This window comes from Ammospiza nelsoni, chromosome 8, assembly GCF_027579445.1.
Source record: "Ammospiza nelsoni isolate bAmmNel1 chromosome 8, bAmmNel1.pri, whole genome shotgun sequence".
Lineage (NCBI taxonomy): Eukaryota > Metazoa > Chordata > Aves > Passeriformes > Passerellidae > Ammospiza > Ammospiza nelsoni.
The window spans coordinates 24,553,649-24,842,006 of NC_080640.1; the positions used below are offsets into that span (position 1 = coordinate 24,553,649).

The 288,358-nt window shown below is 40.1% G+C and overlaps 2 protein-coding genes across 4 annotated transcripts; one reads left to right on the top strand and one right to left on the bottom strand.

The window, feature by feature from the left end:
* Nucleotides 1–14,049: 14,049 nt before the first annotated feature.
* Nucleotides 14,050–46,804, top strand: CSGALNACT2 (chondroitin sulfate N-acetylgalactosaminyltransferase 2). The gene is made up of 8 exons (XM_059477375.1): nt 14,050–14,088; nt 29,823–31,064; nt 38,315–38,531; nt 39,080–39,181; nt 40,727–40,905; nt 42,469–42,563; nt 43,591–43,672; nt 44,830–46,804. Exons 2-8 carry the CDS (start codon nt 30,401–30,403, stop codon nt 45,120–45,122), a joined length of 1,632 nt encoding a protein of 543 aa, XP_059333358.1. The 5' UTR covers nt 14,050–14,088; nt 29,823–30,400; the 3' UTR covers nt 45,123–46,804.
* A 6,880-nt stretch (nt 46,805–53,684) lies between these two features.
* On the bottom strand, nt 53,685–201,254 carry RASGEF1A (RasGEF domain family member 1A). Of its 3 annotated transcripts, XM_059477039.1 has the most exons (14): nt 200,750–201,254; nt 105,812–105,926; nt 77,800–77,979; nt 72,039–72,167; nt 66,056–66,193; nt 62,470–62,691; nt 62,116–62,190; nt 61,781–61,873; nt 60,011–60,113; nt 59,644–59,723; nt 58,823–59,014; nt 57,525–57,648; nt 57,204–57,276; nt 53,685–56,317 (listed from the first exon to the last, which is right to left on the bottom strand). In XM_059477039.1, the coding sequence occupies exons 2-14, from the start codon at nt 105,851–105,853 to the stop codon at nt 56,293–56,295; spliced, it is 1,476 nt and encodes a 491-aa protein (XP_059333022.1). In that variant the 5' UTR covers nt 105,854–105,926; nt 200,750–201,254; the 3' UTR covers nt 53,685–56,292. The 3 variants fall into 3 exon arrangements, with proteins under 3 accessions (XP_059333022.1, XP_059333024.1, XP_059333023.1); XM_059477041.1 differs by lacking the exon at nt 105,812–105,926; XM_059477040.1 differs by lacking the exons at nt 105,812–105,926; nt 200,750–201,254 and adding an exon at nt 80,381–80,430.
* Between the last annotated feature and the right edge of the window lie 87,104 nt (nt 201,255–288,358).

Genomic DNA, 288,358 nt, shown 5'->3' on the forward strand with positions numbered 1-288,358 from the left:
TCCAGTTTCAAGACAAGGATGTAAGACAGTAATGTAGGACAGTGTCGAATGCTCTACAAAGTCCAGGTAGATGGCATCAACCCCTCTTCTCTTACTGACCAGCACTGTAATCCTGTCACAGAAGGATGTTTGTAGGGTTTGCCCTTAGTGATACCATGTCACCCTATTTTCCATGTTTTGTCATCAGGTTCTGTGGACTTGTGGACCCTCAGGTTCCTGAGCTGGTTCAGAACCTGATCTTCCCCTGTGGTGGGAGTTTCTTTATTCTCACAGTCCCTGCCTTTGCCACCTTGCAAAGGGGCTCATGCAGACTTGGGCCTCAGTGGCTGAAGAACCGGCTGGTGAAGATCAAGGCAAAAATGTATTCAATGACGTTGAGTACCTCAGCCTTCTCCATGTCCCAGGTAACCAAGTCTCATTTCTTTACAGAGAGGGCTCACATTTTCACCGATGTACCTGTAGAAGCTTTTTTTTGTTGCCCTTGATGTTCTTGGCCAGATAGAATTCAGTCGGGGCTTTAGCTTCCTAACCTGATCCCTGGCTGCTTGGACAATTTCTCTGTATTCCTCTCAGGCTGCCTGTCCTTGCTTTCACCCTTTTTCTGTGGGGGAAGCATAGGCTTCCTTTCTGTGTTTATCTGGGAGCTGCTTGTTCATCCATGCAGGTCTCCTGACATTTCTGCCTGACTTCCTCTTTGTTGCATTGGTCCTGACCTTGCAAGAGGTGATCCTTGAACATTAACCACCTTTCTTGGGTCACTCTTCCTTTCAGGGCTTTATCCCATGGTACTCTACCCAGAAGATCCCTGAAGAGGCCAAGGTGTGCCTTCCTGATGTCCAGGTTAGTGAGCTTGCTGTGTGCCTCCTCACTGGCCTCAGGATATTTAAGTCCACCATTTCATGGTCGCTGCAGCCAAAGCTGCCCTTGAGATTCACATTCCCCACCAGCCCCTCCTTGTTGGAAAGAACAAGGTCCAGCATAGTAACTCTCCTTGTTTACTCCTTAGTCACTTGGAGAAGTAAGTTATCCATGAATCTCTTGGATTGCTCGTGCCCTGCTGTGTTGTCCCTCCAATGGATATTGGGGTAGGTGAAGTCCCCCATGAGGACTAGGGCCTGTGAATATGAGGCAGCACCTCTCTGTCTGTAGAGGGTCTCATCTGCTTGGATCTCATCTCCTGCTTGGCTGGCCTTAGACTCCCACTATAATGTCACTTGTCCTTGCCCTCCCTTTAATCCTCGCCCATAAACTCCTCATCCAACCCCAGTACACCTCCAAACACTCCACGTGGTCATGGACATAGAGGGCAGCACTCCTTTCTCCTGTTTCCTGCCTGTCCTTCCTAAAGGGCCTGTATCCTTCCACTCCAACACTCCAGTGATAGGAGCCATCCTACCATGTACCTGATGCCAGTAAGCTCACAGCCCTGCAGGTGTGCTCAGTCTCCCGCTGCTCTTGTTTATCCCCCCATGCTATGTGCATTTGCAAAAAGGTGTTTAAGTTGGGCTTCAGATGGAGCAGATTTACTGGCAGGAATGGCTGGAATTCCCTTGCACAGCACTTCAGGTTCTCTCTTGCTGATTTGCAATCCCTCTCCAAGCTCTGGGTGTCCCTTGCTGGTGCTGGCATCGAATAGTGGGAGTGGAATGGATTGAGGATTTCCTCTCTCAGCCACTTCAGTGTAAGCCTTCTTCACCAGAAGAAGGCAAGCCTGTGACCAGACATGTTCCTGCCAGGTGGGCCCCCATCAGACCCCACCAGTCCAGGCTTTCAGCACGAGTCCCCAGGAGCAGCCAGACCCCTGGCTATGGCACTAGACCCCTCACCATTTGCTGATTTGCCAGATTCACTTGGCCCTTTCAAAGCCCTTCCCTTTGACAGGGAGGAGTGATGAAAAAGCTGCCAGCACTTGAGTCCCTCAGTGCCACTCCCAGGGATCTGTCATGTCCTTGGATCCTCCTCAGAGCACTCCTGGCTCTATCCCTGGTGCACACAGGGAACAGCAGCAGCAGATAATGGTCAGGAGACTGTATGGGGCTTTGGTGACATCCCTGCTGCAGCTCTCTGGTAATCTGTCAGGTTGATGAGTGGCTCCCTCCGTGCCTCTCAGAGAGTCCCCTGCTACTGCCACCTGTCACCTTTGCTAGTTGTGCTGGTTGTTGCACAGGGACAGATGGGGCTGGCTGGCTGAGCTCCAGCCTCACCCCTGATGTGATGGGTCCTCCCTCTCCAGCCTGCAGAGTGCTGAAGTGGTTCTGCGGGGTCACCTCGGGCTTCAGGGAAGTCTCTTCCTCCAGCAGGTCCTTGTCATTTCAAGTTTCCATTCTTTTGCCTTACTGACACCCCTCCTCCCTTCTGTGTGTGCATGGTGGGGAGTTTTTGCCTCTCTGGCTGTGGGTTTACTGCAGGCTGCCCTTGGAACCAGCCATCCAGCTCCTTCACAGCCTGAAGTTATGTAGCCTTCTCAGCCCCTCCTGCAGCTCTGCCACAGGACGTCCTCTGCCTCAGCACACCTTTTGCAGATACTCAAGTACAGAGATTTTGTTTGCAGTCTTAAGTGGGTTGGAGACCTCCTCTCAGCTCCAAATTGCATATGCTGCCATGCACAGGACACTGCCATAACAATTCCAAATAAACCTGTTACACTGAAAGTAACAAATAAAAAACAGTTGCACAGAAAACATTGGTCTAAAACTCTGCTGTTGAAACTACTCAAGGCAAATGTCACTGGAATTTGTTAAGGTGGAATATAAAAATGTTATCCTTACAAAAGTGACTTGATATTTGGGAGAACAATCAGACTGTGAGTCATGTTCTATGTGGAAGAGTAAATGATCAGCACTACTTTTGTCTTTATTTGTAATCTACCATGGTTAAGGGTAACCTTTTGTTTGCTACAAATGTTGGGATGTAAATCCTGAGTGACTCGTTGTTAGCGTTGTGATGGTTATTCTAAATAATCCAATTCTACCAAAGCTTGCTCCTGTCACAGTCCAATTTAGATGTTTCAGATCTGTTTCCAGATGATGTTTTGTGTATCAACTTTATGTTTCCATTAAAGTCTGTGATTTCAGAAACATGGTCTTGAGTCAGACTGCCAAAACCTGAACACAGATTTTCATTTTGCAAAAAGCGGGATATGAGGTTGTGTGTTGGATATGAGGTTGTGTGTTGGAATTGAAAGAGCTTCCCTGTTGGCCTGCATTCTTGATCCTGTCCTGGTTTCACACAAGCAGTAGGCACAGCAGCTTTTCCTTGCACAGACATTTGCCATGTTGAGTAATCTCATGCACAGCAAAAATCCAGCTCTGAATGCAGGAGGGGCTGTGCTGTGACACCACGGTGATCCTCATTGGCATGACACGACTGTCAGAGTGCACACTTGGAAAACAAAGGGCACTGAAAATTCATCTCTTTGTATGGGCTCTTTTTTCTACTGAGATCTACAAAAAAGGAGACAAAAATTACACTTGTGGTAACTTCATGGTTTGTCCAGTTGTTTTCCTCTATCTTATGTCTGTAAATGGGAAATCCTCGATTGCCATGAGCAACCAAGGCATCAAGATTTTTGGTTTTGTTTGGGTTTTTTTCTTCCTTAAATGAAGAATGTAACTTTATCCAGTATCTTCAGCAACAGTATGGAACTGAGAGATGTGAGACACCCAGTTTCTAATCCAACAGTCCTGTGACAACACTGCAGTACAGTAGGTGAGTGGGACAGTAAGTGATGCTGAAATAACCAGTGGATGCAGGGAGTAGTGTGTACTTTAGACTTTCAGCATAAGTCAGTGTTGTTCTAACCATCAATTTGTGTGAAAATTTTACCAATAGTTATTGCTACCTATCCTACTGGACATAGGTCCTGCATATAAAATACATACAGGGTCCATAGTTACAGTTTCCATGCACAATTACCTGCATTAAGTGCAGTTTAATGAAAAATTACCTATTTCCTAATCCAATTAATTTTGACTCCTTTCCTGTTCATGAATGTTGGCAAGAAATAGATTATTGCTTTTAAGTTCTTATTCATAGTATAAAAGCTTCTTATGTCTTCTGTGTATGCTATTTTTGTAAATATTTCCCTTGAAGTGTTTCCTGTTTGTTCTGTGTTGCTACTAGTCAAAATGGTGACAATTTTGTTTCAGTTCCTCTTTGGAGAGTAAATGTACTTCCCACATGGGAAAAAAGTGATAGAACAGATGATTATTTCCATTGGTGCCAGAAATACTTATGCACTTGGCTGCCCTGAGGAAAGTGAATTCAGAGGGAACAAATGACTCACCTAAATACACAGGTTGGAGGCAATAACTTTCTAAAAATTTCTGCCAACCTTTTCTAAATATCTGCATAAATGACATGGTTTACCTGATCTGTGCTTTGAGTTGTGACAGATGGGGGAGAGCATGAATCTTACATGTCAGTACAGACCTTAGAGCAGCACAAGGAAATCATTGCAATATTGGTTTCCACAAACTTCCAGAGGAAGGATACTCAGAAAATCTATGTGAGGTTGCAAATTTTAATTTTCAGAAATTAGCCTGTTTCATATAGTAGAAGTTCTCAAAAATATTGTCCCATGGATATGAGGTACATAATATTTAATTAATTGGGATTTTGTCTGCAACTTGTCATGCAAAATATGCATGAATCTCTATGATACCCTCAACTGGACTTTAGCAATTCTCAAAAACAGTAAAAGCAAGCTTATATTCCTTATTGATTTAGTATCAGTCTTATATTAACAATACAAGCTTCAAAATACATATAAAAAGAATACTTCTACTCTGTAACTTTTGAAAGTCAAAAAACATTGCTTATAATTTTAAACTACTTTGTTTCAAAACTCAGCTTACCTGAAAGTGTTGTTTCTCACTGTAGCTACAGTGGTAAATGTGTAACAAAATACTGGAGATAATATTCAAAAGCACCAGGCAATAGTCCCCATGAACAGAGTGCAGATGGGCCATAATGTGATGAATGATTTGATCTTTTCAGCCCAAGCAAACTTCCTTAAAAGAACCAAATCATTCCATAAAAATTTATGTAAGCACTTAAAATGTTAATAAGAAAACCTAAGTTCACATCCTCTCTATCTAGCTTCATAAAATTTAAGTAGTCCCTCTGAAGTTAGGGGGATCATTCATAAATACATTATTAATATGCATTTGCTGGTCTAAAATCCAATATCCCAAGATTCAACTAGCAAAAGTACAAAGGGTATTATAAAATGTGGACAAAGTAGCAATAGCCTTGGTGTACCCATCCCTGGTACAATATTTTAACTTGCCTGTTGGGAAGCAGTCTGTAGACTGAAATATTAAGGTAAGCACAAATAAAATTTTCATTTATACCTAGAAAAGACAATGAATGAAATATTTTCTGGTATTTATCAAGTTCTCCAGTAAAGCTGAGTCGTTAGTTTAAGCTCTGGTTTGTATTTTCTCATTTCTAAACTTCCAGTTCTAAACGTTGGGACAGCAGCCTGTGTCTTCCAGTCACAATAATTAAGTACTTCTAATGCATTCTGAGAAAATCAAAAGTTCCTCTCTTTTTATGGGTTTTTTTAGCTTTACCTAGTCTTTTAAAGGGTTATATGTATCATAAACCAACAAATTTCTTGCTGAAACCTTTTTCTTTGAGCCATTATCAAAGATAATGTTCTGAAGCTAAGTAAAAGCATTTTGCCTGCCTGAGGATAGATGAGTACACCTTCCCTTAAGCTCATCAGAAATAATTAACTCCTTGTTTGGGTTAAAAAGGTACAATTCATAAAAATGCAACTTTATCTCACCTGAAAGCACTTTCATATGGTTTACAGAGTAATCTAAATAGTGAGAACAGTTTGAGAGCACTGCAGATTTGAAATCCTGAACAATTTCTGATGTACAGCCTCAATCTGGATATCAATCAATCACTGCAGTTCCTAGTGTGATTTTTCTTCTCTCAGCAGGTCACATAAATTATTGGTTAAGTCCTTATATAATTTTTCAGCTGTTCAGGGCATTCCTTCCTGACATGATCGCGATTGAAAGAGTTTGATGTGAACATTGATTTTTGTTTGGAACATGTGCCATTTTCATAGCTTCCTGCCAATGCAATTTCCTTTCTGAATTTACTGCGCTTAAGGATGGAAGTATTTTAAAATTTTTAATAAAACTAAATCAAATGAGTATGTATTTTAAGCATTTGGTTTGCAAAGAATCTTGCTTGTCTGTATTTATGTGTATTTGAAAGTTATTTTGGGGGAAAAAAACCCCAAAAACACCACTTAGTTTTTCAGAGAATGTAATGTGGTGTAAGCTATAGCCCAGTGCAAATCAATAAACCAATAGGATACACTCATCCTACTTCTTTTTTCCAAACTGCTGCCAATAACAAGAATAGTATCCCTTTATTGAAGAGTATTTCACAAAAAAGGAAGAGAGTCAGAATAAATTCTTGCCTGTTGGAAAAGCACATGTCAAAAGGGTGGAATCCCTAGTAAGGGGTGACGGATGGGACAGATGAGGAGGCTGAGAGGGGGTGCTGATCTCATTCCTTGAGAAAGCTGGTAAGGATTTGATGATCTTCAGATCATCAAAAGGCATGGAAGAGCATTGTAAAGACTGAGATGTGGGAAAAGTGTATGAAAAGGTCCAGGAGATGAATACCAGAGCTGAAGTATTTTTTTAAAATGTGTACAGAGCTTTGAGAACCAGCCAGCAAGAAACAAACAGGGTTAACTGTTCTCCAAGATAGTTTTTGTGTGGTTAAGAGTGTCAGCAGAAGAGAAGAATTATTCTTTCTGGTACAGGGTATAAATAATTGAGGGAGATTTTAGCATCAAGTCAGGAAATCATTTCAATGCATACTTCACTGTTTTTCCTGTGCAGAGCCTTTCTGAACAGTGCCCTGGTCCAGCCAGCAAACAGAAAGGCATAAAGTTTATGCAGCCTGTCAGGATTTTTATTTTAAAACATTGCAATTGGAGGTGTAAACCAGTGTTGTTCTTCCAGGATCATTTGTTAAAATGAACTGTGACAGTTTGTTAAATACCAAGGAAAAACAGATGATGTGAGTTTTTGTATAAATACTACGAAGAATACTTTAATTTATACCGCAGAATATTGATCCCCATTTTTACATGCACAAAGATAAAACAAGCAATCAAGTTAGGTTACAAGTTACCATCAGAGGCAACTCTGCAACTGACAGAAATAATGTTTATGCAATCAATTCTGTTTGCTTTCTGAGTCTCCTTTATGGTTTCCTCATGTTAGAAAATGTGAAATACATGCTTTGAAATGCTAGACCTTAAACTAGAGATTGCTTCTAATTGTTAGATTCAAATGAGAATTATGTTTCCTAGGCAATACATAGCAGAACACTATTCAAGGGTATTAAACCTTGAAACCCAGTGATATGAGTAGCCCATATTCCTTTATTGCTATGAAAGGCATCAAGTCTACACTGAAGACCTTGTCATACAAGATTTAAGCATAGCTCAGGGGGAGCAGAAAACATACATAAAATTATCAGCAGCATTTTAGCATTTATAGGTTAAGCTGTTTTTTCACCTCCTACATGTGGCCAGATTTTACTATTTGCATTTGTCTGCACTCATAATGAACATCTTCATGTTGTGAGTGTACATCAGTAATTTAAAGACAACTTGTAAACAGCTTCTAAGATGCTTGAGTTGCAGAAAAAGTCAGTTTGAGCAAACATTTTATCTCTCTGCTTATCCTGTCATAAATACGATTTGTTTTTAAAATAGTGCAAATCCTTGCTTGTCTAGCATAGTGCCAGAACTGGTAACTGACATTCTTTACACATAAATTAAAAAGAGAATGAAGCTGAAATGGAAATGTCATTTATAACGATTCGATTCCATCTAATAAATACTTCTGAACTTGATATTCCATAATTTAAATGGGGTGCAGGCTGCCAGATTAGGTCTTTCTCATTCCAGTTCTAAAAATAGGGACAGGAAAGGAGAAGCAAGAACACATTTTCCTTGCTCTTGAGAAGGAGTGGGAACAAATTCAAGTGATTTTCAAAATGTTCAGCTCTCCTGTAATTGCATTTCTAATGTAAAATCTTGCTTTGAATTAATTTGATTTGGAATTTCATTTTACCAACAGATGTGAGTCATTGTAAGATGCTCATTAGCAAAACTTTTTCCTAACAAAGATAAAACAATCATTACAAGTCAGCAATTAAAGAGAAGCTTGTGAGACTGCTAGGAATGCAGTGACATTTGATCCTGACTTTGCAAATCAGTTCATCCTCACCCATTGGTTTTATAATGATAGCAGTGAAGTCTCTACAGCATACTTTAACACTTTTCCTAAATCAGCCACTGCTTTTATGCACCACAGGAACAGATGTCAATTTCCATGAAAATCTAAACAAAGTATTTCCAACTGCTCAAGTGAGGTATGGGATTTTTTTCTGGTTGTCTGTTGATATTCTGTGGTACCCAGGAGGGTTCTCTCTTGATAAGGGAACCTTCCTTTTGCCCTTTGTTAACACTGTTACAGCCCTGTGAGACTTTTCAGTCATTAGAAAAGTACTGCTAATAAAATCAAAGGAGTTAGGTGATTTATTATTACTTCCATGCCATTTTATGGGAGGAGTTTAAAAATATGAAAAATGCTGCGCTTAAAAACATTTTAATGATGTATATGCAACAATGAATGGTACCAGAAACAAGAGAAACAAATGATTTGTTTTATGAACTGGCTGAAGTTCTTACTCAAATGGAGGGAGATCTTTTTTGGGCAGGCTTAACAGAAGCAAAAAGACCCAAACCCTAAACTGGAGTAGATAAATATTGCAAACAGTGGAGCAGCACAGTACAGACAATGAACAATAGAAGTTTCTTAGTCTCTGGTCCTGTCTAGTGAATGAAGAATTGAACACTGTACTAACTGTTTACTAAACTATCAGCATGGATGATCATCTGTGTCCTGTGCCTTTCTACAGTTTTGCTTTTATTTTGTGTGGAAGTGGTGGTGGTTTTATTGACTGTTGGGCAGGCTCAGTGGGTGCACCTGACCATGCAGTAGCACATATTAAATACTGATAGACTGAGTATTTTGTGTAAAACATGAACGTCAGATTAAGAAAGCTCAAATATTTCTCTCTAGAGAGATTGCACTTACTGTAAATATTTAGCTGAATAACTTGAGCTTTGGTGCATGTGGCCTTCAGGCACTGAAAATATCCCCAACCAGATAACCAGCCAAAGACCTTGATAATTTATATTGTTATGTCATCAGACAGAGTGTTCATGAAAGATTTTCTGGCCTAAATCTCATATATAGAATGTTCTAACTTACTTCTTTTGCTGCATCCTAGGTAGTGAAGTCTACAATTTAAAAAGTAATTTAATAGAATTGATTTTAAATATGTTACTTTATGGTATTTATAGGTTAATGTTCTGCAGTACTGAAGGACAAAAAAAAAGGAATGTGTAATTTTTTAGTATGGTTTGCATAACACCAAATCTTCCAGTCAAAACCCTCCTATTTGTTTTCCATTCTAAGCACAGAATATGGTTGCTTGGACTTTGTTTCAGAACTGCTTTGCAGTCAATGTATTCGTGACATATTTTCTTTTCTTTTAAGAAAAATGCCTACAGCATTAGACAGAAGCTATATAGTAAAGGTGTTTTGGAATGGTCAGAAATAAACCGGTATAGAATTCCAGCAGTACCTAATGGATCACTTCCCATATTTGTTGTTACTGCTGACTGTGGTGTGAGACCCTGGTGCAGCTGTGAGCGAGCAGTGGAACCGTGGGCACACAACCCATTGCTCCTGCCAGGAAAAACACGGCCATGGGGCCAGCAAAGTGCTCAGCCACCACTGCAGAACGTGGCCTGCTGCTCTCAGCTGGAGCAGCAGCAGAGCCCAGGCATTTCATGCAGCTCCCTGCTTGTCCCTCTGTATTCCTTTTCCCCATGGCGCCAGCCAGAGCGACACTGTACTGGTGGTACAGGAATGTTTCCACAACCCATTTGCTGCTGTCACAGAGCCTGGTAAACATTTGTTGCTAACAGCAACTATATGTTGGTTTCAAAGAGAAAAAGTTATTTGAAGAGATTATATCCAAAAAATTCCGATTTATCCTTCCATACACTTTTCCAGATGCTAAACAATCACTATTCAAAGAAAAAAGCAAGTGGACTACAGTGAGCACTTCTGTTATCAGAAGAAAGCTTTTCTAGATAGCAGATAAAGCTAATCTTATTTACATTCACTTACAGCTGTGATTGTATTGATTATTTTTTTATGATAAGGAACATCTATTTTCATGAAGTAGTACCATAATTATTGGGTCTGCTTTAATGTATGAAAGGACTCTATATAAATTTTAAGTCAGTTGATACTGTTTTCTAATGAGAATTTTTGAAAGGAAGTAATTTAGCAACTGTGATCCCAAAACAACAGGAAATGAACAATCCATAGCAGTTCATTTACCAAACGTTATATAAATTATATCTTCTGAGTCCAAAATTCAGTACATTATAATACCAAAGAATTACTATTTATTTGATCCCAAAACACTACATGAAAAAATGCAGTCCTTCAGCACTCAGAGATGTAGAGGCCAGAAGCCTAGGCATTGACAAAAAGGAAATGTTGCTCAATGCAAAATAAAGGGCACAGTAACAATAAATAGAGGAAGATTTTTGCATGGTATGTTGGTACAAACTAATTTCACAGGTGAGCTGTCTCTCCTAAAGCTCAGGTAAGTGAAGGGATTATTCCAGTCTCTGAAAGCAGCAAGGTAAAACATCCTGGCATTCCAAGTGCCTGTACACGTGTCCTTGGTGCCCCACGATGACAACAGGACCGTGTCCTTCCAGGGGTGCAGAGCAGGCCCTGGGCTGGGCTCTCAGTGCCCAGCTGGTGCTGACACTGCAGCAGAGCCAGCAGAGCCTGAGCTGGAGCCTGGCATCGCCCCAGGCAGGCGTGAGTTAATGCTGCTCAGAGCACGGCCCCGTTTCACTGCCCAGAGCAACAGGAGCAGTGACAAAGGGTTACACAGGGGAACTTGGTGGGAAGTTCAGATTGAGGATCTTGAGGGATGTAAATCACAATGATTAAAATAGTGTAGGAGGGTTGATTTTGGGCTATTAAAATTTCTTCATGATTTTGCTTGCATTGTTCGGTATGTGTCATAAATAATTTGCAACACTTCAGGAAAAAGCAAGCGGTTTCACATGGGATCATGTTGGAATTGTGCCATCAGTAAAGCTGAGCTGTGGTATTTGACAAAAAGCCTTGTGTCAAGGCAAACTAATGGCTATTGTTTGACAATTAAAGCTCAGAATTTTCAGGCAAAATAATGGGCCATTTTTCTTATTCTACATGCATGTTTCATTTTGGCTCAAGAGGTTAATAGAACAAAACTATCCTTTGTTGAAGGATTGCTTTTTTTCTTTTCTCCTTTGGCCTCATTTACATTACTCCTTCACTTTGGTATCATGTTCTCAGATCAGCTCTTCTCTCCCTTTTTCTTTTGTTTCTTCCCCTCCAGCCCACACATATTCTTGAAAAAAAAAAAGGCATGAAAAAGAAAACCAAAACCACTAGAGGCTGGAGCTAATGCTGTTCTGGAAAATGCTTCTTTTTTGAATAAGCTATTGCCAGCCAGCCACTTCCTTTCCCCCAACTGTACCAATTTAAAAACAGTGTTTAGCAAAGTTTAGGGAAACGTTTTTAAAGTCTGTCTCCTAAATACCTATCCTATCATAATATTTTAGGAATATTAAAAGTTGAGTCACACAAATATATAAATATATACACTATTGCTCTCAGATGCTAGGAAATCTGCAACTGCCTAAGAAAAATCCTGAGGCAGAAATGAATTGTATCTTAAAACAGACATTTCCAAAATGTTTTATTCCCTGCTTTACTCACAAACAACGTGGGAATTCCTCTGTACACCTGTAAGATTAACATCAAATAGGAACTATAACATCTGTCCGCAGAAATATAAGTCTGAGTTATGAAGGAATATCTAATCTTAGAAGAGCTTGTTCTGATAGAATAATCAGAAAACTATACATAACTGCAAACCCATCATTTATCCTGGCATGGCAGACCTTTCACACAGAGATCACTATGAATACCCATGTTGTTCCTATGAGAGGTTAAGAAATCTATTTTTTCCTTCTCTCAGTCTGGGAAAAAAACAATCTTTCTGGTAGAGAAGAAATTCTGGTAAGCAGAGGAAACTGGCACTTAGAGAAAAAGTACTCTGTGTATAACCCCATGGAAGGCCCTCTGTAGCTCTGCCCACACAGCAGCAGCAAGCTCCTGTGGAGCAAGGTGGTACCTGGGAAACATGAAGGACAATATTCAATCTGGTTGCTCTCTGCAGGCCAACCAGTGGGTGCTGCAGCATTGTCAGAGTTTCTTTCAGATCTTCAATGTAGGGTTAGTTAACAAAATTTCAGTTATTTCCATTCCGTTATCTTCTTGTACTCACAAATATTATGTCTACAGAACACTGCAGTCTCCAGTGTGAAGGTGTCTACTAAACTCCTACTCATTATCCACAACAAAGACAACAAGCAGGATGTTCAACAGTCATCTGTAACATGCAACACCGAAGTTCTGCATGAGGTCAGGTTTAAAATAGTATATTTACAAACTGTTTTCAAAGAGTGATAAACCCGCATTTACCTAGTTTGAGGAGTGCATGTGTGAATATTTAAAATCCTCTGATAATTCTCTTCTATGAATATACATTTTAAGTATACCTTGGAGGGATACCTAAAATGATGATCTAGCATTGTGACAAGATTTAATGGCTAGGAAAGTGTCTGGATGGATGATAACACCAGCCAAGTGTCTTCTCCCTGTTCATTTAAGGTATTCCCTAGAAAGACCTTTGCTGTCTGAGGGCTTGAAACCTAGACTGAACAGATCTGATCTTTGGACACCCAGCCCCTCCCACACCGTGTGGTGCAGCTATTTATGAACAAATGGGTTTATGCCTGCCTGAAGACAAAGGGCTGCTCTGTGCTAAATGGGGTACAGATCTCAGCAGTAGCGTGACAAAGGATGCAGCCTCTGCTGCTCACACCATGGGGCTCTGTTCTGGGACGCCCTCAGCACCTGCCTTGAGGCAGGTGAGCAGTCCAGGCAATCCAGCAGTGATCTCAAATTAGGGGGTGCAGGCCTGTACCTAATAAGCCTTTACTGCTTTCTCTGTCTGCTTTTGATGAGCGGGACCAAAACCATTTGGTACATAGCTGTGGAAGAACATTCCTATCTTACCAGCTTCCTGAGCTTTCCCCTTTTAAACTGCTACAAGCCACCATTCATGTGTGTGGCTGGAAGCTGCACGCGTTCCCAAGCCTGGCTTCCTTTCAGGTCAAGCCCTGCAGAAAACTAATAATTTAAAAAAATGGTGTAGTGAAACGTTCTTCTGGAAATATAGAACTGTACATAAATACTTGGATAAGTAAAAAACAATCATTGGGAAATTCTGTTTCTTGTTTCCACCATAAAAGCTACATTTCAGGGCTTTGCTAACGTGTGAGAATCAGCATCACTGTGCTGCCGCTGCGAGCCGCGGAGCCCCATGCAGGGCAGGCCGAGGAGCTGCGCTGCCGGTGCGCGGGCAGTGCCGGGGCTGTTCCCAGGGCAGGCAGGGTCAGTGCAGGGCCCGGGAACCTCCGGTGGCGCTCGGTGCGGCCGCGGCGCTGAGGGCCCGCCGGCGGGCGCGGCCGGCACAGCCGCGGAGGGTGCATTGATCCGCTCCGCTCTCGCCCTCAGACGAGCGCTTCCCGCCGCTCCCGGGGCGCATCGGAGCGCGGCGCGCCCCCGCCTCAGGGCAGCGGAGAGCGAAGGCGCCGCAGGGCGGGGTGCGGGAGCGGAGGGAGGTGCCTCGGCCCCTCCCTGCTGCCGAGCAGCGGCGGCGACGGCCCCGTTTCCCCCACGGGACTGCGCGGGGGACCCGGTCCCGCCCCGGGGGCGGTCGGGGGCGGCCGGCCCGTCCCCTTTAAGCGGCGCGGCGGAGGGTCCCGCCCGCTCATTTCCGAGCGCGCAGGAAGTGCAGGCGGGCTCTGCGCCGGCCCGCGCGGTGAGTACGGCGGCACCGCGCCCCTCCGCCCTCCGGCCGCCCCGCTCCTCCCCGGCCCCGCTCCTCCCCGGCCCCGCTCCTCCCCGGCCCCGCGCCCCTCACCCGCCCGCCGCCCCTCGTCGCTGCCGGCAGAAGGTGCCGCGCAGCGCCCCGGAGCCCTGCCGGCCGCGGGCAGCGGCACCACGGCGGGCCCGGCCCCGTGTCCCGGCCCGGAGCGGGCTGCGGCCGGCCCGCACCGACCGCCCCAGGCGGCCGCGGATCTGCACAGCTGGGACTGCCCCGACCGCCGTGGCGCGGCGGCCTGGACGCCGGGCCACTCGGTTGTACCGTAGCGCTGTCTCAACAATAAAACGAATCTGTCCCTCACGGCTGCGTTTCCATTGTGTTGGCTGGCCGTAGGCGTGCTGGGAGCGCGTTTGTGCATCCGCAGGCAGCGGGATGCAGCAGGCGGCGGGCACGGGGCAGCGCCCGGCCGGGCTGTGCCCGGGGCCGTGCCGGTGCTGTGCCGGGGCTGTGCCCGGGGCAGTGCCGGTGCTGTGCCCGGGGCCGTGCCGGGGCCGTGCCGAGGCTGTGCCCGGGGCAGTGCGGGCAGTGCCGGGGCCGTGCCGAGGCTGTGCCTGGGGCTGTGCCCGGGGCAGTGCCGGGGCTGTGCCCGGGGCAGTGCGGGCAGTGCCGGGGCCGTGCCGGGGCTGTGCCTGGGGCTGTGCCCGGGGCAGTGCCGGGGCCGTGCCGGGGCAGTGTCGGTGCTGTGCCCGGGCGGCCTTAGGGCTCGCTGCGGCCGCGAGAAACCCCCGTTCCTTCCAGCAACCCCCCAGAATTGGGGAGATGGTGATGAGGGTGCTTAATTATCCTCGGTGGAATGTTGAGCGTTGTTTCAACTGTGTTTTACATCTCCGGGTTGTCAAACGCGTTCTTGCTCGGTAAATTCCGTGCTCTCGCAAACTGTGAGAGTTTGGTATTGAGCATAAAAATAAATTGTGTAATTGTCACCAGGCAATTAATTCAGAAATGCTAAAGCAGTAACGGGGGATGTTGCAATTTGCAAGACCTTTTTTAAACCTAAGTATATAGAAATTTAAATTTGGTAGTACATGTTTTCAGTGGAGTGTAATCAGTGTTTACTTTATTCTGTGGTTTTGCTGTTTGTTTGTGCTTTCCTTCTCTTCAAGTCCCTCTGTCAGGTGGAAATTGAGATGCTGATCTCTTCTGCTAAACTTGTAGATGATGGATAAGGACTGACTTTATTGTCTTTGCACCGGTAACTTAACTGCAGAAAAGAGAGGTTGTTTCAACACTGAGTCAGTATCTCTCAGTTTAAGGTCATACAGTAAAAATACCTTTTTTTCCCCCCCTTCTTCTTGGAGGCTGTAATGCTAGGCCTCGTAGGACAGTTTCTTCTTTTCCAGCATGCACTAGCTGCAAATTCCTACCTTGCTTTAGTGTGCTTGAGGGAAACTCCTGGCTTCCCTTTATTTATTGGCTAGATAGAGAGTCTCCAAGGAGCACCAAAGACAGCAGCTTGGGAATATTCCCAGTGGCTGTCAGTGGAGGTAGATGTGTTTTGCAGAGGGGTGTTAGCTAGGAGCCTCAGTTACACCCTGAGGCTTTTGTGAGAGACTCTACCAGTGAGTCCTTATCAGAAATATCAGGAGCCTGCACTGAGCATTACCACAGCACCTCTGTCCTGAACCATCAACAGCTGAACATGGGAGGAGCAGTGGCTGTTGAAGTACATGACTGTACTGCTCAAATACACATTCTTTAGCTTGTCTGTTGCTGGAGAAAACATGTGAGAACTTCAGTGTGATTAAGATTAGTTGATGCTGAATAGTTCTTTTCCTTCTTGATCCCATGACTTTGTTTTAGCGTTTTTCTCAGGCTTAAGGAAGGAAGGAAGGAATAAAGGAGAAAAAGAAACCCCCAAAGCTGTCGGTACAGCTGCTGCATTGTGGTAGAAGTTGCACCAAATTACTCTTGAATGTAAATTCTTTGCTTTTGTGATCCATCCCCAGGATATGGGTTTTCCCAAGTCAGTGAGAAACATCATCTGAGGGCATGGTTAAATAGTAAGTAGCTGTGGTCTCTTACCAAGAAAACCCACAAGCATATTTGGCACGGGAATTTCAACCCCTGCATCACAGTCTGCTGCTTCATGCTTGCCGGAAGTGTTCTGTGGACCTCTTTATAAAAAGAATCCATCGAATCACCTGAACTTTAAAAAGAGATAAAACTAAACTCCCAGGAGGGCGGGTATGAGAAATATGAGGTCAGTTTTTTTAACTGCAGAAAACAAATTGCACAATATTTTTCTTGTCTCTGATGCAGCCTGTCATTATGAAGCAAGCTTCATGACTTGCAGTATTTTCTCCTTAAATAATGCGGAAACAGGATCACAGAGGTGGGATGAAAGTCAGGCTTTGGATAAGTGCTGGAGCTGATTATGTCCTTGGCTTTTTGTTAGCTCATCTGCCCTCTAAGGGATCAGCCCTTCAGAATGAAAGTATGGAAAAAGGCCATAATAATTTTACTTCTGGAAAAATAACATAGAAAATAGGCAGGGGTTTCAAGAGTGCAAGGCTTTCTTTAAAAAAAAAATCATTGTTAAAGGGCACATTGGGAAGAAAATATTTTCAGGAGCATGTTGTTTTTAGAAAAAAAAGACCAAACCACAAATAACTGCTTTATCTATATATCTAATTATGCTGTTTTAAGCTTAGTGCTGGAAGTGGGGAAATGAGACCAGAACTCACAAGGTGCTGATAAAAGAAATATAATGCTTTATGAAGGGAATGGGAATATAGTTTTATTTCTGAGTTGGAACCACAGCTTATAAGAAGAAATTTGTGGAAGGGCACTTCTTACTGTCTGCCAGAACAGCTTCATTCTGAATGATGATTAGAAAAGACCAGCACATCCTTTAATATTATAGCTCATAAAAAAAATCTGAAAGTGTGCAATTACTTTAATATCTTTAATTTCTTTTCTATTAAGCTCTTAGATTTTTTTTTTTTTGAGGGCAGGAAAAATTCTGCAAGTTACAGCCCTCTAGTCATGAGTGCCTTTTGGTGCAAAAGTAGTTGAATAGGGTACTGTTTTAGACCCTGGTTTAGAGGCCCATTTTGGGTACAGCTAGCTTCTGCTTTTATCCAGGCCTCTAAAAAAATTTATTGTAAGGCTGCGAGTATTTTATGTTTACTTAAAAATGTAGACTGACAAGTTATTCAGCTTAGTGTTGTTTGGGTATCTAATACGTTATGGTGTGTGAAGTCTAAATTGGTGATTCTGATGGTCACTGATAACTGAGAAAATCTTTTAAGAAGAGTAACAAGGTAATGATTGCAAGCTGTGTGTAGTCACTAAAGATGGGAGATTGAAGGATAAAGGAAGATGGCTTTTTTCCCTTATCCTTGAAGGTGCTGCCTGTGCCAACCTGGCACAGTGAAATGCTTGTGAGAGGCTTGCAGTCTGTCTGCTGGCACTGGGCTGTCTGTGCTGCACCTCTGCGTTGTGGTCAGGCTGGCAGGGGCTGCTTGCTCCTGATCATTTCTGAATGGGGTGTGGGAGAATAATTTCTTGAAACAATCTCTGCTTTACCTTACTTGTTTAAAGGCTCTTTCCATTCACTCACCAAATCCTCCAAAAGCAAGTTGATAAAACTGGCAAGTTACTTCAGGCTGTGAGTGCAAATATGAGCTCTGGGAAGAGCATCAGAAGAGTTGGTGTTTCAGGGTGAAGTTCAGAGAATCTAAATCAGATGACATGAGGAAACTATCCTGTGAGGAAATCATGTATGTACTTTTAAGTCTATTTCCTGACAGTCACATCCAGCTGTAATAAAAAGTGGCAGTAGTGCTTTTTATTGGCCTGTTTACTGATTTGAGGCTGCCTGCAGTGTAGGTGCTTTCCAGCACGGTGCTCTTGGGTGTGATTGCTTCCAGTGGCCCTTCCTGTGTTCCTGGGAAGGTTTTGGTGTGCAGCCCGTCTCCCTGCACTGGAGGGTGCCCGTGTCTCCTTGGGGAGGTGCGTTTGAGGAGGGTGGGCAGCCGGGGCAGAGCTGCCTCTGTTTCACTTCAGCCTTTCCCCCTTTAGTTCTTTCATTGGTGGGGTGGGTGGGTGCTGAAGGGCAGGTCTGTCTGCGTTGGTTCTTACCTTTCCTGCTCCCTGCACTAACTGGTGGTGTTTCACTGGTGAAGCAGCTCCTGGCACTGGATCCTTCTCTTTTGGACTGTGCTCTCTGGTAGGGATGTCACTTAGGGCAGCTGTCCAGAAAGCACAGATCAGCACCCAACAGCCACCATGTGCATCCTGCTGTCAAAAGTGAGGCTTCCCATCAGCTTCTCTACCATGGCTAGAAGTGGCCTAAAATGTCCCTCAGTGCATGGCTTCAATAGATGGAGGGGTAAGAATGTTGGCCTGTGGCAGTCTGAGTACAAGTACACCCTTGGCAACTAAAGAAGAAGTGCAGGATGGAAGTGCTGTGGCTGTCTCACCCAGTAGGGGTGGCTGGGCTGGTGCTGGGGGAGGGTTTGGTGGGCAGGCACTTTTGGCACTTGTTCTCCCAAAAGCTAGGCAAAGTAATTTTACTCTTTGGCATACTGGAGGGAATTTCAGTTCAAGGAAATCAGTGTGCTAGTTGTAGAGCGGAAGTAAACTTCTCTCATGGCTAACAAATCCTCTGGAGATGGGTCCTACCTGCATACTGTTAATGGCTGTGGCTGGCAGCAGTCGTCTCCTTTTGCTGAATGTAGCTCCAGGCAGGTTCTCAGGTGTTCAAAGTAAAAACAATACAATGCAGAACAGGTAGGAGTTAAAAGTAGCTTAGAAATACAGTACTTGCAGTTATTGTATTTCCAAGTAAAATTACTGAGCAGATGAGGTTCTTTTATGTAGACACTTCTTATATTTAACTCTGATAAATGAACATCAAGCACAGAATGAGGTTAGTATGTCTGCACTGTTAATTGTGCTTTTTGTCAGGACAATATATGAATGCTTTCATAGAAGACCAAAATTATAGGATGCCTGGGTTCTCCAAAAAGTTGTGTATGAGCCTAGAGCAGTTTAGTATTGACTAGCCCCAGGTAATTGTGTAAAGAAAAGGGCCCTAACGGTTTTTCCAATGCCAGTTGCCAGGGACGTGGAAGGACAGTTTGTGGCTTTCGGGTGTGTAATTGTAGGAAGACATGAAAATTTAAAGCTGGTGGCTGAGGTGCTGCTGTGCAGAGGTTCTGAGCTAATTCTGTGTGTGGCTGTTGTGTTTGTAGTGTGTTGTGTGTGACAGTCAGTTGCAGCCAGATCAGTAACCAGGCAGATTTTCTGCTTCCCCAGTGCTGGTGTGTGGTGTTTGCATCCTCTCCGTAGAAACCGCAGAGATGATACTTGGAGAGTTCTGGGTGGAGTTTGTGCTGCTGCTGCAGGGGCAGGTGCTGAGCAGCGATGCACAGGAAGCAATTGAAGCTGTTGGGAGCACAGCTGAATAAAAGCAGAGGAAGTGATGTAAATGAACTTGTGTTTTGAAGCACACTGAAAACACCAAGTGCTACTCTTGAGCACCGTTCAGAGTGAACCCATAGTCCTGAGGCTAAGTTGTAAGTTTCTGTGACATAAAGTCTGTCCTGCAGGAGTATTTTAGGTGACAGCTTTCAGATGGCTTGTGGTAGCACTTCGGCTGTCTCTTAAAGGCTTCCCCAGGCAGTGGTGTCAGAAAGGATGGAACTTGACAGCACTGTTGATGCTGCTCGCTGCCCCAGGGGCAGCAGATGCCTTGCACATCTTGTGCTCTGGTAGAGTGAAAATTGAGACTGCTGAGTGATGGTAGTGTAGTCCATCTTCCATGTGCTCTGTGAGTTCCTGATGCACGTCTTCTGTCTGTACAAGACTTCTGTCTTGTGAAGAAGAGACATACAATTTGTGAGGTAGCAGGATGAGTACTGGTTGCAGTCAGTGCTGGCTGGACAGAGGCTGGCATGGCAGGTTTCTTCCCAGCACAGTCAAACCATTGCTCCAGTAAGATGCCTCTGCAGGGCAAACTTTGCCCCAGTGCCCCCAAGTGTTTGGCAAACTGGGATGTTAACATCCAAAACACTGTATTAGTTTCTGCTCTGAAGTGCTGCTATGCATGTTTCTTTATGTTGGATTTTTTAAATTAGGTTTTGGACAGAATCCAGTGGTTTTGAATTCTTTTGCATTTAACTCTTCAGAATTCCTCTTTAGTTTAAGGTCCTGAGCAGGTGGAAATGATAGGGATTTAAATCAACTGTGTGAGGGGACAAAGAAGGGAGGGGGGAAAAAAGCAACGCTGGACAAGTGTTCAAATAGTGTAGTAGAAGCTGTTGCCAGTAGAACCATGTGTTAAATATGGCACTTGTGACAAGTGTCTGTGGTAACAACCTCTGTGTCCCTGCTGAGAAGCAAAACAAGCAAAACAAACTAGAAAAAAAAAAAAAAAGTAGTGAGATATGAACACAGCAAAAGAAGAGTACAAGGAGCCTGCAAAAACTTAGCAGAGGTTTGCAAGAACTCTTGGCTTCTCTCCCCTTCAGACCATGAGGATCTCTTTCTGAAGAAAAGGGGAGCAAAGGCAGTTCAAGTGGTCCAGACTGACTTCAGGGGCTTGAAAAACAGAGCAAGAGAGGTGAAGCGGCATAGTGCCCAAGTGCTCAGTGTTTGAGGTTTCTGGTTGTTCATACTGGCAACTCTCTCAATACAAGGAGAATATCAAGATAGTTCTGACAAGCTGCTGGCTTTTCTGCTTCCGGTCAGGCTTGGTATTGCTAGTCCTTTAAGAGTAAGTTAATGCTTAGGTATAATGTCATACTGAAAAATTACAGATGACATTAGCTGTGCTTCTGGAATGCACCAGATGTTTCTCAATTGTTTGGCATCCCGTTTTCATGGCTGGTGACATATCCGTGGCTGATTTGTTGTGCTGAAAGCAGAACCTGAGCTATTACACTGAATTTTAGCCTTTCTAAAAACATTTGTAGTTTGTGTTTCTCCTTCCATCTTCAGTTGAGGACTGAAAAATAGCAAAGTGAGCACAGTTTTCAAAACCACATGTGAATTTAAACTAGCTGATTCAGTTTTATTTAAGAAAAACTTGGGGGTATTTAATTTTCAAAGCACCATTTTCTCAGGATTTCTAGATCAAGTAGTATTTTAAGCTGGTTTTCCTTGTTTTAAAACTCTCAGTCCAGACTACCCCTTGGACAAAATGCACAGAAATGTCTTCCAATGGTCACTTCAGGATCTTCAAACATGCACCGAGGAGACATGTACAAATATTCCCTGGTCCTGGTAACCCTCAAAAAATTTGGCAATAAATCATTACTTCAGAGAATATTGCTGTGGTGCATAGTTGTCCCACAAAACGTTTTTATTAAATTTAAATCATTTTCCTATAAACATTTCTGGTTTTAAGATGGCTATTAATAGAAGTTTGAAAGTATTTTTAAGAAAGTTGGATGCACTTGAGAATTTAATTTCTTTTTGTTTCCACTTCGACTGCTATAGCTGCATCATAGTCTGGAATATTACATCCTTGAAAACAGTATCACACTTACCATAGGAAAAAATTACAAAAAAAGGAAAAAGTTTAACTTCTCCACATTATTAAGTCTCTAACTTTTTTTAAAATGCTGGCCAATATGCTGTGCAACTGTTAGAAAGAACACTCTGGGTATGGACTGTCCTTTTCCACCCCTTCATTTGATTACTTAAGAAAAAGAAAATCTCCGTGTGAGAGCCACCTGTGAGTGCCTCAAAGGATCTGTTTTGCTCTACAGCATTTTGAGATTTGCTTTACAGTACGAGGAAACTGCATGTATGACCTTTGTTCTTACCTCCCACAGTGAGAAGTCTTCACTGGCTCCATGTATGAACTTGAATGACAATTACCCTTTAAAAACAGCTCCAGAGTTTACATAGGTTGGCATTTATATTTTCACTATGCCTGGGTTACAGTAGCTATGTTATCTTGATCTCCATATATAGCTAAGTAGATGACAGAGGTCTGAGAAAACAGAAGACAGCTTGATTCTGGGAATGCAGTTAGATGTGGAACTCAGGTAAAGCAATTGCAGGAAAACCATGTTATTCTGATCTCTTTGGTTTTGCCAGCTACCATTCCACAGTGGAACTCTGCAGATATTCTCAATGATTGGTTTTAACTAATAGAACATAGCATCAGTGGAAGTGTAGGTGTGCTGTGCAGATGCTCTGCACGTGAGCTGGAATCACCTTGTACTTGTTGCATTTGAGGGAGCAGGCTCATCTTGTGTGGGGGAAATATTTAGCTTTTTAAGTTGTTTAGACACTGGGAGTGCACAAAGAGTATTTCACCTTTCCTCATTCACTTTGATTCAAGGTGATGCTGTGTTTCTAAGTGTAACTGGTTTTCTGTCCTTCTGAAGCAGGCTGTTTTCTGTGCAAAAAAGCCCTACCTACAGCATTACCTTTTTGAAGACTGCTGGGAATCTTAAGTTTAATTTCTGCCTCTTGCTGCAGCTGTGGCTTTGTCCTACAGAAAGAGGTGTAAACATCTCCCAGCATGTGGTCTAACAGGGACTGTTGTGCATCCTTGAAGATAAGCTGCAGTTGCTGTAAGTGGGATTTAGTTTTGCCTAAGCTGTCCTCCACAGGCTTTTTCCATTGACTGGGTGTGCAGTGTTACACAGGCTGGTGGGAGGCTCTGCCACCTTTCAGTGGATGGTTGCTGGCTATGGCTGCTCAGTGTTGTGCCCAGGAACCCAAATGCTGCTGTGTTATAATTTATGCAGCCCCTTGTGGGGACTGTGTCCTTAATAAGGGTTTAACAAAGCCTCGTGGTAAGAACAGGCTGGGTTCTTGCCTAATGCACATGTGAAAAACAACATTACTTTCAAGGTGTTGGGAATACCAGGAGAAGGATCTTCCCTGATAACTGTGCTGATGTAGCTCTTGTGCCTCTGGTCTTATTTCTAGGTTGAGCTCTAGCAACCAGCAAAGTAGGTGCAGTAAGTGTAATCATATAAAACTGCTGTTCCTTTAATTTCCTGAGAATAAGGGGAAGAAGACATGCTTCACCAAACTTGGAGTTTGTGGTTTTCTTGCCAAATTTAAAAAGAGGAATAGCACCAACAGCAGTGCAGAAACCCACAAGCTAAATAATGTAAGTGATAGGAAAAGTTGTGTCATACAGAAAAGCTACTGTCTTTTGAAAGCTGAAGATAGAAGAGCTTTTTGTGACAGCTGTTCAGTAATAATTTTAAAACAAGCAAGCAAATGAAACTCCTGCAGCTGGTCCTACCCAGGACATCTTACCTAGTTTTTCTTGCCAAACAGATGCGTCTCTTCATAAAAACAGTAAGGTGGCTGAGAGCTGACTTTTGTTTCCTGAAATGGAATAATACTGACCAGTGTGGTTAAGGTGTAGCTGGTTGGGTTTCAGTTTTAATTCAGCATTTTCCGGACAACTGGACTTGCTTTGGATTCACTGAGGCCAAAGCAAGGCTTCTATTCATAAGCTCATTGCTTACTTTGGATTAGTTATAAAGTAAATAATGTGAATAATACTGTTCTTTCATTTGTACACTTAAGTATGTAATGGGTTTAGTTTTGTTTAGGAACAACAAATGCCAGGACAAGAGATAACATGCTTGCTTCTCTCATTTATAGGAGATAAAACTGCTTCAGCAAAAGGTTGCTCTTTTTCCTTGCTATTTCACAGTAGGTCACGAAAGAATTGTATTTAAACCACTACAGTACAGTTATTATTTCCTTCAAGCATGACAGTGTGACTACTTTTTCCAGGCATTGTCATGGCAAAAATGCCACCATTTCTAGGTTGTTGGATATCACCCCCTGCTTGCTTTTTGTGAGAACAGAGGCACTAAACTGCACAGTATTTCCTATTCTGTCAGCTTGGCAAGCTGGTTTATTTTCTGCCCGTGTGCATGGGGCAGGGAAGGGCTGTGTGGTGCATGAGCAGGATGGGTCCTTCCTGCAGCCCCCAAGGCTTTGTTGCTGTTGTAAAAACACATTCCTGGGAACTTGAAACTGAGCCAGAAATTGCAAGAGAGAGTTTGGGCAAGCTGTAAAAAGCATGACCTGCTTGATTGTTCTTGATCTCTGAGATGATTGAGCACTGCTATTAAAATGAAACTCTACTCTTTTCTATGTTTCTGTGTTTTACAAGTCAGTACAAAGTCTGTTGATTCACTTGCTTATCCTGAAAAGATGTAATTAATAAGCAGGATCTGGTCCTTGGAAAAGGCAGGTTTTTTATTGATTTTATCTCTCCCTGGTGTTGAGAGTGAGTTGACCTATCACATGAAACAAGGGAGATAAGAAACCTGATATATCTTCCCTGTATACTGCAGCCTCTGATGTTGCAGAGGAAACTTGTGGAGGTTTGGTCTTAATTTTATTTTGGAGCACAGCGTTTCTGCTGGCAAAACAACAATGTTGCTTTTTGTAGTAGAAACTATTTGCATGGAGAATATTATTTTTTGAGTAATAAATCCTGTGTTTGTTGCACTCTTCACTTAAGTAACTTTTTCCTATGGTTCCCATGCCTGAACTGCTTATTCCTGGTATACTGTGAGTTCTAGAATCGTCCTCTTGCCAAAGGCATGATTTTTTTTCCCTTCCCATATAGAAATTAAAGAAATATCTGATGTTACCTATTGCAGATATGCTGAGCACTTTATGTGATGAATTTTAATGTGGACAGTTCACCACTGTTCATTTTTTTCCCACGTCTTTTATTAAAAATGAAGTGAGATGCTCAGTGATCAGTGCACAGTCATCTTTGTTCCCCTGTTTCCCCCATGGGACTCTGGCTTTGGCAGAGGAAAGGAAACTGATGAAAATCAAGAGGTAGCTTGAAAAATTCCTTTGGTGTCAACCAGGTAAGGTGAGCAACAAAACTGAGGCAAAGCTGAAGTTCAGTGCTGATCAACTAAAAGGGGGTGTTGGGATGAATTGGAATAGTATGCCATATTCTAAACTTTCAAGAAGTTGAAAATAAGCTTTGTTGTATATGCTTACCCTGGGCAGTGGTAGCAATGTGTACAAGCAAAGCTTTGAGATTGTTCAGAATTCAGTGTGAAACTGGTAAGGTCTAAAATACTTTGTGATTATTTTCACTTTCCTATTGGTTTTATTGAATGTGGGTTGTCTTTCCATAAATTGATAGTGCCTTTTAACTTCTCTCCCATCCAGCTGTGCATGTGTTTGTGTATGCTTGGGAGGCAGAGCCATAGCTGAAAGCATATCAGGTGGCAGAACTGTAATAAAAAGATGGGGTTTTTTGGTCAGTAAAGAGGGTGAGATTCTTCATTAGTTTTCCAAAGTGAGAACTTCAGCAGTTAATTCTTGAGAATTTTTTCCCCACTTCCTTTTTCCTAATAGCTGACAAATCTGACTTAAGTACTAACTCAAGTAGAACTGTGTACTAAAACCCTGGAAAAATTCTTTTGTCTTTTCTGTGGATACACCTCAGCAGACTCTCTAAGCAGAGATGAAGTGATGTGTACTTAAGGTAGGTTTGAGGTTTTTCCCGCTGGGGTTTCTGCAACAGCAGATGCCCAGCTTGCTTTGTGTTTGGTTTCAGCAGGTGAGAGGATAAAGGTGTGCCCAGTGCTCCTCTAACGTTCCAAGCTGTCCTGTTCTCAGTGGCACTCGTCTTCAGAATAAAAGGGAATGTGCAAGGGATGACATTGGACCTTATGTTTTCATTGTGTAACTTGCCAAGAAGAGAAATATGTGTGTGGAGCAGGCTTAAGACAGTGAATATGTGTGCCATCTGGGTGAAATTATGAACAATAAAATAACTCTCAGCTGGAATTTCATGAGCAGCTAAACAGTGTCCATCTAGGGCATGCTGAATGAAAAGGACACGTCTAAAGTAAAACATGCTCACACAAGGAAAGTCCCCACAGTCTGGCATGAAGCCAGGTGCATACTGAATTAGGTCACTGCCTTAAGTGTGATGCTTCCCCACTTCAGAAGGATGTACTCATCCTTTGCAACAAGGAACAAAACCAGAATGCTAATATAATTTAAAAAATGTGAAGCATTTTCGATTAGCATGCTGGTCTGTTCCCTGGTGCTTAGAGAATCAATGAACTTTTTTGTAAGGAACAGAAACATTTCCATTGTTGAATATACAGAAGACCCTGGAAATGCAGAAAGTATTAACAACCAGGTGCCTCTGGAAAACCTGCAGATCTTTATAAGACTTGTGTGAGTCTCAGATGTCTCATTCTTTGGAGATCATACAGACTACTGCAAATAGACTAGTTCTGAAGAACTGATAGGAGTTAAATACCAGCATGCAATAATAGCAGGTGCAATTTAAAGTTTTGGAGCTTAATATTTAAGCTCTGAAATTCCAGGGACTTCTGTGTGATTACTAATTACCAGGTAATCTTACTGTCCTTTTTTATAAACTTCAGAATGTTCTATGTAACCCAATTAATTTCCCTATTGTGATTTTTGGGATCCCACGTGCTTTTGCTTGTTCTGGGGTTTCACAGCCTGCTTTCTCTTGTAATCATGTTCTACAGCCTAGTTACTGGAATTCCTAAAGTAGGGCTGTGCCAGACCAAATTCAGATCAAATTTGGGTTGTAAATATGCAAAATAAGGGCTTTTTCCCTCCCCTGTTCTCTGAAAAGAGAGGATAGTGAAATAGAGTGCTCATAAGCTCTCCTTTTCCAATGGGAAAAGAAGGAAGGAAGATTCTTTCTGCTTTCACTCAGTCTGTGAAGTATTCAAGATAAAATGTGTCTTACTCCTTTGTGGTAACTTCCCTCAGCAGAAGTAATACTGAAGGAAAAAAAAAACATGTCAATTGGCTCAGTTCCCACTGCTTTAGCAAACTAACTTACCCATTCAGCTCTCCATGTGCAATTTAAAATTTTAATGTTCTACATAAGTGATTGCACAAACATTCCTGGCCTTTAAAGGCCACGGTGAAGCTCTAGTGGGAAAAACGCCTGTTCTTAATGGTGAAAAAATGGCCAAACAGCAGTAGGCAGTGCCTGTCTCTGTAAAAGGCTGTCTTGTTAACAGGATTGTCACTGGCCCATAGATGCAGGGTTTCAGCTCATGAAGGGATAATTAGAGCCTAGAAGGGCAAGCGGTGCTGTTCTCGTTGCTGCAGGAGTGGGTTATTGTGTATATTCCCTGGGCACCCCTCGGGGCAGGGCAGGGCCCCTGTCAGCCCTGTGCTCTGAGCAGGGGAAGGGCTCCTGGGAAGGGCCAGGAACCTGCAGTGTCCAGCAGGGAGTCCCTGCAGGGTGTGTTGGCTTCCCCAGTCCAGGCTTACCATAACGATGAATGTTTGGCCACAGTGGGAAAGGTGGCAAGAGCAAGAGTTCTCTCACTGCCCCCTGCTATTCTCTGGGGGAATCTTCATCTCCTGGTACGTTGTGTCCTCTTGACACCGCATCAGGAGATGTGACCTCCCTTGCTTCTAAGACATGAATGAGACCTAAAGAAACTGTGTGACTCATCAAAGTTGAGCACAGGGCAATTTATTGGTGGAGCAATAATTGACTACAAAAGCCTACTAGAGCTCCATCTTCAGAGGTATTGATTTGTCAGTTAACAGCAATTAGTATAGTTGGGGCTTGATTTACTGATATTTTATGCAAGTTAGATAGTTTGGTCATTTTTCTGTATGCCTTTACTGATTGAAAATGTCAGCTTCTGCATGGAGTAGCTTTAGTACAGTTTAGCATTTACTGAGTTTTAAAGAAACTTATGGTTCTTTATGCTATTAATTGTGGCTTCACCTCTTGCAGTCTAACAGAACAAGAATTCAGTAAGAAATGTAATAAATCATCATATGGTTATCCTTGTACTAAAGAAAGCTTGGGATGATACTCTATCATTTCTGTGAAGTGGTTTTATCCTGTGGAATTTTTCTTCTGTCTCCCTTGATTCATCACATCTGGACACTGGTCAGTAGTCTGAGGATACATCTGGAATTGATCACTCTTTATAGGCATTCAACTTGTATTTATATAATATTGTGTTTATGCAGTGAGGAGTGACTAAATTCTGGCTTGTCTGGACTTGAAAGGATGTTATCTAGTATTCAGTTGATAAAACTGTTACTTATTTTGTACCTGAGTCTCCAGTAGCTTTCCATGAGTTCCAGAAGCTTCAGTTTCAGATGAGTAATTGCCTTTAATCTGCTGTATTAAGAATTTCTACATAATCTGTGTAAATTATTTATCAACAGGGACTTCAGCACTACAAATACTAAAAACTGCTTTGAGCAGTCCTGTAGACTTCAGCTGGACAACTGTTAAGGTGTGCAGCTCTTGCCAGACTTGGTGTGGATGATATGCCTGCAAACTTTGTGTGGCTGTGGCAGGCATTGCTGCTGGTGGTATCAATAAGGCATTTACAGGTCTTTCAGGCCTTGCAATTGGAGCTTTCTTGCAAGTGAAGATGCTGAATATGATACCACCAGTGATCAGGGGTGCTGATCCTGGTGCTGGAAGCTGAGTGGGAAGGGAGAAGTGTCACAGAGACACAGTCAGGGAGACACAGTGCCAGGTGTTTGCTGTAAACACACGGGGAGCATTGTGGCACCTGAGTGGCTCTCAGGGTCAGCACAAGATGGGCTGGGTGGCAGCTGGCAGTGCCAGATAACTCTGCCCAACCCCTGCAGAAGGAGTATGGGAGTGAGCCATTTTTTTCTAGTCTCCTAAGGACAGTGAAACTAAACTGGGAGTCTCAGAACTTCCCCCAAACCATAATTGCATAACACAGTCAAAATGGATGTAGAGCTAATAGGTCCCTGGATAAATTTTAATGAGCTTCATTTATTTTATACAAGCAAATTTTAAATGAAAGTATTTTATTAATGTTGAAAGTAGACTAACATGCATTGAGCTTACTTCTTACTCTTTTATGCTGTCATTGAAGAGGCCCATAAAACATTTAGCTGACTCGGTGCTGAGCAGGACTTTTGGTATCCCACTCTTGCATAACTGTGGGCTGTTTCTCTGGTCTTTCCCTCTAGGTTGGTTTGGACAGTCATGTAAGAGTGTGACCCATGAAGTGGTCACTGCCTCTTCATGCTAGCCCAGCCATGTCAGAAGATGGAAATATTAGCAGATGGATAATCTCAGGATCCCTTTCATCAATCAGGGATTGGCGTTGAATTTTAATTTCTTTTGAATTAATCTGAAATGCAGGTTCAGTAAACTTTGATATTAAAATCTTTAATAATTTATTCATCAGTGAACAGTTATACCCTGAAAGGTATTTACTTAAAGTAAAAGCAAATGAAATTGCAAGCTTCTGCTGCTTCAAAATAGTTCATGGGGATTTTTTTTTTTAATTGCTTTTTGAAGTAGTTTAGAGAAGTAGGAAAGACATGGGATTTGTTGCTATCTTTTTTTCCTCCCACAGAGTAAAACAAAACAAAAAGGCCCAAGAAGGAATGGGGGAGTTAAAGCAAATGTGAAATAAACTGTGGTGAGACTATAAGAACCGTTACTGCTTTGGCTAGCTGTGTGACAAATGCATTTTATTGGACTGTCCATATTACTGTTTTCCAGACACTGTGTCAGAGGGAGTTGCTGATGCAAAACAAGAAATGTTTTTTTGCTCTCCCTTTATCACTCCTTGCACCATCGGTCTTTTGCATGTATGTGTTAGAACTTTGTTCATGTGTTTCTCAAATGACTGTCTGCTTTGTAGTTCTAATATGCACCTTTCTTTTAATTTTAGGTTCTGTCTTTGTTTTGCTGACTCAAACCACAGATTCCAAGGAAAGGAGGGGAAGTGGAATAAAATACTCAAGTGCCAGAGGAAAAGCAAGACTAGCCAATGAAAATTATTATTACTAAACTGTAGATTGCTGTCACACATAGTGGGGGGGGGGAATTGCTGTCTGTTCAAAGCTTACAAAATTGCTTTTGCAGATTTCCTTCACAAAACTTCAAATAAGCTAGGCCCCTTCAACTAGGGCTGAATTAGGAAATGGAAATATGATTCCTTGCTGGTGTCTTCAATCTTCCTCTGCCTTTGCAGTTTTTTTTTGTTTGGGGTAGGAAATCCTGAACAAATTGTATGGCGTCAGCCAGGCTTACAGTTGATGGTTATGGATGACACAGGAACTTCAGTTTTACATCTCTGCAATGACACCTGATTAAGGCAAAGCTTGAAAACTGCACATCTGCTATGTTACCAGAACTTGTAGTAGCTATTACAGTTGTGATTTCTCTCTAAGATTTGAAGTCTGGGGTGATGTCCCCTGGAAAGCAAGAGCAGATAATTAATCTTTTAGGATTGGAAGCAGAAATCATATGAGAATGCCCAGAAGAGGCTTAGTAATTCAAGCCAGGACTCGTTGGCTATTGGTGGGCCTTGCTTTACTATTCAGTTTAGTCCTGCTCATGTATTTGCTGGAGTGTGCTCCACAAACAGATGGCAATGGATCTCTGCCTGGTGTTGTAGGTGAAACCATGGGTAAAGAATACTATCAAGCTCTCTTGCAGGAACAAGAAGAGCATTATCAAAACCGAGCTACCAGTCTGAAACGTCAGATTGCCCAGCTAAAGCAAGAGCTTCAGGAAATGAGTGACAAACTGAAATCCCTGCAGGAAAAAAAGAGCCCTAAGGTGAATGGCATGAACTACCAGGGCACCAAGGAACAAACATCCAATGATCTCCTAGAGTTTCTTCATTCCCAGATTGACAAAGCTGAGGTGAGCGTGGGGGCCAAGCTGCCTAGTGAGTATGGAGTCATTCCCTTTGAAAGCTTCACATCCATGAAAGTGTTCCAGCTGGAGATGGGGCTCACTCGGCATCCAGAAGAGAAACCTGTGAGAAAGGACAAACGAGATGAGTTGGTGGAAGTTATCGAGGCTGGCCTAGAAGTTATCAATAATCCAGATGAAGAAGATGGACAAGATGAAGATGATGGAGTGGGAGACAGGCAGCTGTATAGTGAAAATGATTTTATAGAAGGTATGTTTACATGCTTCCCAGCCCCTTAGCAGAATGTCACAACAGGCATTTAATGGGGTTTGTACTTTTAGGTGTTTTACTTACTTGAATGGAGTCTTGAAGAGTAATTGCACAATGAGAGCCTTTATTTCTGATGATGAGGATGTTACTGCTTCATTATCTTGTGTTTTTCATGGAGTAACAAATGCATTTCAGAAGAACTCATCACAAGAGATGTACTGGGGAAGCTCTATCTGCTTAAAATACATATGCATTTGTAATTGATTGTAGGCAAAGTCAGTGTGACACAGCTGATTAGGGTACTAAATAACTGAAAGACTTTCAGTGAAACTGATGGCACTGGGAGGGAGAAATTGATTGATCTTTCTCCTTCCAGACTAGTTAAACAATCCAGTATGAAGCTACATGGTTTTTCTTCACTCATCTCTGTGCCACTTTAGTTAATAGTCAGGCATTTGAGTTCCTTAGAGCTGGCACAGTCCTACTGGAGGGTGAGGTAGGCTGGGTTCCAGGCCTGTCAGCTGAAGAACCTGGTGTCCTGAATAGACCTTTCATGGTACACAGTTATGGGGTCTGCTGAGCTGTGCAGCCTTGAACTGTTCTCTTGTTTTCAGTTTTGTCTCAGTGCCTGTAAGTTTAATTGCAGAACACATTATTATAAAGGCCTATGTAGCAGTTAAACTTTGAACGCTTAGTGAGGCCCTTAAAAGGTGCAGTAGAGACAAATCCCTTAACAGGTGGCTTTCAGGGTGTGGTCTCCTGCAATGGAAATAAGTATTATCAAAAACTGCCCTAGTACCTCTTCTTCATAGTTACAGTAATAAATACAGTTCATGCTGCTATTAAAGACCAAAAGGTGGACCATGTTATAAGGCCATTACTATAGAAGGGCTTCTGAAGTGGGTACTGATAGCTGTATTATTAAGCAGACATGCTGGAGAAAGGTACCATAGGCCTTGAAATAATGGTTTCTTTCAGTCTTACATGATGTAATTGGTCTGTAGTGCAAAAAGTCTGTTTTTAACAGCTATTGTGTTTAAAGTTTGATGAAAGTACTGTTCTTCATTCCAGAAGGTGGTACAGGCCATGGAATCCATTCAGCTGGGTCAATGCAACACAGCCTGTGTTGGGCTCTTAGTACAGTTCTCATTTAAAACCCTATTGTTTTTTCCAGGGGTTATCATTCTTGGGCTTTATTTCTGCATTAAGTATTCAGCTGCTTTTCCATTGCTCTTTTAGATATTGCTTGTACTCAAGTGGATTTTTATTTTACCGTGACTGAAGTAGCTGTTGATTTTTTAGTGCACTGCCTTTAATGACAGACATTCAAGAAAGCAAGTAGTTTTAGGACCTTAGAATTACACTTCATACCTCTGCCTCTGTTCACACCAGAATTTGTTTTTGGAAATCAAACTCATTTCCTTTTGCTGTAAAGACAGTAACTTCAAACACAGGGTTGCAGGAACTATAGGGAAAGACAAGTCTTTAATGCTGCGTATGGGTGTGTTAGCAACCAGCCATAGTGTTATCTAGATCTATTAGTATCTGTCTTCAGACAGAAGTTGTGGATTGTGTGGGTATTCTGTGGGTTTTTTATGTGCAAATACTACTGGCTAATTTAGCCATCAAAAAAAGGCATCTTTTGAATGTTAGCATATATTTCTCCACCCCTGTTTTTCCTGCAGTCAGAGTTTAGAAGCAGACCCAGGCAGTGTTGGTGCACACAGGTCCCTTGCCCTGCAGCCCTGTAAACAGGCTCTAGCACTCTGCCTGTGCACCCCCTTTTGGTGGAAGTGCAGTTGGAAAGCTGATGCCATTCTGTTTATAAAATACTAGTCCCTTAAGCTGTCCTAAGCTGGTAGGATCAAAGTGCCCAGCAGGTTTGGGATACCAGCTGAAGTCAGAACAGGTCCTGTAACTGTCTTAAGAGCACATCCAAATTGTTGCTGGATTACTGTTGCTCATTTAGAGAAGCAGTTTTTAAAGTTGGCTTCAGTTGAGGCATGTAATTTAAGTTCTACATCCTCTTCAGTTGGTAATTATTTTGTAATAAGTGGTTTGTGACTAAAGCTAGAGTATTGTGCAATTTGAACCTGGAGGCTGAGAAACTTGGTGTGTGGATTATTTTTTTTTTTCGCTTCTGGGACAAAAGAGAAAACATGGTACTGCATTAGTTAATACATAACCATCATGTTTTGTGCTCAATATAGATAAGTTGATTTTATATTCTAACTTGCAGGATTTTTTTCCTCAAAACTACTACATATCTATATACAAAAACTTATCCACAAAACTGTACTGCAAGAAATTTTTATTCTGAAGCCTTCTAGCTTGTTACCTTAGCAGGCTATTTTTATATAGGTCAATATTTGGTTCTGGGAATTATGTCTGCTCTTTTTCTAGACTTGTGAAATAGTAGACTAAACTTTGAACCATGGAAATTTTTGTGATACAGACTTTCAGGCACACTCTCCTTAGGGAATTTGGTGACTGTTTAATTAAGTTTAGAACATCTTTACTTATAGATTATTTTACTTAATGGTGTCTTTTAATGTCTGTTGATTATGTCTGAAGGTCTTTCCTAGAATTGCCTCTGATGCCCAGTGAGTTCAGTATCATTGTCTTCATTTGAAAAAACATAAAGAATTTTTTTTCTTACTGTGTTTAGGATTTAATCTATACTGGAGTAACTTGAGACAAGTAATACTAATAACTTGAATTTTAAATTGATCTTTCTGTTTTAAAAATAAGAATTTCCTAAATAAACTTTTTTCTGAAAAAGTACACTTACCATAATATTTATGGTAGTCTGAATCTACTGATTTTTATTACTCTTAACACTGGGCAGGCCAAAAAAGTTCCACGTGCATGCTGATGGATGCCAACTTTCTTGTTGCACTCTGTGTTTTTGCAGTGTGTGCTCGGAGTAACTGTTCGTGCCTGACTGCAGGCTCAGCCCCTGTGGGCTCTGCACAGAGATGCTCTGCGTGGGGCAGGGAAGCTGTGTCCACAGCAGGGAGCACTCTGGCCAACTGCTGCCTGAACTCAGGTTACTTTTTTAGTGTTGCAAAACAGAGCAGTGATCCAGATCTGCTTTGGAATTCTGGTATGGCAGATCTGTCACAGCCACACCATGGTTATGTGCAGGCTTTGAGCAATAACACTAAGTAAAAAAAAAAAAAAGATTTCTAAGTGTGTATTACAACTACAAAGATAACTTTCTGAAAACTTCAAATTGTTTTTCACAAAGCTCAGTTGACTTGCTCTGCTGATGAAGGGAAAACCAGCAAATTCCTCAGCTGTGTTTGCTGTACCTGTTTTCCTTTGCAGCAACCCATAATGAAATTTCCAGAATTCTAATATTAACAGAAGAAAAATCTGACCTGAAAAACGTCTTGTTGTGCAGTTACTGTTTGATAAACCCTTTGAAGTGTTTTTTTTCTTAGTGTTTGCATTAGATCTAAGTGTATGAGAAACAAGAGTATCCTGTTCCCCCTGGATGAAGAGTATCCCTAGAGAGGATAAAAGATGCAATTTTACATATTTTCACAAGTGAATGGATTTAGGATTATGAACAATAGACCTAATTGCTGAACTGCATGTTCTAAGATAGTCCTCCATTAAAAATAGATTTCTTTGAGATCAGTATTTGATAATATTGAGAAATAGAGAGTAATTCAGAGGAGATAATAGTATTGCCTCTGTCTGTTCCCTTTCACCAGAAGCATGTGACATTGAGTCTTGAAGGGTGATTGAGGAGCCTTCATGGACACACTTCACTATCAGTGTAACTGGCTTATTTGGGTTTACATTTATCAGTGTAATTGGCTTTTTTAATCAAGAGATTACAAGCTCTTCCATTGCACAAATGTTTAAAATTAACTGTTGGAAAATAGAAGCACTAGCATGTTTTCAGAAGCTAATTGGCAATTAGCTAATTGCTAATAAAGGTCTTGTTATTGAAGATAACAGCAGTGCTGTTTGGGTCCATTTCTCTTGCTTCTGTGTTTCCAATTGAAACTGGGCAAAATCAGGGAACTTTCTTTAGGTCAGCATTGAAAAAGAAGCCTTCCCACCCCCACCCATCCTTGGAATGGCAAAATCCTTTATTCCCATGCTGCAAGCTTCCAAGTTTGTGCCATCCCCATAACAATGTGGACTGCTGGCCGTGCAAACAGCCCCTGCCTGTGTGCTGCATAGGACCAGCAACTGGCCACTGTCCTGGGAGCTTCAGTGGAGAGCTCTCATGCACACCAAAAGAACCAGATCCATCTGCACTCACAGACCAAACACTGCCGGGTAGTTGTAAAGCAAGTAATATTCAAGGCAATAGAAGAACAGCTTTTTTGGCTTTCATAGTAACTGATCCCCAGGATTCCTCTGTTTAATTTGTTTGGTGAGAAGCAGAACTTCTGCGAAGGGAGTAAAGCTTCATAGACCAGGAATAGCAGCTGTTAAATTATTTCTGCTGCTTTTTACCTCTTTGCTTGTGGAGTTCTCTTTTGGATGGCAGCCAGTGTATGCTAGTTGCAAGGTGAGATAACAGGTTTTATTAAATGAGTCAGTTCCAAGTGTTAAAAACTTGAATACACTTAGAAGTAAACCAGATATGGGTTCTTTTTCTGGCTGTTCTCAAATCTGGCTTCTGTGCATAGAGACTTTAGTCCCATAAAAGTATTCAAATTAGTAGATTAGCAACAGAAGCTACCTCGTAGCAAGGAGAATAACTCCAGCAGTAAATACTATTTAAAAGAAATGTAGCTCTGGTAGCATGTTGAGATTCAAAAGTTTGGAATCTTGTATCTCAACAATTGAATGTTGGCTAGACTCTATTCCAATTTGAATTTGCATATTAAGGTCTTTATGAAGTTATAGCAGTGGGCTTTGCTTTAGTTTAATTTTTTTAAAATTAGTCTAGAAAGTTTTGCTCTCTACTTCAGCCTTCTGTTGTAGACTGTCATCTAAGCTTATAGTTTGATTTAAGGTAAGCTATTGGCAGCTGGTATGCTTTTAAAAAACTTCACTTATGTTGTAAATGGTATTTTTTTCTGTAAACAGCTATTGGATAGCAGAGAAAATAGTAAAATATAAAATACTGAAGGTTGATTTCCCCAGGAGTCCTAGTCCAAAGTATTTGCTGCCTATTACATGAAAGTGTGATGTATGAGCACTGTGGTGCATCAGCTGCTCCATTAACCAAGGTGCTGTTTTCAGCTACAGTGCTGGAGTGTGCAGCACAATGAGTTGGAATGGAAAAGGGTTGAGAGGGATTTAAAATCTTCTGCTGCTTCTGGCAGTCAGCACTGTGGGCTTTCATTGTTTGAAACACCATTTTCAGTGCTTAATAATTAGTATTTAATTATTAGTAATTAATAATGATTTGAAAATAAGCATTAAAATGTGATGCATAATTATGCATCTCTGTGCTGACAAAAGCACAAATATGGATTTCAGTCTCTTAAAGGAGAGCATTGCAGAACTTTGTTCAAAGGGTTAAAGCCTCTCAGCTGAGAGCTTCAGTCTTCACTGACTTGCAGTGTGATGGACTGGAAGTGCATTGTCCACGAGACAGGCTGCATTACACAGCTGGGCATGGGAGGGCTGCAAGGAGCTTGCTGTAAAAGAGAGACTGCTGGGCAGAAGGAGGGAACATCAGTGAATGAAACTGGGTTTGGTTTGGGGATGGAGGCTGGAGCAGAGCAACACGGAGGTGGATTTAGAGAAAGGATTTTTTTCTTTGTGAATGGAATCTGGGATATAAAGAAAGAAGTTAGGTCAAGGTGGTATGCACATTCCTTTGCTTCTTGTGTTGAAAGAGAAGGGAACATGGAGAATACTTGCCTGGGCAGAGGGAGGGACACAAAGCTCTGTCATCCCTTCTTTCTGGTTCCTGAGACAGTCAAACTCAAGGTGCTCTAAGGTGAGAGCTGCTTCCTTTGCATACTTTGTCTGGTGTTGATTTCAGTTGCAAAAAAAGACAACAAAAAGGACACTTAACAATGCTGGGTACAAAAGAGAGCCTTTTGTGTCACTGGTATGGTTTGCCTGCTCTGTGGCCTGCCACCAGCTGCTTTCTGGGCGGGAGCCTGGGAGGGATTTCAGCTGCTGAGGAGACTGGCTTGGAGAAGGGGCAGTTCAGGCAGCCAGGTGCAAGGAAATGCAGCGTGTTAGGGCAGGGGTGTGCATCCCTCCCACTTGGGAACGTACAGCTCTTTGTAGCTTTCTCTATGGTCTGGGTGGCCACTTAACTGGAATGTTATGCCAGTTCATGGTGTAGCTTGTGATTCTTCTGGATAATACATCTTTTTCTTGCTGGTGAGAGGAAAGCAGAGATGGGATGAACGTATGTCATTTTTGTTGGAGGATTTTTCCTGTCATCATTTCTTACTCTCAGGTTAGCATAGATATGGAATGATGAGCCTCAGTCCTTTCCTGTGTGATGTCAAATTAGAGTCTGTTGGTTTAACTTCCTTCTTTGATGGCCCTTAAAGGCCCATGTTCTGAAAGGGCCAGATTTTTTTCTACCCATTTGGAGTAAAATATCTCTCAACAGATAGTCCTGTTTCTGGAGGGACTAGCACTTTGGTCCTAAAGTGTGACAGCCACATAGAAAAACTTCTGCCTATGTCCTTAGAAGACTATGGGTTAGTAAAGTACCACTTATTTGTCAGATAGAAAACATTAATTACTGGTCAGCAGTGAAAACAATTTGAAAGCATTCCAGCATTATCACACAGTTGTTTTGTTTAAATGCCACATGTCAGATTTTGCAGACTTTGTCAAGCAATTACTGTCATTTGTTCTGCCCACAGAACAAATTTTGCTTTTCTTGTGGTGATTACTGGCCAGATGATCTCAGATTTTACTGTGGGCTAGCTCAGTGCTAGATGCTTACTGAAGGGCTTAAGAACAGGTAATATGAGACTTCAGCCATCCTTTTCATTAGTAATTAGCTGAATTCCCTTTTTGTTGGGAAGACCCAACTCCAATAGAGGAATTGGCGTAGGACCATGAAACCTGTCTCTAAGAAGTAGGGGAAGCTGGAGTTAATTTGGGATTGTTTCTCAGGTCTGACTAAAATGGTAGAAAGGTGACTGTGATGGATAACCCTTTGTGGACATTTCCTATAGTTTTAGGAGAAACCCAGAAGCTTTGCCCTCACTTCTTTAGTTGTAAAGAGAACCAGTGTGTCTGAAATAAAACTGCTGGGATCTTTGACTTTGATATGACTTCTGTGACTTATTCTTCAGGTTACTATCGTACAGAGAGAGATAAGGGGACACAATATGAGCTGTTTTATAAGAAGATGGATGGCATGGAGTACAGGCATGTCACCTTGTTCCGACCTTTTGGACCCCTCATGAAAGTGAAGAGTGAAACAATTGATATTTCTAGATCGATCATTAACGTTATTGTTCCTCTTGCTGGAAGAACTGAGGCATTTGCACAATTTATGCAAAACTTTAGGTAGGTGCATGAGATTTTATAGTGAGCTATGTTCCTGATTTTCAGTATTTTGTTTTGTTTTCAAAGTGAATTCCTGTTCTGGTTGAGTTGCAGCAGAGCTAATGATTCCAACATTGTGTGCGACTGCCTTGGGATGTTTTTAATTGAACCTACTGTATGGAGAAAACATTCCTTCTAAAAGGGCTTAAGAGATTCTCTAATTGCAGCAAAATGACCAAAAGTCAGAGTCATTGTGAACCTGGACACAGATGATTTTGAACATAATTTGTGTATTTGCATCAGTTGGGGAGTGCCTGTTTATAAAAGAAGGTATTGGAATGTGACACACAGTATTGGAATGTGACACACAGTATTGGAACCTTCTGATGTAAATGGGCAAGATGGGGAAAGAAGGGAAAGCATCTCTTCTTGTTTTCTCTGAAGCCATTTGATGATGGCCAGAATACTTCAATCTGCTAATTCTTTTTAATGCTGTAGCTTTTAAGTACCTAAAGTTTTTTGTTGTGTTTCAGGTATTTACTAATATCAGCTTATCTTTGTGCTTACAGGGATGTGTGCATTCATCAGGATAAGCGTGTTCACCTCACAGTGGTGTACTTTGGACAAGATGGTCTATCAGAAGTGAAAAGCATCCTAGAATCTGTGGCTAGGTAAGTATGTCAATCCAACATCAGTCAGTAAAACTGGCATTTTAAACAGCTTTTAAAAAAGAATGAAGAAATAAACCAAATAAAGCTAATACTCCAACACAGGTTACTGAGAAATTCATTATTTATTTACTGTACCCTATTTATGGTTGCCATTTTACAGCTTAGGTTGCAAAAGTTTCCTGAAGACTACTAAAAATCAAGTTATAGCCAGAAAAGACTTTGAGGCTTCTATCTGACAGTCCCAAAAACAACAGGGATGAGTTTTGCAGTGGATATTCAGTCATGCTAACAGATTGATTAGAGTTGAAGTTCTTTGGAACTGGGATGTACATTTTAATACCTCACTGGAGAAACAATTTTATTTAATTATAAGGAAGAGAAATGTAGTAGTCAAAGTTGGCTTGTACTTACTCTCAGCTGTAAAATAACTTTAAGCAGGGTTCATCATGGCTGTCTCAGCATTACATCAGTAAAATTCACAAACGTGTCTTTTATGGTTTTTGTTCCAGAGAGATGGGACAGGTGTCAGCATCCTTCACCCTATAGCCAAGGGGCTCCTTCACCACCTGAGCTCTTGCACCCATCCCTGAGCTGGGAGCCTCCTTGAGCTCTGGTGTGGTCCCTGTCTCAGGATGCTGGCCAGGCTCCTCCCCATGGCACAGACTAGGCACAGGCTGCTTTGTCACCAGCTTGGAGGTGTGATGGAGAGCTGGCCTGATACTTAAGGGCATCTCGTAGGAAGGGAGGAGAGAATTTCTGCATTTGCTGCTGCAGTCTCCCTAGCACCTGCTGTGTGCTGTACCCCTCCATTTTTGAGGCCTGTGCTGCCTGCCCTGCTCCCTGTGAGATGTCCCTCAGAGCAGTGACTCAGTGCTGCAGGCTCGCTGGCCATTTACCAGATTCAGTGTCTTTTTAGTGGTGCTGCTGTTGACTATCTTCACTCTGTTCTCTTCAAGCATTGTCCTCTGAAGTGTCTCTGAAGCAGACACTTAACTTTGCTTGAAGATGTTCTCTGAGTGTGTTTCCAGTCTCCTTTGGCTGCTCCTTCCCTCTTCTGCTGGCAGTACAGGCATGTGTGCTAGTGGTGACCCGTGAAGAGAAGCAGAGTGCCTGGCTTGTGGTGGCACTGTCACACAGGTGGCCTTTGCCCCATGAGTCTGGTCATGCCAGCACTCTGGCTTCCTGTTTGCCCTCTTCTCTGAGCTAGTGAAGACAGATATTTCTGTTGGTCAGGTTTGTGGGGACAAATTTTAGATGCCATTGTAGCTCATGGAGTGTTTTGATTCATGTCAGTTAACAAAAGGCCTTTTAATCTGTCTGAATGATTAAACATGAAGTTACAAAGACTGATCTCTGTCATTTTACAAGGCTTAAAATTAAAATAGACAACTAAGTGTAACATTTTTTTTCTCATTCTGATCATATAACTGTTTTTCTTTTTAAATTTCTGGAATGAAATTCCTGTAAAGTACTAAAAAACCTATCAGTGGTCCCTCTGCCCCTCCCCACAGATTGATTTTGGGTTTGGCTCTGTTTTTCTTGTAGAGAAACTGACTTCAACAATTACACGCTTGTCTCTCTGAATGAGGAATTCAACCGGGGCCGAGGACTCGACATGGGTGCCAGAGCCTGGGAGAAGGGCGAGGTGCTGATGTTCTTCTGTGATGTTGATGTTTATTTCACAGCTGAGTTCCTCAACAGCTGCCGCTTAAACGCTGAGCCCGGTACGTTCCCCTGTTGTTGCTGGAAGGGAGCCTTGTCACCCTGACTTCAGCTGACCTGTGCTGGGCATGGAGAAAACAAGGAAAACTCAGCTAGAATGGTGGGGCTTATTCAGTACCTCACACCCTGGAAAACTAATCACACTCTGCACAAAAGGCAATAACATTCACACTGAGAAATAACTTCTGCCTTAGTGTAGCTTGTTTTAAGAAGATGTCTTTTTTTGTACAACATACAGTTTTCGTGTTTTCTTCAGATTTAGTTTTCTGAAAGAAAGCTGGACAACTTAATTACTGTAACAATTAGACTGCATGTAAATCTGTATCACAAAACTCAGAGTAACACTCTACAGTGGAAGAGGACTCCAAGTTTGGTTTATCTCTTCTCACACGTGTATGGCCAAGACATGTCACAAAGGAATGGTTTTCAGTAGAGCTACAGTGTGCTCTGTGTGGAACCTGAGCTCATGTTCCACTGTTCCATCCCAAGCTCTGAAATATTGATTGTTTTTCTAAGTTTGTGTGATGCTTGCTTGTTCTACAAGCTTCTGCCGAGAAGGGTAAAGCTTTCTTGAGTTAACAAGCATGCTACCGAAGATTTCCTTCTGTCAAACTGTTTGGGTTCTTTTTTTAATGCTTACTCTTGTTTCAAATTTGTTGCAGTCAGAAACCATTTTCTCCAAATGTTAATTTGGAATCAATAGATGTTTTTTCTTCACCTAACAAGCAGGCAAGAAAATTCCTCCAAAGCCAGATATTTGGGTTCTGTTTCTTGATTTTTCTTTCATTCCTGTCTGTCTCTGTTCTTTATGAAACAAGTTGTATAAATAATGGGAAAAATTTTGGAGAGGAGTATTTTGTGAGCTTTAACGAGAAAGAGTTCAAGACACTCCTTGAAATTCATACTGGCAGTTTGTCACCTTTGTTTTAAATGAGATCTGAAAATGCTGCTCACTCCTTCAGAGTTCATGCCCAAGTCAGGATAGTGAATATTCTTGTGGACTGTTGTTGTCAATACTTTTGCAGCATTGGTGATGCAAGACATTAGTGGAAAAATATTTACCTGGCTTCTACAAGAGACACAGAACTGGTGTTTTCAGCATAGTCAGGATTCTCATGATGCTTGATGCCCTTGCAGGATATCCTGGGAGCACCTGCTTTTACATGTTTGTGGACAGAGATAAATTCATAAAATTTAATAATGCAAAGTGTTACTTGCATTTGATTAGTTTTACTGCATATCATTATTGCAGGAATTTTTCAGTCACCTGGAATGATACTGAGATATCTAATATTTTATATAAGCATGTATAACTATATATAAAAGTTAATCCAGTGTAATATGTATAATATGCATAGATATGTATTTTTTTTAATCCTAAGGGCTCTGCTCCACTGGATGTTACAGGCTTCCTAGGTGGGAAATCTTAGCAGCTAGAACTTGTTTTTATTTATTTCCACTAGAGGCCTAATAGGTAATCTCTTCCATAAAAAGAGTGTTTCTGGTTTCTTTTTGCCTTCAGAAAGCATGCCCACAGTGAGTAACAATTATCTTTTGACTTCCAGGGAAAAAAGTTTTCTATCCTGTGGTATTCAGCCTTTACAATCCTGCTATTGTCTATGCCAACCAAGAAATACCACCTCCTGTGGAGCAGCAATTGGTAAGCAGCTTGCTTTATTCTGGGTAGAATTAGGTGTGCTTTGTATTAAAACAAAAGTAAGTCTAACTTAATAGTCTGTTTGGGATATCTTGTGACCTTTGGCACTGCATATCTAAACAGTTTTCTCCATTATGGACAAAGCACTGGGAAAAAACCTTCCCCCTAGTTTAAAAGAAGTAATTGCAATTAACCAAATGAAGTTGGTAGTTCTGATCTGCTGCTTATTGTGGCTTGACAAGCCAGTCTTTTAGGAGGATGGTGGCATTGCATGGCTGCAACTTTCATCTTATGTTCCAGCAAACAAAGCATTGGTGAAAGGCAAAAACCTCTGAATGAAGTGTCCAGTCTGGCTCTCTTTTGAGAGACTGCATGGATGAAATTGGGTTTTGCAGCTTATACTTCTGAGATGGACAGGTTTAGAAGAGGAAAAGAAGAGAGTAGTATGAAGAAGAGCTGTATTAAAAGAGAAACATAATAGCCCTCATTCCCTACGCTGTTTGCAAGGATCCTGCTGAAAGCCAGAGGGAAGGTTTTGCATAGTCTTGGATAATCACAGCTGAGAGAGGAGTGATCTGCCTGACAGCTCTTCTGTCCACTCTTTTAAACTTAACAGTATTATGGTTTTGACTTCAATCACAAAGCTTACTTTTCACGTCATATCGGATCAAGAGACAAATGTGGCCTTAGAAAATGGGTAGGAAATGGAGTGTTGGGAACAGATGATTTAGCCATGGGCTCATTTAGTGCTTGGTCTGGGCAGATACATAGAAAATAGAGGGGTGCAGCAGAAACTGCTGTGGAAACTGCTGTGAGGTCGAGTGGAATTGGAAGGCAGAGGGTGAAGTGAGCTGCAGGTTGCTGGGAAGCCCCCCATGAGTGCATGACACAGAAATACCAGAAGTGTTACTATGCTCTATCCTGCCCTGAACAAATGATGGGAAGAGCTTAGCTTTCTGCAAAAACCAAGTGCAGTGTACCTCCTTGGTTGTATTGTACATTTCAAAATTGTACTGGTTTAAAATTGCAGGTGCACAAGAAGGATTCTGGTTTCTGGAGGGATTTTGGCTTTGGGATGACTTGTCAATATCGGACAGACTTTCTGACTGTTGGTAAGATGAGACTAAAAATAAAAATTGTGTGTTTAAAAAGTGATTCTCTGGTCTTAACTAATGACAGGAAAGTAATACATTTATTTCTTGTATTATTTCCCCAGGCCCAGCAGTCAGACTTGCTTGACAAGTTTGACCAATGAGATAAATTAGCTTTTCTGGATTTTGATGTCCCATCTGTTGAGTGTATCAAAAGACACAATAGTTTTAGTAGAAACATTTAATTTTAGAATTTTTTTAAATAGTGGTGGGGTTTTTTTTTTTTGGTCCTTTGTGTCTGTCTGAAGCAAATGAATCAAGTTTAAGAAACATGTCACTCAAATAAGCCATTCACATAGACAAGAAGCATTCAAATCCTTTCTTTTTAATAACCTAGAGAAGTTGAATACAGTTGTTGGAGTCTTTAGCAACGTGCTTTGCCCCCCCTTGTGGCATGTTCTTAAAACTGAGAACAGCTTGGTGTGCTTAAATGTGGAGGATAGTGCTGAGCATAGTCTGCCAGAAGATGTAAATCTGCCAGAAGATGCAGTGACACAGCCCTGCGTGCTGTCTGGTGCCTTGAATGCAGGCTGATTGCTAAGAGCAGTCACACTGCCATCTGGATGGTAGTGCTAAATGAGGACTGCATAATTCTGGAGTTTTGAAATTGTACAGGAGCCTGGGTTGCTCTTCACTCTAGTCCTGGAAAAACAAGAGAACTTAAAATGGTGAACCGTGTTCCTTTCCTTAGTCCAGCCTCTTGAATTGTGACCTGTGGAGTAATTGCTGGCATTGTTAGAGAGGATTTCTCATATGGGCATGACTGCTTCCTTTTCCAGCTGCTAAAATCCATTATGCTTCCTAAAAATAATTCAAAACCATACCAAGTGAGGTTTGCCTACAGTTTTCTGCAGCTGTCACATGGGATGTCATGCATAATGCAGTTTGGAGACACTGCTCTAAGAGACTTTCTGAAGTCAGCAGATCTGTGTCCTGGGCAGTTCCCACCACAAAGGATGTGCTATCCTTGAAGCTCCTGTCCCTCTGATTGGCATGCCATGGCATGGGAAGCTTAGCTAATTGCTACAGAATTTCTGGAACGTCATCTGGTAACAGGTTAGGCATGAAGCGTTGCTGTCCTTGCCCGTGTGCCCAGGTAACGATTTGTGTCTCTGCAGGGGGCTTTGACTTGGAGGTGAAGGGCTGGGGCGGCGAGGACGTTCACCTGTACAGGAAGTACCTGCACGGGGAGCTGGTGGTGGTCAGGACGCCGGTGCCCGGGCTGTTCCACCTGTGGCACGAGAAGCACTGCGCCGACGAGCTGACCCCCGAGCAGTACCGCATGTGCATCCAGTCCAAGGCCATGAACGAGGCGTCGCACTCGCACCTGGGCATGCTGGTGTTCCGCGAGGAGATCGAGGCGCACCTGCGCAAGCAGGCCTACAGGACTAACAGCGAGGCCGCGGGCTGAGGGGCTGAGCCCGGGGACTTCGCTCTCAACCAGCACCGCTCTACAGCCTTAATGCAGCTCACAAACACAGTGCCTCTCTTTTTCAGTGAAGAACAGCTTAGAGGGTTTTTGGTTCTCGTGTTTGTTTTCCCAGTAATCCTTTGACTGATACCCACATGTGTGAGTTCAAGCACCTCAGCTAAATTGGAGGGCCCACGTAGTTCAAGGAAAGTGTCTTCAGTGTCGACTGGAAAAATCTCTGGAATGTACAATTCAACACTTTTCCATGTGGTACATCTCTGTTCTTATGTTTGCATTCTTTTGAGAATTAAATGAAAAAATCTTTCGTGTCTTGAGTATTTTCAGTCTGTATGGCTCACTGCACTGTGACTTTAGAAGGATCCTATACTTAGACTCCATTGTAGAAACAAGAGAAAGGTGGGGGAAAATAATCTCACCATGAAAGGTACATGGACGTGTGGTGCAGGGTGCTGATTCCACAGCAAGGGCTTGTGCCTCATTTGCTGTATAACAGACATTGACATGGTTGAATAGAGAATAATTTGGGGGGTGGGAATGAAGATCCTTTTAAGTGGAATTTTAGAGCATATAATGGAAGTTCACACTGTGAAGGAAATGCCACATTCTTATTTCAGTGATGGAAGTTGGGAACATTCCAGCTTGGTGTTTCTGTGCCTGCTCTTTTCCCACACTAGATGCCATATCCCTTCTATAAACTGAGCTGTGCTATTAAACTTGTTTGCTTAAATATTTTTGGCCTTCACTCCTTCTTATTCCAAGGCCCTGCCTATGTATCTCATCCTTTAAGTTGAGGAACCACCTTTTCATTCCCATATTAATTTATTAGAGGCCTGTTTGCTGTTATGCCAATATTTTCCGTGTGCATTCTTTCTCTTTTGGGCATTCGTCTGACATGTTTTTGTAAGGTGTCCTATACTCATAGTTGTTTCAGTGGCTGAAAAAGCAAGTGCTATTACAGTCTTTCTTTATACCATGCTCTTCATTATACTGATCATCCTAGCAGCCTTACTTTTTCAGTTTGCAGATGTTTTAGGGTTTTGGTTTTGGTTCTTTTTCCTCTGGGTCAGTTTTTTTTTGTTTGTTTTTTTTTTTTTTCTGGTTTTTCTTTTGTTTATTGAATTTTTTTGAGCATGTTTAAACAGAATTATGCTGTGGTCTCATTAGTGCCTTGTACAGTGGCACTACTACTTTGGTACTTACCTTTTGGGTGTTTTGGGATGCATAAACAGTACAAATGCAGGCAGGTCATTTTTCTCCATGTTGTCTTATATGATACCGTATGGCATGCCTCGTTTTTTAATACATTTGTTTATAGAATGAATGCAGAGAATGCTAATTCAGTGGTTAAACCATTTGCATGGTTTCTGCTGAATTTTCATACTAGTTGCAAACCTTTCTCAAACCAGGTAATTAAGATCTGTTTATGGGTTTATTTTGCTCAAGAATTCTGAAGATTTAATGATTGATTTCTGAATAGCAGATATGCTGTGCAAATAGTTCTGGGCACTGATCCTTTTTTATATGTATATAAAATTTGCCTTTATGTAACTTATTGTGGAGAACAGTGTACTGTATTGTACTTAGAGTGAAGAGAATGCATTGCAGGACTTCTTGCAATTTATATTCTCAGTATAATAAATGGAATTTCTGCATTTTAGAAATTGTTTTAAGCTGTTTCTTTGAAATATGTTTTTACAATAACATTGTATAGAGCATAACACACTGGATTCAAATAATATTTGCTGTGAGAAGTTCAACCAGCTCAGTTTTGCATCTCAGGTTCTACCCAGACCAGATACCAGAGTTTGTTCCTTGGACAACTTAAATTTACACCAGATTTACCTCACTTGGATACCTCGGTTGTTGCTAACAAAAATTGTAGGGTCCTGGCGAGGACAAGAGGAAATACATTGGTGTTATGACTTGGGGTAAAGATACAAGTGGGGCACTCTCCTGAGACTCCAGCCTTTAAAACTCCAGGGCAGCTGCTGCTGTCCTGGCTGCACAAGAAAAATCTATTCCAAATTGCCTCTCCCTGGCACCAGCGCTGCTTGGCAGCCCTGGAGTGGACACAGAGCTAGGGCAAGGCCCAGCATTGCTGCACCGCAGCTCTCAGATCCTGCCTCAGGAGGATGCACTTGTCCCAGTTCTCATGTTTTGGAAACATGGCAGAGTGCTGATAGCCAGGTGTCTCAGGTTCTGCTGTTTTCCACTGCGTGGTTGTGCTTATCAGCAACAGCGAGGGAGATCGGTGTCAGTGTCCCCATCTGGGTGATGAAAGCCGATGTGTGGTGGTGATGGGGGAGGTCTGGAGATGAATGGAGTCACCAGGAACCACTTGGGAAACTTTTTTTCCATTCAGTATCCCAAAAGGTAGAAGCAAATGCATTGGGGTTAAAAGGAAGTCAGAACACTTAGAAATGTTTATTATGTGGGTTGGGCAACATACACAAGTGTTCCAAATGGCTCATGAGTTGAGGATTTCTGATGTTACAGGAGCCCTTGCAGGCCCAGGGTTTGTCTTGTCTTAGTTCAGCTCCCTGCAATACCCACCTGTGTAGGTGTTGCTGTGGCACACACCAGCTCTGTGCACCCCATGTTTGAATGCACACCATGGCCTCTGCAATGGGGCCAGGACAGAAATAGAGATACGCCTTTATTAAAGACAAAGTGAGTTCAGTTACCTGAGCTTGTTCAGCTTCTGACTGCCTTTGGGCACAGCCACACTGTGCTGCAAGCACGTGTTTGTGAGCAGCAGTGTCCCAATTACTGCTGGGAGCTGTGACCCAGGGCAGGGATGCTCTTTCCCATGTAAATGGGTAACTCTTCCTTGGATGTCTTTCCTTACTTCATCCAAGAAACTGAGCAAGTTAGTTGTGCTTCAAACATAAAAATCTCTTGCTTGGGAGCAAGACCTGCTTTTGGCTTTCCCAAGCTGTGCTCTGCCTGCAGAGGAAGAATAAATCCCACATTGCTTATTTAGCTTGGGGTGCTGCTGGGGCACTGCAGGGGAGAGTGACAGTGTCAGCCCTTGGAGTCACAATCTGTGTGCCCAGGGTCGGGGCTTGGGTTACATGGCCAAGTGCTGGGCCTCGTCCTCCTGTTTTGACAGATGCTGTTTACATAACACACTTTTTTTGAGCTGTGGTCCAAGTGTTTTCCTGGAGGAGTCACTGTGTTTTAGTGCTAGAGTAGTAAATATAGTAACACTTATTTAAATAGGAACATGCTCCACTGAATCATGAAGTAATTTTTGATTCTGTTGCATGCTGTTCACATAAATTGTAACCTTTTCCAAGGAATATGTAAGCTGTAGCCTTCCCTAGAGAGAAGTGTTCTTCATTAAAGGAAGTCAAGATGAGATTAGTTCAGGGTGGACTTTTAGTTTAGACCCTTGCAGGAATGAATGTGGGTTGTGCTTTTGAAATTGTTTAAAAATATGTTCTTCAATTAGACTAGTAGATACTGGTTTAGAGAATCAGTAAATACAGATGGAAAACTGGAAAAAACTTAGGAAAATACTTCTGGGTCTCCTGAATCCAGAAGAAAATACTGAGTTTTTTAGTTCCATAAGGGCCTTTGGACTCTGAGATCCACACACCTGTGAAAATCAAAACTTAGTTGTAATCTGTGTTCAAGAAGAGAACGGCATCAGGAGGGAAAGAGAAGTGGTAGGTGAGCCCTAACCACTTGTACCTGAATGCAGACATTTAAATGGTTTTAGTTCATGCCAAAATATAAACTAGAACAAAATTTCTTCCTTGTCAGATCCATGAATGAAAGTAATAAAGCTTCAAATAACCTTTAAAATGGTGTTTCAGCATAAGTTAGTAACTTATTGGTGCATCAGTGTAACGATAAAAGATTTCTGTGTATCAAAAGTAAGTGTAGCTTTCATTTGCCTGAGGTGTTCTTGCTGACTGTGACTCCCAAATACATCTAAAGGGGACAAATCATTCCAATTTGACTCAGCTGTGAAGGGAAATGAGGATAACGAGCTTGAGCTGTGTCTCGTTGATGCCCCAGTGATGCTCACCTGTTCCTTGTTGGGCCTGAGGGGCTGCCCTGGCCCAGGTGCTGGCAATGACCACGGCAGCTGGGCTCAGTTAGCCCTGGGCAAGCACTGCCTGCCCTCCCTTGGGACCTGGAGCTGGCAGCGAAGGGTTCTTCTCCTTCTTTTCCTAGAAATCTGGCTCTCTCCTGGCTTTGGGTGAGTGTTTTATTATTTTATTATTATTATTATTTGTTATTTTTGAGATTGCACTAGAAAGGGAACAGCTTCTACCTTTTTGTTAGGAAGCCTTATGTGCTTCTGTGGAGGTTGGCCTAAAGAGTAGGGGTTGGAGCTGGGATCTGCATGGAAGTGCTGTGCAGCAAAAGTACTTCTGACCTGCAGGTAGAATGTTAAATAAATCCCTTTTACATGTAAGTCTAAGTGTTTGCATTAGGTTTTATTTAAACACAGCTTTGTTTTGGCTAGCTTAGTCACTTCTGGGGTAAGGTAAAGAAGTCCCCCTGAACTTGGAGTTTGTGGTGATTTAACTGGTTTATTTGAACTGCTCTAAATGTGTTTGTTATGTGGTGAGTTTCTCTGGAGCATTTTAAGTTCTTACAGCTTCAAGGTTGCCTTGTAGCTACAGGGCTTGTATGTACCACATCACTGAAGTGTTTTGACCTATGTCCTCTCAGCCTTCTCTATCAATGGTGTAAAAACTCTTTGCTGGTATAAGTTAATTTAGCAAAGGCTTTAGTATTTTTTTTCATAGGTAGAATACTTTGCATTTGTACTTGACTTGCAGGCGAAGGAGGACATGAACTCATTCCTCATTCGTTTGTGCAGGGTGTTTCTTTTGGGGTTTCTTTATCATTGCTTTGCTGTTTGCAAATCCAGGTGGGAGCATGTGCTCTTTGCCAGCACCTGTGAGTTCTCAGGCTTTGAGTAGAAGTGCTGTTTTTAAAAAAGGCTGTATCTGTGAAGTGAAATGTAAGGCAGAGGCTATGGGACAGCCTTCATGGATGTGCTGTCTGACCTGGCTCCCACTGAAGGCAAATGTGCCCAGGCTGCAAAGTCACAGCTGTGAAACAACAGGGAAGCTTCTCCTGTGAGGAAAAGGGGAAAATGAGATTGTCCCAGTGCGATGGATGTGGAGGAGACAGGAGGAGAAGCTGAGCAGAGCTGTGGAAACACGAGCTAGCAGGCACAGCGTGGCTCTGGCCCTGTGAGAGCTCTTCGCACATTTCCTGCAGCCTTGTGCCAGCTTAAGTGGCTTCTTGCTGACTTCATTACAGTCCATGGGGAAAATGATTGTGTTAAAGGGATAGTCTGAAGCAAAAACAAAACCCTTTGAGATTGCTTGGTGCTCAGGAAGGCTTTGGAGAGCAGCTCTGAGACAGCTTTGGCTGCTCTCAGGTTGTGACTGGCAGCTTTTCCTGGGGAGCAGCTGGGATGGTGCTCTGGCCTCTAAATGCATTCATGGGACAGATGTTGGGGGGGTGGTGTTTGTGTGCTCTTAAAAATCTTGTCAAAGTGATTTTCTTGGCTGCTGGATTATTGTGAAATTCTTTTTGGGTTACTTGGACACTTGAAATTTCTAAGCCGTCAAGTGAAGTAAGAGGTGTATAGAAAAACAAAATGGATTTGTTTGCATCTGTAAAATTATTCATTGCTTGCTTGGATTTTGAAATGTGTTAGCAGTGGTTTGGTTTTTTTCCCCAAACTGAGATCAGGTCATCAACAGTGAGCTATTATGTGCCCAGACAAGAATAATTCACTGTTTCATTGAATTCTGGTATTGCTATAAACATCCAAGACTTTGCTCAACTCCCTCACTTACGACTGTGTTTGCTGAGTTCCCCAGTGCTCCGTTGCTGTTACTGAGGATATGTTGTACTTGGTTCTTTGATTTGATAGATATTTGTGGAGGTGGAGTGATGTTAGCAGTATCTTCTTTGAATTGAATGTAAAAGATGTTGTGTAAACATTTTAAAGGAAACTTACAGTGTTGACACTGATGGATAGCAGGATGCTATATTTAATTTAATATGCCACAGAATCAGAAGAGGCCATAGTGTGCTCATGTGACAGGGATTAAAAAGATGTTAAGTAGTTTTCCCTGTAATGAGATGCTGCTGGAACTCATTTGACTTCTGCCCCCAAACAGAATTACATTACTTTTAAGATGGCTGCTTAATCCAAAGCAGCTAGATAAGATTAAACATATTAGAAGCAAATTTCCACTAAATTTCAAGTTTCTTCTTTTCTGTCCTGCATTAGGTGAGGCTGTTTGAAGCTGCTGCTTTGATTTGTGTTGCCTTTCAGCTTCCTTCCAATCCTGTAAAATGGTCTCCAGTCCTTCTGCTGAAGTAGGTTTGTGAACAGGACTCCTCTGTGTGCCCACAGACCTGGGGTTTGGCTTTTTTGTATGAGTGTGTTTAGTTTTGGTTTGTTGGGGAGGTTTGGTCTCCTGGTAGGTGCTGCTAATAGTTTCAAGTAACAAACAGTGTTTCTGACAGGACTTCTCCATTTCAGTTCTTTTTATTCTTGGCTGTTGGGAGCCTGAGTAACCAGCGCTGTGAAGTATGCATCCCAATAGATCACAAACAGTGCATTTGCTGGCTGTTGCATTTCCTGGTGGTTTGAATATCTTCCTCATCATGAAGAAGAGGGCAGAATATGCCTCAGAATGTCCAGCACTCCCTGCCTTACCAGAACTTTATTGCTCCTGATATTTCTTTACAGAAGTAAACCAATATCCTTAAGTAACCTTACAGCAATTGTCTGCATCCATTTTCTGTGCAAGAGCTGAATGGGCTGTCAGGAAGGCATAAAAACACTGATGTGAAAAATTGCTTATACCATTGGAAACACTAGAAATGCTTCCATTATTTATTATTACCATGTTAGAGAGATGGTTATAATTTTTGCTGTACCTCCATGTTACTGCAGAACTGTATCCCCAAATGTAGTTTCTCTCCCTTCCAAAGCCCAAGGTCCACCTTGGGAAGCAGTGAAGGACAGCAAACCTCTGCACTGTCAGGGAACCTCTGTCAGAGCCCATAGGAATGTGCTGGAACCTCAAAACATTCCCAGTTATCCCCGCCTTGCCAGGGACAAGCATGAAAGAAGCCATTGCTAATATTTGCAAGCTTAATGCTCTGGAAACTTCCTTGATAACATGCATTAACAGCTGCAGATGAATTCTTTCTGCAGTTTGATTTTTAAATTATTTAAGTTCTTGCTGTCCACACAGCCCTATTGAATTGCTGCAGAGAGCAAGGTCAAAACTGTGCTTCCCCACACTGCTTTTGGGATGTTCTGGATAGCTGGGAAGCTGGGGCTGTCCTGATAAAATTACACATATTGGAGGGTGAAGAGAGGAGATCTGTCAGCACATCCTCAGCAGAATTACTGATTTCTCCCCCAAAGATGTACTATATCAGCTGGCAGCTAACTGCTCAGCTGAATTTTGCCCCTTGAGTTATTTGCTAAAAGAAAGCTGTTTCTTGGGAATTATTAACTTGATAAATCAAATTGCTGCTAACGTAACTCATGATACCTTTGTGGCACTGAGCTCCTGCTTGTCACACTGTGCTGGGCTCTAATGGCAGTGAAGGGCCTGGAAAGCAATTTTATTGTTTACTCTTCTGCCTGTGTAAGTAGCTAATTTATCCTAATGACTGGATGGGACATAATTGGAAGTGAGTTTTCAAGGATGCAATATTCATATTAATTATGAGCGTGAACTGGCCATCAGGAAGACTCTTATCTGCTCGATCCTCTTATTGCTGGTAAACATCATTATCTGTTCTAATGAGCTGTGCTAGCACTGTTCAGCTCTGCAAGTGTGGTGTGGGTGTCTGGTTACCAAAACCATTTCCCTAGAGAGCTTCCAGCAGATCAGAAATGCTTATGGGGGCTTCCAGAGCTCCTGCCTTTACAAGATGTGATTTTGTTTTCTTTTCCCAAGGCTTATATCCCTGCGAAAGGCGTGGCACTGGGGCAGCAAAGCTGGATTTTGTTCAGAGCTCTGTGCTTGTCTGTTCTCTGTGTCACCCTGCAGAAGGAAGGGGCCTTTTCAAGCAGGGCATGAAGAAGGGCAGTGGTTGCAAGCAGAGGTGCTGGGGTGTTGAAATGCCAACAGCAGCTTGCCACAGGAAACCCTGCTGCAGCCAGCCAATGTTCTGTGCTCTGCTGCTCAAAGGGTAAATACGGGGGGGGAAAATGAAATTCAGCTCTTGTGACACAATAGGGTTTTACACAGTGGAACTGCTAAGCATTTCCATTGAGAGAACAAAAATATTCTGTAGCACAGACCCTATCAAATCCCTAAAGTACTACTACAGAAAGAACATGAAGTGGCAGTATATTGTTGGCTTAGTGTTGCTCTTGCCTTTGCTGAAAGAAATGTAAGTATTTCATACCATAGCTTGTCAAGTCAGAAGGTGGCCAGTTGGTTCCCTGTGACCATATTGCCTTCCACACCTCATTCAGCTTCTGGTTTGATACATTTGCAAGGGAAAAATAACTATGGGAAAAGTTAGTCATGGTTGAAGCAATTTCTTTTTTTATTAATGCAAGCACATCCAGTCAAACACAGAATATCCTGCTTTATGGTACAGCTTTATATTTAGCATTTCAGCTCAGAATAGCAAAACACAGTATTTAAGGAATGTATCAAACTTGGGGAGGAAAATAAAAGGGAACCAATGTAGATACTGCATGGATTTCAAGTATATGCTTGGACTGATTGACCGGCAGAGTGCACATTCATGTGAAAGCTCTTTCATACATTTACAGAAAGTGTTCTAAAATTGAATTTCAAATATATATTTTTTTTCCTTAAATTTTAAGCATCCCTTTTAAACTTCAATTACATAAACAAAGCTGATATACAATCCCTCGTATAGTGTCTGACAATGTTACTAGCTAGAACATCTCTGAAAGTGCAAAACACTGTAATAATACAGTATAAATATTCTTTCTGGAATCCAGGGCTGAAGGCCAGTACTTCAGCACAGGAAAAATAGCAGCAGGTCATAAGAATTATCCCTTCCCCTTTCCTGGGCTGTTCTTGTTAACTGTTAGTATTCTACTTCTTCTTTCCTTGTGGTGTAACTTGCTTTTGTTTCTCTTTGATGCCAATGCTATGGGAATGGCAAAATGTTGATTTGTCTCCCTTCCTTACATCAACTTACTCCTCTAATTTGAAGTATTTGCCAAGGGGGAAGTGAAAGAGGGAAAGCATTTTAAATTTTCACCGTGCTCCAGGGCCAATAAAGCAAATTTCTGCTAAGTGCTTGCATCAAACAGTGGCACTGCAATTGGCTGTAGGCACTCAGGCAGGGAGAGTCTGCAGGGCTGCAATAAACCAGACCCTCAGTCCAGCAAGTCTTGCCCCTTCTTCGACAGAAGGCAGAATAAGATCAACACCATCCACCTAGGGCTGGCCATTTTTAATAAATCCTTGCAGAGATCCTCTGCAAGGCTCTGCCAGGGAGGCTGTGACCACTGCCAGCCTCAGAGGGACTCTTTTTGTTGGGCTTTTTTTTTTTAATGAACAAAAAAGAAAATACAAACCAGTCCAATAATCTGGCTCAAGTTATTATCTTATCTTACATTCAGCCCTCAAGCCTTCAGAGGGAAAATTACTGGAAAAGAAAAGTAGGCATTTGTGGGTAATAATTTGTTCATTAGACAAAATAGGTTTTAATCTGAGCCTGTTTGCTTTTCTTTCTTAACTCAGAGATCAGTTGACAAAAGTCCTAACTTATTATTTTTTCTCCCTGGAAATGAATACCTTGAACTTAACAGAAGCTCTTCAGTGTAAACTCAGTACTAAAAGGAGAAATTAGAAATGGCAAGCATGAGTGGGTTTGCAGATCACCTCTAATTTTGGTACTGACCTGTTCAAAGGTTTGACTAATTTCTTAGAGTGCTTACCTTTAGATTTCAGTGGGTGCTGTCCCAGACAGTTAATCATGGCTTGCAAAAGGCTAGAAAAACTTACATTCCAAGTGTGTCTTTGTGTTAATTGTCTGTAAGTGCAGACTGGACTCTTCAAAGGAACCAATGGAATTAAATGACCAATTCACAGCAATGAACTCTTCTTAAGCTTTTTTGGAACTTTAGCCTTAACTTCAAATTGGACATCTGAGTTTACTTCCCCTTCTTCCCTGGCCCATGCTGAGTTTTTGTTTTCCAAAGACTCGTTTTAGAAAAGCATTTTAGGCCTGTTTTGCAGAGATTATAATTAGGTTAGACATTCTTCTCTTCAAACATAACAAAAAAAAAAAAAAATTCCCTGATTTTTCAAAAGGAAAACACAAACTATTCTGACAGCCAGAATGTAAAGGATAGTTCCCAGAAGTATGAACACTTAGACATGTGTGCATCCCCACAAGTGCACACACACATACTCACACACAAACACACAGATCCAGCAGTTACCCCCTCTCGCCTCTTTACATCACGTAACAAAAATAGGTTTGCTGCACCATCAGTGTTACAGGCAGGTATACTCTACTTCATGTGCCATAATTCTCCACTTTATTTAAAAAGTACATTGTAGCTGGTTTGGAGACATCCACATTTTTATTTCCCTTACTTCCAGCCCCGTCAGAAGGTACAACTACACAAGCTCAGTACCTTGTAAGGCACTATTTGCTGATGGAGGAGAGGAACAAACACTTGTGAATGATTCTGTGAGCAATTCTGCTGATTTGAAGGAGACCCCTCATTTCAAAGCTAGGGAGACATACTGAGTGTTCTGCAGGATACTGGTCCAATGGGGTATTTAACCTGAACACTGGCATCAGTTAGGATGTGTGTTTTAATTTGTATTTGTTTTGGTGGAAGTAATAAAAAATAAAAATTTGGATGCTGATAGAATAAGATACCATCTCCCATGATACATTTCATCTCTGAGAACAGGGCCCTGCCCTTATATTTAAAATAAAAAACCAAAACCCTTCAGTAAGTGCCTTAAGGTTGACATGTGAAATATTTACCACATTTTATTTCATAAAAGTTACTGTATGTACAAAACAGACCTCATCCAGTGAGGTCTTTCTTAGTCCAAGTCTTTCATTCAGGTTGCAAAAACATGTCCATTAGATGTGCTTTGAAGTCTGCAAATCTGATCCAAATTTCTCAGGCTCTATTAAGAAGAGTTGTCCTAAAAGATGAAGCAATAAAAAAAATTATCTTTTCTATCCCAACAGAAAGGTTTTCATTTTTGGCAATAGATCTATCTGGCATCACTAGCTGACAGCCTCTCTTCAAGGGATAGATTTTCCACTGCTAGAAACTGGAATGAATCTGTGCATTTCAGTAGAGATGCTGACATTAAATGAGGTGGAAATGTACCTTGCATAACGTTACCTCAGGCCCCTGGGATCAGCTCGGGCATGTAGCACATGTTGTGTGTCTGTCACCCCAAACCACTGCAGGCTGGGCAGTGCTGGGTTTAGTGCAGGGTGCATTGCATGGGGACATCCCAGGAAATGCTGGGATCAGTGGGAAACTGGCTCTTGTCTGGGACAATGCAGTCCCCATGAGCCTGACAGATTCTAATTAATTGATCTCATCATGTACAGGGGAGTGGTGCTTCCCATTCTCAGGAGGATGAGGAGCCTTTGAGACTTGATCCCTTAGGGTAGGCTGACAATTACCATATTCCTAGAAATTTTCATCCTTTTATATGATTTGTAAGAGCACAGCTGTGATGAGAGCACTTTGTTAGTGTCTCTATAGGTTTGTTCCCCTGAGAAAATCATGTCTGAACACTACTACAAATGCAGATTATTTTACTCTATTTGATAGCCTAAATAAAGGATATTGTTTTTCACAACCCCAGCAGTGATCTTGCAGTCTCAACAGATCTGGCTGCAAAAGCTGTATCAAAATTCAAACCCCACTGAATTTTTTTCAGATTGAGATTTTGAAGGAAAAAGAACAGTATTATGGTTTTAGGCTGGGTATGCAAATAGGACAGAAGAAGCTGATGGTTGCATGCCCCTGTCTGTCTGCAGAAAGACTCGTGTTCTGAGGAAGCTTCATACCTGAGTGTTTTCCAGCTGTCTTTTTCCATGTGGTTTTCTGGACCTTCACTTTCAAAGGATGCAATGAACAGAGCTGGTAAAAAAAAAAACAACGTAGTAACCATCAGATACATGAGTTCTTTACCTGAGGGAAAAACTCTAAGGGTTATAATGTAGGAGATGTAACTTATGAAATTTGCTCTCATCAGAAGCAACAGGAAATTGATAACACTTAGAAAATTACTAGTAAAATATGGTTTTAGATGTATATATTTTTCATCTGCATATTTTGGATTTTAACATATAGAAAGACTCACTATAGTGTTCAGCAAAGGATTTTACCTTCTTCACTATAAATAGGTGCTGTGAGTAGATAGGTCTGGATTTTCTTGTCTTTTTCAAAAGGACACTCAACCTGCTTCCATGTCAGGAAATCATGAATCTGTCTTGAAATTTCCCAGAACTTCTGCATGAAGTAATTAAAAGAGTATTATTAAAGTAGTACTTGTTTTATTTGAAATATTAGTTCATTTCTATTTCAGAGCCTCTCAGTCTTGTTCTTTATGCTGCTTTTCTTATTGCCCCTTACTCAGACTTAGATGGAATTGGTCACAGCACCAGCCTGACAGAATTTAGGAAGTATTTGGACAATGCTGTCAGGCACATGGTGTGACTCCTGGGGTGGGAGTTGGGCTTGGTGATCCCTGTGGGTCCCTGCCAACTCTGCATATTCTGGGATTCCTTGCTGTCCTATCTTCTTATGGCTCCCCTCCTTTCCCCCTCTCTTGCTGGTTCCTCACCTGCTGCCAGCCTCAAGTTTAGGACAGTGTTATCTCAGCCCACCATCTGACCTTTTGCCTTCAGGTTTTTTCATCATCAACCTTTCCTTCCTATATAATAGTGCCTATTTTCTGTGTGGAGTGTCTAAATTCCTGTGACTGCAACTCGACAGTAAATAGTTTATTTGCTTTACTTTTTACATTTCCAAACTTCAGTTTAAATGACTTGTGACATATCTGATCTTTTCAGAAAGCACTCTTTAAATTTGGGAAATCACAGGAACATACAGAAACATTTAGATATCCTTTCCTTCCTAGGATTTTAAGAAATCTGTAATTACTCAGGATCTGCCCTGTACCTTCTAAATCTGTAATTACTCAGGGTTTGCCTTGTATCTTCTAAATCTGTAATTACTCAGGGTTTGCCTTGTATCTTCTGTGTGCTCCCCTCCACTTACACAGCCTTAATGATGACAATAAAGTGTTGTCTATAAGTTTTTTTGACAGACTGTGGTCGCTTGGACACGCATGTTTATTAACTGGGGAGAGAACCCAGAAGCTGCAGAGCCTCCCTTGCAGATCTGATAAACCCCATGGCAGCCAGCCAAACGGAGGAGGTGAAATCAGCTAAGGCTGATGACTCGGCCTGAAGTGACCTGTTCAATTTGATCAGATATGGTGGCTTGCTGCCACAGAAAAGCAGCTGCTGGCTTTCCCAGAATCTGATTCCAATCAAGTGCCCGGGTATGATACTGCTTGGTGCGGCCCGCGCGGGCGCTGAGGGATGGGTGAAGCGCTGGGGCCAGGCTGCAGCGCCCCAGGTTGGGGTGGCACAGCGCTCTGGGCAGCAGCAGGGCCCACCTTGAAGTTGATCTGCCCGTTGGGCAGGCGGTTGGTGTGGATCTTGTGCAGGAAGTAGATGTCCTTGATGAAGAGGTTGAAGACGGGGATGACGATCTTCTCGCGGCTGCTGTGGGCGCCCTGCGAGCGCTGCGCCGCGCCCTGCAGCGCCGTGCGGTAGTTGCAGAAGTTGCTGGAGGGGTCCATGTGGTGCTGGTTTTATACAGGGGGAAAGGCAGACAAGTAATACACGCTTCTAAGAATTAAAAGCTTTGCTCTAGCCATCAGAGTTTATTCTTTGTAACTTCGTTTGGTCCCTATTTAAATTTTCAGGGTAGGGTAGCTTTATACTGATCAGGTCTGGGTGCAGGTTTTTATAACTTCCGCCTTGCTGGGAAGGAGGGCTCTGTACTGGCTTTGCATCTAATCCATGAACAAAGCAGACCGAAAGGAAATCATAAATGACTCTCTGGTGGGAAAAACCAAACTTCTCCTTCGCTGTCACCTCTGTTTCTGATGGTGGTTTCAATCAGGTTCTGTTTCCATGCAGGTCTCCACTAGGTGGAGTCCTCCCATTGGTTTTAAGGGCAGCATTCGCTGGAGTGGAGACTGCCTCCAAGTTAAATTGGCAAAAATACTCTAGGAAGAAATGATCTAGAGAGAGCTGGCATCCACTTTTCACTGTAGACCAGTAGAGAGTTTGAAGTGGAGGAAACGCTCTCACAACATTTATGTGCTGGTGACCACTGACAGAGGTGCCTGCTCTCTGACACAGTAGCTAGCAGAGTTTTGGATGAAACCATTTGGTGGATTTCTATATGAAGTCCAAACTTTATACATACCTCTAAAACATCAAATTTGGCTGTTTTGACCTTGGACCAGGTTTTCTTTAGCCGTGCCACAGGGCTCAGGTTCATGCCAGCTGAATGCAGGGAGGGAGGAGGGAGACAAAGAAACAACTGAGTTGAAAAAATACTGGGCTAATACAACTGGGCTTATGTATCACCAGCCCACATTCTGGGAGGTGTCTCAGGCTGACAAGCTGCAGCTGAAGCTCTCCCACCCACACAGGAATCTGTCACTGCAGACTCTGTCCCTGGGAAATGTGTGTGCTGATGTGCTCGGCCAATTGAGGGCAGGTGTGAGCTGTCCTGCCAGTCAGGCTGTGAAATGGAGATGCCTTTTGCCACCTGTGCTAAGGATACTCACAGATAATAGCCATCATGGAGTTGAAGTTTCCAATGTTGAAGCATTCTCTAGCCACATCAATGAAAAATTCCACCATTCTTGTGCGCTGCTTTTTCTTTACAACCTGGAGGGGCACCCAAGAGGGAAGGGGTGGTCTGAGTTTTGGATAGGATGTCCAGCCAAAGGCACTGGAGCAGGTTCAGTGAATAGACATTTCAAGACTTTGTCCAGCTAAATCTTAATATAGGCCTCAGGATTTTTTGTTAAGAATAATTTTTAATAAAACAACAGAAATATTTGGGATGGCTACCAACTACTTGTGTAGTTCTGGGGGAGTGCACATCTTTGTTTATACAGAGAAGTCCATGTCTTGGGCAATTCTGCATAAACAAGCTGGACACTTTCAGCCATTTCCTGTTACTGGAAAAGGAAGATAACATGACACTGCTATCAGAATATATGCAAAACATTGAAACCTCTCAAAAATGGGGGGAAGCATCAGACAGACTTAAAGTCAGGGGCATGGAACCTAAATATGAGAGAAAGCAGCTGCCACATCCTGCTTTTCTGGTTCTGCTACGTGTACTCCTGAGTGACCTGTTGAGAGCAGGCAGTGAGGATGAGCAAACACACAAATTCCCACCCACACAAATGTGCACAGCATCAAGCAACTCATGCTGAGCATCTCATCTGCAAATTCTTTTATAAACTGCAAAACAAAATGAATTATTGCCTGGATTGCATTCATTCATGAAAATATTTTCCCTGTCTAAACCTAAAGGTTCTCTCTGGCTTATATAAAAATGGCTCCTAAGCAGTGACTGCAGAATCTCTGACCTAAGTACGGAATACCTAAGTATTCTGTAATATCAAAAGAAAATGGTTCAGTAGTCAAAGGTCTGGCTTAGCCCTCAGTGTGCTAAAACCTTTCTTTGATGGTTTCTTAAATGTATGAGCCCTATCAGCCAGCTCTGGAAGTGTCTTGGTGTGCTCTGCAATACATTTCTGAGAGTAGAAAATCTTAAGAGATTAGGATCAGTGCACTGACTTCATGAAAATGCAGCAGGCATTGGGATTCCCATGGAAGGGTGCCTGACCAAGCAGGAATAGGGAAAAAAATTCCAGTTTGCTAGAACTTGAATTAATAGAAATCTAAAAAATCATAATAAGAAGCTAAAAAGAGAACATATGTGGAGAAAAAAAAAAAAAGGTTTCTGGGCAGTACACCTTCCATTTCTTTGCCTGTTTTATGACAGAAGTTACCATAACCTCCAGTAAGGTTATTCCTCCTCTCTTACTTTTTTTAAACTTTGCAATAGTACACTTTCTTTTAAGATTTTAAAGAAAGCTTATTCTTGATTTTTCTACAACGAATGTTGTATGAATAAAATAAATGAATATAAATTTAAAAATTAATATATCACAGTGCTAATGTTATCAAAATACAGTGAAAGGACAGCTGTTTATTGGTGAATCTGCATTTAAAGATGAATATTTTTAAGAATCTTTTGCTGTATTTAAAAATGGATAAATCCTAAAGAGCTCCCAACTCAGTCCACACAAGTTCCTTTTCACTGCATGACTAATGCAGCTGCACAAAATTAAGGAATATATGCAAAGTCAAACATAGCCTTGAACTGTTAATCATATGAGCATGCAAATAATTTAATGCTTGAATAATGCTATTATCTTTAATTGTACTGCTAATGTGTAAATCTCATTTAGACCACTGCCTGCCTCTTGTCCTTAAGGCAGGATCCCTTTGCTATCTTGTTTTCTGTGCACACCTACCCGACAAATCTCTGTAGCCACCAGCATGCTGAGACAATTGAACCAATTGTCATAGGCCTCCAAATTATAGGTTTTGGTCACGTCACTTCGGCACTGCAAGAGAACAGGTCACCTGTTAAACCTCTCCTGTAGCATTATAAAGTCAAAGTTTACCCAAGGATAAACTTCCTTTTCATGTCTTGACAAAATCTTGTTGTATGTGTTTTAAGGCATGAGCTTAAGGAAGCTTAGGAAATGTCAGTCTTTGTTGCACAGGGTGTACTCAAATTATGGAGTTATTATTCTTTACTCTAGTTCAGCTATGTTTCTTTTTCCATCTGTACACCTTTCTGTACCTTGTGATTATCCAGGGAGTCCATGTGGCTGACAATCTGCATCAGATCCTCTGGGTAAATGTTGCTCACCCTTTCCTGTGTTTGGAGAGAGGAGAGATTGTCATTGTACAGACAAACAGAGTTCTGTGGAAACAAATCAAAGTTAGGAGAACATTTAGGTAACTTCATCTTCCTAGAGCAAGGTGCTTTTATCAGTGTATCTCAATGATCTTGTTCATTACCTGACTTGGTATTTTTTTATTAAAGCACTGGAGGCTCTCAGTGAAGCCATAGCCGAACTCCTATTGATGAGTATGTTAATAATGTTAATATTTATTAAATAGCAGGCACAAGTCTCCACCCCAGCAGTCTCACCAGCTCGATGTAGGTCAGCTGCTGTGCCAGGATCAGAGGGTCACAGCACACACTCAGGATGTCCTTCTGGGTTGACTGGGGCTTGGTTTTGAGGATGGTGCCCTTGTCAGTGACAGGCTGCCGGAATTTCTCTCTGATTTCCTGGTACTGGCTCCGTGCAGAAAGGGCCATCAGGAGATTCTGTGTCATCTGGCTAATGATCTTTTTCACTGTTCCATTTTCCTAAGCAGAAGGGAGAAACAACAACTGCTGAAAACCTTTAGCTATTGCAGACACGGATCACCAGAGAATTTCTGCCTGGGAAAAATAACTGCCTATTATCCATTTTCTTTCATCTTTTCTGAGCTGATCGTTCTGTGACAAATGACCTTGTCCTAAATACCCACACAACTCCATAATGACACTGCTCTGCCTGCCTTCCCAGCCCTGCTTGGCTGGGCTGGCAGGTCTGCTCCTTTGGGGAGTGCCCCATTTCAAAGGCATCCGTGTGTGCAGCTGGAGTGGGCATGGGAAAGGTGCTGCAGCTGCTTGCACAAGGCTCCCTGGAGCCCCTGTGCACCAAGGGCCAAAAGCTCTCATCCTGATCACACCCACTGATGAATCCAGTCTGTCCAGCCCAAGCAGAATCCAGGGAATTCACATAATGTCCAGGAATATACCCCTACAATGTCCTAACTTAGCTTTGAACAGCTAAGTATCCAAATATTTATGTTAGAGCACAATATACATCATGTTCTCAGAAAACTAAGATGCCTTTCCTGTTTATCATGTACAGATTTTAAACACAAGATTTGTAAGGATTCATTGAAAGGTAAAGCCACAGGAACAAAACCCATCTGCTCAGTGTTTTGACAACTAAGGTGATTTTTTTTTTCTGCCATTGTGTCCTACAGACATTTCTCTGCAATCACCCCCAGAGAGCTAACTTGATTGCTTTTCCTACTCCTCCACCCTGTCTGCTACTGCTTTAAGTGACCCAGGTTTCTTCTGCTGCTAGGAGAATTAATTCAACCAGACAGTCCTTTTCCTCACAGAATCATTCTCCTGCTTTCATGCAAATTACTTTTCTTGAAGTTAACCACAAGGTTCACTTGTGCCAGCCCTCACTAGACAGAACTGCAATGAATCTGTGACCATTCAAAGGAGCCACTGCTGTGCAGTGATGGCTGAAATTATGCAGCAGATGTGGGAGATGACTACCAAATACTTGTATATTGCCTGTTATAATTAAGCAATAATGGTGTCAGAATGGTGCTTTACAAGGCAATAATCTGACTCCCAAGTGAAATCAAATGAAAAGCTGAAGGCAGTGTAGCTCATCTTGAGGCTGGATTACTGCTGAACAGCAGCTGTCTGGAGTAATTTCTGATACTGTGCTACAAGTGTTCAGAAACGCCAAGGGAGCCTGGTGGAGGGGACTAAAACAAAGCAGAATTCTCCTCTCTTATGTTGAGCTTTCCACTGTGAATGGTTTGCCTTCAGCCACTGTACCTGGCTTGCCCACGTGTCTGGGAGGAAGCAGACCTGCTGACAGGATGGCAGAAAATGACACTTGAGGATAGGTGAGAGTATTGCAGATGTTATGTAAAAGTGAGGAAAGAAACTCAGCCATGAAAAGCTGTGGCTTACTTAAGCTATTATGAATTCATTAGCATCCTAATGAATAGACAGTTGTCCTTAGGAGTTTTAGCAGTTTCCTTGTACCTTGTGATTGTACTAGTTTTACCCTAATTTTCCCTTCAACTTTGGAAGATAAGTCAATGACTGTACAATGACTTGTACCTGTTTGAGTTAATTTTTATTTACTTTGGGGTGGAATCCTGGCTGTAGCTTTAGCTATTTGGAATGCTGCTATCACCAGGACAACACCTGACTGCTTTGTGTGAGTTCTCAGGTGACTTTCTAACTTTATGTATGAAGAATAATGACCTAAGGGGATTAGAAAAAGTTTTAAAATACAAAACAAACCCCCAACCATTACCATAATTCTATGCTGAAGCATAATTCAGTGTGCTAACAAGAACTTAGAGTGAGAGCTGCTTTTTGTCAAATTAGTATTTCCTAGGGGTCAGATGAAGCACAGCTCTCCATTGGTGAACTTTGATTAGCCTTGTTAAGGGGGTAAATGAGGTGGTGCTCTAATTAATGGATGCCATCAGATGCCTCAGACACCACGGCACGGAGCCATCCCACAAAGATGGGTTTTTCTCCAATGACCATTATTCATACATAGGAGTGGGAAGGAAGAGGGAGAAAAAAAGGGCACAACTCTTTTCTAGTTCAAAGTAACAGACAAACTAAATACTGAGACAGAGATGCTAAATAAACCTCTGCCAAGTCCCCTTTCACAGTGCCAGCATCCACCCCTAGGCCCTTGCCTGCAAGGAGAAGAGAAGGCTGTAGTTCTGTTTCTTCTTCCCCTCCTCCTGAGGCACTGACATTGTCATCCTGCACCCACACAAACATCTCTGCTGATGCAACAAAACTGATGTACTTCCTTCACCTCACTCTGCTGTCCTAGCCCTGACTCATGCCCTGCTGTCAGACCTGTTGTTCTTCATTTTCTCTCTACTTGAATCAACAAAAGCACATAACACAACTGTCTTCCTGGTTCCTCCTAATTGTTCTCAAAAGTATCTTGAGGTTGTGGGTTTAAAAACAATAAGAAGCTTCTACTTCTACAGAAGTAAGACTTCACATTTGTACAAGCACTTTGCAACTAATTCTCTTGCAGGTCTTGATTCTACTATTATAGTCTTCCTTCTGTCTATTGCTGTTAACAGTGATTTCTCAATGAACAGAAAGTGTAGGCTTGTGAATGATGGGAAAGAGCCAAAACTGACCAAAAAAACCCCAACAACCCCCTCTCCCCTGGCCCTCTTCCCCCCTCCAAAAGATTAGCACCCCTTGTTTTGTTCCTATTCACTTTATCTGTTTGCTTTAGAAGGTTTTTTCAAGGCCTAGTTTTCTTCACAGGCTAAGAAAGCTCTTCAGAGCTGTTAGACTGGTGGTGGACTAGCTGGCAGAGCTCAAAGATAACTTATTTGTGGAAATACTGTGCCTGCCACCTGAAACATTGCAATAAACGTTTTTTTGTTAGAAGCTGTGAATGAGGTGCTAAATAATAAACACCTTCACCTTGGCCAAGAGTACATGTGATACAGCTAGCTGGTGTGTCTTGCAGAACTTAGACATACAGAGCAGGGACAATGTACAAAGGATTGGAATGTACAAAGTATGCCATGTACAATGTACAAAGGATGTTCTGTAATTCATTATTAAATCCTCTTGAGCTTTTCTAGTTCCTGTCCTTTCTCCTCCTGCACCACGGTCATTTTTCATATTGCCAGGACTATTTTCTCTCTTCTCCTTACACGTGGTGATTAGATGCAGACAGCTCCTGCCAATGCACCATTAAGTCCATCAGGCAGCCCATGTCCTGTGGTTACCCTGACAACTCAGCAAGGGCTGCTGTGGCTCATTTAGGAAATGCTGCCTGCAGGATTGCACAGAACGTGGCACAGTTCATGGAACAGTTGACAAATACTGCTTTGGCACTTAACTTTTCTTTCCTTCCCACCCCTACCTCATCACATTGTGTGATCCTGTGAGCAATCTCCTTCAGCTCTTTCATGGATTTTTCATCTTGGAAATCATAGGGGAAAGTTTCAGTCCATTCCTTCAGGAGCTGAATGATTTTGGCAGCGAAGGATTTTAGTTTTGCCTAGAAAGAAACAATGAGTTGATTACTGATCACAGACCTGTTTGACTGCAGATTAATTGGCTGATAAAGGTTCACAGAAATCTGGAGATACCCTTGGAAATACTTTGCATTAATAGTAAGTGATGGGGACAAAATAAAAAAAAGAAGAAATTTAACTGTGCACTAGATTCCTAAATAGTATCATTTACCCTCCTTTCATGGCAATGTCTCTTGGTGATGTCTCTTACCAAACACTGTGAAGACATTTTCAAGGTGAGTTGTATAAAACCAGGAGGATGGCAGAGCAGTTCAAGTGACTTGTTTAACTGAAGTCCATGGGGTTTAAGCTGATTTCTGCCATCTGAGGCAGCAGTTCTGCAGTGTTTGAACTCAAATGTGTACAGACCGCAGTACCCTACCAACCACGTTCATGAGAAACATTCACAAAGACATTTCAGTTCTATAGAATTTATCAGACCATCCAGGCTGGGCTGTATATGAAATCAATGAATGACAGGAAAGACGTGTGTGTTCTCTCCATGACGCGTAAATCCAAACAGACTTTGACAATAAAAGGTATTGGCTTCTGTTCAAAAAGCTATCAACCACAGAAAGGGCAGAGAGTATTTTTTTCTTTTTTGGTTACCTGTGAATCTTCTAAGGTTTTTGATCAGTTAGACCTGAATTGGATGCCAGTTACTCCCCTCTCCATTGCATCAATGGACAGCAGCATCAACGCATCCAAGGGAACAGTCTTGTAAAATTGGGAGTGTGAGTGCTAAGAGCATTTGTAATGAACAAGAAGAATCAGACCTTAATTTAGGCTGTATTTATCCTCCTACCCAGCTTGTGATGGAGTGAGGAAAAAGAGGAAGCTCTGTTTGTGTTCCCTGCCCAGCTGTGTGAGTGCAGAGGTCCCTGGAGCAGCAGCTCCCTGTCCCCAGCCCAGCCCTTTGGGGACAGGAGGGCTCTCAGCATGGCACTGCCACCTCAGCAAACTGCTGTGACAGAGAATGTCTCCCAATACTGGTAGCAGCTCCTGCCAAAACAGCATCTCATCATGGCCTGTCCCAGTTTATCTAATCAAAACCCAAGGTCAATGAAATTAAGTTGGTTTTGTTTTGCCTTTTTTTTTTTTGATATCTCACCATTGTATAGTCAGTGATACTAATAATCATTGATAAAGAACTTTTAAGTTAAACCATGCACCCTTGAATCCTCAATCTGACAATTATCCAGTGCCTCCTTGTAAGTCTAGAGGGAATTTTCTTGGGTTGTTTTGGTTTTTTAAGACCTGCAAATTGCTAGCATGAATTTCCTACCTGTTTTTATTGACAGCATTTAATTGATGCTGCTAATGAGATAAACACAGAATAGCTGCACAGGGAGGGCAAAACCAAAACATCCCCATTCTTTTTGCCAGCAGTGTCTTTGCATTCCTGCAAAGCAGTGTCTGTCAGTGCCCCTTGTGTGCAGCTCCAAGCTATTTCTCAGCAGTGTGGGACCGAGTTCCAGATTACAGCTGCCTGCACTCCAAACTCCCACTGTCATCTGCCTTGGGAAAAAGACAATTTATACTTATTTGCCAGGAAAGGCATGGAGCCTGACATTATTAAAAGAATAATCTATAGGTGGTGATGGACCATTAATTAGCCAGGGAGTGCACTTCCATTCAATTGAAGTGAACAGGTATGTGCCAACTCCACTTCTGTTTACCACAAGCTGCTACAGAACTGTTGTTTAGTATTAATCATCTTTTTAGTATTAATCATTCTTTTTAATTTTTGGAACTGAACAAGGAGTGGTGAGGGCAGAAAGGTTTAAAAATCTCACCTTAGGCTATGGCAAGCATCTCCATATGAACGTTCAGTTCATGAAGAATTTATAGCTTGTCTAGACTGACCCCAGCAGCTGAAGAGCCTACATCAGTCATAGCTGATGCTTTTTTAATGCTGCTGTGTCCAAGATTGCTCCTTAAAGCCAGGAGCCCACTGAAGAGGTAGCATTAGCTGGCATGATTTGAAGTAGGTGCAGCATAACACCAGGCTGTATTTCATCAGTATTTTTAGGCACTGATATAGAAGGAGAAGGTTTGAAGGAGAAAAATGAGGCTCTGTTCTTGTAGTACTCAGCCAAATTACCCCAAATTATACTCCATGTACAGCTTATAACACAGTGATTTATGAACACTGACTTCACATCTCTTGTATCTATTTTTGAGTCGTTATGGTGTGCCCTCTTCGTATGGCAAGCCAGGCATGTTGCAAGACCAACTACACTCCTCAGGTTTAAAAAAGCTCAGTGTTTCATCAGCTGCCTTTTAACACTGATGACAATAAGGTGCACACTTTCTGAGAGCAGTGCTGGGAGGCTCAGTGCAGCAGGGCAGGGCATTTCTGTTCCACGTGCACTCTGGTGGAGCTAAAGCAGCGGGACAGGCTCGGTGCACGTGATGGCCCACATGGAAACCTCACAGGCCTGGGGGCAGCAGCAGCACAGCTCCCTCTCTGCCATGGCTGCAGTAAACCCACCAACCTGCTTTTCTCCAGCCCTGCTCCAGACATGAGCCTCCCCTTGTGAGGTCTCTGGAGTCCATGGGAATACTTCTCCCACAAACATTTCTTTGAGAAGAGAAATAACTCTATTAATTCAAGTGTTCTGTGGATTGACCCTGTTCCTGAGACAAGACAGAACTCAAAAACAACTCCCAATTAGGAAGGAGGGCAATAGGAAAGATTTAACGGGAATGACCTGGTTATACATATTTTTCCATTTTTAAAAAGGAGGACTTACTGGCAAAAACCCCAGAGGAAATAGTAACTTTTGAAGGGATTATATATATATAAAATTTGTTTTATATATATTTATATATATGTTTTTGTTTTGTATATATATTTGTTTTGCCTGTCTATATATATATATCCTTTTGAAGGCTATATATATATATAGACAGGTGAAACAAACTTAATAGAAACTAACTTCTATGTTCTCTTTTTATTTCTTACTTCTTTAACTTGAGCTATATAAAATGCTCAAGCTGCAGGAAAATTGTACCACAGGTGTAAGAACAGGGTTTTTATCCACTCAATAATACTATACAAGTGATTTTTCCCTCATAATCTTGCTTGATACCCTCCAATCTCTAATGCACTTATGGAGAGTTAAATTTTTTCCTTTATGGTCAATCTTAACTACTGACTTGTATGTTATAATTGTTGTCTTAAACTGTGAAATTCTTGCTTTTTATGCATAGTTAAAAGGACTCTAAACAGACTCCAAGACACCCCAGAGTGTTTTTCTTTGCAAACCACTTTTTCTGGGTTGTATTTCTGTAGAACTCTTTGGCTAGCCAGAAATGTCAAAACCAAGAGAATGATAAGGATTGTGGTGTGTAACCTCAAAACCTGCTTGCTTGCCACTTCTTCAGCTGACATGCTATCCAGGCACCAAGTTGCACAGCTTATCTTAAGAGATTTGCATAAGCAAACTCGACCAGAGATGCTTTAACTGCTTTTTGTCAGCTATTTCCTGCTTTGCAGCCACTTAATTAGAAGGTGCTGGTAGCTGATGATACTCTCAAGTAGTCACAGTCATAATCCATTAAGGTATCTCGAGTGAAGAGTTTGTATGCTGTATGTGAAATGAGATTTTATTTGTTGCCATGTAGAAAAACAAATGTTTGCAAGTGCTTGTGGCCAAACTATTCTGTAAAACATACAGGTGCTGGCAGTAGAGGGCAATAAAGCAGTACTTTGAGAGGAATGTCAGAAGTTCATGCAGGGTTTTCCAAGAAGCTTGTGTTTAGAAGGCAGGAAAAATTTGCAGCTTATATTAAGGAGGTAGGAAGGGATCAAGGGCATAACAGAAAGGGCAGCCAGAGAAGCATGTGAATGAAAGCCACCTCCCAGAAGGGATTTATTGTCACCCTGCTGCTTGCTGGGTGTCCTGCAGCCCATGCCCAAGGTGCCAGCAGGTATAAGAGTGTGGGGTTTGCAATATGAGCTGCTCTGTCTGACATTGGGATGTGATGCTATTTCATTTCTATCAGGACTCCAGGACTTTTTAACAAGCCTGCTGAGAAGCCACACTAATACTGCTTTACAATTAGCATTGTATCTCTAAACAGCCAGCTGATTTAGTCCCCAGAGATGGCTTTCATTTGAAAATCTCTGAAGAGCATTGTTATTCACAAAAGTTTCATTTACATCCCATTCATTTTAAATCCAAGTATTTCACAGCTGTATTTGGACACTTTCTACTCACTGCAGTCTTTTCCTACATAGGTCTACAACTCAGATTGACTCATTCTGTATTTCAGATGGTCCTGGCACCTTTTAGAGGCCCCCATCTCCGTTGTTTAGTTACATGTTGCTGAGGAACCATCACAACTTAGAGAGCAGAGTTTGCTCAGTCACAAATTAAGTTTGGCAGTGGTGCTAGGGACAACTATCACCTCTGAGTGCAAAAGTGGATGCAGTGCTTCTGGCACCTTGGTTTCCCCAGCACCTACAGGATGAGCTGTGCAGATATTTGGAGAGCAGATCAGGGGACTGACCTGGATGAAAGTCATTTTGTACACAGTTAGTTTGTCCTGTGGAGCGATGTTGTGACATTAATAAGAGAAGAGGATGCACATCAGGAATAGTATGGGAGAAAAAGCCCTTGGGTCAGTATTGCTATTAAAAACTCTTTATTGACAAACCAGAGTTGCCTTTTGTGCTCCTCACTCAAAGTGCTGATACACCAAGGAAAAACAAAATGGGGCTACCAAAATGCTGGAGATTAGGAATGGGCACATGCAATGTCTCATCAGAGAAGAAAGATTCCAAAACATGCCCAGGATTTGAACAATTTAGGTCTTGTTGGTATCTTCCTGTTTCTGTTACTCTTATTTGCTGCCCAGCTTGGACTTTTCTGGAACTTCATTTTCAAATAATTGAAAAAGTCTTTCAATACACACTTTACAAGTGGTGACACTTAGACAGATGTAAGTTTGGTTTAAGTGATTGTAATAAAACATGTCAGTGCAGGTCACCATTTTAAATAAGTGCATCTCCTAATTTTTGTGAGAAGTAACTTTCTGATCTACTGCTATACTGAGTCCAAACACCCCAACAGTAACCTGCAGCAGAGGTTATTGTTAACTCTAATAGGATGGTGAGCCTGACTGGAGAAAGGGATTTTCTGGAATCTGATTTTCCTTACTTGGTGAAAGCTCAAAAGTGCAAAGCAGCTGCTGGGCAGCTTTCATGGCACACACACAGTGCACACATGGCACACATGCAGCTTTCATGGCACACACACAGTGCACACATGGCACACATGCAGCTTTCATGGCACACATGCAGCTTTCATGGCACACATACAGTGCACACATGGCACACACACAGTGCACACATGGCACACATGCAGCTTTCATGGCACACACACAGTGCACACATGGCACACACACAGTGCACACATGGCACACATGCAGCTTTCATGGCACACATACAGTGCACACATGGCACACACACAGTGCACACATGGCACACATGCAGCTTTCATGGCACACAGTGCACACATGGCACACATGCAGCTTTCATGGCACACAGTGCACACATGGCACACATGCAGCTCTCATGGCACACACACACTGCTCCCCTGACCTGCAGCTGCCTGGTGAGGCAGGACAGAACCCCAGCAAATGTAGCCAGCAAATAAAGATACCTCAAAGAACAAGACCCAAGTACAAGTGCATCCAGCAACAAATCCCAGTTACAATTTTGTATTATTCTTTATCAGTCTATTTAGCTTTACAATGAGGAGAGAGTGGAAAATAAATGACAGCACCACAAGTAACTGAGGGACACAATGGTCCATTTACCTTTTCTGCCTCAGTCCCCACTTCCAGCTGCTGCTTCTGTTTAATGCAGATCTGCCCCACTTTAGCCAGGAGCTCGTGTGGGTGAATGAAGACTCGTGAGCTCAGTAGGAAAGTGAAGATGTAAGTTCTCTGTGGAAGGAGAAAAAAAGAAAGAAAAACAACAAGTTGAAAAGCTTTAGCAAAACTAATGTGTTTTCCTTGAAAAAACTAATCTGTAAACTATGAATGTAACTGCTTCATTTAAAATTTCTATAATTTTTCCTGTCTCCAAGAAATGCAGGTCCTTTTTAGCTCTGTTGAGAGGAAATGCTATAGGCTTCAAGGCTGTTAACTGTGGGGTTTTCCAATTATCAAATGGTTTCCTTTTAAAATGCCAGACTCAATGTGCTTAATTAGTCATCACTTACCAAAGCCACAAATGAAATACATCTAATGAAGGGTGTTATGACTCTTAAACACCATCATTTAATGCTGCTTGGTTTCTTTAAGAGTGATTGATTGTTTCTGACTGAGCTGCAGAAAACTACATGATGTATATTCCAAACCACAGCTGTAATTTCTTCATGTTTGGGGATTTTCATTCCTTTCTCCCCGCAATCACTGACAAAAGTTTTCATTTAGTTTGGGGCCACAGGACAATAATTTAGTTTTTAACTTGACTTTATTTATCTGGGGCTTGTTTCAGAGTCTTTGAATATGAACACTGCTAATAAATACCAGCAATGAGGATGTCTCATTAGAAATAGGCTCTCCATTCTAATTTAAAAGCTGTGATGCACTGTATGGTACTCTGGACAAGTATCCATTGTACCGTATTCTGGATCATTTAATTGAAGTGAGGATGATTTTTTGTCCCAGTCTTTTTCCAGTGCTTGAAGCTGGGCTGCTGCATTGGGCTGTAATTGCCTGACTAATGACAGTAGCACCTCATAAGTAATTCCATTTTTCCCCTCAGGCTTTCTGGTAAAATCTGAAGTAGGGAAATTATAGGGGATCTCCTTGACATTGTATTTCAATTAACCTTTGTTATGTTTGAAATGTGCACTGTTACTTTTTCCATGTTTTAGTAATGTGACTTTCCAGGACACAGCCAAATACATGTAATAGTCACTGTGAGCTTGTACCACCTTGGGCTGGGCAAGTAAATTAAGACAGTTAAAATGTTAGGGCCAGTTGTCTAAAATATGGTAGCTCTACTATCTGCTACCAAATTCTGCTGCTTGCAGTTGCTAGAAGGAGCTTATTATTAAACAAGAATGGTGTCTTTATGACCCCAAAGAGGTTATGTGGTATGTCTCTTTAATCAGAGTAAAATGTGCTATTAATGAAAAATGTTTTCACTTCTCTAGTACTCAGCATGCCCTATAATACAAATTTAGCACAAAATAAATAACACTAACTAAAAGTCACAGTGTTCTGGGAGTGAATGGAAAGTATAATAGTATTAAACACATATCTAAACATACAACTCTGTCCTGTCCTTCTGAAGGAATGTAATGAAAGTACAGAATGTACAATGTGATACAGCAGCAGTGATTCCTAAACTGATGTGTTCCCTGCTCAGAAGGAAACAACAGAAAGAACTGTGTTGGATTGTGAGATTTGGGGTGTGTGTGTGTGTTTGTGTCTTTAACTATGCCTACTTATCCTCTGTTTCACTTTCTATCTATCTCATGTGTTCATTGTTGTCCCTGAACTTAAAACTGTGAGTCTGGACTATGTGGAACAGGAATTTAGCTGTTGGGTGAGTCAGCTGTCACTGGGTTGTGTGAAATTTTTGTTTTGCACTGAAGCCTTGAAGCAGCCCTCAGGTTTTACTGTATTTTGCATTTGAGAGATGAGATGGGTGGGGAGGGGAAAAAAAAAAGGGACGTGACATTCTGATCGCTTCCCCACATTCTTGCTTGGGGAGTTGAGAGGGCCTGGCTGAGAGATGTGTGTGTGTGTGTCAGTAGCAGGGAACCACAACTTGAGGCACACTGCCCTGGCAGTGACCTTTGCTCTGATAAGCTGGAACACATTGTTTTAAGCAAAGATGTAATTTTGCTTCTCTCTCACAGTAATTCTAGGGTTGGTCTCCTTGGTGGAAGTGTGTGTGATGTGGCACAGAGTTTATCCAGAGGGACTCTGAGAAAGGGCCACTCACAGCTTCATTTTCCTGCTGTCACACAGTAAGAAAAGTGTGTGCACATGACCTGCGCTTTTATTTGGTTCCTTTGATAATGTTTTATAGGATGTTCATAAAAGATTTGAACTGGCAAGAAGCAGGAAGACACAGGCCATGACAGTGCGTATTTTCCATTTTAGGCTTGCTGATGTGTCTCTGTAATCAGTAATAGCTCTACTGGACCCATGCAATGCTTTTTCAGACAACATCAAACTTTTAGATTTCAGAAACAAGTTACCATTCCTTCTGGAATCCACCTACTCTATTTTTATTCCATTTTTTAAAGTCATTTAACCGGAACTACGTTCATTACTTTGGAAAACAAAATTGTTCCATTGTGGTCAATCAAGATATGCTGGTTTACACCATACTGGTATCAAATTGAGGGATTTTGATACTTTTATTACTGACACAGACAAGGACTACCCAATGAAAAATGAGAGCATACTGACCCACCCATTTCCTTGTCTCTCTGCTAGTAGCCACTCCTTATCCAATAAAGAAATTTCAGAGTAAACTAAGCCATGCATTTCAGGTTAGTGCTAGGTCTCAGGGGCTAGAACATAGTTGTTTTGGATAGTAAAGATTTCATACTAATTAGTATTTCATATGTAATATCATATGTACAGAGGCTAAATGTTGTAACAGTGTAAAAACCTACAGCTTCTCAGGCAGTCCTCTAGCCATGAAGGGGATGGTTTGGAGAAGGAAATTTAGCTCTGAAGCTAGCTAGTTTGATACAGAATGATAAAAAAATGCTCCCATAAGCTATAAGAGTGAAAGTTAAGCTCCATTTATCCTAAAAGTGACAGGTATTTGGGAGGGGAGGCAAAAAAAAAAATCCTTTTTGCAGTTGGGAGAATGTAAGTAGACACAAAAGGGGCTTGTGCTTTGCAAGAGAATAAGAAGCCAGATTCCTTTAGTGCCTAAAGTTGTTGCTAAGAGATGAGCTGAATTATATTAAAAAAAAAGAAGAGTGTGAGTGCACAAGACTAAAGAAGGAATTGTTACTCTCTGACCCAAGAATGCACTGATGACTTCTTGAGGCAGGGAAAAAAATAAAATTTCTCTGTGTGCACTCACTGCTCATTCTGGAACTTTGTGTTTGTGAAATATTTTCTTCAAATATTTTCTTGCTTGGGCACAAGGGTTGCAGACTGGTACATTCCATTCCTAACCTCCTGAACTCCTCTGTCTCATGAGCATACATTTCCCTGTGTGCAGAGCAAGTCCCCGCACACAAACAAGACTCAGAAGAGCAGCACACTAATGCAGGCACTTATCTTTCCTGTCCTCCCTTGCCTGTCTCGTGCTCTGCCAACATGGCAAGCACATTTTTGTTCTGCCTCTGTAACCAGCACAGAAGGACACAGTGTGTTTGCTCTGTCCCCACTCCCTTTTTCCCTGCCCAGAAGGTTCCTGTGATCAGTGTGCACACAGGCAGCAGTGCCTTCTCAGCACTGTGCTCAAATGCAGTCATCAGAAAACTTGGATGAGTGCTGCAACTTAGCACTGTGTCACTCTGAAAGAAGGTAACCCCTGCTCTAATACTGCCACTGGCTTCTGTGGGTGACACTTTGCTGCCTTTCTTTGGATGAGTAGCCAGAGAGTTAAGTCTAAGAGGTTTTGATACTTCTCTCTTGAACATACAGGACTGGCTGCTCTTCTGACAGGATATCAGCTTAAATGGCCACCACCAACCCTCTGTGGCAGCTCCCCTAAAACCACAAATGAGCATGAAATGAAGCATAAACATGTAACTGAAGGAAAATAGAAAACTTGAGTTTGAAGATAACTCATATACAGCTTCTTCTTTATGTTGTTCAGAGCTTATTTGTCCACTCATTTTATAATTAATCCTTTCACCTAAACTGGGTGATCTGGTTTAACTAAAGGTATGTGTTGTGCTATGGAGGAGATGAATTTGGTTGGATGCTGTTGTCCATCTCTCTTTCCCTGGAGTTACCCCTGAGTGCTTCTGTTGGATGCTCAGCTGTGAGCCTGCAGGGTGGGGCCCATGGCTGCTTGCTTTGTAATGCACTCTTGCATGGGACATGAAGGGAAAGCACCACGGAAACTAGCTGCATTACAAAGTAAGCTGTAGACCCTTTACTCACTTCCTGGAACCATTTTCAGAACAGCTGTGTTGTAAGTAGATTTTATGTTGCAAGGTACAATGAGAGATGTGCATTAGCAGCTACTTAAAAAACTTTGCTACACTTCTGAAATACAAGTAGCAAGTAACAAGATTCATGTATCAGAGCAAAGAGAAGGAACAGGCTCCTTGGATTATCCTAAAGCTATTCATTCCACTGTAACACCACACCAGCTCTACCCAGTAGTTTCTTCTGTGCATCTGCTCTACAATATGTATTTGGGGGTGTGGAAGGGAGATTTAATGTCTAGCAATGGTTATCCCTCTGAGTCTTAGAAAGGATTTGGTACTGGCAGCACAATTGTATGTTAGCCATATTTAAATACAAGGTTTAGGATTACTTTTGAACTGGAATAGTAAACCATGCTTGTTTTGCTTTTTTAATCCTATACTGATGATTGATGGCAGTTCTGCACATTCCCACTGAACTCTGGCATGGAGAGTCCCTTTTTGTGGATGATGATGATTGTGAGGATGTGTGGTGTTATTTGTGGGACCTTGGAGGGACTTTATTATGATTTAAATGAGACCACAATAAAACATTCTACACAAATTAGATTGAGAAACATACAAGATATAGCATGGCCCACTGCAATAAACATTAAGTTTGGCATACAAGTTAATAGTGACTGCAGTTTCCTGCTCCCTTGTTGGTTTTCAAAGTGCTGGGATATTTCTGTAATAGCTGCTGCTTTTTCAGAGCTCAAATAGAATAGAAGTTATATAGACCCTCTGATCTTTGGCTTGTTCCAATAGTATCTTTCATTAATGGGCACAAAGAGTAATTTTAAGTGATAAAGTGGTATCTTAATATCCTTGGTTCAAATTCTTACTGCATACCCTAGAGTTACATATAGGTAAGATTCACTTTGAGGACTGCACTGAGGATGTTCAGCCAGTTGCAAAATCAGTTTCAGGCTTGAGAACATACATTATTACAGCACTGTCCCATTAAAATGTCTTTAGAAAGAGAGTATTTTAATTAAAATCTATTTTAGGTTGTGATTTTTTTTTTCTGATGGCCTAACTAGGATATGCATAGAAAATTAAAGGGAAAAATACTAGAGCTGTTTTCAGGTCTGCTTCCCTAGGTAGGACCTGGTTAGCAGTTAATCTTGGCTGCATTAGAGCTAAAGCAGCTTAGAACTATGAAAATTCAGTGGCTAATGCTGCTTTTAATTGGTTCTTAAGGCACCCATTTGAGTTCAAGATGGCTTTATCTTTTAACAAGCGCTCTCATTTAGAAACAGAATATCCCTATTGAGCAACATCTTTAACTAATGAATATTGCCAGTAAAATAAATGCATCTTTAGCCTACATCTCAATCTTGAATCAGACAGAGGTAGAATTTTATGAGAGAGCAACAATTCAGATACTAATGCAGTATGGGTGTAGTAAAGCATGGGAGTAAAAAAATCCCCTTTTGGTGGCTACTTACATCTGGGTAATAGTCCATGGTGGGCACCAGGCGCTCTATCAAGGCCTCCAGTGATCCAGAAACAAGGTTCCCATCCTGGTAAACAGGGTCCACACATCTCTCTCCCATGTCTGGCTGCACTTGCCCACTACAACTGGAACCAAGCATGCTGGAAAATATTGGCGTCTGGGGCATAGTTTCCTGCAGAAGGGCAGAGAAAGGGAGAGAGGGTTAAGCTTTCTTGCAGGATGTCTTATGTGTGGGTTTTACAGAGGCATACATTAAACACAATTACAGATTTGATGGAAGGCAGCCTCAGCGCTCAAGCTGAGTTCTGAATCCAAGCAGTCTGCAAGCTGGCTTTGGTGTTTGAAATGCACTTTAAATTATGTCTCTAAAGCTGTAGATGCATGAGTTATAAGAATTTTCCTCACTGCACTTGATTTCTTCCTTCTCCCCAGTTTTCCCCTGTTTTTTTATGCATAAAACTAGACAGAGGTGAAAATACAGAATGCTTTCTGAATTTCCAAGATACTCAAGTGGTGCCTTACTGAGCAAACAAACAAATACTAAGCTTTAATGTTCCCATTTTTACTCATTTTGAAGTCAGATCTTTGGCCAAAACACTTCACTTGTGATGATAAATCCTTCACGACTTCTGTAGCTAGATGTAATCCAGGTCTCAGCACAAGGGCATCTTCTGCATGTAGATATGTCTGGAAACAGCAGGGGATATCCTGTCTGATCAAAATTGCCGTGTTTTTTTTTTTAAACATGTACATGAAACCAGGAACCGGGTGGAACTGTGACATATACTGTCATACAAGCCTAATTTAAACAGTGTCTTTGGAGATCTTTGCTTAGGATACAAACCTGTTGTCGCAACACAAAAACCACACCAAGGTTTAGGGTTTGCACCTCCCTTCCCTTGACCGCAATTGTATCACTGTACCGCAGCCTTTGAGTAAACTCCAGGGGGTTTAATGTTTGTTTTAAATTGGCTACAGCTTAAATCTATGCAGAAGGCTAAACAAAACATCCTGCTGCTGTATGTAAAGGTTGGAAATGCTATTCAGCATCAAAACAGTTCCCCCTGGCTGCTGAAATAGTCAAGACTGTTTAGGAGATCAAGTGCAAAGAAGGCAGCATTAACTCTTGAGCTGCTGTCTCACTGTCTCTGAAAGAGACAAGATATTGACATAGATGAAAAGCACTTATGTAGATGAAAAGGATTAGGCCATTATCGGCACCTTTAACCTGACAGCTGTTTCTAACTGCGCTCATCTCCTGCACTTAAGTCTTCTCCTGAGCAATTTTTTAATGCAAGGCATATTTTTTCCTCTCAAACTCTCCAAAGTCAATCATTCATGTTTACAACTGGAATACAGAACATTTTTCTCCTCTTAGGCACTGATAAATGCTAGGTGCACTGTGAGGAAAAAAATACCAATATTAACAGAACTTGTTTATCAAAGTGACAGATTTACTTGCGTGACGCTGATAAGTAGAACCGTTTCGTGGCTTTTACCAAGAGACCATTGCGTACATACGTGATAAGAGACATAAGGGAAGTGTAATTCCCTGTAAGATAAATATAGTAGCTGTTTAATAGCAACCAGGGAGACCACAAGGAGGAATGGAGCTCAGTTTCAGAAGTTCAGGACACAGAGTCCAATAAAATAGAAAAGGCAGGATCTAATGTCTTATCAAAAGAAATGAAAAATGACAGTTCTGCATAAAAGCACATTGAGGTTATTCAGTATTTTACAGATTTATCTGTTAGGCCTGAGCTTTGCAGTACATAACACCGAGAAATGGCTGAAGCTAACGGCTTCCCTATCTGTACTATGTAACTCGCCAGTAATTTGCTTTTTTCCCTTTTAAGGTCCATAGCAATACAGCCCCAAGCTGCTGCTCAGGATGGTCTGGCTGTGATGAGCACTTATGGCCAACAACTTGAAGTTGCACAGGGCTTTTAAGCGAACCTAACCACCAAACAAATCCTCACCGAAACGATGCTTTAGCGGGAAACGAACCCCGCTTTTGCCATCAAGCCTTTTAACTCCTTTAAGGCGCTCGTTGTTGCATCAGTTCGGTTTTTAAAGACCCCCCTGGGGCGCAGCCCGTACCGCTCCCTTCCCCGCCGCCCTGGCTGTCCTGCCGGGGCTGGTGCCGCATCCCGCGCTGCCACCGCGCTCCCGGGGCTGTTCCCGCGGCAGGGCAGCGGGCACGGCCGGGAACAGCGGGAACCGGCCAGGGCAGAGCCGGGCACAGCGGGTGCGCTCCGCCGCCGCCACCCCGCGATCCTGAGGCGCTCTCCGCGCTGCCCGCGCCCCCAGCCCCGCTCCTGGGGCGGGATCGCTGCGGCAGAGCCCCGGTAGCACCTGCCGCCGGCCGTGCCCTCTCCCTGCCGCCGGCCGTGCCCTCTCCCTGCCGCCGGCTGGCGGGACCCGGCGGGGCGCTGGTTCCGCCGCAGGGGCAGCTCCGCGCCAAGCCCGCCCGTGCCCTCCGCGCTCCCGGGGGTTCCCTCCCGGCGGCCCCCGGCGCTCCGTGCCCCGCAGGTGGCGGCCGGGCCGGCCCCGGCTCGGGCAGCGGCGCTTACCCTCATCTTCCTGGCGCGGCGCTCCCGGCGGGCGGGCGGGCACCGGGCCCGGGCTGTGGGCTCTGACAGCCCCGGCCGCCCGCCGCCGCTCCCGCCCGCCCGCCTGACGTCAGGGCGGCCGCGGGGCCCCGTTGGCTGAGCGGCGGCGGGGCCCGTTCAAACGGCGCCGCGCGGGGAGGGCGGGGGCGGCCGGGCGCCTCTCTGCTGGGAACGCTCCGTCTTTCCGCGTGCTGTGGGGTGGGAGGACTGGCTCCCTCTCCCCCCCGCTTTTGTTTTTTGGTTGGTTTGGTTTTTCCCTTTTCTGTGTGTTTTTCCCCCAAATACGCGTTCTCCAGCCGCCAGCCCGCCCGGCTCCCCTCGCTGCTCCCGCGTGTGCCCGGACGCGCTGCTAGGGAGCGCGGCCGCCCAGCCCTGCCCGCTGATAACTGATTTTATTCCTCTCTTGGTCGGAGTTGTTTCTCTTCTAGCTGCCTGAGCCAGTTTGATAGCCCTGGGCTTGTCCCGAGCCGTCGGGCTGGCGCGGGACCAGCCCCGTCCTGTCTAGAGTCTGATCTCCCATTGAAAGGCTCCGAGGAGCATCAATCTGCCCCACGGAGTCCCTCACCTGTACCCAGGAGCAACTGAGGGCTGCCATCTTTTCAGCCTTTTCCCACACAACCTTTTCCCCTCCTTGTCCTGTTCTTCGTTTTACTTGAATTGGGATGGTTTAGTGGTTGCTACATTGTCTCCAGTCACTATTTAGATTTATTTTTGTTATTCAAATTGTTTATTCGATTGCTGTGTTTGAATATGTAGCAGAAGGCTTCTCTAGTTTCCATGGTGATTAATGTAGGAAAAGCCTTTTTGGAGGTAGGTACGCCACTCTAGGTAGGTGGGCACGGCAAATGAATTTGGGCACATGCACGTACTGAGGAGTGTAAGGAACAGATTCAGGATTGCTCACGATTTAAGGACAAGCACTGTCATCCATCCCAAACACACGTTAATTTTAGAAGGATATGTAGCTACTCATCTTTACTGCTTGCTTACTAAATTCATTTTGGCTTCCAAATTCTAACAGTTCTGCTATAGAGATTATTTTCCTTATTTAAAATTAGTTTTTCTTTTAAACAACTACTAGAAAAGTTACGTTTTTTCCCCCCCCTGCCAAGTCTGCTATGCTCAATCCTGGCTCTTAGCTGTACTCCACAACCTGTAGAGTGAGCAGGTGCTGTAGCAGACCTGATGCCTGCTTGTGCTGAGGCTCTGCTCAGTTACAGCCCCTGCCTGCCTTGGTCCTGGGCTGGAATCCAGGGAGTGGTGTCTGCACTGCCACTGTGTAATGGTCAGGGAAATGTAAAGGTAACCCACAGCAGGGTGAGAGACAAGTCTTGTTAAGTCTTGTTCAAACATCTTGAAGCTCTTTATAAAAAGTTACTAAAAGCAGAAGGTAAGAGCTTGTAGGCTATCACTGTATAACATGATAGTATTTCTTTCTGAATGCTATGAATATCTTTCAATACCTCATCTAGTATTTATGGCTAGGAGCAACACCAGCAAGCCTGCAAATAAGTATGCATGAAAAACAGGCATTGGATTTCATTCTGTTTCTGTGCTAATCTGTTTTCTAACCTTACTCAAACATTTGCTGAGACTTTTAGAAGAATATGTCCATTAATCTTAGCAAAACATACCTAGTTAATTGAGCTCTAGTCACAGATTCAATCTGTTGTAAAAACAACCCATGATCTTTTTGTTTGTTTGGGGTTTTGTTGGTTTTAGTGACATCAGAAATTAGATCTGTCTTGTCAGTGGAACTAAGAAATGTAGGAATTAAGATAAAAGTAAGGAAAACTATGCTAGTTAGGCATGCTCTCTCTTCTCTGAGATGTGTATCTATTCTATGTTTTTGTTCCATATTTCTCCACTCAGTAGTCCAGCAGTCTGTTTAGACTTTTAATGTGTATGTAAAGGAGCATATGCATGTATATTTCTTATTTATACACATATAAACAAGAAGCATAAACATATACATTTAAACATACATGTATAAACATACACATTTGTATGTTTATACAAATGTTGGGGGGTGTGTTAGGATAAAAGCTCAGTAAAATATCTTTTCCTTTCCCAGGATACATGATGCTTGGTTTTGGGGACACTGTGTTGTGCAGTCATGTTGGAAAGGTAGTTTTTACAAATCAGAGGAGCTGAAGGCTTTGTACAGCATGTAGCAGATGAATCATGTTATCATTTCATTTCATTTCATTTCCCTTCTGTAAAGTGTGGATGATGACCTTTAGCGATCTATATTCTGAGTGTTGAAATCTGTTGATACAGAAACTCTCTAAGGTCTAATTATTTTTGTAGTTATGTAAGGTCTGTTCCTCAGCAAATTGCTTGCATTTTGAAGATGCTTCCATCAGGCATTGCCTCATGTTGCTGGTGGGTGGACCCCAGAGCAGTTTAATCAGCAGCAGAGCCTGTTCTGGTTCTGTGGCTTGCTTTTGAGGTGACACTGCTGTGGTTCACTTGGGCTGGTCAGAGCAGCATCTTGCTGCAGAGTGAGTCAGCAGCAGCCGCGCTGTGCCTGCCTCAACCTTCAGGGTTCCTTCAGCCTCTCTCCCTCTGGCCAGCATCACCCTAACACCTTCCATTACCTGTGATTAATGACCTGGATTGACACTTGCAGTGTTTGGGTTCTGTTCCTGCTTGTGCTCTGGACACTTGACTGACAAATTTTTTTAATCCCACTGTGCCCTCAGTATTCATCTGTGAGATGCTGATAAGGTATTTTCATGCTGTTGCACTTTGTATGTTTTTATATTTGGGCTGTAAGCTTTTGCCTTATTGTGTTGGGATACAGTTTCCCAATACAGTTACATCTCATCTTCAGTGGAAAATTGCTGGTCAATAGCTTGGTAAAAACAAGGAATTTTAGCAAAGAAAAATGGGTGAAAATGAAGGAGAGATCAATTTGAGAGTGAAGATTATAAAGAGAGTCGGGGAAGAAGAAATCTGAATTTTTTCTACTCCTCTTAGGTAACAATATTTTGGAAACAACTTGTTCAAATGTGCCTGTGTGTATATTTTAAAGGTAATTGTACTTAAGTCAGTCATTACAAATGTCATTAAAGCAGATCTGAGGCTATAAAGTCAATTATAAAGGGACTCTCCTGCTGTCCTTGGAGCTTTCATTGTCAAGCTACTCGACTCCCTCCCTTGGTCACCTTCCACACAAGTCTGTTAATAATGAACATTTCGTTTAACAGAGTATGTCAACATGCTTTAAAGCCCCAGCATCTGCATTGAAGGAAACAAAGAGGAACAAAGCCACAGGAATTGGCATTGAAAATGAACCTAATTGTGTATGGCATTGTTCATAGTGTTGATTAAATAACAACACAGGGTCGAGTTTTCATCTGTTCATTCCCACCCATTTGTGCACACAGTAGGATGAATACAGCATATGGCTTAAGTCTTTGAAGCACTGCTGGGTTTATGCCCAACCTTGTTTCTAACTTGGAGGGACAGTCTGAGCTGCTCCCCAGAGCTCTCCAGAGCTTTTGCAAGTGGCCAGGGTGACTGTGTGTTACATCTGTGTGGCAATGTTACATCTTTTTCCACTGGTGCACTGTGCCCACAGAGCAGTGCAGGAACCTTGCTGCATGCCCACCACCTTTGCAGGTTACAGCACAGCATTCTGCTCTTGCCACTGTGGAAGGCTTTAAGGCATATACAGCCTGATACTGTCATTTGGAATTCAAAAAGGAATGCTCTATTAAAAATGGGTGTTACATTCATGGGTTTTATGGATTTATGGCCTTGGCTGTAGACTGAGCCCTTTTATCTGGACTTGAGATAAGGAATTTGTCCAGGAAATGCCATTAAACTCCACAACAGTGGCCTTAGATAGGGTTTTTACATGGGCTCATGTTAGTAGGGATCATTTGTAAGACTTCATAAAAGACTGAAGGAGTAGAATGAAGTTAAGAGAGTCAATGCCTCAGGTGGCTTTGTTCAAGGAGCATTTGGGTTCTGGTCTTGTTCATAGGACTGCACAAATGTTCAAGGTTTCCTTGTTGCACACAAATTTTCGGATTTAAAAGCTGTTCTCAAACCACTTTTAGATGAATTTGAAGACTTCTAAATTTCAGAGATTCATGCTGCAGAATAACTTGATGGCACATTAATAACTTGGCAACAGATGGGAGTGGGAGGAAAGAGTTTCAAATTGTGGTTCTGAACTGACTAAAGCTTTATAAGCTTGAAACAAGGTTGAGCATGCTAGCCAGCAGTCTTTGATTATTACTGACTATGCCTTTGTCTCCCTCTCTCTGACCTGGGGCATGAAGAATCTTCCCACATAATAGTTTTGTCTGAGCCAATGACTATTGTAGTTTTGAAAATGGCATTTTCTGTTTTGAAAACGTTTTGCTGAAGGGGTCCTGACCAGCTCTACCCCTTAGGTGCCCAGCAATTTTAAGACCAAACCAAGATGAAAATATAGGAGCAACTTAAGATGTTTGTTCCTGTCTGTTTTTAGTTCTGTCTGAAAGGGGAAACTGGTTGTGAAAATTCTGTTCTGTATCTGTGGAGCAAACTGTGTTTTCACTGGCATAAGGGCAGCTCTGTGACACCACTAGGAATAACTCTCTGCTGGGCAGGGTGAAACAGATTTTTCCCTGATGCTGGGTCCTGTAGCTCCCCCTTGGACTGAAAGGAAAGGTCTTCCCCAGGATTTAGAGAGGACATGGTGCTAATCCCCAGGCATTTTAGTGCCTCTGCCAAAATAACAGATTTAACATAACCTGACATGAGTTGCCTGTGTTACTGGTGTGTGGCTGCTAATTAACTACTGAGATTTTAATGGCTATTTTGGCACTGCTGCCAAAGGAATTCCACTAGTCTGTTTGATTCCTGGTTTTCATAGATACTCTAGTCATAGAAATCTGTAGTTTTTAGAAATTTTCTTGCCTGCTGATTAAGATTTAAGGAACATACAGTTAGGAAAAAACTGGATCAATCAGCTTTGATTAAATAAAATGCAAATATAAAAGGTTGATACTTCTGCTTTGCATCAAGGATGTAACAAGAGATCCCTTACAGGAGTCAGAGGACCTCAGCTCATTTAAAGGCAGAGGAGATTTAGAGAGTGAACTAAAGGAAAAGGTGTCAGAGAAAGATGTAGGCTAGGCCTGCTCTGCTGAATGGAGCTGCTAGAACTTGGTATACATAGATGGCAATTTGTGTGTTTTCAGGAGCTGATGGAGCCTTCTCACTTTTTCTAAGGGCAGAAAAGGCACAAATCCCCCTATTTAACTGCTTTTAATGTTTGTGATTCAGTCTGATTTTGACTCCAGCAAGGAATTACAGAAGCATGTTAATGTAATAGGCACTCTTGATATTAATTTTATCTCAGGCCTTTTAAAGTTGACTATTTAAGAACAACTGATATTCTATTTTAAATTGGGCTAAAGGCTGAATTCAAGATGGAGTTCTGGACTTATCCTCGCTAGTGTGCCCTTTACTTGCATATTCATGCTTGCTGTGACACCAGCAATTCCAGGACCCTGCCACTGAGCAGAAAGGGAAAATGAATTATGCCAAGGAGGAAGCATGTACATACATCAGCAATTTGGTGCCCAGGGGAAGAAAAATCTGCATGTCTGCTGATGTCAATCTTCTTGATATGGTATTTTTGTGAATGCACGTGGGTTGCTATTTCTTTTTAACTAGCTCAACAAAAAATGAGTTTATTTTTAGTGTTATAAGCTTTAGGGCATCACAATTAACAGATCAGAACTGCCAATTTGATTAGTCAACCTTCTGTTTGCTTTAGCAGAAACTATGACAGTGACACTGTTAGCATTCCCACAGGTATTTTGGAAGATTCATTACAATCACTTATGGGATCCATTTTTTCTACCCCAATTTTCATTCTCTTTGGTTCTACAGATTTCATTTTTGAGCTGATGGAGAGAAGTTCTGGGCTGATGAGCTCATTTGCAGTAACTCACCTGCAGCTGTATTAGTTTAAAAGCATTTCTATTAAACATGTGATGTGTCTTGTCTTACCTGAATTACTGCAAGTAATTCAGTTCCCATGAACATCTATTGCTTGGGCTCCTTTTGCTGACACTGCCAAGAAGTTCATCAGCAGTTTTGGGGGAGTTTTACACTAGTCTGAAGTCTACTCATTTTCCAGGGCTCTTAATTGCTGTTGGTTTAATTCTAATGTCTTTATTTGGAATAGAATCAAGGTGTGGTAATCTTGACAGTATCTTGAGGAGAATATATGGAGAAGTATTGCAAAAATAGTTAAATATGGTATAATTTTAGCAAAAGGCTGCCATCAAATTAAGTACTCAAAATTAATTTCTAAGGAAGCATTCTGATGACTAACAAGAGCTAGTGAACAAAGGGATGAGCTCCCGAGCTTAATTAGTTTTATCTATAAGAACTTTTCTCTCACCTACAGTGATTTTTAGCATAGTTTGGGAAGGACTGACACTATCACATCACAAACTGTGTATTCAATTGGTGCTGAGTACTACAGAACAGGGGTTATTGTTCCATATATATGTATGTTTATCCTTTTTTACATATCCTAGGACACAGTCTCAGGCTATTCAAGCATAAACTATTGAACCTGAAGCTCTAAAGTAGTATGGCTCTATGGGGCCAAATTTGCACTGGGTTAGGCTGAGGACTGTTCTGCAGGTGAACAAACTCCCTGCTGTAGATACATAAATGTTGAAAGTAAAAAAAAAAAATAAAAAAAAAATGATCTGTGTACTAGTGATATTAAGTGATCAATTACTTAATCTTCTGTTTTGCAAAAGCATCTTGACATGAATCAGTCAAAGAATTCACATGACTGAGCTACTTTGGCCCAAACCTCTATGAAAGTATCTTTATAAGGACATAAATGTAAATGTACTACAAAGAAAAGATTTATTGTCTTCCTGGAGCTTTTATTTTCCCTGTGGTCTGTGCCAGTCAAGCCACAAACCAAATAGCTGATGATGAAAAAACAATATACTCACTGAACCTGTTTGCTTTGACACTCACCTAAAAGTTTGCTAAGTCATAGGATAACAAGTTTCAATAATTTCTAGTTGTATATTAGGGGCAGGGGGAGCACTTATATTTTTGTCAGGAGGATATTATTGGATTTTTCACCCTTTTGTCTGCCTTTTCAAGTTTGTTGTGCCAGAATTAAAAATCATTTAGAGAGGTATTTTTATTATTTTACTTAAATTTTACAATTGATATTCTTCTGCCTTCTCACCAGAGGAAGACTCAGATGGTGCAAAACAAACACAGTGGATTCAAGAGCCACGCATGTTTTGATGAGTCTGGATTTCAACCCCACAGCTGCTGCTGTGGCATGAAGCAGATGTCATGTCAGCCAGCAACTTCAAAGGGGATTCCCTAGGCACGAGCATGTGGGAAACTTAAAACTGATCCTGTTTCCCCTGGGGAAGCTTGTTCCTTCTGCTGCTCACTTGTGTTCCCCATTAGGCTCTGTTCTCTCACAGCAAAGCTGTGCTCACCGTGGGCACAGCCTGGCTCAGGTCAGGTTTAGAGACCTGTGGTAAGATTGGCTGTGGGTGGATTTCTCTGTTTTGAGTTTTTGTTTTGGGGGTTTTTTTAGGTTTTTTTTTTTTTGGTTTTTTTTTTTTTTTTTTTTTTTTTTTTTGTTGCTTTTGACTTTTTATTTTCATTTGTTCAGGGACACCAAAGCTCTCTAAAATCCATGGTCATATTAGTAAAACATTTTTTTAGACTGGATCTCAGAAGTCTGTGATCTGTAGGAATTGGAAAGTGCTGTAGTGCTTGATGCTATTTTCCCTGCCTCTCCTACTTTTCTAACCACATTTTTTTCCTTCATATCTAGACAAGGTAGAAACAGATGCAGGTTGTTGATATAGCTGAGAAGAGAAGCTGTAGGGATATATGCTGGATTTATGGAATGAATAGCTGCCACTAAGACATGGCTGCAGTAATTGTAATAAAGCTCTAAGTGGTGTTCAGAAGTGTGGACTACCCTTGCCCAGGAAAATATAATCAGCTCTGTTATTTGGTTTTCTCCCTGTAAAGTCTTGAAACAAACAGACAGCACTCTACATACAAACTGTAAAATGTTATGTAAAGCTCATATACACACACATTGCATGAAAACTAAAATATGTAACTAATATTTCAATTTTTTTGGATAGCAAGAATGAAAACAATTTAAAAATTTTATTTCATTTCTCTGCCCTCCTGTCCCTCCCTGGTGCTTCTGTGTGTCCTGAACTGATTATTACCTACTGTTTGACTGGTATTTGAGCTGGTGTTTTAAAAGTAGAAGCTTTCCATGTCTTGGCAGATTTCCTGGCCAGTCTATTCATAATGCATTTAACTTTCCTAATGATATGAGAATTTTGGCCAGGTAGTACTCTTACACTCCTTTAAAATCTGTATACATGAAAAAAGCTTCAAAGTGCCTTGCCCCCAAATGAAGCAGCTTAAGAATAATACCTTAACAGTGTTGCAGTACTGATTGTTAATTTGGGAATGTTCACTGAAAAGCACATTGTTTTTCTTGTGTAGGAGACTAGTTCCCTATGAGTATTTTATAATTTCCTATTTTGTCACTTGTGGCTCCCACAGAATATATGCATGGCAAAGACAAGCTAGAAATCCTAAACTTACAAGGCATCCCACTGGCAGCTGGTTCAGACCTAATAATACCAAAGTAAAAAATGCAGCTTGTTTTACATGAAGTATTGCAAATGCAATAAGTTATTTAAACAGTTATCTTTGAAAATTCTTTAATAAAAATCTAGCCCAATTTCAATTAGGGAGATCTAAAATGCTCTCTTGTCTGTTTACAGCATAAATGTTTTATATATTTACATATCACAACCATTTTCTTCCTGATACTATATTCTATCATTTCATCTTGTTCTAAGAATAATTAGGACCGTAATATAAAACATTATATACAAAATTCTCCCATTATTAACCACCAGCCTGCATCAAATCCCTTTGAGAAGCGGACTGAGGAATTTCTTGTCATATTATACTTTGTGCAGTCCGGGAAAGGGAGTGTATCACGTTGTAACTTCTACCGTGTTACTTATCGGATCTGCTGTTTCTTTGGTATAAAAATTCAGTGATGCTGGAGAAATTTGAGACTGGAGAGGCACTCAAGTGTTGGCATTTAAACACCTGTGTTGCAAGTGGAGCACAGTTTTGCTGCATGTCCTTGGTAGATGAAGTTAAACACATACTCCCACTCACACCTAAGTCTATTGAGGTAAAGAAGGGTTTGTGCAAGTGGAGCAGTTGCTTCTAGAAACAGAATTGTAATTTTAAAGCAAAAGATGAAAAACATTGAATATGCTTTTTATTAGTAGTTATTTTCTAAAGTAAATGAAAGTCTTGAATGGTGTTAGCATTGCATGATACATAATAATTCATGTTAGCTATTAATTAACTTTTGTAATGGATGTTCTATGAATTTGGTGAAATGGCTGCTTTATATTTTGCAGTTCTCAGTGAGTCTATTGAGCAAAATGTTTTTTTTTTCATTGTTGCTAGAACTTTTTACTGCTACTAAAAATCTAGAGAGCATTGACTGTTCTATGTAATCACTTCATTTTTATAGTTTGCAAAATACTGGCAGACTTAAACTGAGGTTGGTGAAGGAAGGCAGGATTAACACAGGATTTCAACGAGGCCATCTGTAAATAACCATACAGAAAGCAGGGCACAAACCATAAAAGATCATCTCTGGCCTGCTGTCTGCTACCCTTGTCAAAACTGTGAATAACAAGGCACTGAGCCTGAGTGCCAACCACTGCCTCACTTGGCACTGCCCACACTTAGACACAGCTCTGGAGACAGCAAAGTAAGTCAAGGAAAACAGGTCTCTGATAAGAGTGCAAAGCCAAAGAAGTAGCCACAAATATCTCCCCATTCCTACAATCTGCACTATCATGATGATCAGCTGAGCTCCAATATTCACAGAATCCACAAAATAAAGTAGAATTACAGGAATATAATGCAACGATGGAATGCTCACCCCATATATTTTTCTCCAATGTAGCAGAGACGTCCAAGCAAAAACAACTTATCCAGCTACAGAAGCATTACTACTTGCAAGATTATTATTCTTTAATTAAAATGCTAGATTGTCAGGAAAATTTCCCAATGAATGGAAATAGCCTGCTTAGGCACCCTTTGATCTGAGCTGTGCTTATCTCCATGTTGGCTGATGACACTTTCAAGGTGTGTGTTTTGCCTGGGTAGTGACTCCTGGGGTGCTATGGTAAATGACAAGATTTTGGCATGGTTATTTCTTATAAAACCCCCCCCAAAAAACCCAATTTCTTAAGGAACTTTAGCTTCTAATTTTATCCTGAAAACATCAGAATTGCATCTGAAAACAGTTTATAATCTGTCACAAACCCCTGCTTTGACATGTGTTTTGTTAATTGAACTTCTGAGGATGTGCAATTCCAAGGTGTCTGTTTAAGGAAGCAGTGTGGCTCACCTGGTTCACATATTCACAGCTAAGCTAAACTCTCATCTTTATTCTGTGCAGCATTGCCATTTCTACTAAAACCTAATCCATTATTCATAACTGCTTCTAATTTTGGCCTAACTTTGAACTGGAGATAATTGGAATGTCTCCAATTGTCTCGTATGTTCACACATCAAAGAGCATCAATTCAGAAGTTAGCATTGTTCTTGTGGTGTATGCATGTGTGTGCTTTAAAGAGTGAGGAAATATTGTTTGGTTAGTGATATTGGGATATTCCACTGTTTTCTTTCAAAAAAAAAAGATAATAAATTTATAATCCTAGGGAAGGGGTGCCATAGGTTATCATGTCCAATGCTGCAAGATCTGAGTATTAGCACAAAACTGGTTAGAGGCAGCAGAACTCATCTGAGTGACCCCAAGTAAAGGTTGATGTTTAGTGTTACTTAATCCCTCTTTTCCCTTTGGTGCTGCTTGTGATCACAAGTCCCTATTTTCATTACTGAACAAAATAATCTTATCTTTTTATTATTACTGTTTTTCCTTTTTTTTTTTCTTCCTCTATATTATATTGATATACTTGGTTGAAAGTCTGATTCTGCATACATTTTGTGTTTTCAATGCAGATAAAAATTACCTCACCAAGAGCAAAATTTTAAAGATTTTGCTAATTTTTTTTAAAAAACTGTGGATATGCTGTCTCTGTAAAAGTGACTACTAATAGTGTACACACCTAGGGGCTCAAGAACTGAATCCAGCACAGCACTCCAAGTGTTACAGCACTGAAGTTGCATCCCAGGTTGATGCACATAGGAAATACTTAGATTTATCTTGAAGTTGCTCATTCAGTTTCCTGCCAAGCTCTCTGCTCAGTTTAGAAGATAAGCAAAGACTTACAGACTAGAAGTGGCTGATATCACTTCATGGGCAACAGATAAAAACTAGCAAAATACAGTTTGATCAGGGAGTTTTTGCCTTTTTCTCCAGATGAAAAAGTAAAGTTTTTTAGAAACAGCTGTCAATACAGTCCTCAAACCTGAGCTAAGTAATCTGCTCCCTTTTCTGATTGCTTTGAGGAGCATTCCTGTGCAGCTATGGCAAATGTCCCAGCAGAATTTTTCATATCCTTTCAGTGATAATTTGTGCTCAGTTTTCAGCTGCAAGGGACTAAAAGAACATTTCAAGCCCACACAAAGTCTGATGAGAGCTCGTGACTGTCTGCAATTTGGAACAGCAGGCTGCATGTTCCCTGTTGCAGCAGGGAAGATGTCAGGATTAGGTTTATTTAGGTTTTTTTTTTAGCATTATTAAAATACAGCTGATATCTACCAGAAAAAATAATTGCAAACAATAAATTAATTATTTTTAGTCCCATGCTAGCAGAATAAATAATTTTGTAAGATTATGAGAAAATAAGAGGGTAAGAGTGGATTGAATATGCATTTAACTTCTTAACATGTTGGTGAATAATGAGAGGAAAATCAGCCCAGGAAAGGCATCACTCACCTTTTGAGCTTTTAACCCTTGCCCAAAGCCTGTCCTGCAAATCCCTTGAAGTCCCATGTTCAGCCACCAGTGTTTTTTGCTGCCCATCTTTTCCTTCCCCTCCTCCAGCCATCTTCTTGCCCCTTCCCCCCACTTCCCATTAAAAGGAAAGCTTCTGAGAGCTCATAAGCAACAGGCTCATGCTTTCAATCAAAGCAGGGAGCTGAATAGCCTTGCACTCAGAGCCAGCTCAGCAGAGCTGGAGTCAGGGCCCCTTCATTAATGGGAAAGGAATCTGTGCACCTTCTGAAATCTTCCAGCACTCCCCCAAGCTGCCTGAGCCACACTGCTTGTGTTTCTCAAAAACTTCCCCACTGTGACCACAGTTCCATTTCTCTCATTCTCTCCTCCAGCTCTTGAAAACTAAATATGCAAAAGTAATTTCCCTGCTCTTGCTGGCTCCATGATCTTTGCTCATTAGGAGATGCCATTTAAAATTTATTTATTTCCCTGCACCCTAAAACATTTGTTTTGGTGAAAAATATAGCTGGGCTTTGAGTTATGTGCAAGAAAATATAACATTTGCATCAGGCTGGCCAGACATCTGTGCAGTGCAGGCCCAAACCCTGGTTTTGATTCTCAGGCTCAGTGGTTTCCACTGGCAGTTACTGGCAGTTTTCTCACTCAAACATCTTGTTTCAGTTCACACCAGCTGAGTTTTGTCTTGAGTTTATAGGGCTTATAACAAACCCTGGAAACTCAAATGCAGAGCTCAACTGAAACAGCTGCTGTCCTTTCTTTTGGTCCAAACTATGTTACCACCTAAGTTACTGAAATCATCCTTACCTTGTGAAAATTACCTCAGGTTTGGTGAAAACCTCATAAACCTAGCATGGTACCTGCTTGGTTTGGGAATGTTTTCTTAGCTTATTTATTAGCTCATTTTAAAACTAATTCTGTATCATAAATATGCACCACATCAGGAATTATGTAATTTCATTTTGCATATTTTCAGAAATAGGGAAGCATTCTTTGTCATTATTCAATTAGGTTTTTTTGCTGTGTCTGTATCTATGCTGTTTGTAATGTGAAAGGAATAGTTACTGTCAATGAGGGAATAGATGAGAATGAAGCAGTGGGGAAAGCCATCATGCATGATTTCTGGGAGAGGCACAGAGCAAGTATCCAGTTGCTGTTCTGTGGATTGTCTCAATACTTTGGTCTGAGGAAAAAATGTGTTGGTAGCACCCCTGCTATGATCACACAGGTAAATGTAAGTGACTTTTCTTGTTAAAAGTGTGGGGAAAGATGCATTGTAAGTAGGAAGGTGAATTGAAAAAGAATGTGGGAGTTGATTAAGAAATGATTGTTTTATAGATACAATGTCACTGAGCATTGGTTTAGGTTTTAATAGTGCCTTTGTCATGAGGTAGTTTCAGTTCTCATTCTTATTTGAAAACAGTTATTCCCAAACTTCAGACTGAATAGCCAAATTCAGATTTCTTTTGGTCTTTAGATCCATTCCACTTCAAAAGTTGTAATTTTCTATTAATGCATAACTGATAGTGAACACTTTTCTGTTAATCTCCTTGGTGGAACCATGAAGCATGACTTCTCCTTCTAAGAAAGAGAAAACAGTTTTGATTGTTGAGTTGTGTTTGTTATTTTATGTTGATGTTACACAGAGCTTGAGGATAGAGTGACTGAATCTGAAAATCTGAGCAAACAGTACATAGAATTCCTGAATAAAAATGAGCTATATTGTCAAAACAAGCTCTGTGTGATAAAGATGACAGAGAAGGGAATGTACAACTGGAATACTGTCCATGGGATGTTAACTGCTGTGGGTGCGATTGCTTGCTAATTTAAACAGATATTGTGAGTGCTCATAACCAGGGCATCAAATGCTGGCAGTAGCTTTCCTGACAATCATGTAAAAAAATTTTTGATTGGAGTTAGAGATGTAGCTCTAAGTTTATGGACAAAACCAACTAGGTTTCCCTCTGCTCCCCTTCCACTTGGTTGTTGGGGGTTTTTTCATGCCTTAAGTAACTTAACTGAAAACTGGCAATAATTGGGTCAGAACCCAGGGCTGAGGGGAGCAGCAGTGCTGCAGCAGTGAGTTGAGCTGCTCATGCATCCAAGGGCCATGACTGCAGCAAGTGGCTGTGAACTGTGCCAAGCAGTGCCAGCTTGCTGTGACTGAGCCACTGGCACACCAGCAGACAGCAGCTGCTCCTGGTGCCAGCAGGGAATGAACTCAAGAGTTTGTGGCTGTGCCTGTGCCTGCTCTTCCAGCTGCTGGGGGGCAGTGCCTGCTGCAGGCTCCTGGGCAGCAGCAGAGGGGCAGAGAGTGCTGCTGCTCTCCAGGCTTGGTTTTACGTTAAATAGCAGGCTTTCTCTCCTCGCCATCCTCTCAGGGCAGAGCAGGGTGCTGCTGCCTGCTGGGCTGTGCCCTGCTGGGCTGTGCCCTCTGAGGGCTCTGTGACCCAGCCCCAGGGTGGCCTGGGCAGCTCAGCCTCCCTGCCCAGCCCCACAGCCCAGAGCTGCCCAGATGGCTCTGCAACCTCAGTCCTACCTGCTACTCTCTGCCCTTTGTAAAATGAAAAAATCAATGTTCTGAAGTATAAGATTCCTCCTCTCATTGCTTGGTACCAGTACAGCTTTGGAATGTAGCCAGTATTCCCTTGCACTTGAAAGAGGCCACTCTGGGTTGTCTGTGCCAGCAGATCTGTCCCAAGGGATTGCTGTGTCCCTGTGCTCCAGGAGTGCCCTGCTGTGCCAAGGCCAGGCAGAGAGGGGCCCTGGCTGCAGTCCCTGAGCTCTTGGTGTTGCCTGGGGAAGGCAGAGGTGGATCAGCTGTCCTGGGCCATGCGCTGTGTGAATTGTGGGCTGCAAGCACAGCCTGGCTGCCCCACACCTTTCTCTAGTTTCTTCCTTGCCAAGTGCCATCTGAACATTTGACTTCCACTCTGCAGCATTGCTTGGCTTCACCCCTCTGGAAGCACAGGGATTGTCTGAGCCCCCCTGGTGCCATGACCTGCTTTTTTCAGGATTTTTCCAGTTAGGATCACTAGGAAAAACATAACTCCTAGGCACAGCTGAAGCTCCTTGCAATGATTAAAACTTGTGCATTGCAGTAACAGCAAATGGCATGAGAAATTTCAAGGGCTGCTTGATCATGAACTGTTCCCTGCAGATGTGCCCAGAAGAAGTTTATTTAAAACTTGTGCTCCTGTTTCAGTTTTCTGAGAGGAGCATTCAGGCTCTATTAAATTCTGCCAAATGGAAAATAAATTAAGTTTTAGTGTCATCTATCTTCTGTATTCTTATGATTTTCGAATTGATTGAAAACTTTACTGTTACAGGGCCTGCTCTGAATTTTTCAGGTAGGCAAAGAGTGTGATCCTTTGAATTATTTAAGGCTGTGCTAGAGAAGTTACCTGTTTACTTTTCTATTGCTACTAAATTTCAAAAAAGGCTAAGAGAGGTAAAATTGATCTTTGTTTATTCATACAAAACATCTCTGCAAGTCCCACCCTTGCCCCACAGGAAGGACCATCCTAAAACCAATTTAAAATTTGGGGCTGTAAGCCCAGAGCCTTGTGTTTTGTCACTGCTGAGGTTAAGGAGTCAAGGGTCATGGCATTATTCAGCGACTGTGGTGCAGAACAGAGCTGCTAAACCTGTGGTGAAATTGGAGCTTGCTGGGAACAGAGTGCAGCATTTGGGGAGAGCCAGGCTCACCCTGCCAGGGGCAGAGCTGGGCAAGGGCACCTCTGCCTGGAGCTCTGCTTTGGTGCTGATTGCACCTGTGTGTGTGGGCATGCTGCAGGTAACCTTAATTTATGGATTTTCCTCTCTCCTTCAGCCGGTCTGCTGGAGTCTGTGCCCTAAAAATTAATGTCAGCCAGCACATACCTGATTATTGGTGTGAGTGGTGAGAAAGCACCAGAGAGTAAGGACAAACTCCACAACCCCCAAAGTTTCTGAGATGTTATCTTAATCCAGTGGTGACTGATGCCCTAAATTCTTCTTTACTCAGTTCATAAGCTTTTATTAGCACAAACAACCCTTAAAGAAAGGAGCTGTTAGCAATCTGTAGAGCTTTTACAGTACAGTTCCGAGTCATGATACTGGAAGGTGCAGAGCAGATGTAATGCCTGTCAATTTTTTTTATTAATTACAAGAGAGGACTATTTTATGCAGTTTCTCCCTTTCTTTCATGCAGTTAGACAGCCTGACTTCTTCATTTTTATTGTTTAATTTTTGATCAAAACAAGAAGATGCTGCTTTTGTTAAGAAATCTATCTAAATTAACAGGTTGTTATTTCTTTCTTTAGAATACACAAATCAAATTTCATGGTGTCATTCAAGGCACAGATTCTTTTCTCCTGGGTATCACCAGTCTACAGGGAAAGTTATTGCACTTTAATATAATTACTGAAACATTAATCACAGGGACTATAGTTTTGCAAGAGGTGAAGTTTTAGTTGTTTACAGTCTGTTAAGCTATTTATTTACTGCGTATTCTCATTCCTCCCTTAAGACCTTCAGAAATAAAAAATACAAGGGGCATAGCAGTTCCTTTTCTCATTTAAGTATGCAAACATGGTTTTCAGAGCTCTTTTTTCCTGTGGCAAAAGCAAGGTCAGAAGATAATATAAAACAATGTATCTAAAACAGATTCTGGTTCTAAACTAGATTCTGGTTATAATTTGAAAGCATTCAGTACTGTTGTCTCGTTTTAGTCCTAAAATATGCATGGATGCCCCGTGGCACAAGGCAGAGAAACCTGGAAATTGCTTTAATTTGTCCCCAGTCCCTGCCCATAGACATGGGCACCCTGCAGAGGTGACTTGGGTCTGGTCGCAGCGCAGCTTGGTGTGCTTCCTGCAGCTCTGCTGGCTTGGCTTGCCCATCTACTCCAGCTGGTGCAGCATTATTCTTCTCATTTCCAGTGTTTATCAAAGCCAGTGATAGATGCTGTGCAGCTCTGTGTTTGCAGACACCAGCAGGTGAAATAAAGCTGCCCTCAGTGTGGTAGAGCTATTCTAGTTTTCTTTCAAACATCCAGTGTGGCTAAAAGGGTTGCCTGGATTACTAAGATTTACAGTATCAGTTTTAGGATTCAGTTATTCTGTCTTGTAAGGAAGGCTATTATTGAATAATAAAAAAAAGCAATATGCATTTCTGTTACTGGTTGGTGGCAAAAGCAGTAATGGGATGCCTATTGCTGATGATAAACATGTACAGTCCCTGAAAAAAATTAAATTTTGGCCAGACTATTTCTAGATGGTGTTTTCCTAATTTCTTGACTTTTGGTGAATAAATCGTATTGCTTTTGTGGATTATATTTATTTCAAAACCTGTTTCTTATTAAAAAAATAAAATTAAAACATAGAAAAATCAGACTTATTTTCAGTCTTCTATTTTTCACTGTCAGTTTCCCAAACTATTTCCTTCCTCAAGGGATTTAAATATATTAACTTCTAAATACATCGATAGGCAGTTTCCCTCGTTCTGTTTCTTTTCTTTTTAAGGGATTTATTTTTTCTCAGTGCCTGTAAGGCTGGAGGGCTGGAGCCCTGGAGATTTGAAGCTTCTTTCATCCTCCATAATGTCAGCAGTTTCAAAGAAGTGAGTTCCTGTACACTTCTTCTGACATGCCCTGAAATACTTTTCAAACTTGGCTTGGGAGCTCTTTCTCTGCAGGTGAGGGACAATGTGGGTAGGAGATACATTTATACCTTAGACTCTGGATAAAACAGTCACCAGGGAGAGGAAAGCACCCTGACACAAGCCAGCTGTGCACAGTCCAAATGACTGACAAAAATTTTGCATCTTCACCCTCTTCCCTCTGAAGTTTGCACACTATCACACTCACACAGCTGAGAGCCAGCTTTGGGGTGTCCTGGCTTTCTGTTCCTCTGGTGGGAAGGCACAGTAGAAACCATCAAACAAAACCTGTGGTGTCAAGTCCATTTCTGTCAGCCTGTGATCAGAGCAAGAGCTCTCAGCATTCAGCTAAAGTTTCTTTCTGGGTTGCAAAGTACCAGGAGGCAGAGCTGGAGATGGGCTTAGCCTTGTGTGCAGGACTGCAGTGCATCTCCTGGTTGGAGCAGAAGGTGATGGGGAGTGAAGGGAGGTGGGGAATGGAAATGAAACCCTCTTCCTGGTAATCAAAGCCAGCAGTGGCAGTGAAGAGGCCAGCAATTGACAGGGCAGGAGAGGAATGTAATTACTGCTGGCAAAGGCAGCTGGGCCACAGATTGGGTTAGCATGGGGAAGGGATCAGGGCAGGGACCATGGACCTGCTGGGGCAGCAGGGAAAGCAGTGCATGTAAGGAGGGAATGCAGAAAAGAGGGGTGAAGAAGTAGGAACACAGAAGTGGGGCAAGGTCTGTTTGACGCTGAAGCTATTTAAAACTTCTGAAAAGTTGTTTTCCTCACATACCTGTACTGTGTATTACTTTGAGGAAGGAAAGGTTCTTCCCATGTTAATATGAATGAAAGGTTTCAATGCAAATATCCTCTTAGATTTCTGTCATATATATTGTGGGCAAAAATAAATAGTTGTAGGGTTTTGTAAACAAAATGTGTTTGCAACAAAAATATCTATTTAATTTATTTTTCTTTATAGTTATATATTATGATCTTGAGGAAGGACTACTTTTTCCTTTTGGTTTGTGCTCAGGGTTTCATTATTTTGGAATGTGTGAAGAGTACAGCTGTTCTACCACTTGGTTAATGGTTTAAGCAAGGGCATAAGTGTAACATAATTAGAATATATTGTTTAATAATGCAGGAAGGGATTTTCTGAACATTTTTATTTGGGCAATGAACTGTACCCTTCCAAAGAAAAAACCTTCTAGTTCTGGCTGAAACCTCCTCCCACAATTTTCAGCCCTTAAAGCATAAAAACATTGATTGACTATTCCTGGACAATCCTCAGAATATTGCTTTTTTTACATCCCCAAGGTGCAAACCATAGTTTTTAGATGTAAAAGTTGTTATTACATTTTAATTGAAGTCTGCACAGTAATAACCTACAGGTTAGATTTTTGCAGAGGATGAAGATATATTGTGTGAATTTATTGGGGCTTGGAGTAATATTTATGGGTATAGATAGATTAATCTAATTCAATTTAAATATCCTGGAGTGTATTTAAAGCAAGTTTATTTAAAATAAATCCATAATCAAGTATTACTCTTTCTCTGCATGTTCTTAATTTTTGAAGTCTTTTTCAATGCAATTTTAATTGCTTGTCAAATCTTTCAGTAATATACAAAAAATTTCTATTATAAAAGTACCTGGAAATATATTAAGAGAAACTCTGCTCCTTTTTTTTGATGAGTGAAAAAAAGAATGATTAGTTTAAGAGCAGGGTGAGAGGGTTTCTAGGACTTAAAGGAATCTCAGAAGTTGTTAAAAGGATCATAGCAGCAACCTAGAATATGTATTTCCATATGTATGTTTAAGAGATAACATTTTATATAGAAGAAATTCTTAGATGTCTTTTTTTTCCCTCTTGATATATTTTTTCTACTCCCATGGAAATAAAACAAGCATCCAGATGCAGTGTCCTGGCATGCTAAAGTGGAATGAAATCCACTGTTCTTGTTCTGCTTAGTTTTGCTTTATCCTCCAAAGCATACAACAATCAAATTTGGAAGCCCTTGTGTTGTGAGACCCTGAGGTTCCCAGGTTACCAAGTGTGTGATTTTCTGCCAGGGGTGTTACTGCGTGAGACAGATGTGCTCCAGCTTCCCCACTGCCAATAGGAATGTTTATTTTTCTTATGGGATACTAATTGCTGAGCTGTCCTGTTTCCCAAAGCTGTGTGAAGATAAGGAGAAGGAGGGAACATGCAGAAGAAAGGCAAATTCAAAGCATAGGTTTGGTGCTGTCAGAGGGAGTGGGTGTTACATGTGGGAGGTAAAGGTGTAGGTAAAAGTGTAAAAATGAGTGACATTTACTGAACCTATTGCTAGGCTCCTTGTGGCTCAGCTGTGCCTACTGATGGTATTTGTAAAGCAGCCCACATGTGAAAGAGGAAAAACTGACCTAGCATTGAGAAAAGGTTAAAAAAAAAAAAATCTCCAACTTTTATTCTGTCTCAATCTAAAAATATATTTGGCAGTTGAGACTAGTCCTTTTTTCCTTTGAAACTATCAAATCTGTCACATACAAAGCCTATACCAACACAGAGCGTGTGTTGTATTAGAAGCATTTAATGCCAGTAAGTAAAGCCTGTTGAAAACATCAGAGCAGGTGTAGGGGTCTTTAGCTATTAACTGCTACAATTACTTGGGTGCCATATGGCTCAGCTGTGCTGCTCTCTGAGCTGGATCTTCAGCTGTCCTGCGTGAGCGAAACATCTGAACTAAACATGGCATGGGACACAATTGATACAAGGTTTGCTGCACAGACAGCAAGCCAACCTATTCTTCATTTACTCTTTAAAATTTTGATAGGGAAAATTAGCCAGGCAGCACTTTGACCATGTTGTTATTTACTCCAGTGAAAGAAATGAAAATATTTGGTGGGTTATTTTTATGCCATTAAGCTCCTGAAGGCTGACTACTGTGAAGGAGATGATGTAATACGTAGTTGTCAAGTTTGGGATTAATGTATTAGGATGCATAGTTAGTAAAAATCAGCACTTGTCACATCTGGGGGAGTCCCATGAGCTATTACCATCTCAAACATCTCTATTGTTCCAGTCATTTTCCATTTTGTTTCCCACTCTGCAGAATTTCCCAGGAGATGTGGTGGGTCAGTAGCAGGCCAAAGATGGGCTGCAGACCTAATCTAATCAATATTGTGACAAAGGTAATGAAAGAAACGATGTCACCTTGGAATCCCAGCAGGTTTTATCAGCTCTGCCCCTAATGGGATGTGACAGCCAGGCTGATGTCTGTGTCTCCTTAGGACAGGACAGGAGTTGTGCAAGGGCTGCTGCAAGGGTGGCTCTGTGACAAAGGGCAACCCAAGTCCATGACAATTGCACCTAAAGGTTGAAACTAGAGATCCTTACCAATTAAAGCATTAAATGGCTGTTTTAATCACCTTCACTTTCAAGCAAACCATTCAGGCATTTCTTATATTTTCTGTTCCTCTAATGTGTTACCTGGGTTAAAAACCAGTACCTTGTTCTGTTTCAATGGGAATGCTCTGAAACTGGTATCACAAATTAGAAAGCAGTAGCCAATGTCTCTATATGTAGTCCAAGCAAAGCACTTTCACTCCAGTTCTTTGTAATGTTTTTTACTTTTATTTTTAACTGCTCCTTTTTGCAGTCACATAAAATAGCATCATATTTCCCCCAGTATGTGACTTTTGCATCAGGCTAAAGTCAGTGATTACTTTTTTCCTGAGATTTCCTCCCTTAGCACTTCCTTACACCCTATGTATAGCGCTACCTTGGTAGACTTCACTGATGCATTCTGGGGCACAATCTCAAATTTTAGTGTCCTTCTAGTTTTGGAACAGCAGCTGTGCTAAAAATTGTTTTTATGATAACTTAATTTTCTGTGATCAGGGTTGTACATATTACCAAAACTGACAAGTTTCCACCCTTAATTCTTATGATTCCTCTTTCTCTGCCCAGCTAGGTTCAACTACTCCCCTCATCTCCTGCCTTTATAGGTTCTCTGTTCTTAAGTGTTGGCCCCATACTGTGATGCTCTTTCTAAAAAGTTATTTTTGAGGCATTTACTTGCTTTGTCGCTTTACCTTTCCCCCTCAAGATGAATGGCAATTACTGTCAAAATGTTCTCATGCATAGAAATCCTGTGACATGTAGATCTCTTGCATATCTGGAAAGCTGCAGAGATATTACCAAAGTAGCTATCAGTGTTGGACAAAAGTTCTTGAATATTATTTTGTCTCATTGGGAAATTAACCTTTAAAGTTTCCTGTGAAAAGTTACCAAGTTCTTCTCTATACATATGATTTTTTAAAATATGAAAACATATGTTTTATCCTTTAATGTAAAACAAAGTTGTTTCTCAATCTCATTTTCAATTATTAAAGTTTTCTATATGAGGATTTCCCTAAATTGCCTTGATATGTAAGTAGTGGAGCAAAGCTGCCTTATGCTTTTTACTAATCCTGCAATTACATTCTGTAGAGCCTTTTTACTTTCCTTAATATGAAACTAAACCCTCCTCTCACCTACTCCTTTACATAACCAATGCTCTAAGAATTATGGACATGACAGCTAAATCCAGCTTTTAAATCCCAGGCACAGAAGCTGTGTGCTGTTGCTGCTCAGTGTTTCTTTCTAATAAGCTGTACGCAGTGCAATATCTTATTAGTTAATTTGAAAATCGTTTCTCAAGGGATTTCAAGTCTTATGTGCATCAGGTCCCTACCAATCCACTTAAAGCTTAAATGCACCAGAGAAACTTAGCCCAGAACTGGATCTTATTTGTTGCAGCAGAAACCTTTACTTCCCTGTAAAGTACTATGAGAGTATTTTTGATGTAGCAGAAGTTAAAATGAAAACATCCCTTTGCAATTTTTTGAAAATAAAACCTATTTTTTTTATCTTGGAGAAAATATTTTTTATTCTGTTGCCTAAGGTAACAGAAGGTCCAGTTGGCAATGCAGACATCCTGTTAGTCTTGAAATTTCAGCATTGCTGCTTAACTTGCAAAAGGAGGGAGGGAGTGAGAGACATCTTTGGGAAAAAGTACCTGTCTTTGCTGCAAATGTGAAACTTGATTACTGATGTTCTGGAGAGCATCACTTGAGTTTGGGATGGTTTGACTCCAAAAGATAAATTCAAACATCCCTGCAAGTAAACTTTGATTCTGTATTTATTATGCAGTGTCCTGCATCATTTTAAACTTCCCTAGGCAATACTAAAACCATCTCACCTGGGTAATATTAATTTAAATCTATGTTTCTGCCTCTTCTCTTACTCCCCTCCAAAAAAGAAAAAACTTCACGTAGCACAGTAACATGAAACATTAACCTCTTTTTCCATGTCTCCACACCTCCACTGCATAAAGCTACCACCACGTAATCTTCCTCCTGGGTGTTATCAATTGGTTACAAGTGATCTAATCATGACCTAATGCCCAGAATGGCAGTGAATTTATAGCCAGCATCACAATTTTAAACTTGCAGCATGACATTCAATCAGTGTCCCGCACGGCAGTGCTGCGGTGTGAGCTCTGCCATACCCGCTCAGCCTTCCTGTCACTGCAGCTGTACCGGGCTGCAGAAAACAATTCCAGCAGGGTGTGGAGCGGGCAGGGGAGCCCATGAGGCTGTGCACACTCACCTGGCTCTGCAGGACCATGTTCTGTGCACACCCACCTGGCTCTGCAGGACCCTGCTCTGTGCACACCCACCTGGCTCTGCAGGACCATGCTCTGTGCACACCCACCTGGCTCTGCAGGACCCTGCTCTGTGCACACCCACCTGGCTCTGCAGGACCATGTTCTGTGCACACCCACCTGGCTCTGCAGGACCCTGCTCTGTGTACACCCACCTGGCTCTGCAGGACCATGCTCTGTGCACACCCACCTGGCTCTGCAGGACCCTGCTCTGTGCACACCCACCTGGCTCTGCAGGACCCTGCTCTGTGCACACCCACCTGGCTCTGCAGGACCATGCTCTGTGCACACCCACCTGGCTCTGCAGGACCATGCTCTGTGCACACCCACCTGGCTCTGCAGGACCATGTTCTGTGCACACCCACCTGGCTCTGCAGGACCATGCTCTGTGCACACCCACCTGGCTCTGCAGGACCCTGCTCTGTGCACACCCACCTGGCTCTGCAGGACCCTGCTCTGTGCACACCCACCTGGCTCTGCAGGACCATGTTCGCTCCCAGCCGAGCCGGTCCCCGCTCGGTGCCGCAGCCGGTGTGAGGGCAGGCGGGCTCGGCGCCGCTCGGGCTCGGTGTGCGGGCAGGGCGGGCTCCCGGCACCGTTATAGCCGCAGAAAGCGAAAGCGCACGGCAGGGGCTGCCCCGAGGAAATTCTGAGCCTCAGCCTCCGTTACGTGGTGTCATGTGCCGGGCACCGAGCGGGGACTTCCATCCCGTCACTGAGCCCGGCGGGAGCGGCGCTGCTCCCTCTGCCTTTGGGGTTACGGGGATTGGCAGGGTAGCTCAGAGCAGTGTGCTGATGTTGGGAAGGAAAAGAAGCAGGTTCTGGGCATTCCTAACTGGCTGGTTTCTTATATCATTGCTGCTAAAATTACTAAAAAAATCCTGTTGTGGTGTAGTATGACTTAATTTGTTGTTTTCCGGGGGTTTCTGTTGATTCGGGTTTTTTAGCAGTTTTGTTTTGGTTTTCTTTTGAGCATAAAATTCCTACAGAGCTCCCTAGACACTGTTTACAATGTATTCTAATGCAAATCTGACAGCTGGGAACTAACACTCTGGAACTAAACTTGTTGACTTTTTTTTTTTAATATAAATTTTTGTTTGACCATTCTTTGTACTTGATTTTTGCATAGTATTGTCCAATGCATACTAGAAATTTTTCAGAAGCTCACTTAAATCATACAGCAAGAATTGTAGATGTGTTCTGTTTGGAGACCAGAATCAGTAATAATAAGAAATGAGAGATTCTCTCCATTCCATATATGCCTGCAGTGTAAAATCTTCCAAGCAGAGGCAAATCAGCAAATAGTGAAAGCAATATCCTGTGTAGGTAATTTAGTTTGTAGTCACTGAGACTTCATGTTAGTGGTGAGATGAGTTTGGTTTTGGGTAAAGGTATAGAAATTTTAAATAGGATGTAGAAATAAGTAGAACAGTTGATAAAGAATGAGGAAGAAAGCAGAGGTGATGGCAAAAGAAAATGACATAACTTTATGGAAATGGAACTGACATTTATTTACAGGAAATGTGACGTAACAGTTTAGAATGGGAAGGTGAGAAGATAGGGATGTGATTATATGCTAGTAGGATACTTTTGGAAGAGGTTAGTAAAATACACTTAATTTAGGCTTGCAGAGGATGAGGGTTCTGCAATGGGCACTAGATGGATAAGAATGGTTTGACTTTACCAAGTCAGGTGTGTGTTTAGATGAGAAGTGGATGACTGTGGGGCACAGAATGAGTCCCATAATCAGAGATTTGTCTGAAGCCACAGAAAGGAAGGATGAGAGGACAGGGGAGTGTGTTTTGGCAGCAAATATCAACAATATGGAATTTTACAGTGAGCTGTTATTGCAGTGTGCTTGCCTGCATTTCCTAGTGCACAGATTGGCTTAGCATAGTTCCAAGAGGCATTCTTCTGCTCTCTGATGTCTGAAAGAAATTTTATTCAAGTCTAAGACTGCCCAATGTGATTTCTGAACAATACAAATCTCTAACTATAAATTATCCTACACCGGTGCTTTCAAATTTTAAAAAAAAAATCTTTTATGTAAGACTCATATAAAGCAAAATAATACTTACTTTGCATTTCTTTACAGCAGCTTTGCACAGTGGTTCTGCCATCCAGCCTTTCCCAGTGGGTGGAATTCCAGCTATTTCACTCTATGATTTTTGTCATGTGTCTTGCCTCCTTCCCCTTAAAATGAGGGGTGCAATGGATTACTATTAGAACACACTGCTAATTTGCACTGAAAATGCATTTTAGCATCAGAATAAAATTTGACACACATTTTCAGAGATGGGAGTATCATAAGAAAGAAATAGACAAATTATGGTATACAAAGAAAGGGAAAAGGCAGAATTTTAAATACTAGGTGCCAAGAGAAAGGCAATGGGAAGAGTTTGAAGGGTTAAGCCACCCCAACTAAAATTCTCCAACAATTTTTTAATAACGACAGAATTTTTTAAAATAGTCATTAAGAAGTTATTAAAAAAATGCTAATATTTATGTTGCTGAATTGACTAGTCATTAAACTGTCTCACAAAAAACCTGGAAGTGAGAATTTATTCCTTAGTGCAGTTATGATCATAGAAGAAGAAAATGAGATCTTTTTTTCTTTCTTGAAAATACTATCACAGCATAAAGAAAAATGACAGCACAGTCATATCTCATCAGGATGATGGATAAATCCCTAACTATATATGTTTGAATGTGACATAAAAATAAAGAATATGGAGAAACTAGCAGCTATTCTGTTGACACCTAAGGTAGAATGGATTGAAGAGAATCCAGGTTTGAGCTGTTCAAAGACACACTGTAGTTATTGTAAACAGAGATTATACACCACAGAACAACTTGAAAACCATCTTGTAGATTTTAAGCAGGACCTGCATTTTTTTTTTTTCTTTTTTCTTTTTCTTTCTACAGGAAATTCACTGTTGCTGCATTACTAAGCTTAACTTTATGTTGTGATATAATACTGCTGATCTGGGAGCAGTTTGTCATTTCAAGGCTTTTGTTTTCTTTTTTTTCTGAATGTGAAATGAAACCAGAACTGTGAGGATCCTGGCTGGCAGCAGCCATGTGGGGCTGTTACAGGTGGAGCTCTGACTTCAGCCATGGCACTAACCTGAGCTGTTCTCTGAGCAGATATTTCTGTAGCACTGAGACCTCTACCTTTCACAAATCTGAATTACTTGCTGGAGTTAAATATAGAGGGAACCTGACAGACAAGCAGAATAAGCACACAAAACTCACTTCCCTTGAAAATTAGACTAAAAAAATGACGCTTATTTGCCCAAAAATGTAGTATGTGGCTGGATGTATAAATACTAATACACCAAGTAGGGTAGGTGTCAGTTATGAGCATGATTATGGCTTTATGACCGTAAGGAATTAAGGACTAATCATCATATACTTGTACCCTCAAGCCTGAATTATCCAGTGTTTTAGTGTTATCAATGAATTTTGTTTTCAGTTAGTACTTGATCAAACTCTCAGCTTAAACCAACTTTTTAATAGCTTATAGGGTCCCTGTATTCTTAATTGAACTTAGTGTTAATTTTAATTAAAAATAAAAGTTTGCAAAGCAAAATCTTGTTTTGCTTTGAAATATCTATTAGATTTTTATCATCAAAAGAGAAGGAAAGATAGGAAATAAGCAAGAAATATCAAAAATGAATTTTTGAGTTGGAGGTGTATTTTTCTGTTACTTTCATGAGATGCAAGATTTTTACGTGTTGATAATATCATTGAAGAAATGCTGTTCCCCTTCCTACTGAAACTGAAGTGAAAAGGTTGGGGTTTTTCTGGTTTTGTGTTTGTTTGTGGTTCTTTTGAAACCCTACATGTGTTCCAGATTCAGGAGAGCTTCTCCAACAGTTTTGAGGATGAACATGGCTTCTCTATAAATGTTAGGAAACCTTCTGGCAGGCCTTCCAGGCTCTGCTGCAGATGCCATCAGAACCCAAAGCAGCAGGAGCAGAGAGTTGTCATTAATTTTGGCTTTTAGTAAACCTGGTTACCAGGGGGCCACAATGTTTATGTAGCTTCTACGTCAAGACTGGCTTTTTTCCATTGAAGTAGTGAGTGTTCTTTACATGTGCTTTAAATGCTAAAAGCATTCTAAGATCAAGTTTTTCTTGCCTTCCAACACTGGCAGGATGTGCTTGCAGCCGTGTTAGACACAGGTTTGGATGCAGCCAATGCTTACACTCTCTCCTTGTTCAGCTCCTTGCTGTGTCACACCTGACTCTGGGGGGAGGTGGATGTGCCCATACAGGGTTAACGCAGGCTGTGGCTTCAGAGCCCTGCACAGACAGGGCAGCTTCCCCTTTTTTGTAAAGAGAGCAGCTTCCTGCCAGCTCTGACGCCGCAGAGTGGAAACCCCCTCCCCTCCCCGAGTGCTGCGCAGTGGAACCTGCAGCAAGGGTGAAAACATGATGGTGTGTCTAATTTTGGCCAAGTGGGAAACTACCGAAAGCGGGAGTAAAAAAGTTCTCGTGGGGTCTTTTCATCATTCACCCAGGTACTTGTACACAATGATGTGGAGGGGAAGAGAAAAAAGCTGCTAAAATCCCATAGAAACCACAGAATTTGAGGACATTTTTGCAAAACTTGGTATTAGAGGATATAACACTCAGGTCTCTTCTGCATATACCTTGTTGAGATATTATGATAATACTAATGATGCCCCAAATTTATTTTTTCACTATTTGAGAGCTGTTTATTGGTGAGCTCAAGTGGTTTTGTTTTTTCCTAATGTAAAAACCCTCTTATGCTGCAGGCTTTGAATTAGAAGCACTACACTTCCCTAGAAAGCTGTAAGAGTGCTGTTGAACAAAAGATGAGTTAGATTGTAATTCATAATTCTAATTCTGTGAACAATTCTTGTGACCACTTTTGTGGGCTTCTTTTGCCATTGGAAGAAGTCACTGACTTTGAAAGGAGTCACTTGTTTTGCCTCAGTTTTTGATGTGTAAAGGTTGGCTCCAAATGTTTAGCAACAAAGTCAATTTCTGAATGTTCCTACTGCAGTTTAGTTTTGCTGTGCATTATCTCAAAGCTTTGGCAAGACTGCTGCAACACATGAATATGTGGATTTATTTTTTTTTTTTTTGTGTCTGAATAGTGGCTGTATTTTGACTTGCACTTCATTATAATGCTAAAAGTTATCTTGGTGTCTCCTCTTCCTTGGCATTGGTTTGTTGCTATCATTTGTCAGTGCCATTGATTCTGACCTAGAGCAGGGAACTCTTACAGGATTTTAATTACTTTTTTACCAAAAGGGAGCAGGTGCTTGTCATGAGAAAGTAAGTACCAAGTGGCATGGTCTGATACAAGATGGGCAGTAATCTGCCCTTGGAAAGGTGGTTATTAATACTATTACTCTAGAAGGGGATTTGCAAGGGTTATGAGAATTAAGCATTATTTCATGTTGAAAATTTATTTTTAATATACACTTGGAATGGTTAAAACAAAAGTGAAATAGAATATCCGTGGTTTTTGAATGCATGGGGATTTAAATTTTTTTTAAAAAAAATAATTTAGCAAGTAGTGAAAATTTTGAGGAAATAGTTTTTGGTTGAATAAAACTGACTTCCCTTTCAGTTTTATTTTAAGTAGGAAAGAGGAAGCACTCTAGAAAAAAACCCAAAATATAATTTCATGTCTAATTTGTGGCTTTCTGAAGATTATCTTTGATTGCTCAATGCAACTTGTTTAAGAGAGTGCTGATGAGAAAGAGAAACTGCTTGAAATAATCCTTCCTATTTGAAAAAAAAAAGCTTCTCTTTTTTTTTTTTCCTGACAATGACATTAGATTGGAAGCCAGATTTGATTATGTTTGTCAGTTGAACTTCGAAAAAATGACAAATGTGGAAATGTGTCAGGAAAACATGTAGATTATGACTGATACAATCTTATTTTTTTTCCTTTGAAATGGAGATAAATTTCCCTTAGGCTCTCCCTGGTACTATGCCCATAGGTTAATGTCACGCAGAGGAAATGAACATTGGGAATTGCTCCCAGGTGTGTGAGAGCACACCTTCCCTGGCTGTGCTGCTCCGAGTCCTGCAGGTCCATGCTGTCACTCCCTGAGTTATGGAAGTGGTGCAGAGCATCAGCCCAGGGCTTCACACCACAGAGGGGGACTGGGGTTGTGGAGCTAACTGCAGCATTTGGACCCTTTAACAATGGACAAAACATACTGGGCAAAACTCACTTCTGTGGCTAATTTATTACGCCTAAAGATTGATGGTGCTTTGGAAAGCAACCCTGGGATGTTGTGTTTTAACTTCAGGCTTTATCTCTAGCTGGTTTCATGCAAAAAGCTGCTCTTAGACTTCAAACATTTGTTCCTCTCTGTGGCACCCATGCAATTGTGTACTCTATTTTTTAAAAACATGGAGAGCCACAAAGAGAAGTAAAATGTTTTCTTCCACTGTGGTTTCCCTGTGACCTCTTTTCTTTTGTTGTTAAGCAGGCACTGTGGATGAAGTGATTTCCACTGCTTTTTCTGCAATTTATTGTTCTTGTCATACTGATCTAGATGATATTAAGTGTCTCTATTACGTTATACTTTTTAATGCTTCTTAGCAGTACAAGAAAAATAAAGACGCAGATTTAATGCTTCTCAGAAGTACTACGTATAAAATAAAGATGCAGACCTTAGACCACGTGATCCTGTCTCTGCTAGGACTCATCAGGCAAGAGCCAAGCATGGCCATTTGTGGAAACCTGGCAGGGTGGCAGTAAAGGCTTTGATCACCTGATTTTTGCCCATGTGGGCAGGGCTGCAAAGACTGAAATCCCCTGTTCTTCAGGTGTAACAGATCATGGCACAATGTTGGTCCTTTACTAAGAAATGCCATGTTGTGCTACCCATAATAGTTATGGGACAGTATTGCATGTGTGAACTCTTGACAGTTTGGCTATATTTCATTACCTGATTAAAATATAAATCTGATTAAAATATATTCATCTTGGGAGTGTCTGAAGACACAGTCTGGGACCAAGTCCATTTGCTGGTTCAGCTGCAGATTCCTTTGTGGGATGTATTTTACCTCCCTTGTTCCTGGTTAGATACATGTATGTACTGGCTTTGGTTCTTCTTATTTTTCTGAAGCATGGAAGTGGAAGATGGGAAATTTATTTGTCTATTTCTTAATCATCTCCATCCATAACCAATCACTTCCAACCATGAGGACTTTTATTTCAGTATTAGAAACTGGAAATTGGCAACTATTTGGCAGGGCTAGCCAATGTCTTACTGTTTCATTATGTAGAACTCTTGGTGATGCTGAATAACAAGCTCAAATTACTTGCAGTAAGTCTGCTCCTCTTTTTGTCATTGTTTTTTGTTGAAAAGTGTTTCAATTTGCAAGTCAGAAGGAGAACTTCTGACTGTACAACTGCTGTACACTTTTCAGGAAGCAGGCTATTTACTGGGGTTTCCCTTGGTTAAGCAGATTACTTGGCATGGGCTCAATGTTTGCAAGTTTTAAGCTGAGTTTTCCTTGGCCTATCTCCATTCCTGGGCCCTTTATCTACTTTTAATCATCATTTTTAGCACAAATATGTGTGGTCACATCACAAATGAACATTAATTTCTTCTAAGAAAAATTGTCATTTGGTGAATGACTTGAGATTTGCATTAATGATCAACCATTATTTGTCTCCTAATAAAAACTGAAAAGTTGGATATCAAGGAGAAGAGTTGGTAGTTTTATCATGTTTTAGGGGCTGTGTTTTTGCTTCATTCATATTCAGGTGATTCTCTATAACTTCACTGTTCAGTGAAAGTTCAGTGTGTGAGTTGGTGCTTTCAGCTGCTCTCTGTGGCCGCAGCCTTGTCTTTTCTGGTGTCCCAGAATAGAATGAGGATCCTCCCAAGAGCGTGATGCCTCGGGCTGCCACCTCATGTGACCAAAGCAGAAGCTGTGGAAAAAGCCACTGTCCCTATTTCCTGAGAGGAAATACCCAGCAACTAAAGAAAAAAATCCAGGTTGGAAAGCACCAGAAATTTCCCACTTCCATTTCCAGCATTTTTGTTGTTTACAGATAACTCAAAACTCTTTGATCTCCAAATGGTTTATACAGTCACTATGTGAAAATTGTTATAAAAGGTGCTTGAAAGTGATAGTGTGGAAGAATGTGAACAGGTTTGAGAAGCAGGCCTTATTGCAAGAAAAAAGACAATATCAAAGAGAGTGCCAGAATACTTCTGGGAAGAAGAGGTGCTGGTCTTGCAGCCAGGATGTGTTTCATTGGTTTGAAGTGAAAAGGAAGTGAAGAAAAACTTGAATTTTGCACACATTATGAAGCCATAAAAAGCAGGACATACATTAAGAGTTGGAAATCCTCTGCTAATAAAATATTGCTTTTATGGTAATGTAGGCTACAAAATAAGAGTGGGCTCTTGAGGATCTGGGCTGAGGGCCAGCAGGCAGTGACCTCTGCTTCTAGCCTGAATCACAGTGTTGGTGTCTCAGTGACATGTTGTTTTCCTGGTAGATACAAAGGGCTACTCTAGGGAACACTGAATTGAAAGAATATATAAAGGTTGCTGTGACAAATGAGACTGGGGAAAAAAACGTGCCACAACTTGGTTTCCATTCTGCACACTCTAAAGAAAGCCTCAGCTCAGGCAGTGGATTCTTACCTTGTGGCTGTGTGCCATGCACAGGAGAGAGCACCATTCTCATAAATCAGCATGAGGTGGCATAAGAAAAAGCAAGGTGTGTAGAATCAAAATACTGAAGGGCTGATTTTTTTGGGACGTCCTTCCTTTATTGAGAATTTGTTTGAGTATATTGTATGTGTGTATGCTTTGGCATTTCTTTGTCATGTAATTTAGATAGAAGAATTCCCTACCTCTTACAGTTTGTTCCTGGAAGAAGTTTTCTTTGCTGTCTCCTTCTTTGGGTTGTTTTAGTCTCCTACACTGCATTGTGGTGCTTTTGTCTATTTATTTATTTCAAACCATAAGTATATTAGGCTGTGCTCTATCATTTTGGTAGCAAAACATCACACAAAGCAAAAAACTAGAGAGAGTTAGAAATTCTGTGTTCCACCATCTTACACCCCAGATCAGGTTGGCTAAAAGAGTGGGATAAGTACTAGTACTAGTGGAAGCTAATGCTGTGCTGATCATAGCCTGCAGCTTGTGAGAACTGTCTCACATGCTGTGGCCTCATTGATAATGTGTTGCTCATTCAAGGTTTTGAAAAGTTACCAATTCCTACTCATTCTTTTGTTTTAATCAATGCCTTGCTTTCAAATTCATTTCATGAAAGGTTTTTTTTCCTATCTTGTCTACAGTGTAATGGATGCTGCCACAAACCACTATAAACATCGCAGGGATTTTATTGACAAATTGAATGAAATAATTTAGAAAAGTTATCTAAAGAAAAAACAAAACCAACAGTAACCTTTCCTTCAAGTAACTCTGCATCTCTCTACCCTCCTTTTCTCATAACCAGTGAGACAGGATAGACTGACTTGGTGCTGAGATTTCCTCACAACAGAAATGCTTCATTCCAGTTTACAGTTTGAAAAACTGCCAGTGTATATTTCTGTTTCTTAGAAAAGCTCATTAGCCCTGCACTCTTGCTTTGATGAGAAAAACACGACCACGAAAGATGCCTTTGGTAATTCCAGAAATGAGACAGTCATCATCACAGAGACACAGGAAAAAAATAAAAGAAAATCACTATTAAGTGCTGGAAATTAAGACCAGTGCTTCAAAGTTCCTCCTATGTTTTAACAATTACTTTCTGCATCTGTCACCAGCACCTACTTGTAATTCTTTGTATTTAGCTTTTCCCACTATGCAAGGTGATATCTTCTTGGGGTTTTTTGGATGCTTGGTGAGATTGTTTTTTAATTTGGTTTTGGGGTGGATTTTTTGGCCTTTTTCTTTCCTTTTTGGACATTTTTTCCCTGTTTCTGGTAACATGGGAGGTGCAATTCAAGCATGATGAGCATGTGGGTACCCAGGGATGGTTTTCCCAAGAGCAGCAACACAAGGAAAAGGCTCTCCAGGCCATGGTTGGGTGCTGGTGTGCTCTCTGCAGCCCTGTGTGCTGCCTCCATGCAGACATGCCCTCCCTGCTCTTCCATCCTTCTGTTATGTAGTTGATCTCAAGGGAATCAGCCTCAGTCTGACAGACAGGGTGAAGTTCAGAGGTGACCAGGCACCCTGGCAGGTGTCACTGAGCTTGGTTAGCAGAGCGTAATATCCACTCTGTCACACACTCATCTGGGCTTCAGGAGAGCTTAAGTGTGACATGAGTAAATACATACTGGGCTGATCAGCACTAAAGGTGAGAAAAACCATTTCTCTCCCATTAGGTTATTTTAGGCATTTATTTTTATCAGTCCATGCATTGGTTTATGACAGAGCTCTGTGTGTTCCTTATAGAATTACAGAATATTTGGAGCTGGAATTGCTCACAATGCTTCAAAAAATCAGTTTCAGTCTTTAGCTGAAATTAAAGCTAATCAGCTGATTTTGATGGTTGCAATGATCTGTCCACCAAAAACACATTGTCCAACTGATTTATTAATGCATGAGTTGGTGTACCAAGTGTATAATGCAGTTCTGGCTACTGCTGTAGTTCCTGGAGTGTATCAGGCCTAAGCATATCTAAATGATAAATTTCAACATGAAACTGCAGAGTCATCATTAGTCACATTTTATTATTTAACTTTGAGGTCCAAGATAGTGACAATATATGAGATTCTCAGCTGAAACAATTCTTAATTCTGTTAAAATGACCACAGTGGCTGAAGATGGGGCTCAGTGGCATACAGGATGGTGCAGGGCCAGTCTGAGAGCACTGCACCATGAGCTCTCAGAGGGCACAGAGGGACAGATGGTGCAGGCCAGGTGCCATCTCCTCCCAGTGCCTCTGCTTTGCTCAATTGCAGGGGGCAGCTGCCAGCACCCAACTGGCTGAGAGACCCTTGGCCCTGCTCACACAGATTTAGGCTGCTTTTACCCCTCCCTTGGGTCATGTCACCAAGGACACCAGGGGCACACCAGGGACGTGTCACCTTTCATTTGCAGGGGTTCTCTTTTGCTCTGATGTGCCAAAGCCAAGGCTTTGTGTGTTTTGTTCCTGAAATCAACGCTTGCCATTTGTGAGGCATCTTTTGTCTCAGGACTCTAAAGTGTGCTACAAACCGTGCTAAATTCATCTTTCCTGGGGGAACTGGACTTTATTTGCTTATTTTTGAGCAGTTAAGTTTGTTGGCTAGGGGATGTTGAATTGTTTAAAATAAGACACTTAAAAATAGCACTTTTCCTTCATAGATAAGCAAGGATTCAGAAAAGATAAGGAGTGCCACTAACTTTGTTTTTCAAAGAAAGGATTGGGTACTCTGTCCAGTGATTTTTGTCTGATGCTGTTCTGTGTTAATGGCAAAGCCAGGCAAACCATGCAGCCCTCACAGCATCCACTCAGCTCATTTTTTGGTACAAAACCTCCCAAGAAACCCAGAGCAATATTGTCTCTCTTTCACCTTTCATCACTCCTTTGTGGATACATGGGGGAAAACTCTTTTTCATGCAGCTTTACAGTGGAGATGATGTACAAGCAAAGACACTTCAAGCATCTCTAGCTTTCACTGAACTGAAAAGAGATTTCATTAAAAATTGTATTGTAGAGCTTATTCGTAATTAATCATAGCACTATGAAAGTGAGTTTCAGTTTCTTACAGATAGTTAATGTAAGCACATGGTCTCCTGTGCAAAGCTGATTTAGCTGGCATTTAACAAGCCTAATGCAATTCCTTCTGCTGAGGTTAGTGCCAGAGTGTCAAAATATTTTTAAATGTTTTTTTTTTCCTGAATCATCTTAAGTCCTTCATTATAATTATTTGATACTATGCATCTTGGTTCATTTGGAAGGCAGGTATTATTATTAATTTAATGTTTTTCTGCAAGGGTAAAATGAGTTTTTCTCTAGTTACTGGATTTTAAATCTGAATTAAAAGTAGCATTCCTTCATCATCATCTTTAATTTCTCGGATTGCTGTAGCATATAGGGACACTAGGAGTGGTTGCTTTAAGTTCTTTGACTTTGTACGCTCCTCTTGAGAAGATTGTAACAAACTTTAATTTTAGTTTAGTTGTAGAGTAAGTAGGTTTTTCCTTTTTTTTACTTTTGAATTATAGATATTGTGTAATTCAGTTTTGCAAATCTAAGCCTTTCTTCTTTTACATCTGTTTTATACAAAGAAAGCAGTGCTGGAGTTTGGTTGGCTTGTTGGAAATATTTCAGAAAAAGCATAATAGAAATGGGGCCTGGAAGTGACCTGAGGTATCCTTTGAAATCCATCCAAGATAAGGTACACAGCATTCATGGAACGTGGATTTGAAGTGACCCTTGAAACCTTTCAATAAAAGATTTGTTTGTGAGTGTTGCAAACCAATACAGTCTCTTTGTGGGATGTTTTCTGGTATTTTTCATCTCTCTTGCTGTTCTCTGGATGCTCTGTGGGTTTTTATAGTTTGAAGCTCAAATTTGGGTACTGCATTCCAGCTGAGAGACACTAGCATTAAAAAGAGTGGATTAGTTACCACTACTGCTTGCATACAGAACTCCTTTCATCTCTTAAAATCGTGTTTTAGCAATCACACTGGGTTACATTGTTGGCTTGTGCTGTGATCTGCTGCACCTCCTGCTTACTGAGCTCCTCTCTTTGTGTTGAGTGGATTTGTCACCAGTTCTCTGGGCTCACCTTGCACGTGTCTACCTTAGCTTTGTCCTGTTGTTTTCAAATTCTAGTTTGCCAGGAGCTGCCAGTTTGAATTTAAACGCTGTCTTCCCAAGTGCATCTCCTCCTGCTTTAGTAATATTCTTAAAATTCTCATGTGTAATTTATGCAATTTTTGGTGATGTTAAACTACTGAACAGACTGGGCAGAATGCAGTGGAGACACTATATAACCCCACTGGGGACAGCCCACTGGGCTCATTATGATTCTTTGGCTGATTGTGGTCCTGCTGATGCAGTTTCCCTGCAGGGGAAGCTGTCCCAGAGCCCATTGGAGAATGCGACAAACCAAACCAAATGGCTGAGGACACTTTAGATGTGTCACTCCTACTGCTGTATCCTCATTGTGAGGCCACTTGTGCTGTCTAAGAAGGGAGTTTGACTGCTTTGACATGATGTGCCCTCAGCAAGCTTGTATTGGCTCTTTCTCATTGCTCTATTGTGCTCTAAGAGTTTATAAATAAATAGTTTTCCTTCCTGTGTCCTCCTGAGCATTGCAGTTGGCATCCCTGGATGTAAGACAGTGAATCCCTCCTGCTTCTACCAAGGCAAATGCTCTGCTCATCTTTTCCCAGCCATCTAGGATCCTCCCCTTCTATGCTCTTTGCTGGTTGCAAAACAGTCTTATGGAATTGGCACAAATGGAATATTGGAAAACCAATTACATTTCTATTCCCATGCGCTTCTCATCTGAATACTGCAGCTATTAGAGGATTAATTAGCTGAACAAACATTAGCTGAACATCAAATGTTTACAGCTAACTGAATTCCAGATTTACACCATGGACAATGCTATTACGCTAAATTTGCTGTGACTTTTGCACGCAAACTCCAGCAACAACAAATCCTGGGCATGAAGCAGTTGGGTTCCAGGGCAGCTTGTGCTGGTTTTGCCCCACCATGCTGAGCTGCCCTGCCCCAAGGACACCCTCCAGCCTGGTCACCAGCTCCTGGGAGAAGCATGTCTGCAATTGCTCACCTGAACAGCCACTGCTCAAAAAGTCCAAGTAACTAACAACAAAAACTGATGCCAATCTATTTGTGTTTCTGAGGCCTAAATATCCGTGAAAAGTAAAGTAAAACAGGGCTGTAACTCAAAGTGTCATAATCCAGGGGTTTAGTCCTTTTCCATATTTGCCTCCTTTGCATCAAAGCCCACATTTCTGTGTGCTGTCTCCTTTCTCCAGTCATTATTTATAAAGAATGCACATAACCACTTAACATTTGTTGTTGTTTCATTCACTTTGGAGAGATTATTCCCAAGCTTAGCAACAAACATACAAGGAGTCACAGGAATGTCCTTCCAGGAAATCTGCTACATCTCTTGTGACTGTTATCACAAATTCAACTGACAGCACTTAAAAGTGTAAAATCCTATCAGTCTTTTTACACTCACCCACCATATCCTGTTTCATGAACTGGTAGGTCCTCCTGTTCCCTCTTGTAATGTTCACCTGCACTTTTTAACCCTCAAAAATGCCAGTGTTCATTTTTTTAAGGACTACAGATTTGGATAACTGACCCTCTGACTGCCTTAGTGCTACTAAAAATATCAAGACATTCTCTAGAAGCAAATTGTTTGGGTTACACTTGTAGAAAGCATTAATTTGTGTCATTTAATGCCAACTCTGTTTTAGAATTGCTTTTTTAGACAGTTGCTATCAGCTTTCTTCCTGGCACCTCACAAGCCTGCTATGAAAGAGCTTGACCCAGATCAAGAGAAGTAAAAGTTGTAATACAGAACTTGTATCTTTAGGGATTCTCTGTCAGCCAAGGAGACCAGGCCTCTTGTTTCCAGAGCTGCATACAGCAAAGCATAAAAGGGAAGCATATAACTCAGAAATGTTAGGGAGTTATTCTGAGCTTCTGTCTCTTGGGTTTGGATTGCTTTTCCTGCATTTGATCTCCTTTCGAAGTTGGAAGGGCAATTTCTGTTGACATCAGGGGAAAATCAGTCAGATCTTTTGGGAGATTTCATGGGCTAAAGATCATCTAAGTGCTCTCAGTCTAGAATAAATGGGGCTGTTCCTGTGCTTTGCTCTGTTGATCAGCATTTACCTGTGCAAGGCTAACAAACAGAACCAGTAATAACATCTGTGATGACTTGTGAGCAGAGATTTTATAACATTACTCCAGTTTCTGGGGAGCAAAGAATCACAGGGAAGCTTACTAGCCTATGAATTTATTTTGCAGTGTTAAGAGAAAAATTTATATTATTATTCATACTGCTCTGGAAATGATAGTAAAAATATCACTGTGTGCTATTCTCGGTTCTGGGAAGGTCCTTTGAGAAATGCTCAAGGTAGGGTAGCCTACAGAAACTTGCTGAACTTGCAGAGCTACTGCTTAAAATATTGTGTGTAAAGAGAGGAATTCTCTGCTTGCTATTAAAAACAAGCTTTGCCTTTTAGAGTGCAAATTCATATTCTGTGACCTTTTGGAGCTTTAGCTCACACCTAATCAATTCTGAACATACCTTTTCATACCTTCAGTCCTAGATCTATTTCATTGTGTAATAAAATTTCCTGCAACTACATAGTTAAATGTCTCCTCTTTATTTCTTTTTAATTTTTAATTAATTTTATAAAAGAAGCATTCTTCATTCAGACAGGCTTGCCACCCCTTTTGCCTCCATCCATTTAAATGTTATTCTTGCTGGAAATTGCCTTTATATTTTGTTTCAGAAAAGTTTATTTGAAAACTGAGTTTTCAGTTTTTGTATCAGCTGCAAACCTTTCTCAATGCTGTAGTAATGATGACCTTTAAAGGTAAAACAGATTAGCTCATCAAGATGTCTTTGAGTTCCTTGGGCTGGATTTGGATTTTATGCCCTTTTGGTTTCTATATATTTGTTTGGTTTTTTGTTTATTTTGATTTTGTTTTTAACATGTGCAGAATAGCATTTTCTTTAGTCTGTCAGCAATTTTGCTTTTCCCCCTTTGGTGTGAGAGAGGACAGGCTGCAGCCCTGCCATTTGGTCACAGATGATGTGTGGGAAGAAGTTCAGCCCTGCCGCAGGCCAGGGAGTATGAAAAGTTTCTGAGCTAGGAAAGTTGAGTGCCTTTGAAGCTGATCTTATTTGCCTTTTGAGTACTGCCATACTGTGGTGCTGTTAGCAGTCTCTGTAAGATTTCTGTCACATAGACATGAAACTGAATGTTGGAAATCTTCTCTGCCACAATTAGCAATGCAAGGAATCATTGAATTCTTCAAATGGTACGGGGGAAAAAACTCTGCATCTACAGTTTGAGATACAGTAGTAAAGAACAGGGCTAATCATATTTGCATTCAAAAAATGCCTTTTTAAAATTAATTTTTTTAACAGTCCCTAGTTGACTTGGTAAACTCCTCTTCCAAAACTATGGAGTTTCCTTCTGGCATGGTGGTTGTCCTTGAGTGTCCTTTCCCTGTCTTCCAAAGCAAATCTGACATTCCTTGCATTATGCATACAGAGAAGAAACTCAGTTTACTCTGTTAGTACCTGTATTTCTGTAGTAAAGCTAAGAAAAACATGCTTTTTTTCTAGTAACATATAAAGAAAAAGTTCTTTCTGGTGTGAGAATACTTTGGTTCTTTAAGATGTATTGTTACAGTGTGTGTTTTGATATTTTGTGGCAAACAGAAAATGTAGATGTTGCTAAATTTGCATTGACTTGCTCTTGGTTGCTGATTCAGGAGGTAAAATTGCTAAAAACAGATTGGCTTTTTCTTACAGTTCATACTCTGGACAGTGCCAAAGGACAAACCTTCATTCTGAATGTGCCTTGACACCTAAGAAGGCTCAGTTAGATCTGCTCCCAACAGTAAGTGCAATTTCTGCCTCTTTCCTCTGCTTGCTGCTGCTGGGAGGTGGGCACGAGCAATTTCAGGCATTATTGCCATCCATTCAGCATATGTTGTCATCAGAGAACTATTTGCTTTTGGGAGTTTGATGAACTTCCCACTGCCTTTGTATGTTGAAATAGCTTTGTAAAAGTGTGATCAATGGTGGGAATCAATGTGAAAGGAATCTTGAAATATGTGGCCAGGAGTGAGTGGGTGCAGAAGCTGGTCTGGAGGGGATGGCAGTCAGAAAGGGTTGCTGTGAAACTGCAGCCTCAGTGGCTCCCCCAGGTATTAATTTCTGAGGTTTGGTTTCCAAAATGGAAAAATCTTCCTTTTTCTTGTCACTTAAATTCAGAGGTTGGTTGTCACTTGAATTCACTGCTTGAGTGCTCAATTAAGTTGTACTGAAAAGCTGCACAGTGCTTGTGAGCAGAAGCTCATCTGCAGGCTGCAAGAGAGCTGCTGTGGTTTTGTTGCTGGTTTTCTTCCTATTTACAAATTTTCAGAAGTCTAGAAGCAATCTCTTCCAGTTGTCTTTTGTTTCTAGATAAAGTTTTTTTTTGTCTTCAGTGAGCAAAGGAGTGTTCTAGAAGTTTTATCGATGAACATGCTAGCAACAAAGCATCTTGCATAAAAATGCTTTTTGACAAAGTTAATACTGTAAGACCTGCCAAAATGTTTGGAATTCCATAAAAATTTTCAGTTTGATATGTGCCTGATAACCAAACATATTTGAAGCTCTTTCTCAGACTTTATTGTTTGGTCATCACCTGTCACTGCCTGTGATTAAAATAGTGCTGGGATTTATTGATATATCCCAATCTCTAACTTGCCTTCAGTACCATCCCTCTACGTGTTCATCTGGATGTAACTTTTGGTGCAGTAGGTCTGTAGTGTGGGAATGTGGTTAATGAATATTGGTATTTCTAATTCTTTCCTAATGTTTCATTTAGTAGCTAGTTTTTCCCAGTTACACTCATACAATTGGTGAGAGATGTGGTTTTACATCCTGTGTTGAGCGCACTGTGATCTGTCACACGTTTTTTTTCTGTCTGAGCAGCCTGGGTTGAAGAGTTCTGGATTCAGTCATCTGCAGGTGGAGAGGTGTCCCCATTGCAGCAGGAGGAGATGACTTTTGCTCATGGTCTTAGCAGAGAGGTGAAGGAGTGTTTGTATATAGAGTAGGATATCCTCTCAAATGCCCAGATCAGCAGGAGGGCAGCGTGTGTAAAGGGCAGCTTGTCCTCAGAATGCCTGTGACAGGTCTGTCATTTGGATAAGCAGAAAGCTGCTTCACAGTAGCCACCCCTTTCTTGCTCCTCATACATATTACAGTTCACCTTGAAATATATATAAAGAGCTGATCTTTTCAGCTCTGGGAAAGCCCAGAGGTGAAAAAGAAAAATGTAAGAACATCTTATACATCATAGTACCCTTCTGATAATTGTATGTACTGCATTTAATGAAAGTTTCTAGCTAATGCAGAGTAAACTCTGCCAAAAATCTTATGATAATTTTTGGTGTTCAGTGCTCCACAAAGGCATTCCACAAGGTCATGTAAAAGGATTTCGTACATGGCTGATAAGAACCTGTTCTGTAAGCAGTCTCTTGCTGAAAACAACATTATACTTTGCTTTTATTCATGATGAATTTCCCATAAACAGTAGTATCAAGGGTTTAATATTAAGCTCTGTGAAGGGAGTCATAAAACTAGTTGCCCAGTGATGGTGTGTGGAAAGTTTAACCCTTTTCTCTCCCAGAACTTTTAGTGTGAGCACAATTTGAAGATAGTGCCAATTATTATAAATCATGTTTGCAATTTGAAGGAGCTGTGTTTTGCCAAGTTGTGCGAGTATGTACTGAAAACATAATGTGCTGGTTCAACCAAGCACTGCTCAGTGTATAATTTTAGCCTGGTGAATCATTATGTTGTGCTAAAAGCTTGCTACAAGCTTACTGCTGTAAAGCATTAACGTGGTGTCTGTAGGCCTCCATCTCCATTAAGTCAAATCCCATTATAAATGCCTCTCTAATGACACAAATTTGCTGTGGACTAGTAAATGCTTTTTCCCCACAAAGCATTTCACATCTACATGCCGGGCACTCTGTGGTAAATAAAGGTTATGGGAATTAATGCCATATGGGAGATTCTTAAAAATCTATAACTGAATCTTCCCTGTTATTCCCAACACCAATGCTTTGACTGGAAACCTTATGGATTAATTCATTGACCTCAGAACCATATGGCAGTGATAAAGCATAGCAAGGGCTATGCAAATTGCACACACAGCTGTAATTGGAAATCAGAGATAGTGTGGAAATCATAAGTCTCAAAAGAATAAACAGCAGCTAAATATACACATAAAACCCCCCTGTGCCTATATTTCAGGCTTCTCTTGTTGTCTCTCATGTAGTTCTGTCTTTTGAACAGAAAACCAACATGGAGAGGTATAAAATGCATCAAATCTAATACTCTTTCTCCAAGTAACTATATTAAAGCTTGAAAACATGCTCACAGAAACGTTCTGCTGTGCTCTGTTTAAAAATAGCCGCTGCTGAGTATAACATGTACAATAACACACAGTGCTTGAGACTTCATGTTCTAAAAGATATGGTGAGAGAACTGACAGTGTTATGTGCAGTTGTTTAACTTTTTGTGTCAGAGTGTATTAGAAAACTATTTGAAACACCCACAGAAGAATGCTGAGCAACTTATCTGTGATGAATTGCTGAAAGTTACTCAAGACTGCACATAATAGGTACTCTCAGGTAAATCAAACAGTAGCATTATTCCTGGGATACTTATTCCTCTCAAAGCTTCATCAAAATAAAAGGGAAAATGTCGTGGTTTGAGAGGAAGTGAGTTTTTGGCATGCTGTGGTCAAGCCAATAAATAAAAGGGATGCCATCCATTCATTCCCTGGAATGATAAAGAACCATCTCAGGAAGATATGAGAGGCAGTGATGGCTAGTTTGCCACCTAGGGTTCCTGCACAGGAAAGGAGGGGTGGCACCACTTGCAGATTCACACTGCAGAGACATTGTACAGTACCAGAGGTGTAACCAGCTCATTTAGAAAGTGAAACAAGGAACGTGCATTAGTAGCCACAAGCAAGTGCTCTGCTTTAGGAGTTGTCCAAGCTCCTAAAGATGTCAGGCAGGAAGCCATCAAGGACCACTGAGACACTGCCCAGCACTTTGGTGAGGTGACAAGGCCGTGGCTTACAGGCAATGCATTACTGCAATAATTGTAATGGGGTTTGATTGCAAGGGCTCTGAAATGCTGCACAGCATAGGGCAGTCCTGAGGAAACACACCTGCTGGAAAACACCTTAATTGACATCTCTTTGACATCTTTCAATATTTCTGTACTAAGAAATTATTGAGATTTTGGAAGCACCCTATATTTTCCTTCAAGCCCAGACTAAGCTAATAAATTTGCTTACTTTTGGCTTAAAATCTTTAGCTGATAATTTTTGTTCAAGGTAAAGAGTAAAGTTTAGGTCATATGAAAAGGCACGTGTATTGACTATAGTTGCTGCTTTAATGTTTTATCACTGAAATACATTTAAATTATACTTCTGAAGAAAATAAACCAACCTAAAAGTCCATTAAGGTGTCTATTTTATAGCAAGTTTTGTTAGAAATGGAGCCTCATTACTCTCTTCCTAATAATCTCAGTTAAAGCTGTGCTGCAAATCTTATCATTTATTCTCAAAAATGATTTTTCTCACTACATCTAATAATAGAATAATAGGAAAGAATACTTCTTTCTTCTCAACATATTAATTAGTTTGGCACCCTGTACCGAGGAACATCAAATTTGCCTGCAATATTTTCTGGTGCCTTTTTTTTTTGTTGTTGTTGTTGTTGGTTTTTTTTAGTTAGTTTGTTTTTTTTTTTTTTAAACAAATATAAGGAAAGAACTTTTCTAAGAAATTTGTCTACCACTGTCATGTAACCAGTGTGTGTTTCTGTAAAAAGCCTCTTCCCCTTTTCTGCTTTTTAATGTCCACTGGTGAGTCCACCTCTGTATTCTGCAAAGTTAGCATTGTTTTGTCAGACCAAGGCTACATCAGTTCAAGAACAGATCAACACTTTAAGAATATAATAATATTAATTCTTGCTGCAAAAAGAGATACTTTCTTTACTGCCTCCTTTCCCCCTCCCTTCTTAACCCTCAACGTACATATGGCCATTCAGAACAACTCATGTTGTCCTTTTTATAGAAATATTTTCCTTATTGGAAAATAAAATTTGGTGCTCTTTAACTTAAGTCATTTATGTACATTTGCCAAATAAAGGAATTTTAATTTCTGCTTCTCACTGCTGTGAAGAGAGAGAAGACACAGACCACTGTGTGTGGTCTGTGTCCTTTCTGCTGTGAAGAACTGCAGCTTGAGCCCAGTATCCCCTCTGAATGCATTGACAGGAAAGGGTTGATTGCCTCTCCAATCTTGCATGTAGTATTCCTGTCATTACCCACCAGGATCACTTTTATTTTTTCTGCAGTGTTACATAATTGACTCCGCTATGATTCATATCAGCACTCTGGTGGTTTTCAGCAGTGCTGCAGTGTAGGCTGACAAGTTCTTCTCCTCCACAATTAAAAAAAAGCAGTGTTCTCTCCTTTAACCCAGTGGCTTTACTTTTGTGGTGCTCTCCACACCCCAATTATCCTTGGGAAAATTCAGACCTTGAAGATGCATCTAGTGGTACATGTTAGTCTTCCATCAGAAAGCACTTTTAAGAACTAATGCTGAAGTGGTCACTTTTATGCTGTGTGGTAAAACAAATGCAGCTCTCTCTGTTGGTGTTCAAGGCAAGGATACAAGTGAATATGAGGTCAGCCAGGTTGCTGTGAAGAGCCACTTATGGCTGGGGAATGACTTTTTCCATGTGCACAGCACTTGCTTGTAGGCCAAGTATAAAAACAACAAAGTCTCAGTGCTGTAAAGTGTGCCCATGTTTGAAAGGCCAGGATTCCAAAAGCATCATCCTTATCGTGGGATTAGGCAGAGGAGGCAAGGATTGTATTGACCTTGGAACTGAGTTCTGCCATGGTTTACAAAGTTGATCCATTTAAGCTCAGCCACATTTGTTTAACAAAGTACCTCGTATGTATCTCGGTTGCTGCTCAAGTATGTCTGACCTTTAGCTTTCTTTAGGAAATTGCCTTATTAGTAGCAAAAGTACAAGCAGATGTCCTTCTTTATGTTCTCTTTCATTTCTTAATTTCTAGTGTACACAACTTCTGCTTCATTGGAATTGCAGGGAAAAAGGGCTAATAGGTTTTCAAAATTTTTGGATGTTTATAAGTTACTGCTGAGGTGAATGTATTCCATTAGCAACCAACCACTTGATTAAATTTGCTGCTTAAATCACTATGAAAATTGGTCCTAAAATGGATGTAATCTTGTTTTCTTTTCCTTGAAATACCATGTTGCCCAAAAGTTACATGGCCTAGTATATCAGCCTCAGTGACTTTTGTGTTACACTCTTTTGGTTTGTCCTCTTCAGCATCTCCATTAGAGAACCATGATTTGTCTTAGATTAGAGTAAGGGTATTTCCTGCCTAAGGAATAAAATATCTTCGATCATTTTACACCAGAGAAATCCCTGTCCTTCTACAACTTCAGCTATGTAAACATATCTTCCCTTAGCTCCCAATATCTAAATGTTTCTAAAGAAACATTCTGTGACTGTAACAAGGAAAGATGTAAAAGGCGCTGCCTTCAAGAGCAATAGAAGCATTGTTGGCCTGGGCTGAAACCTCCAAAGAATCCTTCCAGTCTGAGGGCTCAGACTCTGAGTTTGTGTCTTAACTGCTTATTTTAAGTGCTTGGGTTTTCCCCTCCCATTACAGGTACTTTTGCTGTGCTAGATGGTCTGGTTTTATTCTCTTTATAGTCAGTGCCTCCCAGAGAAATATGCCTCTTAATGTGGCCAGTCATCCCTAAGAGAGAAGTCTACATTTGCAGGTGTTTCTCCAAGATCTGAGGAAACTTGGTTTAGGAAAAGACCTTGCTGATGTTGTTGTCCTGGGTTCAGGACACATACATCAAAATTAAGCTGCTATAATGTGTACTAAACAAAGAGAATCCAGTGCTACCTAATTCAAGTAGCCAAGTCAGCTAAATGAGCAGGTTACAATGCAGCACTAAAACATAATTATTTGAACTAGTCATCTGGCTAAAAATACGGCAGCCCTAACTCATTATTAAAAAAACATCAGACTAAATATTTTCTCAATGAAAAATACAGATTTGGATAAAAACCTGTTTAAAATTATTTTTTGTACTATTCACTTGAAAATATGACCTTTTTTCCTTTAAAAATACATGAATACATAAGCAAGTTAATTTTTGCAGTTCTTTTAATCTCTTAGAGAAGCTAAGGCACATTTTTGTTGTCATTGAAAAGCAAGGATAGATGTTATAAGAGGGACTTTTGTGTTTCTCAAGGATTTGAACTTTCTCTTTTTTATAAAGATATTTCTTGTTCTTTTTCTTTTTATAAAAATAATTCAACAGTTTCTGTAACAAAACACTAGGAAAAAGTGTGCTGAGTAAGAATCCCTGTATCTTCCCTATAACTGACCCTACCTTCTGAGTGATCTGTTGCATTCTCCTTAATCTCTCAGTAGTTATATTTAAATGTTTGGGGCCACGCAGTTTAGTTTTTTCAAAACGCTGGGATATTCATCTTTAAAGAAGTCATATGTAGCTCAAATTCGGTTTCTTTCATATAGGAGTGCTTCTAAGTTTTTTTTTTCCCCATTTGGTCACAGTTATTTCTATTAAAAAAAAAGTCAAAACCATTTGATTGAAATATTTGGCAAAAGAAGGAATTTTAAATAATGCCTTCAGAAGCTTAGTGAATGGGCCAATGTCTTCTCTTTTCCCCTTTATTCTCACTGCATTAGAAGAAGTGTAGAAAATAGATGAATATCACCAAAACTTTCAGAATAGGAGAGAATAAAAGCTGGTCAAAACCTATGGGGAAATTAAGAGAAACCTTTTGACTCCAGCCCAGTGAGAGAAAGGCCAGCTTTGAAGAAAATGACTGAGACAGGAGGATTTTGAGAGAATCAGAGGCTTTTTTTGTGTCATGCAAGTTCAGATTTGCTTCAATGTCTCTGATTCTCCGAAGGCTCTGTAAAAAGTTAAGGAGGAAGCTGCCTGGCTTTGGAGCAGGACAGCTTCAGCTAGAAACATGCTTTTTGATTGGAAGGTGTTTTAGATGGCTGCTGCTGGTCTATTGGAAAAGGGCTTAAGAGATTTTCTACACTGGATCTCAAAGCTGCCCTCCAAAGTTCAGTGCTGAGTAAGAAACTCGAGAGCTGCAAAGAGGAGGGAGCGGCTCCTCCTCCGTGTGAGGAGTAGTGAGGACTCCGGGTGAAGCGCTTGGCAGTGAGGGGAAGTTTTGGCAGCCAGAGCTGTCCTAAGGCAATTTTTGGTTTGTCATTATGTGACTTGTCATTATGTCTTTGGCCAGCACATGGTAGTTTACCCCGAACAGAGACCAAACCAAATTTTTTCTTGCTGTCTGGCTAACTGAGCACAGCCTGTTGTGAGCACGTAGTGAGCATGGTGTCATTTATGTCACTTTAAGGCTGGATCAAAACACTACAGAGGGTGAAGTCAAGATTATCTAGACTCTCTAATCATGACCTTCCCTAGCTTTGGAATGCTTTACTTGTGTGTGCAATTATTGCTGCAATAGTTTTGCAGCCTTAATAACTTCCTCTTTAGCATACTCATTTAATTATGGTTTTATATTTTATCCCCTTTTCAGGCAGGAAGATATGGATTTTTGCTCAGTAGCAGTTTGCTCAGATTCCTCAGTCTAATTAAATGAGAAAAAAAACCAAGTAATCTGGGAATCATGACCCACAGCACATGAATAGAAGACTCAAACTATTTGTATATATTTTGTTTTTTCTTTGATTCCTGTATGTGTTTGTATGCATAAGTTATCAAAAAAAATTTACCTCTTTAATATTTATTAGTTCAGTTTTTATATTACCTATTTGTCTTTTCCCTTCTTTCTTCTTCCCCTCCACCCAACAATTTTTGATCACTATGGAATGAAAAATATCACTGAACCATATGTAAACTCTTGGACCTATCAATGCAAATTCCTCACATTTTTCAGGGGAGGAGAGTTTTTGGCATGCACCATCAGTCTGTGTGATGTCTTTATATTCCCCAATGCTGCAGTTTGTTTAATGGTTTATTTTGTTTGGCATTGTCCACAAAAAAAAAAAAAAAGAAACGCATTATAACTGTCCTTACTGATGCAGTGTTCCTCTTCCAGCAATTTAACATAGAGACTTCTAACACTAAACCAAATGCTGCACAAAATCTGCCATGGAAACAGCTCTCTGAACAGCTTGAGGAGTAGGTTGCTGTTATGCTAAAGCATTGTAATTTGTAAGTAAGATTGTGAGCTTAGCCTTTCTATTTCCTTTAGTTTCTGATATCTGGATTGGAGGTTTTTATTGACCAATAGCAGGAAATTATTTCAGATGCAGCTGTGTAGGAGTAAAGGGGGGTACGTTTGCCTGTGTGATGTTCTGAAAAGGCAATTTTAATTTTTTTGGGCGAGAGAAGTAATAGTTGGATCTTTATTTGGAGCTGCAATGTGCTGCCATCAATGCATATTTCTCCTCTTAGCTCTGCATTCTGTGAGGGACCAAGCAAACATACAAGAGGAAGCAAATGCAAAAAGCACTTGGAACCTTTCTTCATGGGCTACTACTGTTGTGTTGGGCTGTTGACAAATACCACTGCAAAGAAGCTTCTTTTAAGAAAAACCAGGAAAATAATGTTACGCTCTTAAATCCAGAGTGAAGAAAGGACTGAGAAAAGTTTCTAGTTCTTTCTACGTAGTGTGCCAGTCAGAATATTTTCCAGATCAAAAGACTGAAGATCTATGAATATATTAAAAGATAACAGTTGCCACTGATGTGGCAGCAGCATGAAGTATTTGATGTACAGGCATGTATTTATGCAAGGGAGTTGAAATCTCTGGACTGGTGCTGCTCAGTGTGTGCAGAATGGTAGTGCATAAAGTGGTTATTGCTGCCTGATTTAGACTGAACCCATATCCCCTCCTCCCCTTCCTCACTCACTAAAGTTACTGTATTTTCTCAGCAAGGCTTCACTTAGGGCCATGACTGCTCCTGGATGCCACTGCAAAGCTTGAAATGACAATTCAGCAGCAAGGCTGAGCCCCTTTTCAGTGTGGTGCCATGCAGAATGATCCCAACACATGATGTTCTTGCATTAGGCAGCATGGTCATTTCAACACCAGTATTGACATTTAATGCAGTACTGTACTGCCAGATCACTGAATTTTCCTTTGCACCAGATGTTTCTTTTGTAGGAGATGTTATTTAGAGTGAATTGGAATTTTAGTTTCACTTTATGCGATTTAAATTCTAGTCTTGTCAATGCCAACCCTTTCTTGACGCACTCTATCCATTAACTACTCATTTTTTAGGGAATGATATAATGCCTTTCCAGATTATTATTACAAAAGCTGTCTTTTTCTCAGATTTAATTGTTGCTTGCACATAAGCAATCATCCAGCCTTCTTCCTACTAAAGAAATGGTATTGTTATTAAATGAGTAGCAGGACTGAAGTCACTCCTCTTGAAGATAATGTCCATTGTTGACAATGCAGTTGAGTTCCTGTTATCTTGCTGAAGTGAAACATGAAGAGGAAAGCAGCAGATCAATGCTGGTTTTTGGTTTCACTAAAGAAAATAATTTTAGCCTGGAAAAGAAAGTTGAATTCCTTTGATCAGTGCCATATGCTTGAGTTTATAATAGGCTTTTGTGTTCCCACTTAGCTGGATCAGATTGAAAGTTGGATAATTATCAGTGAGGGTTAGAAATAAAATAATCAGTTTGCATGTCAAAATATCTTCATTTTTATGTCAGTCATGCTGTCTTTCTGGTACAGTGAAAACTGGCTCTGGGTTTAACAGCAACAGCACAATGAACAAACTTCAACCCTCCCCTAGCAATTGGTAATTTTGCCTTGTGGGCAGGGGAATTAGAACAGATATTGCCAGCTATGGCTGCTGTGCTGGTACTAAGGCTGAAAGGTTTGCGTTGGTAAAAATTTTAAGCACACCTCACTAACACAAAGACTAATCATGATGTAAATATTCCATTCCTATTTATCTTCATTTTTTCAGAGTAACATTGACATGCAAACCATCTACACCATCTTCTCTTCCACATCTGTGGAGTTTGACCAGAATCATTATTTCAATGTTAACTTTGGATGCTCAGATGCAATAGGTTTAATTGACTTGGACAGTTGCATGTTTTGGAGGCAGATCAGCAAGTCTGTTTGCTATGTCAGATTCAGGATGAGTTTCTTGACATTAAATGTACTGATGTAATAACATTTATAAAGGTACCAGCAAATAGTGCTACTATGTGTCCTACTATGTGCCTTTACTTTGCAACCACTGTGAATTTAAAAAAAAAACTCACCCAAAACGAAAACCGACAACAATCCCCCACTGCCTCGAGCAAAGCAAAAAGTCAAATCCAGTCATTTTAATGGTTTCACAACAGTAAAATTTTTGCATCAGAATTTTTTGCAAAAGAAGCAAGAGCAAACATCTGGTCTTGTAGCTCTTGTCATCCACTCTGTTACTTCATTAGGAGTCTATCCAGGTGAGTTTGTCTTGGGGAATGTGAGCCAAAACTGCATGCACCTGCTTCTAATTAGAACTTCTAGTTGCTTAAGGAACGTTATGACCTAAAGACTCTTATAAAACCAAGAATATCTAAGAGACCTGAGGGAAGCACTAAAGGCTCCACTGAGATTGTGTTCTTTGTACTGTTTTATTATATAACATTAAGCTAAGCTCCAGCAGTCGTAGGTGTTGGGAAAAGATAAGAGATTGTTGCTGTGTGTGACGTGTATTGCCATGGAAATTCTGTTCTTCAGGAGAAATGAGCCTCCTTCCTATTGTGCATTATGAACTACTAATAAAGCATATTAAAGAAAAAGAAAAAGGAAAAAATGTAAATGGACTTACTTGAGCAATAGGCAATAATAAATGTTTTTTAGAATATCCAAATAAGATACTGGGGTTGGATTGCAAGATTGCATTTGTTCTACAATGGGCAATAACAAAATTATGAGATGCCTTTGAACAATTTCCAAAACTCATTTGGTCAAGAAGGGCAGAATATGAGTTTGGAACATTGTAATTCATTTCATAAAGTCAGTGTCCTAGAAATCTTGAATACTTTGAAAAAGAGTGGGACTTGCCCCCTGCCACCAGATTTCAATTGTGTATCTATTATCCAATAGAGTATTATTATAATAACTTTTGAATATTGCACACTAACTAAATCATAAGTAATTAATGGTAGCTAAAAATTCTGTAATGATTTGTACAGTTGGGATATTTGTTTTCTTCCTTCTGGTTTTTAATTTGAGTAAGAGTAGATGGCTGTGGTTCTTCAGCAAATGGATACCAGAATCAATACAAGTGTTTGGGAAGTGTTCATTAATGGGAGCATTCATTATTTTTCATTCTTGGGAATTCCATTTATTAATATCTGAGAAGAAAATTATTTCCCTGAGTTTTCTGTCACACTGCTTAGAAAGCCTGAAAGCTGTTTTCAGACAGTTCTTAAGAGTTTCATTTGTTTCACTTGTCTCACTTTTTTTCATGTTAAGAATACTGAAAGAAGGATGAGAACAGAGATGTTCTCAGTCTTATTCTCCAGTTTGCTGAAGACATGTTGGAGTTTGTTTGTTGGCTGCAGTGGGTTTTGGGCTTCAGAAAACAGGGAAAGATGTTTGATTCTTCCTGTTTTCTGTTCTCTACCGTATGAGAATAAATGGATAGAAAAGCCAGCATACATAAATAATTTTGTTGCTCTAGATAACTGGCTGAAATTGCTGTCATCAGATGTTACCTAAGGCAAGTAATTTATCTGTGTTGGAATAAGTATTAGGGAAACAATTCTGGTTGCTTCAGTAAGGATAACAAGAGGAAGGCACGACAGTTCTTGCTAATGAAGAGCTGTTTTTATATGGAAGTCAGTCTGATTTCTGACAACTCTTTTAAAGAATTGCTGTTTAATTGAAGAAGTTCATCATTACTATTGCAGGTCTACTGATTGTGTCATGATCCCAACAGGCATATCAAATTCCTAGTGGCACAGTAATAATTCTAACTATTTTAGGAATGAGAAAAGGTGCTGCTACATTGTGATTGGGATAAATGCTACTGTCTTGGGATAAAGGAGTTCTTCAGCTATCAATTCCTTCCCTCTATAAACATGTATTATTTTAGTTATGTTAATTTTCCCCTCTATTTCTTTGCTGTCTTTTACAACTGACAAAAGACATCAGCTACTGACATTAAGATATGCACAAGCAGGATCCTGAATTTTGAGAACTGACAATGGAAAAAAAAATCAATGTGTTTCCACAAATCCTTACAGATCAGTCTTTAAAAGACAAATTGCTTTTGCCTTTTTTTTTCCCTCTGGTGTTTTTGTCTGCTCTTTTAGATATGCCTTCTAACTGCAAAAAAACAAACTAGGTCCCTTTTTGCAGCCCTTGCCATTGGTTAGAATTCTGGACTCCCAATTCTATGAAGTGCAGACTATATCCACATCCTTTTATTAAAGCAGGCAGGAAAATATTGTGCTGTGTAGCTTTTGTTTTATTCAACCAATTTTTCCAAGAGAGCTTTAAAAATGCTCAGTTCGGTATAAAGAAGCAGAGCTGCAAACACATTGTGTACTGTGAGGCGCTGCCTTCCTCTGAAGTACTGCCATACCCTGGTTGCCATGGCAAGGGAGAAAAAGAATAAAAAATTCCTGTAGAGAATACCTTTATAATTCCAAAATCATCGCTCAGCAGGGCTGTGTGCTTAATAACTCATAAAAACCACTGTGGGTTTTTCAGAGGGCTGCGAGGGGATTTCTCGGCGTCTCTGCCTGTCCTGCTCCGCTGGTTGCACACGCTGCCAGGGGCAGTGGGGCCCCCATTGGTGAGGGAGGGGTTGGTGATGGTTGATTTTTGGCTGTGAGCATGCAGAGACCCTCAGGAGAGCAGAGGCTGCTCCGTGGCCATGCAGGCAGGGGATGGAGCAGGGCTGCTGCAGCAGTGGGAGGAGAGGGCGGCTGCTCCCCTGTGCCTCCTCTGCATGCAGGACGAGGGGAGATGAGGGCAGCACGTTTTTCAGCTTGAGGAGAATGAGTTTTTTTGGCAGCCTCCCATTCAGGGAAGGGTCCCTGAGCCCACATGGTTGGTGGCTTCCAGGAAGGCTGGAGATGCCTCCTCTCAGTCACCATCTTTCACTGACCTGAGCTGTCCCCTCTGTGCCAGGTTCCAGCTCAGCCCCTTCTGGCATCCCAGTGGGCCTGAATACCCCTGTGTTATTCTGTGTACAAAAAACAAGGTTTTCAAAAGCTCTGGGCTTTATGCTGGAATGGGGGCAACATTTTTACTGAAGATATTTTAATACCTTGTTTGAATTGAGGGTACAGATCTCCAATATCCTAACTATGTTAAAAACTTCCCTATTCCTCCTAAGCTGTAGGAATGTAAGTTTTGAAGCTTTTCCAGAGAAGCCTGACCCAGGGGCGCTGGTACCAAATAAATCATGTTAGTACTTGCAGCATTTTGCAGAGTTCAGGTTGAGACCTGCAGTTGAGTGATGGCATTTTGAGACTTTCAGTGATAGATGAAAGTGCCCACAGTCACAGCAACTTGATGCAGCATCCTACTGCTAGCACCATCTGCTACAATTTTTAAATATAGAAGGGGATTTTTCTTAGTCAGCATGTTTCTGTCAGAACGAGCTCTTCATAGGCCTAATGTGAATGCCACTGCAGAGCTTTAACTTCATCAGCCTTCTAATGGAATAACCCAGTCTAATCTTTTCCAAGTGTTTGCTTTTTCTTAGTAAATGGAATCAATTTTTACTCTTCAGTGATTTCTGTGGCTGTCTGCACTTATGTCTAAAACATTTCCTGTCTTTGCACTATCATTTGTATTTCTATCAAGAACAATTTTAGGGTGTAAGAAATCATCAACTGCTGAAATAAGTGGAGAGCTGCATTTTTGCTTGAATATTGCTATCATAAAGAGAAATGTGTGAGGATGTCATCAAAAAGCTTACTTAGCTTCATCTCACCCCAATTTTTATTTAATGGGTGCCTCCAAAATGCGTGTGAGAGCAATGCTAAAGGCATGGCAGCTATCTGCAAAATACCAGGTAACTTTTCTAAGATTGTTTAAGCATCTGTCACCTAGGAATTATGATGGATAAAAATACAATAAAGGTGGTAAATACTATAAAGATGGTTATAAATACTATAAAAACACTAAAATAGATCTGAAGGCCACAGATGAAAGTGCTTGTTGGTGGTTAACATAGTGCTGTGCAGTTTCTGATCCATTTCTGCTTATTGTGCCAGAAAAGCTTCTTGTCATCTGAAACTTGCATTGTTCACACTGTCCCATGTATCTGTACTGCTCATCTGCATGGAAAGGGGCATGTTTGTGTTTCTGACCCTGAGGATAAATAGATTTGGAGGCAACAGCAGTACACACTGCAGGAAACATTTTTCCCTGAGCTGCAAGAAGGCTTAGGCCAATCCAAGCCATCAAACGAGCTGGTTCAATCCACTGGCTGCATTTCCTCCTCCCTCCCTAGGAGCCAAAACTGCTCTGCTCACATCTGAAACCTTTCACAGGCCGGCTCACAATGGGCCCTGGCAAAGGCCAGGTTGGAGACCCTCTGCTCATTTGCCCAAGTCTGTAAGGCACAATGATCTTGGAAGGAATGCACAAGCTGTGCTTGCATTCAGAGTCCTCCCCTGCCTCCTCCCATGTCCTCTGGACCCCAAGGAAGGTGTGACACAGCAGGGATGTCCCGCAGGGCTGACACCCGCGTGCCACTTCCTCTGATTGTTCCCCCACAGCTGTTCTGCAAACATTTCCTGCCCTTCCTGCCCCTGAGCAGCAGCTCAAGACACCAAATGCACAAGGAATTGCTCACTGTGTATGTGAAGCAGAACTTGACACATGTATGTGGTGTTTGCACATCTTAGAGCTTTAGCTTGGTCTCCTTAAGAAAGATTTTATATTTAATCTTTGTTAGGGTTTTGCTGAGAAGCTGGTTATTTTGCCAAGATGAGTGCCTGTTTGCCTTCTCAAAATGTTTTAGGACACGGCTATACTGCATTGACCTGAAATGCCTCAATAATTTGAATAGATAAACAGATGACTTGGACCATGAATTTATTTGTGTAGCAATCCATAATGCTCCTTCCTGAGCTGTTAGTTCATTCTGCAAACATACACCTTGTTCAGATGTTGAACTGGGAATTTAATTGTGTATTAAATAAAGAGCCTCCTGAAAAATAGGTACAGTAATCATTCTTCATAGCTACATATCACATCTGACACATAAAATAATAGAACAAAGTCACTAGCTGAAGCCTTGGACAGCAGATTAAATGTGTGACTAATAAAGCCTGAAAGCCAAGATTGGTGACAGACATTATGTTCATCCTGGCTAATGTGAGTTTAAGAAGCCAGAGATTATTTTATTTGAAGAGCCTTAATGAAGAAAAGAGTGAGAATCACTTGCTAGCAGAACAGAGTGTGGTAGATGCTCTTTGTTGTGGACTTGTCAGACCTGGAAGAGGTTGATGCTTCAATGTCACTTGCTCTCAGAATTAGCACATTTACAAATTAGAAATAACAAATCCTCTTTTCCTGCATCTTCTGTCCAGCAAATCCCTCTGCAGATACCATTTGTTTATTGGGTTTTTTTACCTTTGTGAGTTAGCAAGATTTAGCCTCGAGTAGCCTAAGTTAGTGCCACAGTGAGATGGAGGAAAAGCACTCCAAGAGAGGTGACTGCCATGAAATATAATGCAGGCAGTGTAACCATTTTAGCTAATCTCTGAAATTTTGTTCTAATTTTGAGATTTGAATTCACTATTAGCCCAATACAGTATGAGACTGTAGGACTCAGTATCTGGATTTTTTCAGAAATCTGCAGTTAGATTTCCTATAATGATGCTATGCACAGGGCAAGTACAGAGGGCTAGAGGGCAGAAGGAATAAATTATTATTGGCTACTCATGATAAAAGGAACCTCAGATAACCATATAGTCTTCCCTTCTATGCACTTGTTTTATTTTTTTGCTTTGCTGGAGTTCTAGTCTGGTTTCAAGTAGCCAGATTTTCTGTGCCTGCCTTTCTGTCTCAACAGAGCACTAACATAGGAGTACAAAATGCATAATCTGAATGGTGGGCAACTCTATAAATCCTTGTGAGAGCCAAGATAAGAAATATTTCTTTAAATCTGCACATTATTGGTCATCTATATAAACCATATTTGGCACCAAACAATTAGCTGAGTGGTTGGAAAGAATTTCTTTAAGCCTGCATGGCAATGACTGCAGTTCCTGGCAAAATAAGAATTCTGACTCAAGTGATCCATCACAATTCCAATGATGATTCCAGTTCAAGAATTGTAGTAGTTAAGAGCGCAAATAATATTCATAAATACAAAGCACATAATTCTGTTGGTGAAGATTGCATTTATGATCTAGCCTTCCTATTGAGATAGTTACATTTGGTTAAGATATTTTTATCTGATTTGAGAAATGCTGAGCTCTGGTAATCTTGCAATGAATGTTGAGCTTGCAAGGAGCCCACAGGTGACCTGTCAGCAGCCATGGGTTTCATTGACTTGCTTATCAGCTCTGTGACTTGCAGGGCAGTCGTTATGCAATGAATTCCTGGGGGATCTCCATCAATCCTGGCCACCTCAGGCAGCTGCAGCAGGCAGGAGCTGCATTGCAGGAGTGAGAACTGGAGTGAGTTGACGCTGGCTGACACAGATGATCAAATGATCAAATTGCAGGTGATATATAGTACACATTTTACTGCTCTGCCTGCTGTGAAATGTTTGGGGGACGCTGAAATCCTCTAGATGATCTCAGGAAGGAAATATTTTCAAAGCTACACCACTGATGGAGACATGATAATGCATTGCTTCCATATAGCTCCTATCAGTAAATTATAACTGTAAGAAAGTTGCTAGGGAGATAATACTGGACACTGAAGGGTTCATATTTTTGAAGCAGTTGTCACCAAACTGACAGCTGCTGTACCATCTATCTTGGTATATTTTCTTTTGCTGCGTGATACAAAGATAAATACACAAAAGGGAAAAAATTATTTCTGCTTCTGTATTGTTAGGTATCAGTAAGAGGTCTTTAGAGACTTTAATTTCTGGAGCACAATTTTCTCTAATGCATAGCTCATGATTTCAGTTATTCTGTATTCATTCTGTATTTAATTTTTATTAGTTTTCTATTGGTGTTTTATTTCCCACCTACTGCCCATCATACACTCATAAATTATGTCAATGTCCTATTTTCAGTCTCTGATGAAAATGTACCATATTCTGATGGAGTTTTTTAAAGACTCAAATCAAGGCTATTAGAATTGTTACAAATCACTTTTGAGGCAAAAGGAGAAAGTTGATCCCTAAAAACTGTAACTGCCTTGGCACATTTTAAACTCTGCAATCCCCTTGCTGTATACTTTTACTAAGAAGGCAAGTAATGATGAAAATTTTCAGGTGTTCAAATTTTTTAGTTAGTATGCACATTTATTTGGGGAAGAGTTCCAAAAGGCAGGTACTTTCCTAAGCTTTACACTCTGCTTTCAGCTGCATTCTTGACCAGAAGCCTCTCCATGGTCTGGCCTGGAGCAGATGACTTTTGCTTTCAAGAGCAGACCAAAATCACTCATTTCTTTCTCTAAGTTTGGCTTGTGCTCTGGTGTGGAAATTTGAATTGGTCCACAGTAGGACACAATTGTTCTTAGCTGATGTGCCAGTTTATTGTCTGGGTAATGACTATAAGCAGGAGAAGTAAATTTCATAGATCTATTTATAATTTTTCCTTTATATAACCTTGTGGGGCTATAATTAAAATTATCCTGGCTTTACCCTATGAACTCCAATAGAGCACTGCTGGATTAGGAGCACTAACTTTTTAAAATTAGTTATTTGGATGATTCAGCAGACTTGTCTCCCAAGCCACCAGGGTGACTGACAGATCATGCTCCTTGCAACTCATCTGCACTTTAAAAGTCTCTTCATGAATGCTTATCTGTCCCCAACAGATGTAATGAATCTTTCTACTGCTATTTAGGGTCCTATTATTTGTACCCACTCTTATGATCAGTCATACTAAAGGCAACATTTTCAGTGTACAATTTCTATACACAGATAATCACAAAATAATGAGGAAGAATCAAGCCTATAAAAAATGGATGATAGAAAATTTGTATTTTTCATTTTAATTTGCTGCTGAAAATGCACATGGATTGGAATAATAATTGGGCTCCTGACAATTCTCTTAATGTAATTCTACTCATGATGACATCAAAAACTCAAAACTTGGCAAGAAGGGGTTTTAAAATTGGTTCTTTGTGTACTTACTGATGGACAATTTCTCAGCTTGGGATGATTGTTATGGATTTATTTGTACATTGTTTAGTTTTAATTTCAGCTATTTCTGATAATAAATTCAGTGGCAGAAATACAGGATTTTTCTTGTGATAATACATCCAAGTGGCTGTTCCTAGAGTGGTGTCAGTGTACTTTGCAGCAGGCCTCTGTACTGGGGTTAGGAGAAATTCTGGTGGATTTTCCAGGTGGAAGTGCAGGTGCCTGGGCTTCACACCCTGTGCTCAGTGAGCCTGGGAAGCCCTGAGGCTCTGGAATGGGGAAAATACATGTTTGTTTGGCTCGTGAAACTCCAAATGAGCCTACCCGATCCCTAACCATTTGGGGCCATCTCTGAGTCCAGCTAAATGATATTTTTATCCCCTAGAAAGAATAACAGCAGCTACAGCTGCCTTTGTCTGACAAATGCTCTGTTCTCAATCAAAATCAAAAAGGTTTATTCACAGTTGAGTGTTTGCTTTTCTTTCTTCAGTATAAATTGCAGTCTAAAAATGAACTTCGGAGAAAGACATTTCATCTTACTGAAATGCCTCCTGTGGATTTTCTTGTTTTTTATTATTATTTTGTATTGAATGAGAGGTTGTTGAAATTGATTTGTTTCTATGGAGTTTTACAATGTGAGTAAGTTATCAAAATTTTTAACAAACTAGTTCACTGCAGCTGCCACTGATTTCAGTATAGTGTGACATGTTAAAATTTCTGGGGCTTTTTCTGTTTGTTCCAAGTGTGAAGGCTACATTATACATATTACATTTGCAGTGTCAAGTGTTGATAAATTGAGACTTTCATTTTAATGTTACTTTCATAGCTTAACAGCTTTTACAGCTTCTGTTTCTTTCACATGTATATTATTAATATTCCTAGTTACTGAAGCACTTTTTTTCTCTGGGTTCTTTGATTCATTTAAGTCTAGGATAGCTTTCCTTTGTGAACATGACTATTCTGTGAAATTTTGGATTGTTATCTTTTTGGAGAATGAAATTAATAAAGAAATGCAACATCTTAAGTTGTTGAATGCTCTCTTGGAAAAATGGGTTTCCTCAGTCTTTGTCCCATGCAGATACTATCATGGTATATGTGCATTAAAAAAATTAGATGGAAAGGCTGTAGGATTTTGTTTTGTTTTGTATGTTCCACCTTCATATTGTCTGTCTTGGCAACCTTAGCAAAGTTTTCTAACATGCTTTTTCCTGTTGTTGCCTATAATGAATGACTGAATAACTGCACTTATAAAATTTTGGTTTTCATTCTTTTTTTTCTGTTGTTGTCACTTAAATCTCATTTACTCTTTGTCACAGTTATGTTGAGGAAATTATTTCATTTTGCAATAAATTCAGAGAATGAGAGTGTTTGTTCTTACATGATTTTTTTGTTAACCTGACTAGTTACATAATACTGTATGGGCTTATTTTTTGTGCTGCTTATTGCTTGCAAAAGTTTCAGGAATGTTGATTTCTTCTACGTGCTTTGTCCAAACTATGCAAATAATTCCCCTGCCTGAAAGTAAATGAAAAGCTTTTTGTGTTGTTTTTAGACATCTGTCTCCAATGGCTTGATAAAAATTCTGCTGGAGCACATGAAAAATGGAAATAAATTCCTGCAGCTTAGTTGGTTTTCTGGGATGGTGGTGATCTCTGATGAGCATGGTAGAGTCCTGTCTCCTAAAAAATGTTTCAAAACCATCAACAGATTTTACACAACTCCAGGATTTTTAGCCTGGTTATGGTCTTAGACTTTAGGTAAATTGAATTCAGCAATGATGAGACACATGTGGATTCTTTCAGTAACAATTCAAATTAGAATTATTAACTAGAAATAGATAGGTATTGTCTGAGGTTCAAACCCTCAAATAATAATAGCTCATGTTTCAAACATGTGTCAGTAAACAACTCCCATTTCTCTTTGCTGTGGTGTTTCCTAGCAACTGCTGTGTTTCTCTGAACCTGTGTTGCCTTGACAATAATTGTGGCATATTGTACATCTATACAGGGAATTTTGTTCAAAGGGCTTTGCAGGCCAAGAATGAATTTGTGAAGCACCCTTGAAATGCAGCTGTTATTTGGTAAAAATGAAAAGTGAGTAGACAAGGCACTATGGCATGATTTAGTAAGAGAGATGGGAGAATAGGAAAGAGGGGTTGGGGCTAATGCTGGCAGGGATCTCTTTGTATGTAACAGAGAGAAAGTCTGGCTAAAACTCATCCTTTCTGTGTTCAAGTGAGCAACGTGCCTTTAGATGGTGAGGGAAAGCAGATGAATAGACAATGCTGTTAGGGCATCATTTGAGCAACCAGTGAAGTTCCAGACCGGCTAGGTTTTTGTTATTGCTGCTGTGTTCTTGGGGAATATTGCAAACCTCTGCTCCTTCTGCAGGCTGGGTTGCAATTCTGAATGCCCTTCCCTCCAAGGAAGTGCCCTGCTCACCCTGTGTGTGTGAGGTTCCAGCTCTCTGCACTGTCAGGAGCTGCCCTGGTCCCTCTGCTGAGCTCTGCCTGCCTCCCTCACTGCCCTTGGCAGCTCCCACATCATGAATAACCAGCTCTTGTGTCCCATCTGCCTCTGATTTGGGCTTAAAACACAGACAAGTGCTGTCTTTCTTGAAATCTAAATAACATCATCCAATATCTTGTATTTCTGTGTTTCTGTATTCTAATATTAAGAAATTAATACTTTCGCTGTTTCCCGTGGATCTGGCCAAAGTTTTCCAAATATTTCCCAATTCAGGGAAAGAAGATTTTTTGTTTAGGGTAACTATTGGGTCCAGACAAAGAAATTCTATTGCTTTTCCTCTAGCTTTTTTTATAGCTCCTCTATCAGCATTCTTCATTAATATTATCTATCTAGTTTTCTAGTCATTCTGTTCCTAGGAGGCATTAAAAAGAATTAACACTTAGATGTTTTTAATTGTATAATTTTTTCCATTTTTGTAGCTTTTCTTTCTTTCCATTTTTGTTTGTCGCTTTTCAATTCTTGAGCAGAAAGAATTTGGAAGCCTAAGGCTATTGGTCTGGAACTGCTCATCATTTAGACAAATTTGCTATGGATTGTGATTTAACATTTTGCTTCATATATTTTCTTCAGCAGAATTATTGCTGTTTTGCATCCCATTTAGTTGTAGATTTCCTGTCTGTTATCAGATCACAAGACTTCTTTCTCAGCTCCGAGTCCTTCAGTAGCTCTCCAAACTTCTGTCATTTGAGATGCTAAGAAGTAGGTTGAAATTTCAATGCTAATTTGTTACAGAGAAATCCATGAAAAGTGAATAATTCAGCAAACTCCTCTTTCCATCACAACCCATTTTGAATAACATGAGCATTGTTGAAGTTTAGTTTATGAATCTATTACTGACTGCAAGCTGGTTTGGCACACTACCCTAGAAACCCTGCCTTGAAATCAGTGTGCAATAAGGATTTGAGCACAAAATCAAGCAAATATTATGGGTTGTTATCTGATTAAGCTACATGAAATGGCTTATCATTCTGGGGCTATGAATACCATATATTTGCATCAGTGAAATTTCTTTCCACCTTTGGGAGACAAAGCAAAACAACCAACAACCAAACCCCAGCACTGTTTGCATGAGCTGGAGCATCAGCTGAGAAGACAAAGCAAGGAAAGCAATTGCTTGGGGAATCACTGCTGGCTCAGATGCAGGGGCTGAACAGGAGCAAATGAACTGCCACAGCTGCTTCTGTGGCCTGCTCTGCTGACTTTTGTGCTGAACTGTTTCCACCCTGTGATTAATGGTGAAGTTTATCTTATGGAGCTGTCATTTTGGCATCTTTCACTTGCACAGCAATCGCTTTAGGAAAAAAAAAAGGGACTTAAATTGGCCCCTTTATTTTTGTAATCAGGAACAGGATGCCCCAGCTTTTAGTTCAAACTGACCCATTATGTACATTTGAGAAATGAGTCATGGTCAGAACCTCTCCTAATAGGTTCTGGTTGGTGGGAAGACAGACAAATTCAAATTCCCAGATACAAACATGCTTCAATGCTTTTGTATGACAGCGAGATCCAAAGCAGCATGGGAAGTACTTTGAAGTTCTTGGTTTAGAGTTCTTAGATCTGCTGAAGTGATGATAACTTTGGGATGTGTTTTTGGTGACATGGTGACACCATTAGATGTGTCAGTTAATGCAGCAGGTTAGGTGCTTGGCTACTGAGGAAAAGTAAGGAAGTTCATTTTCAATTCTAGTGCACTCCATGTACATTTTCAGTCCATTATTTTTAATTACTCCATTCTTTTCCTCATAATCTGTTATCTTTGTTTCATAAATATATTACTGAAAAAACAATTATTTTGGAGCATGCTGAGTTGTCTCAAATTATGTTGTCTTTCCTCCAGTGTGTGTTTTCTTTCAAGGTATAGACCAAGGCTCATGCCAGAGTTTCTGACTCTTTCTCTGGTGTCTCTCTAACTCTGTATGCATGCTGTGTTTGAAATGTGCCACCCTCCAGTGTGAGAAGCTAATGATGGAAAGCCCCAGGCTGGATAGTGCAGATCTCCCTGCTACTATTCATGATTGATTCTGCTGTTTTGTTTTCTTCTCTGCCGCTCAAAATGCCATTTCCACAGCTGTATTTCTGACTTCCTAGCTAAAGCATTCACTTCTAAACAGAGATTACATCCACTGAGCAAAAACTGAACCTTTACATCAGTCAGTAGACTGTTAATGGTGAGGCATAGGCCTTATTTGTCCATGAGAATGATTAGGATTGTGTAAAATTGAAGAGGTGTTCAGAGAAGAGATTTTTGTTTTTGAAGAGATATTCAGTTCCCTTATTAGAATTTGTCTTCTGCATTTGCCCAGAATCAATTTTGATTCTGTTGCTAAATTCCAGAAATATCTACCCAAAGAAGCTACTTAGAGAAGCAAATATTCTATCACAGTTATGCTTCTGCTTTCATTGCATAGATCTTTATTGGGTGTCAGTTCTTGAATTCGGACCAGAACAGAGGAGGGAATTGAACAAATACATTACATTGCTGTTTTCTGAATAAAGTAGTGAAAGTTGGTGGCGTTCATGAATGAAACTTGTAGACAACAGTTTTTTGATAGCTTACAGAGACAGTTCAGAAAAGAAGTTATTCATTTCAGTAAACTTTATTGATGTTACTCTCTTGATAGCAACTTTAGTTTTCTATCTTCTTATTACTACATATTCTTGCAGGTGGACCTTACTCCATTGTTAACTAAATATATGTGCAACTTGTTTTATATTTTCTAATAAATTTAGAGTTTGGTACATAGGATTGTGTCTGCTTAAGATTTAAACCTTTGCAGCACAGACATATTGCAGCACAAAGGTATGATCTTTTACTTAATTAGAAAAGTGATGCATATTTATGAAGGAAAAGTTATAAAAAGTGTAACACTCATTATGGGAGAGGATGCATCAGGATCCCTTTCTTTTATCTATAGCATCCAATGTCAGCAAAAGTCTCAGTTATTAGCAGAAAAATTCCATCAATGCATGTTAATTTGGAATCTAATAACAATGTTGTTGCTGGTTAGCTCATGTTGATGGCTGAAGGCAATACAGGAAAATAGTTTAGATGTGTGTGATTCACAGGTGAAGGGTTATTTTGAGACCTGAAAGTACAGCAGTATTTTCTAAAATGGTAATCAAATAATTTCCCATGAATATTTTCTTTTGAATTTCCTAGTAATGCATAAACTAGAAGCTTTGTCTTTACAAGGTTTAGCTGTGCCTGAGAAAGCTTTGTCAGCCCTGCTGTACCCTGTTCAAAAAAGCAACAAATGTAGTAGGTTGCAAATGCTATATCCCTGTGTTTCTCCCTAGCCTTTATCAAATCAGCGGTTTGACAAAATCAAGTAAAACTAAAAGTATAATTAAACGCAGCTGGTACTTAAAGTTATTGCTTCACAAAACTTGTCTGCTTTTCCAAGAAGTATCAGATGGTCTAATTTAAAATAAATTAATAATTTCTGTGCACAAACTATATGCTGGGGGGAAAAAATTAAATAAGACAACCATCCATCAACAGAGATTCTTATGTATTGCACCAACTTGAATTCTGTCAGTTGCAAACACACAAATGACTTCTAGTACAGTAGCAGACTGTTTACTTTGCCCTAATCTCACTGAGATGAAGGAAACTCCCATTACAGTCAGGTTTTCCAAATGCATTATCATTTCCTTTCGTGGATAACCACACTGAAATCCCTAATTCTCAGGGGTTACAGGATTTGGCACATTCTCACAGGGAGGTGCCTCTGTGTGAGCCAGCATCTTGGGCTTGGTCTAGGAAAAGACGACTCTGCATTTTCTATACCCTTTCTTCCATACTCTGTGCTTCCCTAACTAAATGCCTCAGTTTTTTTCAGCAAATAATATTCGTAGTAGCCCATGAAGAGTGCAAGACTCACCCAGTTTGCAACACACTAAGGATTGTGGAAGTGGTTTAGAGCTCCCCAACTTTAGATCACATTTAAAGGAGATGAAGCCACTCTCACAAAGGGCTGTTGAGGCTTTCTGGCTAAAAACAAATGTGCCATCAGTAATGCCTAGGACTTAGGCAAGCAGTAAGTTTGTCCTTTTCCCCCACAGATTTAATGAAATAATTGTGAGACTGAAATTGTCCTGACTGGCTTTGACAATCATGAATCTTGCTCTTATCTGTGATCTTTCGTCTAACTGTGAGGTGTTACACTGCTCAGATAACACTTGGCTTGCAATAAAGGAGAAGAGAACCTTGTATAAATGCAAAAGCAACCTTGCAAAAGGAGTTAATGATACTGGTAAAATTAGAAATATGTTCTTCCCTCATGTTGTTATAGTAATGTGAGTGAAAAAACAGCTTGTTCTACCAATTGGGGTGTGATGGTAAAATACCATTCTGTTAAGCAAAAGGGGGTGTGTGTCAGGGTGTTGAAGGAGGTTGTTGATGAATTTTGGAGGCAGGAAAAATGACAAAAAAAATTTTCAAACTTTACATGACAGTTTCCCCAAGTATTTTGATTCTTGTGTGAGAGGAGAATATCAGCCTGCAGAACCTGGCATTAAGTGAGACACCTTGAGTGTGCCTGGCAGGAGCTCTGTGGTTCCATCCCCGCCTGCTGCAGCTCAGGGACAGCTCCGAGGGCTCTGGCTGCAGCGGCACTTTCACCCCTGTTTCTCTGGGGGGAGGAAGGGGTACATGACAACACTTCTTTTATTCCAGAATTGCATGAAGAAATCAAGGTCTGTGTGCAAAGAAACCATTTGGTTCCCTGCACCTGTAGAATGCACAGAAACTGCATTTCCACCACTGTCATTAATGTTCTTTATTGGTGCCCACTGGTCCTTTGAAGTGCTTGTCTAAATTCATTCTCTATTTGTAATGTAGTAGTGATTATTTTACTAATTGCTTCTCATTTTTTCATGTCTTCAAACTATCACTGAGGGATGGAATTTTTCCCAGATGTATTTCACAGAGAATTTATTGAATAATTTAATCAGATCATTAACAAGCGATTGTGAATATTTGATATAGGATAGGCTGCATGTTCTGTCCCAGATCCATGGTCCTAGATCCCGTTTTCACATAAGAGATGTTTCACTAACTTCCAATAAGGTTTATTCCTTTACATTTATTTTTGTTACTTTGCTGGAGGAGTTCCTTGCTCAAGTTGATTTGGTCTGAATGCTTACAAGAAGTGAATTCTGTTTATGTGAATTGTGCTGCCAGTAACTTTATTCATCTAGAAATTCTGCCAGTAAATAGACTATTCAGGGAAAATAAACACAGATGCTCATACATACAATGGAGATTAATTTAAAATTTCTACTAGTATTCATAAAAAGTTGTTTTCAGTATTTTTGCAGACCTATTTGCAGTAGTAAAATAAAAATTATTTTCCTTGTTGGTGATATTATGACTGGGTGCAATGGGTGTTGTGCATTTGCTCTTGGTCACTGTCAGAGAGAACCTGGCAAATGTCAGGGATTTATTTTCAGTAAAGCTTGCTAGGTTTTGGGGAAAAAGTTGTAATACTATTTTCAAAGATAGTTTTAAACTGCGTGAAGAGCTTCCAACAGTTTGAGGCCCAAAAGGTATAAAAAAGGGCACTTTTTTGTGTTCATTTAAAATTTGTCTATGATTGGAAATTTAAGTCTATCAGATCATTCCTTTTGATTTTGATTAAATAGTAACCTCGTGGGCATTTGCATTTGGAAAAGTGATGATTGTAAAATGGCTGCTATTATCTGATAGCTCTGTGCTCCAGACAGGCACAGAAAATATGGTAGAAAAGAAATTAGGTGAAAATCATTCCAAGTTTGCTCTTTGTCTTTTGCACCACGCTACACAAATCTTTTCCATGTACAAAGTAACTTTAGTCATCTAAATTTTAGACAAAGGGATTGTGACTAAAACTGCAGATCACTTGAGGCTTCTTTGGTGCTAATTAACTTACTTAGCTCTGTTGGTTGGCAGATTTTAATCACTATAAAAGCTCCTGTGGATATTTTAATTTGTTTTCATTTTAAAAGCAGAAGCATATGGTTCTTTAAAAGATGTGTGGCTTTTTCTGTATTCATTTGAGAAATCATAATTAATGTTTTCATGTGCAAGACATACATTTAGTTTCATAATCACTCGTTTTCAAACTTAACCCCTTGGAAACACTGACAGAGTTATGGTGCCAAGAACAGTCAGCATGTAACTTCATTTCCTGAAAAATCTGCCTTTTTAACCTCAATCAGGGGGAAAAAATGGGTGTTTCCAAGTATTTCTAACAAAATGACCCAGATAACAGTACAGTCTAAGCTTTCAATACATGTTGATAAATTGGTGAAAGATAGGGTTTCTCTCTTTTATAATTTCAAAGTTTTTCCTTTAGTTACAAAATAATTAGAATAACAAAAAATTAGACGAACAGAATCCAGGGGGTAACTGGTGTGTCTTCAGGCATTCTCCTTCAGATCCTGGCCTCTCTCTGCTATTCTTCAGATTCTACCCCATCACCTCTGTTAGAAATTGCTACCAATCCAACTCTAAACATCTCCAATTGTTCTCTAAAATGTTTTTTTAGTTGAAATAGTTGACATAGACCAACCCCAGTCTTTTGAGACTGCAGGCCCAGGTATAACAAACCGTTCTGTGAGTAGGTGAAAAAAAGGCTATGATCAGGCAAGCAGATGAAATCCTTCTGGGCATGATTTAACTGTCCATTAATTAAACTATTAATGATCCATCAATGAAGCTTTAGAAACACATCTTAGTATGCATGGTTTCATGAAACTCACAAGTGTAGAATTATTTCTATTGCACTTTCTGTGTGTGTGTCAAAGATTTGACAAATAGGTTTGCTCTTTTCCCAGTTTATTCCATTCTTTCTCTAATTTCATTTCTAGCTTTGTCCTACAAGACAAGAGTGGGAGTGCCAAAGTTATGGATAGGTCTCCCTATGAATTCTCTGCAATCACATTAAGGAAAAATGTTCAATCACCATTGATGATTCCAGGTTCATAATTTAGAGTTTGCACACACTGATTAATAAGATTCACAATCCAGTGTCCATGTCTCATTTACCAAGTGTTATTAGCAAGTGATATTTTCAAGTGCAAAAGATGGATTTAACAATGTTTTAATGCACCTGGACTGTTTTGAAATTTTATTGTAAGGGCATATAAGGTGCAGTTTTAGAATGCTGACTGTGTTGTTTTGATTCACTTTAGTCTCACTATTATTTAGTATCACCGTTACCATTCAAAGTAGTTTTAATTAGGTGTAAATTGTTGAACAAAAAGTCAAAAAATCTTGGAGAAAATTTCTGTGTAGAGTGCTCTTTAATCTCATTTCTTTCTTGAAATTAAAGTGTTTAGTGAGGTGAGTAATATTAATCAAAAGATATTCCCCAGCTCATCCCAAGCCCCAGAACACTGCCATAAGATAACCAGCAATATTCTGCACCAAAATAATTCCTTTGCATGGTGGAAACAGTAGGAGGGAACCCAGAAAAGAGCACATCCTTACTGGCTTTCTCTCAAATGAGTGTTGTTTGCTGTAAAATGTGTAGAGCCCTCTGCGTAGGTGTTTTTCTCGAGCCCCTGTGGCAGTGCTGGCGCACACCCAGACGAGCTCTGTGGAAACCTGGCTGCAGCGGGGCTCAGGCTCTTTTGGGATGTCCTTCCCATCTCTGCTTGAGGGAATGGGTTTTCTGCGTGCCCTGCCAGTGTCACCTGGCCTGCTGATATGGCTGTCATTGTCCTCTGGAGGAAGGAACACGCGCAGAGGAAACGGGGCCTCGGTGCGCTCGCTCTGCCGAGAGCCACATCTTGCTCGGATACTGGGGAGCAAGGGAAGCAAGGATTTCCACCCATTGTATTTAGGGAATGCCTTCACTGATTAAGAAGGCTCTTATGTAGAAGTCCTTTCCTGCATTTTCAGTAAAATCTAGTTTTATTGCATTTCCATTGGGGACCAGCTCAGTTAAGTCAGTATCAGCCCCATAGAAGTTTCTGCTATGCTGGAAAGAGCAGAACTCTGCTCTACACAAGCATGAGATCACAGCCATAGCTTTGACTAAATGAGAAGGATGTGCCACTTGCTGTGACAAAATGAGCTTCAATGTGACTGAAAAGAGTGAATATATGTGGCTATGCTGTTCACTCATCTGCATTTTACAAAATTGTCTCTTGTTTTTCTATAAGTGATGTGTATTTGGCTGTGAACATATTAGCTGCATTTGTAGTGGATTTACTTTTTGCAGCAGTCATCAAAAATGTTTCTGAATGTTCACATTTAGTCATGATTACACACCTGGGAATGACTACTGATATAGTAGGATTTAAAATTACCTTTCTGGATGACGATGAACATATAAGAGCTTTACATACCAGTAAAGCTGGAAAGTTAAGGAGCAAATATATCTAAAAGAAATGACTGTAGCACACAGGGCATTTAGTCAATATTGCCACATGTAGATGGCAGAGGACAGTGCAAGGTTGTCATGCAGGGAATAGCTGCGCTGAGGCAGCCCTCTGCAGAGACTCGGAAACTGGACTTTCCTCTTGGAGTCGCTGCCTAGTGAGGCGTGCTTGCTTCAGAACACGCGGGGAGCGCGCTGCGCTGAGCCCCAGGCAGCCATCCCCGGGTCCTGCCGGTCCCTGTGCTTTCCCAGCCGGGCACAGGCTGCAGCGGCCTCTGTTGGAAAATCGCCATCCCCGAGCGCCCGCAGCCAGAGCTGTCCCCTCTCCCTGCTGCGCCACCACCCCTTCCTCCTCCCGGGCTTTGCAAGGGGATATTGTCCTTTGTCCTCGGGCTCTTCCAGGACACAGCCATTCCCCTGGCTGCCCGGGGCTTCCCCTTCATCGCGGATTAACTATGCAGCATTTCTTCAGCAGTGAGGATGCCTTTCCTCGTTTTGTGCGCTGCGGTAATGCTGACAGCTGTAATGCCATGCAGAAACCCCAAGTATTAAAGGCAGAACATTTTTGCTTTTCGGATGTAAATTGATCCTCTCTGCAAAGATGTTTCAAATGTGTGGCACAGCTGGGGAAGCTCAGTGTTCAGCAGGATCTCTCTGAAGTGATAAAAGTAGGGGCAGATCTGGACTTGGTTCAGGTTAGGATATCTCAGCTTGCCCTGCTTTTTGTGACATCCAAGTGATGTAATTGATATGGCAGTGATAATATACAGAATGAGTGCTCTATTAATAACTCCCCTTTAGCAGCCACTTAACCCAGAACCTTGGCTTGGCATTGCAGCCTCCACTGATAGTGCTCTCAGCAAGGGGACTGACAGCGTGTCTGGAAAGCTAATGAGATCCTGGGAACAAATGCTTGGCAAGATTGGCAACTTTTAGAGGTTTATTTCAGGTACAGTTTGTCCTGGTGTAAGAGACTTGGAAAATATTTACCCGGTGTATTCTGGTTCTTTTTCACCCTTTCTCTAAGTTCTGTGACTGGAGTGATTTCCCTACCAAATTTGCAAGGGTGTTATTTGTCCCTTATTGTCTATCTCCTGTAATAAATCTCTTCAGTTGTAACACTAGTAGAAATCCAGTTAATTGTTCTTTCTCTCTCCCTTTCTCTCCCTTTCTCTCTCTTTCTCTCTCTCTTTTTCTGTCCCTCTCTCTTTCTCTCTTTCTCTCTCTCTCTCTCTCTCTCTCTCTCTCTCTCTCTCTGAAATGCAGATCTCTGAAGTATATAGTACCTCACTTGAAACAGTGCAGGCAGCTGACAGTCAGGCTCTGACACCTCTGATTCTGCAAATACTCAGTGTCTAAACTGCTTTAAAATCAGTGAGACTTGAGCATTCACCTAATGTTAATTGTATGTTCAAGTGCTTTGCAGAAATCATGCTTTAAGAAATTGAGAAGAACCTGTCTATTGGAAGCAGCTCCTGCCAATGCTGCAAATAAAGTATTACACTTTTATAGCCTCAGCCTTTGCAATACTGCTGCAGGATTGAATTCTAACCTAGGTCAAAGCCTACAGTTTTATTCTTATCCTGGGATTTTTCCACCTTTTGTTGCATTTTCTGTTGCATAACTAATACTTTAGTTCTAAATTTTCTCAGCCTTTTTTCTCATTCCTTTACACTTACACTTAGAAATATTCTGAGTAGATGCCTGTGGGGAGAGGAAAAAGGAAGGGGAGTACAAGAAGTGAAATGAATCATGCCTGTGCATGAACAGGGATGTGGAAGCTATTTATACCAGTATAAATACCAGATTAGTAGGATTTAAAATGTTACTGCTCTGTAGGTTTTAAAGGGCCTTATAAACTCTAGGTTAGTTTTGATTCACTTTTTTCAAGGTAGACTCATTTAAGAAGACAGATGTTTGCTTTAATTTTTAAGAAGATTTATAGCACATAATGGTTTTCTTGGACTCATAAACTATTTCTCTACCCACTGCTTGCTCTTTGAAGGAGGGGCTGTCTCACACTTGCCAAGGAGAAGTGGCCCTGGCTCCTGACTCTCACCAGCTCCCAAGTGATTCATTGCAGATTGGTGACTCCCCAGACACGTTTGGCAATCTGATTGTACAATGCAGTCACTACTGATACGGGTTTGCAATTCCCTATGGAAGTGGGTGCTCTTCTTGTCCTATTTCCTCTGTGCTGTATGTGTTATGTGGGGAAAATAGTTTTATTTCTTGTAAGTAAAATAGTAACTTTTTAAATTATGAATTTGCCAACAAATTCCTGGAAGAACACAAACAAAAATTGTCAAGATGTATTGAAACATGCCTCTGTACTTCTGAGGAAAGTATTTTTCATTACTTTCCTCAGTATTATTTTTATTATGCTCTGACTCTCCTGTCACAGCAATCAACACAGTCCAGAAATGCACAATGCCATTCTGGAAGTTATTTCTTATACATAAACCCTTGGTCATGTTACCAACTGGCACACTTCTTTAATTTGCATTTACTGTTTACCTAATAAATCTGCAAAGCAGTCTCTGGAGGAGAGCTCTCTTCTATTATTCCTTTCAGACTTCTAGCTCTGTGTGGTAGCAAAAAAAGCAGAAGAGGCTTTCTAGGCTTGTTTAGCACATGGACAATTCTGGTACATGGAGAGCTCTTTGCTATATATAAGTTCATTTCCTTATTATGTCCTAATCTAGGCAGTTTGATTCAGTTGATACCAGGTTTCCTTTGCAGATGTCTTAGAAAGAAAAAACATGTCTGTCTCTCTCAACATTTTGGCATACAATTTATTCTTCTCTTGACGTGCTTTATTTTATCTGTTCTACATCAGGCATGTTTTTTGCCTTGATGATTTTCTTGCCTGTGTGGTGAGAGCTAAATGTCAGTCAGTGTGCATGGAAAATTACTTTTCTCTTGTGTAGATTACCTTGAAAACACTAAAGGTGCTGTTGGCAGTAGAATAGACTGATGACAGAGTTGAGGAGGGGATTCTTGCAAAACAGGGTGAAAACTGACTCCAGGCTTGCTCCAGGGGGGAGGCTCAAAACCCAGTACAGGCTATTTGTGGTGCATGCTGAGAGATGTTGCAGTTGTGGAAGAAGCATTTCTTAGTGAAAATTGTTTGGGAAATGATTAGGAAATTAAAAAATATTCCTTATATCTCATAGGTGTACAACAGCCACAGGCCCTTTTATTTTAGTCATTTATTCAGGTCTGGAAGCTGCTGTCTGCTTGGGAGGGTGGTGGGCTTGGGGTGGCAATGTCCTCAGCTGGAATGTGTCCTCTGATTTGAGGATGAATGTGGTGTTGATGTCACAGAGTTCTTTAGCTTGGAAAAGACCTTTGAGACCACAGAGCCAGCTGTTAACCCAGCACAGCCAAGTCCCCACTAAACTGTGTTCCGAGGGCCACAGCTACACTTGGTGACTCAACCACTTCCCTGGGCAGCCTGGTCCAGTTATGGATAAATCTTTCCAATCTTTCCCTAATATACAGCCTAAACCTCCTCTGGTGCAGCTGCTGTCCAGTAGCTTTTTCTTGGGAGAAGAGAGCAATGACCCCCTGCCCTGACCACCACCTCCCTGCAGGGAGTTGCAGAGAGCCAGAATTTCTCCCTGAGCCTCCTTCCCTCCAGACTAAACCCCCCATTTCCTTCAGCTGCTCCTCACAAGTTTTGTTCTCTAGACCCTTCACACTTCACTGCTGTTCTTTGGACACAGCTCAGCCTTTGTTAAACCAATCCCTTGAAATGGATTTGAGCCTGGTGGTAATGCCACGTATTTTCAATAATCCCAGTGGAAAGTCTGTGAAAAGAGAGGAGTTGGCAAGTCAGGAAATCTGGGAAAGAGGACATTTTCCTTGTAGTTGTTATAGGTGTCAGGGAGACATCAATATGGGAAGTATATGTTGGATATTAGCATCTGGTGTGACAAATCACTGCAATATGGAGTGGCAAGGCTGGGCAACAGTGCTTTTTGTCAGGATAATTAGTGGTTAGGCAAAGCAGTTGCAGGTATTAGGTTTCTGGTAGAACTGAAATGCATCTAATAGGTGTTAAGGGCTTACCACACCACATTTTAAGGAAATAATGCAAGGGCTTTTGTTCTGTGGGAAGTAATTATCTTTGCACATAATCTTCTGTACTCATGACATGATTCTAGATTCTAACCTCCTGGGGAAATCTGCACTTTATTCTCCTGTAGTGCCATGATTTCTTTTAAGGGGAAAAAACTCCAAACCCCTCAAAAGCAGGCCCCAAACCCATGTATTTGCTGGGATCTACATGTATTTAACACATATGAAGCTTAAATATTGTTATAATAAAGAAATTATTACTGTTTCCTTTTTTTTTTTTTTTTTTTTGGGTGGACAAGGCTATAACATGGATGATTGGTTAGATCTTCATGGACTTGACTTTTAGTTGAAGGTATCTGTAGAGGTCTGCTAGTTTTGGGTTTGAAAGGTAGGAATGCAATTCCTCACAGACTGTCTGAGCCCTGTGCTGCTTGTGGATGATTTATAAGGGACCGTAATAATTTTGTAGCTCTCAGGGAATGAGTCCATGAAAATATTGAGCTGATGCCTCACTGAGTGGAGTCACACACAGATGAAAAGAACAGAAGTCTGAAGGTGAAGATCAATGAAGATCAATGCAGGGAAATCTATGTAGTATTTATTTCTTTATTCTGTTTCTCTCATGCTCAGGAATGAAACAAGTGCTGTCCTTGAAGCACTGACCATTGAGTGGTAACTTCATAATTTCTCTCTCTCCCTTTTCCACCTATGTGTCAAGAACAGAGGATGAATATTTTCAAATCAAAATTGCTGCTCTGCAGGGTTATTTTACTATGTGAGATGCAAGTGTACAGAATTTCACAGATTAAACCCACAGGTTTTCACTTTCATGTGCCTAAAAGCATGATTTATAAAGAACTAATTTTGCCTGGCTTGTTTCAAAATGCAAATCCATTTTCATCTTACTTACAGAAATGCATATTTGAGTTCTATATCATCAGAATTCATCTTCAGACTCAACATATTTGTAGCAAAAGGTGACTAAGATGAAAATTAAGCTCTCTTCAGTCTAACTGGAAATTAAGCCAATTTCAGTGATATTCTTAAGTACCTCAATCATAACAAATAGTGTCAGTTTCTAGGAGTATTGCTGTCAAGTAAGAGATTTTTTGTAAATCAACCTTTTAAATTCACTAGCTATAAATGATTATATAATAACAGCATTATATCAAATAAGGGAAAATCAGTGTCTCTGGAGACAGGCAATAGGACACCAGGGCTGTCATCTTTATCAGTCTGGTTCAACCCCAGCATGGGGCCATGCAGTCCCCTTCCTGCAGGGCTTTGACAGGAGGTGTGTTTCTTCCTTGGATGGATGGTTCAGCACAAGGAGAGACTGCCTGCTGGGGCTCTGGGCTCTCATCCCTAGAAGCATGCAAGGCTCAGAGCTGTGGCTGATGTAATCTACAGCCCCAAAGTGACCTGGAGTTGGATTTCATGACCACCAGCAGTCTCTTCCAAATAATGTTTTTACTCTTTTGTGGTAAACCTTGCTATTCCAAGGTGTTACATTTATGTGATGGACATCTTGGAATAACTTGACTACAGAGCTTGTCCTGTTACAGAAGAGACAAGAAGTTTTCTCTGTGTCTGTGTCCCCCCAGTCATAACGGTGATGACAAACTGGTATCCTGCTCTCCGTGCCATTTTCTCCCCTATGTGTCTCTATCAGGAGCCACATTTTCAACTTGCTCCTGCTGTGGCATCTCTTCTACCTGCATGCTGAAATTCAGTTCTGAACTGTCATCACTTCATGGATTGGCAGGCAGAGTTTCTTCCACAGCGGAGAATTTCCTTTGGTGAAAATATGGGATGTGCACATGAATGTGTGTGGTACCCATCTGACAATAGGCGCTGGGCATAACACAGATCCTGACTTAGTGTTCCAAGTTCACCAGCACTCATTTTCACTGGATTTATCCTTTCCAGAGCAGAGAAATTGCAAGAAAGTGCTGGCTCCTGGAGCGAAATCAGCCAGATTGTATCTGACTTCCTGTGGTTGCTCTTTTCCTCTGAAAAGCTCTGCCACCCCCCCTTGATCATGGTGGCAGCTTGGTCTCATTGCTGAGCTGAGCTGCCTGATCTGCGTTGTCTTCTCATGAGCTCCTTGTGAAGGATTTGCAGCAGGACTGCTGGGGACTCAGGGCTGCAGGCTGCTGCATGCCACTGCTGTCACCTGCCCAGGACCACCCAACCCCTGGGAGCCATTCAGGGAAGGAAACATTTCATTTGCACGTTTGTGTTTTCTTCACCCATGCCTAATTCACAGGCACAGTGATATTTTTTTGGTTGCCTGGCAACCAGCTGGGGGCATATGGGATGGAAGGTGGGACTTCAGGATATGGATTTGGGTTTTTTTCAGGCAATGTCATGATAGGTGTTAGTGAGTTCAGGTTTGCATGTATTGTTGCATCTCTATTTGAATTATTTGTTAGGAGCTATACTAACCCCTTTGGCTGCTTGGGCAGAGCTTGGAAGAGCCCATGCTTAGCAGTCTCTGTGAAAACCATCCCCCAAAAGCTCTGCTCCTGCAACTTTGTCCAGTCCTGAACGTCCCTATCTCAACCCCCAAGCACACACTAATGGTAACATGAATGTGATTGGCTTGTGGAACTGGAATAGCTAATTGTCAGAAGTATGTGGCATACTTTTTTTTCTTCATCTAAAAGAATGGCTTTTAGAGTATGTATGTGTGTTACTTAAATCCCAGTTAATAATTTTTTTTCCAGTAGGGTGTGGCTATTCAGCAATATATTGAGGTCAAATGCTTGTTGGGTTTTCATGCAGATATCAGGAAGAGAGAATTGTAAGATTTTTTTTTTCGGATAAGCAATTGAGTTAACAGCTTGGTCTGAATTACAGACATTTGCTACTAGCTAATGTTTGGGTTCTATCTCCTCACTAGAGAGCGTGTGCTTTGCAGAAAGCCAGGCGTTATGGTTGTTTGACTCTTCAGAGGTAATTCAGCACCATGTAGTGCTGCTTTTCCACCATACTACTGTATGTGAAGTGAGAGAACATTTCATTTGCCTGACATGCTCCTCTGCCACTCAAGATGGACAAAATCAGCTGAGAAGCTGACATGCTGCAGTCCTACATTTGTACTTACAAGTTTTTAATCTAGAGATCCTTGGCCCTGAAAAAGTGACTTGTTTTTCCTTTAGAACCACCGGTTAATTAATCATGGTTGCAGAGTGCTGTTGCAGGCAGCCTCCTATAACCTTTGATTAATAACAAGTGCTGATATGGGGAGTGTGTTACAGCAAGCAGGGTCACATCTGACAAGCCATCATGGCTGCTCACTGCTCTGCACTGTCAGCAGCTTTTACCCCCAAAATGTGTGGACCTGATTCTCTGCTGTTAAATTCAAGTTATGGTTGCTACCTTGCAATGTACATGGTGCATCCAGCTCTCAGTTTGTGCTTCTTGGATGCAGACACAAGCTGAGACTGCTGGGCAGGCAATTAGATCTCTTCCTTCTCCAATTTTTTGCTGTTTTTTTCCCCTAAGCAAAATGTTTTAAGTATCAGATGTGCAAATCTGTCAGTGACTGCAAATTTTGTCCACATCTAATCAGCAGTGTGATTATTTTTAAACAAATGATTCTGAATTTAAAAGAGTCTGGATTCTGAACTTTGTGATTAAATATTTAAGGAAAAAGTTGACTAAATTAATTCAATGAACTGGAGTGCCAGAACACTGCTCTCAGGGAAAATGTGGTCCCATTTTTTTTTCTCATTAGGTGCTTTCATAAGCAAATGATACTTTTCTGGATTCATCTTCCTTGTATTTCACTAGACTTTCGATCAAGCCCTTCTTGTGAGGATCTTCCACACTTTTGATGTATGAACCATTCATCTCTGCATATAAAATAAAACAAACTCTTGTTCATCTCTTAAAAAAAACACAAACAAAAAATTCACCTAAATGAAGAAAAATATCCACTGCTTTTTGAATTTCTTTTTGTGTCCTTTCCACATCTACACAAGGGCAAAACTAGGAATGTCAAGTGACTAGCATTAAAAATATTTTCATAATTTCTACCTGAAAGGCAGTTGTATAACACTTATTTTTGTATTATAATTTTCTCAGACATTACTAAGCAAAGAATCTCATGAAACTCCAAATCAAAGACTAAATGCATCAAAATTTGAATCACAGGCACCACAAGACTGAATTTCTGGTGTTTAAAGAGATAATTGTCCATAAATCTTTCAGCTTGCTTGATGGACGTTGCTTTGAAACACTTCGGGTTTTCTTCTTACTGGAGATTGAAATTCCTGCAAAGTGCAACTGAATATGTTACAGATTGCAAGGGAGTCCTTTTGTTTTGAGGTAGAAGATTGTGCTTGATGCCTCTTTATATTAGGACTGAGTCTGGCAGAGTATTTTAGGTGTTTTTCAGTGCCTGAGTGGAGTTGGTGTTAAAGAGAAAAGGGTTTGTAGCACCTTCCTCTCTGAGCCATGGAGGGAAGGATGGGCATGATGTCAAGAGGAGTGCTTGTAATTAATTGTGGATCTTTTCATGACACATAACGAGAGTTTTGTCCTCAATTCAGAGCTATTTTTGATACTGACTCAGAATGGGCTTACACTGAGGTTTATCACCAGCCTACATCCTTTCCTGTTCTTACCATCAGAGTAGATTCTCTTAACTGTAAATGCAGTGAAATACTAGTTTGTAAAAGCAAAGCCACCCTGGTAATCACGCTGAACTGTTCCCTTAACCCTTGTCAGTGGAAGGCAAACAGATGCCTGAATGCTACCCTAGCACTGTAAAAATTAATTCTCCAGGAAGATTCATAGGATGCTTATAGTGAAGTGGTGCCTTTGAGATGGGCCAGACCAAGCAGCAGAAATATATTAAGAAGGTTATACCTGTTCTATCTTGACAACACAGTCCTGATAGCACTGAGGTTTTAAAATTTAATGAAAGTGAATGTTTATTATCTGTTCAAGTACAGTCTAAAATAGTGAAGGCTTTTCTTACCATTCTTCACTCCGTGAACTGACACATAGCTCTGAGAAAGAAATGTGTTTAAATGCCATAAAAGCACCATATTTTGATGATAAAAGATAACTACTTCAAGGTGGAGACAGTGTAAACTCTAAGTTGGCAAGATGGAAACTGAAATAAAGGTAGAAGGGGCAAATTTTTCTTTATCACAATTGAAGGGTCTTGGGAAAGATACTGTAGGCTTTGTCTCTCAAATGCCCTGTCTGTTATTCTTGAAACATAGCCCAACAAATGCTGCTTTTACTTTCCTGAATTGACTAATTAGAACAGAGTAACAGTATAAAATACACAAATTATATTAGCAGAATTCATGAAATTAGTACAATTATCGTATGTGTAAGCTATATCCATCTCTGCTGCTTTATTCAGTACTGACTTGTACCTGCAAATATTACAGAACTAACATGTTCACTGACAGAAACTGCTGGTCCTTAAAGCTGCATGATGTAAAATTCCTGTTAGGGCTGAAAAGCGTTCCTGGGATCAGGAACAGTAATCCCATCATGTAATAGGATTGATATAAATATAATCCTATTACTAAACCATGTGCTTGCATGTCAGAATGAGCAGTGAATAAAGGCTAGAAGATGTTTGAGGCATGCTGCTCTTTCAAAACAGATAATCAATGTGCACCACTGTAGTATGCAGTGATTTTAAGAAGTGGATTTTGGTATAGACAGCAGCTTCTTGCCATAAATTAATTTTGCTAAAAGTTCTGAGCTGTCAGTTCTTAGAGTTTGTTTCCCCTCTCTTTGCTCCTCCAGCAGTATTAAAAAGGATGCTGAAAAGATTTATTTTTAGTGAACCTCATTTCCCATGATAGATGCACAACAGCAAAGGATACCCTATGAAATAAACCTCTATAAAGTGTCAGAAGGGAGAAATCATCTAGCTGTGAAGAAAATGCCATTGTATGCAGCTGATAAGAATAAAGCTAAGTGGCTTGTGTCATGCCACTGCCACAGCCATAGTATATTAGTCCCTTAGCAGTGTGAAAGCAGCAAGCACTTGCTGAAAGCCAAGCACGCAGGGTGGATGACCTGGATTGTCAAGGCTCTTGAACTGCAGGCATGAGGAGGTTAGCAAATTAACTGCCTCTGCCCTTTGCTGACACATAAATCTTGCAAAGAAGACACTGTGGATGTTTCATGCACACAGCATGCCCAAGAAGTGCTGGCAGAAGCTTTTTTTGGCCCACTTCTTGCCATCAGTCTTGAGGTAAGAGGCACCCAAGAAGGAACCACACTCCACAGTTTTTCCAGTTTTGAAGCCTGAATCAATATTAAAGTTTTACAGTAGGTCAGCAAATTTCCTTTGGAAATTTCATTTCTGAAAACACACGAGATTTCACATTTCTTCATATACCTCATGATTTTGTTTTGGAAGTAGTGCTAAATGTGTTTTTTGGATACAGTGCAGTGTGGTTTTGTTCTGTCTATCTTCTATAACATTCTACCATGTTAATCTGACCCTGGTGATCAAATTTCTTAACTATGCCCTCATAAGTAAGCATGAATGCAAGCATATTTATGAATGCAAATGCTTTTATAATTTTAGTTAAATAAGGGGGAAGTGAGACTGATTTATCTGTTCAGCCTTTGACATGCTTTTTCCAGTTCAGGCTCTGCAAACACTCTTGTGGAATTGTTGGGCTGCTGCCACCAACCTGACTGTCTTCAGGGGGAAAAGTCCACTCCAGGTCGGAGTACCTTGAAATTATCATTTTCTGAAAGCAGGAGCAAAAAGAACTGAAAAAACCCTCCTGGTGCATGACACTTGAACACCTAGAGGTGGATCTGTCTCCTGTCCTGACTAGAAAAGTTTTTTCCCAGGTTTTGTCTAAGTAGTGAGATGCTCTGCAAATACCCCAAGACTGATAGACATTGAGGATGTACATTAATTACATTGCTATCTTGAGTTGTCTTGATTTCAGTTTTTGTCTTCTATACTTGGGAGACTTAATACGGTAGGAAGAGACAATCCTTCAAGAGAAAATTTCAATAATCTAAGCAGAAAATAAATTTATATTCTTTCTAAAGGTAGCATTGGAAGAGAGACAAGAAAAGCTTGGAATTTAGTCCATGTCTTAAATCTCAGTTAATACTTACAATCTCAAGACTGCCAGGTCCCTAGAATATTTCATTTAGCACATTCATATTTTATACTTTCATCCTGAGGCAGCCTATTTTGCATCATTACAGTTTGGACATAAGGATGCAGTTTTGCAGGTGGGATATTGGAGGGAATGGTTCTCTGGTGTTTGTGTGATTTATGTTAAATCTAATATTAGGTGAATGTGTATTATTTCACAAATCTCACACCTTTCCTAAACCTAGCTGAGAAACTCACTGTGGTTTGTCTTCATCATACCTGAATTATCTCCCAAAGTAAATATATGATTTGTTTGTGGTGACAAATGCTGCCTTGGCTTTGTGGTTCCTATTATGTTAATGGATCACAGTTTGCTGGAAAATGCCTTTTCTCAAATGGCCTGTCCTTGTTCAACAGCACTGAATTATTGTTTCACTAGCTTTAGTTACATCTTATAATTAACTTTCAAATGTGCTGCAGGAACATAAGGAACAACAAACTCATTTTTCAGTAACGTATAAATAAAACCATTTCCAATACTGACATTTAATACAAAGCAGTAGTGCAATTTGCTGTCACTATAGACAGTCATGAAATTAATTACCCACAGGTATGAAATATTGATGAATAACTCACACTACCTCACTTAAGTTTTTGTTGGGTTTTTTTGTATATGCTGTGCAGAAAGGTGTCTGGGATAAGGGCAAGAGAAGGGAACAGAGCAGCTATCAAGGGTTCAAGCAAGTGTGGGGTTAAGACTGAAAATAAAAGTAGTGAGAATATCAGTTTCACTACTTCAGGTCAGGAGGAAACACATGTCAGTTTGATTAATGATAGTGTTATTTTTTTCTGCATTAACAAGACTTAACTTTTTACTGCTGGAGAGGAGCAGGACATAAACCTCAGAACCAGTGAAGGCAGTGCTGGGCTGTGGTTACCATTATAGATTCAGGGTCTTTGTGTGAGGGGTGGGTTTGATGTTTTCTTTTGGTTTAGTATTTCAAAGCAGAGAATTATTGGATTAGTGTTCCCTATTTTACTTATGTCAGGATGCTCTTTCTGTTCCAATAAGCTTTTACAGTTTAAGAAACCAGCAGGTTTGAAAGCTCCATTTCTTGAACCAAGCATGCTGAGGTTTTCCTCTACTGCCACTGCTTGCAGCTGTTTAAAAACTAAGAGTTAATAAAGAAGCCCCTTGGCAAAAGCAATACTTAAAGAAGAGGTATTTATGCACCTCTTAATTTAATTTATACAGTACCAGATATGTCTTCCCTGAGAAACCAATCCTATGGTTAGATGAAGAAGTCTTGCAAGCATGTGTTGCTGTGTTAAATGTGTTAGAGACTGAGGATGTAACTTCATGCTCCAAAACCATGCTGTTACCATTACAGGTCAGTTCTATGAGTCTTACACTGCAACTAGCATTTTAAAAAAATCAGGCCTGGCTAAGTTGTAAGAATGATGATCCTACTTGAAAAAATACCCCAGAAATGCCAGAGTAATCTACTCCAAGAGGGAATAGGGAAAGGCTTTGCAGGAAAAAAAGGGAAATTTTTATAAACAGTTTATAAACAATTGATTGGGTTGGTTTGTTGAATTTTATTAGACTATCATACTGCTGAGTTTTTTTACCTGTAAAGACATGGACGAAAAGTTAAATCCTGATAATGTGAATGCAAATCACATCCCATAGCTAGGTATTGTTTCTCCAGCCATCTAATCAGGAGCTAATTTCCACAAAACAAGTAGTGATACAGTAGGAATGTGAACAGAGAGGAGCAAGGTCCTTCTTATCATTTCCTTCAGACTGTACTGAAGATAAGCTTATCTAAGGGTCCTGAACACGGAGTCAGGTTTGACTGTGGCCTTCACTAAAGAGATATTTTCTTCCACTTCCACTGAGAGCTCTTCTTAAGGAATTACAATAAAACAAACAGGTGCAGATTGCTGACAAAAAAAAATTATACAAAACCAGTGTGTTGCTTAATCTTAGTTATATCCTTTTGTCTGTAGTGATTGCACTAATTGCAGTGCAGCTCTTCTGCTGGTGTGATGTGCATGGAAAAGCCAGTTCCACATAAAGCTGAGGCTTGACCCTTTGAGTTGCTGAGTGTTCAAAACTTCCATTGAATGCACTGAAAACATTTGTGTCTAATCAACTTCAATCATGTGGGGGTCTCAATAATTGCTTTCTGTGACTGACAGTTTGTGTAACCCATGTTCATGATTGATTACAACCAGGAGATTGCTTAATTTACTCAACAGCTCTTTTCACTGACAACTGTGTAGCAAACCCACAGAACACTTCTCATAATTAAATGCCCTTTCAACGTGAATTATAAAGCATGCTATTGTGAAACATGGAGAACAGCTGGTCAAAGACAAGTGCTTTGGGAACCTTTCTGAATTTAGGGCTTTTTAAAAATATAGATTTTTAAAATCTTCTCAGTATTCATCTGTACAAACCAAAATATTAGAATTTCTTTTAGTCCCCTTTTTAAAATTCGTTTTTCATCTTTTCTTCTATTCCTTTTATACGTGTATACTAGTTGACTTCTCTCTGGAATGGATTCCTTCTGCATCAAATTTTGAAGCAGATTCTCCACTAAATGCCCAGAAACAAGTAAACCCAGACTTCCTTACAGTGTATTCAGATATCACAAAATAGTTGTACTCCCACTATTTACAGCTTTTAGCCCATTTGTGTTAGGATTACAATAGTGAACTCATCTCAATGAGAAGCTTAGTGGGCTGGTACTTATTACTTCAGCTAAGTTCTGCACTCTGTGTTGGCAGATAGAAGCAAGTTGTTGCTACTGAAGTTGCATGTATGCCATCAAAAAAGATATTAATTTCCCTTTTTTGACAATTTTTTCCCCACTGAAGAGGTTAATACCCAGAAATTAATTCCTGATTACCTTTGTGGCATGTCAATGTGACTACATTGTGAAGGGTGAAGTAATGTAGAAAAGTTCATGGTGAAATTTTTCAAAGCCAAAATTGATCTCTACAGGCTAAGATGGTTTCCACTTAGAATGTGACATAATTTGGTAACTGTCTTGGGTGACAATAGTTTTTTAAGGTTTTTTGTTTCTTTTCTTGTTTTGTTAGCTCCTTAGCTGAAATAAAAAATCCCAAAGGTAAAGGTATGCAGTTAATTCACAAATCATTGACACAACACTAGAAGTCAAGAAAATTGTGGATGTTTTTTTCCTTCTCCTCTCTCAACTCCAAATTCCTCTTACCCATTATTCAGCCTAAAAATCTTCCTACTAAATCTTGGGGTTGTACTCTCAGTTAGGACTTTAAAGTATCATCTTTCAGTATCTTTTAGTGATACTTTTTGCATATCTGAAAAGTTGCAGATAAAATGCAATTAAAATTACAGAGTTTATAGCTAATACCTTTTATTTGAGAAATCTAGGAATTATTTACAAAAACATCGAGAAAAATGGAGTTTTGCTTAGCAAAATGTCTGGGAAATTGAGATTTAGCTCCTTGAGCTGCAATGGGTTATGATTTGGCCTGTCAAAAGCTCATCATGCCTTTCAGCAGCCAGCTGCTGGAGGGTTCCATCACGCCCCTTCCAAGGTGTGTGTGTTGATATTTAATTAATTAGCAATGGAAACATCTGCCTTCAAACAAGGCCTCTGTCTTGAGACAGCTTCTGGTGAGCTCTGTTCAGACACAATTAACAATAAGAAGGAAATTGTCTTTTCAGATGACGTGTTGTAAATTAGGACAGAGTAACACTCGTCTGTCACCTGTGTTGGTTTGATTAAAGCATATTTTAGACAGTAATACAGAGAACCTTAATTATTATATTGCATGTGGTGCTGGTGTGTGATGGTGGCACTTTTTAAGAGCAAGGATTTATTTCATGGATCTCTTTATACTAAGGAAAAATTAGATATACAGTGGCAATATTAATGTTTTCTCACAAGATTTGCTTCCAAGTTCTGCAGTCTTGGCAAACTTGGAGAAACATCACATTGGTTTCTTGTTGGTTTTTTAAAAAATATTTATTTCAAACATCCCTGGGCTCATGATCTGTTCAAAATGCTCCAGCTACCAATCTAGACTGTTGGTTGTTAGCACACACCCAAAACCACCCAGCTTTTCTAACCAGCAATCCTGCAAGTAGGCAGATAGCCAAGTTTGCCATCTATGGTGAGAGTAAACATCTTTTAAATCAGTATCAATTCTGTTGTATAAACAGAAATATTTTGTGCACAGACTCTGGAAAAGGAGCCCTGGATGGTGCAGGGCCAGTGGAGCGCAGCCTGCAGGACTGAATCAGTGAGAATGAGGGATCCATGGTTATTTATGCAAGTACTATTCCTGTAATGCTGCTCTGTGGGCCAAAGAAACCTGGGAAATATCTGTGCTAGTGTTGTTTTACCTGCTTCCAGCAGGATGTGCTGCAGCTGGTGTGTTGGAGCCTTTCCTTTGCAGGATCAGCTCTGAAGGTGATGGAGCTGGTGCTGGTCCATTTAATGCACTGTGCAGAACAAAACCTGTCATGTGGTTAATAAGCTATTTCAGAAAAAAAAATAATTCCCAAACTTTTCAAGTGCATAACCTTAAAGAAATTTTAATTAATGTCAGCAGGGAAGTCTCTGTGAGGGCAAAAAACATGGAACTGTAAAGTGTTTGTTCTGGTTTCATAAAGCCTTTCTGCCTCTCCCCTCCCCAGCTGGTTTCCTCCACAGATAAAACACACAGTCTCCAAATGCAGAGAGATAAATATTGGCAGCTCTCAGGTTTGCTTTTCATCCCATGCCTGATGGGAAAATGCCAGTCAGTTTTCAAGCTTTTCCAAGTGAGCCTTTAGGGGCTTATTCACCAGACTTTGAATTTCTGGTAAACTGTTCCCTGCAGCTTTGGTCGTGAGACACAAAATTAATTTGTATCCTTTTTTCAGTTTTGGATTTGCTGCCTATATGTATTATGAGCAAATTCTTAGAGGGATTTTTTTTTGTATGGAGCTGGTTTTGTTTGGTTTTTTAACTCTCTGGAGCTTTATTCAGACTATTGTAGGCAGCCTTTTTAAGGCATACCCTCTAACATGTCTGTTACTTACTGACAAACCTTATCTTTTTGTTTCCATTAAAATATCCATTAAGCTTTCTAAAATGTTTGTGGATGAGAGGTGATTTTTTTTTTTTGCTGCATTTTATGAATGCTAATGAATCCCTATTGTCAGGCCAAAAAGGTGCATTAATTATTGTCAATATGACTATAAAACAGGATAGGTAAAAGGATGTTGTACAAATAAATCCCAAAAGACTATAACTCATAAAAATATTCAGCCACTGCTTGATGTGTTGGTTTATAGCTACAAATTTAGGTAAAGGAAGTGGTATTGGTTTCAAGAGAGCCACATATGCATATTATGCCTTAAGTAGGGCAGCCCCTGAAAAGAGAATTATTTCCATGACAGGAACAGCTAAAACATTTAATAAGAAGAAAAATACAATGTAAGGAATTGAAGTTCTATCTGCCTCATTTCACTGCAATGCACATACCCCATTTAAATGAGTCTATGATAGGAACCATGCTGCATTTTCAACTGATTAACCTTTTTTTTTTTTTTTTTTTTTCTCTAGGGAATTCTTTTTGCTTCTATCACATTGGGGGGCTTTCCATCTGTGTAATTCAGTGGGATGAAGTGCAGACATGCAAATAAAGGTCTGAATGAGCTGATGCCTGACAGTTGGTCATGTATTTGTTATTTGTTGCTAATCCAAGGGAAATCAAGAGATTCAAGTGAAACTAGTTCTGTTTTTACTAGTGGTTTGTGTTCTCTGGGTGGTGTTGGTTGAACTGAGAGCACTCACAGAGAGCACTGCTGGTCACAAGTGTTGTCATTGGGGGTCACTTCTGTCAGAACTCTGTTATTTGGGCTGCTCTTTTACCAGAGAAAAAGGATTATGGTGATTTTAAACACTGCTGTCATTCCAAGAACTTTAGCATCTTCCTCACTGATACCTTCCTTGTGTTTTCATCTTTAATTATGAAAAGTCTTTTGTAGTCAGACATGACAAGTTTTTTCCTTATTAACTATTTCCATTGTAATTGAGGACCCTATTCTTATATGAATGGACTTATTTCCTACTCCTGTAGAGACTATTATATCAGAAACATAGATCTATTGGTTTTAAAGGGGGATTACATTTTTTCTTTTAAGATTTTGATCACACGTAATATATTTATGTAGCATTATGAACCACTCCAATTCCTTAATATAAACACAAGACTATTAATTGTATATCACTTGTGTAGTCTTATAAAACTGGTGTTTTTCAAGGGCTGATGCTGTGTATTTGATGGGAAATAGTGGTAAAAGAGGTGGTAGACTTGCAGCTAATTCATAAATCTGTGTATGATGAAGAGCCATTAATCCAATTCCTTCCTCATAGTCGGGTCATAACTCCTCTGTTGCTATTAGACAAAAAACCTCAAGTGAAAGAGAGCACCAAGCAGATGTAGGAACAAAACCCCATCCTTGCTGACTCTCCTTCAAGCAATAGCCAGATGGTTCGGGAGGCTCCCCCACGCACTGCTTAGATCTGATCTAGAGACCTCAGTCCAGCTTTCCACTGGGTACCCTGAGGTGCTTCTGACCTCATGATCTCCACAATTTTATTTAAATTCCAAGTGTTTAAATGGGAGAGCTCTAGGCTTGCCAGGGTGCTGATTTTGTCACCCTTTTTAGGGGTATGCATTTTATACCTCAGGACACAAGGTTATGTGAACTGTGCAAGACTTAAAGGGTGCATCTGGAGGACAATATAGGTTTGAAAAATGGATAAGCTGGCCTGGCCTGTGCTTTCTACTGGGAACAGTTCTGCAGTGAATTACCCTTCAAGGGAAGGCATTATCTGTGAAGCAGTGGGAATTCTGTGAGCAGGTAACTATTAGAGAAAACATATTTCTGAGCTCAGGGACTAAGTGGGAATGTTTTTACTCGTCATGGAAGACATTTCATCCATTGTTACAAGGCCATGCTGCTATTTAGAATGATTTGTTTTTCTGGACCCTGAGTATCTTTGCTCTGACAGGATCAGCATTTTGGCTGCATTAAAAGTGCTATGAGGAGGAGATGTGCCACAGATAACTTTACAACTCTGCACTAGAAGAGAAAGAAGGGAGATAGCTTCTTAGCAGTGAAATCTGCCCATCAGGGTGTCACAGTTGTGCCCTATGGTTAAGACCAACAGGCTTATGTGGTGCTACAGAGGTTAGAAAAAAAATCAGCAGGTGCTAAATAATTTTATAAGACAGATAAAAGATTACTAAATTTAAAAAATAGCATTTTTCCCTATGCCTTTGATTTTTCCCTTTTATCAGAAGGAGATTCAGATTTCTTGACATTTCCTGTTGCCCTTCTGAATTGGCTTGAAAATATTTCAGTTTTAAATCTTCTACACATCTCCCAAGGATGTCATAATAAAATAGCTGACTATACTGGGCCTAAAAGATGACTGTTTTCAGTAATTCTAAGAAGAAAAGATGCACTCCATGAAATAATTAAATGAGAACAATAATGGATTAACTGAACTTAATCTGATAAAGACAATTCAATACCTAATTAGTGTCTTGTCTTTGTTGCATGTTTTGAAGCTTGAGGTTCATCATTAATGAAAGTAATTAAGTGAACAAGTGTTTTATCACCAAGAGCATCCTGAGGGAAGGGGACAGGTTGGCAGTGAAGGGAGAGGACAAAGGCATGGCTGGATCAATAACATGCAGTTCTGCCTTTCCTAATGACAACTTGTGCTTCCAATTACAATTGCTTTGACAGGAACCAGGGAATGTGAGTTGAAGTGTGCAGGGATAAATTGAGAGGCAGGCTTTCCACAGTAGTCTTGGGAAGGTGATGGCTGTACTTTGACTTGACACTTTTTTGTTGCTTAGAGAACTTACAGTAAGTTATGTAACTTATTAGAGCTTGACCAAGGGACAGACTGAGTAGGCTCTGCTTGGCAACTCATCATGTAGTTCTGATTATCTCTTGACAAACACAGTTAAGTTGCAAATCTGTATGGCAGCACATGACTGTCTGCAAATGATTTGCCTTTATATTGTCATTCTTGCTTCATTTTATAAGAGGTTATTTGCCAATTGTCTCTCTTACAAAGTGAAAAGAATCTGCACCTTACTTAAAAAAAAATCATGAAACTATGCAGATAAAGACAAAATATTTAGAAAGGCAAAGAGTAAGATACTGTCTTCTGTTGCATTTGCTAGTCAAAGCACTTAGTAGGTGGGGTTAAAGTATTCAAAGGTATTTTGATGAATATTACATTTTGAACATGGAGCAGCCATTAGAAATTCTAGATTTCACAGACTTGAAAACAAAGATCCATATGATAAGACTAAAATTTAATACTTAGTGCCTACTGAGCCTAAACTATTCAGAAAGACCAAGAAATTGGCAGCATATTAGATGGGGAAATACAAAAAGTGTGCATTAGTTATGGAGAATCTTTCTGCACAGAAACACAACTAACTCTCAAATACCACCTAGTAACTTACGTCCTAACAAAGGATGAATTTGTACTGGGGGGGTTGATGGAAGTGAAGCTGCCCTGCAGCTGGACAATATATTGAAAGTAGATGATAGTTTCTCATGAAGGTCTGATTATTAATGTCTGTGCTGGAGCTGAGGAACAGGGAATATTACTGAAAAAAATTATCTTTTTTTAGATACCTTTTAGCATCAAAAGGTATTTGGGCAAAGGCTTTTAGTCTAGCAATCTGCTTTGGGAGCTGTGACATCCATTGGATATCTTTGGAGAGGAGAACAGAAAAGCAAAACCAATAAACACAGGAACTTCTTGAGGAGGAGCTGTAGAGCTCAGCTTGAGAGAAAACTATGAGAAAAGGGGATACTTTCAGAATCCAGACATAATTGGGATATAATTTGCAGCTGGGCAGTAAACACTTGAGTCATTCCCAGCAAGCCAGAAACTCCCTGTGGTAGTGTGACTCAGAAAATGAAGGCATTTGTAAGTATTTCCATGGCAATATTCTCCTCCACAACTCTTATTCATCTCCTGCAGCAGTGCACAGTGTTCTTTGGAAAGGCAGAGCCTGTGGCAATGAGAACAGGTAGTTCTGTCAGCCCTGGTAAAATTGTCTGAAATAACAAAAACCCTTGGTGTTAAAGACCGTTTCCCCTCCTTTTTTGAGGTACAGGCTGTTGTTAAGGCCTGGGCTTGGAAACAAGGTGATTTTTCAAGTATTAACTAATGGTGTTTTAAAAAAAGCTGGGGGAAGAATCAGGATGGGGGTGTAAATAACTGGCAAGCAGAGAAGAGCAAATAGTTATCAAGTTCATCTCATATACCTGTCATAGAGACTCCTGTCTGTTGTGGGCCATGAGTGACTGGCATTTCAGAGGAAGGCCTGAGGTAGAAGGAAAAGAAACAAAACAAGTGAAGCAAAGGACCAGCTTTTACAGATGACTGAAACATAAAGATTTTGCAGCAATGTGAGTTTTATAGCTCATTGATCCTTACACTATTTTTGACACTCTAATGGCATATTGATTCAGAACGTTGTTACAGAGGGAAAAATGACATAGAACTGCAAAATGGTTGCTAAATTATTGAATAAATAATTATTATGGGTTCATGGGCTTTTGAGGACTTCAGGCTATGTTCTTCTGGTTTTGGCTGGGGTAGAGGTAATTTTCTTCACGGTGGCTGGCATGGGGCTGTATTTTGGATTTGTGCTGAGCACAGTGATGATAACAGAGAGATGTTTTTGTTGTTCTGAGCAGGGCTTGCACAGAGCCAAGGTCTTTCTCTTCCGACTGACAGACTGTGAGGAAGTTGGTGGTGGGAGACACAGCTGGGACAGATGACCCAAAGTGACCAAAGTGACATTCCAGTCCCTGTGACCTCATGCTCTGTAGATAAAGCTGAGGAGAAGAAGGAGGAAGGAAGGAAGGAACATTTCAAGTGCTGGTGTTTGTCTTTCCAAGCACCTGTTTTGTGTGACTGGGCTCTGCCCTCCTGGAGGTGGATGAACAGCTGCCTACCCACGGGGAGCAGTGAATCAATTCCTTGTTTTGCTTTGCTTGTGTGTGCAGATTTTGTTCTCTCTCTTAAACTCAATCCTGGCTTTTACCTTTCCAATTCTCTCCCTGATCCCACTGGTGGGGGGATGAGTGAATCTCTGTGTGGGGTTTGGCTGCTGGCTGGGGTTAAACCATGACAGTTGTAAAATGAGATTATTTCACTGGAAAATTCTTGTTGAAAGTTCTACTTGCTGTTGCCAAAATCTCTGTCACAGCAATTAACCTGTGCACTGGTAGGGGATCACTGGAGTGAACTGTAGCTGTCCCAGGCTGCAAAATGCCTGACATGCCTGTGCTGTCTGGGAGAAAATAAGGCAGAAGCCAAAGGGGTTTTGAAACCATTCCAATAGGTGTATTGCTGAATGTGATGTCTCAGAAGCAGAGAGTATTCTGAGTCACTCTTTGTGCACCACTGGTATAATTTAGAAACCATCTTTATCTCCCCTTTACCACTGCTTTAGGAGGGAATTCATCACTCAGTGAAATGTCTGTTTCTCTATTTTGTTGAGAAGTAGAGGATAGCAAGGAGCATGTGGGGGGGTCTCGTGAGGTTTTTGCACATGGGCATCTCTACAATGTGGGGTCTGGAAAGGGAGGAATAAAAGGAACAGCATGGCCTGAAGAATCCACTGCCAGGAGGAATGAGAGGCGCCGAACTTGGCCCTGGCACGTTGAGATCCTGTCACATTACTGACAAATCTAGCTCAGATTGTCTCGATTGATGTCTTCAGAAAACCTTGAACAGTTAATGTGTGGGACCTCTGAAAGGTCCCAGCTGTACCTTACAGCTGGAGTTGTGGTTGGGTGTACACGTGTGATGAGGAATGATGATTAAATGAGGGTGACACGCTGTGCTGGCTGCTGGCTGCCTTCAGATGTTGCTCATTTCCCTCTCCCTGAATGCATTCAGTGCTTCAGGTAAAGGATAAATAGTGAATTTACAGTAGTTATAGTGACAAGAAACCCATTTGTGTTACCTGTAGTTATGACTGCTGGCAGTGATGGCCAGTGCATGACCTGGAGAAAGCCTGCATCCAGCTGGTGCCACGTGGTTCAGTGTTATGGGGTAAAGTATTAATGCTCACTTTTCTTAGTACACCAGGTGCCAAGTGAAGACTAGGTGCATGTAAGATATAAAAGTATAAAATATTTTTATTTATAATTTCCCATATACTCCATCTTTTTACACAGGTGTTTATAAATCCCATTTTGAACCTGTGCATAGAAAAGATCTTATATTTGGTGCATCTTTACATTTCAGCATCTAAAAATTAGAACTTTCCATTATGAAATCTAAAATAAGGGTGGCAGTTTAAGAGTTATTACTGGAGCCTTTCTGCAATAACTAGAGAGCCAGTTTAAGGAATAAACAGAAGGAAATTCAGTCTGACAGGTGTCTAATTATTTCATCTTTAATGAAAGAAAAGAAAGATTATTCTATTAATTACTAATGCCCTCGTTAGTTAAAAATTTTTGCAAATTTGTTAATAGTTTGAGTATCCTTAAAAAGCATTAGTGAAGACAGGCTGTTTTATCCATGTATTTTAATTTAGCTTAGTTAAATGATTGACAACATTGGAACTTTTAAAAGATCATGATGAAAGAATGTGCATGCAGACTTAATCAACAGCAAAAGATTGTTAAGCTGATATAAGTTAGAAATGGTACAATTTGGATATATTAGGGAAGAGTGTGTTGAAAAGAGAGAGGAGGAAACAGTTGATTGTCTAAGATGTTCCATGCCTACTAGAAAATTTTGTTTTCTTTGAGAATTCCCAATATATTTAACTTCTAAAAGTTAATTTCTTTAAATCCTTCCTGACATTTGACTATTTTTGTAGTCTTGAGCGTGTAGAGATGTGTGGTTCTTAATCTGCATGAAATCTATGGAAAAGCTGAAAATCACACACTTAAACCCAAGATTCTCTGATAAATTTGATAGTTACAAGTAGCAACAAAGTATACTTTGGTAAACTGTTTTTGAATTCTCTCCAAGTATTTTATAATTTTTTTAAAATTAATATGAAAGAGGACATGTATTTGACCTGTTGTAAACACTTTCCCACCACTAATGAGTATTTGATTTGCTAATTGTCATTACAAAAGGAACTGTAGATTATTTTCTTATGAAAGCTGGGAGCATGCTAAGATGATTTTACTCTTTTTAAATTCCCAGAATAGGTTATATAAGTGCAATAACTTCCCTCATTTTGTCTGCCTGTTGGGCCTTTTTATTTAATCAAAACGCAGCAGAAGAGTATGAGGGGAAACTGCAACATTAAAATGAGCAACAGCTTTCTTGGATAAATAGGAACAACTCCACTCTATTTCTGCTTTATATCCAATCAACTTCAGTGATTGTTCATAACTGAGTTACATCTCTCCAAATCCACCATTAGAGTGGAAAGTGCCAAGGTACAATTATCTAATAGCTGGCAGGCTAGCAATGTTCCATACCCATAACTTCTTTTTATTTAAAAGTTTATTTGATCTTTAAATAAAAGAGCAGAAAAACATGGCTCTGCAGTTTTAATGGCAACAATAACATTCCCCAGAGGATTCCCTGTGCCTCTTAGTTAGCCTCAAATTTCTCTCTTCATCATATTATAAAATGTTAATAAGATTTCCTCCATAAAACCTACTGTGAGAACATAGACATTTTTGAGGAAGCTTGAAAAGTTCTCAAAAACATAGGCCAAAAAAATACTGAAGTAGCTTAGATGTAGCCTAGCCCACAAGAAAATACGGATTCTCAGAAAAAAAATTGTAAATTCAGTTGTGAGGTTTTGTACTATGAAATAATTAGCTGTTGATAGAAAAATTTAATCTATCTAAAGGGAAGAAGAAATTGAAGTTTGGCATTTTGTTCACTCTGTCTGCACTATCACAGGGACTTGATAAAATACAGAAATCCTACTAAGAATCGAGTCCTAAATTTATAGTGTCTTTTTAGTACACATACATGTGGGAAATTTTGGGTGGTTGGACTTTGCAGCCCTTCTGCTTAAAAGAAGTTGTTATGACTTTGGAGTTTATTAAGCAAGAGATAACAGCAAAAATATTTTTTGAAATTTTATTAAAATGGTTTTTATTGTGACTCCAGACGGTACCTCTGTCTTCAAAAGGGAAGAATTAGTTTGCATTCGATAATGGCTGGTTACCAGAATAGACAGAAGTGTGTTTTCTTGAATGGAAGTTTTTGTACCAAGAACTGCAGGTCAGAAAGTACAGCACATTTAAAGGATGCTGTAAAGAGAAAAGGTATCAGTAAACTTTGGATTGTGCCTGTGGGTCAGTGCCAGGGGAAGGTGGGTCCTGAGACAGTCCAAGGGGAATTTGGGAGCTGAAGACCATCACACATCTGGATGACTGACATGTTATGGCACTTAGCAAAAGAAGACAGCTCTTTGAAATGAACTTATGTGACCTGAGAAATTTATTGGTGGGAAAACAAATGAATGTGAGAATGAGCTCATTCTGTTGCTGTCAGGGAAACTAAAGCAGCCATGAACCTGAAAATAATGATGGACATAACTCAGAAGGTTTTGTACAAATAAGCATTCAACTGCCTAGAAAGCAATAAGAGCAGAGGTGCACTGAAGTTTAATGAAAACTATTTCAAAGTTCAGAAGTGGATTCAGGTTGTGCTGGAGTTGCTAGAGTTCAAGAATGGTTAATATGAAAGTGTTGTTCATCCTTTCCTAAAGATGCCATCAAATTTCAAATGCAACACTAATCCACAAATTGGAGGATTTAATTGCATTAGATCTAAGAGAAGTAAAGAGGAATAAAGATGTGTGCTTAGTGCTCTGTTAATAGAATGTAATGCAGCAGAAGAATATCAGTGGTAGGGCAATATGCTTGTATATTGTATCCCATTCTCACAGAAAGATTTCTACCCTGTGCAATTTCCCACAAGGAATTTAAATTTTGCTTCTGTTGAGTGTTGAGGTACAACTTATGGATTCTTTGCTCCCCAGTTTGAGCCCCTAACTATGCACCAGCTGTCTAAAACTGGGCATCATAAAGCAAGAATTAATTGATTAGCTGAGACAAGCTTCAGTCTTAATGAGAACTTGTGTTAGGATAGATGACTGGGCTTTATCTGGAGCAAAGAATACTCAGGTCACCATGTTCTCTACACTCTGACAGGAGGAACTTGCAGGAAGCATTTGTGTTATTGTCTTGGTTACTGTCATGCTCTTGCCACGAACCATAGGGCTGGCATGACCTCATCTGCACATGTGAATTGTGATCCAAAAAGTGCTGAAAGGCTGGTCTTTGTTTTATGACTGCAGTTTTAGATTGTCGTGTGAATTGTGCATAGCCAAATTTCAGTGTTAACATTGGAAAGTTGATGCTTTGTCATTTTGTTCTTTCTAGGCAGACTTATGCCCCTTACTAAATTGTTACATCTGTCTTTTAGTCCAAAGGGATGTTATTTTTATATTTAGTTCATATTCCCTTTAATAGATGCTACTATGCATTAGGAAAGATATTATTTTCTGTCCAGGCAATTGTCTGCCTAGGACAGTTACCTGGTTTCTGTTCCCACAGCGTCTGAGCAGCTCATATCACAGTGCACTCATCTCCTCTGTGCTTCTGCCTTTGCCCTGAGTCACAGAGCAAGGGCAGTGGCAGGGTGATGGTTCCAGAGGGCCAGTGGGTGACTTCAGTGGGATCTTCCCTTCTCTAGACAACTGTCAGTACAACACTCAGTTATCCCTGCCCATATCTTTTCTGAGTAGCTGATGGTCATAGTGGGACATGTTGTGTTTATTTCTAATTGATATTACTGGTGCATGCCTGATTTTATTTCTTTTTCACGTTCTCAGAAGTAAAAACAGTAAATCAGTCCTAAGGGAGACCTGCGTGAAGGTGTCCAGGATAGTAACATAAATGAAGCTGCTGAATGAATAGCAAACTCTTTTGTAGAAGAGTACTTTTGTCCTCTATACCTTTATTGATGAACTAATCAGATTGGACAGGCTCCAAATTCCCAGAACAGACAAAGAAACTTTGCAAAGAATGAAACAGTGCCTGTGAGCTCAGAGGAATGCACACTGATTAAATCAGGTTAAGACAAAGGCTTATGGACAGCCATTTCTTCTGCTCCCAATTATGCCAGGTACTTAGAGCAAGTGGGCCTCCCAAAACTTGCAAGAAACACTTGCCTGTAGGTCCTATGCATTTCTTTCTTACCCTTTTCCTCTTGTGTTTCCTTAAACAAATAACTTTAAGTTTTGAAGAGTATTTCTATAGAAATCAGTAAAAGAGATCAAAGTTTGATTACTTACTGAGATAATCTAGGTGATAATTTCATATGAAGGTTCCTCTTGCTATAATGTTCATGCAATGAAGAAAGGTGAAATAAGCGGTAAAATCAAAACTAGTCCAACGATTATGGTCGTGTTTCTTTTGCTGCGGCCGTGTCCAAGCACATAAGCTAGAATGGCACTAAAAGCCAGGCTCCAATGTTGATGTGTGACAAAGGATGGGCACAGTTAACTGGTGATGTTAAATGCAAACATACTCTATAGATTTGCTGTAGGTTTTCTGTCTTCAGAGAGAAAAAAATATTGTCTCTTTGTAAGCACAGTTTTTTAAGATCTCTGCTGAGGGTGTTGAAGATAAAAATGGTCTGTAGTGAAGAAACGTTCAGTAATTTTAATCTTGAAGGAGATGAACTGATAATCAATAAGGATATTTTCTCTAGTGCATGTAAAGAAGATATGTCTTGACTTCTGTAAGAATATAAAAGAAAGTTTGGCTAGTGTATTGCACTTTTGTCAGGTCTGTGAGCTGCTGTACAGGATCTTCCACATCACAATATTTTCATTTAATTTGATGGTCATAAAAAATTTTGACTGAAAGTTGTGGGTAATGTATCTTCTGTGCTCCCTGAGCTAAGGGAGAAATACCAGGTAAGGTTTTCCTTTGAATATGCATTTAAAAATTTTAATGAGATTTCTTTGGTAAAGGACATAGCCCTTTGAGGTTTGTTTAGCACAAATGTTTGTGCAATTAAGCATGAATGTTCATACTGGTGGTGAAAATTATTTTTAAGCTTTCTTATTGGCAAAAAAGGTGGAATTCAATTGCTAAAAGACGAGTGAAAATAAATGCACCTTCATGACTGTTCACTGCACTGTAGTTGGTTAGAGAATATCTAAACATGAATGAGACCAACAATGTGTCTGTGGGGATGAGCCATAGTTCTGTCTGCAAATGCACATCCTAGATTATATTTGTTTCTGCTGCTGTAACTCTCATTAAATCTGTTTTCCTGAAGTTAATTATTGATAAAATTATTGTATCTCTACATATTGAAGAATTTTGAAAGTGTGCTGTACAGTAGCCTCTGGCTGGTGTCCAGCTTTTAATTACCATGGCATCTGGCTCCGTGTGAGGTGGGTGAGGCACCGTGGCACTCAGGGACAGCTGCAGCCATATGGTGTTCTTCGTGGGTCAGCATTCCCAAAATTACTGTTTCTGGTGGGGTACCAGGTGATGTAAACATTGGTGGGGAATTACAGGGCTTGACATAGGTCAGGCAGCAGGGAGGCACCAAGGACTGCTTCAAAAACAAGCGTGGCTTCACCTGGGGAAGTGTCCAATTTAGACAAAGCTGGCAAAGCGGAAAGCCAGAGGTAATCAAACTGCAGTCCAACCTCACTCTGCCTGATCTATTTGTGACCTACAGCTTTGAAATTATTCAGGGATTTTGATAACCAGGATGTCCCTGACTCATTATCTTTCCAAAATTCAGTTTCCTGGAATACAGGAATTGGTTTTCTGCTTCAGAATGCTGAGGCAATTTTCCCTGGCTATGTTGAAAGTGAGATAAGTAAAAGTGAGGTATGTGTTAGTTGCAGGCAGAGGCAGGTAAATTAGAGAACTAAATAAAAGTATAAATCCTATAGAATAAGTTTAGATTTTTGGAGTAGCACGAATTGCATTATTCACTTTGCTGAATTTAATTGTGACAAAATTCAAGTGCTAATGCAAGTTTTAGAGTCCTGGATTCACACAGCCTTTTCTGACATCATAAATAATACTTTTGGAACAGCAAAAGGAAGGTCTGAAGCCATTGGCACACAAAACCTGATGTAGGACCTTTGGTTTTGGATTTAATATTTAGTTTGCTACTTCTCGGTAAACGTCTGTTTTCAATGTGTTTTTCTCAATGTACAATTAACAGTATGCAGATACATTTTAAAAGACGTGTCATATGAATGAAACCCCCTAAAAAAAAGTAATGAATATATTCCTTGTCCAGTGTATCTTGTTGGAACACACTGTCTACACTGAAATGTAGAGATCAATGTGTATGAACAAGATTTTGACTTATTTTCTGAACTCATTGGACAGCTATAAATTAGGAGATCATGCTTCTATGGAAAGACATTAAAATAGCAGTAATGAAAAGCTGTCAGTGGCTTTTCAAAAGCCCTACTGGATAGCAGAGTTACATGTCCAAAAAACCAGTATTTGTCACAAGGCTAATTCACCTTCAATAAATCAACACTTAGAAAATTTTGTGTTAGAACATGTGTGCATGGGTGTTAAGGCTTCTGGATTGAATGTAAGCACAAAAGGAACAGGATAGGCTGTTATGTGGTGCATAGCTGAGCTATAAAAATGGTGGATAGGACCTCAAACCCAAATTGTTTATGTAGCAGTAACAGGGTTTCTGCATCTCTCTTTACAAATGGTTTTTTTCTACTTGTGCATGAAGGCCAGGACAGAGAGGGTAACAAATGTGCCAAGTAAAAAGCATGGGAAAAAAATCCACATTTATCTGAGACTACTCTTTCGTTTTGGTTCTTATTAAAATCACAATTTTTATTACTAGGAATAATACTATACAGCATTATCACTAAGTTTAATTTCTTTTTCTACAGAATTGTGTTTATTTTTTAACTAGAGCTATTTTATCAGAAATTAGTGAAATTTACTACCAAGTATACATTTTTTATGCTATTCAAATAATGTTTATGTTCTGTTTCTTCTGGCCTTGCTATACCATCTTTTCTTAGTGCCTTCCTTTTTCTCCTCAGTCTCCTTCATATTATCTTTTTGCTCTGCTCCTTGATTATCAATAATACCCACAATTTAAATTTCCCTTGTTACCTTCTCTATATGAGGGAACTTTGTAACAATTGGGATTGTGACCTAACCCTGATAATGAAAACATCCTTACTGTTGTGTGTTATGCTGGATACTTTACTACAGTCGTCGTGCATTAGTGTTCATGCAAACCTTTTCCATGTTCATATTGTTCTGTGTTGTGTAAATTCATCACTTTCTAGGCTGAAATGTTCTAGTATGGGGTGGTAGTCATTTTACTTATTATTAATTTTGAGTGAATGGTATGTAAATTGATTAAAATGCATGGTATAGGTGTGGAGGGGGCAATGAGTTGTTTGAGAAGTTGTGTTATTAGGGAATGAGTGAATGGAATGCAAAAAGATAATTCCTAACATCACACACTTCTAGAATTTAGGGTTTATTTTAAGAGAGTATTTGTGAACTCAAAACAGATTTTTTGTTTACCCTTGGTGCTGCAGGGAGACTGACATATATTAGCTGTAGAATTACAAAAGGGAATGTTGAACTGCTCATTTCATAGACAGTTGTCCAAGAACTAAACACTTTTGTGAGACTGAGCATTTGCTTTTCAATTTCATTATATATTGCTGTATTGTTTGCAGTTTTCACAGCTGTCCTTGAGTTTGCTTCCTGGTGGGAACTGACACAAGGGGTTTGGCGGTGGCATTGTCTGAGAAACCTTGGGTACTCAGAAGGACCTGCTCCAAGAATCACATGCAAATCCTAATGCTGCAAATTGAGCTAAACAAAGGTTTCCAATAGAATTAACACAAAGCACAAACGAGGAAGAGAAACAAATGAGGTGTTTTAATGCACATCTTGACCTCTGGGAGTCAAGAAGAATTAATGTATAAGATCTTTAAGTCCACCGGTGATAAGTTGTTATGAATTGGGTGTAAAACACAAGCATCTGTTTAACATATCAGAGCACTGCCAAGCTGCTGAGGACAAGAAACTTCCCTTCTCTAGTCTGGAATATATTGAGCAGCTTGAGCCAAAGAGCAATCAGTTTACTGGCAGGGGTGGAAAAATGTACTTGGCCTTCCCCTCATCCAGATAAATAGCTTAGAGGAGTACACTGGCATGGATGAAGAAAAACAAACAAAAACCTCGTGTATTAAATGATGTGTTGATTTATATCCACTGGGATTGAGAGTAGTTTAATCTAACACTGTCTAAACATGAAGCAGGTTCTGAATATGTAAAATAGAAAAAAAAAACCCTTTTGAAATACATGGACTTAATTGCATTTGGTACCCAAGCTTGGATGCAGCAAAGAAATGGGAAATGATGTACACATGGCCACCCAGTGAAGATGCTAGAAAATTGCCAACTCTGACATCAAGTGACAGGAAAATGGTGATTAACACCATATGTCATACTAAAAGGGAGGTTTTGCATTCAGGATGAATCACAGGACAACAATGTGCAATTTGCCTTTTACCCACTGACTGAGAGAGATAAAAGGAGAAAAAGAAATATGGTGAAAATTGTAAAGATGGGAGAATAACTACTAAACTTTTAAGGAATGGAAATGAGAAGAGTTTTCCTAGATTCTACTCCTTGCTACATAGGGTGAAGACTTTTACTGTCCATTTGGTTTAGTAAATTTTCCCTGAAATAGTATAAATAAATGATGCTCTCTAGTGAAAGAAGTATAAATGATCTTGGTAAAAATAATACTCATCATAAACACTCTGCTTTGTAAGGAGGTTATTGTAGTGGAACAATTTTGATGAGAAAGTACTTTAATTTTGTTTTCTTCACTAGTATGGTAGCATGTCTTCTCCAAATAGAACCTTCTATACACTGCAAAAGCAGAGTTAATATATCTCCAAATGCATCTGAAAGAGTTATGTGTAAGGCTTTCCTCTCTTTTTATACATGCCTTCTCCCCTTGGCTGAATTATTCATTGATCTTTCCTATGCATGGATTGCTTTTCTATAATTATGTCTGGGTTATTTTTGGCAGATCCCAGGATCACAGGCTAAATCTCACTGGAAGGAACCTCACAAGGTCTCTAGTTCAAACTCCAGCCCAGCTCAGGGTCAGCTCTGAGAAAAAACCAGGTTGTTCAGAGCTTTATTTGATCTGATCTTGAAGGAGGGCAATAGCAAAACCTCTCTGGGCAGCCTATTCCACTGCTTGGCCACCTTCATGACAAAAAATGTTCTTTATACCCAGCGTGAAACTCTTTTTTGTTTTTCTAAACTATACCCATTGTCTCACATGCAGTACCACAGTAAAGAGCCTGGCTCCACCTTCCTGATAACCTCCTCAAGGATTATTGTTTATCTTGATACTGTTTCTTTTCTCCTCCAGATTAAAAAAAACCAAAACCAAGCAACCAGAGCTTTTCTGACCTACCCCTAGGTTACAGCTGTTACACCTTCTCCTCTGTTGAGCAATGACTTCTCTACTGTTTGTTACTTTTAGTAAGCAGGAGTCTTAAATTAAACTATCAGCTTTCTTGCCTCATGCTTACTCTTTATAAACTTCTCTGGAGTTGCTGGCACTTTGTACACGTTACAAAACTCCCAAAACTTTGCAGCCTGAACAAAGGTCTTGCAATAATTTCTAGGTTGCCCTTCTATCTGCGCTGTCTTCCCTTCTGACCAGTGGTTCAGTCTGGCCACGTTGATGCTTATACTTATCAGTAGTGACTGATTTTAGCCTAAAGAGCAGAATTTCAGTGTATGTCAGGCCCAGCTTGGGCATATTTTGCCCAGGGTCACAAGGGTGGGACCTGAACCAGGCACTGAGAGTGATGCAAGCACCGCAGCTGTTCCATGTTGCTCCTGTCCCTTTCACCACCAAGCCCCTCCAGCCCCCCTTCCCAGGCTGCTGCTTGCTGGTGAGCATCAGAACGTGTTTCAGGGTGTTCCTGCCAGCAGAATTCTGCCTGCATGAGAGAGATTGAGACCAGTGGGGTGGTGAGAGTCTTCTTTCAACTTCCACTTCTGAATCCACCAAAATGACTGCTCTGTTTCATGGCTTCCAGGAAGGGCCTTAATATCACTGTTTACAAAAATCAGGAATATCTGTCGTATGAAAAATGAGCTAGAATGGCAAAGAATCTTCTAATTTCTCTCTGTTGTCATCTTATTGCTGTCCTCTGCAAAAGGTCTTGCATTCTGTGCATGTTGAGATAGCAGGAAGACGTGCAACATTGATGGTGATTCCTTTTTCTTGGCACAGAAATGAGAACAACAAAAATTGGGCAGCAGCAGTATTGAACTGGGGTAATGGCTTTTAAAGATTGTCAGCAGAAAACTAAAGCAGCAAAGGTTAGGATTGTCCATCGCTGAATAAAGTTCTGCTTTCTGCACATCATCAACAAAGTATGAAACTGGGTGCCAGCTAAAATATGGGTGTGTCTTATGGGTGTCTGCTAAAACAACACAACAAAAGGGCTCACAAGATTAGTAGTGGCATAAAGAATCTATTTTCCTCTGGCTATTATGACAAAAATGTGTTACTATCTGTCATCTGCTTGGCTCCTTGTGTTCAGCAGACTGATGGGTGTGCCTGATGGGTGGTGGGCAGCTGCTCTCACCATGCAGCTGGCTCTCCCTGAGGAGCACTCCGTAAGGCCAGGTTTTGTAAGGCTGCAGAGGTGCAGAGCTGTGCTTAAATCCACCTCCTCGTGGCTGTGATTGATGTAGCTTGGCTGTCAGAGCTGTGGAGGCAGCTTGCACTTCTGCTATCCATGCTGTACTTGTCTCTGCTTTAATGGAGTGGTTCAATTTCCATGGCTGTATTAGCCTGGCTTCTTTCTCAAGCACAATAAACACTCCTTGAACAGGCCACATGTGCACTTTTACTTAATTACCATAGCAGCATTTCTCAAATAAATAAAAAAACCCAATACTAACTGACTTCTCATACAGAGTGTGATCTGAGTGGGCAGGCAGTTATTAGCAAAAGCCAAAGGGCTTACTTTTTTCTTCATTTTTCTTAAAATCTGAAATCTGCCAAAACTTCCTGCTGCTCTAAATCTTTGGGACATAATTTAGTGTCATGCAGAGATGCCTATATTTAACATTTCTGCAAGATGCTTCTCAGAAGAATTCATGAACTTGGATGGGCAAGTAATTAAGGCACTTCAGTTAATTTATTAGCTGGCATGCTTAGGCTAGGTTTGGGTGTTCTACATAGCATTGCATTATGTGGTAATGGAAATGTGGAAAGAGCATGGTACATCTAAAGAATCACTTCTTGTCAAGCCACACTTTTAGTCCTCCTGTGGTTTAGTTTAGATGTTCCACTGCCAAGGTCTCTGAGTTACTCAATGTATGATATTCTGCTTGAATAAATGTATGATATTCTGCTTTAAAAACCTGGATATTTAGGTCTTGCTTGCAACTCTGGCTTGAGATTGTCTGCCTGTGAGCAGTCATGTATGGTAGAAAAAGCAGCTGCAGAAAACACTTTTTATTGCATATATTGAATAAATCTGGTCCCCCTGCCCTCGTAAGCTTTTATTTCAGACACTTGCCTTGCAATTCCAATATGTGTAAAGTAAATAGAGGTGAAAACCTTGAGTCATATCACTCCAGACTTATCCCAGCTCTCCTCCAATCCAGCCTGTGTGCCATCTGGAACTCCTAGGAAATCCAGGGAAAGTGCTGCATCTAGTGCACACCACAGTTAAACCTGAACCCTGCAGCACAGAGGCACTGCCAGAAAACCTCTCTCACTTGTCAGATTAGGAAGGGAACTTTCCTGAAAAGAGGCAGTGTGGTTTCAAGAGATGTTTTTTAGAGTTTTGAAGTAGAGACTTGCCTGTCCCACTGATGTACCTTGGCCTATTAATTGTTGTGGAACATGTTTCATTATAAATCAAAATGTTCATTCTTGAGCAGAAGTTCAACCTTTTTCAATTAAATGGGAAGTTCCAATTTCTTTAAACAAAGAAAATAAAATAACCCCAATCCTTATAGCAAAACTGGTGGAAAATGCTACTCTGTGAAAGCTACTGTTAATAAGATGTAGAATCAATACTCTTTAAGCTGATGGACATTTAACATCCATTTGACAGTTTTTACACCCTTGGTAGTTTTTGGTCCTTATAGTCAGAATATCACCCCATATTCTACACTTATAGCCTAATATATATCTATCTAAATTCTCTCTGAATTGTTAGGTGGGCATATTTTTTCTTTGTTCACAGAAATCCTCAAAATGCTCATTGTGGTAGAATTGAAAGCTGTCAAACTGCTCTCTGTGCCTGGTGTAGGGGAAGTGAATCTGCTCTATGGCATATTAGGATTGTGAGCTCTTATTTAAAATGGAAGCTGTTCTATAAAGGTTTCAGGCATAATTAGAATATAGTGGGAGAGAAATCCCAATGGAAATAAGCACAGAGAGTGATTGGCTCGTGCAGGCTCTCCAAGGTGCTGCCTACCAGAGACACATAAAACACATAAAGAGCTCAGTCAGCTCTAAGGGCAGGTGAAATAAGCATCTGCTTATCCTAGCAAGGTGATACAGCTTGCAAAGGTATAAAAAAAGGAAATTTGCTCTGGTGGCTCCTTTACTGTTTGTTGGCAAGGAACATTTGCTGCTAAAATTTTCAAAATGTTGGAGCTGATCTTTCTGACCCTTCACAGAGACTTGGGAGGCTAATACAGGAGGGAATGGAAAACTCTTAGAAATATTTCTTCCTAGCAACACCTATTTCATCTTGGATTTGTAGCATGTGTGTAAAAAAGAGGAGAATGAACTTAAACAGTTTAACAAAAGTTTATCTACAGTTTGTTTTACCAAAACAACCAGATATGGATGAAAGATGCCCAACAGAAGCAGGATTTATTGTAGGGGTGAAAAGAAATTATATGTAACAGGAGTAGACCCTTCCCCTCTGTATTTGTTTGATACAAAATAAGTAAAACCAGGAGTTAATTTAATTTACCTATTCTATCTGCTGTATAATTGTATCTCGGGACTGTAGTATCTCCCTCAGGTGGGAATGGACAGTGAAGTGGAAATGTGTAACTAGAGTCTAAAACACTGCTGGGTGTCAGGAGAGAGCAGTTCTATTGAACAGTTTTTGACATGGTGTTAGTCAAGAGTTTGGAAGAAAGCCATTTTTTGAGCTGGTATAATAGCTGTGTGAAGTGAAAGTAAATTTAATGCAGGAGCTAAGTCATTGCTTTGGCTGAGGAGATGAGATGTGAATTCAAAAAAGATACTTCAGCCAGCTAAATTTTATGGCTGGTTTTTAAGTAAGTGTCTGTACACATACACCGTGGTTGTATTTAAACAGATCCATAAATTTTTAAATATGACATTGTTTGGGGAACTTTTTCTGTCTTCTTCAGCTTATAAAAGGCTGAGCAAGTGCTTAGGTGTTCAGAATAGCTAATCGCCTCTTCTTGTTTACCATGGTCTGTAGTTTGTGTTCCAGAGTTTTCCCATTCCCTTAAGGTGCAATCTTAATTTATTCATCCTTAAAATGTAGCCATATTTCCAATTAATGCTTGATATTTGATATCTGCTATTTGAAGTGCTTTGAAGATGGAAGAGACCAAATAAGTGCAAACTGTTATTCCTATTATACATCAGCTAAAACCAAAATTTGCTCCCTTTAGAAGTAAAATCTGCCAAAGTTAATATTTGTTGTAGTGGATATTATTAATTTATTCTAAACCCATGCAATGGAAATGTTCATGTGTTGAAGACTGCTGAATTTAGCTTTTCTAAATCTTTGCTTTTTAAAGCAAGCAACAGATTCATCATTAATTTTTGAATGATGCACAGAACAATCTCTCCCCCTTTCCATCTGATGGTGAAGATTATCCCTTCCTCTGCTTTTATTTTTCCCCTTCAGAGCAGCAGAATTGCAAAGTAATCAGAAGACAGGAGCTGTATTTATAGCCCCCCAGTTACCTCACTGAGAGAAGCATTAATGCAAATCAGTTTATGCCTTCTAAAGAATGCTGCAATCATGTGATGCCTTCCTAAGGCACAAAAGATAAGGTGTATCAAATTTAGAAGCTCTTGGTGAAGGTATATCCTACACAAACAAAAACCTTTGCTGTTGGGAAATGAGAAATATATAGTATGGGGAAAAACAGTGATGTATTTGTTTTAGCTAAAAGTGTGTATTTTGGGGGATATAATAAACAGCCTGTTAGACTATCTCCAACTCCTGACAATCACATCATTTGTGTAAAAGCTATGCTGCTATTTGTTAACATGGTTGCTGTGGCAACAGAAACCTTCATCTCTTTGAGGTAAAATCAGAAGTGTGGTGAGCGTGGAAATGCAAGAGCTGACTTTACACACACACAAATGAGTGCTTTGTCTCTTATTCCTCATTTCACACTAGAGAAAGACTAAAGCTTTTCTCTTTTCTGTTTCATTCTGGGGCTGGGGAGGGCAATTGAGAGTTCTGAGTGGTAGAAAGTGAAACCCACAGAGGGACTGAGCCACTCCTGCCTGCTGGGCTGCCAGTGGCTCCAACAGATGGTATCAGGTCTCACAAGAGCCTAATTGGCTTATCACAGGCAATGCACGTGGAACAGGGCCTTGGGTAGAGCCAGCAAATACACGTTCAGCTGATGACTTGATTTTGTACCTGTGCTTTTAAACTAAAATATAGCTAAGACAGTATGAATCCATCTGAGAGAGCTGGATTGGAGCCTCTTGGAGCCTGCAGTCCTTTGCTGGATTGTAGTACAAATTACTAAAAACATCTGTGGTGGATGTTGTGGGCTGGCACAACCTGGGCATTTGCATGGGAATTTCCATGCTGCCTCTGCTCTGGGACTTGTAAGGGGAGATCAGCCAATGTGTCCAAAGCAATGCCATGATCTGTACAATATGCATGGAATCGTATGCTCTAGTTCAGGGAAAGGCATGGAATTCAGAAAATTGTAATTTTTTTAGAGGTAGTATAGTGTAGTTAATGACCTATATCTATCAGTTTTAGTGATCACAAGGTTTTTTCCCATTTCTTTCTAAACGGCTGACTAACAAAGTAAGTCCTTTGCTGCTTGTAGGGTTTTCTGAGTTTTAAAGTTTTATTTCAAGGCTGCTGTTTGAGTACCCAGTGATAAGAAAAATAGTCATAGAATTAACTTTTCATTTATGCGTTGTGTTGTCAAAAATCTCCATTGTCCTGGTTTGAAACAGGTTTTTCTCCTACTTCAGCACCTCCTTAATGTGTGTGTCGGTGGACAATGCAACTTAAAACCAATAAGAAAAAAAACCAAACCTTCATAGAAGCTAATCCTTTGTCTCTGACCTATAATATGCCATGTAGGAAAAAGTAGTGAACACTAAAGCACCAAGATACCTGCCCAAAACTCTTACAAACTCAAGAGCATAAAAACCCCAATTTTGAAAAAATTATGGGCTTGTGCAGACCATATAGGGGAAATTATACTGAATCTAAAACTGGTTGATTGTAAAGTTTTTGTAAGATTTGAAGCATAGATACCTTCAAATGAGTCTGGGCACAAAGATGCTGCATCAGACAACAAAAGGAAATTCCCTTCTGGAGAATGACTTTCAGAGATTCACTGGATTCCTGTAGCTGCTGTTCTCATACTGTGAACAGGAGCTCAGAAGCTGCTTTTGATGATTTACACAATAAGTTTATAGAAAAACATAGATTATAGAAAGGGAGCAGACCCAGGAGCCCACACAGTATTATTTGTTGATCATGATTCTGAAACAGAATTCCCTCAAGTCCTCATTCAGTTCCGCATTTCCTTGAAGGGATAGGTACAGGTTCACACATATTTTGCAATATTAACTGTCTGCTTATGGGATTGATTGTTTGTAACATTCCAAAATCTGGTCAGTAGTTTACATGACAAGTAATATTTTTGTCATTCTTGGATTTTTTGTGTTTCAGTTTGCAAATTGTTTTCAAATTTGAAGTTTGTTTTTGTAGTTGCTATCATGTTTAAAAGTTACCAAAAAAAGGAGTATAAATCTATTAGCTGCACTGTACTTAAATTGCTTTTTGTATGAAACCTTGAGGTTTGCAGTCAAGCCCTTGTGTGGGTCCATTCCTCTGGAAAGAAGCAGGTATGCCAGAAGGTTTCTCTAAACTACTTCTGTATAGGGAGAGCAAGCAGTTTATAGGAGCCAATAAAGCGGCACCCTATGTCTCCAAATCAGCAAGCAACTAGAGTTTGATTAAAATTGCTATTGGACTCCGTGAGTTAGAGGGTTCTTACCTAGCACTATCTATAAAATTAATCAGCCACAAAATACCCCATGCAGATTGCCAAGGTCTTCTCCCAAGAAGTTTTAGAAAAGAAGCACAACTGGCACTTCAGCTCCCCAGCAGTTTGTGATAAAGCAGCATGCATTGTGGCACTTCATTGCCCACTGAGGCTGTCACACCTGCAATAAAAGCACACACACATTGTGCTGTTCCTGGCACGGTGCTTCCTTGCACGGATTGTTTGGCATCCCTTGTCACTGACTGTCCCTTCCCTGAGCAGCTGCTTGCTCCTGGTTTCACAAAGCTATTTGGAGCACAGCAGGGGATAAGCTGCACAGGGAATTTTGCTGTGAAAGCTTAAAGGCATCAGCATTGCAAGTACCCATTATACTGCCCCTGGAGAACACTAAGGGAAATAATGTGATTTTTCATTTGGAAGTTGTATGGTAAAGCCTCAACAGCTATGGCAGCACAGGCTAGAGGAGCTCCCCCATAACTCAGCACCTCAGTGAGACCTGGCTGGGAATTCAGCACCCACTCAGTGATCACATGAAAAGAAGGTACGTCAAAAGCCAGATCTCTTCAAAGCACTGTTTGCTATTTCATCAGTGCTTCTCACCCTGGCATTCATTAACCTTCTTCTGATGTGCTGTACAAGCTCTGCACAATGAGGGAGGCACACTCCTTGCAATTTACAGTTTCAGCTGAACAGTGCTTACAAAAGTATTAAGAACCTCCATTCCAGGCTGATCCAGGCCAGTAGCCCAGGATCTTATTTCCTAACCTGTCATTTATTAACCATGAACTAGTATCAATGTTAGATGTCTGAGAGAAGGAAATTTTTAGACTTTTATACTGAGTAGGCCTTTCTTTTGCCATACTGTGATGCTGGAAGAATTGGACAATTCTTTGATACTTTCAGGTTAGATTATTTCATGCTGAGCTTCTGGAGTAACTATGCCTGCAAAGCAACAAAATCCTACATTTCACTAGTTAGCCTATTCCCCAGGTACACAGGGAAATTCTGTCCCAGAGCTGTCAAGGTCTGCTTTACAACCTTGGCAGTTTCCAATATCCTTACACATTATGGCAACCCACAAAATGGCTTTTCTGGACTTTTAGTGCAGTGGGTGCTGCTCTGGCCATCATGCTGGAGTTCTGCATTTGCTGGCTGCTGTCAGCAGGATCCCCCAGAGTCAGTCAAGGCACCTCTGCAGAGGGATCCACAGGGGATGTGACCTCAGTGGGACTGAGTGTGGAGTGGGTAGGAATGCAATTTGCTGCAGATCAGACTGTTACTGTAGGTCCAAGAAGTTTATAATAAAATATTTTGAAATTGTCCTGCAATACTGGTAAGGTGGAAGTGGCCATTGTTTTTTGTGTTGCCTTCTTTCTTGCTCGAGTCTAGGTGTTTTGCTCAGGTGATTCTGTAGTACAAGGTCAGTTTGTTCATTACTAGAATGCAGCATTTGCTTCTCCCCAGAGTTTAATTTCTAAACCTCAGATTTGCTGCATTGTAAGACAAGAGATGGTTAGAATGAATTTTAGACTGTTATTGTTCAAGATCATTGTTCAGTGTGTGTTCCAAGGTTGCTACTTCATACTTTTTTATAATTAAAATCTCCACTAATTTATTTGTAATGTTTGGGTGATTTGAATTGAAGTATGCTTTGGTTTCATATGTTGTTCTTTTTTCTCTTTTTAGTTTCACAGCCCCCCTTGCCCCCCAACAAAAGCAATTTCATCAGACAATTTAATTGAGGAATCAATTATAGTAGATAAATAAGTCTTATACTGAATGTCTTGTAACTATGAAGTGTAATCAGCCCTAAATAGGGCTGCATGTTTGACTTGAAACAATTTGTCCCTCATTGTTAATTTATAAGTTTTGGTTGTGTTCAGGCTTCCAATGAGTTGCAGCAGTGTTGGGAAGAGGAAGGAGCTGACCACTGTGCGAGTTTGTGGCCTGTACTTGGTGACTTCCAGCAAGATAGATCATTACCCTCAAGAATTTGTGATTAAAAATTACTCCTCCTCTTTTCAGTTCGGTCAGCAGAACACTGAATCTAATTTTAGACCAGTGCTGACCTAATTTTAGGAAACTGAGTTCCTGTGGGTCCTGTGTTACTCCATAGCCTGTTTTCTCTGTGCCCCTCTTACAAGGGAATTATGAGGCTTGTCTTGCAGTCTAAAAATCTTGACCAAGGTAACACTTAGAGCTATTTTCATGTAGGCACTTGTTGCTTGCATGAGCTCTACCCTGCTGTAACCTTTCTCTCAAGGCTTTCTTTAGGTGTCAGGTATTCTGATTTATTGCTGCTTGTGGATGCAGTAAAAGATGGGGCACAAAGGGAAATCAAATTATCTGAATTCTTTTCAACCCAATACATTTCTCAATATATTTCAAGCACTACTATTCAAGTCTGCTTGATATGGCTCAGTATGATGTAAAAGCTTAGGTCTATAAATAATAAATTAAATGTATTATAGCTTACCAAACAAATAGTTTCTAGAAGAGCAAGTGATTCCACTCACTTAGATATTTATTGCACAAGCAATACAATACAAGTGAGGGGAGGATGCTAGCTTGAACCATTTCTCTTGGACTACAGACAATCCCTCCCTTTTTTTGAAGCAGTGATGACTCTTACAGAGATGGCTGGAGAACAGAGGGAGCTAAAGGAAAGTGCTCCTTTCAGGGAAGCTAAACACACTGTGCCCCCTTCCCTTTGACACAGCCAAATGCCATTGTTGGGTTATTGCTTCCACACTTCTCCTGTTCCAATGTACCTGAGTCATCACAGCTGAATAGTAACCATTGTCTGTGATAAACTGTGAATAGGGGATGATGAAGTGGAGGTTTCCTGGAAAGGAGCAGAATTATTCTTCAGAATTCCCTATCCCTTATAAAAAGCCTTCTGACAATCTGGAAACTGACAAGTGTGAGCATTGTTAAAATTCATGTGGCTTGGAAAAAAGCCCTGTTGGATTGTCCATTTAAGCACATTTTTAGGCTGCAGGCTTTTACACCAGCTACAAATATATTGATTTTTAAGAAGAAATTATTGACCTTTAAAAGCCTGGAGTCAGCTGCTGCCTGGCCTGTTGGAGACATTTGGTTATTTGTACTCACAGAGGTGAGAGCTGGCACTTTGGAGTCAGAGCTGGGCAGTGAGCAGAGCTGAGGGGTGGGTGAGGAAAGCACAGCATTTACTAACACAGAATTACACAAGACTCACTGCAGAAGGTACCACTTACAGGACATCAGTCCATATTCCAGAGTGGGGACCTTAAACTTAATTTCTTTGCTGCTTCTGCCCTATTTCTGGGACAATTCCCATACCATCTGTGATTTGAAAAAGTTTGGTTAATTCTTCTGTGCCTGCCTCACTTGTGCTGCCATAACAGTAATAACATTTTAGCAATGTTAGGCTGTACTTTCTAAGCAGTTTAGTACTCACAAACATGTATGATTGTAGGTTTCCTAATGAGGGGTATGTGTATGTAACAATAACTTTCATATTTACCAAAGGATGACTGGGTTATTTCTGCTATGCCTTGTGTTTACATTTTCACCTCAGAAAATAAATTGTTTCCTAAGTTCAGGCAGAAGGGTGATTTTTCTGGCTGTCAAAACATATCAAGAGGTGATACAAATGGGATATTAATCACTGTGAATTAACAGTACAGCTCTGAAGATAAAAACAATGTTGTTATTTAGTGACTGTATGTTGATGATAGATTAAAGAATACATATTGGGTTGCTTTTCTGTTGATTTTTCTTCTGGTTTTCCTTACTTGAAGTGCTCAGCTAGTATCACAGAAGTTCTCATCCCCAGCAGGTTAACTGGCATAGGAAGCTTGGCTCTGGCAATCTAAGATGTTCAGTGAAAAGAGGTTGTAATGATTTAGCCTGGCACTGAGTCACAACAGGTGAAAATCAAATCCCCACTTAGCTCTACAGCTTTCCACTTTTATACTAGTGCTATCCTGGCACCCACATTTCTTCTCTGCAGTATTTCTTTCTTCAGCAGACTCCAGTTCTGTGCTGCTGCAGTGCAGAGCTGTAATCTGCTCCTTCTGGATGGACACCCTTGTGCACTGGCAGGGGGAGACCAAAATGCTGCGTGCTTTCTGCTGTCCTGACAATTTATGGGTACTGAGCTATCCAGCAGAAGGATCAGAATTCATGATCCCCATCCCACTGTCACAGAGAAAATCCATTTGTCCTGCAGTGCTTCAGAATGTGATTGACAGGAGATGAAAGGTGTTGAATTGATTTTGTAGTGTGCCATAAACAGAAGCCAGAGTGACAAGCATGTTTTGCTGTGGTATCTGGGCTCCCACAGCATCAGCCCCCATCCCTGCCCCAGCTCAGCTCCAGCAGGCATTGTCCCTGCTCCCATTGCACCAGGACTGGCAGCTGAAGGGGCACTTGCCTTGGCAGAGGGATTAGATCTAAGGACACATGTTCCAGTTCCTGCCCACAGTAATGGACCCGGCTTTTGGGGAGGGGACCTCTGTTGCATCACCTAAATGTTGTCTTTGGAACTTTGCCTCATTCCATTGGTGTCCAGTTCTGGGCCTCTCTGTACAAGAAGGACATTGAGGTGCTAGGATGTGTCCAGAGAAGGGGAGGGGAGATGGTGACGAGTCTGGAGCACGAGTGCTGTGAGGAGCAGCTGAGGGAGCTGGGGGTGTTTAGCCTGGAGAAAAGGAGAGATCTCATCACTCTGCACAACTGCCTGGAAGGAGGCTGGGGCCAGGGGACCAGTCTCTTCTGCCAGACAACCAGGGACAGGATGAGGGGGAATGTTCTCAAGCTACACCAGGGCAAGTGGGACATCAGGAAGAATTTCTTCACTCACTGAGAGGGTGGTCAGGCACTGGAATGGGCTGCCCAGGGGGTGGTAGAGCCACTATCCCTGGAAATGTTCAAGAAATGACCGAATGTGGCACTTAGTGGCATATTTATTTGACAAGGTCATGTTTGGCCAAAGGTTGCACTTGATGATCTTGCAGGTCTTTCCAACCTTAACGATTCAGTATTTTGTATTTGTTTTCTTTTGCATTCATTTGTATCTTAATCCTTATTCCTTTATTGATTTGTCTCTAAATCCACTATAAATGTCAGAAGTGCTGCGAGTAATGATGGAGAAAACACCTGTTTCTTTTCTTTTTCCCTCTCCCTTCTGTCCCTCATTTCCATGTGTGCCCTGTTGCTCCCTTTCTTGCCCCAGCTGTGTTCACTTTATTCATGAGCAGAAGCAATCCTGCAAAGAGATTTTTCAGGCAGCTGTAGTGAGTGCTGAGGAAACTGAGGAGTTTCCTCTGTAAATCCCACTATAATCCTGTACAGAGTTGTCTCTCTTTGTCCTGCTCTTTCCTACTGTGTAAAAGACATCCTTCAATTTTTAAAATCCTATATGTTATGTATGCATTTGGCTCCAGATAACTTTATACATTCTCTTTTCAAGAGATTGCACAGAATTAACATTTACATTTACCCTTAGAGGTGCAGCACTCATAATAATCTTTTGATTAATGTTAAACCTAGCAGTTATGCCTCTTTCCCCATTAGGTTATCCAAGAAACAATGCTCAGGAAAAAGAACATTATTCAGGCAGGAAACTCCCAAAATTAGTAGTGTGATGTGACTGCAATTTTCCTGAGACTTCTGAAATTATAAATTTTGGGGTTTTTCTTAATAACAAGTGGTAGAAGCACCTGTCAATTCTGTTGAATTCTAGCTCAGGTCTTCTAACCAGTTTCCCTTTCTTTTTAAAGTTTCTCTCAGATTTCTTTGAGAAATGCATTTTAAGATTAAATTGCCACGTTCAGACAGGATGAATGTGCTGCAAGGTAGTGGCTTTAGGTTAGTTGGTGTGAAGAGCTAGGAATGATCCCACTCTGTTGTGATCAGCAGCTGTAAGGTTCTGTACTTGCAGCTTGTATTATCATTTTTGAGATCTGAAACTATTTTTATAATAATGGACTTAGGTATGTAAGATACTAGGTTTGACACAGGTAAAATTGGATGAAATGACAGGGTTGCTGTGGTATGCTGGAAGCCAGACTCATTCAATGGTCCCATTTGACTTTAATATTTATGGATCTTTCTGCTAGTTTTGTTTTTATTTTCTTTTTTCTCCCCCATCAAATACCAAACTTCCTTGCAAGCACAAAAATCCAACTTAGTTATTTACATCTCCTGAGGTTTCAAACCCATTAAACAGCAGAGAGGCTCAGTAATTGTTTTATTACTACTACTGAAAGTGTAATAATACTAGTGGCAACAGAGGACAGTGAACAAAACAATGAGAGAAATGTAAAGGCTTAAATAAAATCATTAAAGCTGTTTCACATGGGATAAACACCAATGTCAGGTTAATATTTCACACCACAGACAGCAAGCTCAATTAACTCTTTCTTTCACTTCCCTCCTGAAGAAAGTAGCTGTAGCAATATTTGGCTTTGTTAGAAGTGTGGGGCTTTCTGTATTGGTCCCTTCCTCTCAAATCAGTCCCCAGCTATAAAGAAGTTAACAACTGTGACATGGTAGGTGCTTTCTGCAGCTCCTGGTAACATGGGGGTTGTCTATTTTAGTTCTGTCCTGGCCCACTTCTGTTCTGTTTTGCTCTCCAAGAGCAGTAGATGGGATATGCACAGTTCCAGGTGGCTCCTGGCAGGGCAGGGCATCGTTCTGCTGCACACACCCCAGTGGTGTCCCCAAGTGTCCCCTGAATATGTTCTGGCGTGGCAGGACCTGTGTGTTTCATGACCTGAACCGTGTCCTGCAGTTTTTATGGGATACTTTCTTGTTTATTATATATTCAGTGTATTAGGCATGACACAGTAGTGACTGTAAAGTTGTGAGGAAGGCAGAGTTTGTAGGTGTTTGGGAACTGAAGAAAGGCTACTCAGCTCAAAGATTCCATGTTCTTTTCTATTTATGTGAGGATGCCTATTTAAATTTATTATTTTCCTAGAACCTTGCCTCAAAAGTGATTAGTAAAGCTGTGGCTGTATTTCTGTTTTGACAGTAGGTTTTGGCTTCTTTAGTTTCTGGAACTTTATGGTGTCACACATGTATGTATGTGTATGCAGCACACAGTTTCTTAGAATTTTTGAGTGTTTTGAGTTTCATGACAGAATCTGTAAAGTTTGAAACTTAGGAAAAAATTGAGTATTTTCATTGCAAAAGTTGGAAAAAAGTCTTTAACAGAGAGTTATGTATCTCATTTTCTGTCACCACCACACACTTTGTGCTCTTGGGTTGGACTCGATGATCTTAAAGGTCTCTTCCAACCTAGAAATTCTGTGACTCTGTGATTCTTGTACATCTTGATGCATTGATCTTGTCCCATAAACCTTCAGTATCTTTGCAACACAAAAAATCATTTGTTACATGATTTTGAGTATCATGTGGCTCCAGGCTCCAAGTTCCTTATAAATGAACAATTTACTTGACTTTTACTCTGGTTGCTTCACTGTGTGGATCCTGCCATTGTTCTCTGCATAACCTACAGATCACTTGGATGATGCATGTTTCACTAAATGTTACCCAACATTGCTGGTGCCCCAAGGAATAAGAACACTTTTCTGAAATACACACCATCAACGTGAAAAGGTTGGGAAAGTCATGAGGAGAAATAGGAAGGAAAAGCCACACAGACTGTGCTGAGTATAACTGAAAATTCAGATTGTCTAACATGCATTCCAGAAGTGTCATCCAGGAGAACTGCTCTAGAGTGTACCCTGCTCTCAGAGGTGTGTCCCATTGGACAGTCAGGTTATTCACACAGATTGTCTTTAACACAACATTCCTAAACTAGCCAACAACTCAGTAATGAGATTGCCTCAAAACCTGGAGAATTTATGTCCAGCATACTTAGCTTCCTCATAATTTTGGGGATTTGAATTACAAAGGAATACAAACAAGCAAGCTGATATTGAGTGAAAAGACTTTTCACATGGTAATGAAATGAAAGAGAAGAAAAAAGTTATTTTCCTGTTGGTTCAGATTTTAAAGACTTCAGTTTTCAAAAATCCAGATTATTTCACAAAGCTTGAGTATGGGAAAAGTTACTTTGTGATGAACACAATATTGTTTTTATTGTATCTATATTAGATTCTGACACTATTTCCATGTATATATACTGAGATAACACTACACATTTGTTACATTACTCATTTATGTTTTAGTTGGATGCACCCTTCACCCGTGTAGGTGGTCAAAGGTCCAGTTCTATTGGACTGAAAATGCTAAAAGAGTGTGGTAAAGTTTGTTGGAAAATGCAAGAATTGAAGGTAAAGAAAGAATAGTTCTTATCTACCAAGTACATTCATCACTAACTCACAGAGTGTCTGAAAGATGTCAGGAGAGAGTATTTCACCAAGAGGGTGGCTGGGCACTGGAAGAGGCTCCCCAGGGCAGTGGGCACAGCTCCAGGGCTGGCTGAGACCAAGAAGCGTTTGCACAACTCTCAGGCACTTGGGGTGTGACTCTGGGGATGCTGCTGTGCATCCCCAACCCCATGGAGTTGGGCTCCATGATCCTGATGGGTCCCTTCCAATTCACAATATTCTATTATCTTATAATTCTAAGACTTCTTTACTTAAAGAAAAGGGTTGGATGCCTGTTTTGCATCACGTACATGCCTTAATTTAACCCCTATAAACATCCTTAGTCTTAGACTGAGATTAGATTTGATCTCAACTGATGAGAGCATGTTACAAGAAGGTTGTGGAAAGCAATGTAACAAGTGTGCAAAGTGTTTCCTATTCTAAAAACAGGGCTTGAAATACCATCTTAATCATGGTTAATTATGGTGGTGGGGTCACCATCCCTGGATGTGTTTAAGAAAGGACTGGATGTGGCACTCAGTGCCATGGTTTGGTTGAGGTATTAGGGCATGGGTTGGACTCGATGATCTTTAAGGTCTCTTCCAACCTAGTCAAATAAAAAACTTTAAAAAACAAAAAAAAAAAAAAAAACCAACAAAAAGAAAAACAAAAAAACTTTTGAAATGTCACTTGTAGGTGCAGTTGCCTTACCTTACAACAAAGTACTGTGCAGTGGGGAGGATTTAATAGGTTTAACTCTATTCAGGGTGCAGGGAATAGATCTACAGATGCTGGAGCTCCTGTGACATTAATAGAGAGCTATGAAAGTGGCTAAGTATGGTTGTTTCAAAGGAGACGAAACTTAATCCATTTTTGCAGATGTCTGTGTAGAATATGCTTTATCAAGTAGTTGGGATGGGTTTGAAACCTTTCTAGAGGTTGTTAGCAAGAGCTTGTTCCTAATGTGTAAAATCTTGTTGATTTGTTTAGAGCTCTTCATTCTGGGTGGAGCTTAATGTTCAAATGAAACATACAGCAGTATCAGACAACTGAAGAACCTTCTATTCAAGCTGATTTTTGAGGGGAAGAACTTGGCTGAAAGTTTTTCTTTTATAAATTAAATCAGTTACAAGCCTGAATCCACCTAACTAACCACAGCAAAACTCCTGCCTCCCCTGAATTTGGTTTCTGGAGGCGAAATGCCAAGAGGGATGTAAAACTCTGAGCTGAGGGGATCCCTGGCCACCCATCAGAGCAGCTGCCTGACTCTACTTTCAGCTGCTTGTGGCTGCTTTAATCTTCTAGATTCAAGCAGAGCTCCAGAGTTGAGCAGGTGTCTGTCTTAGGGATGTTTTTTCTTTTCACCCAGTTCCAGGGCACCAGTTCTGCATCTTATTGCTCCCTGAACATGTTTGACTGACAGTGGATTCTCTATTTTCAGTAAAATAGGTAGGACAGTACCTATCAACATTGTGCTGATTTTCCTAGTGCTGTCCTTCCAGCTCACCAGTAATGAATGACCCAAGAGTCTGATCACAGAGGAATAGTATTGAAGTGTTTGTTTGTTTATTTTGGTGAAGATATTTTGCCAGCAATGAAGCTTCACAGAGAGACCAGTGATAACCCCATGCCCCTCATACCAGTCTTGCCACCTGGACCCCAGCCAGACCATTTTTCTGTCAGTGATACTAAATGCCATACCTTTCCTTAATAATTCATCTTGCAACAAAAAGGCTCAAGCTAAAGCATGTGTTTCTGCTTTACAAGCAGCTCCCTGCACATGTGCTGACTTTGCAGCTGCTTCCTGCACTCTTTGACTTCTGTAATTAGAGCAACTGGCCAGCCCAGCTAATGATATTAAACTGACTGGTCTAGAATGTCATTTATCTCAAGGGTTTAATTTGCTGAGTACAGGGCAGCACAATACAAGGCTTGCATGTGTTATGGCTGTAACTTGATTTTTTTAGCTCTTGTTGCTAAGTTACAATAAACTGTTATCACAGTAAATTGTCTGCATTTAAATGGACTAAGATTCCACCTGAAAGGAGCCACCCAGATGAGAATTGATAATGTACTGATGTCTCAGAAGAAAGGAAAATAACACAGAAAAGCCAAATTGTGAACAGGGTAATTTTGTATTCCAGACATTAGCCAGACAGGCTCAAAAATAGCTGCTCAGACTCCAGAGACTATGATATGTGCTTCACTAGCAAGTGGCTAAGAGATGGAATACAATAAATACGTGTAATTTAAAAATAAGTTACATTAATATTATCAACTTTTAATGGAATCACAATGATCTGTTGTCTGAATTGTACTTTAGAATTACTTTCCCTAGAAATAATCTCATACCCTTGCAGTCAGGCACCATATTGAAATGCTAGGGAAAAGAAGTAAATTTTTAAAAAAGTATCAACGTCTCTGCACTTCTCTAAATGACTAGAAATAACCTTAACACATAATGTTGGTACGTGCTTTCCACTTTTACAAGTGGAAAATTGTACCATATTCTGATGGAAAATGATGTAGAATCCATGCTGACACATCAAGATATTGACGTTCTACCTCTTCCCAAAGCTCTGTTTTAAATTCCTGAAAATTCTCTGAAACAAGAACATTTTTTCTCCTAATCTATTTTAAGGAGTGCATGGAGAGGGTAGTAGCTAAGGGGAGTGTTTATTGGTGCCATGTTTGAGTTCATTCCAAAAATATTCATGCTGGGTCAATGGCTTGTGGGTCTTGGTGGCTGCTGGGATGCTGAGTGGTGTTTTTTTGGTTAATTGCTGGTACCTGTTTGGTCACCTCCATGGGTGGGATCAACGTGGGATGCATCATCTTCCCTGAGCACAGAGTCCTTTTCATGGCAGTAATGTCAGGGCAGTTTTTAAAAAAGGGTTTAAAAGTCAACTCCTGATAAACCTATTGCCAGTACACAGAAGGTCTGAACAAATAGGACATGTAGGATATTGCAGAGAGACACCATAATCATGTATAGGAAACAGATAAATTCAGTTGCAATTGTGACTCTTTCCACAGTACAGAAAACCTGTAATACAAGCAAACCAAATGTCTTCCACTGCAGTTATACCATTAAAATCCAAAGGTGAGATTCTGGGATTCTGCAATGTGCACTGGCTGGTCTGATACTCTTGTTTATAGTATAGAAAAATATGATCCTGGGCTAATTTTAAAGGTGTCACCCTCCAAAGAAAGCCATTTGCTAAAAAGCATTGGATTGACAGAAATGAAGCTGTAGACATTCAGTGAAAGATTTCCATTAAAATCACAACTAAAAACTGTCAATCAGCCCCAGCAGAAACCTGCTTAGATAACTCTGCTAGAAATACTGTACCTCCTCGGAAAATGGAAGGAGTATATTTAGCCAGGATTTCAGAACGGGGAGAAACAGCTTCTCCCTTTACTTTAAATTGTTGTGCCAGAGACATTTACTGTCCTTGCAAAAACCCTCCTGCAAGGCTGAATTTTTGATTCACAGCAGAGAGGAATGCAGACAGAATATGTAGTGCAGCACTGCCTGTGCTCCAGCAGACTTGCCCTGGTGTTTTCAGCGAGCACTACTTTTGAAAAGCCCCCAAATGGATCACATCTGTCTGAGAAGCCCTCAGAGAGAGGGGCAATGACAGGGAAGCGTTTCTGTGGGCTGTGGAATCTCAACTCGTTAAAGTGATGAAACAACTGCTGTGGGAATGAATCCGCCCGGAGTCCATGACAGACGCCGGGTACGCTCCATTCCCAGCAGCACAGCACAAAAGCCTCATCATTCAGCAATATTGGGAAGCCTCTCGCATCCACGGGAGCAGGCGGTAGTGCAGCCTCAAAAGTTGCATTAAGGGGGGAAAATGCAGGCACTAGGCTGTGTTTTGACCTGCCTCCATCCCCCCGGGGGTGGCTGGGTGGTGCACGCAGGGTTAACCCCAGAAAGACACACTGATGGCATGTAATGCCAGGTGTTCAGACACCCACCGTGTGCCAGCTTTCCTACACAGCCTCGGCTGGCCGCGGGGTAAAAATCACTCTTAATTCTCTTACCTTGGTCTAGTGCAGCGTAGCTTTTTGGTTGTTCTCCGTCCGCTATCAGCAACAGAGGAGCTAGCGGCAGATTGCAGCGAGTCATCCTAAGCGGCAGAGCGGGCTGGCTGCTCGCACGGGCTGCGGGCCGGCTGCGCTGTGTGACCGCCGCGGGCTGGCCGGGCGGCGAGCGCGCCCCATCCTGCGGGCACGGCACGGCACGGCACGGCACGGCACGGCACGGCACGGCACGGGGAGCCAGCGGCAGGAGGAGCGGCAGGGAGCACAGCCAGGCAGGAATGTACCATGAGCCCGCGGCTCCCTTCCTTCCCCGCCTGCTGCTGCCCGGCCCCGCAACGCGCTGCCCAAAGTTACTTCTCAATCTGTGATGCACTCCCCGGTTATAGAGCCTCCTCCCCGCTCGGGTCTGCTCTGTAGTCCGTGCTCGGAGGAGCTCCTGGGCATCTCGGCGATTACATGGTCCTCTGTCTCCTCGGGAGGCCGGCGCGGATGCTCTGTGCAGAATGTGCTCTGTCTGTGGCTGTGCGAAAAGCAGCACTCGGCTCCTTGCAGCAATTTTATAGGCTGTGTAGCTGGGAGTGGGAAACCAAGGGCAAGGGCGGTAATTCTGGCATCAGAGGGAGAAAAAGATAGGAAAAGGTGTTTGAAGCCACAATTTTGTTGGGGGGAGAAACATTTCTTGGATACTCCTAACACAACAAGGTTGGGATAATTTCTGAGTCTCTGGTTTATAATCTCATGACCTGTTTCTGCAGATCAGAGATTGGTGCTAGAGACAGAACCCCTCCTGGGGATTCCCAAAATGATTTTCAGGAGGAAAAATGAAACTGTTGGAGTGGGTTACTTGCACTAAATGGCAAAGATTTCTCTGGGCAAACAAAGCTAGTTTCTAATCACTATAAGTCTCCAAAGTATGGCTTAATCATTTCATTACACTCACACCCCTTGAATGCATTAGTTTGTTTATACACATATTTTCTTAGGAAGCTAATAGAGGACAGCTTCACAGAACTTGGTGAGGGCTGTAGATACTTTAGTGTCACTAGAAAAGTGGATGAAATGTTTAGGCTCTCACTGTTGGCTAACTTATTGCTAAATCTGGAAGGCTTTTATGGGCTTTTGAATGGCCTTTATTAAATCATTTGTACTACTACCTTTGTGTCAAGATATGCTCAGATGCTCTGAATATTTGCCAAGTTTATCTGTGTCTAAAAAGGGTCATGGCATTTCATATTTTATATTCCTGCAATATGACTGTGTGTGGATGATTTTAATCCTGACTAATTGGCACAAAATTCCTCCAGAAAGCTAGGAAAAGAATTACAGCAAAAGGTGAAAGAGGTGACATAGGTATACATTCTTGATTAGAAAATTGAATGAAGGATAATACAAATGATTGTACCACTTAAATGTCCATTAGGTGTTCTGCCTGTGTTTCCCTCTGCAGAGTACAAAATGATTGGGTTTTTTTTATTCTGTCTTATTGGATAAGGGTGGTCCTGTGAGAGTGAGATATGAGTTCTTCAGATTTTTTTTTTCATTTTATTTAATTATATATGTACTTCTGACTGCTAAAGGTACTAGGGATTTACTGGACTCTGATTCATAATGAAGCAGAACCACAGCCCATATCCAAGAGCTTGGGAAATGTTTCCTTAGACTGATTGCAGGCAAAATCATACTTTGGGTTTCTTTTCTCCTGAAAATTTGAACCAATGTGGCAACCTTCTTTTAACCCCATTAATTTCCACATATAACTCTGCATAATGGCATGAACAGTAAATACCTGTGAGCCGTGTGCTGCTGTAGAGTATAAGGAGACTTTTCCTTCAGCCTGTGAGTGAACAGCATGAGGTATATCCACAAGAGTATTTAATCTGAACTCTCTGTGGCCCTAAATTCATCAGGAGAAATAATCTTTGGTACTGCTGGGCAGTGGCCATAGGGAAGCGCATCATTCTGGATAATCAGCTGTGTTTAGGATGTCTATCCAGGGTTCATTCAGGTCTCTTAGAAACCAACCAGAATTGTAAGTGTATTTGAGGTGCAACAGACTTCAAGTGGAAAATGGTTGGGTAGGAGAAGAAAAAGATTTTGTGCTGTGGAGGGCACCTGCTGTAACAAAGGCTGTGCTTCAGCCACTTTTTGTGGTTCTGGAATTGTCCCTTGAGATCCTGCCCCACGGGGAATATTCAGTGGAAAGAGAAAGGACAGGGACAGGTATCAATGGCAGAGGATATAACGAAATTTTAAAACTCATTTCTCTGAGATGACAGATGGCAGTGGCTGAAGCTGGGTGTCCTGCATGGCAGGATAAGAGTGAGTAGAGCTAAAGTGACTGAGACTGACATTCTTGCACATTCAGAGAACCACAGACCTGGCGGCTCATTCTTTAGTACAGTTCTTTCTACCTTGATAGAAATGTCACTAAATCGCCCACTCATGATCACATCAATAAGACATTAACATTATTATAAAAGTGATCATGAAAAGAATTTAAAAATATATCTCCCTTATATGCCTTATTAAAAATAGTAAGGACTCCCTTATATCTTTCTATAGCCTTGTCCTTTAAATTCCAATGGGGATGCTTTATTAGTTCTTTGCAAATTCCATTCTCCATTGAAATTTGACCCAATATGAGAAGTTAGGGAAGAATAGACCCAGTTTGGCTGGGAGGATTGCTGCTATTGTTTTGTCAATGACTGTTTTTGTCAGAGTAAATATGGAGTAAATTCCAATTCCAATTAAACTTGTAAAGCTACATATTACAGAAGCTGCACGAGTAAAACTCTCTCAGATGTCTATTTATTTAGAAGCTCTAGCTGATGACAGGAGCATTATTTTCTGGAGCAGTTGATTGACAACTTCTTCAGATCAGATAGTGAAGATTTGCATATGCCAGAGTAGTCCTTAGGTTACTTATTGCCAAAATAATTGGGAGTCTCTGCTGCAGAGATAAGGAGCAGGTCAAGAATCTAATTGAATTGTAAGGCAGAAGTTGGCAGTGTTGCATACAAAAACTTGTAGTGCAACTGCACTTGTCTGTAGCTGCCATAGAGCCCAGGCTGCCTGAGGGAGCTGTGACATCTCTGCCACTGCAGTATTCAAAACCGTCCCAGACAAGCACAAGAACACAAGAGGGCATCCAGAAAAAAAAAAAAAAAAAAGTATTTCTACTTAGAATATGGTTACTGTGATTTTCTTTTTTCACCACATGCTAAATAGTCACAGAATATACAAATGGAATGAGATCAGAGCTGGTCCTTTTCCTTGACTCATCATTGAATGCAACAAAATGGACTTGGTGATCTCAAAGGTCTTTTCCAACCTAGCTAATTCTGTGAAAATCACATCATTGCAGAATCATGCTTTAGACTGGTCAGATTTATCTGTTGAGTGGCTGGGTACCTTCCAAGAAATGACCAAAGTCTGTGCAAAGCAGTGATTTTCCTGAGTTCTTCTGAAGCAAAGTAACCCATGTACTTATTTCTTACCCTCCCATATCCTGCTGCATTTCATCCCCTCATACCTCCTTATATTTTGTTACAAATAAAGGGAGAACAAAGCATTTTTCATTATTATTTTGCCTTTTTCTTTTACAGACATAGGATTCTGTGCTTAGTCACTGTTAAGGCTCCACACTTAACTCAAAATTTTGCACTTCAATTTGGTGCTGAAAATTTTGTTATTTTCAACTCCAGTAATTCCAAGCATTCCAAGCAAACTCCAAATTCCAAGCATCAGACCTGCTATATCTTCTCTCTCAAGCATTATTTTGAGATTAAAGTAATGAAATTTGAGTTATGGAAAGTAAAATAGACTTGAGAGTAACTTTAACCTTGACTGTTAAGGGCAAACCCACTGCAGTGGTGATCTGCTGTGTATAGAAATCATTGACTTAAAATGCACAATTCCAGAATACAAAACCACTGCAAAAGTTGCATCTTTTCTTTCTTCAGTCTGCAGCCCAAAATATTGCATTTGATGTTAGAAATGTATTTATATTTAAGAATCTGAACTTACTGTAATACCAGTGGGTTTTTTTGACTGGCAGTTATTATGTCCATATGACTGTAATTATGAAAAATGATGTTTTCAGAACCAATTAAATAAATGGTATGAATGATTACTTTGGCTGAAAAGGTGGCTGCACACAGCTGCCATCAGCTGTGTCTAGATATTTGTGTTTCTGTTTACTTTTGAAATGTGAAGAACCACATGGAGAAAGAACGCAGGACCGTGTTAAAAAAAAAAAGACATTTTGTCTGTAGATCTGTAGATAAATAAGCTGTAATAATAACTGGGGAGAATGTTTCATGGTTGCTGAAGCTAGTGGAAAAGCTGAAAATGGTAATATTTTTTTTCCAATTCCATTTCGTGAAAAGATTAAGATTTTTAAAATCACAGTTTAGAATGAAGGAACTGAACTGGATTGATTTCATTCCTATTCCACAATGCAGCTCAGCCTCTGGTTGTTTGGTTTTGCCTGCACTCTCTGAATGCTCCAGTGCTATGGATTTCTGAGTTGCTGTTATCATCCTATTGCAGTAGTTTAGTACTTTTGTTACTAGGAAGTTTGGGGTTGGTTTCTTTGCCTGATGTCTAACACAATACCTCATCAAAATAGTCCTGACAAAACACATTGATTGTCTCTGTTTGTCCTCAGCATGGGTAAGGGGAGCTGATTAATTCTTTTCTGTTCCTGCAGCAGCTTTTTAAGCAATTGTTGTGTCTGCCCACATCTCAGTTTATGACTTGGGCAGCCCATCTCCAAAACCATTTGCCTCTCACTCTGTCTCACATGAGAGGAGACTTTAGAAAACAGAGGGATGCTCCTTCCTACACAGTGCTCAAGTGAACTTCATTCTTCATTGCTGTACCAGTGACTCAATCTCCCTGCACAGCAAGGAGTTCATCTCAGGTTTCTAAAGCAATGGCCTTGACATATAATGTGCACTACCTGATTTTATGAGGATGCTGAGCCCTTGAAAACAGATTTTATTAAGTGTTTTTAATACTGCAGCTTAGTTCAGTTGAAGTTTCCATTGTGAAGTGGTATTGGTGTCTGAAGCATTCCTGAAAAAATCCCTTTGGTTCGGTAGTTTTTAAGGACCTGAGCCTTAACTTTTTTTTTTTTTTCTTTCTCCATTATATTGGGACAAAAAAGATTTTGGCCATTGGTGTTTTTAAAATACTAATTAATATGAGGTTCTAAAACCAAAACTCTCAACATTTACCTGGAACCGAGAAAAATGCAAATCTCTAAGTCTGAAAATTCTTTAACAATTTTTTTAACTGAAAAATTGACAGTCCACTCAAATGCTAGGCTAGCAGTTCCTTCTTCCCCCTTTCTCACCAGAAATGTGCCCAGTTTGAAAATAGTTGAGATACTTCATCTAGATGAATGAGAATTTGCCTCAGCTCAATGATGGAGTCAGATGCAGCCAGTATTTGGAGTTAAGACCCTTCCTGGAAACTGACTTTAAATTTCCACTTTAAATTGAAAGACAAAGGGTCCATCCCTGATTCAGGGGAGTTGGGAAGTCTGCCATGTCAATTGTTGTTCCAGAATACTAAAAGGTTTCATTTCAGATTGCTACAGAACCCAAATAAATTTTGAGTTTAAAATAACCCCAAAAGCCCAAGGAGTCTGCTGTCAGGGGAACAGATATGTCAATAAGGAGTATTTATGTGGGTTCAGGGATAAATTGGATGCCTTTTCTCAGCAGTACACTTTGGCTTTGCTCTTATCAGAGGCTGGCATGAGTGATTGTCTGCTGTTTATTCAAAAGCATTAGAAGTGCCCTGTGGCGAGTGCACTCCTACTGACGAATGCTCAGACTGATATTTGGGTAGTGCTGACTGTTCCAGAAACTTGAGGTGGCTCAAACTGTGTGCCCGAAATGGGAAAATGTACCTCTGATTTCCTTTTATTGTAATGGTGATATACATGAGGACCTGTCTCTCAAAATCTTGGTAAAATCTTGGTGTTCTCCCTGAAACAGTGTGGAAGCATCTCTCTCAACCCCACAGCAGCCATTTTCACTTGGAATCAATTTTGACTCGTGCAGTGTGGGATCAGATTCAGAAGGAATTAAAATGTCAGTGTTTTGTTTTGTTAATGAAATCAGTTAATTTCTGTTAGAGGAATATAGTTGTATATTAGAATTAGTTGTTCAGACCCCAGAAATTCTGAGGGGTTGGTAACTGCTGTTAGCAAAACATTTACATACCTTTACCCCTGAAAGGGTAGTTAGTAATGTGTTGTTTGCTATCTCCCTGACAAGTTTAGCTCAGAAAATGCAGCTTGCTTCACCGAGCTGGCTTTTGTTGCTGCACAATTGGTCCTTGGTGCCGGCCAGTTTGCTTTTGTAGGGGAAGGTATTAGCACAGAATTGCCAAGCACAGTGGCTATTTTGGGCTCCAGAGGTAATGAGAGGTTAAAAGGTGTGAAGAAGGGTTCCAGCTACCTGGTTTGATAGCCCATGCATCCTGGAAATTTAATTACATATTAACGGCTGCTTTCCATGCTATTAATGCTGGGAAATGGCCTGTGAGGGAGATGCTCTCAATTAGCCCTTGCATTAACTTTTGTCATTAATGCCTGTCACTATTGATGCTTTTAATTGCATGAGACTCCAGGAGAGCTGGAGCAATCACACAGGGATGCCTGCTTTGACTGAACTCTGGCCTCCCAGGTCACAGCCATACAGAACAACTGGGTTTGGTTTAAAAAAGACAAGTCCAGAAATAGGGCAACCAGCTGAAAGAGATATTCTATTTTTACACCAGCAGTGGTTTAGAGCTTGCTGTTATTTCTGAGTAAACCCACCCTTTGTAATGATAAGGAAACTTATCTGTGACTTGGTTTTAAAATCCTGGTAAAGTTCACGTTGGTTTTCTTGTCTGTCCTTCGTTTGCTTTCTGTTGACTCTCTCTTTCTGCCCCTTCCTCCATCCCTCCCAGTGGCTCAGCCTTTCAAAGATTCCCTGCCTTCCTGTTGGATGCATGAGGCATCACAGTGACAGCACAGCCCAGTCACCATGGCACCAGGCTCCTTTTCAATGCAAGTAAAATTTCTGGGAAAATTTCAAGTGCTAGATGATTCTGGTTTTACCTGCTTAAAATCTAATTTTTGAACAGGAAGCACAGGACTGAGAAAGATCTACTTGGAGTATGGGCTATCTTAGAATTGGTTTAATGCATTCATTAAAGGAGTGAATTTTTTTCAAGCTTACTGATTAGATGTATTGAAGTCACAGTGAGAGAAGATATTTTGGTTTTAGGGTAAAATACTATTTTGAAATAATTCACCCTTTTAAATTATAGATTTACCCCTAAATCCATCTGCTTTCCCCTGAAGATTACATATTATTGAAACCAGACTGTGTAATCTCAGTTTTTTAACATGTTTGTTAAATTTAAGTGAGTGATTTTTTTCTCTTCTCTAGTCCTGCTAGAGACCTGCAGAGCAGATTAGTTAATGTTGTTTGCAAACCTTGTTTATGCATTTATAATTTCACAGATTAATTCCTTTGCAATCTGGGCCAGGGTTATCCAGGACTGTTACCCTCATGTTTCCTTTTTAAGTTTTGCTTCCACCTCCACGTGGATGGTTCCATTTCAGTACACAGATGCTTCAGTTGCTGTTTCAGCAGTCTTGCATAGAAAAAAGGCCAAGGATTTATTTAACTTTTCCTGGTCATCTTCCAAATGTGTGACTACTGATATTTGTTTCAGTCTAATTTCCAGACTTCTTCTAGCTTGACTTTCAACAATTATTATCCTTCCTATTGCAATTTTAAAAATATATGGTATTTATCTCTTCTTTTTGACATCCAAAGTGTACCATTGTTCCCTTTTTTTCCAAACCAACTTGCTATTACTCCATCTAATAACATTTTTCAGCCTAAGACTGCTCTTCTCCAAAGCCAGTCTAACAAAAAAGGAAAGGCATTTGGCAATTTCAAAATAAATAAATATCTAGGTTGTCTTTGTTAATTTTTACCTCTCCTTCTGCTCTCTTTCCTTTCATTTCCACCTGGAAAATTATTCTTCTAGAACACAAATCTTGGTTCTTTTTGTGCCTCCAGTTATTATACAGAGATAGCTAGGTGCTTATATTCTGTCCTGATGATATGTAAAGCTGTCTCAATTTTTCTCCAGAAGCACCTCTATGTAATCATTCCCTAAGGGTCTATTGTATAAATGGACTCTGGTTTATCCATAGTGTGGTTTTAGGAGCAGAAATGCTCCCTCATTCTTAATGTTTTTATAAATCAAATTATATTTGTCATCTTTTAATAATTTATTTTTCTGTATTGATATTTATGTCAAAATAATTTCATATTTTATTCATTGCAAATTCACCAATTTGTTTCTAAGCTTGAATAAACTTGTATGTAAGGAGAAAATTTCCTCACACATGCTCCTAAAATCTCTTTTAAGAACAGATTAATGAATTATCTCTAATTAGAATAGTTCACTTTCTTCTAAGTTTTATTTATATGGCAGTAAATTCTATATGAGACTAATAAAAATAGGAAAAAAAACTTCTTCAGGGAAGTTCACTTGCAAACCTAAACTGAGCTCTGTTAACTGAAAAGCTGTAAGGTTCATAGAAGGTTAATTTTTATGGAGTTATTAATCAAAGCAAAATCACTACTCTGCAATGCACATGATGGGTCTGCTAGACTAGATTTGAGTGGAAGTTATAATATGACTTTTTAAAAGGGAAAACTGTGTTTTCTCTTTTTTCCCCTTGCACATGAACGTACATGAACACACACAAATCTTTTCAGAAAAGTGCTCAGCCAAGAAAATCACAGTCAAGCTGATTAGAGTTTGGTAAAGGTGAAAAAGAGTCTTATAAAGGGGAATTTGGAGGAAAGCTTTATTCTGTCTTTCTAATATTTTTTCCTCTAAAATGTAGTGTAATAGTCAGTGACCCTATTAAAAATATGAGTAACAGCAAAAATTGATAATAGTTCATGCAATTAACTCTAAACCAAGTGCAATGCATCTATTTTTACTGTGAATTGGGAAATCTTGCTGAAAGATTTCATGCTCAGTTGTTGCATACATTGGTCAGAAATGGTTTGTAGGTCAGGAATATAATTCTATATAATGGCAGAAATGGAGAGAGATGTAAAGAATATGACAGCTGGATTGATGGTGAAAGTTCTGAGTGTGCTGGTTCTTAGCCTTGTCCAATTATGACATTTGGATGCCATTTTTAATTTTCACAAATTTTACCCAGAAGACATGGTAGTGTGAGTCTTTCCGCCCTCATCAAGACCAGCCTTGTACATATGTTAGACAAGCCATGGCTGTTTCTTTTAGTTACCTAATTGAATGGTGAGAGATATTTAAGTGCAACTGTATTCCTGTCATGCATATTTGAGTGCTAGAGAGAAATATTTTCCCCTGGTTGCTGAGTAAGTTTGCATCTATTTCTTTTTAATGCAGAAGTTGCAATCAGTGTTTTAGTAAGGATGGTAAGATTTTAAAGTTTAAAAATAAATTATCTGGGTAATTTCCCTAAAAGGAGAAATCTAAAGAGTTTTGTCAGATCATGTGCTAGTTTTGATATCTGCAGAACTTGAAATCTAAACCATCACGCTTAGCATGTTGTTGATAAAATTTTTTAAATGCATCTTTTCATTGGTATTGATATTGATTGTTAAAACTGAACAAAGCAGTTATTAACTTTTCTCAGGTATGGCATTCAGCAGTTTGAATTCTGTCTTGTCCTTGTCCTTCATACACTGAGGTGATCATGCAGACACAGATCAGAAGAATAAACTGTAAAATTAATGCTGATAACTTACATAAGCCTCAGTGTTTAAGAAGTTTAACCCAAACATCTGTCTGCTATTTCTACAACAACATTGTATTCTCTTTCCAAAATAGTCCAAGTAGTGGAAAAATAATCATAGTAATAATAATGTTAAGTGAAGCTATTCTTACATCCAAGGCTTGCAGTGGAGGCAAATATTTCCCATTTCCTCTTATTATTCTGGTCAGGGAGAAGCAATAGCTAAAACTGAGTAACTCTGGACTTCCATCCAGCTTTGGGAACTGCTTGAGGAGTCCTTCTGTCTGGCCAGCCCAGAGCTCTTTCCAGACCAGAGAACAATAGAATCATGGAATGTTTTGGGTTGGAAGGGACTTTAAAGTTACAATCTACTTACAGCCCCCCAGGCATGGGCAGGGGCACCTTCACTAGGTCAGGTTCCTCTCAGAGCCCCATCCAACCTGCTCTTGAGCCCTTCCAGAGCTGGGGCCTCATCGCCGTATGAATAAATAATTTCTTCCTTACTTCTGCTCTAAATCCCTCATCTTTTAGTTTTAAACCATTCCCCCTTGTCCTATCACCCTCTGCATGTGTAAAAGGCCCCTCTCCCTCTTTTATTGCAAGCTGCTCTCAGTTCTGGAAGGCTGCAGTGAGGTGTCCTTGCAGCCCCCTTTTCTGCATGCTGACCATCCCCAGCTCTCCCAGCCTGGCTCCAGCCTTTGGCCATCTCTGTGGCCACTGCCACAGGTCCGTGACCTGGATGTGTAAAAGTTTTAGTTTTGCACGTAACTCAGAAATAATAGTTATTAATTTGACTGGTTTATGGCTAAAAAGAGATCTTTCTGTCCAAGATGATAAGATCAGCTGTCAGCAGGCCTTTTATTTGCAGGGGAGGGGCAGCAGATGCTCAGCAGAACAGATGCATAGGAAGAGCTACACCCAGGGAGCCACTTGAATCAAACCATCTTTTATTAGCCACAGACAGATCACATGGCTGCTAAGAAGCCTTTATTAGCACTACTTTCAATTTTGCCACCAAAAATATCTGTGCTCAGAACTGCTGAACATGTCCCAGTTTGTAAGCCTGGGCTGCAGCAGTCCCGGTGAATTTTGGCTGTGCTGCTCTCCAGGGACAGACAGACAGCCCCAGCCACAAGCTGCTGTCCTGCTTGTGCTCTCTGTGCTCAGGAACCAGCATCCCATGGGAACAGGACGTGCAGGAGCTGTGAACAGTTTACTTTATTAAGTAAATTTACTTAATAAAAGAAGTTAATTAAACATCTTGCATGGGTAACCTCTTTCAGTGTAGGCTTTTGGAAAATTTATTGCTTTTCCCTTTCATTGCTTTTCTTTGACTGATACTTTGTTTCACTGAATTCCAGATTCAGTCCATCTGCATTAAAAATTATTTCACAATTTCTGGTCAGAAAGTGTGTATTAGGAGAGGCTTTGAAGTTAGAAAGTATAAATCAGGAGAGGTTCTTTGATTCAGGGCTTTCTCAAAAAGCTCAAACAAACTGGGTTAGAGGTGCTGGTTGGGTTCTTTCATTTTCTTTTGTGGTTTTGTTTGTTTGGTTGGTTTGGGTTTTTTTAATCATTTTTATTCCCCAACTAGCTAATATTTCTTCAGCATAAAATGAAAGTTTTAATCTGTTTACTTAGGAGAGAATTTGTTTTGTAAATAGAACATGTCATTAATATTTATTTTACAAAATCAGCATTTGAGACTTCAAAGACACAATCTTTCTAAAGAAAAGGAGGGAATATGGTAATATTTTTCTGTGCAAGAAATATTGCTATTTTTCCAAATATGACCTGTGTGAATTTAAAATACGTGCAACTTTAAAATACATTGATATAAAATTTACCAATCTTCGTCTCCATGTACCCCACCTTACCATGTTAATTTGTTGAACCAACTCTTTCATGCTTCAAAATGTCCAAGAAACTGATTAGACCTCAAATCTGTGTTCTGTTCCCTGACTTTGCAGTTATCTTTTCAATTATCTCAAATTTATCTTTTTGTTCACCTGGTTTTGTGCCATTTTTCAGTTAAATGTGATTTCATTTCTTCTGCAAATGATGTTTGATTAGAAGGAATAATTTGTTTTCTCTGTGAGTATTTCTCAATTAACTGATTAGCAAGTTTGGCTGGGAGGTTTTTGTCATGTTTTTCTGCTTCAATGTTCTTTCCCTGTTTGAACCAGAGGTTTCAAGAATCCCCATCACATTATTTCTTTTTTGGTGTCTGCTTCTTTTCAAATACCTGAATGCTCAATTTGTTTCTAATAATAATATCAGCAAATAACAGTAGTTTTGGTTTGCTTATTTATCAATTTCATTTTGTTTGAAAGTCTGTTTTATGAAAGAAAGATTTTTCTGAAAGATCTAAGGGTCAGCTACCTTTTTTTTTTTTCACAAAAATGTATGTCTTCCATCTCATCAGCAAAACAGCATAAAACATCTGAATATGGGTTTTAAAAACTGTCAAAGAGTCTTAAAGGAAATATGCTTTTTTCACGTTTGATGTTATATATATACATATATATATATATACTGCAATAAATCATCGTGTTATTTGGGATTTTGTTTTCGTAATGATTTTTGCTTTGTGATTTATGAAAAATATTGAGGTGAGTAATCAACACCTAAATCCTTTCTTCAAGCTGCAAGGGCAGTTTATGTGTGAGAAAATTGTATCTGATGTTTAGGAGATTAAGCCTTCTACAGGCTCTAATGTTCATTTTCCCAGTCATGCAGTTCAATAAGTGACCCTTAGTAGCTCTCACTGTTACATCAGTTTAAACATGACAGGTGACAACCTGCTTTTATTAAAGATGTTGGCAATGCTTCAGGTGACTCACAGAACCATAATATGGGAGTAGAACAAACACCTCAGAATTATGTGCTGAGAAATAAAAACTTCACTTCTGTTTCCACAAGGAAAAATAACCATGGAAGTTCAATAGATGAATTGTTTTATTACAAAATTCTGCTTACCTCTCTTTGCAGTATGCCTGTCTCAGCTGGATGAAATTTTTGAGTCTTTATGAACTCATTAGTACCAAGCATGTAGCTCTGCACCAAGGGAAAGCTGAAACCCAGCTAGCTCATCTTGTGATAAAGCTTCCACAGCTTTGGAATATGGGCTGGAAACTGCAATAAAACTGACAGATTTTTGGATTGTAATTTGAAAACTTTTTTTTCATTGATATTATGGAAAAGGATACTAACACAGAACTTCAAAATCTGCACTTGCAAATCTCCCTGTGACCCCTGGTTGAGTTGCTTTACTGTCTGAGATGCATGTTTGAGTGTGTATAATTTCATAGATTAAAACCACAGGCTATCCTATCAGGTTTATTAGGCACAGTTTCCCTGTGCCTAATAAATCTGATCTATGCAGAATTGATTTTTCTTGCCCAGTTTCAAGATGAAAATGCACTTTTATCTATTTTTCTATAGTGTTTATTGAGGTCATTTCACATACTGAAGCAGGAGAGGTAAATATTCCGTGTTTTCATGAGATAGATGAGCAGCAAGATGATAAAATCTTGCTTGAATGGCTTGGCCTGCACCAAACTAATCCAATCTCAACGCAAAAATGAGGCTGGGGAAAAAATATGTGCAAGACAAAACACAAGCACAAGAGTCTAAAACTTTTCATAGGCTCCATGTAACACTGTCTTTCATCTTCCCTTTTGCACGTTATTCTAGAATGTGGCCTGCACTGCCACCAAAGGTTGTCACCAAAGCCTCAGCTTCTCCATGTTTTGTTGCTTTAGAATGTAGTCTAAAAATTGTTTTATCTAACATGTGGATTGTTTTAATTTAATGACCAATCATGTCCAGCTGTGTCAGACTCTGAAGAGTCAGTCACAAGTTTTTATTTTCATTTTTGTTCAGTTTTTTGTCTGTATATTTTTTTTTTAGTGTGGCTTTAGTTTCACATTATTTAATATAATATAATATCATAAAATAATAAATTAGCCTTCTAAAAATATAGTCAAATTCACTCATATCTCACCTTGTCCTGGAAACCCTCAAAAACTCAACAGGTTAGGTTGGAGGAAAAGAAGAACCCTTTAAGAGTTTTCTTCTTTCATCTTTTTGGTGCTACTGAGTCCCTCTGTATTGGGACATAATGCAGCTGAAAAAGCCAAACTTGATGCTGCAGGACTAACCTGGGCATGGCTGGGTGCTGGGCTCTTCAGCTGCTCATCTGAGACATCAGAACCTCCTCTGAAACTGATCCCATCATCCTTTTGCTTTTGGGCCTCCTTCTAACTGGATTGTTCCAACCAGCAAGAGAATCTACAATAAATGGGGATTTGAATAGATATAATGACCTTGGAGAGCATCAGGATTTCTGTTTGCCTGTGAATTCATCATGCTTCCTTATCTGCTGAGAGAGGCTGCTAGCCAAATCAGTAGTTTACTATCAGCTAGATAATCAGAAATAATACAGGTAGGTACAGAATACATGTTTTCAAGTCCCATACATGTGTTTTAATAAAAATAGATTTAAACTGATTTTAAGCCCCATAATTTTTAATGGGTATTGCATCAATTTAATGCCATAATGAAATTGTTACAGCACAGAAACCTTATGTATAGCATTTTCATCAGTAAGTGCCAAATCTGAGGTGTCACTTAAGCTGACCATGAATGTTTGTTTTTATATTTAAAACAAGCTAGAAAAAATAGTCTCATCACAAATACAACTGCAGAGGTTCCTAAAGCATGACAGCAAATTTTTCTCTCTGCTGTTACAGCTTGCGTCACTGGTAGGGTTAAAAAGAGAAGTGGTTGTCTAGCAACACTGACATCTTTATTTCTTGTTTTGATAGTGCTAATCTATCAGCATCTGCAGCTAATGGGAACACATAATTTAGATTTTTTTTCTTACAGCTCCGTATGTGAAGCAAAATATAATTTTAGTAGTAGGCAAGGAACTGAATTTGACCTTCGTTTTAAAGAGATTGTGTTGTCATTTTAATATAACTTGGTAATGCACAGTAATTAATAATTAGCACATGTACAGTATTTTTTAAAGATAATTAATAAAAATTGTATTCTTCTAAAATAATTTCTGACTGTTAATTGACATAATACTAATTCATAAATGGCAGTAGGTATTATCCTTTGGATTAATCTTTGTATTGTTAGAAAAAAGTAAGGTGTTCTCATATTTTTTTTTTCTCTAGATGATTTCTGTCAAGTGAGAACTAGATTTATAGGATGATATTTTCTGCTGAATTCATATTCTTTTCCCTTCTTGGCCTCAGTAGTCAGATTTGTCTGGTAGCCAAATTTCTTTAAAGCAGAGCAACAGTAGGCTGAAAGCATAAGGGAGATGATTGAACTTGGAAATGGGTAATTTCAAAGTGTTCAATTTAAATAAAAGACAAATTCTTAAATGTGGAAAGGGTTCAGATGCTAAAGAAAAGAGAGAAGTGGTGCATCAAGAGATACTCTCAGAATCTAAGAAACAACAAGAGGTAGAGAAGGTCTGAAATAGTAATGTAGTTCTGAATTGGATTCAGCTGTGGATTCAGGTGTGGACATTGTAATCCATGTGGCCTGTGTGACTAAGAAAGAGCTCCTTGGTGTTATGCTTAAAAAGGGAGGAAATCAGTCAAATGCTATCAGAAAAATTGTTCAAAAGGCTAAATACAATGGTTCTGTTCAGTGATGGATACTTTCATAATTGTCCAGTAAAGCACTTTAACTCCTAGGAAAGAGGAGGGGTTTTTTGAGAGGTGATGGAGTTATAGTTAATGTATTTCACTTTGAAATTTATAATTTTGAAAAAAACCAAAATATAACTTCTGGGATCCTGAGTTTGATTAAAAGTTCTCCTTGCACAGCATCCATCTTGTGTCAGTAACCTGTGAAGGTAAGAAACATTACACATATATAAAACCTGTCTTTGGGATATTTTCCTTGTTTCTGGGAAGTGCTTTTGGGATATCTCACATCAGAAGCTGCACATGAATAATTTTTTGTGGATGTTGTTGGATGTGTTTTCCATTAGTTATTCTCCTTCTGTTTTGGATCAATGTGTTGTGTATTTTGGGTCTTGGTGCTAGCTGAATAAGGAGCATCAAAATGTTCTTGTTTTGTACATTCTTTAGCTTTCCTTAGTGAGCTGCCTCACAATAACACTGATTTTTCCTTGGCCTTGTATGACGGGAAATAGTAAATATTAATTTCCCGCTTGCTTTTGTGGTATTATTCATAATTGTATGGCTGTCTGTGACAGTTCCCAGTCATTAATTCCTTGAAAAATGCCCTCCTTGGGAGGCAAGTGCAGTGCCATGGAGCCAGGGGTAGCTGTCTGTCTCAGCAGGTTGGGCATGGTGCAGACATCCATTTACAGCAGGTCCAGAGAACTGATGGCCAAGGAATATGTCTGTGGGGAGCCTTAAAAAATGGAAATGACAATCTGGGGCATTATTTATCCCATATATGGCGAGCAAGATAATCACAAGTACTTTATTTGTCATTAGAGGACTTGTTACTTGCAATTGTGAACATTATGAGAATTCTTGGAGTACTGCAAGGATTTTTGTAATTCTTATGTGAAAAAGAAATCTCTTCTCCATCTGAAGACAGCATCATCACTCATCATTTTTCTCAGACATTGAGTATAAGTTTCCCAGAAATTTTTGTAAATCTTGAGCAAATATTATCAGCTCCAGACAGATTCTTCAATAAACCTAATTCTTTTAGGACATCTCCAGGACATATATGTGTAAATGCAGGGGGTTCTCAGCTGAGGCCTAGAAAGTTAGTGTCATATATCTCATACCTTGAGGTTGCACATCTGAATTATCACAGAAAAGTACTAAGTGTGAGAATAATTGAAAATTTGAAATATTGGAGTGTAATATCAGAAACATTCAAGCCCAGCAGCCTTGGTGCATTTAATGACATGTCTGGTGAAGGCTGAACTTGGTTAACTTTCTTAGTTTTTCTATCAGTTGGTTAAAGGTTTAACAGAGGAGTAGAAGTATTTAGTTGTGCTGAGTTAGCACAGCACTGAGTATTCTGCTGTAAGTCATCCTGTGACAGGGGCTTCCCATGGCACCGGGCACAGCTGCCCTGTCTCATCTACAGGTGTGCCATCAGAGCCTCTGCTCTCCTGGGTCATCCTTGGGAGACAGGGCAATGTTTGTGTCCTGCTTGCATTTGATCATGGAGAGACTCATCCCACCTGGACAGGACTGAAGTTCCTCACAGAAGTTTGCTCTGCTGTTTCCACAGAACAAAGTTAGAGCGGCCACCCCATCCCAGACCATGGAGATGGTGTCAAGCTGTGGGAATTTGGGAGCAAAGGAGTTGAGGGAGAGTAAAATGAGTTAGAACAGGGCTCAGTGTGTTAGATGATGTTTGAGGAATGAGATGGGAAAAAAATGCTGGGAGTTCAAGGAATAAGGGATTCTTTACCTCCCTAAGCAACAGCCCCAGGGCTCAGTATTTAAAACTTAGGCTGGAACCCAGTCCTGCATGCCAGCACACTGCAGACATGGGAGTGTGTAATTCATCTTCTCTTTTCATTGTTAATACCCTTTCAGACTGTTATGTCTTCCCATCCTGTCTCCATTTTCAGCTACCCAGGTTGATAAATATTTAATTATATAAATTTTCTGTCATAAATCATTACTTCCATGTTTTAATCTGTTCTGCTGGTCTTTTCTTAACACACTGCAATTTGTCAGTCTTACAGCTAACATTATTTCCTGCACTGAATTAATTCTTTGTAGTGTGTTCATGCCAAAAATGGGCCAAAGGTCAGGCAATTATAATTTCTGCAATGCATTGTCTTCGTGGATTTTAGTGCACTCATTCTGCATTGTTTCTTGGTATTTCTGCAATGTGGGAGTTTCTATCATCCACACTTCTCTTTTGTTGTCTTTTCTAGATTTCTTCCACTCAGTGAATAGCCAGCCAAACATTGATTTTATGTCCCTAGGTGTTTTTTATGTGCATTTTTCTAAACTGAAACTCGTGCTGTCATTTTCTGCCCACTAGTGCCTCTGGCTCTGTCACTAACGTTTCTCATCTCTGACTGATATTCACAACTCTTTCTGATTTACTATTGTCTGCAAATTGCACCAGAGCATTATAAAGGTACGTTTTAAAAAGGCAGAGCTCATTAAAAAAATTCTAGAAGACGTTTTTCCCCAAACTTACTATGTTCTCATCAACCACCTTGTCTGTTGTCCCCAGAGGATATCATACTTTGTGATATCAGAAATCAAATCTCATGCTTAAAAAGGATAATAGCCTTCATTTTCAGATTGGTACTTTTTTTTCTTCTTAATGGTATTCTTCCTTGGTCTCTAAAGCACAAAGTTGAATAACTATGTGGTGTACATAGGAAAACCTGGCAAGAGATTTCTCTCATTACAAGACTAAGGCTAGAAGTCACAGCTTCTTTAAAAGGGTGATCTTATTTAAAAGTAAATGGGGGAAGTCTTCATGAGGAAGAAGAAGACAAAGCTTCCTAAGTACTTCATGCTCAGAAAACTGTAACATGCTGTCCTTAGACATGTTTTGGAAAACTGCAGTACTCCTCAGTGCTATTCTTGTACAGTTCTAGTAATTTGGCTAGATTTCTCTGGCTGTCCTCCCAGGTGTCATGGGAAAATAAAATAGAAAATGAGAGATTGTGAGACTTCTCATCTTGGTGCTTTGAGTGAGAGTACAGCACATGGTGGGTGAAAGTCAGCTGACTTGATCAGGAGTTCTGCTCACAAATCTGGCAGGATGGCTGTGTCTGCTGTGGTGATCTGTAATTTACTGCAGAGATCCTATTTGGATGTATTGGGTGCCCCTGCTGCTCAGACCCCTCTAGCTGTGACAAATAGAAGCTGGTTCCTGGCTCTTGGGATGGGGCACTGAATGCTGCTATCTGGAAAGGATTGTGGCAATCATGCCTGGGAGAAAAAGACAAAAATTATTATTCCAAGGGACAAAAGGAGCAGTGGGCAATTTCAAAGTGGGATAGCAGCCTTGGCATCCCACTTGAAATTTCTCTACCTGTTTCTAGGGAGCCTCTGAGTTGGAAGGCGACCAATGCCAAAGAGCACCTGACACTGAGATTTTCCTAAGGCCAAATGTCTCCTCTTTCTGCCAGTTTGCCAGAGAGAAATCTCAGCCTGCAAAGTGGCTGCTCTGCCATGGACACATGGTGGCACAGTGAGGAAGTTGGCATGATCAAATGAATTACCACAGCCCCCTGCAAGGTATCTGAGGTGGTGGAAGAGGTCCAGAGTCAGAGACAGAGGCAGCTGTGAACAAAAGCTTCCAATTTTTAGTGCATCATTAAAGGTACAAAATTAGTCCAACAGTACAAGGATCAGTTTTAGAGGAAATTTCCTTGCAGCAACTGAAGGCGGGCTAAGTCCTGTGATTCCTGCTTACAGATGAGCTTTGCCACCAACCAGAGGAAGAGGCATATGGATCCACAAAATCTCAATGCCTTTCAGTGTGCAGTACATCTCATAGAAAACTACAAATGTATTATCCACTTGTACAAGAATTCTCAAGTTAAGAAACTGGTGTTCCAATGTGGAATTTGTATCCTACTGTGAACTGAAAAAATTGAAACAGGTGGAGTGGGATATTGAAGAAACACCCAGAAAACCCTGTTCATGAGCTTTCAGTATCCCCTCTTGCAGAACACAATCTAGGTCTTTATTTCCTTACTATTTTTGATCTCCTAGGGTTCTCCTGCCTTCTGTTCTTTTGCAAGGTGCTGTCTAACAAAGAGCGAGCACAGAGCCAGTGGAACAGCTTGTGCAGTTATTGCTACTGAGGCACTTTAATTCTTGGCCTTGCCCCCTTTCCTGGGGCAGCCATTTAAGAGACAGGTCTCCCACCAGGTGCACAAAATACTCTTCCAAGGAAATGCAAGCTAATTGCTTTCATTCTGCTTCTGAACCTCAGAGCCAGGGAAAAGACCGTGGTCTAGAGGAGCCATAACTTGAGATACTGAAGTTTCCTTGGCAGTTTGATATGCGCAAGAATTCAGAGCAAGATTAATAACAGTAGAAATGTTCCTGAAGTCTAATTTCTTTAGTTTAAATGTGGTTTAAGTATATTCCACTAAGGTAGCTAAATAAGGCAGCAAATGCACAAAAATGTTCCTGCAGTGGGAAATCAGTCTGCTGTGGTTTAAGATATTGGAACTCCTTTTCATAAATGTGCTCCTGGGTCTTAAGGAAATGTTTGCTGTAAATGGCAGATAAGTTATATTCTCATTCCTCTCAGCTTGTTAACTTTTTGGAGTTTCTTCACTGCCACAGATTTCTGTCACAGCTTTTTGACAAAATAGGATGATGCCTTTGTTAGACCACTCATGTACTGATTTGAGAAAGAATTGTTGTAGCCTTAAACAGTCTCAGGACCAAAATTACTTGCATTTGGAATCTTGGAAGTGGTGAAGATTTTTATAGGATTATTTTTCATTATTGTTAAACAGCCTGAGAGTGTACCCAATAGGAAGGAGGCTGTAATGGCCGGTCTGAAAGAAACATATATATAATGTGAAATTCTCCATTCAAATTTTGAAATAACAATATGGAGTGAAAAGTTTTAATAAAATGTATGATTTAACAATATTAGCTCAGACTCCTTCTAGAATTTCCCATGTTTTCAATGTTACAGTAGGCAGGATGCAATGTACAGGTAACAAGAGATACTTCTGTACAGTTTTAAAAAGCTACACATAAACTCTAAATTTTTTGGTACTCTAATCCTCTGGAGCCTCTTCTTGGAGAAGGGATCTGATCTTTGGTTAGAATTAAACAAATCAGCTTGTGCTGTAAAGCACAGTTACTGGCTCTTAAGTTGGATGTCCAATTAAATGTAATGTAACTACTCAGAGAAAGGAGATGACCTGCTATGAGATACTAATTTACATGAATTAATGGACATGAACCAGTTCTGCTTCCCTATCATTCTGCTGAAGGAGTTCTGTCTTTTGATATTTATGCAGGACAGCTAGCAAGAAAGAAAGACTACACTGTAGATTATAAGTAAGCTTCCAGTGCTCTGAAGTTGGCAGAATATCAGACTGGCCAGTCACCCTCTTTCTGTGTCTTTTTTATACATCACTTTCACTGTTAACTTAGTTTGTTCACACAGTCCATGAAAAAAATCATGGTATAAAAACTAAGCAGCCCTTGTCTTGTGCCCAGTAGTTTGGAGGTCTTTTTGCGATTTCATAAGTGCTGTTCTGAGAGTTGCCTGAGTTCTGCAGAGATTTATATAAGATGTAGAAAGGTATAACAGGGAAAAAACTTATGGTTCCTTTCCTTCTCCCTCCCCCCATTTTCTTTTGTTCTGTGAGCAGTTTCCCCCAAATCTCACCCTTTTAAAGAAGCTAATTACTGCTCTTCACTGGCGTGCATTAGCATTATGCTGTTGTCAGTCTGTCAGGTGCACTTAGTCAGGGTTTAATAGGCTTGCAGTGAGCTACAATTAAACTCTGGAATTAACATTTAAAGAGTGTTTACATGATTTCCTCTTCCCTTCCTCCCCTGCAGCAGTTTGCTTAAAGACGCAAGCAGCTTTCTGCTTGGCTTTAATTGTTTTGTGAGGGAAATACTGAAAAAATCCATGAAGTCGGCTTTCCTTTAAAATTTGAGCTCTATTTTTTGCAGCTCTTGGGAAACATTACAGTGCTATTTTTCAAATAAAAAATCATAGCGATTTAAAACCGTGTGGTCATATATATCTCTCATAGCCATGCTAACAAATGTCAGCAATTAAAAAGAGGAAGGGTTGTTGCTCATTTAGAAGTGGTGTCATTGGGTCCAGAGGCAGGGGAGACTTCCATGTGCATGAATTTCTGCTTTCTCTCAGAAAAGAGAGGCTCTCAGGAGCTTCACTTTGCTGTCTGCAGAGCTCAGTGCTTTGGTCTCTCAAAAAGTTAAGTCATGTTTGTATGGGTTTAGACACTCTTTGTGCAGATGTTCTTCTTTCCCAGTCAGGGAAGGATCCTTTATGTTCTATCAGGACATCATCTATCAGGAAGGATCCTTTATGCTCCTTTATGTTCTATCCCATCAGGATCCTCTTGGCATTAACTTAGACCTGTTTTGCTTTCTCAGGTGACTAAAACTCTAGAAACACTGCACACTCCTGCTTTCTTTGCAGAAGCCACCTATGGGCTGAAATAACTTGAGGAATTAAATGTTAGATACATATTTCCTGCTCTGCATGCTCCAGAGAGCACTGGTGGGAAGCCTCTTAGTAATGGGTATAGAGGGATGAGTTTTGAGAATTCAAAATTCTCAATGGGGAAAATTAACATCATGTTAAATCTGTGTCTGTGCCCCCCTAGCTATTTTAACTTTCTGCAGCTGAGGATAAGCCCTAGAGTGTGGAGGGTTTCTTGGCTTTAGGCACTGGATGGAAAAGGAGAATCTGTTTCCTTTCTCGTGAGTAATGACTTTGCAATTTAGCTCTGAAGTATTTCTTAAATATCCCTACTTTTCAAACAGAACCTGCAAGTCTAAGCTTTCACATTTGGTAGATCAAATTGCTAGATTGTACATTGTCTTTTATTTATTAATGGTTATGGCCTTGATCATGTTTATGTAAGCCAGCTGTGGCTCCCTGGTTTTATGTGTGGAATCTGAGGGTAGCAGTACCTCAGCTTGAGAATTTTCAGAGATGTTTTGGTCCTCAGATGACACATGTCCAAACTCTCTCTCTTATTTCTATGTACAAAGATTAGACCTTCTCCATCCTAAATTCTTCAAATTAGCAAGCTATTAATCTTTTTATTACTTGTAAATGTATAGGATGGTAGTTGAGGGAAGTGGAAGGCTTTAAAACTAACTAGGTGATATTGTTAGTCCTTCAGTATTGAGTTAAATTTTCTTTCATGGGGACATGAGGGAATGTTTTGGAAAAAAACCCTTGAACTCTCCACATAGCTCAAAAACCCACACTCATGCTGCCAGGTTACTGCTAATTGCTCCATAAATGTATTGGCCACACGTTACAAGACCAAACCAATGGCTGCCTTCAGTTCCTCTTCCACCATTTCCCTCTAACTTCAAAACTTGTCCCATTTTTCTCAGCACAGCTGTTATCAGAAGAGTTTCTATGGTTTCTGATAATGAATTCTGTTAAACCAGTGGGGAATTTGAAAACCATTCAAAAGGTGCTGCAGAACCAGCGTTTGGACAGATGTAGTGAAGCCTCAATTGAAACAGAGGAATTAACGTCATGTTAGTGGGATAAGTTGTTTTCCTACTGTGGGATGGGGGAGGAACACAAAAACAACCATGGGTGCCAAAGCCTTTTGTGATCCACCTTTAGTTTCATAACAGTAGCTGATTAATAAATTTTTGCCATCCAGCTGGCGATTGATCTCTTTTAGCTTCCTTTTGACTAGGCTGTTTAACTTATGCCATTTAAATCAGTACTTAACATTACACAAATCTTTCTATTCAGATTTTTAATGTCATAATCTCCCAGATCTGTTCAATTTCCTATACTACAGTGAAGTCTGAGAAAAAGCAAATTGTTTTGCAATACTGAGAGGTGATGCTTGGAGCAGGAAATGCCCCAAATCAAATAATCTGAGCGAGAGAGATATAAAGGTTATGCAGTCATAAAGTAAAGAGATGCAGTCAATATCTTTTCACACTGAAGACAATAATCCTTCAACACAAAACTGCTTTCATTTCTCATCTACTTTGTTAGAAAAACAACAACAACAAAAATACTTTCTTGCTTTTTGGTATGGGAATCTTTGGGCCATTGGCTGGAGTGTCCTAGTGTGTAACATTAGAGAAGTTTGCTTTTCTGACTTTAGCATGGTCCCAGCCAAAATATTGCAGCTCTGTAATTGTCTTAGCAGCAACAGCACAACCCAGACTGCAGAGTGCTGGCTATGTGAGTCATGCTAAAGCCAGACATTGTGCAATTTGGCAGGAAAAAATGGCTGAGAAGAATCTTTTAGATGAAATACTTTCTGACTCCTTAGCTTTAGGGCACATATCAGGTTACAGGGCAAATATGCTTTAGAATGGATGATGTTCTAAAAAGAAGTAGAGAACTTTGAAGGCACTATGCTGTAGGCCAGATGAATTAAAAAAAGTCTCAGGAGAAAATAATCCTATCAATATACTATGCCAATCTCTTTGAGTAATTCCTCTTTGCTCAGACAGGACAGAGGCCTCTTTTTTTAACATTCTACCTCATAAAAAATATAAGGTTTGTGGTACTGGAAATGAAATAATGTGTATTTATTCAAGAACAATATTAAATTGCAAGGTGTTCCTACATGGTCTTGTTTATATTGCTGAGCTTTGAGATGGAAGACCTCAATCCAGCAGGACTAGGCTTTGAGATGGAAGACCTCAACCCAGCAGGACTAGGCTTTGAGATGGAAGACCTCAACCCAGCAGGACTAGGCTTTGCAGCTTTCAGCAGGATGCTGTGCACATCTTGGGCAGTCCCATGTGTATTGCTGAGTGAAGTCCTGCCAACAGGCAATGGCCTTCAGTAGGAATTGGCCAAACTTGACCCGAGCAATCTGACAAAGGCAGTACCTTCATCATCTCACTACAGAATTCCAGCAGCCCCTAAACACTCCTTGTGCTACCAGAATTTTATTTGGGATTGTGGCTGCAGAAGAATTTTCATGGTACTGAGTAGGTTCTAGGGCAAGAATTTAAAAGGTGTTTGAATGTGATTGCTTTCATCTCATGTGCCATAGAAAAGAAAAGAATGTTTTAAAAAACTAAGTTTTCAGAAAACGCTGCATTTTCTTTGCTCCTTGCAGAGACTCAAACTGGTTTTTCAAAATAGATATGTCTGGTTATTTTTTGTACTAAATGAAGTTCCTGTGAAAAGGGAGGAAGTCTGGTCTGAATTTAGAGAGACAGGCTGGTTTTACACCTCTAGCTGTTGTAATTATACTGTGGAGGGTCTTTTGATATTAGTGATAATCTGTGTTCATTTTTAAAAAGTCTGTTCAGTTAACACTTCAGAATGAAAACTGGTCAGTGGTGTTGAAAGCTAGTTTTGTTGTGAGCATTTTCCTTGAAACACTAGGCAGAAAAACCTGTTGTGGAGTTTGCTTTAGTGATATTCTGGTCTGTCATGGTTTTGTTCCTCAGGATCTAAAACATCAGATCAATGAAACACTGAAATATTTTAATAAAAGGAGGCACCTCTCTTGTTGAGGGTATTCAGACAGATTTGTAGCAGTGGGAAGGATATTGGGATCGACTGCAAATGTTGGTTGCCTGCAGCCAACCTCACTGAGCTACTGAAACACCGGTGTGAAAGTGGGTAAGGCACTAAGATGCTGGATGATTAACAGCAAGGACAGTTTGTGTTGTTGTACTGGACTTAAATCACCCCACATCTTGTCACGTTTCTCCCAAGTGAATTATCAGTGTTTGTCACTGGGGACACACAGCCTGCATATTAAGGAGCAGTCATTAACCACCTAGATTGCTCTATGTTTTTTGCATTATTTCTTCTGCAATGAAATCTCAACATACATTAATGTGATAATGGAGACACTGTGCCCAAGGATGTAGGCCAAAGCAAACAATTGTGCAATAAACCCTTTCCTGATCAGTAGACCAGGACTGTGATCACTTAGGAGACAGAAAAGGATTGGAATAGGGAAGTCAGACATGGAATAATAGTGGTTTACCTTTCTTTTCACAATTTTGCAAGGAAGAAGTTGTGCCTCATCTGTGGAGGTCTTCCTCTCTCCCCCAATCCCTAAAATACTAAAAAAAATTGAAGGAACTTAATAAAAATTTAGAGAGGAGTTTGTTGCTGACTGAAATGCATTGAAACAAAACTGTTTTGTACATTGATATGACACAAAAGAAGAATCTGTTTTTCCTCAGTATAATCTCTTTTCTCTACATGCAGTTCCCTGATAAATTTTTTAGCAGGGGAACGAGTTAATTATGTTTTGGAAATAAAAAACAGATTTATAACATTTGCACACTTTCACCTTTAATAAAACTTTTAGATTGATAACCAGCAATAACTCTTGGAGGTATGAGAGATATTGAAGTTAATAAAAAAGACTATCAATTTTAATTCAAAATGACAGAATACATCCTGATTTACTGTGATGTAAAACATGATCTCCCCTATGATATGATATTACCACCCTGAAGAATATTCTAATTTAATCATAATTCTCTTATATTTCTAGTAATTAAATAACATCCTATCAGATACAAATAGAACACTTTATGTACCAGATTTTCACTGCTTTATGTCTCCTGAGCAGTTACAAGCCGTTATGGTATAAAAGGATGAGGCCTGGTAGCTCACTAAATATGGAATATTGCAACAAGAAGCAAACTTATTTTCAAGAGTGCAGTGTTCTAAAATAGTCCATACAGCAGAAGCCTTACTCTTAAAAGGAGAACAGCATTTTTAAGGTTTACCATCAGTATTCAAAGTAGGATTTTCTCTATGGCCTGATGAAAGGTGGAATGTTTTCCTTATCCTTAGGCATAAGCATTGTGAGAGAAAAGATGAATCTTGGAAAGAGGAGAATCCTCCTGAATCCCTGTGAGTTCAGCTGGTGTGCTTGTCCCCTCAGTCTACTATCATTATCCACCCTAATGGTCATTAAAATGAAATGTATGCCTGCCAGCCCTGCAGAAGCAGACCCTGAGCTGGGTGAGCTACAGAGGCCTTGGTGATAATGATTTGCCCGTTCAGGTGTTAATAATGTTTCAATACAATGCTTGATGAACTGTAATGGCTCCAAATGACATGCTTGGTAATGCTGTGGCAGCTTGCTGCCAGCAGAATATACCATTGCTACAGCAAGGAGCACACTAATGGCAGCTCTGCTGGAGAGTTAGAGCAATAATTTGGTTTTCAGAAGCTGCTATTGATACTTAAAGAAATTATAATCTAATTTGGCATTCTGCTTCAATATTGAGCCAGTGTTTAAATAAGAAAAATCAACATATATGTATGCTTGTGTCTGACTTCTCTACTGGGGAGATCAGAAATACAGACTATGTACAAAGCTGCATCAGTCTATGGTGGCTTTATCTTTGGAACTCTAACAGCACTTTAAGCTACACTAAATTCTGTTCACTAATTTGTAGTTATCTGTTTAAGCTAAAATATCCTATCTTCTGTTCCTCTTTAGCTCATGTGATTCTGAAAGAAATATTCTGTTCTATCTTGGACCATCCCCCCAGGGCACATAGTCACATTCCTCTCTCCTGTGATAAAATCAGTTGCCCTTGGACTGCTAGGGTGAGAAGAATTGAAGCATTGTCTCTTTTGATTGTTAGATCTTGCAGTCTTTCTAAATAGTGCAATATTCCTGAAATTTAATCAGTAGCTGATACTAAAATCAAGATATTACCATGGCTTCCAACTGCTATTTGAATATTTCAGCTTGAAATAATCATCTGTGGATTGGTGTGCTTTAATGGAGCAGAGAACATATTCTGTTATTGCCTAATGCATTCATCCTCACTTGCCAATTTTTTAAGCCTGTCCAAATCAATATTTTATCTTTCTTCACTTCTTCTCTGTACAGGGAAGTAATTTGGTGACCTTGCATTTGCTTGCATGACATTGCAGCCAGGTTAGTAGTGTCACTGGGAAATGCTGTGTGCACTGCCACCTCTGGAAATAAGGGTGGAAGAAGTGAAAAGGGCTGTTTCTACACAACACATTTCAAAGAAAACCTCTATAAAAGGCAGCATTCCAGTACTGCCTGTGTTCCCATGGATAGGGATCCATGACTCTAGGCCTGATTTTGCAAATAATTTAAATATTTAAATAATTTAAATATTTCCCCCTGATTGGTTTGCTTCTGGTTTTTTTTTTTTGCAGTCTTTTGCTGCCCATGAGTTCCATCACTAAATCTCCTCTTCTCAACCTAACCCATTTATCTATTTATCTTATGTCATTCTATGCCTGTCTGGTTTGCACTTTTTTCTTATTGCCTCATAAATACCTCACCCTAAAAAAAAAAAAAAAAAAAGAGAAAGGTTTGGGAAGATAGCGCTCTTTTTGTTGACAACAAATTAGGTATGTATTTTTTTTTTTCTTAGTGGAATGTTTGCCAGTGCTTCAACACTTCAGGGTTTGTTTTTTTCCCCTTCCCCCTCTCTTCTCTCCAAGTGTTTCCTTTACCTCAGGATAAAGGGAATGTTCAGTCATAAAAAAGATATTTTTTATCAGAGAGTATGATGAAAAACATCTCAGGCATCACTAGACATCTTGAAAATAATCTACAATTATGAAACTTGAGGGTTTTCTTGTCATTCCTTCTTAGCACCTGTTAGCTTTGCTCTGGGCCTTCTCTAGTTTTTCCTTGGGACATGCTTTTCCTCACCACTCCCACTTTTAAATGAAGCTGACATTGCCTTGCAGCTACTTTTATCTTGGTTGTACAACTTTAATCAAGCAAGATATATAAAATATAGGATATCTAACAGCGCTACTGAAGTTAGTGAAATGTCTGCATCTCATCAGTTGGTATTTCAAGAGCAGGAACAAGAGCTTGGTGCTGTAGCAATCAAACTGCAATAAAGAAGCAACACTCATGCTCAGAACAGCTTGTCGGAGGGGTGTGAGATGGAAGGGCCCATCGGGTGTGACCTGGCTGTGTTGGTAGCCAGCATCACTCTGTGTGGTTGTAGAAGTTGTTGGTGATTACTCACAAACTGGAGAGAGCCCTCTTTTCAGGTGAGATGATTTGCAGCTGGTCATTGTCATCTTCGCCATCCAGCCACATTGTCTGTCAGTGAGCTAAAGCTTCTGGAGTGTGCATGTAAAATCCAGGGACCTTATTACTGGATTCAGAGATAATTCTGTTCTAACCTGCCTTTATTGGATGCTTCTCTGCCCCATTACCAGGATATATTAGGACAACGCAAATCTCCTCTAAGTAGACATTCAATTACTGGGCTTGCAGTGTGCTGCAGTTTGGTGGTGCATTCTGAGCTTGCTGGATTTATTGGGTAATAACCTGGTGCATACTGATGAACCTCACTGGGAGACAGAGGTGTTTGTGGTGTTTGGATTGAGACAACCATTACTTGGGGTAGATATGGAGGGGAAAGCAGACTTGTTTTTGTTGTGCTAAATGTTGCAGTAAAGATGGTGCACATTTTCTCTGCCATCCTGCTGTGCATCTTTTGAAGTACTTCGTAGCCCAAATCAATCACATTGCAGCAACTGGATTTTATTTAAAAATTTAATTGGATTGGTCTTACATGAATAAGTATTAGGAGAAGTCCTTTAAATGTTCAAAATTTTAGCAATGTTAAAATTTAATTTTTTTTCAAACTGCTTTACTGGTGAAAATGTAATTTTTTTCCCATGGAAGATTACAACCCTTTTTTTTTGAGTCTGTTTGAATAAATGGAATTTCTTCAAGTGAGTGACTATAATGCAGTTCTTTCTAGATATTTTACTTTCTGCTTATGATTACATTAATAACATTTCTAGCTTTGCTGAATTTACAGATGGATTAAGTTTTCTTGCTGTGATTCCTCATTTGAGCTCTGTGACTAGTTGATCTGTGATGGGGAATTTTATTAACCAGTGTAAGCCAATGATGTATCAGATTAAAATACAATTAATTAATTGATTAAAAAATAACTGCTTGTAAGTAAATACTGACATATTATGACAAAAGAATAGAGATTATCTCTCGCATTAGCATTGCAAGAATAGAGCCCTTATGAATTTAAAGTTCTTGCTTATGTAATTAAGTAATCATCTCAGTGACTCTCTTGAAGAAAAGTACAAAAGAAAACATGCTGTATATGAAAAGAACAATGAATATTTTAATAGTTACATTAACACCAAGGGGAAGCCTCAGGGATTTTCCTCTTGGTGGGTAATTGACAGTAATACAGATTTTAATTTATGTCTTGACATTCTTTTATCCTGTTTAAAAACAGAGCTTGCCGCTCTTTGTTCCTTCAGGTTTCTTCATAGCAAATAAACTGATAATTTTCTGATTTAAAAGCCACATGATTTAAAAGCTGTGTGTGCTTTTGCTCATGTTTTCTCGTGGGCACAAACCCGTGTGTGCAGCCTGGTGTGTGCTCACGCTGCTCCTGCAGCCCCATGGGGGTCAGGCTCCCTTCTCCCACTGTGGTGGGACAGGCTGCTGGGGCACTGAGCAGGAGAGAGCTCTGCCCTGCTCCAGGCATGGCAGGGAGTTGATGCAATGAACTGGCAGCTTCTAAACATCCTTAAAGCTCCGTGGTTAGAGCTAAACTTACTAGATTTTCTTTCTTAATGCAGCGCGTGAAGAGACGCGGTTCTGTAAAACACAGCAAGGCTTTCTCAGGGCTTGCCAAAGGAGCCCAGGAGTCAGCTTGATCCTCTTAGGGAAGCACAGGCTGGATGCTCACAGGCAGGGCTGACAGCTCTGTAAGGGCACACAGGGACCTGCCCTCTGCTGTGCGTCTGATGGGCAGGGTCCTCTCCTGGTCATGATGCTCACACCCCTGGTTCACAGGTTGTCAGGTAAAGCTGAACAGCAGATTATAGTCAGACCAGATTGCCACAATTTTCCATTAAAGTGTCAGGAGCAGTTCAGGGTATCTTAAAAACAAAGTTAAGTCCCACACAACTTGTTGGTTGTTTTTTTCCTTGCATAGTTTTGAGAGTGTGGTAGATCATGTGTGAGCTGTCTTCTCTGTCACTTGGGCTGCTGATGCTGCTGCCTACATTAGGAAGCAAACTGGGAAATTGTCATTATTTGTAGCACCAAAGCAAATAAAGCCACGTATGTGAAATGGAAAGCAAAGGAAACCAGAGGGTGTGTATTCCAGCCAAAAAAAAAAAAAATTCAAAAAAATAAAATTCCAATGGCTGTTTATCTGATAAAAGACCTTCCCATGACTATTAGTAATACTTTAAGCCTGAACTCTGTGCCATGAGCTGAATTCCCCTTAAAAAAACTTCAAGCCCAACAATGCATTTTATGCCAATAACAAAATGTAGCACACTTAATAAACCTTAATAAACCTGCTGACCTTCCCCAGATCAGAAACATCTTTGGAGTCTGGTTTTGCAAAGCTTTTAGTACTGAACAAGGTTAATCACATCCTTTTAAACATGGTAATTATGTGATTAATTATGTGATTATGTATCTTTGGTAGGTACTCATTTCTAAATGGGGTGTTTATTAACTTTTTCAGCCTTTTCAGGCTTTTCAAGATTGTAGTCTTGTGGTGTTCTTGTTTTCTTGGTGGTAGAACATGGAATAACGTTTTAGAATTGTTCCTACACATTTGTTTTGCAAGTCTGACATAATAGTAATAACTAGCCAAATTTTGAAGAGCTTTTATGCTTTGTTTGATTCAGTATAAATTCATATAATGGATTTTAAGATTGCTAAGGCCTTTGGTTTTTTTCATTTTAGACTTTTGATTAGTTTTATTGAACAAATAGATTCTGTGGCAGAAATGAAACTGTTCAAATGGTATGAGAGCTCACATGAAGAAAATATTCTGGGGTATCATAAATGGACCAACATTTCTGAGTCAGAGAAGATTTTGTATTTCCAGATGTCTTCAGAGTATCAAATTTTCCCAGAATAAAGCCTGTAAGTTTCTTGCTGAAATCTAGGAGTTCCAGCTTGAGAAATACTTGGAACATGAAAGCAGTTCAGCCAACTGCAGTGCAAACTCCCAGGAGCTGAGTCCTGAGATGTTTCTCCTGTGAAAGACTTTCTCTGAATTCATGACTTATTTGAAGTTTAAGATTTCAACAGATTGACAGTTTCTGTTAAAATTTAAAAAGAAACGAACAACCCTCTCCCCCCACCTCCCCCCCAAAACAAAAGGCAAGAGGTAAAGCTGAAAGTCTCCTAGCTAGTTCTTATTTTGGTGTACTTTCTATGTTTCTGGTGGATGCAGATGTCACTCTCTGGCTCCTTATCTTTCAGTTGCTGAAGGGCTTGGAAGGCAATGAAGTTGATTTGATATGAGTTCCAAACTTTCCTTTAATTTGCAGGACTTTAGACAGATCCGTTTCAATGGAAATAGTTACAGTTCCAGCACATGGCTTAGTCCAAGGAAGCAGCTTGTGAGAGCAGAGCTGTGTGAGTTGACAGAGAGCCCTGATGAGTTCCAAAATCTCTGCGCAGGGAGGTTCCTTAGGGCTGGTCCAAGGTGCAGGGACTGAAGTGCAGCAGATCCAGCTCAAAAACAGTTTGGCTCTTCAGTTTGAAGAGACAATAATTCAGGCATGTGTTGTGTGATAAAAGCCACTTGAGAAACTTCAGAAACTGTCAAAAAATTATTGTGAGCCTCAGGCTCCTGAGGGGACACAAGATAAACAGGATTACATGGGTATGTTTGTAAAAGAGCAGTTCTGCAGCAAAGCATTACCTTAAAATACTTAACTGGAGAAAAACTTTCCTTGTTCATGCTGAGCTGGCTTTGGTGTGGCCCTCACATCTTCATCACTCCCAGATATTTCCCAGAAAGAGAATTCCCTCTCCCTGCTCTTCCCTCTCCCTGCCCTTCCCTCTCCCTCTTCAGCCTTGCTTTGTCTTCACCTGCATTTGTCTGTCTCTCCAAACATCTAAAAGAAAACCTCTTTCCTCCTCTGTTTTGTTTTCCTTTCATTTCTCCCCGATACAAGACTAGAATGCTTGGAAACAACATCTTGGAAAGCTACCAAAAAAACGAGTAGCATTGAAGGAGGAAGTGTAATTGTTTAAAATGGGTCTTTGGAGTTCTTCTGCAAATTGAATCAAGTATATTAAAAAAATCAAAGAAAAAAAGGGAGGCAGGAGATCTGTAAGGGTGGTAAGAAAGGGAGAGCTGCTAGGTGTACATCTGACTTAGATTCAAGAATTTCACACTGGAATCTAAATTTTATCATGTACTCTTTTTGACTTCTAGTATACACAGCGCAGCTCTGGTGATTTGTGGCATTCAGTAATTCCTTGATAACATATTTCACACACCTGCATTGCTTAGTCATTCTGGAAAGGGGTTTTCTCATCTTCGATGTGATTTGTATGCTTACACAGAGTGTTGTCTCTTCAGTGAAATTGAGGTGTTTTCTGTGTGACCATATCTGATATAAACAGTCTGGGAGGCCCAGAAACCTCCAATGCAAAACTGTTTGACACAGGAACTGCTTCATCACGACCATAAAACTGATCATGATGGTTTCTTAGGCAACCTTTTCCAATGGTGGCAAGCCTTGGCTCTGCCTCAAGCTGCTGAACTTTCTGATTTTCCAGTTCACTCAATAAAAACCTCACAATTTAGTGATTCCATACTGATGTTGTGTGTAAGTAACACACCAAGGAATCCAGAGCAGGAACTCCATGGGATTTCTCTTACGGATAAGATCATTTCTTCAGCCTCAGGTTTTATTTGATAAAGAAATTTGTCCCAAGGTGGGAGGAATCTCTCCTGTCTACAGACACCTGAGAGCCCTGCTCCTGCATCCTGAAATCAGGGAAACCATAAGGGCTTATTCTTGTTTCATGACTGACCCTTCTTTATTCCTGTTTCCCAAGAAGGACAAGCATAATGTTTTTCTGTTCTGGTGATGCTTTTCAGAGTTGGGAGGAAAATGAAAATATTTGCATAAATGCCACTTTTTCTGGTTTTCTATATTTTTACAATAAATGAAATTTAAATTTGCAACATTTCTTTGTTCCAAGACCTCTGTGTATAAATTTTTGCCTTATGAAAAGTAAAGTCTGAAAGAGTGAGATTGGAAAATGAAACAGCATTTTTTTGTTTCCAAATCTCCAGAGTCAAGTCTTAATGCTCTGTGTAGAACTCTCATTATTATCCATATCACAAGATTGCAATGTGAAATAAATTCAAATTTGTATTTACCAATGGTAAGGAATTTCTGAAAACATTTGATGTAGTCAAGGTGCAATGCCTTGCAGAAACTACCTTGCCAGTACTCCTAGAAGAGAAAAGTGTTGATGAGAGGGATGGATGAAAGGCACAGCGCAGCTCACATTTGGTTTTATGTGGCTTTTCAGGGATTTATGCTGGCATCTTTTCAAGACAGGATGCCTTTGTGTTCTAAGAGCTGTGTAGTACTGCAGGACAGAATTGCTTTCTGGTCTGTTTTTAGCTGTATTAAATCTTAAGGAATAGTCTAAAATGATGAATTTATGGAAACAGTTTTGCTTCCAAAGTTTCTTTCTGTTTCCCCTACTCTTTTCTCCCTCTCCCTGATTCCTCCCCCAAGTACTTGATATCAGCATTTTTAGAGCCCAGTTAATTAGTGTTTGGTGAATGTACTCAGAATTCATGTTGCACAATTTTATATGAAGAATTTCCTTGAGATATTTTTGTCTGCTATTGCAAATATACAAAATGGTCCCAAATGTCACACTCAGTTTTGCTCTCCTCTCCAAATTGTTGTCCATAACTTATGCAGAATCAAAGTTTCTTTCATTGCTTTCTAGATGGATAGTCAGCACTTCTCAGATGAGTTATCACATCAAAAGCAGGTGAGGCACCAGAGCACATGAAAATAATTTCAAGGAAGGATTCTGTTCTGTTCAGTGGTTTTTCTAAATTACAGATTAAATTTTCAGTTCAAGAGACAGAGGCAGGTCTTGAAATTTTAGGCTATAATTTATTTTCTCTTTTTTCTCCAACAGTAATGCATATATATTGATAATTTCTGCCTAAGACAAACAAGCTTTTCACTGAAATATATGAAAAAAATTTGTTTTGGTGTTGGCAAGCCCCATAATTTTAGCAACTTGTTTTTTAATCACCTGGTATCCAGGGGAGGGGAGTGCTTGTGCAGCAAAGGGCACTTGGCACAGGTTCAAACTGTGCACCCTGTCTTATCATTGCCCCTCTGATAAAGCAAAGGCCCCACATTGGGAAGATCTAAACCCAAAAGAGAAACAAACAGTGGAGCAGACACTGGGACAGCTGCTGTGCTTTCACTAATCAACACCAGTGATATAACAGCAAGTGCTTCATGTTAAACCACATCAGATGCTTTTGGAATTTTGCTACATGTTTTTGAAAGGATGTAAATGTTGTATTGTTGCATTGAAAACAAGCAGGTTAATCATCTGGAAAGGGAGCAGCCCCTTTGACTTCAGTTTTAGCATGTTAATGTGCTTTCTTAAACTCATCACAAGGTGGGCTGGGATACAGCTCATAATTCACTACAGCTGATTGAATTATGAATTTTTGATCAGTAAAGATGAGTTCTTAGATGCAAAAATTAGTAGAAGAACCTCTAGTGGGATGAATAAAGATGAGAATAAGGCTTTTGTCACCTTTCCTGTTAGGTATCCCTAAGAAAAAAACTGAGAAGAGGCACCACAAAAGATGCCTACAGGAGAAGTTTATATCACAGAGGAACCTTATGCTTCACTTTGATAAATGTTTGCATTCCAAGTAGAAATTTACATGGCAGAAAAACTGTTCATTTGAATTGATGATATAATTCCCAGCAGAACATCAGGGGAAGAAGGACAAAAGAATGGGTTTCTAAATAATATCCTTTACTAAACTTTTATAACAGAGGTAAATTGCTATTTTGTCTGTATTTTTATCATTCCACAGCATCATGCTTCACCATGCAAGGGTGTGGATGTACAAAAATCAACTGCTGCAGCATCTGCAGTTGTAGAATGAACTCACTTTCTAAGTGCAGCAGCTCTTTCCATTGTCCTCTGATGTGTCAGAACAGGAGTAGTTAATATGAAATGGGAAATGCTGTGCAGAGGAGGGATGCTCACATCCATGCTGCTTCCCCAGCAGCCTTTGTGCATTGCAGGGTCTCACAACAGGGGGGTAGTGGACATAGCATGATAGAAAATAGAATTTCACAGGATAGAAATCTTAATTTAGAGTTGTTTTCTTTCTACAAAGTATGTGCAAAAATAGTCAGGTAGTGCCTACCCAGTTGGGAAAAGGCAGAATTAGGGAAGGGAAATGGGAGGAGCATGTCCATGATGATGTGTAAGAAATAAAGCCTGTGTGGGTGCCCTGTGCCTTCTCCAGGCCTGAGGTGGGCTCAGGGTGACAGCAGAGTGTCCTGGGGCACCTCACAGTGCTGCACTCTGCGGCTTAGGAATGAGCATTTCTTACCAACTCTGTTCTAGTAAACACCACGAGCAAAGATGACTCATTTACAAGGAAATTGTGGGGAATTTGAGTCTAACCACCACAGAAATTGTTCATGAAAGAATCCTAAATGCTGAGGGCTGCAAATCTGTGTCAAAACCAAATTTGCTTGCATTGAAGAGGGAGAAGTGTGACACAATTGTAAATAGTGTGGAGAGGCAGGAAAATTGGAAAACTGGGATACTCTGCTCAAAGGTGTGAAAATGACATAAGTACAAATGCCAGCCACTACTTGTAAAGTGAATATAAATGCTTTCTTGTCACTTTGCTAATTGCTTAGAGGAGCCTTGATGTTGCAGCTGTGGCAGAAAGTAAATACGTGGCTGTTAGTACCTGAGAATGAAACTTTATTCTTTCAGAAAGAAAGAAAATTCATCTGTCTGTGTTTGCTGTTGGTTTTATATGGTAAATTATATCTTCTATCAACAAGTTACTGTTGGCAGGCTATATATATTTATCAAGATGTTTGTGGTTCATTAACTCCATGAAGGTAGTCAGAAGCTAAATTAGCCTTGTGTTTTACCTGCTTGTGCATTTTCATCCTCTTGTCCCAACCCAGATGAAGTGGATTAATAAGAGACTATGCCAGCTGAGGAGGTGCAATCTTACCTTTTTAGATGGACAGATTTTTTTGAAGCGTGTTTTCCTTATTGCAGCCCACAGGTGTTGACTTCACTGCAAAGGGAGAAAATAGACTGTGTTTGTAATGTTGGTCCCCTGTACCAGCTTTCATATAAATCACTAAAACAGCTCTTTGTTATATACCATGAAAATGATTTTGCTCAGGACTTTACTCATTTCACATTTAAAATCCTCATAGCAAAAGACTTAGGAACTGATTTCAGACAAAGGAGAACTACTCTCACACTTGCAGATCTAAGATTCCTCTTTGGTGCCTGCTTGGCAATTAGCAGCTGTGAAAATCAGCTCGAGGTAGGAGGAGCTGAGGCACCAACTTGCACTGTTTGAAATTCGGGTCTCAGCAGGCAGGGCAGGAGCAGGAGCAGAGTGACCCAGCTGCCCTTTGGCAAGGGGAGCTCTTCCCTCTGGGGCCACAGGTGAGGGCTGCAGCCCTCAGACCCCAGGGGTGACAGCTGAGTGCGAGTGACACTTCACATCTGTGCTGTGGTTTTTAAAAGTATTGCCCAGGTATGAAAAAGAAAAGCTAAACAGAATTAAGAAACAAGGAAGAACTATTTTGCAAATGCAATCTGATGACAGTTGTGTGGCCTCAGATCTCAGGTTTATAAATAAGACCTCATTTTCTGTTTAATCTGACACATGTTTTCAAGTATTACATTTTATTGCAGCAAATTATTTTTTGGCTGTTTTTCTTTTCCTAGGTCATACAGATGAAATTCTGCACTCTATTAGATGCTTGTCAAATCTTCGGTAAAAAACCTGCTAAGAGTTTTCCATACTGTAATTGTCATACTACATTTAAAATAAATAATACTTGAATATAGGCTTTTAAAAGTCAGTATAACAAAGAAATAATAATGAAATTGTTAAAAAGGAAATGTGGAAGGTAGGAATGAAGGCAGGTAGATTTCCAGTTTCCCTTGCAAGGCACTGGTAATCTGTTTTTGCAGGTCACTCAAGCTCTAATACTGCAGAGCATTTTGCTTCAAATGTTGTGTGTAAAACTCCATTTTAGGTTCTGACCCTTTATCTCCCTGTCCCCTGTGGAAAATGAGTATTTGCTGTAGGGAAATGCTTTTCTGGGGCCTCAAGATTTTGAATGGGATTGGACACATTGTCTGTCTTGTCTGCTCATGTCCTAGTCCTTCATGCTTTCTGTCAACTTGTCTATTCACACTGAATTATGTCTGCCTCCACATGAAGATTGAGTCACACTGATTAGAATCAATCATCTATAACTGTATGACCATGTTTGATTTAGCTGTTTATGACAAAATTATTTCTTTAAAGATGCCAAATTTGTATTGTAAGCCTGCAGTGAATTACAGCTGCCTGTGTTTAATTGCAGTTGTTACCCTGTTTGCTATTCCAGCTGCTGTTTAACAAACTTCTGGTGTGAGTTTGCAGTCTTGCAGGCAAAAGTGCATTGTTCCTCTAAGAATTCAGAGGATATTGGATGGAGGATTATGTGACCAGCATCAGAAGGAACCCTGTGAGAATGTAGAGTGCTGTGTGTGACCCATAGAGAAAATGGTAAAGCAGCAGCCAAAGTTCATCTGGGGGGTTTAGTAAGCAAATATCCACACTAGTGAAATAGGACCATTTTTCATAGCACTTTTCTTTCCCCTCTGGGGCCTGCTCAGACATCATGCTGTTTCTAAATTATTAAATTAGGTCTTCCTTGATCATCCAAAGGTCATGGTGCCTAATGTGTGTTAATGTGATGGAAGTGTCAGGCGCAATTAATTTCAGCAGTAAAACACGGGTTTATAGTCCTGAACGCAATAAATCCAATGTGCTCTGGACTGCTGGAGTTGGGGAAATTTCTGCACCATTAAGGTTTGATGAGGAAGTTCATGTCCTCTTTAGGAAGGAAGGGGGAGCACTGGGAGGAAGGTGATAGGATGTGCTTCACCTCTGTGATTACTGTTGCTCCTTCTTTGAGAGATTATACATCAAATGGACAAATAATCTCAAAATTCTGCTTTCCTTCCCAGGCAGAGCCAGGCAGTAGGGTTTTATACAGTTTGCATATTCTCTTAGCTGGTATCTTTATGTTGAGAACATTCCAAGGCACATTTTAGGCATCAAAACATCTTTAATCTTGGTTCTGGGAAGAGTACATGCTGTTAGAAACAGATCTGTTCCATCCAGCTTGCTGCTGAATTTCAAACTTCTGCCATGAAAAATTCAGGTACAGCTAGCTGTGGATGATAGAAGTGGGTAACCCACGGGGGAGTGGTAAAACTGACTAAATTGGCATGCTCTGTAATCTGTCTAATGGGGCAAGATATTATGATTTACTGTAACTGTATCCATTTCCTGTCTATAGGCAGGAGAAAAAAAGCAATAGCATCAGGTAGGCAGAAGGAGATGGATCAATTTTAATTGAAAATTCTGGTAGCTTTGCTATTGAAAGATGAAAAGCAATGTCTAATTGGTGCAAATATCACTGACAAACCAAAGATCCCTGTATAAGCTCATTTACATTTGCAGTATATCCTGAATTGTTGAAAATTTAGGACAACATATACAGAAACAGCACTTTCAGTAGCAAGGAAATAAGCAGTTTTCTCTTATGGAAAATGATCCTTCTGGGAAAAATATTGCCCTCCTAAGTGGCCATTTGATGTTTTTAATAGTCCTGTATTATTCATGGGGCATCATTTCTCATAAGTTGTGGTTTCATAGTGGAAAAAGAAGCTTCCTCTTCTCTGGGAAGAAGGAAGAGATTGTGCAAATCTTTTTGCACATAAAAGAAGTTAGCCAAATTTTGATGCCTGTCTTCCTCTGACAGAGGAATTCTCTTTGGTTGAGAGCAAAAATGAAAACCTTGAATAAAAACCTTCAAATATGAAAGTTTGTGATGAGCAAAATTCTAGCTCCAGCTTGATGGTTCTTATTCATGTGTCATGCAGTTTTCCAGGGAAATCTGCTGAAATATACTGGTGACACAAATAATGGGAGGCATATTTAATTTTGAGGCAGGCTAAGAAAAAGTAGAGAGCAGTAGGCAAATCAGAAGAGTGAGGCTGGAAAAGAGTAAATGCCATAGTGATCCCTTTGGGAGCAGTTAATCAAATGTATAAATATAAACTCAGAGAGTGCTGATTAGGAGATGGAAATGAGGAATTAATGGAGGGGAAGATGTAGTTTAGGGTGAGCATCCAATTGAACTTGGCTGTGTGAGTCGACAGTGCCTGAACTGCAGTGTTGTGGTGGATAAACAGGAGAACTTGGTGTCCCCACAGTGCTCAAAGTACACCTGGAAAGCCCCTGCTTTGTCCCTGCACTTGTAAAAATAACTCAAATGACTGCTACAGCAACAAGGAAAACCAAACCTGAAAGATGCAATCAGAATAACAAAAATCCTTTTTTTCTCATTTGTGTAAAGAGTGCCCCGCACACTACTGCCATCATATAGAAAACAAGATGTGTAAAGTCAAAGTAGTGGGAGGTCATGCTGTTTAAAAAAGACAGTCTTTATTCCCTTTTCATTTGAAAAGAAATAAAGCTCCAGGATCTGTGAAGGAACCTCAGTTTTCCTTGATGCTTTTAGAATCTTCAGTTCTAACTTTCAGCTTTTAGTTCCAGTAAACAGCCATCTGAACACAGAACAAACAAGGAGGTCATGCTACATTGGCAACAAGGATGTTAAACAAGCCCTTCAAAAGTTATCAGTAATAGCAGATGTTGGAAGCAAATCTTGCATAATTTCAACAGTAATTTGTTTTTTTACCAAACCAGAACTTGAAAAAACTGAGTTTCTTTCCAAAACATGTCAAACTATTTGTTTATAGATAAAATATTTACTGTGGAAAAACTTGGCTTCATATTTTGACAAGAAATGCAGAATGTATTCTGTTAGTACATTTGTCTACAAACTATGTGGTAGATCTCACTGGATTTCTTTCGCAAATTTCTTCTCGTTTTTGGATGTGGTTTTTGGGGCTTTTTCCCTGACATTGATACTAAATGTATTTATGAAAAGCAAAATTGAATAGGCCCCTGTAAATCACAATAAAGCCCTAAGTCTAGCCCTAAGTGCATCAGCAAGTCAGGATCACATTGGTTTTAATATATTAAATTAATTTTTTAATCTCAGGATTTAAAATTAGGTATGTGCACCAGGTGATTTGCAAAGTCAAGGCCATATTAGTGATGTTATCTGAACTCATTTGTTATCAGGGATTTAACTTCTGTTCTGTGGGGGGGGATGGCTTATGTCCTGTATGTGTGTTGTATTGTGTACAGGATTCATCAATGCTGCCCCGTTTAGGACATTGGCACCGGTTAATGAAGTTCCTTACTTGTTAGTGTTTTGCAAAACTTTGTGTGCAAGAGATGAAATCTCTGCCCTGTTGAGTCACACTAGAAAGTACCACAGCTGAGTCTTCTTTTTAATTATGAGACCAAATCCTTCATGTTTTTGTTTTGCGCTGCTTTTGCTCTTGTCTCTTGAGGAGACAGGAGTTTGTTAAATTTCCTTGGTGGCATTTTTGATCTTAACATGCAGCTTCCTTCCATATCTGCAGACTATTTTTAAGAGGGTAACAAAGCCAAAAGGAAAATGTAAGTCTGACTGTCTGTAGGTTGAAAGATTATCATGCAGGAGTCCAGCATTGCTGGAACATGCTAAGGAATTTATAAGTCAAAAGAAGTTGACATCTGTTTGCCTGAAGCTCTGACCTTGTTATTGTGGCTTCTTATAAAAAGAATCAACTGTATGGGAGATGTACAGGAAAAAAAATGCATTCTGATGATGCTTTTGTTTCCTCAGAGAAAACTTTACTAGAAGAAGTTTACCTGATTCTTTAGTACTGTGCATTTCCAATCCCAGGCTGCAGGCTGGCCCCAGGATGCTCAAAATTTGGCTAAGATTTGTTCCAAGCTCAAAAAAAAAAAAGCTTTTTAGGAAATCTGCCCCCAGATTTCCTGAAAGGTGCTCCCATGTTCATCTTGCTGTCTTGACTTCCATCTTTTTGTGAAGAAAGGCAAATTCAAGGAGCCTTGCTGATCTGGAATTCATTAAGTAAGGTTGATTGGATTCCCCTCTCCCAATGGATATTTCTTGTGGCGTTAGGTGTGTCCAAACCTTTCATATGGCAGAGTAGAATGGGTTTTCTGAAGCCTTCCCATTCCCCTCAGCCCAGTGTGTCACAACAACAGCTCTGATTTTTCACTTCTTGTAAGAAACCAGGATTGCAAACAGGAACTTAAGACTGCAAGGAAAAGAAACAGACTGCAGGTTTGAATGAGGCAGAGAAGAATGTCCAAGTCTGCTCCTCTTAGGGTGGTATTTTGGCACTCTGACTCTTGGCCAGCATATGTCCCTGTTCAGCAGAAGGAATCATTCAAGCAATCTGTGCTAAGACTTGTCAAAGTCTAAATTAAAATGCAGCTATCTTATCCTGGCTTTTTTTTTTTTTTTTTTTTTTTTTTTTTTTTTTTTTTCTTTTTTTTTTGTCCTAGGCTTTTACAGCATGTTTCCTGCTAGTAAATTAGAGAGTGGGGAGGCGTTTATTTTGGTGATAATTGGGATTATTGATTATGTGTTTTACATCCTGTGCATCTTATAATCCATGAAATGAGTGAGGTTTTTATCATTTGTGTCTTAAGAGAAAAGGAATCAGGTGATAACATGGCTTCCACACAAGGACAGTCCCTAGCATAATGGTCTTTTGAGACAAATAACCAATGAGTTGCATTTATGATGATGATTTTGTGTGTGTCTCTTAACCTGCAGAATCTCCACTGAATGGTATCAGAATTCTGTCCCGTGGCTCATAGCTGCATTGAATTTTATTGCAATCACCTCCATTATAAGAAAGCCTCTTAATTATGCTCAAAATTCTTTGAAGTTGAGAACAGTGCTGCAATGAGTCAAAATGTATATATGGTATTTTCCCAAATGGCACAGAAGTGAAGAGTACAAGGCGGTGTTGGAACATACAGTGCTGTGGAACTTGGAGAGTTTAGTTATTTCAGGGAGCAGAACTGTTGACTAGAACTGAGATATAAATTCAGATTAAACTCCCTGTGCTGCAGCTGACAATTGAGCGACCTTAGGGAATGCCCTTGTTCTTCTTACACATTTTCCTTTTTGATAAAATAAGAATAATGTGACTGCAGAGAAGCACAATGGTTAAACCATACTTTCCCTAAGTGCTTGGGGATCTCTTAAGGAAGGGTGTGTATAAATGTGATTATTTATTTTTCCAGCACTTTAATCTTTTGAATTGAATGAGTGTTGCTAAATTCTGTCAGTTTAGAAGCATTTAGATGTCGTAAAATTACAGGTACAATTTTTCTAAGTAGCAGTATTAATGATATTTTGAATCTGCAATTCTAAGGGAATTGGGAAAAAATTAGGGTTACAGGTGTAGTGATAGCTATCACAGAATATCTGTGACAGAATTTCAAATACAGTCCCCAAGGAGAGATGCACAGGGTCTTCAAAGAGCTTTAGGAATGAATATGGCAAGCTGGTCTGCTTTGTTCACCTGGTTTCTTACATTTGTTCTTTGATCTTTTAATGTGCAAGGATTGGCATTTTAGTCTTAAATGCACTTTGGGTTATATTTGATTTTTAAGCTTGAAAAGTAACTACTTGAAAGAAAGCTTGTGGTTTTGTTGGCTTGTGGAGGGGCAGGTGAGAGAGGGAGGCTGAACATGAAATCTGTTTTCAAGAAGTACTTGTGAGATGCTACAAAGCTGGCCATTACAGAAATCCTCATATTAGCTTAGCAAGAAGTGCTCCCTGTTGTTCAGAAAATTGCAACTTTTTGCAAGCACTCTGGCCTCAGAAAGCAGCCATAATAGCCAGCACTGACAGATGGTATTAAACGCACAGGCAGGGAACCAACATGGTTTTGATACTTTGCTCCCATTCCAATCTCTCTCAGTGCATGTCTCCTGGGTTAATTGCTTGAGCTCTCACAGAAGGAATCATGGATTCTGGTGCAGCAGCTTGTCACAAGAAGTGGTAAGAAATCACACAGGATTCTGAGCCTGAGCCTGTGAATGTGTCACCCTGGAAACCGCTTGCACCTGCAGGAGTGAGTCATGAGCCATTGGAGGGGGATTTTTATGGTTCTGAGCAGCAGAAATCCCTCATCCACAGAGAACAGAGAAGAGCTTTGTTCTGTCACCTCAGCTGACCAGGGGCACCTGCTCCCCTTGTGTGTGTCCCACTGCAGGGTGCCCCTGCCACACCTGGGCTCCATCTCCTGCACTGCACTGATCACTCTGTCTGTACTTGGTATACAGGAAAACAAAAGAGCCCGTCAGTGCCTACAGGATTGCATCTTTAAGGGTGTCAGGCACTTGTTTAAAAAGAAAACATGAAGACCTTGACTGCAGTTTAAGAAAGTCACTTCTCAGAAGTAAAGTGTATTGTAAAATCCAGAGTCAGTACTACATTAATATTGATAAACTGGCCTTTTATTCGGCAGGTAACTTTCTAATCAGAATGGTATTTGTCCTCTTACAAAGCTCATTTGATTTGAGAAGTAGGTGCTTATAAATTAGATAGCTTCAGTGACTTTAGAGTGGAACAGACAATTAACACCAGCTGAAGATTTGTGCTTGAAAATTTTACCAACCAGATATTGCTGTTTTGTAGCACCTTTCATCCATGTCTCTCAGTGATTTGCAAACATTAAGTTTCACAGCACCCCTCTGATGTATGTAAGTGTTGTTAGCCTTAGAAATGTGTGAAATATTCATGACAAAATTGGAGGCATTCAGTTTACCCCCCTCACAAACTCAAAAATATTAAGGAAATGCAAAGTTATTTGAGGTTATCTGCATTGGAAGATTTGTCTTTTTCCTCTCTTTGCATATATTTGTTCACAGCCGAAATATCCATAATATTTGAGAAAATGACATCTTTGAGTAGAACTTATCTGGGCACATTTATTGCCAAACTGAAATGGGAGAAGGAAGCTCTGTGGCAGGAGAATTTGCTGTTGTTTGATTCCACCATAACTGCCAAGGATTTTCCTCTTTATATCACAATGGCTGTGCCAGCATTAGTAGTTGAGATGAATATTGAGGTGAATCTGATGGTGAATTTCCTCTCCCCATACTTTAAGTCATGCCACAGAGAAGTCACAAACCCAAACCCAGTATTTCTTTGGGAAGAAGCTGAACTGACAGTGCACCCCAGGCACAAGTGGGCCATCAGCTCATGGACCATGGGACTTGGCAGCTGCTGTTTTGTTTCCCAGACCCTCCTGTCTTGCTCTGCACTCATGGGGGCCTGCAAGTACCAAATATGCCCTTTTTTGCCAAGCTCTGTCTCAGCTCCCTGATATTTTTAGGATGACCAGAGTTTAAAGAATTATTGCAGCTCTTTTTTTGGGTCTCCTTTACCCCATGTGGTAGGGAGGGGGTGTCAGAGTGATTTATGTGACCTTATTTATTTTCTGCACTATGGATTTGTTGGAATATGCTTCATCTTACATTGGAGTCTGATTTGTTTACTCTCTGTGCTGTTTAAGCACTGATTTCATTGGTTTAGTAGGTAATTAAGACTTTTCTCTTTAAAACTATTTTGCATGTTTTAGTGTGGCTCTAAAATAGTTTGGGTTTTGCTGCTCTAACCATGCTGTAGCTAAACCACATCTTATCAAGATTGTCAATGCTCTCTGTTTTAATACAGTTTTTTCAGTCTAATTGAGTAAGCAGCAGGAAGAGGAAGTGTTGGTTACTGAAAAAAAGGTTTTAAAAAGGAGCATTAGGACTGCCCACATTATTCTCTGGACTGGGATCTCACAAGTGTGCAGCAAAGAGGACTACAGTGAAACTAAGATCCAAGGTACTGAATGATTCATTGCTTCCTATGTCTGCTATAATCCACATAATTTATAACAACTGTCTCTGTGAACTTTGTTCACTGTATTGGGGTCACAATGCTCTACACCCTTCATTTCAGACAGCAGTACTTGGGAGAGTTTTCTTTAGGAACAGTTGACTTTCCTAATGAAAATTAAGAAGAAAAGAAGTTATGACCATTGATATTTTCAGGATATTTTGCACTGTGTAAGTATTTTAAGCTGGGGAATGTCCTTTTAATAGTCTATATATTCAATTGCTTTGCTAAGGCTTTGAGAGTTGAAAGTTGAGTCAGTGTGCAGAATACAGAAACAGAACTTCAAAAGACCAGAAAAAAAACACAGTAGTTTAGAAGTTGATTCTAATAGACTATATTTCAGTGTCAAAAGGAACCTCCCTACCCACACATACATCATAAAGGAAATAGTTTGTTTTTTGATTTGCTTCTTTTCAGTGAATGAAATGATAAGGAAATTTCACATCATCAGGTAGATTTATGTTAGCTGTGGATGGCAGAGGAGGAAAGGAGGCTCTGCAGCCATGTGGACACAGGTGAACATGCTATTTTTTAGCCCTTTGTTTGTTTAGATACCTAGTGGATGGAATTTGATGAGTTAGCAGAATTTGAGAGAATTTTTTCTCTTTGATCATTTAACAGTAACGTTTCCCTGTAATGCTAATACTCTATATTTGCCAAGAAAATTCAGGCTTTGCTCTAAGCCTGCAGTGGTAAAAATAATTTTTAAAAAATCAATGTTATCCTTTTCCTATTATTTATGGAGTGATAGTGGTACTGAACAACTATTCCTGAAAGGCTGCAAGCATCTTTTTGGAAATCAGTTGCAGATTTCCTTGGTCAGAAAATGATGCACTTGCTGAAGTCGTGTTTGAGCTCAGAATGGTCACACACTGCAGCTCTGCAGTGTTTCCCACCAGGCACTTTGGGGCTCTGGCTTGGACCTGTCTGTCTCTGGACATGACTCTGCAATGATGACTGAGCAGCATTTCCCATCCTGGAGCTGCCAGGAGGATATATGGGAAATTACATCAGTTCATATAACAGACCTGGGGACATTCTGCAGAAACGTTCTGCTGAATCACCCTGGTAACCAGCCCAAGTGCAAATCACAGTTCTGCAAAAAAACCCCAAAAAAGTCAGGACAGAAGGGCAGGTGGTTCTCTAACAAGAGGGAAAACCAATCTATCAAACCCAGCAGGCTCCAGTGGCATCTTGAGCATGTACGAGAAAAGAAGGAGAAAAACGGGGTGCTCTGTAACTGCAGGTTTTGGAAGAGGAAGATGAAACAAGCTCAGATGCAACCTTTCAGCTCCCTAGTATATTGAAGAGTTTGTCACCCAGGCAAATATTAGGCAGAGAAAATCAAATATATTTTGTAGCTGTTGATTTTTAAAGAGCAAGAAGATAGAAAACTTTAAATTCCAGTGAGGTCCACATGGTCGGCATAATGTTGTGTTGTGCCATAATCATTAATTTGAGGAAGAGTGTTGTGCTTGAATCTAATCTAGTTAGGATCAGTTCCCTTTTTAACTACTACTGTATTTTAAAAAGGCAATTTTTCAACCCTTTGCTAATGTAATTTATCACCTACATCCATGGCTCTGACAAGATACTGGCTCTTGTGTTATGCATAGTAATTGCTGCTGCCCTCTCTGAATTTACTCTGTGTTTTTATAGCTGGGCTACTTCTGCTCCCAGATCTGCTTTTCTGGCAAGGATATTATAATGAAACACAAATGTCACAATTTTTCATCACATGGAACATATCCAGTCTGTGATTCTCTCTGTAAAATGAGGCATAAAGATACTTGGTATAAAGTGTGTTATATCCTCAAAATGAAAATGTAAATTTGATGTATTAAGTGGGTAGGGGAATGACATATAACAGGGTATCTCATTAGGGACCAGGTACAAAAAAATGGCAATCAGATCTCTGATTAAAAGCTACTTACCAGTGACTGCTGGATGCATAATTAAGGCAGATTCTTTACAGACTTCAGTTTATACAAGATGATTACAAATACTTGGTATTTGAGAAGTTTGTTCACATAATGATTAATTTTAGTCTTCTTTAGCTTTCTCAAGAAGAAAGGGCATAGCACTGACATAATTTAGACACAGTGCTCTAAGCTCAGTTTTTCAGCCCAAGAATCTAACAAATCATCCAAATTTCAATATTTACCAATTATAATTTATTTATTTATAATTGGAGAGGCCTGAAAATTAAATCAAAACTCAGCTTTGATACATTAGTAACTTAAAAGCCATCAGCCAGGGTAACTGTAGCATATCATCTCTCCTTATGGAAAATCTATAAGATTTAAATCTGTAGGATTTACCAGGACTTTCAGAGCATCTTTGGTAGAAATTTCACTGGAAAAAAATACTCGTGCAAAGTATTGCATACAATGAGTTTTATATAGAAAAGTTCTTCACCTGAATAGCTCCATTAATTATAAAAGCCCTGAGAAATCCTGTGTACGTTCTTGAAATACATATTTAAGAATTGAATGCAGAGCTTTTGATCATAGGGATGACAAGCATTTTCAATTCCTTTGCAGCCTTACTCTCTCAGATGCTCATAGGGAGAATTTGCAACCTCTTTGCTTATTGCTAAAAGTGAAGTTGTCATGTTAGGGCAGCAGAGATCCAGAAATTGCAGTCTCATAATGAATATGAACATCCCCCTGGGATTTAAACCCCAGCAATGGAGCACAAAGGGTAATGCATTAAAGCTGAGTTCTCATTAGTGAATTGAACCTTGGCATTGTGGTAGGTACAAAATGTCTATTTTGTAGCTAGCCAGAAATTAAAGGAGGAAGAGTAGAAGAAAACGAGCAAAGCTTCTGAGAATGTGGCCTTGAAAATTACAAATGTGTTTGTTCAGGAAGATATTTTTAATGAAGTGCTTAAGACACCAGTCATACCAACTCATTTTCCTGCAGTTTGGATAATCGAGGTTAGAACTGTTTTAATCTCCTCTCCTCCTCTTAAATTTGGTGACATAGACAAGTATATTGGCCAGAAGACAGTTCTGTTCTTTAGTCTTCTGATATTTACCTCTATGCTATGATAGAAACAAAATTGTACTTAGGGTTTGCATAACGTAATTTTATCTAAACGAGCATTTGCTTTTAATTTCTTTTACCAAATGAGTCTACAGATTTGTGGCCACAAATCAATTAAAACACAAAAGTTGACATATGAAGTAGGTGTATGTATATTTGCCAGCCCACACTGTATCTTGTGAATGGGGAAAGTTTTGAAGCCCACCACATTTATGAGAGTATTCACTTCATTTTTCTGTATTGTCAGCCTAGGCTGCTGACTTCTGTGAACTTGGTTCAAAATAATTGTTCTCTTCAGAACCACAGCCATTGCTCATTGTCTGACAAGGCAGCTTGGCCATCCAAAGGAAGAAGAAGCAAAAAAGAGGAAAGTTGCAGGTTCTGGGATATTTTTCCTGTGTGCAGCTCAGCTCAGGAAATGCTTTGTTTCACAGGTAGAAAAAGAATATTTCATCCTCAAAGCATATGAATGAAAATGATCTTCTAGCACATATAGAAAGTATGGGTATGATTTTCTAAGTCAATAGCTACTGATCCAAACTGAAAATGGTTTCCTATTTTGATCTCTCCTTGGGGAAAAAGAAGGAATCCAAACAGCTATGTCTGAAATGTCAGATCTCGAAACAGGTGAGAGCTGATATCTGTGCATCGATTGCAGTGCACAGTCTAGTGCTACTCTGTTTTGACATGTGGCTAATTGTGGCTTTTAAGAACAAGTGGAAAAAACCAAACAAACCTCACGTGTGTCTCATCTGTCACCATGTTAATTAGTGTGTAATTCATCTACTACACACAACTCTTCAAAGCAAGGAGGCTTTTCTCAAGATCCCTTCTGATGCAGAGGGCAGTGCTGCGCACAGAAATGGTGCAAGCTAAGTAGTGACAAAATTCAACCCTTTTAATCTTTGAACACCTCTGTCGTTGATGCTCTGTAAAAAGCCAAAAAGATTCTGTTATCAAGTTGCTTTTCTACAGCTGGAGGCAGTACAGTTTTTAAGGATTTATGCTGTTGTGAAATAAAACTTATCAGTGTTTATTTCCTTGTGGCTGAGACAGTAAAGAAGCATTTGGCTTCCCATCTTTCCAGAATGGACATCCTTGTCCTGCAGGAGGGAAACTGAATAATTCAGGTGGATATGCTTTTTATTTTTTCAATGAATAACTGAATTACTGATCCATAAACCAGCTTATGACCATTTGTACCATTGCATTTCATGTGCAGTGTCAAACCAAGATACTGATTGGTACCTGAGGGTTGGCCAGTTCACTTTGCAAACCCAGTCTTGAATTGATAGTGTTGGCACTGTAATTCTCAGTCTTGTACAATTACAAATGAAGATATGAGTGATGCTCTACAGTGCTATTTAAAACTGTTGATAATTAAGTTTTCAATTTCTGTGTACTTAGTGTATTCCACATCATTCTGGTATATCAGTAAATTTTTTAGAAGAGAAAGAGAGCATCTTAATTTGCGAAAGAATTTGAATTGGATGCCAGTTTGGTGACATACCTAAGCATTATACTGGACTTGTCAGCTGTATCTAGTGTCAGCTTTGGTATGTCGCATCTCAGGGAAAAGAAATCAATATATTTTGATGGGGAACTTGCACATCTGAACAAAATTTTGATTGTGGGTAAGGTGACACAAAATTAGTTAAATAGATTTGTTGTGGATTTCATCAGAGTGAACAAGATAAAATCTAGCCCAGAGCCCACCAAATGTTCCAGAACTGCCCACTTTTTTTCCTATGAGATGCGATACTGTTTTCACTATATTTGATGAATTTATGCAACAATTAACTTCCCTCTTCAGAGAAATCTTTTTGAGTTTTCCTTTATGAAGTGCAAAGATACTCTCCCTTCCTTGTTATCCAGATCCCCTTCACAATGTGTGAAGTGATGACATTTTATTCTTTATGTAAATGTATTATAGGGAAGTAAAGCAAATAAAAGGTAATGAGAAGATGAGCTTTGATGGTATTGCAGGAGTGCAGTACTTCAGTGAAACAAGTGACAGCCAATAGTGCTGCCCTGTTTAATGTTTTCAAACACATTTTGTATTTCATTCTAATGCTCTGCATTAATTCATGTATAATATGCCTGTTGATAACAGGTTTATTTAAAACTCATTTAAAGTTATAAAAAAAATGAGATTTGTGTAGAAAAAGTCTTTGGAACTTTGTATTTCCTCTTTTTTCCCACACTTGATGAATACAACAAAAGGCTAATATGGTAGATGTCCATCAAACTTCTCTTGGCATTCCTAGAAAATACATTCAGTATTTCTGAAAGTACTGAAATACATTCAGTATTTCTCAAAAGCCTTTATGTGAAGGAGGCAGGCCGGGGATCCAGGGCTGCCAACTCAGCCAGGCTGGGAGCCTGAGGCAGTCCCAGCTGCCCTCACTGGGAATGGCTGCCCTGGACAAGGGCTCCAGCATTGTGGCGAGGCCCCATGGCCCAGTGATCATTATTCCTGAGCAGGGGACCCTGGTGTTTGTGGAGGTGCCAGGCAGAGGGCCTGGGGGGTGGCTGGCAGCTGGAGAGCAGAGCAGCACCTGCTCGGCTCGCCCGAGTGCCCAGGTCACCCTTGTGCTCCTGTGCATCCCCTCTGGCACCAGAAATGCAGCTTTTTCCCTCCTGCTCATCCAGTTCTTGGCCGTATTCCTAATTCTGCCCAGGAGGAGGCATTTGAGTAACAGTTGTTAAAAATCTGGGGATGTGGATACCTGCCCATTTGACACGGGGGCAAAAAGCATGAATAAACCATGAGGTATCTTAGTCATGCCTAAGTGTCCAACAGCCTTTTCCTTGCTGCTGCCCTGCAGTAAATCTTCCATTATTCATTGTGTTATTTACACTCTAGTGTATGTATTTATGCTACAGTATGAAGCTGTGTTATTGAAAACACTGTGACCTTTTTAACCTGCTTGCCTTTCCTACTTACTATATTTTTTTTATTTTTCTGTGATACAACAGGGAGCAGGGGTTGCCACAGGAACTGCAATTTTGAACAAGCAGACACGTAGCTGTCACTTTGCCATCCAAGAGCAGAGGGACAGCATAGGCAGCTCCATGAGGGACAGGGGTCATTCTGTCCCTGCAGTAGAGACATCAGTTTTCTAGCTACATCTTTCTAGTTATACCATGTTTTTGGGGTAATTTTTGCTGCAGGCTTTCTGGAGGTCAAAGCATTAGGTGTTGAAGCCATATCCCTTGAAGCCATAAATGTTTTGCTTTTGAAATTACTGGATGGAAATTGGTGAGCTCTCTGCTGGCAGCAGAGGTGTTTTGGACGTGTTGTCTGCAGCCTAATGGGCACAGCACTCTGGGACCTTGCAGCCGGTCAGCTGTAAAAAGTCAGGCTTGTTAAGGAGCACACATTTCTCTCTCACTTGGAATCCAGCTATTGACACCAGTGCTTCACTGAATCACGAAGCAAGGGAGTCCTGGGCTGTTGGCATTTAACTAGGTAAACATCTTCTGTGGGCTGAGAAGGAGAGGTCAACATGTTATGAATGTTTCTTCTTCTTCCTGGGAAACCATTTTCTGTACTGCCTGTGAAATTCCTGCCCCTTCCTTCTCCACTCCCATAATTTGGGGTGGTCACATCTCCCTCAGTGGTCCTACCTTTATTGTCTGGTGTTGGCAGCTGGGACCTTGCTGGAAGTACCTCCTAAATCTGCCTGCTTCATTTCCTTGACTTGCTGCCAGAGAGAAATTATTCCTTACCATTTTGGAGAGAGGGCTCCTCTTCATCTTCCTCTGTAGCCTGCTGATCTCAGTGAAGAAATGAAACAACTCCCCTCTAGCAGTCCATAATGGCCACAATGAAGGAGGAAATCGTTTAAGGTGAGAACAAAGCTGGGAAGGACAGCAATGTGCTTGAAGAGGTGTGGAGTGGGAAAAGACAAAAATCTTTACATGTTATTAGTAAGTCAATGCAAGTGTTTCTTTGGCACATTCCTTTTCCACTTGATATGTTGCATTTTTCATTAGGATTTCGCCACTTTAGTATTTTCTTAAACAATTTAGATACAACCAATTATAACAGCTAGTTCTTTTCTTTGTTTGGCTTGCAAAGCAGAAATCATCAAATTTAAATGATTTCTTGTTTGATGACTTTTAACAAGTTATTTTTAGAAAAACATGTGCTCTTCCAGAAGTAGAACAAAAAATACAAACTTATTGTGGAAAAAAAATAGAGCTAATACAGAGGTTGGGCTGAAACAACCTCTGCAGTACAAATTTAATTTATCAGTCCTAGAAAGCAGGGGTTGTGAACCAAAGTTAATGAAAAGTCAAGACCAGTGTTATTTTATGGAACTCATTCCATGTGAGGCTGCTTAAGAACAAGCATTGAGCCTCTAAAGAAAGGAATAGAAGTGTCAAAAGGAGGAAGAAAATTCTGGATGGTGGGATATGGCAAGAAATCTTCTGTTTAGCTTTAATTTCAGGCAAGATAAATATTTTGGGCGTTAAACCAACCCTCCAGGACTAGCTTATAAATGTAAAGTGTATTCCCGGATAAAAAAATCAGCTGAAGAACTGGGTAGATTTCAGCCAGCCAGTTGTTTCTACACCATGGCTTTGGTATAATTCCATACTAGTCATGGCTTTATAACATGTTAGCATATAAAAAAGGCGATTTATCTTTGGTTGTGCATGGCGACTGCCAATTTTTTTGCATGAAGCTGTTCTAATTATCTGCCCAGAAGACCAAAAGAGAAATTACAAATCTTAAGGGAATAGCAGACACTTTTGGAATTAGATTGCTGTCACTTGTACAATATCTGACCTGGTGTCTGGCTTGTGAGGTGAAGCAATTGGGAAGATGCTAATGTAAAAGTAAAGGAATAGAAAAAAGTGGTATCATACATATCTATTATTGAAGATTCTGATTTACTTTCTTAATGGAATTTTCCCATGTTAGCAGCGTGTTCCAACTGTTGAGCTGTGCAATAAGTCTTATACAATCACCAGCATTTAAAATTAATACATTAAATTTAGAGGATATGTGTCATCTTTTTAATAGAGCACAAGATATCTTTTTGATAGTGTTCACTATAAATTTTTTCTTATGTTAATTTATGCATTTAGCTTTCATCTCTGAAGAACCCCATTATAAGTGAATTAATACACAGTGCAGCTGCCATTAATATACTATAGTGTACCTCAAATTTTTCCTTTCTGATAATTCACTATGTATGGATTGCATAAAAATGACAGTTGTATTTAGAGAAGTTTGCTAGGCAAAGAACCCAAAAACCTTTGAACCAAGGGGCAGGAATAAAGATGCTATGTCAAGAAGTGACTGTACAAGGTGGCTGAGGAAAACAACTAAAAGTTTAATAACCAGTGATAATGCAGGAGATGCACTGGAGTGAATGAAAGTGATGATGTGGAGAATGAAAAATGCTTTGAAGAAGTTTTGTCCAAGGTCAGAGATTAAATTGGTTTCCATTTTCCAAAGTATTGTGGAAGGCTGAGATAGTTGTGTCTGGAATAGGAATTGGAGATGAATCAGTCTTGATACCTGTTCTCCAGAAGGAAGAGATGGCAAGGCACCAGAAAGTGATGCCATCACATGAAATTTACAGGAAGATATAGTTTATCATTATTGTTCTCTGAATAACAAGGTACACCCAGCAAATATCTACTAAATGACACAAACAGGTCGGTCCTAAATCAGTGTTTCTTGCAATTCTTTACAGAAATCAGGTAGCTGTCCACATTCCTCTGGCAGCCCTGCAAAGTCAGGAGTGCAGGGTAGAGGTAATGTATTTTTTATGAGAGTTAAAATATTCAGAGATGGCAGCTGAGCTGGTGGAGACAGCACACTGCTTTCACCTGGGGAACCCGCCAGATGCCGGGTTAAAAGCCCGGGACATCACCAGGTGCCAGGTGCCTGCCCTTCCTGGGGCTGGAGTCAGCCCTGCATGGCCCAGCACTGCCCAACCTCTGTGTCTGGTCAGAGCCCGTGTCTGCCTTGGGGCTGCATGGATTTTCATGCCTTCCTGATGCCAAACCTGGCAGGGTGTGTGCTTCACAGTGCACCCACCAGCTCATTTATGCTGAAGCTTTTGTCCTGAGTTTGGGGCCGTCGAGTGGAGGAAGCAAATTCTGTATGGTGGGATATGGCAAGAAATCTTCTGTGTAGCTTTAATTCCAGGCAAGATAAATATTTTAGGGTTTAAACCAACCCTTCACGATTTTCTGCTTTGTATAATGTCCTTCATTAAAATGTCCTTCATTACGTCATAGAAGTTACCTTTGCTCTTAAATTATTTTTATGAATTTAAAAATGCACACAATTTTGGTGGGGGTTGTCAAGCCATTGTACTCTCTAGCTAGCAAATGTTTTAACTTAAAGGCCTATTCTAAATATGAAATTCTTTTACTCAGCATCAGTTTCTGGTGGCTGGATTCTGTTGTTGATTAATTGGATAGCATATAGAAAGACTCTGGGACAAAAATGCACATATTTTAGAAAGAAAACAGAGATCTAAACCAAGTTCCCAATGCCATGGCATAAATTCAAACAGCAGGTTTTATCAGGTCTTTGCTAGTACTAATAAGGAGGAATTCAGAAAGCAGCAGAAATTTATACCCTGTGTATATTAGGGTTTTCATTACTTTTTTGTATGATACTGCATAAATAAGTCAGTCTGACAGTGATTAATGCTTTTATTTGTCTCTTGCCATGCTCAGATAAAGAAGTTGCTGGTTGCAACTTTCTAAGGGGGGTGCTTGGAGTGGGTTTTTTAAAGTGAATTTTAAAAAAACTTTAGAAAACTCTCCAGAGTTTACTTAAAAGCCTTTCTGTAACCCAATGTACCTGCATTCAGGGGTGTTCCTGAGTGACCTTCAAGGAAACTAATTGTATTTACCTAGGCAAAGAGCTCTACTGATGATATTCCCCTGTATTATAGGGATAAAGTGTTTCTAAATGAAACCATGCAAGGAGATCTTTGCCATGATTTTAATCAAATTATTGCTTTCAGTTTTGTGATATTTGCTATTTTGTCCATAATTAATGGTATTAAGCCAACGTAAATAAAATAATTGTTGAGGCAAGGTTTATTTGACTAGATAATGCATGTATGATTAAAGTCCAACTTTCTGTCACATTTTCGTTTTAGACATTTTAAATAGATTTTTTTCTAATTAGTGTAACCTAATTTATCATTTATGTATAGTGTCCTATAAATAAGGTGGACTAACCCCGTGATTGACTGAAAAATTGTTGAAGAATAGCCCAGTGTAAAATGAATTATCCTCTTTTTTAAGACCGGGTATTGTTCAAAGGAGTGGTTTCTGGTAGCTCTATTGAATACAAATTGCAAAAAAAGCTACAAGCTACAGATACTGATCTTAGCTTTCAAAGCAAGGATTCAGCGTTCAGGAAAGTCACTGGAATAGCAATTCTACAGGCTTTGTTGCACAACCTGATTTAAAATAGGAGCCAACCTTTCAAGTTTCTCCTCTTTGTTGTGCCAGTGCTCTTTGTAAATAAAGTTGAAGGAAAGGCTCAAGTATGAGAATAGGTGTTTCTCATTCCTATCCAATTTTTGGCCTTTCTGGCAACGCAAACACACTGGTTTCAGGTACAAATACTTCCAGTCTACAGGGGGGTATGTGTGTGTGATTGATCCAACTCACAGGTTCCTTAATGTCCTGGTAGCCAAATTCCATTAGTCAGTGTCACCTGGATTTGTACTGATGGTTCAGCTGTAAAACTTTCCAGTCTCTTTAGTCCCTTGAAGAAACTCTTGCTTAAGAAGAGTAAGCACTAACCACTTAAAAACTCAGTTCCTGGGAAAGTTTTACTCTAAGTGACATAAGATTGTTACGGAAAATGTAGGAAGTTGCAGCAGAGCAAATGCTAAGCCCATGGTATAGAATGACAAGACGAATAATTTATATATACATGTATGTATGTTTTTAAAAATCTGTTTCTGGTGTACCTCTGGAATCTGCAAAGCTGCTATTGCAGTTGTGTGTCTTATGGTATGTCTTTATTGGAGACAATGTTGTAACTATGCTGGTTTGGTCTGGTTTGTTCATTAAAGAGAATTCCCTTACTTGGACACATAATTTTAAGTTAAATAATTTCTTGTTGGTGTTCATGCCACTGCACATCTACTGCTGTTGTGATCAAGACACCTCTCAAATCTCAAAATACTTCCTCAGTGTTTAGTCAGAGTTAAGTGAGAATGGTTCAGAGAGTGGAAGAGAGATGATGTCACTGTAGGAGACTCTCTATTTACTTCTATTTATTTGCACATGTGTAACCATTTCTTGTGTGTCTGTATGTCCTTTATATATATCCTTATATATCCTTTAGAGAGGGGCAGCTAGCATATGTCAATGTATATTGACACTATCAATATATATTTGTATTAATACATACATTTGTGTAGGGAAGCTCCTTATTAGTACCAAAATGTGATCTAATCAGAACTTAAACCTCTAGCAGATAAGGCAGGTGTAGGGTGAAATGTTTTCCTGTGGGATTCTAGATATTTCTTTCCTGGCAACTGGCTTCTAAATACTGGCATTTAATTATAATCAGTCCATTAAAAAACCCAAATAGTAAGGTCTTCACACATACTTTTTTGCCCATGGGACTTACAAGTTCTTTGTACTGAAAAGATTCAGGAGTGTCCAAAGGAAATTGATTTACCCAAAGTCAAGGACACCATCCATTCTTCTCTGGGTCTGATGGATAAATTTTCATGAAGGACCTGTGGGAGTTCCTCTATATCCCCCTCCAGCTTATCAATTACATTAAGTAACTGATCTTGCTTAATGTAGGAGAATCAGTGCTTTTTCATGTGACCTGTCAGGATGAAGTTCACAGCTGCTAAAGATATATCTTGCAAGATCAGGCCCTCTACTAGTGCTGGATGAGTCATGGAAATCAGAAAAAAATTAATGTGCTACTTAGGTTAGTTCTACCTGGAATGGAGTGGAAGCTGTCTCTCTTTTTACAGGGCTTGGAAGCGCAGTTGTGCCTAATATTTGTCTCAGAAGTCCCATTTATGAGTAATTCCTTTTCACTGATCAGGCAGTCTGGCATGTACAAGCACTTGGTGTCTATCCACCCACACTTTGTCCTTTCTGTCTTCATCTGAAATATTCCACTCTGGGGTTCAGTAATGCAAATTTGATGAAGAAATTATATGCTGCAAGAGGGAAAATACAATATGAAGTAAATGAGTTGGTTGCTGCTGCGTTCCAAGTGCCTGAGCTCTTAGAACAACTCACAAAACCAGAGATTTTCAGTTTTCTTTTAATGTTTCCCAGCTCTTTATGTTAAACTATGAACTCAAAACATTGGAGTGGTAAAGCTCTTTTATTCTACTGAAGGAGAAAAATGGGAAAAGTATTACCAGTATATTATTAAAAATACAAACACACCCGGATTTTTCAGTGTTCACCATGTACACAGTACTGCTAATCATGACATAGGTTTGTACATTTTTTGAAGGCTTAAAATATACTTTTTAATTTCCTGGCAATTAAAAAGCCTGAAAGACCCCATGGCATTAGATAGGCTCTGGGTGTGAACTGAGATTTCTCTCTGCCTCAGGTGCATGCCATCAGTCTGTAGGTAGGATGCAGTGACCTAGAGCACCAATCAGGATAAAATGTGGTTGTTGTTATTAATAGCAATAATAGCAATTATTGTTATTATTGCAATAATAGCAATACTGTTGTTATTCATAGCATGGTTATGCTGTCTAGCTTGGGTCTGCAAAGCTGTCTTATGTAATTTTCAGTGACATAAAAACCAGTTTTTCTGTTCTATGAACCTTTTCCAATCAGTTTCCTGGTGCTGCATGTGCTGAAGCTTGAGGGTTTTTATGGCAGGAGAAGGAAGAGTCCTTCAAGTTCAGGATAGGCTTTGCTGTGTGTTAGGTTCCAGTGGTGAAAACTGAGCTTTTTTGAGCTTAGTAGTTTACTGGACTCTCTAATGGGATTAGAAATAGAAATGGAAATAGAAGGGAGGTCTGAGGTGACCGAGGGAGGCAGGTTTTGGTACAATGAAAGATTCAAAGTATGCCAGCCCCACGACTATGTGAGAATGAGATTGGTGTTAAGAAATTCAGTGAGGAACAGGTTATTTCAATCAAAATGGAAAATGGGCCTGGGTTAGGAGATGTCAGAGAGAGAGAGAGATGAGGTAATTTATGATATGAGTTATATAGAGCACCATGCATTTTGAGTTATTGAATACAGCTTCCCAAATGATTCCTGACCTCTCATCTTCTTACTCTCCCTTCTTGTTATCTCTTCTCAAGTAGTGCTGCTTGCTTAGCTGATTTCTTAGACCTCTTTCTTTCAGGATATTCCAGCATTCCCTAACTCTATTAGTGCTTTTTGTATTAATTAGGATTGATGCACTCAGGCACTGGGAAAACCCAGTTTAAAAAAAAAAAAATCTTGATTTCTTGTTTATGGAATACTTCTTTCTGGAGAATAAATGAGGTCAAAAAGTTTTCCATGGGAGGTTAAAAATCCTGAGTTCAATATACCTGCACAGTCTGGTGATTGCAGCTGCTTTTCACACTGTGCTCTGAAAGGAGAATTTGTCCCTGCAATTTCGAAGCTGAGAGGAATAGAATTAAGATTATGCCTAATTAGTGTTACCTTTCAAAGGTCTATTTTAAGCTGTCTTCCTTCAGCCTCTGAACCATGTGGTAATTTCCAAAAATGTAATTTAATCATATCTGATTGCTTGCTGGAATCTGCAATTAACTTAGGTGCAAGGGAATTAACAGTATTTGCCAGGTGCTTCATAACTTACTGGGAGCTGCCTATGCCACGTATATGTTAAGAGGGTTGTTGGCTGTTTAAATTTATTGCCTAGAATATTTTAAGCTTGTGATTGAGTAATTTTTATTGCTTCCTTCCATTTCTATTCTTAGGATGACTCAGATATGAAATACCATGTAATTATATTCTGTATACTATCAAACTATCCCTTGCAATTAAGCCACATTGTAGTTGTTCTTCTGAAATATTAGAAGCTACCTTTCTAGGAAGTTATTTTTGGGATGCAATTGGTTGCTAGGGTAAAGATTAATTTTCAAATAATTCTAGACATATATTGAATAAAAAAACCCTTTAACTAATTTTAAAAAGTAGTTCTCATCTTAGAAGTCCTCTGAAATCCAATTCCATCAAAAAAAGGTAGAAGTGGTTTTAGAAAACAAATTTTTCTGTAGGGACTACATTTATGTCCTGTTTGAGAATCAGTTCTTGCATCAGTTGCATAATTAAAAATGGGAAGAGAATGGAAAAATTGGCCATCTGCCTGCAGGGAAAAAATTTACTTTGTGTTTGGAGTGCATTTCTGAGATCCAGATTAGTACTCTAATCTCTTTCTGGAGTTCTCTCGCATTACAGATTTCAGAATTGCAGGATAATCTCAGGAGACACAGGCGTTGTACTTGATTTAGTTCTAGAGTTTCACAAAGGTTGAATTTTGGACAAAAGTTGAACCTCAGCTTAGTTCTTGGTTCAGAAGTCATGATTGTTGCAAGTTCTCATGCCTCAATATCTGGAGAAGGGGTTTCTGCTGTCTGACATCTCTCTTTGTCACACTTGTAAAGGTGCACGCTTCTCAGTGTCTGAAATTCCCGGGACAATTACTGTGAAAAGAATTGTGAAGACAAATATTTTAACTGGAATACTTCCCTAAGCATAGCAGCAACTCTGAGATTTAAAAGTGTATCTGTACCCTGGTGGCCAGGGGGTTATCAGAAACTGTGGCTTCAGACCACCACTGAGATGGAAGATATCACAATAAGCCAGCATGAAAGAGGAAATCACTCTTTCCCAGTGATTTCATCAGGCACTCAAGATGATGCAACTTTCGTTTCCCCAGCACAAAGCAGCGAGTGTGTGCCAGAAGTAAAACCATGAGGGGAATCTGCAGCGAGTTCTGCACATCCCCTGTTACCTGTTATTTACATTGAAACCAGGAACAAAATTGCTCAGTCCATTTACGCTCCTTTTTACTGCTTACAGAACTCAGGAATACTGTCTTTCGCTGAAAAGGCTGTGCAGATCTTACATTTCCCAAGTAATAATGCATTCCCATAAAGCTGTCACAGATTCTGAAAAAGCAGAAGATAAGGGGAAAACAGCACAAACCAAACAGATTTGACAGTTTATCACTGTCTGAACGAATTGCAATTGATGTAACCATATCAGAGACTTGCAGGTGTTTAGATTTTGAGATGACATTTGAGACTGTAAAAGTAGTATTTGCAGCAACAGCCTGGATAAATATAATCCTGTCTGAAGCTCTGTGTGCCCCCCATACTGATGGGACTTTGGAAGAGGAGAAAAGGTTCATTTATAACCACATACAAGGAAGTCAACAAAAGTTACTGAAAGCTTTTTTGAGACTGTGAGCTGCCAAAAGCAGCTAACTCCTCTAGCCAAAACAGATTGCCAAGTGATTTGCACAAAGTGTGTGTGAAGCTCCAGAAAGACCAATCTAGAGACTTGCATCTAAGTCTTTTGGGTTTGGTTTTTTTCCTTTCTGGTAAAATCTACATACTTAAGGGAACAATTGTCTATGGAAACTGGTTTCCTATATCCAGTTTACAGTCTGGAAAAGCCTGGTCCTGACTGCTGAAGTGACCCCGAAGACTGGAGAACAGGATATTGTACAGCACTTGTCTATGTACCTGCTTTTAGACATTTGGCAGGCTACTGTTCTGCTTATGGAGAAGCAAGAGGAACAGTTATTCCTGCATTTGCTCTTGAACTTTCTTCCCATTCTGCTGTTTTTTACCTGGTTTTGCCTTTCTGTTTTAACTTTCTCTGTTCGCTCCTATTTTTCAAACCCTTACATAATTATATGTTATTTTCTTTCTTCTTTTTTCATTTCAGCACTTGTATAATTCTCATTATTACTGCTAAGTCACTAAAAAGAGCTCCTTTCTTGTCTTGCAGAGTCAGACTGTTTGGAGAGGTTGTCTGTGATGAGTGATTTCCAGAACCAGTGACGTGATGGAGTCATGGAACAATCAATGAAGGTTAACTGTCTTGAGGTAATTAAAAACCTCTGTGTTATTTTATTACTATGAAAGCCAAGTTCCTGCCAAGGACTGTCTTGTTAAAGACATGCCAAGTCTCAAGGTTCAGTAGTACAAGTCATGCATTAGTAGACTGCTGAGCAGAATGTAATGGATCCTGAAAACAGACAATAGGTAATGCCTGTCTTGAAATAGAACTGGAAGGCAGTGATTCTTTGTGCGTGTAAAATACTAGAGAAATGATCTTGCAATGATTATTCAATAAATCTCTTTAGATTTCAAGATCCTAAACTGATGTTTATACATAGGAAAAACTTGCTTCAGGCAGTTTGCAGAGGCTCCTCTAAGCCACTAAAAAAAAAGTTGATTTTCCAAAAGAAGTAAATACCACTCAGTCTATGAGAAAAAATTATATGCTATGCATAGTAAAAATGGAGTAAGTTGGGGTTTATTTTTTATAGGTTGTTTTTGCTGTGTTTTTTTAAATGCTTTTGTTAAGACTTTGCATTCAGCTGGGTTTGCAGGAGTGTTGGTGCAGAGCTCTGCCTGAAGTTTTGCTCAGGCAGTGCAATGAAGGATGAGCTGGCACTGTCAGAACTCTGCAGGTGGTTGAGTATAGCAGGAAATATACATTTCACTGAGAACCTGGAATTCAGGCTTTCATGTGAACCATCACAAACATGGACCAAGTACCTTAGTGTGCTGATTCTGGGTTTTCACTGTGTTCCCAAAAATTCATCGCCATTTATTGCTTGAGCTGAGTCTGAGGAGATTTATCACCATCCTTTAATCTTCTTGCAGGTTTTCAGAAAAGTTCTTAATATACTGCTGCATGTTAGAAGTTGTCAGCACCCTTGGCAAGCACTAGAGATGAACATGAAGGAGTTGTGCTTTTCTGGATGTGATTAATTCTGGCACAGCACTTGTTCCCATGGCTGAGCCCTGTGTGCACTGCTGTTCTTGTCAGGTTCGTTATGTGTGTTTTCCCTTTCCAAGGTATTATGTCTTCACCGTGAAACATTCCCTCAGACTCAGATTTGGCAGACAGAGGCTGAATCTAGCAGCATGCTGGTTTCCAGGAAAAAATAATTTGTTCCTTTGGAGGGAGGGAAGGGATTTGGATTTTAAAATGCTTCATTGTATTTTATAACACAGAACTTGCTTTACTTTTCTGTATATAATATTTCTTGAGCAGTTGCTTAGGAGTGACCTTGATGATTGCTGAGTAAATTATAACATATTATGTGAAATTTCAAGTTCTATTCCTAAATGTTAAATTCTAAAAAAGTAATAATAGCTCAGAAGTTAAGATACTCTTAACATGACTGTTGACAAAATGTTGGGGTTTTTTTTCCCAGCTTAGGGCAGTATTTCATGAGTGTATTTTTAAAGTATATTTTTCCCCTCTAAGAAGTCTTGAAATTTTAACATGGCTAAGGAAACTAAGTAGAGACACAGGTATTGTGTGTCATCTCCCAGGTCATCTGAGAGAGACTTAAGAGGAGGCAGAAGCTGTTTAAAGATCTTCTAAATTAAATACTATTTATAGAGATAGAAATTCCTATATGGTGTTGAACTGAAAGTTCACCTAGTTCACTCTTCTATTTCTAACAGAGGCTACATAGAAAAAAAAGATCAAAGAATTTTACATAATTGTCTCTCTCATCTCAATTTGCTAAGAAAGCACAGATCTTGTTATGAGTATGACACCAATATGAAGAGGTATTAGTGTTCAATACCTGTGCTAACAATCTCCTGTCAGATTTTCTCATGGTACATAAAGTGAACAACATAAATAGCTCCTAAATATCAATAGATTTTTATTGCTGGGACCAAAAGGGCCATAATCCTAAAAACATTGACTGATCAATGATGACTCTTGGGGTATTTATATTTGCATTGCAACATAATCAAGTAATTTACAGAGAGATGTTTTTCAGCTTCTGTAATGCCTTAAGACAAATGCATGCTTTTCTGCAAAACCAAAATCCATCATGGCCAGGGAAGATTTGTGGTAAAATGAGGCCAGTTTAGTAATGAACTTGAAGGCTATAGGGATGTTTCTCATCAGTGTCTACCCATACAGGCTTCAATATACTGATCAATATTTCTCCTTTTTATTTTGGGCATAATTTATTTTGCTTTGCTTAACGCTGACATTCTGGTAAATTTTGCCTTGATGAAGAAACTTTAAATGATAACAATGAATAGTTAACTATGGGCTTTTGCCCATAGTTAAGAAATAAAATATCCCTCCTCAAAAGCACATTTACATAAGACTTCCTATTTTGTTGATTCCAGCAAACTGATTTAACATGGATGAAGGATACCAAGTACATGGTCCAGGAGTCTGAAATTGTGCTTACTCCCAGATTAGATCAGGAAGAGATTGGAGCAGTGATGCCCTGTCATTTAATTCTTGTCATAAGAATTAGGACTTGAGAACAACTGTCTATTTTTGTCAGCAATATTTGCTGTTTTGAAGCTGCCACCTCAGATGCCTGTTGCATGGTGAATGATTATCACTGTTAGGTTTGAGGTGAAACCAGTTTCTCAGAAAACAGATTGATGAGTGTATTTTTATAATAGAATCATCTTGAAATGAAAGTAATTCTTCTGTTTCTTGAACTACAATTTTATCTACTGGCAAATAAGGAATTGCATATTGCAGTAACTCTTATTTCAATCAAATCTGTGTAAACTGGCATACAGACTCCAAGCCAACAGAACTGGGGTTTTAACATCATTATTAGTTTATTATATTTATCTGTATGATGAATTTCTGGACTGTGTTATTCCACTTGAATACAATTTTCTGAAAGTTAAGAGTTTGAGTATGAGTTGCTTGAAGCCACAGCAATATGTCTTTCAGCCAGTGTATTTGTAATATAGTTCCTTGTTAAGAGAAAATACCATTGTACATTTTAATCTTCTATACTGCCAGTACTGAAAGAAGCCTCCCTCACCTTTTTTGCTCTGTGAGATAATGTGGCTGATAACCTTTGTACAGTTCAGGGACTTACTTCATTGCTTTCTAATGGAGTTTCTGGAGAGTATAGATTTAGATTACAATGTCGAATGGCCATAGGGCCTCAGGGAAATATGCTCTCATTAATGGACTTGTTAATGGCTATCATTGGAGAGGCTCTAATAGTATCAGATGTAAATGTTGTCAGGGCAGTCCATCTTTATCATGCAGATATGGAGATGCATCATTAATTCTCACAGAGATTCTCAGATCCTCAGAGCTGTGCACATTGATGCAGCATGATAAGGTCTGAAGGAAATTAAAAGCCGTCCGTTATCAATTTAATATTTCAGATTTCTGTTTCCAATTAATATGGTCTAAAAGATAGGAGGAATTGAACCACAGCTGAACTATGGGTCATTCAGAAGAGATCAAATGCAGATTATTCCTCTGTCAGTTCCAGCTTCATTATGCTCACTGCTTTCTCTCTGAAAGGTATGAGACAATGCGAACTTATACCAATGAAGTCTCACAGCTGAAAAGTTAAAAAGATATATCTTATGCAAGCACAAAATTATGGCAATATAAAATCGTTTACAGAATCTAAAAAAAATTTTAACAGTTTTTTGGCCTTTTTTATTATTAAATTACAATAGTTTCTTTTTCCTTTATCTCTACTTTGGGTATATTCATAATGCATTGAATGCAAAAAATTATAATCTGTCTCAAATTTGTAGCTTTAGACCCTCTACATTAATAACCTGTTTGATAATTATTTGCTGAAAGGTGATAATTTGATTACGAATATTTGGTTTGGAGTTTTGGGGTGGACTGAGGCTTTTTGGGCTAAACATACCAGATTGTTTCTTTGTAACCCTCTGAAATATCAGTGTTTTCAGAAAAAAATAAGAAACATAATTTTTCTGTATGCAAATATAATGGTGGGTTTTTAAAAATAGTAGCAGATTTGTAACTCTATTGTCACTTGTTTTGGAAATAGTGGCTGGGTGCTAAGATAGAATCAAAAATCAGCTTTTCAATGGCCTGTTCTGATATCAGACTATGTCCTATTGGAAGGGTCCCCTAAATGAAAGGGAGAGGGGAATTAAAGAGCAGTTACTACAAATGATGGTGGTGATAAGTCCTCCTAAAAGGAGGACAAAGTACGTGTAGATAAGTATCACTTGTGCTGAATTGTGACCTGTTGTGGATGAAAGAATTCCATTCCAAACTTGCCAAGAACAAATGACAAAGTGTAAAATAATTTGCTCCTGGAAGGTGAATGGGATATCCCTAATGAGAGATAAACCAAGTGAACAGGGATGGAGACATTGTTTTAGATCAGTGAAGAATCAAACAAGCAGTGAATGAAGCATGTACATCAGGCTGGGGAGTAGCTCTGACAGGAGCACGTGGGAAAGTGAAAACATGAACAGCACATGACTGGAACTGGGAAGTCCAGAGATTCTCTGGAGCCTGCCTAATGGTGTTCCCATGTGAGGGAAAATTTTAAGAACATTTTTTGCACCTATCTCTGAAGTACAAATCAGCTACAGCATTAATCTGCTGCAAACTATGGAACTGGGCGTTTCATAGGAATTTTTGAAAAGAGTAAATTGCAAGGTTCATACCTGGAGGATGCTATCTGTATCCAACTGCCATGTGTGTTTATGGCTGTAGATGAAAAGTTGTGGAAATTAAGGTCTTGCAGGGCTGGAAAAGATGTAAAAATGAGTATTAACAAAGGCAATTTACATCAGAGACTCTTCTTTTATGCAGGACAGCAGTAAGGGAAGTTATCTGTGAAATCAGCTCTTGATGCAGCTGTGGTGAGAATTCCCCGTTGGTGCTGCAGCAGCCAGGGTGGAGACACCTGGGCTGGGCCAGGGTCAGGTGCCACAGTTCCTCTGCTGCTGCTGACACAGGGACAGAGCAGAAGATACAACACACAGATCTTAAGTAAGGCTTCAGTAATTTTAGCTTCATGAGAGGGAGAAATCCTGTAAAAAGCTTTATTTCTAGCATTTTCTGACCACACTGATGTTCAATGGAGTCTCACACAGCTTTTAAATTATTGATAAATCTATGAAATGAAGGATTCTAATGGTTTGTCTCCAATGAACAAGTGCAGACATCTGCTATTGGCCCAGTGCTGCTATAAAATGTAATTTTATTAAATTGCTGCTATGAGTCAAGAGAGGAATCAGTGCACTTTTTCCAAAATCTTACATATTGCTCTGGCATTACTCTTGTTGCAGTACATTTTGCTCATTTTTGCATCCCCCAAATAAAAACTAACGCTCACTTGCTTCTTCTCAGCTGTTTGGGCACTGCCTTTGAGAGAGGGCTGCCAAGCCTAGCAGGTTTTTGACAGTGTGGGTTGTGTATTGTAAGGTCTGTAACAATTACCTGACTTGCTGTGAAATTTTGGAGGAGTCAAACATTAGCATTACTTGTGCCATTTTACCTCAAAAGATGTCACCTCAGAGGATGTCTCTCTTATCCAGACTCATTTGGTGTGGGTTTTGTGTTGCAACCAGTGCAAAATACAAAATTTGCCATTTATTCATCTCAGCCTCTTTGTCACATTTGTCACCTGCTTTTAATTTCCTCCTAGGAAGTCCCTTCCTATCCCCATTGTATGGTTCTAATTTTAATAATCCCAGTCCTTCCAGAGCTCTTTCCCCAAAGAAATATTTCACTGTACACACCACTTAGTGTGTTGATATTTCTTGTTAGTATGCACCGTCGTGTTAGCTCCTCTAGATAACCTTGATAAATTAAAAATTGGCCTATCAATATTCAATCAACCTAGCTCATTTTTCCAAATGTCTGATTTCCTTTCTGTCAGAGCTGAGCTAAAAAGGCACTGCAAAAATAAATGGAATTAAAATTGCATATTTTTCTTTGAAACAGAAATTAAAAATAAATCTTCTGCTAATGCCACCTTAAATGCATTGGTTTATCAACAGTGAAATAACATACAGTGGCAGATATGACATTAAAAATCATTAATTTTCAGTAGAGAGTTGTTCTTTGAATACAGTGAACATCTAATCAAGGCATAATTAGGAAAATTTGGGAAAGCTGGACTTGGTCTCTTCTGTTTTTTGTATAACTACTGACCCTTGCTAATTCTTCTACATATTTTTTAAAATTTATAGAGGTTTATATATTCCACAGGGCTGGGAAGTAGGTGGAAGGAGCATCTTGTGGACTTGTAGCATAATGACAGCAGCATAATTTTCCAAACCAGACCTCTTTCATCTTGTGTTTCATTGCCTTTGCAGTTTAGAAAGCCTCAAAAATTTAGAAATCCTTTTGTGTTGCACCATTGCTATTCAGTGGCTCTCTGTGATTGTCCCACTCAGGTGCTTTCACTGCCTGGGACCAGTCCTCGTGTCTTTTGCCCATCACTTTGGTATTCAGAGTATCAGTTATTCAATAGGGAAATTGCAATGTTGTTCCAGCTTTATACCAATAATCTGGCAGTGCATCATGTGAAAGGGCAGGCTCACAGGAATCCACCAGGCCAAGCTTTGCAGAAGCCCCAGTGGTTTGGGCAGCCCTCACCATGATGTAATAAATAGATCTGATTGTCAGGGGGCACATGGGCAGCAGCACTGTCACTGAGGGGTCTCACATTCCCCTTTGCTTGAGAATGTCTTCCTCTGATGTCCTGGCAGGGACCCTGAAGCTCCAGGATGTCCTGTGGTGTGTTCCTAAAAACATGGATGTGCTGTTTCTCAGCGGCTTCTGAAAACACTCAGCACTGTCAGCAGAAGGCAAACAGAGGCCAATCCTTCATCACAATATATAGACCCCATTAATTTATATATAGTCAAATATCATTAATTTATATTTTATCATTAATCTATACATCATTAATTTATATTTTATCATTAATTTATACACAGTGTCAACCTTAAGGGCTCTAATTCATCCATTAAAGTTTCCTGGGAGTTTATCAGCTGGGTTCATTCTCTATTGTAGCAGCTGTGCTGGAAACAGAGGCCTTCAGCAATTCTTTGGCTTGCTTCTGTTCTGTGTTTTAATAACCTCTAATTTTGTGGTGAAAATATATTCCTTATTTGGGGGCTTCTTTTTGGGGTTGTTTTGTTTGGGTTTGTGTTTTTTGTGGGCCGGGGGATATCTGTATATCTTGCGTATCTGTGTTCCAAATTCAGAAATGCATTTTGCTGACCTCTGCATATGGTACCATAGTTAATCTACATGGGTTTTACACTAAGACAGTTAAATTATTTCATCTCTGCCAAATTAAAAAACCCAAGGTCAACCAATTTCCCTTTGAATTAATATATTCAAAATATTTAAACAAAATCCTGTGGGTTTAAAACCTTAAATTTAAAAGGAAAATTAAAAACGAGTATTTTAAAATTAAATAAGATGACTTTTGATTAAACCCTGACAAGATTCAAGAGTTTGCTTCCCTTTAAAGGCTCTGGACCATTCTTGCTAATCTTAAAGGAACCATAGAAAGTGATTCAGACAGTGTATATGCCCTACAGAGAAAAAAATACAAGGGGGAATGCAGGCAAGGAACTGCTGTTCAAACATTGTATGTCTTCAAGCTGTTGCACTTTTATATTAGATGAAAATTTGTGTGTGTTTCCCAGTGGGGCTGGCAGTGCATTTTTCAAAAGTCAGGAATTGTAAAGCATATACAGCATCAAAGATGCTATTTGATATCATCAAAATCTTGCTGTAGAGGTTTTGCTATCATCTGTGGAGAAATGGAATCTAGGAATGACCTTATGGTATGGTTTTGCATCAATAACTTCTTTGTACCTTGGTCAAGCCCACATTCACCCTGGAGTAAAGCTGCCAATTTGAATTCTATAGAACAATGTCCAGTTTTGTTACCAAAACAGTGCGGAGGAGCAGTGCCATCCTCTGCTGGTATTGGTGCCCACCAAAAGGATTTTTAGAAGGTGGAAGAAAAAGTGTGCCCATTCCATAGTTAATTATCATCTGTGCTTACAATATCTGGTGCTTCTTTAAAGCATGAGCCCTACAAGTTTTGCACAGTTAATATGTACATGCTCAGTATATCAGGCTTCTCTGGTATGGCATTCCTGCCAGGGTGCACAGTTTACATCCTTGGAGATGTGTGGTTGTAACTTGCTCCATGTCCTCTGCTTGGTGTAATTAACTTCCTTCCACTGCAAGAAATGTTGGGTTTTTTCCTGTAGGGTTTGGAGTCAGATGGAATCAATGGAAACACCCAAAATTAATAACTGGTGAGAAGTGGGCCCAGCCTGGGACGCTGCACACAGGATGGAAGCCAAAGACTGCTTCACAGGTAAACACTACTTTGTTGTTTGCATTACAGCAGAGAGAAAATACTAAAACACTTCTCAGTAGCAGAAGCTTGAAATATGCAAACTGGAACAGAACTGATATCCAGATTCAGTGGAAATGAAACTTTGGTAACCACAGTAACAGTAGGCAGATCCAGCCTTGTGAGTTATTCATCCTTGCAACAGGAATTCAGTAGAGCAGTGGTGAAATTTTTGCTTGTCCTTTGGAAAAGAAAAAAACAGACCCCAAGGATGATAATGTGGAAGTGAAAACTCTTAATTTGAATTTTAATGGAAGCCCAAGTTTTAATAGAGAACCCTAAATTTCCACACAGTGACTGTCTTGTATGTACCTGGTGAAATGGCTTCCCAAGGAAGAACTGAGAGAGGAATCTCTTCCCTTCCATTTTGCAGTTTGTTACCTTAGCTCTGTGAAATGCAGGTTTTCATGGTGCTATACTGGAAGCTGTGCTCTTTATGTGCTTCCTTCTAAACAATGTTTGGATTTCATAGTAATTCACGTCTTGAAGTCAGCCTTAAAATCTGCACTTCTGTTGATGTATAAGGAATGGTTTTCTGAGATGTGGAGTCGTGGCATAGCCTGTCAAACCCAAGAGGCTGTCAAGGCAAGATCCACAATGAGAGAATACTCTTCTCTTTCTCCTGTCCTTTGCAAGAATTCCTGTGTGCAGTATCAGAGTGGTGGAGGGAGAGAAAATTTATGAAAAATTATTTTTAGCCCTCTATGCAATGGACTTCAGTCCCGGAACTAGACTACAATAATACCTTGAAAAACAAGCTTGATCCTTGTTGAGGATGCCTACTAATAAATACAAAGCCAAGCACAATTTTAGGATAAAATAAGGACATTTTAAGTTTTGCTTGAACACCTTTGTTCTCAGGAGTTTTCTTTATGGTCACAAAGATGTTGTTGCATGAAAAAGTAATTTCTGGCTGCTGATCCAAATTGCGTTGCCAGGCACATCTGGGGAAGCACTAAGGCAGCTGGGGAATGACCTGCTCACCTCTGGAGTGGGATGGCCGTGGTGCTCCTGGCCTGTCCCTGGAGCTCAGGTTTCACTCTGTCTCTCCTTGCAAAGTCCCACTGTCCCTCTCAGAGGCTGAGTGGATTTCTTGGGGCAGGTTGGCAGGGTCCCTGCAGCTGGGCTGGCTGCTGACATGCTGAGGTTGGAGAGCCCCAGTGTGCACCTAGGAACCCCTGGGGCATCCACTGGGCTGGCTCTGGCCAAGTAAACCCTCAAAAAAGATAAACTTTTAATATACTAACAAGTAAGTAATAAAAATCCTCTTTAGACAATTAAAATGCTACACAGAAGATGGTGTCCAGCCAGCGCTAAAAAATATTGCTGGTGATTTTTATTTTAATATAAGAAATCTAATAACTGAAACTTCTTGCTAGGATGAGAAAAACACTTCTTTGCCTTGATGTTGTATTGTGCATATTTTTCCACTTTAACAAGTTTAGCCAAAAAACATGAAAAAAAATCTATAATTAGCTCCAGCTTTACAAGTATAAATCCATGTGCTAGTTAGCCTTTAGAAAATAGCCATTTGTGTTAAATTAATCAAGAATTTCTCATTAAAAACTGAGCACACATGAATTAGCTTGACAGGGAAGAACTGCTGGAGCATTTGCTTGGATTTGGCTCTGTGTGTTCCCAGCCTTTGTCTTCACTGCAAGTGTTGCTGCCAGCTATTTCACCCAGCCTGGCCACAGCCCTGGAGCCCTGAGTGATTTGATTAACAGCTGATGAATTATGAGAACTTGAGCTGTGGCTTGTGGTTGAAGTCCCACTGCATTTGTGCTTTGGTTCTCAGCTGAGTCTGAACATCATGCCACAGACCCCATTAGCTTGGCTTGGCTGGGCTGGAAGCCTGTATTAAAATTAAGTCTGAGGAATCTGTGGTTGGATAGGAGTTTATTAACAGAAAATATAGATGTGTGCAGCTTTTGCTATACTGCAGTGAAGGAAAGCTGAATAAAGATGTGAGTAAGCAGCTCATGAAAAATGTTCAAAAAGCTGAAACAGATTGACTTGAGGCTGAAGCTCTTTCATTATGGGGTGTCAGAGTAACCCTGAAACAAGGTGCTGCTTTCCTTTTTTCTGTTGGCACTAGGAAAATCTTCCCAAAAATCTAAAAGTGCTTTTTCTTCTTAAAGCACACACACTGAAAGGAGAGGTGAAGGTGATGAAGGAGAATGCTAAAATATTAATAGAGATTTTAATTATAGCAGCCACTATTCTGTTAAACAGTGTTCTCTGTATTACCATGGATTTCTAAGCTCTCTTTAGGAGCTGAAACACTAAGACTAATTTATTGTTAGCTTTGTTGTAAAATGCTTTAGATAATGAGTTTAATTATTTGATTAACTGAGTTGTCTTCATATTGAGTCATCCAAAATTTGGGTAGTGAACTGCCTACTATGTTTGTTGGTTTGTCTTCATGAGAAATTCAGTTCTTTTTTATGTAAGTGTGCAAAGAGTTAAAAAACCTCATAACATGGAACAAATACTCTATTCCATGGATCTTTCACTTGGTTAAATTTCCTTAGCATTGGCTGATACACATTACTCTGCACACTTTCCTCTAAAATTTAAATAAATTGAGTGGGGCTTTATTATTACTCCCTGGTTCATTATCACCCAGGCTCAGCTTGATCAAGGCACAAGTGATGGGCAGGATAAGCTAGAAAAGAAGATATGCACAAAAAAAGAAATTATGGTATTGCCAGAAATGCCTTAAAAATGCTCGTTGGAGCACAGCGAAATAAATTATGTTACAAAGAACATTTTGCCTCCCAACCTGTGGATATTGCATTAAGCTCCTACTTTGTTTCCTAGTCTATTTATAGCTCCTAGATTATGTGAAATCCTTATGAAATTGTTTAGTACCCATGGTTACCAAACACATTTCACAAACCAACACAATTCTAATGCTCTGATATATCAGCAAGTTTTTTCTCTTTTCCTAGCAGCAGGTTTCTGGTAGAAATCCTCAGAGGTATAGATGATAATAAAACCCAAAAATATTTCCTGCATTTGCGGTAAGCTGTATTTAACAATACCATTTCTGCATGGCTTTACTTTCAGTGTGCTATTGTGGCACCTTGGAAGCATAAATAGTCTTGGCCTGCCTTGTATTCCAGTGAAATGTGTCAGTCTCCAGGACATGCCATTTCTAAAGAGATGACAGCTGAAAAGCCTTCATGCCTAAATCTAAACAGCACCTAAACCACATAAAACTTCCTTTTTACTGTCCTTTTTTGTTGCCAATGTAAATAGACAGCAGCAAGTGTTGCAGCTGTAATAATTCTAGTGCCAGAGGTCCTGTGATATTTTCTTATTGTGGTAGGATTCACACATTTTTTAATGTTTTGTTCTTTTCATCTGATGATTCAGGAAACGTGTGAAATTGAGGCAGGGGTGCTGTGTCTTACAGGTTCTCTGTGATGTAAATATAGGACTATTCACCAAAGACTTTTCCAGCTATGAATGATGCCCTGTGAGGGGAAGAAAGCTGGCACAATTGACATAACACAATGAAACAAAAGCTATTTCTCACTCTTGTTATTTTTTTCCTCCTTTTTAATGCATTAAGCCTTTCTTGGCTTTTAATTTTGTCCCTCTCCCATTTTGACACCTCCAATATGTATCTCACGTACAAGAATTGTGTTATGCCAATGAGCTATAATAGAAAAGAACAATAATATTTACAAACTATCTTATTTACTCATTTGCTGTGTTCCTCTAAGGATCCTTTCATAGCCCTACATATAGATCTAACTAAATCAAGTAGCAAAAGCCAGCATGACACCCATATGTGCAGTAATTAGCAGGTAGAGGCTGATTGCCATCAGAAGTGGGTAACGTTTCAGCACTAATGGGCCATTACGATGGGAGGGCATTACAGCCCCGGCACCTCTTTGGTGCAGCAATGTCATCCTGGGCGTTCTCATCTTTTCCTGCTGACAACAGCTTGAAATATAATCACAGCTAAACCAGGTAATCCACCCGATCGAAATCTGCTCGCTAAGGAAAAACAGTTGGGAAAAAGAAGCATTTGGAGTAGCGTTGGTATTTCAGAAGTACGTTAAATCATTTAAGGCCTGTATAGTTTTTCTCTCCACTCATGCTACTTGTTTGTTAAATAAAAGCTTACAGGAATCCATTCAATTCACAGGAGAGCTACAAAGCTGATGTTTGCATCCATTCCTGTGAACTGTTTATTATATTGTTCCAATCCATCTCCTCCTTCAGATCTTTGTGTTAGCTGATCAAGACAATAGTTGGAAACACGTGTGAAATGCCGATTGCTCAGTAGATTTTGAAAGGGGGGGAAGTAAATAGTTCTCATGGAGCTTTATTTGTAGAACACAGATCATAGCTGCATTTTATCATTCTCTCATAAGCAGTACACAGGGATTGGTAGGTGCAGTGGTTTTATTTTTCAGTGGATAAAAAAAAAATCTGTTCCATTCAGTGCTACCATTAGTGACTGGGAGACTGGAGTAGGCAGGGGGAGGATCATTGCTGCTTCTGGCCCTGGCCTGGCTGCTTTCACAACCTGAAGATGCTGAGCCTCACCTGCAGCAGCAGCAGCTCCTCCTCCACCCTGCAGCTGGGGCTTGGACCCAGGGGAGTGATTTTGCAAGGGCTTGTGCAGAGTGCCTTCCCATCAGGGATGGCTAAACAAAGACCTGCTCTGTGAGTTGCTTAGGAAGGCAGAGACTGTTTATGGCCTGCAAAACACATTATACCTGGGATACAGAGAGTTTTCCCTGCTCTTTTTAGCCTACTTCTGAAGCTTAAACAAACTTGACTTAGCTAGACCATGGAAAGTCCGCCTGTGGGAGGAAAATATCAGATATCTTGAGATACAGGATGCCAACAGCTGAGAGCCTCGCTCTTCATTTTATTCCTGCCTTGGGAATGGGCCGTGCAAGCAGACCAAGAGTTGGCAGAGGGGAATGACTAAGCAGAAAACAGGCAGCTGCTCAGAAAGTCAAAGTCGGGATGTCAAAATTCCTATGTGGCTGCACTGCATTCCTCACCCAGCTCTAAGGTGAAGCCCTAATTGAGGAACTAGCACCCAGTAAGGCCAGCAAAGGGTCTGTGGTCAGGGTGTGGTGGGCTGCTGGAAGCAGGAGCCTGGCTCCCTCCCCTCTTCCCCAGCTGCAATTGCTCTTTGCTAAGAGCTCCTTGATCCGGCCCCTTTCTTCGTGAGCTCCAGGTTATCCAAACTGGATGTGTTGGCTCAAATGCTTAGAATCTGTAAATCCAGGGCCACGCTGAAGTGACAGTATTTGTGATCTGAGCCTCAGAATACCGTAGACAATCTGATCTCAGCATCTGCTGTGTGAGATAATTGGTGTGTCTTGGCTGTGAGTCTGGTGTTAGGCTGAGCAGAAAGATGAACACACTGTGCAGATTAAGGTTAAGCCAAGAACAACATTTCCGTGAATGTGGTTGGAAGTGAGTTTGTCCACAGCATGATCTCGAAAATGTGATGTCTCCCCGTGAATCATTTACTGTCTTTCTTCCAGTTACTCTAGACTTCCAAGTAGTTTTGTTTCTTTTGTTATTTATGAGGAAAAATATCTATCCCTGTGTTTACAGCCTCTAGACACCATTCTAAATGTCACCATCATCTGAGCCATGTGAGCCATGTGAGTTCACCCCCATTGTGCACTTACAGGGCCAGACTCTCTTAACGAGCATCATTGGATCTGTTTGCCTAAAATTTGGCATTGCATCAAGTCTGATTAAACCTATCCCTACAATCACAGAGCACTAGAAGGAACAGCAGGAAAAACAGATACTCAGGAAAACAGTTCATTGAAAGAGAAGTAAATGATGCCCTCTTTGAACATGAGGTATTTGATTTATAGTGATTTATGGTTTAAAATCCATGTGCTTTCAATGCTATTTGCAAGTGAAAATAATAGTTGCTAATATGGAAGGCCTTTCTATGGGCTCTCAGTTGTGCTATTGGAACAGCAGGATCACAACAAAAGTGATCACATGAAACATTTCTTTAATTGTAAGTTTTAATTGTAAGTGTTTTTTAAATGTCACTTTCTCTTTTGTGAATTGGGGCTGTGTCCAGACATTTAGGAGGACCAGTGCACCTTCAAGTAATTTACCAGAATTTTGAAGCCAAGCATGTTGGAGTCTCAGTTTACTTCCTTTTGCCTTGGCACAAACATTGAGATAACTGTGATTGGAACTGTATGTTTTAACTTCAGATTTCTCTGTTCTACAAAAGGAAGAGCACCTATCACACTGTGATCCTAGAAATTCTTAAACCATTCTAGAGATGCTCAGATGTAATTTCTACTGTGGTAACTGAGTTTTTGTGAATTACTTGCAAACCTCTCTGAAGCTCTTGACTCTCTTTTCTTATTTTCTGTTGTGATTATTCTTCTTCCCTCTTTCTCTTCTCTTTTTTTACTTTTTTGTTCCCTGCCAATGCAAAGTACATTTTAAAGTCATATTTTCCAGACATATACTGGGGAAGATGGATCCTAAAATACTAGGATTTAAATTCACTCTACATTTTTACAGGGCTCACTGCAAATCCTGTGTACAACAAAAGAGACTTTGCATCAGCTCTAACAGATTTCAGCTTGAGAAAACACTGTATTTTCCAGTGAAATGCTGTATCTCCATCCTCTTTTTTTTCTTCACTCTTTATTCTCTCAATTTTTTAAGGTTTTTTAAAATCTGGATGCTCTTTGCTTCACTTTTCTCCCTATTTTATTTTTTCCTAAGTGGGATTTGGTCCCAGTAGAGCTGGAGTTCAAGCTGGTATTTTAGGAGCAGAATATGACTGAACAGCTCATTAACTACAGTGAGTATATTTATCTCTTTTAAAATATTCCCATATTCAAAGTGAAAATGTTAGTTTCACTGTAGAAGATGCTGTTCACACTTATGTAACTTTATTGTTTAATAAGAAAAAAAAAACCTAGAAACTTGGTTTTTTTCATACTTGACAGTATGAACAGCAGTTTCACACTGTAAATGATACTGCATAATACTGCAGTTTCACACTATAAATCTGTAAACCATAAATTATAAATAGAGCCTATAGCTACGTGTCTGTGTGCCATTACCACATTTTTCTAAGTTTTTCCTACAGTGGTTTAAATATTTTGTTTAGAGTTTCTCCTGCAGGTAGGTGATGATTTTCTGTGCTCACAGAAGGTGTAGCAACGCTCTGTGGATGCTGATCTTGGCCTGGCCTGCTGCCCTTGCAGGGGGCACTCAGTAATTTCATTTCTGCCTTTTGCAGGGTTTCAGTTCAAGGACTGTGCTGGCCATTCACTACCAGAGTCAAATGCTGACCACGTCCATGCAGTCTTGCAGCCTCTGAGGGTGGCTGAGCACGATCTTCAATAGCATCAGCAAACTGTGTGAGCTCCTCCCAGAGCAGAAGGGATTTGCTTTCCTGCCATGAAAATGCAAGGTTGGTTGAAATTATAAGCTTACTTAGAAATAAGCAGGAGGTATTCTTTTGGCTTTAATGGCAGTGTATTTCACCCCTTACATTCTACAGCTTTTGAAATCAAAAGAAACGACAGAGACTAAAAATTTTACTTAGTTTTTACTAAAGCTGTCCCTCAGACATGATTGACCAGCAGCCATCTCTTGGAAGGATGGTGGATGAGGTTTGTGCCTCAGTCTTTAGTGCTCCCTGACAATAGTGGTTCCATTTTAATTTTTTCCAAGTTAATTTCTTTTTCTGCAAATATCCTCTTTTCTTTTTGAAGCTTGTTGCAATAAGGATCTCCTTTAATTGAAGTCTATGATGTAGTTTCTAATGAGTCTGAAAGGCATCAACATATCAGAGGCTGCCTGCAAAAGGCCAGGCAAGTGTTGGTCCCTCTAAAACTTGAGGAGATTATATGCTGTTATAGAAGCCCACTGTGCAATTACTTCACTTTGATTCTTTGATTGTCACAGATGGCTACTGAAATCATTCTGTCTGATAGTGTTTGATGAAGCATTTAACATTTTGAATCACAGTGGACTAATACAATTCAGAATGAATATTGAATATTTTAACCGGGTTAAATGTCCGAGAATCTTTTTGTCTCAATGTGCCACGCTTTTCTACTTTAAGAAAACCACAGGCACTTTAAAGCTGTGGTATTAAAAATGCTGTTTGCTGCTGAAGATGCTGCTGAAGATAGAATGATGAAAAGAATCCCACCTTTCCTTGGTGGCTCTGGCTGTTCCTTTCTCATCATAAAGTATGTATCAGCTCTTTCAGACAGCTGAACAGTCCCATTGTCCTGGGCACAGAAAAGCATAAAATCACTGGCAATCACTTTGCCATTGTGTTTGGAGATTAAAGGACAGGACCTGACAAATGAGGCAGACCTTGAATCAAAAGAAGAGGTAGTATCAGATAATGCAGCTAAACAGTATGTCTAGCACGGATTAGCTCTGAATGAATTCTTGGCCAGTCATTCCTCTGGCAACCCATTTGCCAAAGGGTCCTGATTTATCTTTCCGGTAGTATTGATCTTTACTTCTAGTTCTAAATATTATTTTGAATTCAGTTTTAATTAAGATTTGTTATTGTCTTGTAAACTTCCAGGAATGCTCAGAGAGCACTCATAATGCAGAAAATTATCTGGATGCTTATTTCTGTGGTTGTTCTCCTTACTCCCATCTTGCCACCCTCATCCTGGCAGCACATATTTGTATCAGTATCAGTTTTCTAATGTAAAAAGCAGTGTACAAGGATTTGTGGGAAGGTCTTGGGATGAGTCAACTCTTGGCTGCTGCCTCAGCAGCAGAAGGCTGTAGTTTCCATTTCCACCTCATGTACTGGGCTCACACCCAATGCTTGGCACTGTCTTTTGGTGACAGGGGGTGTTTCACTGAGGAAGATGTCATCCTGAACATGACATGATGAACTCAGAGCTATTGTTTCTCCATCTGGAAATGAAAACCCCAAGGAATATTTCAGACAGAACAGGAGCTTAGCTTAGGGCACGGCCAAACATTCCCAAAATCATTGCTGCGGCCATTCACATGTGAGATGTTCAGTACATGACGTTTCTGCCTGAAGAGTTTCTGCAGCATCACTGTCTGTATTGTTCTCATCAGGCACAGCATCTGCTGTGCCATTTGTAAAACACTCAGATCTCTATTAGCACAGCAAAAGTTTTTCTTCTGTGCAAGTGGCAGGAGCTGTAACAAGTCAGCTTTGCTGCTGCCTCTTCTTCCCACCTCTGGAGAGGTGCATCCTTCCTGCTGCTGCAGGGAGAAATCACTTTAATGTGTCTGCCAAGGGAAATACTCCAGCTGATTCCAGATTTTTTTGGTGATATGGAGACAGTAGTTCTTTAATTCTGGTGCATGATGGAGGCTGGAACAAGGGGCCAATATTGACAGTTTACAACTGTCTTTAGTAAAGGAGATTGACGCACCTAGGGAAAATTGAACAGTTTTGGCTCATTATCATATTCTGCTTTCAATCTGAATTAAAAAAATCTTCTGTGTCTGACTCCCTGTTACCCCAGCTTTTCTGTAGTACTCTATAGTCTTACTACAGATTTCTGCTTGTTTTCTTCCACTTGAGAAAGAAAGAAAGAAAGAAAGAAAGAAAGAAAGAAAGAAAGAAAGAAAGAAAGAAAGAAAGAAAGAAAGAAAGAAAGAAAGAAAGAAAGAAAGAAAGAAAGAAAGAAAGAAAGAAAGAAAGAAAGAAAGAAAGAGAAAGAAAGAGAAAGAAAAAGAAAGAGAGAAAGAAAAAGAAAGAGAGAAAGAAAGAAAGAGAGAAAGAAAAAGAAAGAAAGAAAGAAAGAAAGAAAGAAAGAAAGAAAGAAAGAAAGAAAGAAAGAAAGAAAGAAAGAAAGAAAGAAAGAAAGAAAGAAAGAAAGAAAGAAAGAAAGAAAGAAAGAAAGAAAGAAAGAAAGAAAGAAAGAAAGAAAGAAAGAAAGAAAGAAAGAAAGAAAGAAAGAATGAATTCAAGTACTTTTTCCTTTGGTTAAAAACATGGAAAATGGCTGTGTGAGAACATTGATAATAGCCAAGGACCAGACTTCAGCCCTGTGTTTTCATGCCTTTGCAGGGAACATGGTGATGATTATGAACTGTTGCAGTCCCAGCCCATTGAGTTTGTTCTCATGCAGAGAGCTGATAGCAGATTTCAGATGCCACTCTGTGAAGCACCAGCCTTGCTGCAATCAGGGTTGAACTTCCCTCCCTTCACCACAATCTTAAAGAGCAATTAAAAATGCACTATAAAAGTATCTTGTGATGTGCTCTTATCCCTAGGCAGGGGACATCAGGATCCTACCAAGGATACCATCATGTTCTAAAGCTCCTGATACAGCCTCTCTGTGGTCACTTTGGAGAGCTGAATCTTCCTCTCTGTGTGAGCTCAGAAATAATTCTTCGTGGAATTTGGTGGAAAAAGCAGTTCTGAAAAGTATTTAAAAGTGAGAATAAATATATTGCTTGGTACCATGACAAATACCTTTCATCTTTTAGGTGGTATGAATGTGCAAGTAAATTGGTTTGCAATTCTCATGACACAAAACTAAGCTGAAAACTGTAAATAAAATTTGTTTTGCAGATCTCAGAAATAAGAAAGCTTAAAAGAGAGTCTGATATGTGAGCAGAGTTGCCTGTAAAATAGACTCCTCTCAGGGAATTTAAGTAGTTTTCCTCTTTAACAAAAATATGGCAGTTAGATGCTCTGCCAAATTTTTAGTGGCTTAAAACTCCAAGATCTCTGCAGAAACCTGGAAAGGAGCCATTTTGGAACATGATTTTTATCAACAGGGATTAGAAGGAATGATCAAAACAAATCTGAAGTTTTAATAAACAATCAAGTTTCCATCTTCACTGCTTAGATTCCTATTTCCCTCCCATGCAGGTAGAACTAAATTGCAGGTAGCAGGTGGGACTCTTGTTCTTCATTAGACTTTAATTTCCATTCATATATATTTAAAATTTATAATAGGTCTCATGAATTCAAATGAGACATCACAGTCCACAGATAAAACTGCAATAACAGTTATAGAAATTTTAGAAAATATCCAACCCCAGGTGTTGACTCATGAATATTTATACACATCAGACATCAATGAAGCAAAACACCATTTAGACCTGGTCCTATTCCAAATAAAATGGATAAAAAAGCCACTCAATACTAGAAAGGCTCCTTTAAAAAACATCTGAGAAAAAACCAACAATTTTTCCCCATCTCTATGTGTATCCCCAAATATAGGGTGTGGTAGAGGGATCTTAAAATGAAAATATGGTTTTGCTTTTTTTACTTCTTGAGATGGCTATTCTTTTTCCTCAATTTGAAATATATTCTTATCTAAGTGCATGTAAGCAAAGCTATTTTTTGCATACAAAATTTTTTAATTGTGTCACAATATTTGAGTTTAAGCATATATTCTTTGCATGATAAACTTCATGAATAAAATCTCTGTGACACCTGTGAAAGGAAATATATATGTAGAAACAAATCAAAGTCAGTAAAGATTTTATTTATAGAGTTGGAATACAGCCAAATGGATTTTTCTCACTTAAAAAAACTCCATTCATTCAAACTGGAGAAGTTTCTATTCCAAAAATTTCTATTTGGAGTGTTGTAGGGAAGGAAAAAAAACCCAAGTCTGGAACTCAAATGATATAGATACAAACACCTGGTTAAGTATGAGCTCTAGGGCAGATTCTGACTTTATTTGCACCTTTGTACATACTTGGATATTTCCATTAAGTTACATTGTTAAAGATTTATTTCATGGCACTGAGACCAGGATCATGCACATGAATGCCTGACACAACAGAAGAGACAGTTTGACAGATCAGGAAAATAGGACCAAACCTGGACTTTATATAGAACTTAAGATTTTCGCTCTTCCCTCAATTCTACATTTTCCTCCTGAAAACATAACTCCCTGAACCAGGGAGACAGTCAAAAACAGAGAGAAAATGCTTGTGGCAATAAAAATAATGTAAAAAAAGGTTCAGGAAACATGATCAATTGCTTAGAAAGACCCAAATCTGTTCTTTTTTTCCTAGTGACCGAGGATGGAGGAGGAAGTTGTGCATTCTGTTCCATTTCCCAGGAGTCTGACATTGTCCTGCAGGTAAGGATTTACCTCATGGCAATCAGGCTGGGAAGCGTTCACTGGGTTCCAGGCTAAAGAATGCACTGAAATGCAGGATACTGAATACAAGTGCAGTAGCCAGCAAGAGTGAAAAATAGTAGTTTCTCATCTGTTTATTTCAACAAGACAGTTCTCTGGCACTGGAGAACAAAAGAAGTTGATTTCATGAGGTGAGAGGAGCAGAGCTATGGACTCAGAACTTTTTTTGTATTCAGTATCCTTTGGCTTTAAAATTTGTGTCCATTTCCGAAACTGGCTACAGTTCCAGGAACAATATTACTTGAATAAAACATATAAATATAAGGAAATTTTTTTGCAAATATGGCAGAAGTGATACGTCAGTTCACAGTGGTTTATCTTGAGCTCTTAATATATGAGAGTTTTTTAGTAGCCTTTATGTATTTGTGATGAAGAGTTTGAATCCCAGAAGATTTGCAGAAAACACTTAAGGATATTATTCCATTAGTGTTCCATTTAAAATATTTCACACTTAATTAGGTAACAGAAACAATATCAGACTTTGGTGTTTAAATTTTAATCTGGGTAATGTCACAGTGAAAAATTAATGCTTTGATGGAAAAAGAATTATCTTGGGAATTATTTGTCATACAGAATAGGGCCAAAAATAATTTTTTAAGTTCTAGTTTAAAGGAAATGCAAGAGGACATAAATAAAAATTCTTTTATGTGCAGGATAATGTTCTCAAATGAGAACATTAAAGTAGGCTGCCCATCTGGCTACCTTGTAGGCAATTTAGCATTTTCTTTCATTTATTTTCATTGCCTTTATTTTTAACACAGAATAATGTTCTTTCACTGAGCTTAGTGTTGCATGTGAAGGGGTAAATGTCCAGGTGACAGATGACAAATGTCATTACTTGATTCACTGCAACTGTGTAAGGAAGGGCAGCCAGTTTTCCTCATGTGGTGTCCAGGCTGAAAATCAGGTACAGGGAGCTTGGCATCAATCCCACACTTGGGAAGGGACTGATGTCAGTGGGAACAAGTGGCACAGGGGAATAGAGGAGTTAGATGGCTGCTTGCATCCTAAAACCATGAGAGAGCCTCATCTGTCTCTGGATATCAAGGTAAAAACAGGCAGTGGCAAACACCGTGGGGCCTCTTTACATCACCAGGGAATGTACTTTGTGTCTGCTTAGTCACTGTAACTGCTAACAGAACTCTGCAATATCTAGGGAAACAGCTTAGTGCATATTAATTTCTTGGAATCACTCAAATTAAAGCAGAAAGTACAGTCAGCTTTCTGTAGACTCAAACAATTAAGGCAAATTTAAATAGATTAAACACATCTGTCTGTACTTAAGAAGAAAAGGGATTAGGACTTAAATGTAACAACATAACCCTTGTTCAGCTGTATGTCAGGCACAGTTTGGAGCTCTGTGCTGCATTATGATTAAAATTCATACAGAAGTATTGCTAAGAGAGGGAAGACGTTTCAATTCCTATCTTCTAATTAATTAACAACTAAATATGACATAAAGACAGCATAAGAGAAGGAAAGGCTCTGAGTCATCTGATAGCCTCACACTTTGTTGCCATAAGGAAAACCATCTTTAGTTACAGTTTCATGACTCTGCACTGCTCGAGCTGAAAATTCACAGTGCGCAATACTTGTATGGAACCCAGTGAAATTTGGTTTCCAAAATGAAATGGGAATGACAGAATGTGTGCCACATTCAGATGAGCAACTCAGATGTCAAACAGTCCTTCAGAGAGACCACAATGTTCTGTGTGAAAATCTATTTGAAGTGTACCAGCAGTACATTTAATCAAAGCAGCAGTGCTGGAGCCACAGAGCAGGGATGTGCTAATGGAGACAAGCTTTGCCCTGTCCCCAGCAATGTGCTTTAACTCTGACACTCAGCTGTCACAAGTGGGTCTGGAATAGATTTCTTTGCAGCAGCATGACTGCGTCTGAGGGAACACCGGTGAGGGCAGGACAGCAGTGAGGGTGTTTCATGCCTTTAGTCTGTATTGTTGAGGCTAGAAAGCACAGCGTGATTTGGAGCGAAGAAATCAAAGTATTAGCAAGCGAGGGAGAAATCACAGTTTTTCTGACTGTCACCAAACCTAGTAGTAATGCCATTAAATATAACACACATGTACCCACTCATGGCAGGGGAAGCAGGTGCACACAGACAATTAATTAATCCCTTGCCAGCCCCGTGTGCCCCGCTGGATTCTCCCGCTGTCAGCACGGCGGCTCTTCCAGCCGGGAGCGGCCCTGGCACCGCAGGGCAGCGGCACGGCCCGGCCTCCCAAACCTGCGGGACCGGCAGGGCTGCAGCTCCGGGAGGGATTGCGGGACCGGCAGGGCTGCAGCTCCGGGAGGGATTGCGGGACCGCCCCAGGGCTGCAGCTCCGGGAGGGATTGCGGGACCGCCCCAGGGCTGCAGCTCCGGGAGGGGATCGCGGTGCGGGCTGAGGGATGCGGAGCTCCCCGGGGCTGCGGAACCGCGGCGCTGCCGCTCCCCCTCGCGGCCCCGCCGGCCCCGCTCCCGGCGCTGGGTACATCAGGAACGTTTGGGTTTGGAATGTCGCTGCCGGGATACATCCAGGAACGTTTGGGTAGGATCACTGGTGCTGGAATACATCAGGCACATTATGGGTTTGAAAGGCTGATGCTGGGATAGATCAGGCACGTTTGGGTCTGGAATGCTGGGATACATCAAGCACTTTTGGGTTGGAACACTGGTGCTGGGATACATAAGCACATTTTGGGTTGGAACAGTGATGCTGGGATGCATCAGGCACATTTGGGTAGGATCACTGATGCTGGGATACATCAGGCGCACATTTTGGGCTGGAACACTGGTGTTGGGATACATCAGGCACATTTTGGGTTTGGAGCACTGATGCTGGGATGCATCAGGCACATTTGGGTAGGATCACTGATGCTGGGATAGATCAGGCACGTTTGGGTTTCTCTCTGTGGCACCAAGCAGCTCATGCAGCTGTTTCTGCTGGTAGTCCCTGCCCTTGCTCAGGGTGTTTGGAGGCCGCAGCAGGGTGTGAAGAGAGGCAGGGCTCCAGCCAGGAGCTGCTGAGCTCAGGGAGGGGTGGGGGTGTTGGTACCACACGTTCCGGTGGTGTTAGGATGAAGGGAGCAGGTAGCATTGCTTTAAATACAAGAGATCCTCTCCTGCCTGCCCCGGCTGCCTCTCTGAATTCCCCCTGATGTTTGACCAAATTATTTGGATCCATTCACCCTCCTACACTGATTTTTTTCTCCCAAGATTTCTATTGTTTTATGAAGCATGTAACTATGACAATTGAACTTCAGAGCACTCTGGGAGCTTACAGAAAATGAACCAATTCAGATTTTTTGTATTGTGTTTAGAAAATTGTTTACATTTTAAAAATAGTACTGTGAGCTTCTGGGCATTAGTCACAATTTTTTAATGCCTAAGAGGGAAAATAATTAACTGATTTTTGTGCCTAAAAGGAACATTAGTGTCTAGAAGTATATCCTGCATGAGGTACATAGCTAGACATATGACCAATTAGCCACTTATTTTAGATAAGTACTGCACATATTTTATGCTAATTATTTGCACAGATATTAATCCATCAGAGACTAATTAACCAGAATCTTCAGATAACTTATGCTCAGTGTTCCTGATATCACTAGGTTAGATCTCTTGTCAAAAGACTGATTGTTATGAATCAATGAAGAATTTTTAATGAAGCAAAAAATACCATCAAAAAGAATCCTACATAATGTAATCACAGGTGCTGAGCTCAAACACCTGCAGTATGACAGACAAAGGAAGAGATCTGATATCTTTATTTGAAAGAAATTACTGTCTTGTTTCCTTTCAAGGTAGATAATTTATTAATGACATGTAATTTAGGGAGTCTAGTAATGACTTGTTTCTTTTCTTAGTTGGTCAAGTAAAAATTCAGTTGATTTTAAATATATTCTTTTTATGCAAAATGGCAACAGATGTTGGAACAAATATTCCAGCATCTCATAGTTTTGTTCCAATTTCAAACTGGTTTTGACATTAGCTTGTAATATGTTCTTCCCTCCACTGGAGGAATCAGAGGGTACAGGGTGACAAAGTGTCATTTGGGATGTCTCATTGAAAAGTGAAGGAAAATTATGAGATTTTAGCTTAATAGTCTGAAATAATGGTGGGGTTCACTACAGTAAATCAGTTCCTGCCTCCTGAGTCTATTGAAAAGGAACTGTACTCGAGGTTTGTGATGCACCACAGCTCCCCCAGTGAGGATGACCCCGGGCAGCTGATGCACAGCAAGCAGTTTGGGGGAAGAGCTGATTGTAAAATGTTCCTGTAGCCTTGTGCAGACAGCTGTCGCAGTAGCTTTGCCAGTGGAAAGGGACAAAAGCATCACGGTTCCTTCATCCCCATGCCTTGTAATCTCAGTGTAAAAGTATAGCTGGAGCATATGTGTATCTTTTCATTATCACCATTCACTTATACCATTGCTACCTCTTATGCTCTGTGAGGTTTTTATCCTCTGTAAGCCTTTTATTCTCTCTGTGACTTTGCAAATGTACTTCACAATGCTTTGAAGATTAATCCTATAATTAAAGGACATAGTTAAATAATAAAATTCTGGCTTGCTTATAGTGAAGAGACATGTACAATCTCCTACCATTAAATTGCATCTAAAAGCATGTTTCACTCAAAGAAACAAAGCACCAGCAAATATTTTCAAAGAAAGGATTTCAAGCTGCTGATTCATGACATACCACCTAAGCATGAATATTGTATAGCATGCTTTGTCTGGAATACACTTTATTTAAGGTGTAATGTTTAATTCATCCCTACTATTTTTATATGGCAGTAGAAATACCTTTCTTTCTTATTAGACAGAAAAGGCTTCATTTTCCCAGTACATCAAGGTAAGAAACCACAGTTGATTCATGAGGCAGTGACATGTGCTGAATAAAAATCTAAATATCCTACAGACCAAATTACTCCAATCCCTATTTGATGCATTGTCTGCCTATAGACAAGCAGGTCATAAACTCATTCAGGTTCTGTTTCTTCAGTTACCAATTTGCTCTGATACCTGCTTTTGTTGGAGAAGCTGCCCCACATGCCCTGCCATAACAAAGTCATCCTGCTGCCTGAGCAATAATAGGCTGAGCAGTCCAGCCCTCTGCCAGAATTCAGCAAGGCACAGGTGGAAGTTACAGTCATCAGATGTTTGGGCAGCAGAATGCCCTGCTTCTCCTCATTTGTATTGAAGTGTTTCACCTGGGGGATGATTTTATCCACTTGATCTTTCAGTTTTGGCTTGAAATAGAACCCTGGTGGTGACTTTTTATAGTTAATGGTCCATCCAAGTCCACTAGGACTTTCCTTAACTTGCAGCCATAGGAAAAGAAATGATGTTAAGCTCAAAATATTAATGCTGTCCTTTTTTTTTTTTTTTAGGATAAAAGGATTCATTTCATAGAGTATTATAGGAGTACTGAGTGAAATGCTGTCTATCCTGTGAGTAAAAGCCTGAGGGTAGAATGGACTGAATCATAACAAATGTTCTGCTGAGTACCAAATACCTGTAGGAAGCATGACTT

What these genes read in the sequence shown, in the direction of transcription:
- CSGALNACT2 (XM_059477375.1), top strand. Translation starts at nt 30,401, where the DNA reads ATGAGAATGCCCAGAAGAGGCTTAGTAATTCAAGCCAGGACTCGTTGG. An exon ending in CAATTTATGCAAAACTTTAG is followed by an intron (nt 38,532 to 39,079) that starts GTAGGTGCATGA and finishes TTGTGCTTACAG; the next exon opens with GGATGTGTGCATTCATCAGG. An exon ending in GACAGACTTTCTGACTGTTG is followed by an intron (nt 43,673 to 44,829) that starts GTAAGATGAGAC and finishes GTGTCTCTGCAG; the next exon opens with GGGGCTTTGACTTGGAGGTG.
- RASGEF1A (XM_059477039.1), bottom strand. Translation starts at nt 105,853, where the DNA reads ATGGCAGAACCACTGTGCAAAGCTGCTGTAAAGAAATGCAAA. An exon ending in GGATCACACAATGTGATGAG is followed by an intron (nt 62,692 to 66,055) that starts GTAGGGGTGGGA and finishes CCTTCTGCTTAG; the next exon opens with GAAAATGGAACAGTGAAAAA. An exon ending in CTCCATGATGGCTATTATCT is followed by an intron (nt 59,724 to 60,010) that starts GTGAGTATCCTT and finishes CCCTGCATTCAG; the next exon opens with CTGGCATGAACCTGAGCCCT.